The sequence below is a fragment of the Artemia franciscana genome, chromosome 17 (genome assembly GCF_032884065.1).
Source record: "Artemia franciscana chromosome 17, ASM3288406v1, whole genome shotgun sequence".
NCBI lineage: Eukaryota > Metazoa > Arthropoda > Branchiopoda > Anostraca > Artemiidae > Artemia > Artemia franciscana.
The window spans coordinates 34,574,501-34,862,858 of record NC_088879.1 but is presented as its reverse complement, the minus strand read 5'-3'; the positions used below and the strand labels follow the sequence as shown (position 1 = coordinate 34,862,858).

The 288,358-nt window shown below is 34.8% G+C and overlaps 7 protein-coding genes across 15 annotated transcripts in view; 1 reads left to right on the top strand and 6 right to left on the bottom strand.

The window, feature by feature from the left end:
- Positions 1-3,230: 3,230 nt before the first annotated feature.
- On the bottom strand, positions 3,231-27,723 carry LOC136038182 (small glutamine-rich tetratricopeptide repeat-containing protein alpha-like). The gene is made up of 6 exons (XM_065721262.1): positions 27,430-27,723; positions 20,816-20,970; positions 16,964-17,113; positions 13,441-13,713; positions 10,316-10,399; positions 3,231-3,478 (listed from the first exon to the last, which is right to left on the bottom strand). Exons 1-6 carry the CDS (start codon positions 27,658-27,660, stop codon positions 3,361-3,363), a joined length of 1,011 nt encoding a protein of 336 aa, XP_065577334.1. The 5' UTR covers positions 27,661-27,723; the 3' UTR covers positions 3,231-3,360.
- Positions 27,724-35,714: 7,991 nt separating this feature from the next.
- LOC136038181 (DNA/RNA-binding protein KIN17-like) lies at positions 35,715-62,780 on the bottom strand. Its single transcript, XM_065721260.1, has 7 exons — positions 62,511-62,780; positions 58,315-58,536; positions 54,177-54,273; positions 46,548-46,835; positions 42,307-42,475; positions 40,723-40,823; positions 35,715-36,248 (listed from the first exon to the last, which is right to left on the bottom strand). The coding sequence occupies exons 1-7, from the start codon at positions 62,717-62,719 to the stop codon at positions 36,180-36,182; spliced, it is 1,155 nt and encodes a 384-aa protein (XP_065577332.1). The 5' UTR covers positions 62,720-62,780; the 3' UTR covers positions 35,715-36,179.
- A 3,493-nt stretch (positions 62,781-66,273) lies between these two features.
- LOC136038177 (uncharacterized) lies at positions 66,274-86,796 on the bottom strand. Its single transcript, XM_065721254.1, has 2 exons — positions 82,400-86,796; positions 66,274-69,773 (listed from the first exon to the last, which is right to left on the bottom strand). The coding sequence occupies exon 2, from the start codon at positions 69,767-69,769 to the stop codon at positions 66,683-66,685; it is 3,087 nt and encodes a 1,028-aa protein (XP_065577326.1). The 5' UTR covers positions 69,770-69,773; positions 82,400-86,796; the 3' UTR covers positions 66,274-66,682.
- LOC136038178 (uncharacterized) lies at positions 86,797-205,751 on the bottom strand. Its single transcript, XM_065721255.1, has 7 exons — positions 205,743-205,751; positions 130,303-130,549; positions 118,989-119,146; positions 106,378-106,527; positions 104,917-105,035; positions 100,652-100,830; positions 86,797-87,851 (listed from the first exon to the last, which is right to left on the bottom strand). The coding sequence occupies exons 2-7, from the start codon at positions 130,536-130,538 to the stop codon at positions 87,740-87,742; spliced, it is 954 nt and encodes a 317-aa protein (XP_065577327.1). The 5' UTR covers positions 130,539-130,549; positions 205,743-205,751; the 3' UTR covers positions 86,797-87,739.
- On the bottom strand, positions 151,839-205,837 carry LOC136038179 (unconventional myosin-Va-like). Of its 4 annotated transcripts, none has more exons than XM_065721257.1 (7): positions 205,725-205,837; positions 190,568-190,751; positions 183,095-183,233; positions 177,248-177,496; positions 168,021-168,155; positions 163,566-163,814; positions 151,839-152,141 (listed from the first exon to the last, which is right to left on the bottom strand). In XM_065721257.1, exons 3-7 carry the CDS (start codon positions 183,143-183,145, stop codon positions 152,013-152,015), a joined length of 813 nt encoding a protein of 270 aa, XP_065577329.1. In that variant the 5' UTR covers positions 183,146-183,233; positions 190,568-190,751; positions 205,725-205,837; the 3' UTR covers positions 151,839-152,012. The 4 variants fall into 4 exon arrangements, with proteins under 4 accessions (XP_065577329.1, XP_065577328.1, XP_065577330.1 ...); XM_065721256.1 differs by lacking the exon at positions 205,725-205,837 and adding an exon at positions 194,476-195,202; XM_065721258.1 differs by lacking the exon at positions 205,725-205,837 and adding an exon at positions 194,476-195,197 and having other exon boundaries at positions 177,248-177,490.
- Positions 205,838-224,791: 18,954 nt separating this feature from the next.
- LOC136038173 (protein OPI10 homolog) overlaps positions 224,792-288,358 on the bottom strand; it is a 466,996-nt gene continuing 403,429 nt past the window's right edge. The window contains exons 1-4 of one of the 4 annotated variants that reach the window (XM_065721249.1): positions 240,210-240,254; positions 233,617-233,687; positions 228,118-228,247; positions 224,792-225,299 (exon numbers count right to left, since the gene is read on the bottom strand). In XM_065721249.1, coding sequence (XP_065577321.1) covers positions 224,878-225,299; positions 228,118-228,247; positions 233,617-233,655 — 591 coding nt within the window. In that variant the 5' untranslated portion in view covers positions 233,656-233,687; positions 240,210-240,254 and the 3' untranslated portion in view covers positions 224,792-224,877. Of the gene's footprint in view, positions 225,300-228,117; positions 228,248-233,616; positions 233,690-235,983; positions 235,995-240,125; positions 240,255-288,358 lie in introns of those variants that run through there. The other 3 variants (XM_065721246.1, XM_065721250.1, XM_065721247.1) reach the window with 3 other exon arrangements.
- The window catches only part of LOC136038170 (FERM domain-containing protein 4A-like), a gene marked incomplete at its 3' end in the record, with an annotated part of 135,745 nt that continues 89,616 nt past the window's right edge, over positions 242,230-288,358 (top strand). For all 3 annotated transcript variants that reach the window (XM_065721238.1, XM_065721237.1, XM_065721236.1), the window contains 5 exon segments: positions 242,230-242,608; positions 251,037-251,153; positions 257,608-257,692; positions 265,653-265,732; positions 270,145-270,228. In XM_065721238.1, the coding sequence (XP_065577310.1) occupies positions 242,448-242,608; positions 251,037-251,153; positions 257,608-257,692; positions 265,653-265,732; positions 270,145-270,228 (527 nt within the window).

The following is a 288,358-nucleotide window of genomic DNA, read 5'->3' as shown; positions in this document are numbered from 1 at the left end:
GAACGAAACAAACCGAATAAAACAACATGGAACGCAAACAGAAAAAAAAAACAAATCTAAAACCAGAAGAATTAAAAAGATCTAGAAACCAAACAACGTGAAACGCTTATTTCGAAACTTGTCCACTCACTCTACGATTAGAAAAAAACGATGCTATTCGTTCGTGACCGAATCACAACATAAATATTTACATTTTATACTGTGTTATGTTTTATACTTATATTTTAATATTTATACTGTGGAGTGAATGGAAAAAAAAAATACCTTGCATTCGCTAGGTGAAAACTCAATTCGCTAACTCGGTAAGATACTACATCAGATATTGTCTAATTTTAATTAGTGCTTCTTTTGCACTAGCCCTTTTTGATCTGAGGGGCTGGGGACACGTGTCCCTTTGTGATTGTGAAAGTGACACGGGATTTTTCTTAAGATGAGTAATCTATCACCTTCTCGTTACAAAAAAAAAGAAAGCAAGTCACATATTTTAAAATCACTTTTTAAATGCAGCAAGGAATTTTGTAGACACCAGAATAATTAAACTTAGGGACGGGGTATTTATCGTGACTCATTTGTGATTAGTAGTTTTATCAGGTTTATAATAAATGAAAATATTATTTTTCTTTAGATTTCGGGCAGTTTGGTCAGAAAATCCTTGTATATAAGGAAGACCAAGATACCCCAATTTTTCTTTTCGATCTGAGTTGTCTCCGTTCATTTTTGTAAACTACTTAATATGCCTTTCGATCATAGAATTTATAAGAGAACTCGGGTACCCGTTTCAAAATAAGACATATCTGAGTTGGTCAAAATCTGAGCCAAGAAACCGTGGTGAACATATACGTATTGCCCTATTGCGAAAAATTCCACTATAGGGAGTATCTGAAGGTGTGATTGAAAATTTTAGTCCTTTTGATAGAACCTGATTTTCTTCTGTCGTAAGCGGTAAATCATGCTTCTATTCATCCTCCCGCTGATAAAAGAGGGGTATTGAATTCTTTAGTTAATAAATTGTTCCCATCTTCATTCAGAGAATGGGAACTTGTTTCCTTCCAATTTCTTATAGCGCTGAAGAAGAGAGAGATGACTGTCCTTTCGAGTGTTTTGTTTCGTCCAGTACTTTTGTTGGCCTTACAAAACCCCTGTCATATTTTTCTTTTCTTTGCTTTTTTATTCTATATTACTGGATACTTCGACCTTCAAATGTATCCTTTCTGAGAAAAATCGTCTAATGTCCCTAAAAGGTAGGCTATTATGTCGAACCTTGATTTGCTGGTTTTAATCTGTTATTTTCGAAATCCTTCAAGATGTGGAGCCCAAAACTATCCCTAAGGGTAGAAGGTAGTAGTGTCAACCTTCTCGAGGTGTTGCTTAGAATAGCAGGCTGAGATAGTGGCCTACTACTGCTAATTTCAGTCACTCTTCAGCTACTGGCCGTCCTATTCAGTGTCTGACCAGTAATGGCTGCCAAAATCATACCGGGGAGGGGGTTTGATTCCATGGATATATGCAGTGTTATTTATGACACAAGAAAAGGTCCCTTGAGGAGTAATACAAGATGGGAGAATGAAGTTCTCTTCCTAGTACTGGTTCTAAGAATCAAATACCGCTTGCTGCAAATGACTAGTGAGGGACTCTCCCCTCTCTTTTTGATGGACGGCGTGTAGAGTTCTCGGGAGGGGAGAAGGCAATGGTGGAGACGCTGACACCACCGAAGACGGCTCTTATAAAAGAAAAAAACGAGGATAGGGAAGCCTTATGTCAAAATACCACACCCGAGGGAGCACCATAGACTGTTTTTGTTATATTGATTTTATTAGGTTGGGGGGAGGGTTGGAGGCAAAAGGCCTCTATGATCTGAGGATCGACTATGCTCTGTGAGTCAACCTATAATAATAATAATCCTTGAGGGTACAGAGAATATCTTCTAGCTTTTCCTGATCATTTCATCCCACCTATGGGAAAAAAAGGAAAAATATACAAGATACAATTTGACAGAAAGAAGACATTTTATATGTTATTTCTCAAAATATAATAGTGAACAAAATGAATTGAAAACAAATTTGTTGTCCTTTTTCTCAAAGTGGTATCAATAAAGATCAAATAAGCAAAAAACTAATGATTATATTGGGTAGATCACTTTGGACATACCGGGCATCCATCAATGCCAGGTGCATAGTCAAACGTGAAAAAGTGTTGCTTTTTTTAGTGACTACCGCATGCTGTGTAAACTGTAGTCTCTAATCGCATATAAAAGAAACAAAAGAAAAAGGAATTAAATTAAACGAAGACCTGTAGACGAATAGGAAGAAAATTGAGGAACTAAGAGTAGCTATCTAGTGTGAACAATTGGTTTATGAGCAAATAAAATTATGGTTGTGTCCTTTTTAACTATTTGGTGTCCTTTTTCTCAAGGTAGTAACGATACAGATCAAATAAGCAAAAAACTAATGACTATATTGGGTAGATCACTTTGGGCATACCGGGCATCCGTCTATGCCAGATGCATAGTTAAACGTTAAAAGTGTTTTGTTTGTTTTTTCAGATATTACAGCATGCTATGTAAACAGTAGTTTTAATCGTATACGAAAGCAACAAAAGAAATCGCATCTAAAAGCAACAAAAGAAAAAAGAATTAAATTAAACGACGACGTGTAGAAGAATAAGAAGAAAACTGAGGAACTAAGAGTGGTTATCTAGCGTGAACAATTGATGTATGAGCAAATAAAATTATGGTTGTGTCCTTTTTAATTATTTGGTGTCCTTTTCTCAAGGTAGTAGCGATAAAGATCAAATAAGCAAAAACTAATGATTATATTGGGTAGATCACTTTGGGTATACCGGGCATCCGTCTATGCCAGATGCATAGTTAAACGTTAAAAAGTTTTTTTTTTGTTTTTTTCAGCTATTACCGCATGCTATGTAAACAGTAGTTTTAATCGCATACGAAAGCAACAAAAGAAATCACATCTAAAAGCAACAAAAGAAATCGCATCTAAAAGCAACAAAAGAAAAAAGAATTAAATTAAACAAATACTAAGACGTGTAGAAGAATAAGCGTGAACAATTGATGCATGAGCAAATATAATTATGGTATGAGTAAATATTTATGGTCGAAAAATACACACAGGCATAACATTTATTAAACAGGGAGAAGGGGGAGACCCAATTTTTTTTTTTATCAAAAGTTGCTCTGTAGTAACGAGATAACGCAAGTACCATTCAAGCTGGTGTTGGAACAATAATCATTTTATTGTATTATTAAAGCAAAAGTTTTAAAGTAAATCCAAAGACGGTATTAATCAAAGGAGTAGAAAATAAACATGCATCAGCCTCCTTTGTTTTTAGTCGTATTTTCAGGATTTATTCTCTGTTCCCTCCAGAAGGATCATTCTCTCCTCCTCCTCCACCCATCTGTCTTCTGAGTTGTTCAACTAGATCAGGATTCGCATTCTGCATCTGAGCTGCAAGCTGCTGACCCCTGAAATCAACAAAAGAAAACTCATTATTTTTAAACGGAGCTCAGCGTCGATACTAGTGCTTTCTAACAAAGTTTTGCCAGATCAGGCACATTCAGGCCATCTGGGTGCTTTTTTTTATGTGGTTGCGTGTGGAATTTTTCGAGTAAGCCCATTTTACAAAGCAAATTCTGTAAAAAGTTGCACTTTTGGGGTATTTTGTTTGGAAAATATTACTTTTAGCCCACTTTTTGCTTTTGTGGCTCTGTTGTTTTATACCGAGTATCTGATGAGACTGATTTATTTAGCAGCTTATTAAGAATATGAATAATATTATACTGTAGCCAATTAAGTCAATAAAATTATCCCATCAACAATTTTAATAGAATAATACACTCAAATCTCGGTGCACGCATGTGCTATTCTCCCCCCTATAATTCGCCCATGAAAAATTTCAAATTGTCTACATAATTGGCCTATTTTTGCTTTTGTTTTCAAGAAAAAAAGAAATATGTGAAAGAAATAAAAAGAATATATATAAAATATAAGAAATATAAAAAAAGAAATATAAAGAAGTAAAAAAGAAATATATAAAAGATCGTTTGGCACTTTTTTTTTTACAGCGCCTATATTAAGTTCTTCATCTAAATAGAACCTGTTTCTCTGACTAATCCTAACGACATATCGCAAAATATGATGAAAATAAAATACTTTAGAAACAAATCTCGTCTATATATTTGCACACTAGGTGGGGGGGGGGGGGTAAATTATAACGGGTCTGCATGCAAAATGTGTTACGTAGAATTATTCTGCATATTATGAAATAAGAATTGCTTTCTAACTTCACACTGTCCAAATACTTTACCCCCAACCCTAATGTGAAAATATATAGCCGAAATTATAAATTTCTCATTTATTCTGTCACTTGTCTATGTTTTGTCCCATGCTAAGCTGAAAGAAACTAACGAAGAAACCACTTGTACAGTGCGTCAATGGAAGAAGAACTTAATGTAGGCGCTATAACAGAAAATTGCCGATCGTTTTAACGTTAATATACAAATCATGCCGCATTTTTCATAGGTGTTTTATGTTTATATAACTTTTGATCGTATTTCCTTTTGAACTTGGCGCCTTTCGACTTTGATATTATCCTCTTGTTTTGCTTCTGTTTTACTAAGAAAAAAATTCCAATCTATATTCTGATTTAATATGAAGTTCATTTTTTTCCTCGCTGTTTCAACCATCTCCTTGAAGAAGAAGTGGAAATTTCAATTAGGTTAAACAGAAATAGAGAAAATCAGCAAGAAAAATGAAAGATTCAAGATGTAGAAAAAAGAACTAAAATATTTTTGAAAAGAAGAATTGAAGATGCTGTTTGTACAAAGATGGAAGTATGCAAATCCCTTGCTTAAAATGGTTTTAACGAACTAATTTAATCTGAAAAATCATTTCTAATAGATGACAGGGGCGAATCGCTATTTATTTTTCAATTATTATTTACCTTATTTTGAGTCTAAAACCTTTGGAGTGTGTTATTATCCTTGTTCGCTTCTTTTTTACAAATAAAACATTCCGATCTATATATTAACTTGATATTAATTTCTTTCTTCCATGGTTCAGGCATCTCCTTGAAGAGGAAATAGAGGAAACTTCGATGAAGTTAAAAAGAAATAGACAAAATGAGCAAAAAATTTGAATATTGAAGACAAAGGTAAAAAAAAAAAGAAATCGAAAATCCTGTAGATGGTGTCTGTACAAAAATGAAACTATACAAACCCGTCTACTGAAATCGTTTCAACGAATCAACCTAATCTACTAATCATTTCCGATAGATGACAGGCAACAATTCACTATTTATTTTCAATTTTCCCCTATTTTGAATTAATCATTTTAACGAATCAACTTAATCTACAGATCATTTCCAATAGCTGACATATTTCAATTTTCTATTTATTTTTCAAATTTTTCTCTGTAGAAAACTAAAGATCGAAGATGATTTAATCAGATTAATCAAAATTTAAAACACAAAGAAAAATTGAAGATGCTGTTTTTACGGAGCTGTTTTTCAAAATCATTTAACAAACGAATCAATTTAATCTACTAATAATTTTCAAGAAATGGCAGGTGACAATTCGCTATTTATTTTCAGTTACATCCCTATTGTGAATTTGGAACCTTTTGACTTGGCTATTATTCTCTTGTTTTAATTCAATCATAATATGAACTGTTTTGGTGATAGCATTAGAGTCTGGACAACTGGGGAAAACATCTGCAGAACTTGTTACTTCAGTTTATTGCAAATGAACTCCTAATAGTTCCACCAGTACAGAAGCAGACCATAGATAGATATAGATATTTAAAGCTCTAAAGCCATAATGGCTACAAAAAATAACAAAAAAAAAACAACAAAAAACATACACACACACAACATTATTTCCAGTTCTCCCCTGCCCAACCCCTTACAAAAATCTCTCTATATGTCTGTCATTCCCAATTTTATATATTTGTTTATCTTTCTTACTGTCCCATAATCATCTGATCTCATTACTGAAACCAACCACTCACTTGTCCCAACATTACCAAAAGATAATTATTTCCTTAAATCCTGCAATACGCGACAAAGGGCCATAAAGTGAAGCAGATTCACACCATTTTTTCCACACGAGAAAATCAGTAAGATTATCCTTACTGAAAATATTTTTTTCGTTCTTCAAGTGCTAGAAAATTACTCATTCCTGGTATATACCACTTAATTTCTTCACTAATTAAACCCACTTCAACATAAATATCATATTCCCAGACCTACTTCCTTTGCCGCTATACCCCCTACCGGCAATAGAATTCCCTAAATCAATTATCATATATTTTTGCAAAAGACAAAGAATAGAACCACAACAAATTACCTTAGGAAACTACAATTCCCCCTATTAATGCAACGAAATGTCCTGACAATAAAAATACACTAAAAAATACAATACACAAAAAAAAATACAATAAAAATTACAGTCCCAGCAGATATTGGAATGACGGTTCATACTGTACACAAATATATATAAAAAAAAACTTGTTTTTCATTTAAATGAATTAGCTTTAAAAGTTAGAAATAATTTCTTTTAATTAAAAATGAAAAGTATTTTATGCGATATATATATAAACAAATATTTAAAAAATACAGGCATCTGGGTGATATTACTCCGTGTTGGTAGGAATCATTATCATTGTTTATTATATAATTTATGTGTCAAGTTTTTAATTTGTTGATGCTTCGTCCTGTCAATAAGACCCCTCTCCCCACAAAGAAAAGTTCTCCATTGTTCCTTGAACTTCTCATGTCTCCAAAGAAAGATATCAGCCTTAATAGGCCAAAATGACATTACTAGAAGGCCAGGATAATGAGACAGATAGTTTTAAGTTTAGTGTCCTTACGTACTACTTTTTGAAAATCAATGTTAAGAAGATTAATGTGATAAGGCGAATAAGTGAAGGGAGTAAAGTGAAGGAATAAGTGAAGATGGAGACGTGATGTTAAGTGACGGGAAGACGGATCAAGTGGACAGCTCCACATACCTAGGTAGTACTATTAGTAAGGACGGAGTGTGCACTTAAGATGTTAAAAGTAGGTTAGCCAGGAACCAGGATGTCTTACCACAGTTGAAAAAAGTTTGGAAGACTAGGAGGATAAGTCTGTGAGCCAAGACTAGAATAATGGAAGCTACAGTGATGACAGTAGTCAAATATGGCCCTGAAGCGTTGGCGCTTCGAAAAATAGAGGAGGACTTGCTAGATGTTTTTCCGAGAAATTGAGTACAGATTGTTTTAGGTACCCGACTGACTGACCAAATCTCAAACAGTGAGCTGCACAAAAAATGTGGTTCAATCCAGGTTTCGGGGGCTATAATGACAGATTGCCATAGGTCGTCCTTAGAGGCCAAACATCTAGGGCCGAACGAAAGTCATGACTTCCCCGAATGGGGGGCAGGATGTCGTAAGGAAAGATTTGAGGGAAATGGAAACTTTCTAGGAAGGTAAAAAGAGCGATGCTTTGAATAGCTTTGGATTGAGGAGAATGTACAGCTATGTAGGCCTCGGCTGCTTTGTGCTGCAGTAAATTGCTAGTAGAACTAGTCCTTACATACAAGAATAAAATGAAAGAGTTAACGATAATAAATTCACACGTCAAGTAATGCATATGTAAGGAATGGAAACGAATACGTCGGTGTTTCCATCTTCTCGGCCATTTTCTACAAAGGAATCACACTAGCTATAAGTGCTTTAAACGAAACGCGATATTTTACAACCACCCTCATGTCCATTGCTTTATCTTCTCCTACTCCAGATTTGCCAAGTTTCAGCTCAATTGGTCCAAATGTTTAGGAGCACATAGCAAATAGACAGACAAACAAACTAGAACAATTTATAGAATCGACATATACTATTTCTCCCACATTACTTTTCAACAATGGAGTTATTAACGGACAATCTGCTGCTCCCTCACCCTTCTACCTTGTCAGTCTTAATCAGTCGCTAGCCTGTCATACACTCACATTCTAAATCTTAGCAAAGTTCTTATAGTTATAATATATTTACATTTCAGATATCTAATATTTTTCTTATTTATATTAAATTATATTTTTATATTATATTTTTTTTTTTATATTTAAAATATTTATTATTCAACAGATTTTAGATATTTAAAACCTAGTGCATTCATGAAGTTCACGTCGCCGTAACCTGAGTAGACTCGGGCTTGATTTTAATGCTGAAAAGCCCAAACCTGAATTCTCCCAAAGAGAGCATGCTCTAACAGAAGGGTTCCTCTTGGGTTCTGCATGATCAAGCCAGCTGATCAGTCTTTCTTGACTTAGATTGGCGTCCCAATCGACACATCGATAAAGCATATGCAGGATATATAATCCTTTATCAAAAATAGACTATGTTTCACCCAACTTCTTCTTTCGAAGCTTTTGAACTCCGTTGCACCACCATATAATTTAAATTTAGCTTCGTTTAGGAACATCTTTACAAACTGTCACAAGTCAAAGCTCCGATAAGTCTTTCTCGACTTAACAAAATATCTTCTTCGCTTTTCTACCATTTAGTTATAGATGTTTTACAGTTATATATTTAGTTACAAGTTAATAATATCCGGTTAAAGACCTTGAATCATCTAAGGTCTTTCACCCTGAATTTTTACCGATATTGGTATTGACCCTGAATTTTACCAAAGTGTTAGCTGCATTTTTAGTGGTTTGCTTCATGCTTAGTGCCTTTTCTTTTCTTTTTTTATGCTCCGTTTTTTTCGTTTTTACAGGGACGGTTTTCAACTAACAATTAAAAACTAGCTAAAAACATTTATATTTGTTGTATTATTTTGCTAACTAAACATTCTTACTTCTTTTTATTAGTATTTCATAGGCATGATCTATGAATAGTTTTACGAATACAAAGTAAATAGATGGCGTTTGGGCAAAACCAGCGTTATCAACATTATGAAATAAACTGCGCCAGTTTTCTGACTAAAATTGTACCACAAGAGGTTAATTTGTACCATCTGAACAGCATTTTTGGTAACTAGAAGAAAATTTCCAATGAGCTAAAACCACAAATTATTGATGCTTACGCAGATCTCTCACTTCAATATTTTTGCAAACCTCAAAAGCCATCCAATCAGATGATTTACCTTTCTCCAATCAGATCGTTTTGTTAGATAGCCAATGTAATTGAAGGACATTTTGCTAGGAGTGAGATATCTGATGAAACCCAATAGATCATCTATGCTGAAACGCCAACAGGTATCCGAGTCATATAGAGCAAATAAAACCAAAACTTAACCGAAAATTTGTATTCTACAAAAATTTTCTAAATTTACCGCATTGTACCATGGCCTCTAAATTGTACCAAAACAGTACAATTGTACCGCGTTGGCATCGCTAGACATAACTCGTACTTGTATGACCCTAAGGGCATGTGCAACTTACAAAAGTGGAAAATGGCATCAGCGTCGAGAAAATCACCAACGCCAAAAAATCTTGTCTCTGCAAACATGCAGAACTCAATAGTTTATGTTTCATCAATAGCACTAAAATCGTCACGTTCAAAAGAAAAGATGAGCATAAAAGTATACAAATACAAAAATATTGCAAATATCAAATGCTTATATCAATGAAACATACAATTAGGATCATAAAAATTTCTTGTATAGTAAATAGATCTGGATAAGTAGGTTCCATTAAATTGTGACGAATTTTAGACGTAGTTTTAGCAACTGTATCCTGTTATGTCTCTTGGCTGTTGGGGGTGGTAAATATTCTTACCTGGCCCTTATAATAAACAATTTTTTTAGACTAACATGTATATGGTTATGTTTCAGTTTTATTTATATTTGCCACCCGACAAGCTTTGCTGCTAACAGAGAAATAAAATCATTCGGGTTTTGGAACTAGATTGTTGATCAAAGGGTATAAATAGTGTTATATCTTCCAGGTTTCATTACAAGACCAGTCATAATTCTCAAAAAATTCTCAAATGCGGTCGTCAATATGTTCCGTATTGAATTGCAGAACGTCTGTAACTTAAAAAACGTCGGAGCAACGTTATTTTAAATCTGCGTTCTAATATTCTACGCGTAATGGAACACTTTTTATAACTACAGCAGATCCTTGGACGTGCTTGATAAAATATTATCTGTAATTCAAGTTTTATAGACTTATAAGATATTTTTTAGTTATAAACTTTTTTAAAGACGAAAATTGGTGGGGGTTTCTAACCCCCACTATAGACCAAAGGACATTGGGAACTTAAGATAATTGGACTTCAATGAACTACCATGGGATTTGATAAAGGAAATAAAAAACACTTACGCCCTTAAAAGTGAATCCAAACCAGCTCCTCCTTCATTTGGAGCTCCTGCGCTTGAGCTCATGCCTCCGACCAAATTATTCATGCTGTAAAGAAAACCAATGATTTTCAATTCTAGGTCAAAATATACTACTGTCAAACTAAGGGTGAAGGTCATCAGAGCCTTTTTTTTAATATTACGAATCCCATGGACAGGGTTGAGATCTGAATTTGTATTCGGGGGGGGGGGGTAGACTGTATGTATATTGGTGGTCAATATAAAACCCCTCCCTCCAAAGAGTTAAGACATTTCTGATACAGTTTTTGCTCGAAAAGTACCATGGCACTTTAACTAAAGAATTACATTTTAGTGTTTTAGATATATAAATAAGCAAAACTTCATTTTGAGGGTACGATTTGCGTAGCGGTTAATATTAATTTCAACTTTTATTCAAAAGAAGAAGGAAGAAGTATAACTTAAAACTGAAAAAAAAATTGAAAAGAAAAATTCAAAGAAGAGGACGACAGAATAGAAATAAATACAAATAATTATCCTTTATACAACCCTTTAGAGAAAGACTACAATTATTATCCTTATTGGTCAAGTATTTTGCTTGATTTACCAGTTACGTTTAACACCCTGTACCTATTTTCACTTTTTTCTTGAATGAATGCCAACACCAGATCTACCTGACCCTCATCTGGAAGGGTGTCAGTCTTGGTGAGATGCAATACTCTCCCCATATCAAATCTCCAATCCTGCCTTGGAAATAGATAGCAAAACGTCCGACGATAACCAAAAACAACACCATATCACAGTTCAGAAAAGACCAGAAACCAACACAAAAGAAGCTTCAGAGTTCATCACTCTACAAAAAAATCAAAAAGGAAGAAGCCCCAAACAATCCCCAGAGGCTACAAACCCTACAGGCCAATGCCAAACTACCCAAACATTCTTAGCTCCAGTAAGCAAAGTACAGAGAATCTCATCTGTGATGGAACAGTTCCCAAACTGATTCCCGAATCCAAGGAGACATTACTCTTACCTACGAACATACAACAAATAAGACTAGCTCTCTTTAGTCCCAAAGATGCAACATCAGCATCATCATTGCTAGAGATGATTCATTAGAAGTTCTATTCCCGGAAACTAACCATGTCAGAAGTGAAGATACTCAGTGTTATTTCCTCCAGAGACCGTTCTTTCATCACGCATGCTGACACTGTAATTAGGAAACGTAATGCTTCCCTTCAAACACTGTCCAAAATGCGTCGCTATGGTTGCGATGTCAAGAGTCTCCTCCGTGTATATCTTTGTTATGTGCCACCAGTCTTGGAGTATGCCTGCCCTGCGTGGAGCCCTTTAGTACTACACACTGCTCACCTGATGTGCGACCTAGAGTCAGTGCAAAAAAGGGCAGTTAGGATTATCCTGGGTTCTAGAGATATTCCTTACCACGAAGCACTCATTATACTAAAAATTCAGTTCCTATTACAAAGATTGTGTGATTTCATCATGAGTTTTGAAAAAGCATGGCTTTTAGACCCAGCCCATCGGGACATCTTACCCACAGACTGGTTCTGTCTGGTTCTGCCGTCAGGTTCCGCCTGACAGAAGAACCAGATAGAAGTCCAAATTTATTACTTTACGTCCACGACATTTGTGCCTTTTTTTACGTCTATGTTTAACAGTGTATAACTTTTGTTTTTAATGTTTTTGCAACTGCATATTACCCAAGTGCTACGAAAGTTGTTTAATAAACCATTCTCTCTCTCTCTCTCTCTCTCTCTCTCTCTCTCTCTCTCTCTCTCTCTCTCTCTCTCTCTCTCTCTCTCTCTCTCTCTCTCTCTCTCTCTCTCTCTCTCTCTCTCTCTCTCTCTCTCTCTGATTGCCAAAGGAAAAGCCATTCCGGCTATGGCTATCCACCGTCTAGGTAAACCCAGTAATAAACACTTCATAAACAAGTACGATTGTATTTTTTTTTTGTTGGATGGACATCAACAGAGTTCATCAGGGTTGAAGACCTATTATGACTGAAAAACCTACCTGTTCACCACCACTGACCTACAACTAATGCCAAATAAATCATCCAGACATTAAAAAATATGTATTGTCCCTCAATGACTAACAGACCACTATGCCATACTGGTAGAAATCGGTAAAATTATTTAGGAAGAAGAGTACTTTCTAAGAATTAATAATAATAGGGCAAATTGGGCCAGGTTTGAAAGAAATCCTAGAAAACATTGATTACATGCCTATACAAGAAAGCCAAAATCCAGCATTATGTACCTGAAGACTAATCCATCTCTCAGAATCTGCTACAGTAGGAATACCTAGAACTACCAACAAACAATATTTAAACTTATCATTAAGGAAAAGATAACCATGGTAGAATGAGGAGTGCCAAAATGCATTCACAGCAAAAAGAGATGCAGAAAAGGATTTTAGAAAGAATCCAAGACCCAGAACATATATCCCATAAAAAAAAGCCTACTCAAGACTCAAGGGGCATAAAAAAGACCAAAGATCTGACATGGGACAAAATTGGAATTGGAAAATTCCAATTCCAACTGGAAAATTGGAAATGGAATTGGAAAATTAGAGAAAATTGAAGAAAGTCCTACTTGGAGAAAATTGATAGATACACAGATGAATAAAAAATGCAAGAACTTATAAACAGCATCCTGGGAGCAGGAAAAATAAAAATAGCCTAAATCATCCTCTACTTGTATTTAAGAATCAGCTTGAAGATGATGCCAAAAAAGCTGAAGAACCTGCTATCATTTGTCAGCAGAAGCTTGGCTACAAATAAGAGGCAAGTAAGCAAAGGCTCACTGAAATATAGAAAGGACAAATCCAGTTTTATTCCATTTTATTTATCAAAATTTCAAAATTTAGTAGATTACCTATACATTTACATATAAACTATATATATATATATATATAGTAAATTGTCTGAGTTGACACATTGATTGATTTAGAAAACCTAGTTCTAAAGTGTATGTAAAAACAATCGTATTAAATGAATCTGCCTCTTTAAGCTTGAAAAATGTTACACCTGCCCAGGAAGCATTAGCCTATGGAATCTAAGCTTCAGCCTAATAAAATATCTTCTAGTTCCCAACCCAGATAATAGGTACTTACAAAGATTGCATAGCAGGATTAGCCATCATTTCTGACGCCATATTCACTAGATTTGGATTACTCAAAATGGCTCCGAAATCAAATCCACCAGGGGCTGCACCACTCAAGAGGTTCCCAAATGGCCCTTGTGGCATTTCTGGCGTTGACTGCTTCAAATTGTCCTCTGATATCTTGACATTGACACGATAACTTTCATTTTCGGGTTCAAGTTGCACCGCCTTTTGATACGCTTCAAGGGATTCCTTATACTGTTTCAAGCTGGAGTAGGCGAGGCTATAAAAGAAATGGTAGTTAAAGAGAAGGGAGCATCCCAGATGCCAAAATCAACGTTCGCCTAAAACGAAGATATCAAATAAATTAAGAAACTAAACAAGGGTGTGATTTTCAGCCAGTGAAAGAAAAGACAAGGCGAATATTTGGAAAAAAAGACTTCCGCTAAACTATCCTCAGTGCCCCCACAAAAAACGAAGAAAGTGTCTATAAAAAAAATCAAAGCCATAAAACTGACTGGTTCTATTAAAAGGTTCATTCCCTGGCCCCACGTAGTTTACTCCAAAGTTAATTTTTTTCTTGTGTCCTTACTTTTTTTTCTCTTTTTAAAAAAGGCTGAGGATGGCTTTGTGGAAGTCTTTGCTTTACTTTTTAGTAAATCACCCTAGGCTATCACCCTGGCTGAAAATCACCCTAGTTTATTTCCTTAATTTTTTTCTTCATTTTCATCGAATGCCATGTATAACCAATGTTTTCAAACCAAAGCCCACAAAACCACTTGTTACATTTCTTTTTTGAGAGTTTCCATCAAAATACTTGAGTCATTCTGTATTAAATATAAAAAAACAAGTTTTTTTTCTGTGAAAGTAAGGAGCAACATTAAATCATAAAAGGATCAAAAATTATTCTGTGTATGAAGGAGGTTTCCCCGTCTCAATACCTCGCTCTTCATGCTAAAATATTTTGTAACTTTGATAAAAGCTTTTAATCTAACTAAAAATGTCCCTTGTGTTTCAGGAGTCGTCCTAACAGAATTGACACAAAAAGTCAAACTTCAGCTTAAAGAGCAAGATACTGAGAAGGGGTCAAACACCCTCATATAGGGAATAATTTTTGATCCTTTTAAGATTTAATGTTGCTCCTTACTGTTAATTGAAAAAACTTTTTTTAATTTAATTTTGATGGTGGAAAATCACCTTCTCCCAAAGAGAATTTCTGTTGGATGATTTCATTCTTGCTGAAAATAACCAACAGAAATTTCTTTTGCAGACTCAATAGCAAATACTATACGTAAACAATGCTAAAACTTCGTAAATTACAGCCTTTTCCCTTAAAAATTCTCCTTAGCATACTTTCAGTCGAAAAAGAATTTATTTCTGAAAATCATGTTGGATATCTCCCCTCCGTGGAACATACTTCCCAGAAGTCCCCCCACCCCCACTAAAAGTTGCTCTCACGGAATAATTACCCAGGGAGAATTTCGTCTGTAGAAATCCCTCCCCCACGGAAAAGCCGTTTAGAAAATCCCAACCCTGTTGAGAATTTTCCCAGGAACATCTCCATACGTTAAATTTAGACGGCAAAGACAAAATAAGACAAAGAAAAGAATATCATAAGGGAATTCTAGCAAATTTTTCCAGTTTAAAATTACCACGAGAAACACACTCCCGGAAACTCCCCCCCCCCCCCCAAGAAAAATTTTCATCGTAGTAAGCCCCCTCCCCCCCCAAGGAGAAAATTCCCCTTCCCGGTAATACTTCCCAGTAATAAAAACTATATGTAAATAATGGGTTCATTTCTTAATTTACAACCATTTCCCCAGGCTGAGAAATCGCTATCTCAAAATTTTGACCAGAAGACTTTGGGGAACGACGGGGCGGGGAGGGGGTAGCTGCCCTCCCATCTTTTTAGTTACTCAAAAGGGGAACTAGAACTTTAAATTTCCGATCGAATGAACCCTCTTCTGATCTTCTAGGATTACTGGTTTGGAACGATCACCCCTAGAAAAAATAAATAAATAAATAGACACCCACTTGCGAACTTTCTTCTAACAAAAATGCAAAATTCCACAGTTTTATAAATAGGAGCTTGAAACCGCTACAGTAGGATTCTCTAATATGCTGAATTTGATCGTATGAATTTCATTGAGATTTCTTGACGTTTGAGAACTTTTGATGGGTAAGATTTACTAAGATTGAACTTAATGAACTTAACATATTTTGACTCATCACAAAAATTGATTCTTTTGATGTACATGTACATACTGTTATCAAAATTCCGTTTTTTAGAGTTTTGGTTACTATTGAGCCGCGTCGCTCCTTACTTGTAAGTGAGGAGATGTACAACATTTCCTTACTTAAACAAATCTTTAAGCAACTTAAACTTAAGAATGTTTAAGAATGTACAACATTTCCTTATTTTACGAAATGTTTGATTATGCTTATCAAACATTTCGCTACCACGAAATGTTTGATAAGCATATCCCATAAAAAATGAAGATTAGTATCAAGCGCTTTATATAATTCTTTTACATCAGTTTAGAAATTTTATCCAAAGCCGATAACGAACAAAAACTGATCATCATTTTTTAGATTATGTAAGTATTTTTTTAGAATCCCTATTTGGGGAATAGTGAAGACTCGCAAAAACATGATAATTAAGAAGAGTTGAGCACCCTTGATACCAGCAATAGCTAGGTCCACTTTTTACATTTTCATTCTAATGTATTATCAAAATACTTCATTCACTCTTAATAAAAACAAGACCTGATGCACATAAGTGACAAAATAGTTTAGGCTATCAAAAACAAGATAATATCTTTGGAAGCCAATCTGATTAGAAAAACCTGAATTTTTTTCACAGTATTACACGTATATTAACATCAAAACTGCAAATGCTTCTTCTTCTTGAATTTCTCAATGGTTTTTAATATCTGATAAAAAACAATGAGCACCCCAGAAGCCAAAATCCAGTAGGTCCACTGATTTTACTAGTTTTGATTTTAGCGTCAAAATACTTCAGTTACTCTTAACAAAAATAAGGACAAGTACAGAAAAATAACATAAAATTTTGACCACTAAGAAACTTCAATGACATCTAACATTTGGCGACACTGGACATTTTTCAGTGTAATAATAAGAATAATTCACTTAATTTATGTAGTTGGAAAAACTAGTGCAGTGGTGTCTGATCTCAGTTCCTGACAGAAAAACGATTACAAAGCTTAAAAAAATGTCAAGTCTCGCCAGATGCTAGATGGCACTGATTTTCTTTTTTTCTTTTTTTTTGCCGACACTAGCACCAATTTCTTCTCTTTTAAGTTACCCATTCTCTTTTATCCTTAGCGGGCGGCAGCGCAATTACAATAAGGATCATTAATAGAATCCAATTAACCAATTAATATTGTTGTGGGCTGGATTTAGGTCTTAGAATGACCAGCGTTGTTAATCTCTTTTTTTTTCTGGCAAATTTTTTAGGAAAATTTGAATCCAAGGATTTCACATAATTACAGATTACAAAAATTGCGACTTACCCCATCCTACCATAGGCTTTGGCATATTTAGGGTCAATTTCAATTGCCTTTTTGCAGTCATCAACAGCAGCTTTATGATTCTCAGCTTTGCTATGAGCAGCAGCACGATTGCAAAAATATACAGCATTTTGTCCATCAAGCTTAATAGCCCTAGAAGGAAACATTTTGCTAAATAATAAAATATAGACAGTAGAATCTACTCCTACTAACAGGTCACTGCAGCACCAAGCCACCTAGGACCAAAAGCGCCATACACGCTCTTTTTCTAACCCAATTTATTTAAAGCCTAGACTTTAAACCTCCTAAGGAGTTATAATTTCCCTTAATTACAATCTCCTCCTACCCTATTAAGGGAGACTCTGCTTTTTGTCGTCCCCAGGCGGATGACTAAATAGAACAGTCTTTAGTAATCTGTCATACATTGTCCATAAAATTTTAGCCTTGCGACCTCAATCTTTATTTCATTATATCCCTAGAAAGTCGCCAAAGGCCAATACAGCTACACACGCTCCTCATCCACCCCAGCCTATTTAAAGCCTCACTCTTTACCCTCTCCCATGAAGTAAACTTTTCTTTATGCTCCCTTCCCTCCCAATTCAGGGACGACGGCCCCAGATATGGTCCCAAATGAATTGTCACAAAGAAAAATATTTGGCAATCTATTATCCATCACCTATGAAATATATCCTGTCTATCTCAGCCCTCCAGAGACATGTATTCTCGAAAGCTAGAATTCGCCTTTCTTGTGTGTTATTCAGATACCAGGTTTCAGAAGCATATAATAGGACGGGAATGACGTTATTATTGAATAGACGAAGTTTGAGTCGGAGGGAGAAATTCTGTACCCTCTATACCGGTTTCAGTCTATTCAATGTACTGGAGGCCTGCCAGACGCGGTATCGTATATCTTTTTCAGTTGATCCCGTATTTATCACTGTGCTCCCAAGGTATTTAAATTATAGAACCTGTTCAATGTCCTGGTTTATAGTCCTAAAAAGTGCAACAGAACCACACTTTTTGCCTTGAAGTTTATAGGCCAACAGGATTGACAACACTAAGCTAAACTATTACTATTACTAATAAATCATCAAAATTGACAGTCAATTAAGGTTGACACAGCACAGCAAAGCTGTGAAACTTTCTAAGATATATGTACTTCAAGGGTCACTATCTCCTTAATGAAAGCCTTTTGACTCACAAATCAAGCTCAAATTCAACCATTTACTATTGCTTCAGCATATATCTGACAAGACCAATGGAGAAACAAACTAAAACGATTAAGTGTAAAAAAGATGAAACAATACATAGTGATATGAAAACAGCAGCAGTTCAAAAAATGATATACTTAGTAAAGCATAATTCAACAACATGTTGTTATATATTTTTCTTGAGAATAAACCAATAACAGGAAGCTAAAGAGTATGAAAAACTGAAAAAAAAATTCACTCACGTGCTTAATAAATTTATTCAAGGTTTGAAGACAAATTTAAACCACCAGTACCATAGGCAGTGCAGTACTAACCAGCAGAAATAGTAAGATTCAAAAACTAGTAAGAGATACCTCGATGGCTTAAACGGTTTACTAGTACCACTGACAGTATAGTATTACGAAGAGAACAAGCATAATTCAAAATTAGCTTAATTTTAATATATTGAAATTTGGATTTCAGTTACAGTTCCAAGTTTCATTGGATACAACCCAAAACTACCTAAATTTAGACTGATACTTCAGTTTCTATACTAAACTGTACTAAAAATATAAATCAGATAAGGTAAGTTAGTACGCAAAAAAAAAAACAAGGTAGTTTTTATTCTAATCTATAGAAATAAATATATTATGCTTTATTGGATGTAGGGACTCTTTCCTCCTCAGTCCCCCCCCAAAAAAAAGCAAAGAAGACGCTAATATTAATAATATATATACAAGCTGTGCAGAGGCTAGATTATTTATTTCTATAAAACAAACATGGACAAAAATTAAGCATATAATATTCTTTTTGGAGCCTTATTTCTTTTAGGTTATGTGTAGCCTACAACGGCCAACTCTTATTTATTATTTTTTTTCAGAAGCAGGAATAAAATATTTATTTTTATTTTTTTTTAATAAATTGTGAGACAAAGGTGTCTTTAAAATATTGCTTCACATATTCTTATTTTTGTCTTTAGGAAGGATGGAAAAATAAATTCACATCTCACTCTAATATAACAATTCATAGTTTCATACTATCTTACAAGAAAACCTCATACAAAGCACATTAACACCTCAATTTCAAAAATTAATGTCTTTAGAACTATTTATAGATACTGAATGACATAACTCAAGAAAGTAAATGTTTTTTTTTGTTTTTTTTTGAAGATTTGATCCCCCGGAATAGACGAAGCTCAGTACAAATATTAAAAAGAAAAATTCTTGAGACCATTCTTTTCAAAACTTCTTACGAGGGGGGAGGGCTTTTAACTAATTTCAAGAGGGGAAGTGGCATGCCTAAAGCATATGTCATTTTATTATATGATCAAGAGCTCCTTAGACAAGTGTATGTATTTAGAGCTGATGACACATTGTATTTGTTGTTTTATAGCTTTTTTTACTAATTCAAGTATATTAATTCAATTTAATTAATATAATTCAAATGTTAGCTCAATTAAATTAATTAATTAATCTAATTCAATTGATAGCCTGGAAATTTCCTTTTTATTTTAGAGCAATAAACATTAGAACAACAAATGAGGCCTGCAGTCTACAGATTAGTAGAGCAGCTATTTTAACTGGTACCAATCAGCACCAATACGACCAATTAGCATTATCTATTAGCACCACTGACAAAGTCTACACCATCCTCCTCTCTATACTTCAGCAGAGGAGTTAGCACCAATACCAGCAACTAGCATCATTATAAAATTATTAGCACCACTGACAGAGCCTGCACTGTCCTTCTGCCTATACTTGAGCAGATGATTTAGCACCACTCAGCAATTGGCACCACAATAAAGCTATTCGCACCACTGACAGAGTCTACATCGTCTTTTTGCCTATACTTCAGCAGTTGATTTAGCACCACTCAGCAATTGGCACCACAATAAAGCTATTCGCACCACTGACAGAGTCTATATCGTCTTTTTGCCTATACTTCAGCAGTTGATTTAGCACCAGTACCAGCAATTGGCACCATAACAAATCTATTTGCACCATGGACAGAATCTACATTGCCCTGCTGCCTACACTATAGCAGAGGAGTTAGCACCTTTTTAGTGTAGCATTACCCAGCATAACATGAACAGAGGAGTTACTTTCACTGGTACCTATTAACATTAGCAATTAGCAGAGGTTAATAGTTCTACTAAATGTTGCTTTTACTGGTGCCTGAATTTTATTCATGTTGAATAATGAGAAAAAAATTGTTTTTTTTTCCAAATATTCCGAAATTTTGGAGAACTGTTTAGGCAGATGATAGGGGAAGTCCTTTATAATTCTTCAAACGGTTTTATTACATTTACTGGAAAATAATCCCAAAAACGAGGTACTTTATCTCAAAGAAGTATCCAGGATGAAGACACTTAATCTAAAAAAAAGGGCAACGAACTTATTGCTGCTTAAGTAAAATGAGGCATCAAAAAAAGGGTATTGTTTATTTAGTACGGGGGCAACAGACAGAGTTTTTTTTTTTTTGTACATTCATTGAAAGGATCTCAAGTTATATTTTCACTCATTTTGAAGAAACACTTTTGGAAAATGCCCTTTGATTTTAGGCTGTATGGCAATATATTCCTGTCTGCAACTATTCAGCAATATTACAGCATGGCAGTCTTTTAATAAACCCTATAATGCATTTGGAATATAAAAAGGAGGCTCACATTGTGTAGCAATTGATTGCGTCAAGGAATCGCCCAGCCTTCATCAGATCATTTCCTTCTGTCTTTAATCTTTCTGCTTCTGCTTTGTCAGCTTCTGATACTGGCTCCTTTTTCAACTCTGGTTCCTTCCTCACTTCAGGCTCATTTTTCAATGGCTATGGATAAGAAGGCTATTAATATGGATAAGAAGGCTATTAAATATGGATAAGAAGGTGCAAAGAACAAAAACAAACAGATATACCATTACCTCTTCATCCTGCTCATGCTCCCCCCCTTCATATTCAGCCATTGCTGTAGTTATTTCAATTCAGGTTTTCTTTTTGAAAAACATTTGACTGCTCAAAGGTAAAGTTTGAACAAAATATTGATGAGCAGATGCATATCCCCAAATTCAAGTGGTATGGTAGGAAGGTTTTCTATTTTTGCTTCTTCCCTTCTCATTGGCTTGATTTGTTCCTTTTTAAACAACTATTTCCAATACAGGTTTCCTTTCCCAATGCCTAACTAAATAAAAAGAGTAGACCCCTCTGGGTTGCAGCCTGCACAAAGTATAGATGATTAAGTATGTATACCAAAATAGACAGGCATAAAGGTTTTGTTTTTCATTTTTCAGGCACCAATGAAACTGTTCAAAAAATCCCATTCATACATGTACAAATGGCCCAATTCACTATAATAAACAACCCTTTCATAACACTATCACATTCATCTGCCAAAACTGAGGTCAGGAATGGCATTGCATATATCATTACTGAAAAGTTAATGCTAAAACAATGATGAAAGGACTTACTGTTCTCAAACCAAATCAAAATAAAGTATATGCAATGCAGGGTGGATATGGCCAATCTTAACAAAATATTGAGATTATTGGATAATGATCAGACCAAAAACAGCATTGCATATCACTACTGAAAAGCTAGACCAAATGATAAAACTCTGATGAAAAACATTTCAGTTTTGAAACGAAACTGACATAAAGCATAAGAAATGTAAGATGGATGGAGTCACTATCAATGATATATAATATAGTACAGTCAGTCTTTTTCTACAGAACAATAGATAAAACACTTTTTAATATAAATTACAAGCCACAAATGACAAATAAAATAGAAAGGAAGGATGGCCTATTGCAAATCAGTGGTTGAAAAACAGGAGAAAGCAACAATGTATCTAATAACAAGAGTGAAATTTTATTGTCTCTTTATGTAAAAAGCAAAAGTGGTTGAACATACCCCTAGTCAAATTGACAACTAGGATTAGAGGAAGAAAATTGCAAGTAATTATACAGTAGAATATGACTACTGTACAAATATTATGACAATTTATGAAAATTCACCAGTGTATTCCAAACAGTGATAACAGCTAAACTGACAATATTACCCACTGTGAAGAAAATGAAGGAAAAGAATTGAATGATTTGAGAAGGACCTTTTCATGGGGAGTGCATCAGTGAAGATCCCATTGAAAAACAGCAAATGAGACAATTAGCCCATTAACAATTACCCCATTTATAAAGAGGGGTTCAGTAGAATAAAGAATGTCATTTCATTAACTCAAAAGGAAAACAGGTGACAAAGTAAGAAGCCTGGCTACAAGTCCACAATTAACAAATAGATATTCAAGTTCAATGGACAATTTAGTTCATTCAAAATGAACTGGATCCATTTTTTCTCCTTTTGACAAGCTGTTTGGAAAAACTAGTTTAGCACCAGTAATATCATCTGTTTTGTATTTTGCTAGTACCTTCAATAAAAAGCCTAGGACTTGAACTTGAGAAGAAGTACTGGTGGAATGCCCTTGCTAGAATATTTGCAATTACTAAAAAATGTCAAGCTGAGAACACCCTTTTCAAACAGTTCGTGGTAACGAACTGTAGTAAGGAGCGACCCAGCTCAATAGTAACCAAAACTCTAAAAAATGGAATTTTGATACCAATAGCTACATCAAAAGAATCGTATTTTAATGCTGGTTTTAAATATATAAGTTTCATCAAGTTTAGTCTTACCCATCAAAAGTTACGAGCCTTAGAAAATTTGCGTTATTTTAGAAAATAGGGGGAAACGCCCCCTAAAAGTCATAGAATCTTAACGAAAATCACACCATCAGATTCAGCGTATCAGAGAACCCTACTGTAGAAGTTTCGAGCTCCTATCTACAAAAATGTGGAATTTTGCATTTTTTGCCAGAAGGCAGATCACAATTGCGTGTTTATTTGTTTTTTTTTTCCCAGGGGTGATCGTATCGACCCAGTTGTCCTAGAATGTTGCAAGAGGGCTCATTCTAACGGAAAGGAAAAGTTCTAGTGCCCTTTTTAAGTGACCAAAAAAATTGGAGGGCACCTAGGCCCCCTCCCACGCTAATTATTTTCCCAAAGTCAACGGATCAAAATTCTGAGATAGCCATTTTATTCAGCGTAGTCGAAAAACCTTATAACTATGTCTTTGGGGACGACTTACTCCCCCAAAGTCCCCGTGGGAGGGGCAACAAGTTACAAACTTTGACCTGTGCTTACATATAGTAATGGTTATTGGGAAGTATACAGGCGTTTTCAGGAGGATTTTTTGGTTTGGGGGAGGGGTTGAGAAGAGGGGGATATGCTGGGGGAACTTTCCTTCAAGAATTTGTAATGGGAGAAGAAAATTTCCATGAAGGGAGAGCAGGATTTACTAGCATTATTTAAAAAAAAAATTAAAAAATAAAAGTGAAAAAGCTTTTTCAGCTGGAAGTAAGGAACAGCAATAAAACTTAAAACAAACAGAAATTATTACCCATATGAGGGGCTCACCTCCTTCTAATACCTCGCTCTTTACGCTAAAGTATTTTCGGTAATTTCCACTACTTATTCTACGGCTTTTGTGATTCAGGGGGTCATTCTTAATGAATTGGGATAAAATTTAAGCTTTAGTGTAAAGAGCGAGGTACTGACGATGGGGCGAATCCCCTCATATATGTAATAAGAACATGAGAATACAAAAGTTCTTTACGTAAGGTAAATTATAAGTTACGTAAATCTTTTACCAATAAAAAGATTTGTAAAAAATTAAAAGTTCTAGTTGCCTTTTTAATTAACCAAAAAATCGGGGGGCAACTAGGCTTCGTCCCCTGCTCTTTTTTTCTTAAAATCATTCGATCAAAATTATGAGAAAGCCATTGAGCCAAAAAAAAAATATGCAAATTTCGTTTTGATTATTCCTCTGCAGAGAGCCAAAATCAAAACATGCATTGATTCAAAAACGTTCAGAAATTAAATAAAAAAACAAGTTTTTTCAACTGAAAGTAAGGAGTGACATCAAAACTTAAAACGCACAGAAATTACTTCGTATATGAAAGAGGCTGCTTCCTCATCAACGCCCCGCTCTTTACGCTAAAGTTTTTTACTGTTTTAGAAAGAAGAATTGAGAGAAAGAGTCAAACTTTAGCGTAAAGAGCGAGGCGTTGATGAGGAAGCAGCCTCTTTCATATACGAAGTAATTTCTGTGCGTTTTAAGTTTTGATGTCACTCCTTACTTTCAGTTGAAAAAACTTGTTTTTTTTATTTAATTGTGGCCAAGACCAGAGATTTTGTTCTCAGCATAATGACAAGCATCTGATATCTCAACTTGAGCTGATTGCTGAATCTAACTCCTTCCTGGTTGAACACATTGAAAATTTTTGAACAAAAAATACCTTCAGTCTTTCAGTATCTATTTGCAATGAAGTCCTAGATTCACTTGAAGCTAAAGTAAAAGAAATAACCATTGATATCACTAAACAAGAAAAGTACAGATATATATTAAATATATTTAATATATATAAGTAAATATAATATATAATAATATATAATATATATTTATATATTTTATATATATATATATTTATATATATATATATATTTATAATATATATTATTATATAATATATAATAAGTAAATATATTTCTCATATTTAGTTTGTTTGTGGTTTGATGTGGCTTTTCCTGCTATGATGGTGCAGGCTAAATAATTGGAAATTGGACTACCTAAGTTTCCATTAGTTACATGTAACATTTTTCAATATGAGTCTAATGTACAAAAAAGCCTATCTGTACAACCTAAACACATTATATTTAACATTAGTGCCATCTAAATTCTTGAAAAAGCAGTTATTTCAAATTTTAAAGAAGCCACCAAATAACACTCAAAGCTGAAACCCCTGTGATCCACTCCAACACATTTGTAATATACCTACCATGGCCAAAGTGACAGAAACATTGAAGAAGACCAAGAGAGGACAACAAAGTGACAGAAGTAACCACTCAATCCCAAATATTTCTCATAGTAACCAGTTATTTTTTGTACAATCAATTCATGATTCTCAGCCACAATTTGTTTTAATTGTCTTCTCCAAAATTAAATTATTAAACAAACAATAAAATATATATCAAACAAATCATATACCACCCAGGCTCACAGCTATCCATTACTGGTGTTCAAGAATTTTTTTTTCAAAAACAGTGGTTTCCCAAACTTGAAGCAAGCAAAAAGGCATGCTCAAACATTAGGAAAAAACTATAGATTCATTGCTTGAATCCTTAATCTGATCTATGGCATCACATCAATTTGAAATAATAAGAACCTTTGTCAAAACAAAATTTACAAAAACAGAATGTTAACTGTAATTTCCTGTTTTCAACTTCTTTCTCATTTATTACTCTAGTTTTTGAAAATTTAATCCCTTCTAGTTAGTACAACTTTAAGTCATATCAAGGGTTTTTTCCCAAAATAAAAAATTTATAGAACCATATAAATCAAGATTGAGCAGAGGTACAGGATTAAAAAATTCTTCAGCATAGGCAAATTTTAGTGTTTGGCCTCTCCAGAAGGAAATACAATAAATTTTGAAAACTACTTAACTAGAATAGTACTAAATAAGTACTAAACTTACTACTAAACTAGAATTTTACCTGGTAAAATTCTAGTTAATTGACTTCTTGCTATCTCAGAAAGGGTTAAGGTTAGGAAAATGAAACTATCAGGGATGGGTCTACAGGCTAAAGTATGCCCTTTAGTTCTGAAAATGCTATAAATTAAAAAATTATAGAACCATATAAATCAAGATTGAGCAGAGGTACAGGGTTAAAAAATTCTTCAGCATACACAAATTTTAGTGTTTGGCCTCTCCAGAAGGAAATACAAAAAATTTTGAAAACTACTTAACTAGAATAGTACTAAATAAGTACTAAACTTACTACTAAACTAGAATTTTACCTGGTAAAATTCTAGTTAATTGACTTCTTGCTATCTCAGAAAGGGTTAAGGTTAGGAAAATGAAACTATCAGGGATGGGTCTACAGGCTAAAGTATGTCCTAGGAAGGTATTTTAAAGTACCCATCTCTACTCTTTCTCCCTCTAGGAGGCCCTGAAATTTGCCTACATAACAGGTCTATACCTATTGAAATTTTGACAAAACAACATTTTACCTTAATTTTCAGTTAGTAGTTGCTTTTTCTCTGCCTTTAGTTTTGAAAATACAATTTCTGTTATTTGAGTAGAATTTTGAGCCATATCAATCTTTTTTTTTTAGTTTAGGAAATGTATTTGCATATCTTTAAAACCTTATAAAATGGAATTGAGCAAAGTTATGAAGCTGAAAACAATTTTGTTGTACTTCAATTAAGCAGAAGATCTATTTTGCAAGGTTTCACTTTTATAACACACATATTTTTAAAGGTCATCAAAGGTCATGGCCCTTTAGAGGGAGAAGGAGTGGAGGTAGTTTCTTCAAAATACCTGTAAAATTCTAGTTAATTGACTTCTTGCTATCTTGGAAAGGGTTTAGGTTAGGAAATTGAAACTTTCAGGGATGGGTCTATAGGCTACAGTATGTCCTGGGAAGGTATTTTCAAGTACCTACCTCCACTCCTTCTCCCTCTAGAGGGCCCTGACCTTTAAAAATTTGTGTGTTATAAAATTTAAACCTTGCAAGATAGATCTTCTGCTTAATTGAAGTATAACAAAATTGTTTTCAGCTTCAAAACTTTGCTCAATCCCATTTAATGCAGTTTTAAAGATATGCAAATACATTTCCTAAATCTAGAAAAAAACATTGATATGGCTTAAATTCTACTCAAATAACAGGAATTGCAACTAGTAACTAAAAATTAAGAAAAAATGTTGTTTTGTCAAAATTTCAATAGATATAGACCTGTCATGTAGGCAAATTTCAGGGCACTCTAGAGGGAGAAGGGGTAGAGGTGGGTACTTTAAAATACCTTCCCAGTACATACTTTAGCCTGTAGACCCATCCCTGAAAGTTTCACTTTCCTAACCTAAACCCTTTCCAAGATAGCAAGAAGTCAATTAACTAGAGTTTTGCCAAAATACCTTCCTGGGACATACTTTAGTCTGTAGATTCATCCCTGAAAGTTTCATTTTCCTAACATAAACCCTTTCTGAGATAGCAAGAAGTCAATTAACTAGAATTTTACCGTATAATTTTACCAACTGAACTATTGAAAGGTTGATAAGCTGTCAAACTAGGCTACTGGGTATCTTACTCTAACCTGATTTCCAGGGTCAACAGCAGCCCCTAATCTACAATTTACCTGGCATTTTAAATAATCAAGACCCAATGAACTAAATAGTATAGTCCTTACCAGTTCATTTTTAGTTGCATTATGAAAAATATCTAAAAGAGACTGTGAAACAGAAAGAGCAGATGCTTGATCAGCAGTGAGTCCAAAAGCCCTTTCTAAACACTGAGTTGCTACTTCAAGTCCCTCTTTGGCATCTTCTGAAAGATTTCCTATGCTATTTTGTTCTGCTAAAAATTGGACAATGGCAAATGCAAGTCTTTTGACAGAAAGTTCAACAGGGACAGGCTCCATTCTACAATTCTTTTAAAAATTTTTGGTGACAAGCACTTCGATTGAAACAGTGTTTCAGTCTACTATTTCGAACAAGCCAAATTTATATATAAGACAGATCACGAATTACAACATTCCCGGCGTGAATTTTATAAGTATATTTTAAATTATTATTTTTAGCAGAAAATATCCCAACTTTACCATTGAAACATAACTAAACCTCTAAGTCACATCTTTCTTTACACTTCTCAGGTAGGGTTTGCCAAATGAAATTCAAATGGGAAACCTCAGGACAACTGACCCACAAAATACCTACGGGGGAATTTGTTATTCTTTAAACTTTTGAATGAAATAAACAAAAGAAAATACAAAAACACCAGGAAGAAAATTGTTCATCCAAATTTCAGAGAAAGGGCAAGAAATTCTCGGGCGAAGGAGAAGGAAAAATGTCGTCTAGATTTTGAATTTGTTAAATTTTTAAGGGAATTGGGTGAAATCGCAAGCATCTCATGAGGATCATGTAGTGAGTAATGTTATTTTTATTTTTGTTTTTCATGATACATTTGATGATTCTTGGGTTCACATGTCGAAAAGCCTGTTTTTTTAAGAATTTGGCTTTCCAATACATTTCTCACTGTCTTTTATTGAAGAATCATTTCCTCCTTCCCCGATCAAACGAAGGAGTAGAAAGGAGTTGCTACAATGGCACTGATATTTTAAAGCATTTATGTCTCTTTATAGTTGATTTATTTTAGGCTTCAACTCTTAAACGAGTAAAAAAATCTTGCTTTAATAAACAAAAAAGAGTTCCCTCGTTTGTTTTTAGCTTTTTTGAACTTACTTTGTCTAAGGCTTGAAAAATAAAAAGTTTGGTGAAAATTTTTTGAAAGTGTTTACCGGGGTCCTTGCCAATAAAGATATGAAAAATTATTCTTTTTTTGTTTCGTAACTGTGCAATGAAACAAAACTGATCTTTAAACTTTTTCCATTATAATAATGCAAAAACAAAGCATTAACGAAGTATGTCTTGGTACCTGATGACTAAAATATGAGCTAAGTATTTGCAGCTTATTTGACTGATATAACAAAAACTAATTTTGAAAACTTGGTTGTGTCTTTGGATTAAAAAATCATTTTGACAACCTAAATTCAAATAGTGTCTTTTGATTCTGGAAAACATCCCCCACAACATTTGCTAAAAGTTTCAAATTAATACTTTTAGCCGTTTGTGAAATACTGCATATACGCCCCTTTCAAAGCCTTGATGCACGTTGGGTCTTTTTATTTAGTTCAACATCCCCTCAACGTTCTCTTTAGAGCTTTAACTTAATACGTTTGGCCCCTCTCAAGATAATCCCATGCGAACTTTTGAGAAAATGCATGAACGTTTTGACAATATGGGTGTATATAGTGTCTTTTGACTTTAGTCAAACATCCCCCTCAGCATGTCTTGTAAGTTTCAACTTAGTACCCTTTGCAATTTATGTAATATTGCAGTCACGCCTTTTTGACAGCCCGAATGAATATTTTTTTATCTTTTTTTTTTCTTCAAATCTTGGATTTCGATAGAGTTCCAGTTAAACAGAGAATTGATTGAACTTTATCATTCCTTTTTTGCAATTACTAAGCTCTAGACCAAAGACTTTTTTTCTCATGCTGACCAATGGTCTGCTTTGCGCTAGTACTAATTTCCTGACTAAACACTTTTGGCCGGAAGCGCAATGCGTGGTTTAGGGGAAAACATCCAACACTTCCCGTGTTTTCCCCCACAATTCTCCAAATACCCATTTAGGTCTAGGGCGGCTCTGGTTTAGCTTACAAGATCACAATATTGACCCCCATCCCAAACCAAAGAATCAGCAACACCAGGACTCAAACCCCAGACCTCAGGATTTCAAGTCCGGAGCATTGACCACTCGATTAGGACAGCTAGACCATTGAAGACCAAAGTAAAAAATAGTTATAGCCGGGTTCGATAGAGCTAGAGAAAAAATATGTTATAAGAGTACATTTGAAAGAGTAGAAAGATAAATAAGTTTAAACTTTCGCTGCTGCCACGATTAATATTTTTTCTGCTCGCAGGAAATCCTTTAATATGGAGGCAAATTTTGCCAACAGACAAATTCTTTATTAATTCACTCTCGTTCCTGTTTTTCAAGTTAGAATTACAAGTGCGAAAAATCGAAAAAAAGAAGACTGAGATCTTCCATCCGTTTTTACTTTACATAACAAATAAAATGACGACAATAATAGATGAAAGGGAAAAACACAGGGCACTAAATGTTTTTTATTTGAACAAAAAACGATTCTAAATAAAAATGATTGTAACGGTAGTGTTTACAGAATAAAATGTAAAAATACTTACAGTTAAAAATAGCTTACAGTTAAAAATAACTTGACAAAAAATTGAACTTGTTATATTCCCACTGTGGGGCTATTCCTGACCAAAATTATGTGTAAAAAATTTCATATATCTAGCTTTTTAAATTACCTTTTGTAGTGGATCATTTCAAATAATGATTTGCATTACTGACTTTCTAAATAAGTTTTTTGTAGATTTGTATAAATTACAATAATTTCCAATGGGTCCACTTTAACCTTCATTGTTAAGCTCTTTTTTCATCTTCTTTTGTCGGGAACAGTTTATTAGTTTAAAAACAATTTAACCATTGTACAAATTTTGAGGGGTTGACAACTTCAGGATAGAACAAAAATTAATTGGTTCACACTTTAAGACAAGTGAGGGACTTTTAAGCAACAATTTAGAATTGCGATTGCCACCTGTGATTAGGTATTGTCATCTTGTGCTAATTGCTGCAGATATTATTGGCTTCTGATGCGTTTGAAGGTACGAGAAATTAGGTTTCATATCTGCCACAGAAAGGAACGTGCAAACAAGGATAGATTTATAGAGCACGGTCGTCTTCTTGGCCAAGGGGATAGAAACTTCTGAAAATTAGTTTTCCTAAAATTTGATCAAAAGAATAGCGATTAGAAGATTTAAAGACAAGTAAGGGAGTCAACATCAGAGCCGATCTTTGACGTTTTTCTATTTATAATAGCGGTAGAATAATGAGAAAAAAGAGAAGTGAAGCCTTTCATATAGAGGTATGACCATAGTAGTTGATGACTAATACATGATTTAAGTACGTCCAGCTCTTCTGGTGAAATATTCCGTTTTCAACTAATTGAAACAAAATAGAATCCTTTTTTGCTTTGCCAATTTATCTTGGGATATGCAAAAATACCTGAAAGCTGAAGGTAAAATATAAATAAGAACCTAGTTAGAACTTGAAGCTAGGCCATTTTGTGACGTATTTTCAAGGGTCTGTTTGAAGGAACCTATGTCAATTGTTAACTTTTTGCTGATATTTGATTGGAGTTTTATGAAAATAAGGTTCTACCACTCTTTGCTCTTCGAAGTAGAAAACCTTTTCGTATTTGGTGTGGTTGGCTGAACAAGGGCCCGTAAGGATAAGTCAGATGTAAAAAGATGGACCATCACGGAATACTTCTAGAGAAAGAGAGAAGATAAGAGAGAAAACAAAATTTAGAACGCGAAACCTATCTATTCGGCGATATATTTTTAGGTTTCGGCTTGCAAAAACCTGTCATACCTTAATCTTTTGTTGAAAAATACTTGGGACACCCATAGAAATGTATCGTTCATTCAAATTTTTCTGTTCAAGCTTCAAATAAGATTCTTTTTCTGTTCGTAAAATATTTTTGCTCAAATATCTTGAACATTTCACCTATATCAGAGACCTGCCATACAGTCTAAATTTGTTTTAATAAGGCATTTGTAATTTTTATGGTATTAAAATTGGTGACCCCTTCCCTTTAAAAAAAAAAATATATATAAGTATGTAAAAAGGAATTCTTTTCAGCCAACCATTCCAAAAGCTACATCCCCCTTCTCAAGATATTTACTAGCTCTTTGCCATTATATATGTCTGTTCTTCCGAAAGATTTGAGATACACCCATAAATCTAGGTCCGCTTCTCATTTAGACTTTGGTGGTCACTGACCTAAGTCAGGTAGCGACTCGACCAGTGCATGTTTCAGATGACTTTTTTGCTCAATGATATAGTTTTACCTGATATTACTGACTGGGACCCATTTGACTAAAAAAATCTGTATATGTTTGCCTTAGACATTTACAAAGCTTTGGACTCTGTCTCTCCTTCTCATGCTATTCTCGTCCTCCTTCGTAATGGTGTCAGCACACTTTCATTTTTTCTTGCTTATGGGATTGGTATCAAAATTCTTATGTTAAGGTACATTCTGCTACTCATCTTACCGATCGTATCAGAGGCAGCGCAATAGCGCAGCCTAAGTAAAGAACGATGTTGGCACAATGTATTATTTATTTTATTTTTTGGTTTGTTTAGACCAGGGCACTTCGTATCGAAGGAGTTGTCACAGAAAATCCAGAAAGGGGTCATTCGATTGGAAATTGAAAGGGCTAGTGACCTTTCACATAGTCGAAACTGATTGGAGGGAAACTAACCTCCGCCCCGCGCCAACAATTTCCCCAAACACACCCAATAAAAATTTTGAGATAGCCATTTTGTTCAGCAAAGTTTTTTCGGAACGGCTTATCATATCTAGAGAAGACTTTAGGGGCATCATGAGTGGGATGTTCAGTTGACGAAAAGGCAAAATATACCTACTACTACTACTATCAAGTTGAAACTTTTGGAGAATACTTAAAAGGGAAGATCAAATAACAAAAAGGTAATATATGCATGTCGCTAACTTTATGTCGCTCACTACTAACACTAATACCACTGCTACTTTTACTTATGCTACTAAACTACTCCAATTGCAACAACTTGTAAGGCTTAGAGTATTAAGGTGAAAAGGGCGTCGAAAGTGCACATCAACAATATTTTTGGAACGGCTTAACGTGTCAAGGTGACACTTTTGGGACATCATAAAAGCGATGTTCAACTGACAAAGATGCAATATGAATATGCTACTGCCGCTATTAACTCTGCTGCTACTACTACTACTAATACAATAGTAACTTAGCAACTACTTCTACTACCACCAAAATTACTGTGATAATAGTACTATTAGCTATGTTAAGTACTATAATTTAGATTATAGTACTATTAAGTCAATGAAGGTAAAACTTGAGAGAATATTGATAGCAAATTCGAACTAACAAAAGACATTATGTGCATTTAGATTGTCAAAATAGGATATCTTAAGAATTGATTGTGTATTAAGATGGAAATCTCAGAGAATATTTAAAGGGGAAGATCAATAGACCAAAAGGCAATAAGTGCACACTACTACAAATACTACTGCTACTGCAACATTTACTATTTCTACTACTACTGTTACTCCAACTACTACATCTATCGCAACTACTTGTAAGGTTAATAGCATTAAGATGAAAATTTCAAGAAGCATTTGAATATAAAGGTTATCAAAATTCGACAGTATCATAGCAATGACGAATCGTATTAAGTTGAGTAATTACACTAGCCTTCTGCCGTGACTACTATCAGAACTATACCTAAGGGTATGAAGGTGAAATTTTCAGAGAATATTTCTGAAAATCTCTCTTGTAAGGATGATACCCTACCATCCGTATGCAAGTTGTCAAAAGAGCATATCAGCAATATCTTAGGAACAGTTTCGTGTGTGAAATTAGAACTTACAACGCTTGTTGTAGGGGATGTTAAACAAACCAAAATTCAGTATTTGCATCATAATACTACTGTTTCTATTACTGCTACTATACTACTGCTACTGCTTCTATAATACTACTACTGTTAATATTATTGATACTACTACTGCTACTAAAGCTAAGACTACTACTATTAACTATACTCCTACTGCTACTACTATAACTACTGGCGCTACTACTACTGCTAATAAACCTAAAAGTATTGAGGCTGAAAGTTTGGGCAATATTGTAACTGTATTGAAATATTTCGAAACACACAATACCCATACAGGTTGTCAAGAGTACGTATCAACAATGCTTCAGGATCGGTTGTTGGTATTAAGTTAAAAATTTCATCCTATGTTGAAGGGGATTCGAACAGAAATTACAATAAATAACCAAGTCAAACTCAAATTAACTTGAGTAGGGCTCAAAACCCCTATGTCTTCCCAAGGCCAGAACATAATCTGTACTTCACTGATTTTTTTTTAATGTTTTCACTTTTCTAACTTCGATAAACCAAACATTACTAACTTTTTATGGAATACATTTCAGCATATGCGTATTAAACTGACAATGCACATTCAATTGTACTTTTTTTTAAGTAAAGTGCAAATTATACTCTGGCCATGGGAAGGCATATGGGTTTTGAGCCCTACTCATGTTAATTTCTGCTCGTTTTGAGTTTGACTCGGTTATTATTGTAATTTCTGTTCGTTTTGGGTCTCATTTACTTATCGATGCTGATTTGTGGTAGTTTTACGCTTGTTAGATTATTTGATGTTATTATTGCTCATGTTTCGTTTAATGGAGTTCTTTGCTTTTCTTTTGAAAAACTTATTTTGTGGAAAAAGTTCTTTTAATTAATGAAAAGTTCTATCTTAGCTCTATGACTATCTACCTTGGTTCTACTGCCCTAGCAATGACGGATGGACGGATAATAGATAGACATATCTATTAACAAATGAACAAATATCATTTTTACACAATCCTAATATAGGGGGGGGGGATAAATGCCAGGTTTACTTCTCATTCAATTGGACTATCTGTCTTGGCTTTTTTTTACAATTAGCCACGACTTGATGCCCAGAACTATTCCATTTTAATTCAAGAATTTTTTTTTTAATTAGTCCCAGTAAAGAGGGCTTAAACAAGGTTCAGTGATTATTCCAACTTTATTTAATAATAGTATTCAAACAGCTCCTAGAAAAGTCCCCATTTACTGCTTGGTCGGTTCATTGATACAAGCCATCTATCTTATGCTAATGATAAATTTGTAAGCTAAGGATCTTAGGTCACTTCGAACTGCAGCTAATGCTATCCATTACAAAAAATCTCCTTTTCCTGATAGGTCGGTTCATAGATACAAGCCGTCTATCTCATGCTGATGATAATATTGTACACTGAAGATCTTAAATCGCTTAGAACTGCAGTTAATGCTATCCATTGCTGAAAATCCCCTATTTCCTGATTGGTCGGTTCATTTATACAAGTCATCTATCTTATGTTCATGATAATTTTGTATGCTAAAGATCTTAAATCCCTTCCAACTGCAGTTGATGCTATCCAATCTAGTCTTTCAGATATAGGTCTTTCCTCAAGGCATTCTAAGCGAGTCTCTTCTAGTCAAATCATTCTCAATCGCATGTACGGATACGTTGCATTACACGGGACTACCCATTGGTGCACCTATGAAGAATACGTAAACTCTCATTATTTAAGCTATCAAGGCAAAATTTCGAAAGACCTATGGCGTTCTCGCCAAAATGAAAGGGTAGTCTGATAAGAATTTCCTAGGTAAGCTCTACACGTAATGTTTGCGTCCCAAATTTTTTTTATCGCGCTGTTTGGAATTCTTCTAACAAGATTGAACGCCTTATAATTCATATACTTCTTCAGACATTGGAAGTTATTTTTATGGCCTTCCCCTACGGATCAGGAATATTAAAATCACTAGGAAATACAGAATTTCAATATTACAGTGAAAATGGATGAATGTGTCAATTAGATTCCACAAGCGTAGAGAACGTACCATTCTTTTTCTTCTGAATTGCAACTGTGTTTAAAGAGTGTTTATATTCACTTGTTTATTTTGATTTTCTTATTTTTTATGCTGCAGTTTCTTGAATCATACGTAAATTCTTTTTCTTTACTTCTTATGTTGTAATTTTTGTTTATGTGTATTTTCCCCTTTATTTGCTCCTGTTATGTTCACTTCTTATGTAGTAATTTTGTTTCCGTATATTTTTTCCATTTATGTGCACAGCCTTTTTAATTTTTCGTAAAGAGGGTGGAAATAAATTATCACTATCATACATGAGGAGAAGAGTTGCACAAATAAAATTGGAAAATACAGAATTCTGGCATAGATTAAACTTACACAAAAAAAACAGAACAGTTTTAAAATTTTCTATTGAAAAATAGTTAATCTTGTCGAAAAAACTGAAAAAGTGCTGTCAGAAAGGCCAAATAGTATGGGTAATATATAAAAATGGGAAATGGCTTTAGTGTCGACAAAAACGTCAACGCCATCTAGCATTAGGCGACATTTGAGATTTGTGTAATAATTACAATAATTAATTTAATTTGTATAGTTGGTAAAACTAGCGTAGTAATAAGAGTCTGATCTCATTTCCTGACAGAAAAACAATAACAAAGTATGAAAAAATGCCAAGCGTCACCAAACACTAGATGGCTTTTTGCCGACACTAGCGCCATTTTTCACTCGTATAAGTTACCCATATGCTTTGTGAAAGGCTATAAAATCATTGATTAACGCCTTATTGTTTGCAAATGGAATGACGTTGTCTTCTGATCCTGATAGTAATTGCAGCAAAGGAAGCGAATGTCAACAATGATTTTAGCCTGAGTATGTCTTCGAGACGTCTTCGTAGGGCAAGTCTTTAACAATTCGTCCTTTCAATGGTCCCTGAAAAAAAAGATCTACACTAGTTAAATAATAAAAAATTTAAAAAAGAAGTTCGTTCTGGTTTGATCGCTGATTCCTTTTTATCGTATCAGTATTTCTTTATTATTTCATAGCTCCTAATACGAAAAGTTTTCATTAAAAACGTGTTTATTGCATGGATAGTGTAAAAAAAGACCTAAATATTAGATGAGAGTTTAAAATTTGTTGTCTGTCCCAAGAAATTAAATTAATATTAGTCATAACACAGAACTAGTATAATTTGAAATAGAAAATAAGAACAAAACAGAATATAAAAACAAAGTCAAAATAGAATACAAAACAGAATCAGATTAAAAATCAAATTAAAGTTCAAATCAAATAAATTAAATTAGTAATAATTAAAAGTGGTCTTTTCTAAAAAGGACTAAGCTAAAAAAACAAACAAAACAAGAATCTAAAAGTCATAAACATTCTGTAATTCAGTTAAGGCTACTACTAATCAATAACGTGGAACAACACAAAGTTTTTGAAATGGAACGGATGCCCTCAAGGCTATACATAAGGCTGTCTTTTCAGTTAAATTATTATTGGCTTCCGATACATTCGATAATACCAAACGTAAATATGCCTGCTATGGAGTGGAACGTTCAAGAAAGGACAAGTTATTAGAGGACGGTGATGTTCAAGGTCACGGTCATTAGTTTACCTTTTTGGTGTTCTAGCCGGAATGAGCTCTTGGTCCGGGAAGTTTGAAGGGGTAGTACCGTACCCCCTATAACAAAAACTAAAGATTTATACGAGTTGTAACCCTAGATATCATATTTAAAGGAAATGCGATAGTAAAGAAACAAAACCAAGGGGTTATATACGTGTACAAATTTGTATATATTTTATTTGTTTCCGATACATTTAAGGGCAAATTACGTATATATATATATATATATATATATATATATATATATATATATATATATATATATATATATATATATATATATATATATATATAAAAATAAGTTGTCTGTGTGTGGATCTGTGTGTGGATCAGGTGACGTCATGTTTGTCCGCATATGACGTCTGAATTATTTCACACTAATACAAAAGAAGAAAAAAACTAAAAAAGGTAAAAACTACAAAAAAAACTAAAAAGAAAAAAAAAACTAAAAAAGCTAAAAAACTAAAAAAAACTAAAAAAAGGTAAAAATCTAATAACTAAAAAAAAACTGAAAAAAATAAAAAAAGGCAAAAACTACAAAAAAAATAAAAACTAATAAAAAAACTAAAAAAGCTAAAAAACTAAAAAAACTAAAAAAAACTAAAAAAAGGTAAAAAACTAAAAAAAAACTAAAAACTAAAAAAGAAAAAACTAAAAAAAAGGAAAAAACTGAAAAATAAAAGAGAAAAAGAAAACTAAAAAAATATGAATAAATATATATAAAAATAAGTTGTTTGTGGGTTATGTCTGTCTGTCTGTCTGTCGAGTGACGTCGTGTTTGTCCGCATATGACGTCTGAATTATTTCACACTAATACAAAAGAAGAAAAAAAACTAAAAAAGGTAAAAACTACAAAAAAAACTAAAAAGAAAAAAAACTAAAAAAGCTAAAAAACTAAAAAAAACTAAAAAAAGGTAAAAAACTAAAAATCAAAAAAAACTGAAAAAACTAAAAAAAGGCAAAAACTAAAAAAAAACTAAAAACTAATAAAAAAACTAAAAAAGCTAAAAAACTAAAAAAACTAAAAAAAGGTAAAAAACAAAAAAAAAACTAAAAACTAAAAAAGAAAAAACTAAAAAAAAGGAAAAAACTGAAAAATAAGAGAAAAAGAAAACTAAAAAAATATTAATAAATATAAAAAATATAAATATAAATATAATATAAATTAGCAATCAATAAAGCACCGAGACACAAATGACGACCGGGACACAGGGAGTATAAATGACGACCAGGACATAAGTAAAAAAAAAAAAAAACTAAAAAAACTAAAAAAATGGTAAAAACTACAAAAAAACTAAAAACTAATAAAAAAACTAAAAAATCTAAAAATCTAAATAAACTAAAAAAGAAAAAAAAGAAAAAAGGAAAAAAATAAAGGAGAAAAACAAAACTAAAAAACGAATGTATATACAGACCGGGACACCGGGATACAAATGACGACCGGGACACAGGGAATATAAATGACGACCGGGACACAGGGACACAACTACAATGGGGACGCCGGGGGGCACAGGGGGATATAAATGACGACCGGGACCACGGGACACAAGGAATATAAATGACGCCCGGGACACTCAAAGAGAAATCACAGACTGGAACACCGGGACACAAATGACGACCGGGACACAGGGAATATAAATGACGACCGGGACACAGGGACATAACTACAAAGGGGACGCCGGGGTGCACAGGGGGATATATAAATGACGATGGCGACTCAGGGAATGGTCGATTAGCAATCACCATCAACAAAGCTCAAGGGCAATCATTAGAATCATGAGGATAGACAATGGGACAGCAAAGAATGTTGTATATTCGCAAGTTTTACGTAGTTAAAAACATATATATATATATATATATATATATATATATATATATATATATATATATATATATATATATATATATATATATATATATATATATATATATATATATATATATATATATATATATATATATATATATATATATATATATATATATTCACAGGTGGGACATAGGGACACAACTACAATGGCGCGTAACGACTTACGCGCGCGGGGGGGCTTGGAGGGGGCGCGAAGCGCCCCCACCAACTAGGTGTTGGGGTGGCGCGAAGCGCCACCCCAACAGCTAGTATATATATATATATATATATATATATATATATATATATATATATATATATATATATATATATATATACATATAGCGGATAAAAAGTCGGTGCACCACTTACACGTTGCCTAGTTAACGTAGATATAGTTTATAATAAAGCCTGGAGGATATATTTCATAACAGAGGAAAAATTTTCATTAAGGTTTAGGTAAAAATAGTAAGTTTCAAGGATTTTTGTTCATTTACGTTACCTTAACAGTAAATAACAGCCTGGCATATTTGATATCAATAAATAATACATTTTGTGGCATATGTGATATCAATAAGTAAAACATTTTGTGGCATATATGATATCAATAAGTAACAAGTTGTTTGGCATGTGTGATATAAATAAGAACAAGTTGTATGGCATATATGATGTCATTAAATAATCTGGCTCACAATTTTGTTCACGGTTAGGAAAGACAGAAGTTTATAATCTGACATTAACAGTGCAATGGTCAATGAAAACAAAAAGTTTGGGTTTTCTTTTCTAAACAATATGGAAAAAGTAAGAAAACCCAATATTACTTAATTATACTAGTAACTTACTTTCTGTAATAGTTATTTCCCAAATTTTTGTCATATTAGACAATCTTCTGAGATTTCACAACATTTCCAGGAAATATTTCACTTTATGGAAAGTTCGCTATGAATTAAGTAAATCACATCAGTTTTTTTATCATGAGTTTATCTTAAAAACTTTCTAACTTCAGATATGCTCACGATTACAAAATTATTGTTAAAGATAGCTGTTTGCAAACTGCTTACTTAGAATACAAAACGTTAATAAGTTATTTTTGCCATCCCATTCGCTTAATGCGTGGAAATACAGAATTACCAACAATTTGAGAGACCACATAGTTTGCAGCAAAATTAAAAAATGAAATCTTCAATTGAACTATAATACATTCTTTAATGTATTACAATTGCACTGTTAATAATGCAACTGAGGACTTTCACTGAAACACAAAAGCTCTCCCAAATTATTTTTATTCAGAAAAACCAGCTAGTGTTTACTTAACTGTTTCATTTTTATTTTTCATTTTGTACTAACAATCCACCAGCAATTTTTTTCAGCAACAAGAAATTCACGAACATTTTGGAGATAGGTCGAGGAAATACACTTCTTAGTAAAATTATATATAAATACCATTAACAACAAAAGAAGGGAAAAGGAAAAAGAAAGAAAGAAAATCTAATGGTAATTTAAATTAAAAAGATTCGAAAAAAATGGGAAAGAACTGCTTCCATTATTGACACAGGCTAATGCCGAGGAAATGAGCAAAACCCAATTTGATAATAACCGATTCATTTTACCAACAATGAATATAGCCATAGAAGCTATTTACTTTTCTTTTAAGACCGTAGCAAAAATTTTACCTTAAGATCATACAAATTTCTCCCCTGATGCATACTCATGAACTTTTATTTTCTTTAATTTTTAAATTAACATTTTTTATAAGCATAACACACCTAGTAACTATTTTATTATACAATTTCCACAAAAAAGAGCGAGTTTGAAGTCTTATTCTATATTTGCAAGAGAAAAAGGCATATTTATACCACTACTTGTTCTTGGTACAAGCAAGCTAAAAAAAAAAAAAAAAAAAAAAAAAAAAATCCAAAGGTAATACATACCGAACTAATTTCGACTTTAACTGAAAATTTGACGGCATCAAGTTCCTTTAGAATAGCATTGTTATCTCTATAGCCACCATTAAGAATGCGAACCTCACGCCCTAAAGTAAATATGTAGTAATGACACTTAAAAAAGGGAATTTTTTCGTTAGTTACCATACATACATTATAAATAAAGGTAATAAAGATAAGCAGAAGAGATAAATAAATGATAAAATAATAAAATTTTACTACGGACATTTGCCCGTAATTAGTTTTCATAAGAAGCAGAGAATCATAAATAAATGTATTATAAGGAAATTTGCTTTTAACTGAATTTCTGCTCACACATAGATACGAAAGAAAACAGGGGTGCTAATTTAAAAAACATAAGAGGGTTTTAACATTTTAATTATTTTTATAGACACAAAAAAGATATTCTTTGAAAAAATACAGGGGAGAAGGCTAAATTCTTCCTTGTTTTTCATTTGTTATCACTGAAAATATTAGATAAAGATATTTTTCAAATTGGGGGGGGGGGGGCATACATAACCCCTGAGAGGAAAGGAAAGTATTTTTCAAAGCAATAATACTAATAGGACATTTTAAAACCCGTTGAGTACATTAGATTTAAAATGACAAATATTCAAAAAGAAAATGAAGAACATAAGTTGTTTCAAAATAACTGAATTGTCGCAAACGCAGACGAGTTACAAGTCGCAAGTGCTGCCACTGATCTGGAGTTGCAAGATGGCTGTTAAGACCATCTCTTTCTATAGCGCGGTGGTTGTTATGGCGAACGAGTCACAAACGTACTTAAGTTGCCAAGCAGTGTTGCCAGATAGGGCAAATTTTACATACTGGAACATAAAATCAGTAATTAGTTACGTTTTTCAAAAGTTTGACCACCTAAAGCAGTGATGCTGACAGACTTGACAGACAAGCAATGATGACTGTTTCTTAAAATTAACGCCAAAGTTGTGTTCTTTGATGCATTTTTTTGTTGAAACTGTTAGTAAAAACAGAAATAATATTTCATTTCTTTTTCTATCCGTTACGACGAAATAATTCTAACTACATGTCATTAGCAAAAAACGAAACAAACTTTTACCTTTTTTGGTTAACAATTTGTCTTTTATGCTTCATCATAACATGCTAATTTATTATTTAATCAGTATTGACTACTACATAGTAAGCAAGTAGCATTATCAATATTAATAATTCTCTGAACCGATCATATGCGCAATCTTATGGTTTTCATTATTTCTTATGGTTAAAAGTGGACAATGAATTCCCTTGGCAAAAGTTAAATCAAACCACCTTCTGACTAAAATAACATAATGTATTTTCATCTCTTTGGGAGTATCACAGCATAAATATTATACAGTATAAAACATATAATATTTAATATACTGTACAAAAATAAACATATAATATTTATGTTGTGTTAGAAACAGTATGAGATAGCAATAAGTTAACGGCGCCAACACGCATAAGCAAACAAAACCCTAAAGCCTAGTAATCAGCTTCATCTGCGGCCATAACAAAACTAGAAAGAGAGGAGGGAGAGAGAGAGGAGAGAGAGAGAAAAAAACGAAAAATTACCTATAGCTGGTATAACAGTTTCCAAATGAGCTTGATCCAACTTCAGAATATGATCATTATCCAGCATTTTAATAATGGCAACATATTTCTCTTTTACTTCGATAATACGGCCTTTCTTTTTGTAGTACATTTCTCCCAGAGATTTAGTGACAATTTTCACAATTATCCCCTAAAAAGGACACGCAAGCAATGCAATGCTCAACAAATACAAAGAACACAGAGAATAAGTCTACTATAATTAAAGAGTTTATACTTCCAGAAGTATGACGCTACAAAGACACTAGAAAGGTAACATAGCAGTGGGCATAAATAGGGGGAGGGGTATGGGGGTAATATTGCCACAACAGAAAAATACGAAAAAGCCAATACAAAGTTACGTTCAGACAAAAGGCGGTAAACCTGTTCCCCTCATCCTTAGGAGATATCCATACCTACACCCATCATTGCCTTTCAATCATACAATGTATCTATCATAAACGCAGCTTATTGAAAGCAAAAAATGTTAGTTTATAAGGGATGGAGAGGGTTACAAGGATGTACTGTAATGAACAAGGGAGTAAGAGATCTTTTACAGTGAGTCCCTCACGTTTGAAGGACCGGGGCTAAACCGAACAAATAAAAGTTCAAATAGGGATAAGTCCTTCTATTAGACAGTGAAAAACAGATACCTATGTGATATATATTGGGATGACAGATCAAGCAAGAGTACAACAGCAGCATTTCGCTTGCAATTGAAGACGAAAAAGTGTGTGCCACCTTCATTAAAAATGCAACTTACATTTAGACTTTGAATGAACACTCAAGACTTACATTTACAAGAACATTCAACTTAAATTTACGCTCAAGACTTTGAATGAAAACTGTTAATAAACCATCTTAGCAAATGAACAGGTAACTATCTATCACCAGGAAGTAATAATTTTATTCTGTATAAATATAGTTTGTTTTAATCGTAATACTTTTGCTTATTTGCTGATGACGACCACTGATGCGGTCGAAAAATCCAGAACTTTTTGTATCTCTTTTCACTGTCTAATAAAAGGACTTATCCGTATTTGAACTTCTATTTGTTTGTCACATAAAGGCAGTGTAATCTTCGAAAAAAACAAATAAACAAAACAGGGCTATACCCTGCGATACAGTCGCTATCTACAATTAACGTCTCCTTGTTTCAGCCAATATAGAAAGGAAACATGGATTTAGAAACTTTTGAAAATATAGATAGCGATTGTATCGCATATTACGCTAGCTTTCAAATTGCGTAAACAAGAATATCACCAAATTCTAGCGAATCTCATATTACTTAAAAATGACTTATAAAATTTTAAATTAAAATGTAAAGAAAGATGAAAACACAACAAATAGAAAATTACTGCGTGTTATAAAGTAAGAATTTTATTATTAATTTGTTTTTTCTAGTTATGTTAATAGCCTATGACCTAGACCCTTATATCTGGATATAATGGTCTAGAGTTAGTAGAATATTTTAATAATTAATTGATAGTTACCAGAATTAATAGAATATTAATAGAATAATTAAGTAATAGAATATTATACCTGGACCCTAAGGGGGAGGGGCATGCTTTTGTCAAAATAGCAAATGTTATATTTGGGAAGTGTCAATAAGGAAATCGAACGGTGCTGCTATTTTGTTATTATAATGTTATTATAATTATTAACATATAATGCTATTATAATTATTAATATATAATGTTATTATAATGTTATTATTTATTGTTATTTCTCCAGTAGTACCCATGACATTATTCAGCCTCTGTTTCAGCCATCAAGGGCTGGGGAAAATTCATATCCGAACCATTCAGCCGTTTTCAAACGGTCATCTTCAATTTAAAAAAAAAAAAAAAAAGGCGAAGAAAAACACGAGTGCTCCAACACCGTATACTCATCAATACATCCTCACCGTCATGCCTGAAGGTTACATCTGACATTTTATGCTTCTAAGACAATTGCCAAAAATCGTTTGCTAAGCCCCATTCACACGTCTGCTCAGCTAGGCATCAATTTCTAGCCCACGTCATTTTCGACTAATCACAACTCCTGAGGGAGCGAGAAAAGGGAGCAAAAAAATTGTTGGTTGATAATATTACGTCTAAGCATGGATGTCTACCAACGATTTCGTGTAAACTAGATTTAAGACATTGTGAAGAGAGGATCAGTCGCGTCATGTACATCAGAGAGATCCAAGTTCGAGGTGCGAATGAACGTACATTGCCCTGCTGATTCTTCTTGAAGACTGTGGATTGCTTACAAGAGTGAAAAGTGGCGCTAGTATCGAAAAACATAAATCACAAACACAATTTAGCGTTCGGCGTCTGTTGCATTTTTTTTTATCTGCGTAATTGCATTTTTTTTTTCAGAAAGTGAGATCAGACTTCGGAAGAAAATTGCTTTCTCCGAAATCTCACCGAATATTAACATTCGTAAATAAATAAATGTTAAGAATAAATACAAATCGGTAATTTTTGTTTAAGTGACTTTCAAAAATATTTTGAAGAACCCCATTTTGCTATGGGGAAACCCAGAATTCAGTAATCCTGTATAACAGTATTCAACAATCCTTTGCTCAACATTTATGAGCATTCTCCAATGATGTAAGAGGATTAGCACGCATTAAGCTAGGTTCTAAAAAGGGTTAGATTTCGCTTATGCAGCCAGATTTCATCTCATCGAATTTAAGAAGTAGCACGTAGTATTGAAGATTAGTACACATTAAGCTAGGTTCTAACAGGAGTTCGATTTTGCTTATGCATCCAGATTTCACATCGTCGAATTTGAAGAAGTACTGTCAAATGGAAGAACATTCAGAGTTCAGTGCTTATTCAACAACAAATTTACGAAAAAAACACTTCATCGTGTCCACCATGAGACTCCCTGGCCAGGAAAGAACAAGGAAGAAAAATAAATAAAAGAAATATACATGAAAAAAGAAGAAAAACAACAAAAGTCAACGCCTACCTAAAAAATATTCAGAATTAATAGGCAGGGGAGTAGCACACGATTGCGAACCGAACAGTCAATATAACTGAAATAGCTCTAAAACTGAATAATACTGAAATAAATGAATAATCATCGACTCCAACTCCATTAACTCCAGAGGATAAAAAACAGATTCTCTCTATTTCGAATCAGAGCTAAAAAAATGTTTTCAGCCTGAAAAATTGTGTTTTAAGTTAACAAAAACGTCTTTTTTTAGACATAAAAAAACAAAATTCTGGTGATAGACTGCAAATATTTTAAGTCTGATGTTGAAATATTTATATAGTTTTTCTCCCTATAGCTGTCTCTTTTGAACTTCCTTTTAGAACAAGTTTTCAGGGAAAAATCCCTTGGAATGTTATTAGAATGTCTTCTCACTCTAATATTGTACCACAGTAGCGCACATCGAATTGGGTTCTGATACACGTTAAACTTCGACTAGTCTGATGTTACCTCACCGGATGGAAATAAAAAGAAAAAGGAAAAAAAATCGACAGGTGACCGAATAACCGATTTTCTCCTATTTCGAATTGAAGCTGAGAAATTAGTTTTCAGAAATTAGTGACAGATATTACACCTCCATTACGCAGCCAAGTTTCACATCACCCCATGAGATTAAACACTGTCAAGAGGGCAAATACTCAATTCATTGCTATTCCGGAACGGAGTTGAAAAATTGGACTTTTCTGAACCGAAGAAATGTGCTTAAAATAAACAGAAGCTCTGATCTTGCACTCGGATAGTATATATCACGTTAGGTCCTGATGGAAGTTAAATCTCAATTAAGCAGCCCGGTCTCACCTCACCCCATGAAAGAAAACATCTTCAGGTGGGCGAATATTCAATTTGGTACTATTTCAGATCAGAGTTGATTTTCGAGGATAAATGTCATGCTCAGAATTCTTGTATTCAAAATTTATAATCTTTTGTTTAACTTTTTGTTGAACTTTTGCTACTACTACTACAAAAACTCACAGCAGCACCAAGCCACCTGAGGCCAACATATCTACGCACGCTCCTACTCCAACCCAATCTATTCAAGGCTTCCCTCTTTACACCCCCCAGGAAGTTCCAATCTCCTTTAAATCTTTATTCATAATATCCTCCCACTCCAGACGAGGACAACCTGCTTTCCGTTAACTAAAGACTAAGAAATTTTGACTTTCAATCAGATATAACGACCGGAATTCACAACGTTGTCACTTGTTATTTTCGTTTGAAAGGAAAAAACAACATATAATTACTTCGCATATCCAATAGTCCTTTCTTTTGCTTTTGGATCTTTCTTTCTCTTGCTCTTGCATCAATTCTTCTAAAGCTGACACTTTTCTTTTCTCTCCTTTATCTCTCAGTTTATCTCCTTTGCCTGCTGGAATTTTGAAAGGATTAGCAGAAGGAATTGAGCCAGGTTTTGATGTGGATGGTAGTGATCGGCAAAGGTTAATTTTTATTTGTTCATCAGACTCTCCTCTCTGAAGTTCTGTGAATTGTGGCTCAGTTATGGCTCTAGAAGCAGATTTTCCTTTCTCAACCTATAGAAAAAAAACGATTTAAATTTAAATTTTTATTTGTTCATCAGACTCTCTTCTCTGAAGTTCTGTGAGTTGTGGCTTAGTTATGGCTCTAAAAGCAGATTTTCCTTTCTCAACCTAAAGAAAAAAATAACAGATTTAAATTTTGACTTAATTTGCAGTTTGACAATGAACATTCTGCTTCGTTCTTGGAGTGAAAACTCTAGGAGCCAAATCTCCATGGTCAAAAACCCTTAGCCAGATGGTTATAATCCCCTTGTTGAATGGTTCTCCACCCAGACCCCTGAGCAAATGCAAATTGATTTATTAGCTTTGAAAAAACTGCCTAGCGAAAAACATATATAGTTAAATCTGATTCAAGAACAATGACAGTTTTTTTTTATCTTTTCCTTGACAGGAAAAATTAATTACGAAAATCTTTTTCAGGAACTTTGAAAACAAAGCTTAGAAGTACTCAAACATGGCAGTGGATCAAAATGAAAAGTACATAATCAGAATCATCAATCCTAAAACTCCTTAGCCAGAGGTTTAAAAACACTTATCTTGAGGAGTTCACCCTCCCCGCCCATGTATAGAAAATACACCTTTCTTGGACTTAAGACCCTTATTTAAAAATAATATACAAAAATAATATATGTGATCTTCTAGTGCTGAAGTTTAAAGCACAGATCACTAGCATTATAAATGTTAGTTCTGCTCCTGGATGGTAGCAACTATTTTCTCTTAAATCTACGATTTTATTTTTGTAATTTCAGCATTAAATATGTTTCTCACTGGAGCACATTTCATAGTCACACCAGATGCTATACCCAAGTAAGGAGTAATCTACGGATCTTTGTAGATGAAATTTGAAAAAATTATTAATGACCCCCCCCCCCCCCAAAAAAAAAAAAACTCGGAGAAAAAAGCCAAAAAATAGTAATGGGTCAGCAGATATCTGGGTTTATACTATCATTTTTGCCCAATATCTGCCCCCACAACTGTTTAATTTTAGGAACTTTTTGACTACAGGCAGCATCAAATTGAAATTCCAGCCGTACAATCTGCCGATTCGTGCCGCCATTACCGCGTTTTTCCTCTTTACTTCCAGAGGGACACATTAAACTAAAAATAATGACGAAGACCACGCTGCCTTTCCATAATACAACCACAGAAGAGAGAATAATGAGGACTTCTTTCCCAAGACAGTGAACCAACAAAACCTATTTGAATATTTCGGCCCTATATCTAAGGGCCGTCTTCAGCAAAGAAAATAATAAACAATAAAACACTTACAATAAAAACACTCAGCTAAAAACCCATTTTTTTAAAATAGCCTTGGCATCCTTACTTCTTCACGAAAAGTTCAGCCAAGACTGTGTGATAATAGCTATCATTTTACAAGCTAATAAGGTCCATTCATTGAACTAACTGTATTTATTAAAAATTGGAATAATTTCTTATTGCGATATTTGTCTTCTCTGCAGCTAATCTTGTAGTTCTTTTGGGATTAGGCTTGTTTTTATTCGCTCCTATTTTTGTTTTTATTTTGAATTAGATTATTTTCTATAATTAATTTTGTGTACATAGGGTTGAGTGTGTATTCACCCAAGTCTCTATTTAGGGATGTATTATTATTTAAGTTTCGTTTGATTTCGATTGCCTCGCGGACAGTTTGTTTGATTCCTAGGTCATTGCTAATTAGAATTGTTTCGCCAAATAGTTGTGGAAATTATTACATTGGTCGAACCCACTAAAACTTAGGAACAAGATTACAGCAACACAAAGAAAGTATTGAAAAAGCATCAAAATCTAGAAATAACTCCATATCTTTCGATTCAACTTTAAGCAATCATATTTTTGAAAATCCAAACCATTATGTTCTATTTTCGGCTGAGGATTTTTGGCCGAGAGTTTTTATTGTAAGTGTTTTATTGTTTATTATTTTCTTTGCTGAAGACGGCCCTTAGATATAGGGCCGAAATATTCAGATAGGTTTTGTTGGTTTACTGTCTTGGGAAAGAAGTCCTCATTATTCTTTCTTCTGTGGTTATAAACTAAAAATATAAAGAAAAAATACAAGCGACAAAAACTCGCATCTTGAATGTCCAATGCGCTAATGTACACTATGCAAATAGCAACAAATCAAACAAGGGCATGAAAAATCGGTTGCGATATGAAAGGTATTGCGATAATGATATGCGATATTGCGATATAATTAGGTCTTGTATATCGCAACACAGCAGCAGGGATTCGGTTACTTGTTGGTTTGTTATTGAAATCTGGCAAAATGAAATAGTTCATTTATTTAAAAAAATTACGTATGCTCTAGGTTAAAACAATTATAATTAGATAATATTGTTTTTGTTTAACTGTAATCAATGATTTGAACAGTTTACCAGTATTTTAACACATCGAAAAGTAGTTAAATAAGAATATCAGGAATAGACCTCGAGCCTACTTCTATTTATCTTAACATAAGAAATTATCTTTGATGTTGATGTTATTATAAATAATAAATATTGTTCAAATTATCCTTTTAAGTGAAGTATAAGGGTTGCTACAGCCTACAGGGGGTTACCAGTTTTGTTTGTAGGCAAAATTGGTTCCTTCAGATTTTCAGAAATTTTTAGGAATGATATTTGAGCTAAATACAAAAGTTTCGTTAACTTGGTTCGATTACCTTTTTTTAGCATATAGAAGCCAGTATGTCTGAAAAGTCAGCGTCTAAACAAGGGACAAATGCTGGGAGACTGAAAGATTTGTTTTCCTTTTTGCTGTTTTTTATGTTATGTTTTGATGATATGTCATAAATAATCGAATTTTCTATCTGTAGCTTTTCTAACTGAATGAATATATAATGTCCTTTGGGATTCTTGTCTCTATACCGAAGATCCAGGCATTTCGTGGGGAAGTTTCAAGGAGGTAAGGTGCAAAGCAAGAACATAAAACAAGCGCTCTATTTTCAGGAAAAAGGCGTTGAACATTTTTATGTCAATACCCGATTTTGACAAAGGTATTTACATTTATTTTGTATTTTTTTAAAAACTGTAAATCGACCTAAGATTAATAAAAAAAGCTTTCTGATAGAAAAGAGATAAATGGAAGATTAAAACAAATGAAAATCATAGCTTCATAGTTTAACACAACTCTACAAAACTTCCTAAAATTTTTAATTAATGAAATTTCCATATATTTGTATAATTCGGAAAACTAAAACTTTACTGAAAACACAAAAAAATATAACTTTCGTAGAGAAAAAACATACAATACTTTGGATGTCTTTGGCAGTAGGAAAATAAAGTACTTCATGGTATGCCAATTTTTTTTTCTCCACCATTGGCAAAGCGTTGGAAGATCGCAGGGGCTTTGAAATTGGTAACCAAGCGAAATCTTCGTAATTAGGGTTTTATTTCCCTCCCCTTGTCAAGGAATTAGGGAATTACTACTACTACTACTAACAACTTTCTGCAGCACAAGCCCGCCTGAGGCCAGAACAGCTACACTAGCCACTGTCTGGTCTACCACTCGTACTATGAAAGTTCATATTACCAAGGGTTTTTTTTAATCCCACAGATAAACCCGAAGCATTTCACTACCCGTTGATCACACTGATGTGTAGAGAGTTGTTTAATGGCTCATTTTAAAGAAAACCGTTTGTAATAAAAAAAAAAACTTTGAAAATAAACCAATTTTTCACGAAAAGCTGTGTTTTTCTATAACATCGTAGTAGCTTATTTTATCAACAACAGGAATTTGTCACATCTACGTGCTTTTGTAATTAACAAAAATATTTAAAATAAAATCAGTATTTTTGCATTAGAGTGAAGAACAAACTCAAACCTATAGTAACATAAATATAAAAAACATTTATCTTCTGACAATATTATATATTGCATAAAGCATCACTATAGTTCCTGATAAATAGAGATTATGTAATTGTCATTGCTATCATGACTGAGGAGATATCCAACACTTAATAGTAGATATTATATAAAGAATCTGAGTTGTTTAATGTAAATGTGGTCATACATAACTTAGTTATAAAGATGTATGAAACCTAGTAAAGAACAAAACCAAGGCATATAGTAACGAAAAGTTAAGATAATACAAGCATATTTTGGAAAGTTACTGAGGTTCGTTTGTTACTATTCCAATTAAGAAAAGGCCGTAGGCTTTTTCCTGTTCGTCATCAAGGTTGCTGTGGCACCTGCAATCATGGTTGCTGTGGTAGCGGCAGCCTATTACATAAAGGATCGACATATTTCATTATCAAGAAGAATTGGGCGTTATAGCTTTGAAAGTATTCTGCAGTCTTCAGGACACTAATGGTCGCTAACATCAATAGACTTCTAAGCTGAAGTACTGATATGGACTAATGTTTCATAAAGAGATTTTTAGGGACTCGAGAGCAGTTTTCAGGACCTTCTCCAGTTTTAGGGACTTTAGGAAACTTTTGGTAGGCCTGTGCTAAGTATAACCGAGTTATCAAATTATTTTGAAAACTTCTTTGCTTGATCCTTTGTTTCTTTTTTCTTATTTCAACAACCCTTGACAGTGGTATGGAATCATAACCAATTGTGAGCTGTTTGTCTTGAAAAGAAAAAAGTTAGGGCGTTTGTTAATATTTTTACTGACACAATTTCAAAACCCTATAGAGAGTAAAGTGTTATTTTAAATAAGAGTAGTTAGGGTACATAATCTAAGAAAGTTTATAATGGATGCCATAGGGTGATAAAAGTGATAAAAGACGCCATAGGGTGAGTAAACTGTTATTTTAAATAAGAGTAGTTAGGGCACATGATCTAAATAAGTTTATAATGGACACCATAGGGTGATAAAAGTGATAAAAGACGCCATAGGGTGAGTAAACTGTTATTTTAAATAAGAGTAGTTAGGGCACATAATCTAAATAAGTTTATAATGGACACCATAGGGTGATAAAAGTGATAAAAGACGCCACAGGGTGATTCTTTAAGGTGTCAAATCCCTTTAAGCTGAAATATTATAACCTGGTGGAACTTTAATTTATAAAATGTTTATCATATCTCAATAGTATCAAAATAAATTTAAAACTAGGGTCCAGGTAAATTTCGCAAAAAATGAAGGACTTCACATTTTCAATTCAATTTAAAAATTGGTCACATTTAAAATATTTCCAAGTATGAGTTAATTCTCTTGGCCAAGAAAATGTGTTTCTATATCTCTAGAGCACATATCATGCCACTTTTTAAATTTAATGCGGATCATTACAGACTAATCCTAGTGACAACAATGATGTTTATGTTTTTAACTTGAGCACAACTCAAGCTGTTCTCCATCCCGTTTTACAGCCTAAAGTAGATGACGAAAAATTGTCCTTTCAAACACCATGCTCTGATTTTAAGTATGATCCGCCTGAATTCCCTGATCAGAATTCAACAAATGTTAATAGGCACAAACTTGACGACTTAGGCGAACTGCCAGTTGACCCACCACGATGGCTAGCCAAATTTAAATGCCACATTGATCAACTATTGGAATATGACTTCGATGTCCTATTTTGACCCCACTCCGGGAATATAAGTCGAGTCAAAGGTACTGAAATATTCTAAGTTAAGCGATATTTGTATTACGGGATGTTTTCAATGGGGATACTTTATAAAGATGACGTCAAAATTACTTTTTTTGATTATAATAACTAAGAGATCGCTATAAAGAAAATGCTAAACGAGAATTACGATTTCCGCTTTACGACTGTTACTAAAGTATTTAAAAGAAGAAATAAAGTAATGAAGAATGATAGGTGGACGAAGCATATTGTTCACACAGATACAGGCGCACATAAGGTGAAGCTGCTCGAAGTCGTTTACTTTTTTGCAATAAGGTTTGACATTCCTGTTAAATATAGTTAATTTAAAGAATACAATTTTATTAGGAATTCATGGAAACTAAAAGTAAGAAGGGACAAAGGGGTTGAAATTCAACTATGCAGTGATGGCTATAAATGCAAATAGGTAGTCCAACTGACGTTCCGCTCAAGGATCATTGTCAATTCCAGTCACAATGAATTTCTAAGAAAAAGTAAATCAAATAATAAACTTATAGTAAGTTTCAGTCGTTTAAATGAATCAAAAGAGTAAATTTGCCTTAAAAAAACCTCTTAAGAGTCATGCAGAATCTGCCTTCAATATTAATTTGTCCCTCAATAGTCAATTACCACACACCATGGATTCAACAGTCCAGATAAAGGTTGTAGCATCTGTCGTAATTCAGCAAAGAACAGTTTCCCAGTTGTTCTGTTACTGCACACGTTGCCTCGACGTCAGAATTAGGCTAGTACAGCTATTACAGCATTAGGGCTACATTTTAGGGCTACATACCTAATAATGATTACATTATTAGGGCTAGTACAGCAACAATACAATAAAATCTGGCCTTCGCCTTGGAAATAGAGCGGATTAAATAAAACCAGCAGGTTTGGACACTCCTCTCAAACTCCAAAACTTTTTGCCCGCTAATACACTGGTATTCCAAAATAGTTCATGTCGAGTGTTGCCGTATGATACAAATACACAGGCTAAAGTCCTGGCACCACAGAGAAAAATTCTGAAAGTTCACTGATGTTTTCCAGGCAGTTCGTCAAAACCAATTTTAATCTGTGTGCGTGATTATGTACATAAACCAAACGAGGCATCTTTTCCCCAAGCTGTGCATGAACTCCTTTAAATAACCCAATAAAAACAGATGTACCATCATAACATTGGGCAACACACAAAATAAAATAAACGCATAGATTTTTTATAGTTTTACAAATTGAGATGGATACGTCTAAGCTTACGGCGTCTAATTTTTGCATAAAAGCAGCCGATTGGTTGCTCCGCTATTTTTCCATTTGATATGTACCTGAGTGTGATTGCTAATAGTTCTTTTCTAGAAGCATCTTTTTGTCTCGCTGACAAAACTAGCGTAGTAATTAGGTGATTTTACTTCTAAAATAATATCTTGCCGGACGGCACTTCCAATTCGTGTAACTGCGCCGTTTTGGCCCGGGTGATTAAAGACCATTCGGTGCTGTACATTACCATTCAGCTTTTTGCCACTATTTAGATATTTTCTCCATCAATTCTACGAAATTACTACGGTTTGAGGAGTTTCTGATTTGTCGCGACCACTTAAAGCAAGACCTTGGCGGCCAAGAAAGCAATTAGTTCAAAAAATGTACTTCACATGATATCTATTTTCTTGAACCTCTTGAGATGTGGACCAACTTAAGACACACATAAAAAAAGTGTCAGTACTAATTATCTTAAATTCCACCCATTCAGACATACCATTCCTATATTATCAATAGCCAAAGAGCGACCTTCATCATATCTTTACCTGCTGTTGCAAGAATTCCATCATTCTATCATTATCGTCTTTTTCCATTTTTTCCTTTTTGACCAACTTTTCTTGCAATGCAATCGTCTCTGGATCCCTGTAAATTTATTTGTATAAATGTAAATAATAAGGAACGGTAAGGAGCAAAGTAAGGAACGGTAAGTAAATAACAATCTCTGTCAGAAAACAAAAGTTTTACATCAAAAGTTTACAACAGAAGTTTTACATACAGAAAATTCAACTTTGTATATGGACTTGCCAACTCTGGGATCCCAGTGCAAAAAAGAAAATAAAAGGTACCGGATATTGTTTAGTGAGAGAGATCGCGACAAATCGAGCTGCCAAAAAGAGCTGAACTCACAAGCAAGGCTGTGGAGGAGTCTTGGAGTCGGGATTTAGTAAATATTTGCTGGATGGAATCAGAGTTGGTATACTGAAAATGTCTGGAGTCAGATATAACTTATAACCGACTCCACAGTCCTGCTGACAAAATATTTGTCAAACTAATTTTCCTATACAGATACTAATCTTGGTTATTGAGAGCATGTGAACGTATTTGACCATTAGTGCCCCCTAAGAATCAGTGGTCAGATATAGTGGAAATTAATATCTTGATCCGTCACGCTTGTAACGCCAATAAGATCGGGACGGTAATCAAGAAACACCAAGGATGCGGGCACAAACACATCCGGCACCACCTTAATAGATACTGATTGTGAAAGCCCCCTACTGTCAGCCTCTTCCTGTACATGAACAAGAGCTAAGAGCTCGCATGGCACTTGTGACGAGGTCGAAAGAGCCAAGAGCTCATATGGTATGAGCCCTAGCAAAATTATAAGAGTAAGAATCAATAGATTGATTTAAAAGGAAAATCAGAGGCTTAATGCCATTCTAGATTTAAAATACAAGCTCTGAGACAGAAAATCATTCTAAATATCACAATTTTTTAAGATCCGATTACCCAGTCGTAAGTGAAAAATACCTCATTTTTTCTAACTTTTCCTCTCCTTTCAGCCCACCAGATGGTCGAATCGGGGAAAAACTTTATCAAGTCAATTTGTGCAGGTCCCTGACACGCCTAACAATTTTCATTGTCCTAGCACATCCAGAAGCACCAAACTCGCCAAAGCACTGGACCCCCTAACTCCCCCGAAGAGCACGGATCCAGTCCGGTTACGTCTATCCCGTATCTACGACATTTGCTTATTCTATCCACCAAGTTTCATCCTGATCTCTCCACTCTAAGCGTTTTCCAAGATTTCCCGTTTTCCCCTCCAAATACCCCCGATGTCACCAGATCTGGTCGGAATTTAAAAAAAAAGAGCTCTGAGACATGAATTCCTTCTAAATATACAATTTCATTAAGATCTGGTTTTACGCGTTCTTAAGTTAAAAATATCTCAATTTTTCTAATTTTTCCAAATTAACAACCACCCAACTCCCCCAAAGAGAGGATATCCCATCCAATTATGTCAATCACGTATCTAGAACTTATGCTTAATCTTCCCATCAAATTTCATCCCGATCTCTCAACTCTAAGCATTTTCCGGGATTTCTATTTCCCCCCTCCAACCCCCAATGTCCCCGGATCCGATTCGAATTGAAAAAGGGACCATCTGAGACATAATATCTTTCTATATATCAATTTTCATTGAGATCCGATCACCCATTTGTAAGATAAAGATACAATTTTCACGTTTTCCAAGGTTTCCGGTTTTCCCCTCAGATTCCCCCCAATGTCACCAGATCTGGTCGGTATTTAAAATGAGAACTCTGAAACACAAGATCCTTCTAAATAACAAATTTCATTAAGATCTAATTACCCGTTCGTAAGCTACAGATACCTCATTTTTTGTAATTTTTCCAAATTACCTACCCCTCCCAACTCCCCTAAAGAGAGCGGATCTGATCCAGTTATGTCAGTCATGTATCTTGGACTTGTGATTATTCTTCCCAACAAGTTTCGTCCAGATCTTTCCACTCTAAGCCTTCTCCAAGATTTCCGCCCCTCCCCCCAACTCCTGCCCAATGACACTGGACCCGGTCAGGATTTAAAATAAAGAGATCTGAGTTACGAGGTTCTTCTAAATATGAAATTTCATTAAGATCCTATCACTCCTTCGTAAGTTAAAAATACCTTACTTTTTCAGATTTTTCAGAATTAACCCTCCCCCCAACTCCCCCAAAGAGAGCGGATCCGTTTCAGTTATTTCAATCGCGTATCTAGGACTTTTGATTAGTTTTTTCACCAAGTTTCATCCCAATCCTTCCACTCAAAGCGTTTTCCGAGAATTTAGGTTTCCCCCACCAACTCCCCCCAATGTCACCGGATCCAGTCCAAATTTAAATTAAGAGCTCTGAGAAACAATATCCTTCTAAATATCAAATTTCATTAAGATCCGATCACCCGTTCGTATGTTAAAAATATCTCATTTTTTCTGATTTTTCCAAATTAACCGTCCTCCCACTCCCCCCGCCCAGATGGTCGAATCGGGAAAACAACTATTTTTAATTTGATCTGGTCCCTGATACGCCTGCCAAATTTCATCGTTCTAGCTTATCTGGAACTACCTAAACTAGCAAAACCAGAACAGACAGACAGACCAACAGAATTTGCGATTGCTACATGTCAATTGGTTAATAGCAAATGCCATAAAAGCGTTAAAGAGTGAAAAAGACGAAAATTAACTTGCTTGCACCAAAGCTCACACTGAACCACCAATTAGAAGAGTCCGCCACTTTGGACGATGATGGACAAAATTAATTCGAGGTCACAATGGGGCAAACACAAGTAGGGATGCCAACCGGGGGACGGATTGATCATCTAGATCTTCAAAACATCTTTTTAATTTCATTAAAAAATTCATTTTTTTATTCATGAAAAATATTAAGATTATGAAACTTTTTTATAGATTAAAAAATATCGAAAAAACATCCTGGCACCACTCCACCATACGAATTTGTGCAACTAGAACTAAGATACTATAAGTGAAACTGGGTTTATTGATGGACATCAAAAGGTTATTTGATGTTAGGGGAAGATCACAGCTAACTCAAGTACATATGCATGCATGTTTTTAAGTACGTAGGTATACTGTACAAGCTACTTGCTGGTAAAAATATAATTCTAACTTTAAATAAACATAGTCTGGTTACACTATAAAAAATCAAGGAACGTATATAGTTGTAAATTACACAAGAAATTAACCCTTCCTCAAAAAAATAGTTTCAGCATCTGCACCAGATTGGAACCAGCTCATAATTATCTTCTCAGCCCCCCCCCTCCCCTCTAGAGGGAACACATACTTGATAGAAGTTTGTTGCAATAATTCATAACTAATTTTTAAAATTCGGCATTAAACTGTAAATAAATTAAAGATTTCGAATCATATAAATGTACTGTATACTATGAAATTAGTATTGCATAGGTCTAAAAACAAAAGTATATATACTGTTGAATGATAGCAATATTAATATTGCAAATTTTTACTTGCTTTTCCCATTTGTTTTAGTAGCACTGAATTAGCTTCGAAATTTAAAATTAAAGAACCGTTGGAGTTAGCTAGGATTAAGAAGAATAATTTTTATTATGAGTCTGAAAATTCTCTTTTTACACACAACCTTTCCTTTTTTTTCCAGCATTTAAATAATGTTTTATATTATTTTCTCTTACTTATTTTTATGCAGTTATGTTAATAAGCCTGTTTTATCCCAATGCTTTGTTTCGTTGAAGAATTTCTTTGTTCTTACAATTTAATTAGTGTATTTTATATACTTCTCGATTTTGAGGGGAATAACTGAATAAATAATGAGGTAATTACAAGTACAAGAAAATGAAAGCACAGAATAAAAGTAGATTGAATAAGTAATACATATTAAAAAAAAGACAATAAAAAAATAAGACAGTTAAAATTAACCTCAGTCTTCACAGTCAGACAGAGTTGCCAACTGTAGCACAAAAGTGGTATTTTAACACCATTACAATTAATAATTTGACTGAAGCACCGAAAATCGTGTAGCACGCAAATTTGGGCAATTATAGCACTTTAGGTACTGACCGTGGTGACAACCCTGTCAGATTGCTTGTCAAATTTTTTACAGTACAGCTAGACTAAGGCAGGAATAGAAAAAAACATACCGGTCAATATATGTAATAAACCATCCTTTCTCTGTTTCATCTGCAATTACTTGTCCACTTCGACCTAGGTATTTTATGAATTCAGTTAATGTTACCCACTGTGTTGCAGTCATATGGACGTGATTCCTGTCGTGAATGTATTCCTGATATACAACATTGGCATTCACCCTGCGGGTACCATACTGCCTTCGAAGTAAATCTAAGTAGGTTTTTTCAAACTCTCTGGAAAAAGCAATGAAATTAATATACTACTGTTTGTTGTGGCTCTTTGTTTATGTCTTTGCTGCTTGTTGCTCATACAACATTAAACAAAGTCATTCCAAAACAAATGAAGTTTATCACCAGCTATCACAGAGTAGTTGTGGAAAAATGTCAACATGGTCTATCAATAGCAGAAAAGAAGAAAGGTATAATTTTGGGAAACCAAAATTGTTTGATTGGAGTAACAACGCACATATCCATTTCAGGAGAAAATCAGGGAGGCGGGGTAGCTTTGAGGTTACAACTCACATCCTATTTTGAAGGATACATGCTATGAAACTACAAGAACAACATTTGAAATAGTTTTTGATAAATCCGTCCCCTGTTAGCCTGAAGTCTTACTTGCTTTCATTTTAACCCTCAAATACATAAATACACAGTTTTACTGTAGTTCTCCTAAAAATAGTTACAGAGAAACTCACTTCTTTTTCTTTGTAAACTTCAAAGAAATACAATTACATGAAAGATAAATTTTGAACTTTCAAAGCTTCCCCCTCCTCTCTCAAAGATGTATTGTATCTTAGGAGACTAAGGAAAACATGGCATTTTGATGCAGAAGAATTGCTTCTTTTTTTCTTTTTAGTGAGATGTAAGTCAACTGAAAATACACAATCATCAGAAGGAATATAAAATACTCTTGAGAATTAGCTTCAACTTATTTTTTTCCTACAGGTGAACAGGCGTGGAAGGGATGGTCACAGAAACTTCTGAGGAGGCTTATTCCATTTGAAATCAAACGTTCTAGTACTTTATTTGAGATAAAATGATTGGAGGGCAACCAGGCACACTCCCAAGCTCTTTTTGTAACCCTCCCCCTTGAACCTTGTAAGACATCTGATCAAAAGTTTGAGATTGTCAATTTGTACAAAACAGATAAAGGATCCAATGACCTATGCCGCTAGGGATGATATGATCTCCACAGCCTCTGTGACAATAGCCACAAAATATACAAGTTGCCCAGTTTTTAAACATGGGCTTTTTACTTGAAAAGAGGGGGGGGGGTCATGTAACAGGGCCCCCAAAGTTGCACTCAAGTAGCAGCCCAGAGTTGCACTCAAGTAACAGGAATTGCATTTTCAGAACTAAAACCAGAGAAAAAAAAACTGATAACTGAAAATTCACATAAATGCTGTTTTGTCAAAATTTGAATCAGTGTAGACCTCTCAAGTGGGCAAATTTCTAACACTCAGAAATCAGAGGACAGTTAACATGGAAGCTTGGCAATAACTTCACAGGGTATGTTTTTGGCCCTGGATTCATTACTGAAAATCATTTTCCTTACATAACCCCTTTCCAAGATAACAAGTAGCTAAACAAAAAACTTACCCCCCCTCCCAATTTACAAATTTATACCCTGAAATGGTATATATAGGGGTGGGAGTAAAGTTCATTTCACAGACACATGTTAACTTCCAATTCAGAATGCAATTCTAACTATAGAGGTAAGTTTATTTCTTAGCTATGTGAATAGTCTTTTAAAACAAACCTTGCCCATGTTCACTTTATTTGTAGGTAAATTATATAAATTGCTTAATATCTTACCCATTTTATAATTTTGGGTAAAATTCTAGTTCAGCTACTTTTCATTATTCTGGAAGGTTAGGGGTTAGGTTAGAAAAATGAAACTTTCAGTAATGAATCCAGTACCAAAAACACACCCTGGGAAAGTATTGCCAAACTTCTATGTTAACCCTTTTCTATGAAGACAAAGAAAGAAAATAAAAAATGAAAAGAGAAAAAACAAATAGGTGAAAAAAACGAGGATTTTGTCAGCCAGTAGCAAAATATGAAAAACAAGCAAATATTTCAACAAGGACCTCTGCCAAGTTGTCCTCAGTGCTCAAAAAAAGAGGAAAAAAAAGAAACAAAGAAGAAACAACAGCAAAATCTAACCTTTACAAGTGAACTGCATGAGAGGAAGAAAGAGTGTCTAAAATTATAATGAAAGAATTTCTTTCTAAAATAATATCTTAATGCTAAAAGAATTTGAAATTTGTATTTTTGTGCTCAATAGACATATCAAGATTTAAACATTTGAACTGAATATCTGAAAATCTTAAGATTAAAACAAAATTAACTAGAAATTTATTTCAGCTTGAAACCCTGAGAATTTAAATCACCAATCTATACCTATCAAATACAGCTCATATACTTAGTTTGAAGTATAAACCTACATATTAATTAGAGTTCATATTTTTTTGATGATTTTTGTCTTTATTCAAATGTTTTAGAATGAAAAGAAGAAGAAATACTGACAAAGAGTTCTAAACTAACAGGGCTCTAGACTGACAGGACTAGACATTATAAATATATGCCAAAATATTGAGGTAGATAACCAAGTAATAAATAGATATGGCAGGAGTGGAAATGAAGGAATAAATAGTTTCTTATAAAATTGTGAATTCTATAATTTAAGCAAATATATCAAACTTCTAAAAGCAGAAAAATACACTTTGTTGTAATTAAAAGTTAAATTTTGATTAGTAAATTTTTGAAATTTTGTCCAAGTTGACACTGTTAATTAAAACTCTATTAAAAAAAATAGTGAGGGTTTTAAGTTAATGCTTTATTGCCTATACTCAAAACCCTCATTTTAGGTGTATTCTATGTATTTCTAACTCCTTTTTCTATTATTCTTACTACACCCCAAAACAAACTAGTATTTAATGCTTAATACATCTTTTTATCTTAATCCTCATTTCCTACTGTTCATTATCATGATAATTACTAAGTGGTGCAATAAGGTTAGGTGACATGCTAAATGGGCTGACCTATATAAATAGTCACAATGAATAAATGACCTGAAAAGATTGTTCAAAACCAATTTTCTTTTGACAATACAAAGCTTAACTCACTTGTTATAGTGGTCATAAGTGCAAAGGTGAAAAATTATGCAGAAAATATTATATATCATTTTTTTTACAGATGATGAAGAGCTTTTTACTTTTTTATGGTGGCATGGTTTTTATAAATTACTACTTTTGTCAAAATTCTAGTTAATTGACTTCTTGCTATCTCAGAAAGGGTTTAGGTTAGGAAAATGAAACTTTCAGGGATGGGTCTACAGGCTAAAGTATGCCCAGGGAAGGTATTTTAAAGTACCCACCTCCACTCCTTCTCCCTTTAGAGGGTCCTGAAATTTGCCTACATGACAGGTCTATACCTATTGAAGTTGTGACAAAACAACATTTTACCTTAATTTTTAGTTACTAGTTGCTTTTTCTCTGCCTGTAGTTCTGAAAATACAATTCCTGTTATTTGAGTAGAATTCTGAGCCATATCAATGTCTTTTTTCAAAATTCAGGAAATGTATTTGCATATCTTTAAACCTTATAAAATGGAATTGAGCAAAGTTATGAAGCTGAAAACAATTTTGTTGTATTTTAATTAAGCAGAAGATCGATTTTGCAAGGTTTCATTTTTATAACACACATATTTTTAAAGGTCATCAAAGATCAGGGCCCTCTAGAGGGAGAAGGAGTGGAGGTAGTTGCTTCAAAATACCTTCCCAGGACATACTTTAGCCTGTAGATTCATCCCTGAAAGTTTCATTTTCCTAACCTAAACCCTTTCTGAGCTAGCAAGAAGTCAATTAACTAGAATTTTACCCTACTTTTGTATCAATATTTTTATATCATTTTAACTTCAACAGATTTAGCCTATTAGAACTTTAACCCAGACAAGATTTCAGATTAAATTTATGACTATACTACCTACTTACAATGCATAATCGTAAAGGTTCCCCATGTATTTGTTTTTTTTTTGCAAGTTTATTGAAGCACCCTATTATGTGTCCCCCCACTAAGAAAAATCCTGGATCCGCCCCTGGTAGGGTAAGTTTTTCAAAAGTATTTAATGTTTTTTTCTGGATTTTGTATTGTTAACTTCTAAAGAGAGTAACCACAAATCCTAGTGTGATAAAAATCTCGTTTTACCCTGAAAATTCATCAATGAATTTTTCTGTATTTTCTGCAACTAGCAATAGCTGCCTCTGATGGGACTCCGACATGGTGTGACACTTGAAACCATTTTCATCTCTGCATTGCTTTTGACACATTTGACAGTACCATTTCAACTTTTGAAGTCCCTTTGCTTTGATCTTGTTTGCGATATATTTTGGAGTTCCAACCTCAGCTTTTCCCATTTGATAGAATAGGCCTATCTAATGTTGAACAAATGATCAGTGCAACTTTCTATACAAGTAAACAGCACGGCAATGTTGCCAATATTGTGAGCCCAGGAACTGAACCGAAATTTTAGAAAAACAGCCCGAAAAAAACAAGACAATGTTTCGCCCGAATTCCAGCTTAACTTTCACCATCCTTATTCACCCTCATTTTGACTTACTTACTTGACTTAATAATCCTGCCAAATACTTCCAGCGCCGAGAGTGATTCTACAAGGTGCCTCCATTTGGACCGGTCTCTTGCAAGGATGTGGACAACCTTCGGAATATTACCCTCATTTGCCCCGCTATATTTCGCCTTAAAATGGCCGTTTTGGCATGACCTACCAAACTTCATCCATTTAAAATATAAAGTTTCCATGACTGTGAAATTTTTTTCTTGACTTCGTGCATTTATTCCTATGTAAATGCTTTTTAAATCGTCACCTGAAAGCGGCTTTGCCAAAAATAATAATTTTTGTCAGAATAGAGCTACAAACTCTATCTTACGTAAAAAAACTGATTCGAATGGTCTAATTGACATTGCTGTACAAAACGTCTCTAGTTGCCTAAATTTTGCGGTTCTTCTTTGCTGAATTATATATTCTTCAAAGCAGTTTTACTGAATCACACGTGTTACGTGGTCAAAAATTTTGTTACATGGTGAGAATCATATGTGCCTCAAAATTGTAATCAAATAATGAGCTGAAGCAAGACATCCTAAAAAAATATTCACACTTCCTGAGCATAATGAAGCATTCTGAGCCTGATCACTCCACGAATCAGGATGTTAATTTTAGCTTTGTGCCATTCTCAAAGGTGTAGTTCCTACAATTTAAGCAAGGACTAAGCAAAATAGTGTTCTATAGAACTGTTTGCAGATACTAGTCCCGGCTAGCCCAAAGAGAAGATTACCCAATGTGTCAGAAGTAAAAATTGTGGAAAGGTCGCTGTCTTCTCTACCTTATAGCAGAATAATTTCAGTTGCCAACTACAAATAAGAGACAAGGAATCGCTTAACCGTTGCATGCCAGTGGTCGATGTGGCATGCGTGAAAGGTCTTATTAAAAGTTGTAAAAGAGCTGAGGTACCTAGTACCCCAGCTGAAATCCTAGTTTGTCCCGAATCAGCGCCTGCCTTCAAAGGTTAGAACCTGAAATTCTAAGGAGCTTTTTGCTATGTGAGACCCCCCACTAGTATTTCGTTACATTTTATGGTAAAACTACCAGTTAATTATTGAAATTAAACTTTAGTCTGTCACATGAAATATTTTGCCAAAAGTCACTTTTCTAATTCATGCTGAGCCAGCTCCGTAATGCCATTTTTTACCTATGTTTGGGAATTTTCATACGGTTTTGTATAAACTTACATTCATTCCGTTTTATCTCCGGAACGGCTCACCTTAGGCCAATTTTAAATTGAAAGTTTTAGTGGCCTTTTTCAGCATCACAAGTGATTGGAAGGCAAACGGCCGACCTTAGATTAGGCCAATTTCTATTTTGATGATAAAACAGAAAAAAGATCCTGGAGCATAGAAAAGAGATTCTGGAAGCTCCATTCAATTACACCAACAACAACAAGCAAATTTTCTTTTTAATTTTGAATCAAAAATCAACGCTCTAAGTATAGCCTATTCAGAGATACAAAGGTTAAATTTTTTAACTTGTTTTCTTGGGTTTTTGAAAAAAAAAAAAAAACAGATCGGCAAAACGAGTTTCTGGTGACAAAACATCTAATACTAGTTTTCGTGTTTTCATGGCTCCAACGAACTGTTCATATGTGCACTTTTTTTTAATTTCTCTGCATCTGTAGGCCAGTTTGTGCTTTAAAAATCACATCAGTGTGGAATAAGGACTACGTTTTTATGTTTCTCTTATCAGGGAGAAGTGAATTTAAACCTTTACAGCACCAGTTAATACAATTTTTCTACAGGTACAGCAATTGAACCCCATTTATGACTGTATTGCTACTAGAGATGATAGGATCAAACCACTTCTCTCTGAAAATTCTACTCCTCTTTATTCGGTTTTGTAACCATAGAGTTTAAAGATCCATAAGAAAATATAAAACGAGAAAAAGTAACTTGACACAATAATTCTAACTTATACGAGCATAAACCTTTATCAATATTGTTATTAAGAATCCACAGCAGCACCAAGCCGCATAGCACCAGGGCAGCTGGGCAAGTTTTTTCTCCATCCCAATCTATTTAAAGCTTTACTTTTCGCCCCATCGAAAGAAACATCATTTTACTTTAATCCTTCCTTTTGACCTCTTTTCACCCCATTCGGGAACGAACTGCTCATTTTGTCCCAGGTGGAGGGCCAAAATAATATTCGGTAATCTGTTAACTATATTTCAAAAAATGTATCCTAGCCATCTCAATTTTCTTTCATTATAACCTTAAAAAGTGAGATAGAAATAAAACCATATTTTTCATACTTGTCAGGTAGCGTTTTGGAAGGAACCAACATTTTTTTCTTTTTCTCCTTCTGTATATGGGTCCCTTTATCCACAACACTTAAGGAGACAAGTTTCAAGCCCATCAGAAAAAACGACTTCAGCCCTTTTTGGGCCCCTTGTTTGTTTGTTTTTTTGGGGGGAAGGGTTACAGTGCCTTGAATACTTCAATTGTAATGTAAGTACCTCTTGGCCTAAGAAATTATTGGCGTAAGTTTCGAACTCCAGAGACGAAAAAATTCACATTCACCCCCGTCCTGTGGTGGCGCAGTGAGTTTGACGTTAGCTTGGTAACACGGGAACGCAGAAATGCACTGCAGGGCCGACGCAGGGACCTTAGTAGTCAAGAAGCGTCGTTAATCTGATACAATCACATTCACCCCCCCGCCCCATCTCCCCATTCCATAACAAAAAGTTTGATCCAGAGAGTGAAAATTGAGGGTTCCAGGCCAACGGCACAGCCAAGGTTATTCACATCCCTTCTTTTTTGATTTATAAAACTTATTTATAAACATCAGACTATTTGAAAAAATGAGCATCCCAAAATTTCAATCATATGTCATAGAGGGCTAAAAAGGCTTAAAGGACAGTCATAAAGGGCAGGGAGGTCGGCCGTTTGCCTTCCAATCACTTGTGATGCTGAAAAAGGCCACTAAAACTTTCAATTTCAAATTGAATGAGTTTATTCTGCAACCAATTGTCCTGTATGAAGATGACGGGATAAAATGCAATAAAACCATATGCCTCTTTACTTAGGCAGTGCCAAAGTAATGCCTCTAGCTACTTAACTAATTTTCAATCCAAATTTATCTTCACTTATATTCCTCTAAGCATGTGTAACCCTAATCATAAATTTCTTCCACATAGATATGCTTGTGTTAACTTAAATCTAATACTGTAAATAAATGTATACTATTCTATTGGACTCTACTAAAGACGTGGCCCATAGCATATCTATTATAGCTTTTCTATTGTTTTCTTGGGCAGGGATTTAACCATAGACGTATTATTTAAGATTATAAATTATGGGTTTAACGCCCTCCTTATGTACCTGCACAGAAGTCTTGATAGCATTATAGAGTACTCAGAGTTTATATACAGTATTCATATCGAAACAACAAAAAACAAATTCAGATATGGACTTTTTGAGCAAAAGAAAAAGATAACTTCGAAGACCACACTGCCTTTCCATGACGAAAGTAAAACAGTTCAAAATAGGGATGATACCTTTTTATTGACAGTGAATAGATATTAAATTATTTGACTGGATATTTCGGACACATGTACAGTGTTCATCATCAGCAGTAAAACTAAAAAAGTTTTACTCCTGATGATGAACACTGTATATGTGTTCGAAATATCCAGTTAAATAATTTTATATCTATTCACTGTCAATAAAAAGGTATCATCCCTGTTTTGAACTGTTTTACTTTCTTAAAAGAAAAAGAACACTCGCAATAATAATGTTGAAGGAAATGTCACTTAAGCGGTTTCAGTTCCACGGAGAATGCTAAAATAGTTATTTTTGTACATTACAGGAATACTGTCTTCATTGATAAAGTTTCTGCATGGTTTATAGCTCCGGTAAGGATTTCTCTGTGGTTTTACAAGAACTTCTGCCTTTACTGTTCTCATCACTCTCTCCACATCCTTTGGTGCTTCCTCACTTGTATATGCTGTTAAAATTAAAGGGATAAATGGATCTTTTGTTAAGTACTCAATACAAGGAGCCCATGTATCTCTTTCTGAGTGCCCTGTGTCTCGGTATAAGCCACAATTGAAAGCAATAATAACAGTTGGTTTGATGTAATGTTTGGTCTTTACATAGTCTTGATAGAGAATGTCTGGCTGAAAGTCATATTCAATATTCCTTCCACTGCTTGAGCAGCGTGGGCAGCGAAGGTCTTCATTGCATACTCCAGTGGGTATGATACATGGGCTAGAGACTAAATCAGGACCAATGAATACAATTCGAAGATATTTAAGGTTAGGCAAAAGATGAGCAAAAAATATATCCCACTTTATGATGTTATTACATTCAAAAATAAGCTCAGCACCAACAACATGTATCACAATTGAATTAAGAGAATTAATAGCTGTTGGTTTAAATGTACCTTTACCTTTTGATATCACCTTTTCAAGGGCTTGTATTGCATAAATAACTGTCAAAGGGTAGCTAGCAAATTCTGTGAGGCAAGAGAAGGTAGCATTATCATAATTAGATGATCGTTTGGGACCAAGCATTTTTGTAACGAGGAATTCTTTAATATTGTCTGGTAAAATTTCATAATTCTGAAATACTCTATCCGGCAATGGAGGATCAATAGGTCCAATCTTAGCCTGTTTTACGTTAATATCAAACAGTAATTTGAGGTCACTACACCAACGATCATGATCTTTTTTCTTGTGATCAGGAGAACAAAAAAAGCTCGAAAGGCATTTTTTACATTGATGGAGTTTCTCACCATCCGTCTCATAGCAAGATTCACAATGTCTTGCAAATAGAAACATTTCTCTCTCGTAAGGCTGGAGAGCCCGTTTTATGAAGTCTTCACATTCCATCATAGTCGTGTACCGTATCCTCTTCCAAGTTTCGTAATCAGAATTTTTGGCAGATTGATACAAGTGTCGGTGTTGCCGTTTTTTTAGCTCTTTTCTAACAAATCTGCAAACATCCTTATGCTCAGGCCAGTGTTGCTTTTGATGTTCAGAAGAGCAATAGGCTATCATCCTACAAGCAGCACAGGATTTCAATATCGTTTCTCCCCTGTGTGTTTCCTTACAAACGTGACAGACATTAGACATGAAAACAGGTCTGACTTCGAAAATATCTTCATTTTCTTCGACCATTGATGAGTCTTCAGGGCCATTTTCACTTCGCTGTTTTACCAAACATTCATTGATTGTTGGCTTTTTTTCTGATGGAACCTCCATTTTGATCTGCTTCTTCTTGTTTTCACCAAATTTGTAGCCATCCTTGTTTAAATTATTGCGTTCATCTTTACCCAACCGAGATTTAGATTCTTGAGTTTCTTTGTGATCTGTCACATTGACATGAATGTTTTCAAAATGGGTTTTCTCCAAAGGGTTGAATTCTGAATGTTTTTTCTGAGGGTTAATTATGATTGAATCCTTGAGGAACGACTGTCCTGTTACTGAATCAGTACTTACTATCGATTCCCTGGTTTCATCACTTTTCTTTCCCTTTTTCGCAAGTTTGTCTTCAAACTTTGGATCTACTATTTCACTTAATTCCGCTACTTTAATTTCACCACCAAGTTCATTTGAATCAGCCCCGTTAGCACTATGTGACGGTTGTTTAACTATAACTTTCATACAATTTTCATCATCGAACATATCCACAAAACTACTTTTTACGTCAGGATTCTTGAGTGCTTGATTATTCCCTTTGTTCACCTGAAATTCTGTACTATCCTTTTCACTTTCACTTCCATTGGCGTCTACCTCGACAGAACACTCAAGCGATGATCCAGTTTCACCCCCTTTCGAGGCATAACATCCGTCCTTATTTTTAACGTTTCCTATTCTTACGCTGCTTAGAAAAGTTTCTAACGGTTGTTTTGATGGAACCTGACTCAGAAATTTTTCTGGTACTCTGCTAATGTCACATTCCCTCTTTAATTTTTCAACATTATCTATTACGGTTTCAGTAAATTTTTCACCAAGTATGCCACTTTTTTCTCCACTGTCGAATTTTAACTCTTGTTCTACGTTATTTATTAGGTTTCCTTTTTCTTCCTTTTCTAAAATACCACAATCTTCTTTCTTGGTTTTACTTTCTCCCTTAATCACTTGTTTAACCTTACTTTCGGCAATATTCTCCAGTAATAGTGTTTCTGAGACGGCCATAATTATATTCTGATCCAGAGATTCTGCAAGTTTTTGTTTTCTTTCGTCATCTCGTGTATCTTCTATTTTGTTTCTTCTTTTCTTATCCTTCCTTTTCACTTCCATAAATTCCCCAGCGTCATCGATTACGGTTGATTCCTCTTCTTTTAAAATTGCATTAGCAATAGATAACGGCACGGCTGTCAAAGCGATTCTTTGTCCATTCTTTTCTTCTTTAATATTTTTTGCTAAACTGCCAATATCATTCCTTTGTGTTTTAGAAGTAGCGTTGAAGTTGCTTTCAATATTCATTTTACCTTCCAGATTGGCTGTTTCTGTTTGGGTATATTCATTATTTAGCTTTTCTACTCTTTGTACTTCATCATTTTTAAACATATTTCCACTATTGTTTTGTGTTTCGCCAATGTTTTTATCTCTGCCTTTATCGACATTACCTGAATCATTCTTTGCGACATTTACATTTTTATTCTTATCCTCGTCTTCAAGGCTGTTTTGTTTTTCTTCTGTAAAAGTATTTTTGACATTTGTACTTTTATAGTTCTCACATTCGTCAGGATCATGCTTCGGATAGCCATCACAACCATCATCAGCATGACTCTTTTTATTTGGTAACAAAGATTTAGAGTTAGCCACTGACATATTGCATATTGCTGGATTATCTTGATGAGATCCAGACTTCCTCCCTCTTTTTCTCGCCATTCATCTGAAAATAGTATTTGACTGTAAGAACAACTAAACATTCAAATACCAGGGACATCAAAAGTAAAACATTATTTGCCCCCTGGCTCAATCTTTGTTCTATCCTTACCTGAAAACCGAGATCTTTTAAAATTTTTCTTTTGGTTATTACAAACCTATAAAAGTTATTTTTGCTACGTATATCCTTTCTGTTGTTGCCACAATTGAACCTTGACAGAGGCGAGCGAAAAATTCTTTTGTTTACAAAAAAAAAAAACCACCAACATTTGTAATGCCCAATTTTTCGCAGCTAGTCGTCGAGTAATATAACGTCAATAGGAAAAAACACCCATTCTGTTTGGTTGGGCTGTTGAACAGATGTCGGAATATGTAAAAATTTAGTAGTAAAAGTGATATTATTAAAACAGAAGAAAATACGGATTCTACTTATATGTCAATAGACAACTAAAGGGATAAATATAATAGAACAGAATAGTGCGAAACTGCGAATGGTCTTTCTAAACAAAAATGTTTCTGTAGGTAGTTTCAAATAGTATGGGTAATTTACAAGACTGGGAACTGGCGCTAGTGTCGACAAAAAAATATCCTCGTCACCATCTAGCGTTTAGCGACACATGACATTTTTTTTCGGCGTAGTCATAAGAATATTTCTTAGTTGGTAAAATTAGTGTAGTAATAAGTGCCTGATCTCAGATCCTGACAGAAAAACGATTATAAAGTATAAAAAAGGCCAAGTGTCAAGTTCAAGTTTATTTATTTATTAATCATACATACGTGTATATATATAACTACATGGCGTGTCAACAAATGCTACATGGCGTTGATAATTTTTGCAAACTAGCTCTTTGAGTAAGTCAATCTAAAAATTTGATGTTTTTAATCTAGAAAAATGTTAATAGCATTCACATTAACACATTGCTTAGATTTAAGCAAATTTGTTTTTTTTCAAAGACAATCATGATGCTTCTGATGACGATGCATCCTTTTCACTTATTTTCTGCTGATTCTGATTTTTTATTATATACTAGCTGTTGGGGTGGCGCTTCGCGCCACCCCAACACCTAGTTTGTTGGGGCGCTTCGCGTCCCCCCCCCTAGCCCCCCCGCGCGCGCAAGTCGTTACGCGCCATATTAGTTACGCGCCATTGTAGTTGTGTCCCTGTGTCCCACCTGTGAATATAGATAGTTATATATATATTTTTAACTACGTAAAACTTGCGAATGTACAACATTCTTGGCTGTCCCATTGTCTGTACCGACTCTTGAACATGCAACATATAATTGTCCATGGGAAAAACAATCTGTATTCAGATCTATACCTCATTATTCTAATGATTGCCCTTGAGCTTTGTTGATGGTGATTGCTAATCGAACATTCCCTGTGTCCCTGTCGTCATTTATATATCCTCCTGTGCCCCCCGGCGTCCCCGTTGTTGTTGTTTTCCTGTGTCCCGGTCGTCATTTGTGTCCCGGTGTCCCAGTCTGTAATTTCTCTTTGAGTGTCGCGGTCGTCATTTATATTCCCTGTGTCCCGGTCGTCATTTTTGTCCCGGTCGTCATTTGTGCTCCGGTGTCCCGGTCTGTAATTTCCCTTTGAGTGTCCTGGTCGTCATTTATATTCCCTGTGTCCCAGTCGTCATTTGTGTCCCGGTGCTTTGTTGATGGTTATTGCTAATCGAACATTCCTTGTGTCCCGGTCGCTTTCTCTTTGAGTGTCCCGGTCGTCATTTATATTCCCTATGTCCCGGTGTCCCGGTCGTAATTTGTGTCCCGATGTCCCGGTGTGTAATTTCGTCAATCAACAGACATGACGTCAGTCGACACACAAACATGACGTCACTCGACAGACACACACACAGACAACTTATTTTTATATATATATAGATTATCTTATATTATTATCTGATTATCTTATATTATTATATATATTATCTGATTTTTTATTATATATATTATATATATATTTTATTTTATTATCTCATTTTCTGATTTTTTCCATGCGTTCCGTAATTTCAAAATGGACGCCTGCGAGTGTAAAGAAATGAAATAAAAATTTATGTTTTATTCCATTAAAAATGGAATTTCCGGTTTTCCCAATTTCTTTAAAGTCGTATATGGTTGTGTAAGTTACCACTTAACATATTCATTTCACTTTTAGTTTCCTTGGTACTTTAAGCTTACTGACAACATCTTGGGTCTCTTTATAACGGGGAGTGTAAGTAAGGAAAGTTGTTATTCGATATACAGTTTACGGTTTTGCTCAATGATTCCTCAGAAACTCCCAATAAATCATTTTATTTCTGGCCACCAGCGGGTCATCAGCGTACACTATGGGGCGCATATTTTGTGTTATATACCGTATAAGACACAACATTAAAAACGGCGAAACTTGATATTTTGCAGCGGAGACCATGTACTTGACATTATTTTCCCTTTGTAAATGAAAATGAAAATTCAATATTTACACTACGTAAAAAAAAAGAATTAATAAATTTCGTGCTTCTATAAGAAAAATAACAAACCATTGTTTCAAAATGCCGAAGTGAGTTATGCACCACCCTGAATATGTATTTATGTGTACCGAAAAATTCAGGGAGTTATAAGGGAGTAGACGCATACTGTGAACTTCAAGAGCATTTTTGTTGCTTGGATATTATTATATTAGTTTGATGAGTGTGATCAGTTATAAAATGGCCCTGCCAATAAACATGTATAGACAACTTTCTCTTAACATTTTATTTAGAAGTTTTTTTTTATACATAGATTAGGTATATCCTTGCCAATACATATACACACAAAATTACACATCTTTGAGTTCCCATTTTTTAGAGAAAACTGAAAAACTACATAAAATAGCAATAGGGCTTTACAAAGTACTAGTTGCTGACTGGCCAGCGAACATCACATCAAACGCACGTTTCAAAATTGCTGTAACTTAATTTAAGTGACAAGAGAAATAAAAGTAGCATAATATATATGCCTACCTATATAATAGCCAGGCAATGGAATAAATTACCCTAGAATGTCGTAGAAAATGAATGTTACTGAATTTGATGAGACTTAATCGGTCGTTATTTATAAAACCATGCATTATGAAAATTGATTTTAATAATTAAATCGACGCAACATACACATAAATGTGGCATCGAACAACAAAATTGCTGAGATAAGACCTAAGGCCTTTGATGAGCCTTTAATATATAAATAGATATTATTTATATATCCTTGAGGGCCATTGTTGATGCGTGGGATGTCAAATCGACGTTTCAGTTGCTGGGTCTTTTTTACGGGGACAAGTAGGCTTTAAATCGAAAAATTAAATTCGCTTGAAATATTACTTCAACATCTGGGGTTTACGTTCCCCGATATCGGAATGCGATTATGTGGGTGAAGGTTTGGTTTGCTTCAGTTTCGAATCAGAGTTTGAAAACTTTGTTTTTCCTGTTGATAAGAAGAAAAATCCATTTCCGTTTATAAGAACTTGCTGCAGGTTTTTAGATGTAACAATGTAAATTGTAAAGATGTAAGTTGACAAGGAGGATTTTGGGCAAACTGTCATCGTTCATCAGCAGAATGTGTCCTAGTCATCTCAGCTTTTCTCTCATTATAGACCAAAAAAGCATAATTGACCCATTTGATTCAGGTCCCAAAACAATCTATAGGGAATTGTTGTGGAAAATATCTGGCAAATCCTCCTCCTTTTTAGCACTCCATGATGCATAGCCATACTTGATCACTTTCATCACTGTAATTTCCAATATTACAGTCTTTTTTGCAGAGACTTATCTTCCTGTTCTTCCAAGCTCTTTTCAAATGTGAAGAAACACCTTGGGTCTTGGTTATTCTGCTTTTTATACCTTCATTTCACCCACTGTCTTTAGCTTTAAATTTTTTTCTTTAACTTTTTTAACTTTAATAAATCAGAACTTACTAAGACTAAGGAATAAATATCAGGATATGTATATTAAACTGACAACGCACACTCATCTTTTTTCAGTAAATTGCAGTTCATGTTCTGGTCTTGAGAAAGCATGGGAGTTTTCAGCCTTAATCATGGTAATTCATGCTCTATTTGAGCTTGACTCAGTTATTTATGGTAATTTTTGTTCATTTTGGGTTTCATTTTTTTTACGGTGATTTGGTAGTTTAACGATTGGTAGATTATTTATTTTTATTTCTACTAATTTTTGGTTCAATAGAGTTCTTTACTTTTCTTTGAAAAACCAGTTTTGTGGAAAAAGTTTATTTTATTAATTTCTGTTTTTATTGACATAGTTACTTCATAAACTTTTATAAACTTATTAAGCAATGGCTGTTATAGTCTGTTTTATTTATATGTTTTATTTATTTATATTTATATGTTTATATGTTTTATTTATTTCTATTTTTATATGTTTTTCGAAACTTATAGTCCACACTATCCTCTTCTCCCCCGAAAGTTTCTCAACACGTGTCTTAGTTTGGTTCTTTGCTGAAATTCTAGAATGTTTGATTAAAAATATTATGTTTCATTACTACACTGCATCCAGAATTGAACTCAGATTTCAAATCCTTTCCAGGTCTATTGTCTTTAAACATAGGCTTTTGAGGTATTTTTTCTTCGATTAGTAAAATAAAAAAAAAATCGAAAAACTTTTCATTTTTTTGTTGGGGGGACTGGGGTTCTTGGTATTATCTTCCCCCTTTTCTACTACGTTAATTTTTGGAGGGATCCCGAGGACCCCTTTTCGATTTTATGTGGATTAGATTTACCCTCCCAAAAGTAAAGGGGGAGGGATAAATTAGAACCTCGACCCTTAAATTTACCGAGGCACCTCACACCAACCATAGGCATGCTAAGAGATTTAGCATTCTCAAGTAAAAACAAGAGCTAAGAGCTCATATGGCACTTGTGACGAGGCAAGAAGAGCTAAGAGCCAAGAGATCATACGGTATGAGCTCTAACAAAATTCTATGAATCAATAGATTGATTTAAAAGGAAAATAAGAGGCTTAATGCCGGTCAGGATTTAAAATAAGAGCTCTGAGTCACGATGTCCTTCTAAATATCAAAATTCATTAAGATCCGATCACCCACTCGTAATTTATCAATACCTAATTTTTTTCTAATTTTTCCTCTCCCTTTAGCCCCCCAGATGGTCGAATCTGGGAAAACGACTTTATCAAGTCAATTTGTGCAGCTCCCTGACACTTCTACCAATTTTCATCGTCCTAGCACATCCAGAAGCACCAAAATCACCAAATCACTGAACCCCTCCTCCCAACTCCCCCAAAGAGAGCGAATCCAGTACGGTTCCGTCAATCACGTATCAAGGACGTTTGTTTATTCTATCCGCCAAGCTTCATCCCGATTCCTTTCCTCTAAGTGTTTTCCAAGGTTTCCCCCTCCAACTCCCCCCAATATCAAAAGATTTCGTCGGGATTTGAAATAAGAGCTCTGAGACATGAATTCATTAAGATCCGATCACCTATTCGTAAGCTAAAAATACCCAAATTTTCTCTTTTTCCAAGAATTCCGATTTCCCCCTCGGAGAGAGAGAGAAGATCCGGCCCGGTTATGTCAGTCACGTATCTTAGACAGGTTTTTATTCTTCCCATCCAGTTTCATCCTGATCTCACCGCTCTAAGTATTTTCTAAGATTTCTAGTCCCCCCAACTGCCCCCTATTTACGCTGGATCCGGTTGAGATTTAAAAGAAGAGATCTGAGTTACGAGGTCCTTCTAAATATAAAGTTTCATGAAGATCCGATCACTTCTTCGTAAGTTAAAAATAAGTCATTTTTTCTAATTTTTCAGAATTAACATCCCCCCCCCTAATAGGGCGGATCCATTCCAATTATGTAAATCACGTATCTAAGACTTCTACTTATTTTTCCCACCAAGTTTCATCCCGATCCCTCCAATCTAAGCGTTTACCATGATTTTAGGTTCTCCCAACCCAAACTCCCCCAATGTCACCAGATCCGGTCGGGATTTAAAATAAGAGCTTTGAGACACGATATCCTTCTAAATATCAAATTTCATTAAGATCCGATCACCTTTTCGTAAGATAAAAATACCCCAATTTTCACGTTTTCCAAGAATTCCGGTTTCCCCCTCCAACTCCCCCAATGTCACAGGATCTGGTCGGAATTTAAAATTGGAGCTTTAAAGCACAAGATTTTTCTAAATATCAAATTTCATTAAGATCTGGTCACCCTTTCGTAAGTTACAAATACCTCAATTTTCAAAATTGCCACCCCAACTCCACCAAAGAGAGCAGATCCGGTCTGGTTATGCCAGCCACGTATCGTAGACAGGTTTTTATTCTTAACATCCAGTTTCATCCTGATCTCCCCGCTTTAAGTATTTTCTAAGATTTCCAGTCCCCCCAACTGCCCCCCAATTACGCTGGATCCGGTTGAGATTTAAAATAAGAGATCTGAGATGCGAGGTCCATCTAAATATGAAGTTTCATGAAGATCCGATCACTTCTTCGTAAGTTAAAAATACGTAATTTTTTCTAATTTTTCAGAATTAACCCCCCCCCCCCCTAATAGGACGGATCCATTCCAATTATGTAAATCACGTATCTAAGACTTCTGCTTATTTTTCCCCCCAAGTTTCATTCCGATCCCTCCAATCTAAGCGTTTACCATGATTTTAGGTTCCCCCACCCCAAACTCCCCCAATGTCACCAGATCCGGTCAGGATTTAAAATCAGAGCTTTGAGACACGATATCCTTTTAAATATCAAATTTCATTAAGATCCGATCACCTTTTCGTAAGATAAAAATACCCCAATTTTCACGTTTTCCAAGAATTCCGGTTTCCCCCTCCAAATCCCCCCAATGTCACAGGATCTGGCCGGAATTTAAAATTGGAGCTTTAAAGCACAAGATTTTTCTAAATATCAAATTTCATTAAGATCTGGTCACCCTTTCGTAAGTTACAAATACCTCAATTTTCAAAATTGTCCCCCCCCCCAACTCCACCAAAGAGAGCAGATCCGGTCTGGTTATGTCAGCCACGTATCGTAGACAGGTTTTAATTCTTAACAGCCAGTTTCATCGTGATCTCACCACTTTAAGAGTTTTCTAAGATTTCTGGTCTCCCCAACTGCCCCCCCCCCCCAATTACGCTGGATCTGGTTGAGATTTAAAATGAGAGATCCGAGTTTCAAGGTACTTCCAAATATGAAGTTTCATGAAAATCTGATCACTCCTTCGTACGTTAAAAATAAGGCATTTTTTTCTAATTTTTCAGAATTAACAACCCCCCCCCCCCAATAGAGCGGATCCATTCCAATTATGTAAATCACGTATCTAAGACTTTTGCTTATTTGTCCCACCAAGTTTCATCCCAATCCTCTGATCCGATCCAAGTTTCATCCAAGTTTCATTTCTCTGACGTTGAGTATCAAAGAGACTTTCCCATCGTAAAAAGTAATTATAATTATTTTTTGAATACTTTAAAGTTTATTTTAGTTCGTAATTAAATTTGGCAGTTTACCTAAGTTTCTCATTTAAAGTCATATTTTTTAAAACAGCACTACAAATAAACAACAGAAACTGTTTTTAATGCTTTCATGAATTTCCTCTTTATGGCACTTGGTGAAAATCCATTAGATACTCCCGTCACGCTAGCTATGAGCATCTCCAGTCCTATAATCTAATAATAGGGTGGAGGGGGGAACACAATATTGATAGTTTTCTTTATTTCAAGTTTTTACTGGTGACTTCAATTCATGGAAATTAAGCAGGGGAAGGGGGCAAAATGTATTTTGAAAATCGGGGGGGGGGGTATATTTTTGTTTTTTAGTTTTGTTTAACGAAAATACCAAAAAATTAAAAATCTAGGAGGAGGAAGCAAAATAATCTTGGGGAGAAGTGCTTTAATTTGTAGAGATTTTTTTTTCAATTTGGTTCTCACAAAGATCTACTTTTTTCTCGAAAACTACGTGTATTTAAAGTTCCGCATTTCTTAAAGATGCCAGTATTAACAACCATCGAAACACGTTAGATTTTTTTTTTATTGCGTTGCGTGCTTGTACGTACCGCTGCTTTTTAAGCCTTTGCTCCTCAGGGAAGGTACAGAGTTTTAAGGTTGAAATTGAGAAGACTGAGATTTACATTCAAGCCCGTTCCTGCAAAGCCTTCAGGTGCCCCACACATGATCTGAAAAGGCACAAAAACGGTTGCTAAGGTGTATGTGGCATTAAGCGCTTGCAATTTTGTATTAAAATATCGGTTCATGGTTCCCTTGCCCAAAGCTGTATGCGACTTGACCCCCACACCTGATTTTGCGTGACTTGAATCTTTCTTAAATTAAAATCCTTGATATCTATGACTCATGTAGTTGTAATTGAAGTAACTGCTTTAAATGATTCCCCCCCCCCCAAAAAAAAATCTTACGACTAATCTCATTAATAGGAAAAGCGCTGCAAATAATGTAATTTTTACCCATATTGCTGCTACTGCTAGTAACAACTCACCGCAGCACCAATCCGCCTGAGCTAAATACAGCTACACACGTTCCCCTTGTTCCTTCTTACGTATTGTAATGTTTTTTTTTTTTTTTTAAATAAAATCTGACATACATTAAAGGGCAACACACGTAGCAAGATTCAGGAACCAAATTTGAGCAGCTCAGTGGGCAAAGCATTGCGGTACAAAAAAAAGAAAAAAAAGCTATTTGCGCGAGATTTTAAAACTAAATATCATGCACATCATTAGTCAAATGTATGTCATCAATAGATGCATGATTGACCTCAATTTATTATGTAGTTCTTTTATTATAATTATTAAGTATTTTTATTATCAAAATTTTTTTCTTTCAAAAATTTATTTCATTAGAAAAAACTTTAATTAAATTTTGAATTCTTTCATTACTAAATTACGAAGTTTTATCATAAATAGATATTTAATTATTATTATTTAGTTCTTTTAATTTTCCTACTGAAAGGAAGAAAATGATTGAGGATTTCTTTTTTTGATGATCCCGATAAAATTTGGCACCGTTTTTGTAAATCAGCACTGAAAACTAAAAACTTTTCAAGCTCAAATCAGCGTCGTTTCATTTGCAAATTGGGGCCGAAAAATGCTATGTGTGTTCTAGGCTTCAGGTAATGAGTCTATGGTATCGACCATGGAAAGTAGAAGAGCGTGTTCGGACCTTCGACTTTAGAGTTGCAGTCAACTTCAAGTGTTTTACCCTCCGTAGTCACAGCTACTCTGAGCATTTTACTCTCGAACACCAGTTAATTTTCCGTAACTCCTGTCACTAGGTAATAAAGTCAAGAAGAATCCAGGGGTGGCTTTATGGATAAAAAAATTGCCCCCCTCTAAGTTCTCAAGAATTGACGCAACTACTTAGTCAAACAGAAATTCAATCTTTTCCACTGTTTCTAGCTCACTCCGGAATCTAACTAATTCTTGGTAAAATATTGAAGAAAATACGAGCTACTTGGACCTGTCACAGGGCGTTTGTCGGTTTTCCCCTATAGGTAAATCTGTTAAAAATAATTTCTTGAGGAAAAATAAATTCTTGAGAAAATATTAAGGAAAATACGAGCTACTTAGATCCAATAGGGATCCTAGAAAAGATATCCTCCCCTGCGAATGTATATTAATATCCCCAAATTCATCTATTTTTGACCACTAAGAGAAGAAGAAATTCAAATAAGTTCGATCTTCGGCACTGGTTCTAACTTACTCCAGAGCTAAACTAATTCTCGAGGAAATAATTAGGAAAATACGAGCCACTTCGACCTGTCATAGTATGCTTGTCATTCTTATCTCCTTGATACATCTGCTAAAAATAAATTTCCCGTTAGGAGGACCAAGTGCCAAAGGACAGGTTGTTTGTAGCCAATTTTTGCTTCCGCATCGTTCGGAAGACTTAATTGGGGACATCAGATGATAATAACTGTCAAAACGTTTCATTTTGAATTGAGGCATTCGACTGATGGAAAAATATACGACAAAATTAACAATAACAAAAGGCTGTAAAAAAAAGGAATAAGAGACGTCATACCCAGAGGAGTACATACAGAGAAAATCTCATAAGAACGGATACTTCATTTCTTAAAATGGATACTTCCTTGTTAGACAGTACACACTCGAAAATTTAAGTTGGTTAATCATAATGAAATGTAGCAAAACATGATGGAAATATAACAGTCTATTAAAAAAAAAATGGAAACTACAACAAAGAATTACGGAAGGGGGGAGGGCGTCCAGAGCACATTATGTTAAATACCTAACCCAACCTAACTGAACCAAAATACCATCTCTTTATATCAAATACATAATAAAAATACCTAATATTTGTTTCCAGTGTATTTGATGGTAAGACCAATTGGGTTCCAGGGGTAAGACATTTAGAGGACTTGTAAGTAATAATCGGCTGTTAGGCTACAATCATCTTCAGCAAGGAGGAGTTTGCAACTTTGGTAGTTGCAATGAGGGACTTTCAACTTTCGCGAGTTGGTGTACCTAGTATTTATTTTAAGATCCTTACAGATTAACAACTTCATAGCTTAATAAAAGCGAGGAAACAAAACCAAAGTGTTGCTCTAGCAACACTTTACTCGGCGATGCCGAACAAAAGTTGCCACAACACCTCACGTTGCCCACACAACGTACATCTAGTTTTTACTTGTCTTTGGCCTATCTCTTAGATTTTTATTTTATAAACTTCTTTTTTGAACAAAATCTTTTTGTTTATTTATGTGTGCCTTTTATTGACATTTTTTCATTTACTAATAGAACCAATACTTATGTGTTTTTTTTTCGTTTTTTTCTGCTTAAGTATTAGTATCGTGATATGTTATTTATATTTTAGACAAAAAAACGAAACAAGTTTTAATAATTATTTTACTATAGAGTTTCTGTGGATTGGGAGGGAGAATATTATTCAAATGGATTGAGATTTTTTAATTCAATTTTAATAAAAATCCTACAGGTACGAATAAAATAGTAATTTTAAGTTTCAAATGCTTTATTCATATAAATCAGGATATACAACAAACTAACCTACCACCATATAAAGAATAAAATTTGGAAAGAACAAAAACACATAAAGAATAAAATATAAATATAATAAGGAGTGATTGATACAATAATATATATTATGTAAAATACAAGAATAATTAAGCTTAGTTTTTTCTTAAAGAAAAAACTCACTTTCGGGTAATCAAATTACGTAATTTACGAATTAACTTACGTAACGAACTTCTATGTTCCAATCAAATGTTCTAATCAAATATGGTAAACTCTTGCACCTTTGGACATAAAACAACATCTTGAGAAAGTCGGGACTATAATTTTGCTTTATCAAGTTTTTCCAGAAAATCAGAGTTCATTCCACTCTAATTAGTAGTCTTAGGATTTTTATCGGAATATAATTGAATTCCTCCGTTTAATGTTCTTCTGAGCAGAAAAAATTAAAATTGTCATTGCTAAGTTTCAAATTTTTCATATGACAAATGACAAATTTTTGCACCCTTGGTGAAGATAGCTCCAAAATGGGCAGCGTATTCATAACAATTGTGTTTTAAAAAATGACGGTTTGTTTGTGTTCAAGACTGGTATATAGGATCAGAATCAATTAACTGAATAAAAACGAACAGTTGGTTATTCCGTATTTTTGAAGTCTTGCTCCAAAAAAGATGTTCCCCCCTCCATCACCGGTTCAACAACAGATAAGCGTTTATTGGTAGGAAATAATAAAGACATTTGAAAAGTAACTACCAGAATAATACCTTGCATTGGAGGCACGGATGCCCAAAAATATGATAATTTGGATTTTATTCTTCATGTATTTTGGCCGCTTGGGGCGCAAATCGCGTTTAAAAGCGCGACAATAGAATCCACCACCATTAGAAGATTATAATATCCACTTCATAGAAACGTAATGAAGCTTCTATAATTAACAACTCAGTATATTTACTACGTTCAGGGTCATATCCACGATTCTTTTCAGAGGGGGGGGGGGGTTACAAAAATCTTTAAAAAATGCATCCAAAATTGTATTCGGCTACATTTATTTTCGTTACGTTTTTACGATCCAGACAAACATTTCAGGGGGAGGATTCAGACTCCCTACTCCCCCTGGATAGGGCCTTGACTACGTTTCTTATCCTTTTCAAACATTTGTTTTTAATATTTACTATCCTTACTGGTTTCATTGTATTATTACAAGCCAAAAAGGTTGTCAGACGACAGACAAGAAAATAAAAGAGAAAAATGTAGCACATCCAGTTATCTTTTATAGGTACTGGAGAACATATATCTGTCCCCTTCCCCGAACAGGAATTTTCAGCCCCCTCCCCGAAATGCTGGTTTCATCTACTTTTTATATAGCCTATGATTGGCAGGGTGTTACGGACATTCTTTTTTATTGTCCCCAATTCTTTGTCTTGCTGAGTTTTTGCGACCAGTACTTATTTATTCTTTCAAAGGTGTAAAACCAAGACAGTACTTCGAAGAATCACTATCTATTTCATAAAACAGATTTTATGCCCACATAGCCAAAAAATACCTGAGAGGAATTTTAACCCCAATCGTTTCTAAAGGCCATACCGCTGTTTTTGCATTCAATAAATGTCTGTCTTGTATATTTTAGCATTAACTAAATTGAATTAAACTTACAAAGTCTGCTTTTCTCCTTTTTTATTTTCTACAGATGCTTTACTCCTAAAATCAAGAAGAGAACTAAATACGCTTTCTGTAACCTCCTATTCGATGTATTAAACTTAAACACGTGGCAAGGAGTTCCGAAAAGAAAAAGCTACGGTCCTTCTTAACTTGGCAATTATCAATGAAGAGACAACTAAAACAGAGCTTTGAATACTCCATTCTAGGCGGATACACAAAAAAAGGGGGCAGGGGTCATCACTCTCACCCTTACCCCGACACCTCAAAGGTTTCAACATTTTCCATAATATTACCTATATTTTACATATAATCTACCAGGTGTCAATATTTTTTTTCCCGAATTTATACTCATACCTAAAATAGAATCTGCGCGAGCAGAATCTTGAGGAAAATTCAGTTCTCCCTGGAAGAATATTTCATCAATCTAGACTACAGCTGAAGATTGCAAGCCGAATGTTTGGTTGGCACATGTCTCAAATCGCCTTTTTTCAAATTAAGACAGTGACGTCAATAGGGGGGGGACATTGGGCTCCAAGATATTTTTGCCCCCTCCTAGATGTTGGAAAATACGACTTATGGGTATTTTTATTGAAAAACGGCATTTTTTATAGTTCATTGAATCTATTGAAAGAAACAACAAAACAACATCCCCCTAGCAAATCTTTACGTAAACAATTTTAACACCTGTACCCTTCGATTCCATGATATTTGAATACCAAAAAATACAGTGTGTAACGAGAAGCCCAAAAAGAGCGGGAATCCTGGGAAGTAGAGAGGATTTCCTGGTACTTTAATATACATATATAAATATAGTACGAAATTTTATTCGATATATGGTTTGCTTCACGAATAATAGCAAGGGTCGTATCCAGGATTTTTTTATCGGGGGGGGGGGGACAAAAAGACTTTTAAAAACGCATCAAAAAAATTTTGTATTCATTTTCGCTACGTTTTTACAAGCCGAACAGACATTTAAGGAGGGGGGAGGGGTGTTCAACCTCCCCCTGGATACGGCCTTGATAATAACATATATTTTTTTATTGTCGTTGGTCAAGTGCCGAATGTCATTTTTTAGAAAGTTTGTTTTTGTCTGGGGCGTTTTTTTTTGTCGTTACACATTTTTTTCTGAGGAGAGCCATACATTTTTTTACATTTCCCGAGAATCCCAACCTTAGCCCGCCACTCCCTTGCAGACTTGGGTGTTTTGGACAGAATTTTACAAATCGCAAGGTTTCCAAATGCAAATTAGTATCATTTGAAGCGGATTTATTATTTAAGTCAGCATTTTCATGCACAAACTTCTATGTCAGACCATGCACTTACAAAGGCAGAGCTAAGGTCCTGGTGCCCTGGGACCATGTCTTCCTAAAACCACAAATTAGTCGCCAAACCAAAACTCAAATTTACAACGCCACAGTCTCAAGCATCATACTATATTCTTCCGAGACGTGGCCAAAAACTCAGACAAAGCTACGAAAAGTCGATGCCATTCAAACTAGACACCTGCGTCGACCTGAAAGCTCCAAATAGTATGACAAGGTCTGCAACGCTCGGATCCTGACGACCTTCAAGTTGACAAATCTCTCTACTCAAGCAGATGTCCATTCTCTGAGGTGGTACGCCCACCTACTCCACCTCCTGCCATGCACCCCTGCAAGAATCGTCACGGATTTCAGTCCCTCAGAAAATGGCTAGTGACGTCCTAGAGGGAGACCGCGCACCAGGTGGGCTGATGTAATAAACCAACGACTCCGCATGCACAATATCAACCAAAACAAGGCCCCATCACTAGCCAGGGACAGGACCACCTGAAAAAGACTGATGGCACTGTCAACTTGTTCCCTCTACCTTGGCAATCCAGCTGATCAAAAGCATTAGGTCAAGTAAGTCATGTCAAGGAGACCATGTGGTTTATGTGCCCCCTTCACTATCTCCACCATAATATAGGTAAACAAACAAAAACTCCCATTGACAGTCTCTCTGAAGTTGCACCCAAAACAGCCTATCCCCTATTTACGCCACTGTGTACTTACTCAGGCATGCGAGTAAGTCAGATATATACGGTAACGCAACCAATAGATTTAGAGACAAAAGAAGCTTTCTGATTGGCAGAATTTGAAATGGTAGACCCTAGAATGGGATGCTTTATTTTGCACAAAGATTCACCATTTGCTACATGTGACCATTTGCAACTATATTGGCATAGGACCAACCTATGCCAAAATAGAACCCAGATCTCCTAAAAAATGAAAGTTTGATAATATGCATTAAAAGAAGCTGTTTCTATTGATGATTCGAAACAGATGAAGTCCAACAAAAATTGCTTGCAAAAAAGAATCTGAATGATTTTAGGACAAAGGGAAACATTGCCAAAAACTGGGGTGGTCTTGAAGAAAATTTCATTATCAAATTCAACCTGTCTGAGAACTAAATTCCCGCGGCTTTAAGCCCTGTTACGCAAAAATACGAAATGTTGCATTTTGATCGAGATAAATGAATAGCTGTTTCCCTTGGTTCCCAGTGATGATTTATTTTAACGCAAAAAGGCTCAAGGGTAGTGGATACAAAGAAATCGCAAAAATGTTACGGTTCATAAAAACAGGTACGGTTCATTGCAGCCGTTGAAGCACAGAAAATATTACGAGATATTTGAGCAGCGTATCCATAGGAATAGGCTAAATCAAGTTCTAGAAGCCAAAAACAATATTCAAAGGACTAACTTGTATCGGCTCAGGATAGCTATGCCTAATTAAAAATATAATTCTTATCTTCTATGTTCATTTCCCTGGAAATATCCCCCAGGCTTTGAGGATTAAATTCTTGGATTAAAGGAAGATGACCTTCATGTACTTTAAACAAATATTAATGGATAACTTCTGATAAACATGATGAGTTTCTCACTTACATACAATTATGGTTTAAAACGCTTTAAAATTCAGAATATCAGGTGCGATTTTCAACGGTTCAGTAGAAATATTTCATCGAAGCCATTGAACCGTTGTGACGCATAAACTTGCTGCAAAAAAAAAACGGAAGAAATTTGACATATCACGCAAAAACGGCCGTTTTTGCGTGAAATAACGTCAGTGGAAACCCAGGGTTTATGTGCTAGATTATTATTTTTTTTTTCACCAGGGTTGTTCGCATCAAACTAGTGGTCGCAGATTGAAACACAATTTGAAAAATATTCGAAGAGCTAGAGTAAATAAACCAAGAGATAATGCCACAGCAACGTGCTAACTTCGGCCATTTTTGCCACAAAGGACAATTTTTGCGCAGCTAGAGGCAAAAGGGGAGAGCACGACTAGGGCAATGAAAAGTTTCTTTATTTTAGACAGACATGTAAGTTTGACTAGGCCCATACGTGAATGCCACTCGGGGTTGCCATCACAGTCAGTTTCTAAAGTGCTACGATTGCTATATTTGCTTGCTACACAGCGACTCTCGATAGTACTAAAGTTAGTAAAGTACCGGGTAAAATGGGTTCAATCTAAAGTTTGTGCCGGAACCAACTAAAGTTTTCCGGTCTCATTGACGCTGAACTCAGGGCAGTTGCTTATTGAGGCTTATACTCAAGAAATCTAGAGTTGTCTTATAACAGGAAGCCGATTGTTAATTTCAGTACCCAGGAAAATCCGTAAAGTATGCAGATAGCATCACAATGTCTCCGCGCATACAACACGCAAGTGGGATCACTACTGGCTAAAACCGTCACGGTAAGAAAACGAAATTCAATAGTATACATAGAAGAATATAGGGTACGAATCTCTATTGATGTATTACCTCCATATCCTCCCTCCCACTCCAAGAACAAAAAGTGTCATCATAAGAATCAAAAATCCATTTTTTTTGTAGAAAGCATCAACGTCTGATCTAGGTTACATGCAGCATATACGGGGGGGGGGTTACTTTTTCTTTACAACTATTAAATTTTATTATCTATCTATCTGATTAAACGAGCTATAACTGTATATAAGTTTTTTTTTTACGAAAACGGCATATTAATATTTTCTAAAACTTGGCTTACTACCGTTTTCCGGTGTGAAAAAACCGATCTAGATAGGTCACGACTTTGGGAAAATCCGTTTGCCTCTCCTAGTTCTTTTAACATTTTTCATAAATTGTCTGCTGACTAAAATTAGAGACCCCTGAAGATTGAAAGCCCAAAACCTAAGTAGGAGGGGTAGTTTGACAAATCAGTTGATTTCCAGCTTTTAGAGAAAGACTTTACCGTTAGAAAGCTGTGTAGTGAGTTTCAGATTTTCAATTGCTTCGCATTCATTGGTAAGCATTGCAGCAGAAAAATTACAGCAATAATTTGTATACCACGGGACTATACACATATAACATATGTTATAACATACATATAACTTATGTTATATGTATATGTTATATGTATATGTTATATGTGACGTATATGTATATCACTAATGTTATATGTGATATGTTATATGTAACTTATCTTATATAACATATGTTATACACATATAACATACAAATATACACATATAAGTTAATTGTTCGTATTTCAGTACGAAAACAATCTAGATAGGTCACGACTATGGAAAAATTCGTTTAGGGCCTTAATTTTGGAAAAAAAAACATGTTCCATGTGAATGACGTCACAAATAGCTAGACATGTAATACACTAATGGTTTAAATTTAACGGAATTGATTAAATTAATATTTTAAATGAATTTAGTTTAAATGAATAAAATAGAGTTAAGGTTGTTTTACAAGAGGAAAAACAAACGTCTTTCTTTTCATAAAGCGAAGCTTGTGCCCCCGGCACTATAAACTATACAGATGTTTTTTTGTTATCATTTTTTATTTTATCTATTTATCAGCTTTATTTATCATCCATTTTATTTACTGGTATTCACAAGATACTGGAATTAGGAAGCTGATATCACCTTTAGATACCATTGGGTACCAAAATTAGCAATCTACTGCACGGAGTTTCGACCCAAAGAAGTACTGACTCGATTACTGATGGCCTGATTTAAATGAAAACTACCTACAGAATGACCTACATAGAAATACCACAGGAAGGTATCTAAACTGATGTTAAACACATCTAAAGAGTACGTTTGTGAATAAATTAAATAGATAATATTTGATTTTAGTAAATAATTTTGAACCTAAAGTTTGAATCCGCGAGACTTCTTTTTCTGCCTTGCAATATTTTGATGGTTCAATTACTACAATTAAAAGGTCTATTTTCAACAAATCCTGTGAAGATAAATATTTTGGGAAGGATGATATTTATATGATATGCACTTTAAAATATATTGTGTTTCCGGCACTGTGCAAAATCCAAAACCGTTTTGGGAATTACGCTGAATTCAATCCCCAATCGTATTTTTTATATTGAATATTTCGTTTTTCAACAGGAATCTTTTCAAGTTTTCCCATTTCTTCTGGTGATAGAAAGGCGGATATACGTCTGCAAAAAAAAAAAAAAACGGTGGATGTAAGCCTGCAAGAAAAATAGATGTATGTCTGAAAAGAAAAATAGGGACGTAGGCTACGTCTGAAGAGAGAAAAAAAAAAGAGAAATAAGACTAAATTTCACTTTTATTTACACATGGGAAACAGCTTCAATCATCCGAGGTTTGTAAATCCAGAGCCAAAAGTTTAATAGATTTAATAATCGACAAAGACCAAATAATTAATTGTAGAGTTATAAGCACAAAAAATTTGTATAGTTATCGCATAAGTGTGAAAAAACACCTTAAAAGGTGTAATCCGGATATAAAGGTTCAATGTAAAATTCAACAGTTCTAAGAGCCCTCGGGCACAGGTTTTTAGCCCCTAATAGAACCTTACGAATTCCAAAAAGAAGGGCTAGGGAAGTGTATTTCCTTTTCAGGGGGCGATGCTGCAAACCAGCGTTCGCGTGATGTTAGAAAAAGAATTAACAAAAATAATTAACGTTAAAACACTCTTTTTATTTACTGAACTAGATCGGACCCAGGAAAGTCTTATTCCTGTTTTTCTATACTACGAGACTGTAATTGTGGAAGTTTTGGCCGACCATATTTACTAATAATATTACCAAGGTAAATGAAGCTGTCAAGTAGATCGATCTACTCGTTACCCAACATCACCTTTCACTTATAAGTACATCTAAATTAGTCTTCATTCTTAGAACATTAATAAAAATAAATTTATTAAGGTAATTTTACTTAAAATATTTCAAACTCGTAGAAAAAAGAAGCTTTTCTTCAAATGTAAGAGTAACATTAAAGCTGAAAACAAACTCAACTTATCCTGCAAATATGGAGACTGCGGCCCTCGACTTTAGCATGTTGTACTAAGTGTTTGTTATTTGCGCTAAAAAGCGTAAGTTTATTCTTATGCTTTCACAATACATGAGTCTTATTTAATTACATTTGCTTTTAACCACAAAATTTTTAATTCAAAAAGGTTTAAATGCAATAAGAAGTACAGCACTTACAATTACTAACCGGCTAGAATTTTCACATTCAAAAATACTTTCAGAACAGAATTTGTCAAGCTTTGGCATAAAAACCTAGAGTTGAGCAAGGATTTTAAACCTTGATAAACCTAGCAACATGAGCACATGTTGTTTTCGTCTTTAGTTTTAAAGAAGCTGTTCAACTTTACCACACATCGTAGCGAGCGGGGGGGGGGGGGGGTGAAGCCTGGCTATGTTTGCGAGCAAGGGTATAACCTGACAAGAATTTGCTTCTTATGTTTTTAAAGAAAAAACGTATTAACATTTGGATATTAGTTCAATATTAATGTACAATGGGTCGTAAAAGGAAAAATCCGAACCGAGAAGGTATGAATATTTCATTAGACACCTCAGATGATAGCTCTAGCTCGAAACCAGAAATATCAATACTAGCTGCAGATTTTAAGCAAATTCTTGAAATCGTATAAGAAAATGGTAATAAATTAGACAATATCTACAATCAGTTAGGAACTCTTACTATAAGGGTCGATAATCTGGATAATAAACATTCGCTTCTTAAAAATAAGATGGTTAATAGTGAATTGAAAAAATTGAAAATGATACGTCCTGCCTCAATATGCAATTAAAAACTTGTACTGATGAATTAATAAATTGAAAAAGAAAAAATGAAGATTCAATGTGTCGGATTGTGAAATTAGAAGCCACCAAGTTAGAAAATAATATCATCATATGGAATGCAGTTTGCGAGGATATTGATAACGCTAAAGCTTTATTTACAGAAGTTGTTCGCCATGGATTAGAATTGCCTGAAGTAAATTTTACAATCCCGCAATATGACAGAAATCGTAAATTCTTAAATGTGACACTAAATAAAACAGACGACAAGTTTTCTATTATAAAAAATGCCAGCAAGCTGAAGGACAAGATATTTCATGGTAGCAACTTGTTAATTAGTGATGATGTGCCAGCCGAAATTCAGAAAATACGTAAGCTGATTTTAGCGAAAAGGGATAAATTGCGGAAGATTCCTAGATATGAGGCATGGACATCAAAGGGGATTCATACAAACTTGTTTGTGAAAAGACCTGACGGCTCCATTACAAAATATTCATTTAGTGATAGCATACCAGAGGTTGACGACTTTCCGAACGCCCGAGGACATGTACGTTATAGTTTTCCAAGTGATGTTTCAGTGAAATAAAATCATATCGTGTAATAGTAAAGCACCCTGTTAGTATATTTTAAAATATACAAGTAGGAAGCGTTTAATCATGTTTTGTCTCGTATTTATTTGTTTTTTATTTATCTTCTCACTAATTTTTATTGCTCTATATATTTATTACTATTCTTTCTCTTTAGTTATTAAATAAAAAAAACAAGTTTTTTTTAACTGAAAGTAAGGAGCGACATTAAAACTTAAAACGAACAGAATTACTTCGTATATGAAAGGAGCTGCTTCCTCATCAACCGTTCTTTACGCTAAAGTTTGACTCTTTCTCTCAACTCTTCTTTTTAAAACAACAAAAAACTTTAGCGTAAAGAGCGGGGCGTTGGTGAGGAAGCAGCCCCTTTCATATACGAAGTAATTTCTGTTCGTTTTAAGTTTTAATGTCGCTCCTTACTTTCAGTTAAAAAAACTTGTTTTTTTTTATTTAATTTCTGAACGTTTTTGAATCAATGCATGTTTTGATTTTGGCTCTCCGCAGAGGAATAATTAAAACGAAATTTGCATATTTATTTTTTTTTGGCTAAATGGCTTTCTCATAATTTTGATCGAATAATTTTGAGAAAAAAAAGCGGAGGAGGAAGCCTAGTTGCCCTCCGATTTTCGGTTAATTAAAAAGGCAACTAGAACTTTTAATTTTTTACGAATCTTTTTATTAGTAAAAGATATACGTAACTTATAAATTAGCTTACGTAAAGAACTTTTGTATTCTCATGTTTTTATTATATATATGAGGGGGTTCACCCCCTCGTCAGTACCTCGCTCTTTACACTAAAGCTTAAGTTTTGTCCCAATTCATTAAGAATGACCCCTGAACCACAAAAGCCGAAGAATAAATAGTTGAAATTACTAAAAATACTTTAGCATAAAGAGGGAGGTATTAGGAGGAGGTGAGCCCCTAATATGGGTAATAATTTCTGTTCGTTTTAAGTTTTAATGCTGCTCCTTACTTCCAGCTGAAAAAAACTTTTTCATATTTATTTTTTCTTTTTTTTAAGTAATGCTAGTAAATCCTGCGCTCCCTTCATGGAAATTTTCTTCCCACATGACAAATTCCTAGACAGAAATTTCCCCCATCATATCCCCCTCTTCTCAACCCCTCCCCCCAACCAAAAAATCTTCCTGAAAACGCCTGTACACTTCCCAATAACCATTACTATATGTAAGCACTGGTCAAAGTTTGTAACTTGTAGCCCCTCCCGCGGGGACTGTCGGGGAGTAAGTCGTCCCCAAAGACATAGTTATAAGGTTTTTCGACTACGCTGAATAAAATGGCTATCTCAGAATATTGATCCGTTAACTTTGGGAAAATAATTAGCGTGGGAGGGGGCCTAGGTGCCCTCCAATTTTTTTGGTCACTTAAAAGGGCACTAGAACTTTTCATTTCCGTTAGAATGAGCCCTCTTGCAACATTCTAGGAAAACCGGGTCGATACGATCACCCCTGAAAAAAACAAACAAAAAAAAAACAAACAAACAAATAAACACGCATCCGTGATCTGCCGTCTGGCAAAAAATACAAAATTCCGCATTTTTGTAGATAGGAGCTTGAAACTTCTACAGTAGAGTTCTCTGATACACTGACTTTTAGGGGGTGTTTCCCCCCTTTTTTCTAAAATAACGCAAATTTTCTCAGGCTCGTAACTTTTGATGGGTAAAACTAAACTTGATGAAACTTATAAATTTAAAATCAGCATTAAAATGCGATTCTTTTGATGTAGCTATTGGTATCAAAATTCCATTTTTAAGAGTTTTGGTTACTATTGAGCCGGGTCGCTCCTTACTACAGTTCGTTACCATGAACTGTTTGATCTATTTTTTTGTTTTTTTATACTGCTTGTTTTGATGCACATAGAGGTCTTTATGAATAGCGGTAGAATATTGAAAGAATTTGCCTTAGAATGAAGACATTTCTCTTTTCTTTTCTTAGTTGTTTCTGTGTGAGTTACCTTTTATTTTTGTTTGTTGGGCACATGGGTCGTGGTGTGGTTACTCTTGACATGATGGTAACGTTTGACAATGGATAGAGATAATGATGGAATTCCATCATCAAGGTTAAAAGAATTTGAGCGAGATTCTCTTTTGTTTCATTCAGTTTTCCAAAATATTGTAGCTAGCGATAATGAAGATAATAGCAGCATATTAGATATACTAAAAAATCTATATTTATTTTTGAATGGATTGACAAAGAAAAATTATAGAACAAGGAGGATATCGTTTTGGAATTGCCGGGGTTGGAGGACTGCAAGGGATACAATTGACACTTTTCTATCGACATCTGATACGGACATATTCGGTTTATGCAAAACTTTTTTAGATGAGTTTTCAATTGAAAGTATTCATGTTGAAGGTTATCAATTGTTTCATGTTGGAAGGAGTATGCAAAAGAAAGGTGGTCTTGGTGTTTTAATTAAAAGTTGCATACCAGCCCGTGCAAGACTAGACTTTTTGCCAATGAATATTGAAATGTTATTTGAATCTTGTGTTCTTGAATGTTTTTTTCCAAATAATGAGAAGATTTTAATCGCAGTTATTTATCGTAGTCCGTCAGCTAGTCAGATGGAATTTAAGAACTGTTTTGAAAAATTCTTGGATAAATTAGCTAGTCTTAATACTTCTTATCTAGTTATGGGAGATTTTAATATTGACTTAATGAACCTTGTTTCTGCTAATCAGAATAGACTGGATAGTAACAATTCGAAGTTTTTAGAATGTCCGCTATCTCATGGATTATATCCTGTATGTCTTGTACCATCCAGAATAACTGATTCGTCATATTCACTATTTGACAATATTTTTTCACCTGAAAGTGCTGTAAGTACATATGTCATTCCTGATGATTCATCTGATCAATGCATACTTACGGCTGATTTTTTGCTACATTTTCCGTATAATGAAAAGAAGTCAACAAAGCGAAGAGACTTTGGGGAAAAAAATTTGTTAAAATTAAAAGAAGCACTCGGTGACGTAGGATGGAGGTCAGTAATTGATGAAATGGATCCAGATCAACCCTTAGATAGCTTTTATAATATATTGACTGAAAAGCTTCATAAATTTTGCCCGTTTAGAAATCTGAAAGGAAAGAGGCATACACCAAGAAAACCATGGGTAAATGCATCGCTTTTGAGGTCTATTAATGAAAAAAATCTCTTATATAAAATTAAAATGAAGTATCCCACTGAAATAAATATATTACGTTTTAAAAACTATAAGAATCTGTTAGTAAGGATTCTTAGAGAAAATGAAAGAGTGTATTGTGAAAATTCATTTAAAGATTCTGATTCTCCTCGTAAAACTTGGAATTTAATTAAGGAAAAAATTGGAAAAAATAAAAAGTTATCACATCCTGAGGTATTAATTAATATAAATGGTGTAGAAGTTAGAGAACCGCAAGATGTTGCTAACATGTTCAGTGATTATTTTGCTGGTGTTGGTCAAGCAATTGTTTCAGCAGGAATAGATTTGTCCCCTTATAGGTCGCATAAAGAATATTTACCCCCCAATGAATGTACGAGCATATTTCTGGTCCCTGTTAGTTTTGCAGAATTCCATAAGATTATCAAAAAAATATAAAAAACGGTAATTCAGAGGGACATGATGAATTATCAACTAATTTGTTATAGAGTATTGCCGGAGTTACTTTTGAACGACTTATCCACATTTTCAGCTTGAGTATCAATTCAGGTATATTTCCTAGTAGATGGGAAATTGCCCGAGTAATTCCGTTGTATAAACAAGGCGATAAATCTGATGTGAGCAATTATCGTCCAATCGCAATTTTATCGCCATTATCTAAAGTGTTTGAAAAAATTTTAAAAGAAAGGATTTCTAGCTATTTAGACAAAATAAATTTCTTTAGCAAATATCAATTTGGATTTAAGGCAAACCGTTCGACAGAACACGCATTTGCAGCTCTTTTATTAGAAATAAATGATTGTTTATATGATGATTTCCATGTGGCTACTGTTTTCTATGACATAGAAAAAGCATTTGACACTTTAAATCATGAAATTCTTCTTGACAAAATGATAAATTCCAGCATAAGAGGGAAAGGATTACAAATTATTAAATCATACCTGTGCAGACGTAAAATCACAGTAGATGTCGGTGGAAAAATGACTAGTTTAAAAAGTCTTATTGATATTGGTGTCCCCCAAGGCTCAGTATTAGGTCCACTTTTATTTTTGATTTATATTAATAATCTTCCACGAGTTTTGCATGACAATATTAGCCATGCAATTCTATTTGCAGATGATACAGCTATACCAGTTAAAGCTAGGGACATTGATCCCCATTGTTCATCGACATTGATCGAAAATCTGACTATAAGTGTTACCTCAGTTAATCGATGGTTTGTTTCCAATAATCTAGCAACGAATTTTACGAAAACTAATTTTATTGTTTTTGGTCGTTCAAAACGTGCCACTTGAGAGATTTCTTGTCAGGAGCTTTAGGTTGGTGATCAAAAAATTTGTATCAAAAGATTTCATTGAGAGGTTGGTGATCAAAAAATTTGTAGGGTACAATAATATCGTTATTTAGGAGTTTTTCTTGATCCCTTTTTGTCATTTCATAATCATATTGAGTATTTAAGATTAAACCTTGCTCAAAATATTGGGTCGATGTATCGTGTGAAGAATATTTTTCCTTTTACAATTTTAAAAATAATTTACCGCTCTCTAATTACTTCTTATTTGAATTACTGCTCAGTTGTATATCTTAATACATTTTGGAAGCATATAAAACCCTTACAGGTACTACAAAATAGGGCAATAAGAATACTTGGAAATTTCTTACATCGACCTTCAAAACTTGAAAATGTTTCGGAAACTAAAACATTATTCCTCTTCTTAAATTTGTTAGATTTAAATGATATACGAATATTAAATACTTCCATATGGCGTTTTCAAATCCAAAATTCTAAAAATTATTTCTATGACAAATCTCTGTTAATTTTACTTCCTCGTTCGGATTGTCGGAGGTCTGGGATGTACCGAATTCCTTTTGTAAGTTCTGAAAGGTCAAGGTTTTCGAGTAGGTACCTAATACCCTCCATTGCTAACAATTATAAGCTGAATTGTTGAATTGTGTTGTTATTGCAACACAACAGCAACAAAGGATAATTGAAAAGTCTGATATATATTGTGGTTAATTACCTGTGACAGACTCAAAGACTGTTGCTCAAATTTGGAAAATTTGAGGCTATAAGTATATATTTTCCATTGAAGTTGGAAGTTTGAGGAGAATTTTAGCTGCAGAAGTGTTCCAGGGTACTGCAGTCATCATACAGTCCTGCCATCTATCAACAAGAGCTCCTCAGTCACTTTAAGCTGGATAGGGAGCACTGCGGACAGTCCTTTTCTTTAGCTTATTATTAACATTGCCACCATAATCATCATTGGGTATATAAACATGAAATGCAGTCTGCAAGGACAGTAGCCTATATTTAAGAACAATAGTCTATCAAATTGAGTATACCTAATAATCTAATCCAATTGGTTGAAAATTGGCTAAGGTTTGTTGTTCTTGTATTTTGATTAGTTTTATTATCGGGAGTACCGATTTAGCATTCATTCGCGAAGGATCTAATCCGTCAACTCGTTTGACCAGTTTTTAGTGAAGTAAGCGTGAGCAATAGCATAGCCAAGCAAGTGAGGCTTATGTCCGTTTAATATGATTTAACCTTGGCAGTTATTATTGTGTTATTACAGTAAAGGATAATGTCAGTCACACAGATTACTCTGGAGAAAGCCCTTAAGGATTTGTCTTCGAAACTTGAAGCTCGGCTTGTGGCCATTTCTGCATCGCAATCAGAAATTAAAGGTCAGTTATCTGCACAATTCTCTGAAATAAAGTCTGAAATTCAGTTGCTGAATTCGAAGCTCTCAGAAAAGGACAAACTAATCTCTGAACTGAACTCGAGGATTGAACAACAGGAGCAACGATTACTGGAACTAGAAGTTAAAGACCGTAAGCTTAATCTTGTTGTGCACGGTTTAAAAAAAGAAAAAAATGGCGAAACCCTTGAGCAAAATCTTCAGGATCTACTCAGAAGTTCTCTAGAGATTAAAGACAATATTCAGATTGCTAGATCATTCAGAGTCAAGCAAAAACAAAGCAATATTTCTGTTCGTGGGAATACCAAGAAACCTAGTTTACCGCCTGTTGTCTTCTCTTGCAGCAAGGATTCGGACATTCTTACTATCATGAAATCAGTGGGTAAACTAAAAGGTTCAGCACTGCGTATTTGCCACCCACCCTAAATGCAATTAGGCCCAGCCGCTTGCCAAAGCTAAGGCTTTGAAGGACTAAAAAAAATACACGTATGTACGACTAAGGCAAATTGGCGCTGTTCTTAAGTTGGAGTATCGCAACGCATCAAATGAGCAGTGGTCATGACATTGATGACAGTGACTAATCTAATTATCATTGTGCGGGCTGCCGAAGGTTTTTTTTTTGTTTTGCTCTTAAGATTGCCCAACGTATATCTATGTTTCTCGCAGGGTTTATTTTCTTTTTTGTTTCACTTTCGTATTTTGGTTTATTTTTAAAAACATCAGTTCAAAAATCATATGTGCTTCTTAGTTATTATCGGTACTCAGTAGACTGGGGATCCAATATTCCGGGTTTTGCGGTTCAGCTGCCCAGGGCGGGATGCAATAATGGTATGTTTATATGATTGACAATCATTTGGACGTGCCGAGGAGTGACAAATTGATGTCTTTTGAGACGAGGCCATTTAATTTTGCTTTTTTTTGCGAATCTTTCAGTATTTTTGATAATGAAAATGATAATTCAGTTGTAAACAATTCTCCATCAGCTTGTTAATCATGTTTGCATGATGTTGCCAATACATCGATCCCGAATGATGTGAGAATTGGATTTGTGAACACCCAAAGTCTTCTGAGTAGTATGAATGAAATAATTACTTAACTCCCTTCAAAATCTGTTAGTATTCTTGGTGTTGGCGAATCTTTTTTGAATGAAATAACTGTACCGAATGTTGAAGTTCCTGGTTACGTTTTTACAGCAAAAATCGGTCGACTAATAGTAAGGGGGGTTTGGGATTTTTTATTAAAGAGGAAATTTCATTTCGCCGGCTTTCTGATATAGAGCAACTTAGCACAGAAATACTTTGTGAAATTATTGCAATTGAATTTAAATTAGGGGTACAAACTGTACAAGCATGTCTTGTATATAGGCCACCTTCGTCATCTGTTAATGATTTCCTAGTAATTTTTGAAAAGTTAGTAGAGTCATTGGCTGGTCGTGAGGTGATGCTAATGGGTGACTTTAATATTGACCTAATGGAATATGAAAATGATACACCTACATCGAATTTCCTTTCCCTTTTATTTTCAAGGTTTCTTTCCCCTGTGTTTCTTTCCCAGTCGTGTGACTGCCTCTTCAGCAAAATTAATTGATAACATTTTTCTTACGAGATCAGTTACGTCATCGAAAGTGGTATTGACCAATTTTTCTGACCACTTTTTAATTTTAGCTGATGTAAATTATGAGGTACGGTCGGCTAAGTTTATTGAAACTACACGACGCATAGTTAATAAATCGAATTTAGCTAAACTTAATGTTATTCTATCTTCTAATGATTGGTCTAATCTTCTAAATTGCAATAATGTGGATGTTGTTACAGAATCTTTTTTAGAAAATTTCCGCCTGGCTCTTGATGATAGTTGCCCTGAGATTAAAATTCGTAGAAATAAATATAATGTCCCAAAGCAATCGTGGATAACACCAGGTCTACTCAAATATATACGGGTAAAAAATTAGCTGTTTAAGTTATTTTTGACGGACCCATCTGAATCAAATAAAATCCAATTTAAGAAACATAAGAATTGTCTAACTAAAATAATTCGCGGAGCTAAGAAAAGATATTATTTTGAGGCATTTCGGATGCTTCAAATTCACCTAAGAAGACTTGGCAACTACTTAATTCTTGTCTTGGTCAAAACCTGCCTTCAAAGAGTCCTATAGAGATACATAATTTAGCTGGACAAATTACAAAAGGCCATGTTCATTTGCTTCCATTGGAGAGGTTGTGACTTAAAAATTGCAGAAAGGAAATTCTTATAGTAATGATAGATTTATAAAGTATTTACCGAGTTCATCAGATATATCAATATTTTTGACTCCTGTAACGGAAGGTGAACTGTTGAATATACGTCTATTAATGAAGAAGGGTAATTCTCAAGGACTTGACGGATCTTCGACTAATATTGTCAAGTCTATTATGCCTAGTATTAGTAGAATTATGGTTCATTTAATTAACCTTACATTTTCAACAGGAACGTTCCCAAGTTTTTTTTTAAAAGTGCTAAGATAATTCCATTGCATAAAGGGTGGGATTCTGCAAGCCCATTTAATTACAGGCCAATATCCATATTATCTGGGTTTTCTATAGTAATTGAAAGGTGTTTTCATAATAGAGTGTATAAGTTCTTTGAATCGCAGCAATTTTTCAGTAAGTTTCAGTTTGGTTTTCGGAAGGAACATTCTACCCAACATGCAGTTCTTGCCATGCTGCAGTATATTCATGAATGTTTAGATGAAGGGCTTCTTCTTGCGACGCTGTTCTTGGATTTAGAAAAAGCTTTTGACACAATTTGTCATAAAATATTGCTGTATAAGTTGGATAATTGTGGTATTAGAGGCCAAGCCCTGAATTTTATGAAATCATATTTACATGGTCGGTATCAGGTAACCCAAATTAATGATTCCTTGTCTATGCCTCGTCATCAGTCAGAAAAGGTTGGCGTTACACAGGGGTCCATACTTGGTCCCTTGCTATTCCTGAATTATATTAATGATTTTGCAACTCTTATAACGGGGGGAGTCTCAACATTTTGTTCGCTGATGATACAGGTTCAACTGTTGCTGGCGAGTCCACTGATGATTTGAAGCAAAAGATTAAGGGAGTTTTAACAGCATTGGTTCAGTGATTACAGGCTTATCGCTTGTCACTAAACGTAGCTAAAACAAAATTCATGGTTTACAGCCGCATTTATAAAGAGCCTATTGAATTTGATAAGGTGAGTGTTGAAGGCCTAAATATAAGCATCCAAAGATCAGTACCTTGGGGTGGAGATTGATTATAATCTTTCGTTTAAAGGTCACCTTGGTCGTCTGCGAATTAAAGCAGCACAAGGAGTTGGAATCATGTACAGGCTGCAACAATTTTTCCCTTATGAAATATTAAGATTGTTATATTTTCCTTTAGTCCATTCCCATCTATCATATTGTCCTATTGTTTATCTGGCAACATCTAAAACCCATTTTACACCGTTACCAATTGTGCAAAACTCGGCTCTAAAGATTTTACATAAGTATCTACCATCACCTTCGTCATACCCTGGTAAGACGACGACAGAAAGTCTTTATTTGTTAGTGCATATTCTTTCTATTTCTTGTCTATGTAATTTTTCTTCACTGCTTTTTAAAATTAAGTATGACCGTCAAATGCTCCCAGTTTATTTTCAGTCCATTGATATGCTTGGGTGAAAGGTCGAATTTCATCATTATGAGACTCGGCATAAAGACCAGCGTATTTCTTCTCGATTTATAACGGAGCAATCGAGATTTTCACCAAGGAACATGGTATCATGCGCATGGAGAAAATTTCATACTGTTTATGTAATACTAAATCATTCAATATAATAAGACATGAACTTTTAATTTTTTCCTAGAAACTTTTCACCATTAATCTTTTTTTTCTCTATGGATTTTTTTTTTAATTCATCGTCTCTGATTGCTCATGATGTCATTCTCTGTGCGCGTTTGTTTGATTGTTTTGTTATTGTGTCTTTCTGCTTTGTATGGTGGGCAGTGGACTTGGGTATTGGATCTTCAACTGATATTGTTTATGTTGTAAATATTGATGGGGTCACCACAATCACGAGCTCTGTCTCTCCGTGTTGACCCAGTTATTTTATTTGTTATGCGTGTTATATTAATAAATTGAATTGAATTGAATGATAAAATTCTGTTTGATCCATTCCGAAAATCTCCGCCAAATTTAAAAAAGGAAATATTAAAGACTGTTTGCTAAAGTTTTGATTATCCACCGTTGATGATGGAAAATTAAATTAATTGATCTTCTTATTTGTGTGTTTTGCTTTTGTTTCCCTGTGTCTGGGATGGCCTCCCACGCCCCTCCTGCCCGATATTTATTTATTTACTTATCCTTGTTACTTCTCTTTTATGAGCTTTTTTCTATTTTGTTTGTTTTTTGCGGTATTAAATTTTGGAATCATAATTACGATGAGATGTTGATGTTTTTTCTATGTTTTTGCACTCTCCCAGCCTTAAGAGTTCTGCTCTCTGTTGGGGCATAATATTGTTTTTGTATTTTTTAGTTGAATAAAGAAAAAGTTGAAGCTGAAAAGTTCTGTACTTTGCAAGCCTACCCCAATAAAAGCTGGAAGGCTCCACCGCATTGAATAAAAAAATCCATACGGGCAGCTTTAAAATTAATGGTGGTATTTCTATAGGTCAAAGAGAAATCTAAATTTCAATTCACTGACAATCAAGTACTAGCATCATCCAGAACATAAAACATTGCTTACTTCACAACTTCATTTTTATTGGATCCAAAATCCACGCCGTACCATTCAAGAATTTGAGACAATGTTATTGTGTTGGTATCAACATCAATTGAAACTTCAGTCGAACAGAAGAGTTTGGCGGCTGATTCCAAAGCTGTCTCAATGTTTTCAGCAGTATAGATTCGAATAGCAGGACATGACTAAAAATTCAATTAAATTAGTCAACAACAATTAAAAATGAAGCTCTGTTCCACGGGCAAAGGGGGTACGAATTTGATTCCTTATTAGTTACCTTAATCCAAGATAAATCCTTACATTAAACACATATTAATTTAAAACCATAATCCTAGCGAAAGTTCACTAAAAAAATGACTCAAACTGACTCGACTAAGATTTGGACCTAGGGACCTCTTGATACATTTGTTTACAGAACTACCTGAAATTCAAGTGATATCGATCAATAATAATTCAAATGAAACTCCTTTCCAAGGGGAAAGGGGCAATCTATATTTTAAGTAAATATTATTTTTAAAGCCATATTTATAACGGAAGCTTGCTAAAAGAATAAATTGTTCAGATTGGGACTCAAGCTAAAGACCTCGAGAAGACTTGGTTTAAGTTTTCCAAGAATTAAAGTGAAAATAAATCAATAATAATCCGAACAAAATTCTTTTCCACGATGAAGGTGTTGTCTAATAGCTATCTTACGAGTTACCTAAACCAAAAGCTAATCTTTGTATACGTGTAGGTATTGGATTAGCGACGCTACTTGATTGTCAAGGTGTTTGCGTCGTTCCCCGTGTTACTACAGTTCAGTTCAAACAAAACATTTAAAACCCACTGCTTAGTTCAAACCCACTGTACCCCAACTGGGCAAAAGCTAATTTTTACAATTAATACATATTATTTTTAAAGCCATAATCAAAATGAAAACGTATCTTATACTTGACTTAATAATCTGACTCAGCAGAGTTGCCAGTGTACAGAGAACTGGTTAAAAGTGACAATAGTTTTCATCAAGTATCCCTGCCTAGGACCAGGGATAGGGCCTCATTTAGGATACTGCAACTACGTATGCAATATTCCGAAAGTTCGTCAAAAAATAAATTCGTATAAACCCAGGACTTCTTGATACATTTGTATACAGTTTTATCAAAACTTAATTAAAAATCAATAAATAATAATTAAAACGCGATCATTTTCTAATCTAAGGAGAGAGGGGCTACCTATTAGCTTCATTACAAATTTATTATATTAAGATAAACATTTATTTTGAAAACATTTCTTTAAAACCCATTTTCATAGTGGAAGCTTAATGAAAGAAAAAGCTGTCAAATGAGCCTCAAACAACAAGCTCGTCATAAATTTGCATATAGTTTTTTTTCTCTAATTCGGTGCTAAACGCCGAATGTTTAATTTATGTCAAGTTATGATGGGAGCCAATGTTATATTTGAAGATATTTGCTATAAGGAGTCTATTTGTGAAGCTTTGAAGCATTAAATGGAGTTTTAACTCACTGGCAGACATTCTACCTAGTTTACAGGAAGCCTCGGTTCACGTCCTAAGAAGGAATTTTTTCCCCCAGCATAATTCATAAATATGAATGTCTAAGGCTTCCAGTTGTGCACTGCTGGGTTTTGATATACGAGAACATATTTTTTCTTTAAATAATTTTTCCAAGCTTTGCTTTTGGCCATTTGGTTGTTTTGTTTTGTTTATTTATATTAATATGCCCATCTTTATCTAAAAAAAAAGATACTAAAAAATCATATAGGATTTAAACCAAATTTTTCCTAAGCTGGGTTGAGTTACGATACTGACGCAAAATGACGAACAACCAATATTGTTATTTATCAAACTAAGTATTGCGCCAATAATATTTACCATAAACAGAAAATTATTGCGTAGAAGCAACATTCTTTTTATTCAAAATGGATAAAAATGCACAGAAAAAAACGAAAACACAACCTAATCAATTTTGTGGAAACTAAAAATGTTTCTTTAATGCTTTCATTTTTCAAATTGTAAGGCACAGCACTATGACCTGTACTTTTGCAGATGCAAATTTCAGTTTTAGCACGCTACTTTCGACGTCACGTTAATTACGTTCAATAAAATTCAGTGTTATCTTGAAATCATATTCAATTTTACGTCCTTAAGAACGCCCAAGAGCATTTAAAATGTTTAGGTACCAATCTAGGTACATATCTAACACATCTGTAGGTATCTAGGGGCACATATTGCGTCGATTGATTACGATGAATGAAGATTAGAGGCAGGCATTCGTGACATTTTTCTGTGTTTAATCATAGTTAATTAAAGTCTGGTCGGGAATTGTCCAATTTAGGCTTTTAACTTGATAACTTATAAAATTGGTAACAATTGGTCCAATATAAGGACTTCTACAGTCAAAAAGCTACTCAGAACGTATTAATCATATATCTTGAAGTTAATGTTACTCTGGAAGAAATTTGGACAAATCTATGTGGAAATACATTCTTGCACATCAATCTCAAGATTCTCTTCTTCTTGTTGTTTGGATTGTAATGGAGACACTTTTGCATAATGTAATCACTGAAATACAATTCCATACACTGTAGCGGGTTGTTGGAGCGAAGGTCGAACTCTGGGTATTGTAAAATCAAGCAGCGATTAATCACACTGTACCACTGGAAGTACTCAAGATTCATTTTTCTTTTTCTTGTTTGCATTAGTATTGAGACACTTTCGCATAATACTGGAATACAATTCCACACACTGCAGCGGGTTGTTGGAGCAAAGTTCGAACTTCGGGTATTATAATATCAAGCAGGGATTAATCCCACTTTGCCTTTACAGGACCTCAAGATTTATTTTTATTCTTCTTGTTTGAATTAGTATGGAGACACTTTCGCATAATGTAATCACTGGAATACAATTCCATACACTGCAGCAGGTTGTTGGAGCGAAGTTCGAACTCCGAGTATTGTCATATCAAGCAGGGATTAATCACACAGTACTCCAGCAGGACTCAAGATTCATTTTTTCTTCTTCTTGTTTGAATTAGTATGGAGACGCTTTTGTATAATTAAACCACCGGAACCGAATTTTGGGCCCAGTATCAGATTGGTACATGTGCACTAATTCTAATAACAGAATCCTATCACCTTTCTATTCGGTTATGGCTTATTATGTCTCGCAAATTTTTAATTCAGCTTCCAATTAGAATTAGAAATCACTATTTTATAAACGCGAAAGAAAAATGTTCTAATGGGCGGGACCTATTTCTATATACTCGGTGACGTGGAAAGGATATCAATAAAAGAAAACAAATAATGGATAATGACCGCGACGTGGAGAGCACTTCAGGTTTGACCTTACCTATTTCATGCTATGAAGTTGCCAAAACAGTTGGGAATGCTCGATTTATCATGTATGTTATCTGTATTTTTACTTTTTTTTTCATACATAGACATTTGAGCACTGAAAGTGATAAGAGAAAAAAAAATAACTGTATCCTCAAATTAAACAAACATAATAGTTAGGTAACACTAAGAGGTTCTTTTACGGTGCAGCTGAATCTATGGCACTCATAGATTTCCCAATTGTCAGGGAGGGGCAAGCGTTTCATGTATAGAAAAGCCACATGTAATTTAGAAATTACCTTTTAGAGAGTTAATTCGTAAGAATAGAAAAGAACAAAGGATTTCTATAAAATTTTTAGCAAACTTAGGGAAATGGCAATACTTTTTTAAAGCCCCTTTTCATCAGCTGAAATTCCCATAGTGAATGGCCAGTACAAGAATAGTCAAGAGTCAAGAATAATAATCAAGACAGTAAATTCGGAACAATAAAATCGACGTAAATAATAATAATCAATATAACAATAAAACAATGATAACCAAGACAGTGAACTCGGAGCAATAAAATCAATGTAAATAATAATAATCAATATAACAATAACAATATAAACAATAATAATCAAGACAGTATACTCGGAGCAATAAAATCAATGCAAATAATAATAATAATCAATATAACAATAACAATGTAAACAATAATAATCAAGACAGTAGATACGGAGCAATAACATCGATGTAAACAATAATAATTAATATAACAATAACAATATAAACAATAGAACAATAATAATCAAGATAGTAGATTCAAAACAATAAAATAGTTTCAGACTAAAAGGTATTTTTCCCCTAGAAAGTATCGTACTTTGTTTAACACCCTCAACGCCATGTTCTAGTCAAAGCTTGAATATGAAGAAAGGAAGAACCCAATATACAGACAAACAAACCTTAGCACCGCAATTCAGAGCAAAATGTATCCTAGGATCCAGTTCTTTAACAGTGTATTTTAGCAGTTCACTATCATCTGGTAAAAGGCTTTTCTTGCTAGTTGGGTGTGGACGGTTCCCTGCATTATAAAACAAAATATTGTTAAATTATTGAAAGTGTAAAAGAAAGAGAGAAAAGACTGAAGAAGTGATAAAAAGAAAAAGGATTAAGAGCTCAAAAGAAAAGAACGGCAAAGTGCAAACTCAACTACACAAAACTCAAATTAAAAAAGGGGATTTAAATTTATCGAACAAAACGTACATGGGGAAGGGAAGAGTAGGGGGTGGGCGAATCATACTCTCCCTGTCTGAGTTTTACACGATACCTTTCATTTTGTTTTTATGTATATTTAGCCCCCCCCCCCAAAAAAAAAACAATCGTTTTTAAAAAGCAAACCATAAATAATGGATGGAAGCGTTATATCCTGGTAATTTTAGGTGACCATAACAGATTAGAGCCTAAAGAACTACCAAGTAAACTACAAAATACATAAAGCAGCAGACATTTAATTTTTTACAATCTTTTTCTGGTGCACACAATATGGATATAAGCGTTATATCCTAGTAATTTTAGGTGGAGCCCAAAGAACTCCCAAGTAAACAACAAAACACGTAAAACTCCAGATACTTAATGTTTCCAATCTTTTTCTGGTGCACACAATAAGCTCTATAATAAAACTTTCATAATTCTCAATGCTAAAATCAACAGACTACGAAATACGTAAAACAGCAGATATTCAATTTTTACAATCTTTTTCTGATGCACACAATATGGATAGAAGCGTGATATTCTGGTAATTTTAGGTGACCGTCAACAGACTAGAGCCCAAAGAACTCCCAAGTAGACTACAAAATACGTAAAACTGCAGATATTTAGTTTTTTACAATCTTCTTCTGGTGCACACGATAAGCTCCATAATAAAACTTCAATAATTCTCAATGCTAAAATCAACTGGTCAGTTTTTTTTTTGATCGGTTGATCAGTTTTTTTATCAGTTGATCAGTTTGTTTGTTGATCAGTATATATTCTGTTTTACTAAAAATCAAACTTGCATTCCCTATTTCTTTTAGAAATAGGGAATTTCTTTTTCCCTATTTCTCTTAGTCGTCCACATTCAATTAGTCGGGTCATTTTCAAAACTTTAACAAGATTGCATAAAAAGAAAAATCCTCAGGGAGATGTTTTCAGAGATGGTCTTTTTCCAATTTTTTTTTCTGGCTTAAGTACCCATATTTTGGCACATTCCAACGTGTATTTTCAAAAAAATAATTTTGAGGTTTTCAGGTCAGTTTTATGTCGAGAAAATTTTCCACCCTTCTTTCCCGTGTTCGCATACAGGGCTTTGAGGGTAATTACGCTTATTTCCAAATTTCTGTTTTTAAAACTTTAATTTGAAATATACAAACCATAACACAAATTACCTCTGATAAGTCCATGTTCCAGTATGTCTAGGCTTACAATATGGCCTCCAATATTGTAGGACATCTTTTTCCAGAATAATGTTAAATCCAAAACTGATTTCACTGGTTTCGACCGGACCAAAGCATGGATTGTCATAATGTTATAAAGATCTTTAAAAATAAGTGGAAATAAATAAATAAATAAAAGATTAACAAAACTAAGAAATAAAACGATGTTGAACGTGGACAGAAGTATAAAAATGAAAAAGACTAGAAACATCATCTACTATTGCAGACAACGATCAGGAAATTCAAGATAAACCCTTTTGTAGCCATTTAAACCATTTTATTCAACCACAATGCACAATTTTTTTTTATTATTGAGTTGGAGACTAATAGAAAGTTTCACCTTAATAATCATAGCCGTTCTTTAGACATTGCAGAGTATGAGCATCAAGGTTTTCAGAATGCCCAACCTGCAATATCTCGGGAGTAGCTAAGGTGATTAGGATAAAAAATTTCAGGAAATACTGAGGAGATATCCGACTAAACTCAAAGATATAACATGTCTCAGAGTCTTCAAAAAGATCTCAAGAACGGCTGAGGGTACCGAGTTAAATCAAAAGCAATTATGTCCACATAGGTCGTCAAAATAACGCATCTATAGCATCTAAGGAACAACTAAAGATGTCAAGTTGAAACTTTCAATCAAAATCAAAAGACAATATGTGTATCGAGGTTATCAGAATTGCATATCTACAATATGTCAGTAACGGCTAAGGGCATTAAGTTGAACTTTAGTGTCTATGTAAAAAATACTCCACAGATATCTTCAATATTCCAGCTATGCTACTAAATAAAGAAAACGCTATGTGCATCCAGATTTTCAAAACTATGCATCTGCAATATCCCAGGAGATGCTAAGAGTATTCAAGGAATTTTGAGAGGGACAATGAACAAAATAAAAAATAAAATGTTATAATAGGTTATCAAAATGGAGGATCTGCAATGTTACAGCAGGAGCTCTGTTTATTAAGCTGAAACTTTCGAAGAAAACTGTAAAGGAGCTTAAATCAAATCAAAGACAATAAGTGTATCCAACTTGTCTTAATGGCGCATCTGCAATATCTCAGGAAGGGTTAAGGGTTTTAAACCGAATTTTCAGGGAATACTAAGAGGAATGTTGAACTAAACCAAATGACAGTAAATGTACGCTGGCTGTCAAAGTAGCGTATATACAATATCTCACGAACAGCTAAGGGTAATGAACTGAAATTTTAATGTCTACACAAAAGACACAATGTGGGAATATTTACAATATCTTCTGAACGAAAATGGGTCACTGAAGTGGGAAAGGACCACCATTTTGAAGAGTCTAAAAGGATTGGAAAATAGCCGACTCCCGTCCTGTGCCTTTTTTTTCTATTCTCCTCCTATAAGGCCATATATATATATATATATATATATATATATATATATATATATATATATATATATATATATATATATATATATATATATATATATATATATATATATATATATATATATATATATATATATATATATATATATATATATATATATATATATATATATATATATATATATATATATATATATATATATATATATATATATATATATATATATATATATATATATATATATATATATATATATATATATATATATATATATATATATATATATATATATATATATATATATATATATATATATATATATATATATATATATATATATATATATATATATATTAGGGTATTGAATTGCAATTTTTAGAGAATTCGGTGGGGCAGGGAAAGTGGAAGCTAAATTGTGGCTTGGGCGAAAGGGTAAAGCTAAAACGATAGACACTGTATGCATCTAGGTTATCAAAGAACAATATCTGCAACCTCTGCAATATGTCGGGAGCAGAAAATTAACAGCTTAAGGGACCCAGTGGAAAATTCAAAGGAAAACTGGACGTAAAGGTTTGATCAAGTAGATTTAGAAAGAATTAAGAAAGAAAAACGAATGCATCAAACACAGAAACACAAACAGAAACAAAAAGGAATATTAGAAAGCAATAAAATACAAAGAAAGTAGCAAAGGAATAAACTCAGGAGAGAACACATGAACATAAACAGGAAAAGATACCGGAACAAACGAGCGAAGAAATGCAGCGGCAACGACAGGAACGAATGCATGAAAGCATATGAAAAACTAAAGAAAGTGACTGAGAGCATAAGTAAGTAGGTGAAAGAGTAAAAGTAAGTGAGAAAGCAAGTAAGTAAAGGTACAATAAAATAAAAAAGAGAGTAATGGAAAATGTTATCGTTCTTTACTAAGTACCAGCTTAAAAAAAGTTCAATTCTCAAAAAATTCACAAACTAACAGTAAATACAAGCTGAAACTAACGGAAACTAAAAGAAAAAACATGGATGAAAGAAGTAATAATAAATATAAATTCCAAAAGTAATGAATATTAACTGACGTTAACTAAACATTAAAACGCCAAAAATAAATTACAGTAAATATAAACTGAAAAAAGTAACTAATGTGCACAAAAAGAGGGAGACAAGACATACTTAAAAAAATAACTGTAAACATAAAGTGGGTAAAGCAATGAAACATAAATTAATGTGAACTAAAAGAAAAAAAAAATCCTGAAAAAAATCAATGCTTGCACTGTCATTGCAGATGCCGATACAACCTTTAGACTAAATTTAAAGACACATTGTCATCTATTTAAATTTACGACACTCAATCAAATTTACTGTGTTCGAGCTTAGAAAAAAATTGTCCCTTTAGAGATTATTTCTCTTTTTTCTTTCTTTTTGCGCAGGATTGACTAGAGTCTGTTCAATTTATTTAATTTTTCTTAATTAATTTATCTTAGTTTAATTCTTGCATTCGACATTTTGCTTCTATGTAAGAACTTTCTTTCTCTGAGTAATTCGTATGTCTTCCCCTAAATTAAAAGCCAAGGAGCCTTTGACGGGAATAGTATACCGTATTATTGTGTATTTCATAATGAATAAAGCCTATCTTCGTGTGATATAGTAACAATTACTAAAGATAAAATAAAAAAACCATTATACGATTTATAGAAAACCTTGGTAATCACTGCAGCAGTGATTATCAAAGTTGATAATCACTGCTGATTAACAGCAAAATTTCCTTCAATCTGAAGGAACTTCATCGAAATTTCTTTGGTATATTTGAATGATTAATTAGCCATGATTATGCAGAACCTGAATAAAGCTTTTAATGTTTATAATTGCCACATGCAGCCTTCACTGAAACCTTGCAAAGAAGGAAGTTCAGACCATAGTAACCGAAAATTTCAAAACATTTTTAGGAACATACAGGATAAAGCCCATGGCTTTTTCCTGTGTGTGATATATAAATTGATAAGGAATTGATTGTTGATGTCACTTTGTTAAGAAAGGAAAGATTTGAATTCCACACTCAAAACGTGATTGTTGTCCCTTATAAAATTAAAAGTTGTTTAGGGTGTTAACGTACGGTGGATCTCAACTTTTATTGCAAAAAGTTGGAACCGGAGAAAAAAAGATAGGAATACCGGGTTAACTTTTGACTTGGTAAGTATGGACGATATCTGAGAAGCAACTATTTTTCTTGGTAAAGCTTTGATGTCACTTTGTTCAGAAAAAAGAGATTTAAATTTCACTCTCATAACGTGATTGTTGTCCCTTTTCAAATTAAAAGTTGTTTAGGGTGTTAACGTACGGTGGATCTCAACTTTTATTGCAAAAAGTTGGAACCGGAGAAAAAAAGATAGGAATAGACATGGTAATTATGGACGATATCTGAGAAGCAACTATTTTGCTTGGTAAAGCTTTGATGTCACTTTGTTCAGAAAAAAGAGATTTAAATTTCACTCTCATAACGTGATTGTTGTCCCTTTTCAAATTAAAAGTTGTTTAGGGTGTTAACGTACGGTGGATCTCAACTTTTATTGCAAAAAGTTGGAACCGGAGAAAAAAAGACAGGAATACCGGGTTAACTTTTGACTTGGTAAGTATGGACGATATCTGAGAAGCAACTATTTTGCTTGGTAAAGCTTTGATGTCACTTTGTTCAGAAAAAAGAGATTTAAATTTCACTCTCATAACGTGATTGTTGTCCCTTTTCAAATTAAAAGTTGTTTAGGGTGTTAACGTACGGTGGATCTCAACTTTTATTGCAAAAAGTTGGAACCGGAGAAAAAAAAATAGGAATACCGGGTTAACTTTTGACTTGGTAAGTATGGACGATATCTGAGAAGCAACTATTTTGCTTGGTAAAGCACTGATGTCACTTTGTTCAGATAAAAAGAGATTTAAATTTCACTCTCATAACGTGATTGTTGTCCCTTATAAAATTAAAAGTTGTTTAGGGCGTTAACGTACGGTGGATCTCAACTTTTATTGCAAAAAGTTGGAACCAAAGAAAAAAAGATAGGAATACCGGGTTAACTTTTGACTTGGTAAGTATGGACGATCTCTGAGAAGCAACTATTTTGCTTGGTAAAGCTTTGATGTCACTTTGTTCAGATAAAAATAGTTTTAAATTTCACACTCAAAATGTGATTGTTGTCCCTTGCAAAATTAAAAGGTGTTTAGGGTCTTAACGTAAGATTGATCTCAATCTTTATTGCGAAAACGTGGAACCTGAGACAAAAAGATAGGAATACCGGGTTAACTTTTGACTTGGTATGAATGGACGATATCTGAGAAGCAATATTAAAGCTTTGATGTCACTTTGTTCAGAAAAAGAAATTTTAATTTCATACTCATAACGTGATTGCTGTCCCTTGTAAAATTAAAAGTTGTTTAGGGTATTCACGTAAGGTGATCTCAACCTCTATTGTGAAAAGTTGGAACCTGAGACAAAAAGATAGGAATACCGGGGTTAACTTTGATTTGGTAAGTATGGACGATATCTGAAAAGCAATTATTTTGCTTGGTAAAGCTTTGATTGTACTTTGTTCAGAAAAAAAGAGATTTAAATTTCACACTCAAAGCGTGATTGTTGTCCCTTTTAAGATTAAAAGATTGCACTTTGTTTGTACAAGAATACCGGGTTAACTTTTGACTTTAAATTTCACACTCAAAACGTGATTGATGTCCCTTGTAAAATTAAAGTTGTTTAGGGTTTTAACAGACGGTTGATCCCAAGCTTTATTGCGAAAAATTGGAATGTTAGAAAAAAGATAGGAATATCTGACTAACTTTTGACTTGGTATGTATGGACGATATCTGAGAAGCAACTATTTTGCTTCGAAAAGCTTTGATGTCGCTTTGTTTAGAAACAAGAACTAAGAGCTCATATGGCACTTGTGACGAGGTCGGAAGAGCCAAGAGCCAAGAGCTCATATAGCATGAGCTCTAGCAAAATTCTAAGAACAAATAGATTGACTTAAAAGGAAAATCAGAGGTTTAATGCCGGTCAGGATTTAACACAAGGGCTCTGAGACACGAGGTCCTTCTAAATATCAAAATTCATTATGAACCGATCACCCACTCGTAAGTTAAAAATACCTCATTTTTTTAATTTTTCATCTCCCTTCAGCCCCCAGATGGTCGAATCAGAGAAAACGACTTTATCAAGTCAATTTGTGCAGGTCCCTTACACGCCTACCAATTTTCATCGTCCTAGTACGTCCAGAAGCACCAAAATCACCAAAGCACTGAACCCACCCCCTAACTCTCCCAAAGAGAGCGGATCCATTCCGGCTACATTAATCACGTATCTACGATATTTGCTTATTCTATCCACCAAGTTCCATCACGATCTCTCCACTATAAGCGTTTTCCAAGATTTCCAGTTTCCTCCTCCAACTCCCCCACTGTCACCAGTTCCAGTCAGGATTTAAATTAATACCTCTTAGACACGACGTCCTCCTAAATATCAAATTTAATTAGAATCCAATCACCCGTTCATAAGTTAAAAATACCTAATTTTTCTAATTTTTCCGAATTACCGAATTAGGTCCCCGAAGCTCCCCCAAAGAGAGCGGGTCCGGTCTGGTTATATTAGTAACGTATCTAGGACTTGTGCTTATTCTTCCCACCAAGTTTCATCCTGATCTCTCCACTCTAAGCGTTTTCCAATATTTCCGGTCCCCCCACTCCTCCAAATGACACTGGACCCGGTCGGGGTTTAAATAAGAGATCTGAGTTACGAGAGTCTTCTAAATATCAAATTTCATTAAGATCTGATCATTCATTCGTAAGTTAAAAATGTCTCATTTTTTCTAATTTTTAAAAATCAACCCTCGCCCCACCTCCCCCAAAGAGAGCGCATTCATTCCAGTTATGTCAATCACGTATCTAGAACTTGTGCTTATTTTTTCTACCAAGTTTCATCCCTATCCTTTCAATCTAAGCGTTTTCCAAGATTTCAGGTTCCCCCTCCAATTCCCCCCAATGTAACCGGATCCGGTCAGGATTTAAATTAGGAGCTCTGAGACACGATATCCTTCAAAATATCAAATTTCATTTAGATCCGATGACCCGTTCGCAAGTTAAAAATACTTCATTTTTTCCAATGTTTCCAAATTAACCGTACCCCCACTCCCCCCCAGTGATAACGACTATTTCTATTTTAAACTAGTCTGGTCCCTGATACGCCTGCAAAATTTCATCGTCCTAGCTTATCTGGAAGTTCCCAAACTAGCAAAACCGGGACAGATCGACAGACAGACCGAAAGAATTTGCGATCGCTATATGTCACTTGGTAAATAGCAAGTGCCATAAAAAGAGATTTAAATTTCACACTCAAAAGGGTAGTTTAGTTCCCATGTAGTTTCCCCCATGGAAAGATTCTCTCACACAGCCCCCTCCCCCTACCCTCACCCACTATCAGAAAAAATCCCTCCTGAAACGTCAGTATACTTCCCAATAACCAATACTAGATGTAAACAATACATATGATAATATAAACATTATATATGTAAACAAAACGTGGTTACCGCCCCTTGTAAAATCAAAAATCGTTAGGTTTAAGCCAAAATCTTTTTCCTATGTGATAAATACATTCACTCAGAAATGACTTTGATGTCACTTTATTGAGAAAAGAGAGATTTACATTTCATACTCAAAACATGATTATTGCCCCTCGTTCAATTAAAACTAATTTATGGTATTTACATACGGTTGGTCTCAAGCTTTATTGCGAAAGGCTGGAACAAAAGACCTAGTGAAAAATCCTGTTCCTATATGTTTAATGAAGAAGGTTTCATTACTAAAGAACAGCTTGAACTTCGCTCCTTCCTTTTGTGGAGAAGACTTCTATAGCCACTCCGCTGCAGTATATAGATGTTCGGTCATGTTTGACACTATTATACCTCTATATCTGAACATGACCCTAACAGTCCTAGTGGCAAGCGTAAAAGTAAAGAAAGTTATAAATTGTTTAGAGACAGGTTTTATTGGAGTTACAAACCATATGCTAATTGCATCCAGGATGTTCAAAGGGCATATATCCAATATCTCAGAAACGACTAAGGGTATTAAATGAAACTTTAACCAAAAGATGAGAGGGATAATGAACTAAATCAGAAGACAATGCATGCACCTAGAAGGTCAAAAGAGCGTGTCTGCTATATTTCAGAAACGTTCAAGCTGGCACATACGCAGGGGGGGGCCTTCGAGCCCCCCCCCGAAATTTTGTGAAATATTTAATTTCTCCATGGTTTCTTTGGATTGCTGGCAAAAGTAGGACATTTATAAAGAATCTAGATACATGTGTGAAGCTTTTTTTTTAGGATTTTACAGTATGCAATTATCCGGTCAAGTCACTGCCCAATTATTAACCCATTTTCTGTCTAAATTTTTACCCTCTTTGAAGTAATTAGCGATTGTACTGTTTTTTTCTTTTTTGTTAAGAGAGTTTGCTTTCCACAGCAAAATAGAATTATCCTTGATATTAGGGCGTTTATCCCCCCTTTTCAGGGTAAAGTACAGCTTTTAATGGATCAATTTCGGAAACTATCATTTTTCATTAAAATCGACGTTTTCGCAATAGTAGAACTACCCCCCACAGCACCCATATTGCACTGTTAATCCTAAAATCTCCCTTTCAGTGGGATATAAAATATTAATCACTAGATCTAAATCGCTATGAACAAAACCAGAGCCTAAAACGTACTTTTGAGGCTTCAATCTTGTTCCCCCCATCCGCTACAATACTATAAATTAAAGTTAATCTGTATTTTCCGATATACGTGCTTTTTGCATTTATTTAGTTACTAAATAAAAAAAGTGCTACTTTACATCTGCTGTCTCGAAGGTTTTGCCCCCCCCCCGAAACATTCCTGTGTACGTGCCTGCGTTCAAGGGTATTAAATAGAAACTTTCAGGTATTGAACTAAATTAAAAGACACTACCAGCATCCTGGTTCACAGGAACGGCTACCCACATTAAGCTGAAACTTTCAGAGAATGTTGAGGAGGATTTTGAACAAAATCAAAAGATGCTATGTGCATCCAGGCTGTCAAAAAGGCGCATCAGCCATATATCAACAACAGCTAAGGTTAGCGAGTTGAAACTATAAAGCGATGTAGAAGAGGATAATGAATTAAATCAAACGACAATATCCTGTTTCTGTATCCTTCTTCTTAAAAGGTAATATGCATAATATTCCGAGAATGGCTAAGGGCATTAACTTCAAACTCTCAAGTTAACTCGAAACTTTTAAACTATTTCACAGTTTTCCGGAACTTCTTCTGTCATTTTTTTCCATGCTTGCCTTTTTTATCGTATTACATAAAAAGAAAGTTTTTTTTTAACTGAAAGTAAGGAGCGACATTAAAACTTAAAAAGAACAGAAATTACTCCGTAAATGAAATAGGTTGTCCCCTCCGCAATCCCTTGCTCTTTACAGACATATTATTATGGTTTTTGACTATACGGAACAAAATGACTATCTCAAAATTTTGATCCGTTGACTTTGGAGAAAAATGAGCGTGGGAGGGGGCCTAGGTGCCCTCCAATTTTTTGGTCACTTAAAAAGGGCACTAGAACTTTTCATTTCCGTTAGAATGAGCCCTCTTGCGATATTCTAGGACCACTTGGTCGATACGATGACCCCTGGGAAAAAAACACACACAAAAAAACAAACAAATAAACAAGCACCCGTGATTTGTCTTCTAGCAAAAAATACGAAATTCCACATTTTTGTAGATAGGAGCTTGAAACTTCTACAATAGGGTTCTCTGATACGCTGAATCTGATGGTGTGATTTTCGTTAAGATTCTATGACTTTTAGGGGTTGTTTTCTCCTATTTTTTACAATAGGGCAAATTTTCTCAGGCTCGTAACTTTTGATGGATGTATTTAAAATCAGCATTAAAATGCGATTCTTTTGATGTAGGTATTGATATCAAAACTCCATTTTTTAGAGTTTTGGTTGCTATTGAGCCGGGTCCCTCCTTACTACAGTTCGTTACCACGAACTATTTGATAACTTATTTTTAATAGCAATAATAATAATAATGTTTATGAGATACAAAATCAAGTGTGCATATGCATGTTTGCTTGCATATTCCCCATTTGCAAGGGAAATAAGCTAAAAAAAAATCAGGATAAAAGCGAAAATACTTAGTTGGCAAAAAGCCTGCGAAAAGCAAATTTTCTTAAGTAGCAAAAAAAAAACTATCTTTTATTTCTCTTTCACTTTAGCTCAAATTTTGATCGCAATTATGATAAAAACCCACTTTCCCTTTTAAAGAAATTCTAATAATAAAATACTAATTATTTAGCGGTTAAATGCGTGACCATACTGAACTGGAATTTCGCCAGTTGTTGCTTAACATTAATTGTTACGGTAGCTTTATAGGTAATTTCATGGCACCAGTTGTAATCTTAACAGTAAAAAAAATATTTAGAACTTACAAACAATTTTTGAATCTGTGGGGGTAAAAAATGATTCCAGTATACACCTGAACATGGACAGATGTTTTATCAGGAAGTTTGTCATATGTCTTTTATTTTTAAGGGCAGGGGCATTGCCAGATCGGAGAAGAAATAGTCTTTAAATTAAGAGAAAGTTTAGCTCTTTTGGATGGCTTCTTTCGTTCCCAATTCATTAACCGTTTTTTTTTTACCGGCATTTTTTTACCACAGCATTTTTACCGGTTTACGCCAAAATCAGCTAAACTATTGGTGCAAGTTTGCAACTTACGAATTGATACTCGGTGTTTGTCCTCAATTTATTTATTTTATTTTTTTTTTATTTTTGATTATTACCTTCGCATAATTCGTCTTGAAAAAAGTTTATCGCTAATTTTTAGTATTAGCATGAGGAAAAAAAAGACAAAAAAGATGGCAAAAAATTAAAAAAAATATGATACTATCTATAATTTTGATATACATATATAATCAAAAAAAAATTGTATAATCTTTAGATCAGTGGTTTCCGACAGATTTTGGGCCATGTCCCACCTAGGCATTTCTAAAATTCTGGTGTCCCCCTCGTGATATTTTAAATTTGTTATTCAAAATTGTACATTTAGGAAGGTTAATAGGCCATTAACTTCGTATCTTTTTTGGGTCATCCTCTAGGCATAATTTATGCTAATGGGATTTATTATCTGAATACAATACCTTTAATATAATGCACAATTGCAATGCCATTATGCATCGTTTTTGCTCTTTCAAAGGATTTTAACTTGACGTCATTTACATGATTTTTTTTTTCAAAATTAAAGGTCTAAAGTAGTCAGCCTAAGGGTGCACGTCCTACCCATGCCCCACCGATGGTTCCTGTGCCTAACATTGGGATTCACTGCTTTCGATAATAAACTAGAGAGTATTGTACTGGTTTCTGATTTTCAAAAATGTGTGCCCTCACGTCAACATCCTCAACAAATTATACACATCTACTTTAAGATGAAAATTTGCTCTCGTTGTTCATTCCTCTGTCTTTTTGACAATTTTCATTTTATCAGCTTTGCATTTTCGTCTATAAAAATTTCACTTGTCATTTTCGGAACGAGCACGAGGTGGTTAGGTATTTAATATAATGCGTTCTTGGCGACCTGCTTTCCATAAGTCTCTGTTTTAGTTTCCATAATTCTGTTGCTAAAGTATTATATTTTAATCATATTTGGGTATATTTCATCAGGATTAACCTAGCTTAAATTATTGGGTGTGTGTGGTTGGTGTAAACACAAGTACAGAAAAGATGAACACAGGAACGAAGGAGTAAGGGAACACAAGTACAGAGGTTCCCTTCGACTTTTTCACGAAAACAAAAAGAGGAATGAACACATCAACGGCTGAGTCAAATTTCTGTTCATATTCAGTAAATCTGAGTACAAAATGAGTCAAACGATTCGGACACTTGCAAGGGATTAATAATAACAATAATAATAATTTCTGTTCATATTCAGTAAATCTAAGGACAAAATGAGTCAAACGATTCGAACACTTGCAAGGGGTTAATAATAATAATAATAATAATTTCTGTTCATATTCAGAAAATCTGAGGACAAAATGAGTCAAACGATTTTGACACTCGCAAGGGATTAATAATAATAATAATAATAACAATAATAATAATTTCTTTTCATATTCAGTAAATCTGAGGACAAAATGAGTCAAACGATTCAGAAACTTGCAAGAGATTAATAATAATAATAATTTCTGTTCATATTCAGTAAATCTGAGTACGAAATGAGTCAAACGATTCAAACACTTGCAAGGGATTAATAATAACAATAATAATAATTTCTGTTCATATTCAGTAAATCTAAGGACAAAATGAGTCAAACGATTCGAACACTTGCAAGGGGTTAATAATAATAATAAAAATAATTTCTGTTCATATTCAGGAAATCTGAAGACAAAATGAGTCAAAAGATTCAGAAACTTGCAAGGGATTAATAATAATAATAATTTCTGTTCATATTCAGTAAATCTGAGTACGAAATGAGTCAAACGATTCGAACACTTGCAAGGGATTAACAATAACAATAATAATAATTTCTGTTCATATTCAGGAAATCTGAGGACAAAATGAGTCAAACGATTTTGAAACTTGCAAGGGATTAATAATAATAATAATAATAATAACAATAATAATAATTTCTTTTCATATCAATAAATCTGATGACAAAATGAGTCAAACGATTCAGAAACTTGCAAGAGATTAATAATAATAATAATTTATGTTCATATTAAGTAAATCTGAGGACAAAACGAGTCAAACGATTCGAACACTTGCAAGGGATTAATAATAATAATAAAAAAATGAACGACAAGTTTGAAAAAAAAAATTGTCACGAACATTCATATTTGAGCCAAGTAGTTCGTGGTATATACGAGGGCTGTTCTTAAACCACTCACGTCTACAGGGTCATTATTTAGAGCTTCAGCCAAGACTACGATCAGCAAATTTTTCACGTGGGAACAAGTATTAACAAGATGGTGGTTGGTTTTTATACGGATTTAAATAGGAGTGCTTGTCGTTTTCTTCTTTTAATTTAAATGCCGTCTTGTTTCCTAGAGAAGTGATATTGTCTCTACCGGGCGGCCCCATGGGTCAAGGTCTCTTGGCCTTTGTTATTCACAGATAATAGTATTTTTACGGATACTTATGTGGAATAAATCACTTACTTAAGTATAAGGCTTTCTTTTCTAACTCTTGGAGAGTTCCAAGGTCAATGAATTTGAACTTCTGCGCCTTTTCCTCAAGCTCTGAAAATTCAGTACTGTTTCTTATTCCGGTGTAATTAACTGATTTCCCATCCTCTGAAAGAAAACGACCTTTCAACCTGTAAGAAAAGACAGCAAGAAGCTGATTTGTAGCCGTGCATCGTTTAACCATCTATAAACATCTATCACGTGCAGGAAAGCAAAGAGCAATGAATTAAAGAATGATGTAGGCACAATGTATTATTATTTTTTTTAGACCAGGGCACTTCGTATCGAAGGAATTGTCGTAGAAACTTCGAAAATGGCTCATTCAATTCAAAATTGAAATGACTAGTCCCCTTTTGATAGTCGAAAGTGATTGGAGGGCAACTTACCCCCACCTCCCACATCATTTCCACAAATACATCCAATCAAAACTTTAAGATATTTACTTGGTTTATCGTAGTTAAAATGTCTAGAAATTATGTCTCTGCGGATGACAACCCCCATAGCCCTCAGGGTCGTAGAAACTTCGGAGGGGCTCATTGGATTGGTAACCAAAAGTTATAGTGCCCTTTCTAAGATCAGAAGTGATCGGGGGGATACCCCCCAAACCTCGTATTTTCCCGAAATGCATCTGATAGAAATTTTGAGTTGTCCATCGGATAATCCCCATGCCTTTCCAATACCACAACATAATTTGCGCTTTACTGAAAACAATATGCGTTTTAAATGTTTGCACTTTTTACTTTCATAAATAAAAAATGTCAAAAATTTAGGGAATAAATATCAGTATATGTCAATTAAACTGACAATCCGCGGTCATTTGTTTTGTTGTTTTTTTCTTAGTAAAGCGCAAATTATGTTTTAGTATTGAGAAGACATGGGCGTTATCAGCCCTAATCATGTTATTTTTGCTCGTTTTGAGTTTGACTCGGCTATTTATTGTAATTTCTGTTCGTTTTGAGTTTCATTTATTTAATGATAGTGATTTGTGGTAGTTTTACGTTCGGAAGATTATTTGACATTTATTTTTGCTCATTTTCAGCTTAATGAAGCTCTTTACTTTTCTTTGAAAACCTTGTTATGTGGAAAAACTTTTTTTTTAAACTAATCGCGTACAAGGCCGTACCAGCGGGAGGGGGGCAGGGGTTGGAACCCCCACCCAAAACGTTTGTCCGACTTGTAAAAACATAGCAAAAATGAATATAAACTCATATAAATGAATGAATATAAACATGTGAGAACAACAAAATAAAAGAAATAAATACAAGATGATTAAAACAGTTTTTTTTTGTAGCCCTCACCCCGACAAAAAAATTCCTTTTTTACTGGCTGTATCAGCACGATTCTTCTTCTATTTCACTTTTATATTCTATTGTCACCAATCTTTATTATTTTATTATTATACCAGCAGTAGAAGCTGGCGGACAACAGAAAAAAAAGTAGCCTAACAAATATTCTTTCGCGATGACTAGACACTGAAAAAAAGCACAGCTATATAGATTAACTTTCCAGTCAGCCCCTAAACAGCTCTACAAGATGTTCCAGTAACCTGCTAGGGATGGTAGATAAAATCAGGGTGTGCTAACCTAGCTAAAATAGGATTCTTCAATTTTTGAGATATACGGCTGAAAACATTCGATGAAGGGTTTTCGACGACGTTGATTCTGATACTATATTTTTTTTTTCCGAAATTTCACTCCAAAACCATTTCCGATGGTTTTCTAACTTTTTTTTTTTTAATTCCAGAAAATTTGTCTTCGTAATTAGTTCTACCTTTAAGTTTAACACGTATAATAGTTACCATTCCTGAATCAGTATTTCAGTGATTCTTTTTCATTTAAAAATCTGTTTTAAATACATTTTAAGATGTTTTTTATAACGGGGCGCTTTTTCATAATTACAGCTACTGCTGCAACCATAAAAAAACTTGCTTGTTGGAATGCCTTCAGGTCCCCTTCTATAACGTCACATGATTGTTTCCAGAACTAAGTCTTATTGACATGAATCAGTCGAAAATGGCATTTTTTTTTATCACTTGTCGGTTTTTTTAAACGCTTTTTTAAATTTTTGGTTACTATGGGCCGTGGTTCGTCCTTTACAAGATTACAGCTGCTGTTGCTATCATTGTTATCCCTTATATAGGTACTTATCAACCATAAATTGTTCAGTGGCATCGATTCAAGGAAATATAGGGGAGGGGGTAGAATTTTTTTTTTAATGAAAATAAAAAAAGTTGTTAATCAAATATACCTAAAACCGGGGGGTAACTATAGCTCTTAATTCTCTTGATTAGCAGCTACCACAACGACCCCGATTTACTAGGTCGCAGCTACCACTGTAAAAAAGATTAAAATTATTTCTCAATTATTTTTTTTTACAATATGCACTATATGCAGCAATTTCCTTTAAGACGAGATTTTTCAGTGCCCGCTAGCAGCGGATAAGGAGAAACGGGAGAAAAATGACATCGATTCAGAGTATCGTAATCTCAGCCGCTTTCCTTGTTTTTCAAGCCAAAAGGCTCCCATAGCCATTGAAGAAAATGAAGCGTAAGTTTCCTTTACAGGATATTCGAACGCGGCGGTTCTAATGGTGTACTTTGTGTTTCCATATGACAACTTTTATAGAATTTTAGTAATACACCACTATTTAATAGCTGTGAAAAAACTAAGACAAACAAAAATAACAAGTTAGCCAATCTTGCTACATTAATACAGCAGATAGTTAAAATAGGATGTGGCTATGAAATAGAAACAAGTTGTTTTCAAAGTCTAGAGAGGGGGAAGGAGGAAATTCACAAGACGCTGCATTTTTTATGTTTACCTACAATAAAAAGGCTCAAATACCGGGGAACGGAAATCAAAAGATAGATAATCAATTCTTCTTGATATAAGACCTTAACAAGGAGGTTTAGACCCCCCCCCCTAGATCTGGAATAAAAGCTCGATAACATGCAGATCAAACTATCCAGTATGAGGCTAATGCCACAGCAAGTTCCAAGTTCATTCCTAAATCGTCAGCTGATACTGGCATGATCGCTGATAAACAACTTATTTGAACTATCAACAGTATTTTCAAGACAAGAGCACAAACACACGAACACGGGCAAAAACACAACAACGGTAACGACATGACATTATGCTAAATTCCTATTAAATCGCCCTTTACTGAGTCTATCTATCTATATATAGAAAAATAAGTTGCTTGTGTGTTGTGTGTTAGTTAACGTCATGCATGTTTGTCGACTGACGTCATTATAAGGATTGAGCGTTATGCCGTCATGAAGTTGTTTGTCGACTCACGTCATGTTTGTCGACTGACGAAATTACAAACCCGGACACCGGGACACAAATGACGACCAGGACAACGGGACACAGGGAATATAAATGACGACCGGGACATTCAAAGAGAAATTACAGACTGGGACACCGGGACACAGGGAATATAAATGACGACTGGGACACAGGGACACAACTACAACGGGGACGCCAGGGGGCACAAGGGGGATATATAAACGATGACGGGGACACAGGGAATGTTCGATTAGCAATCATTATCAACAAAGCTCAAGGGCAATCATTAGAATAATGAGGTATAGATCTGAATACGGCTTGTTTTCCCATGGATTATATGTTGCATGTTCAAGAGTCGGTAAACCTGACAATCTATTTATATGCACAGACAATGGGACAGCGAAGAATGTTGTGTGTTCGCAAGTTTTACGTAGTTGAAAACATATATATATATATATATATATATATATATATATATATATATATATATATATATATATATATATATATATATATATATATATATATATATATATATATATATATATATATATATATATATATATATATATATATATTCACAGGTGGGACACAGGGACACAACTACAATGGCGCGTAACGACTTACGCGCGCGGGGGGCTTGGAGAGCGAAGCCCCCCCCCCCCCAACTAGGTGTTGGGGTGGCGCAAAGCGCCACCCGAAAAGCTAGTAATTTATAAAGAAGCACTATTGACACCGATTAGAAATGAATTGCCATAGGTTTCAAGAACTAACATAACAAATGAAACCAACTGAAGAAACGGATACTAACATACAATTATCAGATAAACTGGCTGGAGCACTGGCTGGAGCTGGAGAAACTGGCTGGAACACTGTCAATACAAAATAGTATCGAGGAAATTGAGGATAAAACATTTCTTTAATAGGTTTTAGCTAAAAATAAAGCCAAAGGATTTATTTCTTTGTGTGATATAATTAAATAGATAAATGGCCGCGCCTATTTTCACAGTGTAATTACAACCATTATGAGTGGCTTGCTTTCATGGTGAACTAAGAAAGTTGAAAAAAAAAAACTCTAAAATTGCCAAATGAATATACCGGCAGTAATTTGATTTAAGTTGAACATTTAGTGCAACATTAAAAGCATATTCTTTTGATGTATATATAAAAGCGCAGGATCTTGTTTTATAGCTTCGGTTTTTCATGGTTGCAGTGGCAGCTGCAACCAAGTAAAGAACGAACCAGGATCCATAGTATCCAAAAACAAAAAAAGCGTGTTTACTAAAAGCTAGTGAGAAAATTGCCAGATGTGGTTGATTCAAGAATGTAACTAATACCCCAATTAGTCTTCGTTTTTTAAAACACATTTATGGGAATTTCGAAAACTAGAATAACACCCCTCAAAATGGTACAAAAAAGTACACAGTGGGATTTGCCATGGCCAAAAACTCAGAAAACTCACTGTCCCTTGGTTTGAATAACAAAGAAAATCACTTTTTTGAATTGGTAGCACAGATGTCTACTTCCCTCCACTGCTACCAGGGTACCTGAACATGATAGAGAGCTGATTAAGGGTCTATTTGAAAGGAAATTGCCATATCTAGAGCCTTATGTAATAAGCTTAACATAATATTGACAAATGCCAGTCTAAACGTGCTGTATATTGCGATAAATTATAATCCATTACAATGTCATTACAGTGGACCAATTCGTTCTGGGGTAAAAACCAAATTGCATCATTGGGATATTATCATCGCTGTCATGCCTAAAGAATGTATTTGAGGTTTTAACGATTCTGAGAATCCTAGCAAAAATAGTGGTTCGCTCTTTGCAGGCTTTAGGGACATGTAAGCAAAAATATTAATGAACAACACAACTGAACCATCAGCTCTACTTTTCATGACCAAACAATTACCAGTTGCTACAGCATCATACAACTGTCAAAATTGTACTAGAAACAACAACGCACTATTTTTAAACATTTTTTTCATTACATTCAAATAAAACACCATCTTACATTTTTCTCTCATCTTTTGCACCTTCCTTCCTGTTTTCCTTCGATCTCATCCTCCTATGTTTTTCGTATGTTCGTTCTGTTCTTACTTACAATGAGCTTAGACGTTGGTACGATGACCCACCAACTGTTAGCTATTTTGTCGTGCAATTAAACGAAAAAAAAACTAGTTTTTTATACTGAAAGTAAGGAGCGACATTAAAACTTAAAACGAACAGAAATTACACCGTATATGAAATGGGTTGTCCCCTCCGCAATCCCTCGCTCTTTACGCTAAAGTTTGACTCTGCCACAATTCTACTTTTTAAAACAATTAAAAACAAGGGCAAGGTAAATTTTCTCAGGCTCGTAACTTTTGATGACAAAGACTAAATTTGATGAAACTTATTTATTTAAAATCAGCATGAAAATCCGATTCTTTTGATGTATCTTTTAGCATGAAAATTCCGTTTTTTAGCGTTTCGTTTACTATTGAGCCGGGTCGCTCCTTACTACAGTTTGTTACCACGAACTGTTTGATGTAGTTAGTTGTTTATTAAGGTTTATCAAACAGTTCGTGGTAACGAACTGTAGTAAGGAGCGACCGGGCTCAATAGTATCCAAAACTCTAAAAAATGGAATTTTGATACCAAAGCTACATCAAAAGAATCGCACTTTAATGCTGATTTTAAATATATAAGTTTCATCAAGTTTAGTCTTACCCATCAAAAGTTACGAGCCAGATAAATTTGCGTTATTTTACAAAATAGGGGGAAACACCCCCTAAAAGTCATAGAATCTTAACGAAAATCACACCATCAGATTCAGCGTATCAGAGAACCCTACTGTAGAAGTTTCAAGCTCCTATCTACAAAAATGTGGAATTTTGTATTTTTTGCCAGACGGCAAATCACGGATGCGTGTTTATTTGTTTGTTTGTTTTTGTTTTTTCCCCAGGGGTGATCGTATCGACTCGGTTGTCCTAGAATGTTGCGATAGGGCTCATTCTAACGGAAATGAAAAGCTCTAGTGCCCTTTTAAGTGACCGAAAAAATTGGAGGGCACCTAGGCCCCCTCCCACGCTAATTATTTTCCCAAAGTCAACGGATCAAAATTCTGAGATAGCCATTTTATTCAGCGTAGTCGAAAAACCTTATAACTATGTCTTTAGGGACGACTTACTCCCCCACAGTTCCCGTGGGAGGGCTACAAGTTACAAACTTTGACCAGTGCTTACAATGGTTATTTACAATGGTAATTATTACAATGGTTATTGGGAAGTGTACAGACGTTTTCAGGAGGTTTTTTTGGTTAGGGGAGGGGCTGAGAAGATGGGGATATGCTGGGGGAACTTTCCATCGAGGAATTTTTCATGGGGGTAGAAAATTTACTAGCACTACTTAAAAAAAATGAAAAAATAAATATGAAAAAGTTTTTCAGCTGGAAGTAAAGAGCAGCATTAAAACTTAAAACGAACAGAAATTATTACCCATATGAGGGGCTAACCTCCTCCTAATACCTCCCTCTTTATGCTAAAGTAGTTTTAGTAAATTCAACTATTTATTCTACGGCTTTTGTGAATCAGGGGTCATTCTTAATGAATTGGGACAAAACTTAAGCTTTAGTGTAAAGAGCGAGGTACTGACGAGGGGACGAACCCCCTCATATATGTAATAAAAACATGAGAACACAAAAGTTCTTTAAGTAAGCTAATTTATAAGTTACATATATCTTTTACTAATAAAAAGATTCGTAAAAAATTAAAAGTTCTAGTTGCCTTTTTAATTAGCCGAAAATCGGAGGGCAACTAGGCTTCGTCTCCCGCTTTTTTTTTCTCAAAATCTTTCGATCAAAATTATGAGAAAGCCAAGCCTCACCAAAATGTGCAAATTGCACTATGGAACACGTAAGTTTTAGCCTGAAATGCAAAGTTCTCCGATCGGCTCTCAACAATGCTAATAAATGAATGCTCAAACTCCGTTTAGCTTTGTTTCCCTTAATATTAATGGTACAAAAGACAAGGATCTACAGATAAGTGAGCTACTTGAAAATGATATTGTGTTTCTACAGGAGCACCTTCTCTCTAAAGTGAATGTTGATAGCCTAAAGCGTTCTCGGACCCATTATACCTTCTTGAGAGCCGCCCAAAAAACCCGTGGAAGACCATCAGGAGGTCTGGCCATCTATTTCAGACACAAGACTCAGCCGATATTATTGCAAAGCGACGCTAACATCTTAGCGATAAAATGTGGTGATACCGCATTTATAAACATTTATTTCCCCTGTAATAAAAAGACTGTGCAGTCATTGTCTAGTTTATCACAAGCATGTAATCGCCTACGAACACTACTTAGCGACCTTTCAAAACAAAATACCAAATGGGTTCTCGCCGGTGACATGAACACTGACTTATTATCTAATTCCGACCGATCTGAAATCTTTCTCGATTCACTACCTGGAGGATTCCATCTTGCTGATAAAGATCTTCTATTTACTTATATTCACAATCGTGGTGGTCTTACTTCCAACCTTGATCATGTAATTGTGTCAGATTCAACTCTACTTTCATCAATAGTTCATGTGGAAGACTCTAAAATCGACGACGATCATTTACCAATCACGTGCCAACTATCTTGCTCCATGGCGACCTCTGTGCAACGTAACTCTCCCAAGTGGTTCTCAAAGTTAAATTGGGAAAATACCAATGTTCCACTTTATGTATTGACATTGTCCCAGTTATTATCATCTATTAAAGTGCCTTTCCACTTATTGCAAACATCTGTATCTACAACTTCAACGCGGATAGATATCAACTCGTATTATCAGCAAATAGTGTTCTGTCTAAAGTCTGCCGCTAAAACAGCTGTACCCTCCGAGTGCGTGCGAACGGGTACTCGCAATCCCTTTTGGAAAGTTGATCCTAAAGTGAAGATAGCTAAACAAAAAGCTAAGTTCTGGCTCCATATGTGGATAGCCTGTAATCGTCCTTCTTCTGGTTCAGTACATCAAATAAAACAGAAAACCAAACGAGAGTATAAATATTCCCTGCGTAGAGCGAGACTGAATGCCTGGGATGGTCCTTGTGACAAGAAATCCTGGGATCGTGTTATAAACAGTGTTAAGTGTTCACCTCCAATTAATTCGTCTCTTCGGCTATGTGACTTCGTTTCTCATTATAAAAATATTTTGCTTTCGTTTAATATTAATCTCCAAAATCATTTTACAAAGCTTGTAAACTCAATCCTCCCAATTCGTATCAACCAATCTCAAGTGTTGTCGGTGGAATCTGGTGTTATACTCCGAGCTCTTATGCAAGTGAATAAGTCTGAGTCTCTCGATAGTGATGGTCTTTGCTTCAAGTTTTTTGCTTATGATTGTCCTGAACTGCTGAAGCATTTGCAATTATTGTTTCAGATGTGTTTGGCACAGTCCGTTGTGCCAGATAGCTTTTTGTCCGGTTGTATATCTCCCATAGTCAAGAGGGATAAGGACCCCAGTGCTTGCTCTAATTATCGTCCTATCACTGTAACTTGTTTTGTTAGTAAGCTATTTGAATATGTATTGCTACCGGCCATTAACTCCAAGTGCAATTTTACACCCTTCCAGCTTGGTTTTAGAAAAGGTATGGGCTGTTTTCAAGCTCACCATATTGTGGGTCGGCTAATGAAACAAGCTGTTGCTCAAAAAAGTCCCCTGTATTGTTTGACTGTTGACATATCTAGTGCTTTTGATAATGTAATTCATTCAAATGCTTTGTTTTCTCTAGCAGCCTCGGGTGTTAACCTTTCTATTGTTTCCGTGCTTAAGTATTGGTATGCTAATTCTTCAGTTAGGGTGAAGTGGAATGGTACGGTAGGGGAGTATATTCCTGTTAAAAAAGGCGTTAGGCAAGGTGCCGTGTTATCCCCGAGCATTTTTAAATGTGTTTTAGCTTCGTGTCTCCAACGTCTTCAACCGTCAATTTTTTACAATGATAATTTAGGCATTAGTCACGTTGCATATGCTGATGATGTTCTGCTTCTTAGCCGGACAAAAAATAGTCTAATTACCAACTTCTACCGGCTTTCAGCCGCACTATCCACAGTAGGCCTTTCAGTTAATGCCTCCAAATGTGAGTTTTTGTGTTTTGGGAGTCCTCCACCAGCATCACCTCTTTGCTTGGGTTCTTCAACTATACCATGTTCAGCAAGTATTAAATGGTTGGGTCTCTCTTTTTCCACGTCACTTTCGTCTACTTGCTCCGCTATTACGTCCAGCGTGCTGAAAAGTATGCGGGTTGGATACGCGAAAATTTCACCAAATCGTGGTCGGTATAACCGAAATGGACTATGCCGTCTTTATTCTAGTTTTTGTGCCCCTGCTGTTTTTTATCTTTCTGGTTTTGCTTTCCTCCTTCGCAAGAAGGATACAAAGAAAATACGTTCAGGATATTTTAAGTACTGCAAGTATTTGCTGCGTCTGCCTCGGTGGTATCGGAATCATACAGTCGTCTCTAAATTTGACATCGTTGATGCGCCCTCGCGACTGAAACATTTATCTAAAGATATATGTTTTAAAACTCGGCAAATGGTCGGTGTTTTTGACCCTCTTTGGCCATTTTTTGATTGGAGGTAATTTATTTATGTTGTATGTCGTTATGCTGCTATGTTATTTATGTTATTATGTTTTTTGTCTTGTTTTGTCTTTTTTTGTGTGTTTACTCCACAGTTTAATGTACTTTGTGGGTTATAAATAAATTATTTAACCAAAAAAAAAAAAAAAAAAATATGCAAATTTCGTTTTAATTATTCCTCTGCGGAGAGCAAAAATCAAAACATGCACTGATTCAAAAACGTTCAGAAATTAAATAAAAAAAAAGTTTTTTTAACTAAAAGTAAGGAGCGGCATTAAAACTTAAAACGAACAGAAATTACTTCGTATATGAAAGGAGCTGCTTCCTCATCAACGCCCCACTCTTCACGCTAAAGTTTTTTGCTGTTTTAAAAAGAAGAGTTGAGAGAAAGAGTCAAACTTTAGCGTAAAGAGCGGGCGCTGATGAGGAAGCAGCTCCTTTCATATACGAAGTAATTTCTGTTCGTTTTAAGTTTTAATGTCGCTCCTTACTTTTAGTTAAAAAAACTTGTTTTTTTTTATTATTTAATACCGACATAAAATCAATTTAAACAACAGTTAAAGAGTGGCTGACCAGGTATTTCTGTATGATGAACAGAACTATACAAAAAAGTGAAAAGTGAAGAGCAATATTGAAACTTATAACGACATGTAATAAATGGTATTTCGTGAAAAATTGGTACAATTAAAAGCTAAAGACGATTACTACAGTACCGTAATTTAAATTTGCTTGGATAGGTTGATTACAGCAATCCAAGTAAGGCTCACTCTTAAATTATCTAACTTATCTGTCAATATCCTCGATGTTTTTCATTTTAGATAATCTAAGAGAAAATTAGGGAAACCAAAAAGGGCGGGAGAGGGGCTGGTTACCCATCAATCACTTTTCAACATTCCCCTCAATATGTCCTGGAAGTTTCAACTTAATACCCTCAACCGTTCCTGAAGTCTTGGTGATACCTCCATTTGACACCCAAGTGCGAACTGATTTCGTTCAAAATTCCCCTGAACACTTCTTAAATGTTTCAACTTAATATCCTAAGCCTTTTTGGAGGTCCAGGATCAACCATACCCCCGTTTCCCAAGACAAGCCCTAAACAATAGGCAACTCTGATAACTCTCATTCCTTCCCCCAGGGGTATGTCATCCCCAAAGGTATAGTTGTTTGATGTTCAGCAAAATGGTTATCTTACAAATTTTACCGGATGTCTTTGGGGGGGGGGGGGCAGCTAAAAAGAACGTAGGAGGGACTGAACCACCTTCGTTTTCTATCAATATTCACAACCGGCATTTTTTTTTACCAATAAAACAAGATTCATTACAGATGTCCCCTTACATTCCTACACTTTTTGGCTATTACAGTAGTTTAAATAGTTACAAAAATTTCACTCACTTCAAGAAAGATTGTTGTAGCTCTTTTGACAAAGACATAGCATCGACCAAGTCACTTGAATTATCAGCATTTTCTCCTTCATTCAAAACTATCAAATCAGTTTTGGCATCAAGGGACATCAGTGTATAATTGTACAGTTTTTGAAACCCACCGAATATTCCAGCCATTGCCACAGAAATTACAATTGCCAATACAACTACTGATATTGCAACAGTTTTGGATCTGGCTGACCACATAGGTATTAGAGCTAGAAGAAGTGCTATTAATCAACCACTTGCAACCATTCTTTTATCCTATTAACAACTTATCACGCTCTAACAGTGAACTTTGAACCAGGATTCTGGCCCCCCTCTTCTTTTTTGTTTCCTATTACCGGTTACTCGACTTCCCTGGTATAGTTGTTAAATACAAATGCCACTCTAAGGCCCTCAAATGAAATCATTCCCCGTCATGTGTCCTGGCTACTATTTTTCAGTGAATTCTTGGATTTCTTTAGCCTAAAATAATGCCACTGCCCTCAAAATAGTAAACACAACTGAAAATGACTTCACATGGATATTCCTCTTGCCTTAGGTCCTTACAGCAGAGCTTTCATTTGCTTTCATGGTTACCATTGGCTATTACCATGGTTATCATGGTTACCATTTTGTTGTTGGAATGGTTCTTGTCTTCAGAATAAGGGCTCTTTCATATTTTCATTCCAAGTAAATTTTTGTAGAATTTTCTTTCCTGAGGTCTTTCCCAAGCAACCTGACAGCTTTACAAACTTTTCGCAATCTCCTTACGCTCTCTTTTCTCGCTAATATCAATAACACTAATTTTAAATGATATTTTTGTTTATTGAAATTTTCATATTCTGGTGCATTAATGGATTACACTGAAATATTGTACCCTCTAAAACTTCAAAATTAGAAAGTCAATAGAAAAGTTGAACGGATTTTCAATAAATTTCTGTGATTATAATACTTTAGTGTTTCTGCTGATGATGAAGACAGACTATGTCTTAGAAATATCCAGAGCTTTTTTATTTGTTTTTTACTCTCTAATAAAAAGATTTATCCCTATTGAAACACACTAATGTTTCGTCATAGAAAGACAGAGTGATCTTGAGAAAAAAAAAGAAAAAGGGCGTGGTCGCCTATAGCGACCACGCCCAAGAAACGAAATTAGAAAACAATTTTAATTTCATATTATGCAGAATAATTGAAGCTAACACATTTTACATGCAGACCCGCATGTAAATACTTTACCTTGGGGGTAATATTTTACCCCCAGCCCCCTCCTCCTAATGTGTAAATGAATCTTTTGCTTCAACGCGTGTACCCGTAAACTGAATCACTGTTACAAAAAAAGAACCGAAAAAACAAGTGACGGGTGACAGAATGCATAGGACTTTTTTTATTTGGGGTTATATATTTGCACATTAGGGGGAAGGGGTAAAGTATAGAGGGTCTGCATGCAAAATGTGCTAGCCACAATTATTCTGCATATTATGAAGAATTGTTTTCTAACTTCACGCTGTCCAAATACTGGTGTAGTCGCTATAATTAATAAGCAACAAGTTCAATTTTAAATTTGAAAATCAAGAAGTCATTCCAAGTTTTAAGTTTTTTTCAAGTTTTTTGGAGGGTTTTTTATAGCTTACTTCATTCACTATTGTTGCAAGAATATTCTAGAAAAACTAACATGTCTCCAGCTTCAATAATTTAGGTTTTCATTCACTGGCAAACACTGTAGTAAGGAGCGACCCGACTCAATAGTAACCAAAACCCTAAAAAATGAAATTTTGATACCAATAGTTACATAAAAAAATCGCATTTTAATGCTGATTTTAAATATATGACTTTTATCAAGATTAGCCTTACCTATCAAAAGTAACGAGCCTGAGAAAATTTGCCTCATTTTAAAAAATAGGGGAAAACACCCCCTAAAAGTCATACAATCTTAACGAAAATCACACCATCAGATTCAGAAAATCAGAGAACCTTACTCTAGAAGTTTCAAGCTCCTATCTGCAAAAATGTGGAATTTCGCATTTTTTGTCAGAAGACAATCACGGATGCGTGTTTATTTTTTTTTTTTTCAGGGGTGATCGTATCGACTCAGTGGTCCTAGAATGTCGCGAGAGGGCTCATTTTAACGGAAATTAAAAGTTCTAGAACCCTTTTTAAGTGACCAAAAAATCGGAAGGCACCTAGGCACCCTACCACGCTCATTTTTTCCCAAAAGTCACCGGATCAAAATTCTGAGATAGCCATTTTATTCACCATAGTCGACAAACCTAATAACTATGTCTTTGGGGACGACTTACTCCCCCGCAGTCCCCGTGGGAGGGGTTGCAAGTTACAACTTTGACCTGTGTTTACGTATAGTAATGGTTACTGGGAAGTGTACGGACGTATTCAGGGGGATTTTTTGGTTTGGGAGGGAGAGTTGAGGTGGGGGGATTACGCGGGAGGATCTTTTCTATGGAAAAACTTATCACGGGGGAAGATACTTTCAATGAAGAGGGCGCAGGTTTTTTTTTAGCATTATTACAAAAAAAACACGAAAAAATAAATATGAAAAGTTTTTTTTCTACTGAAAGTAAGGAGCAGCATTAAAACTTTAAACGAGCAGAAATTATTGCGAGTATGAGGGGTTTACTTCCTCGTAATACCTCGCTCTTTACGCTAAAGCAATTTTAGTAATTTCAACTATTTATTCTACGGCCATTGTGATTCAAGGGTCATTCTTAAGGAATTGGGACATAATTTAAAGCTTTAGTGTAAAGAGCGAGGTATTGACGAGGGGTAAACTCCCTCATATGCGCAATAAAAATATATGAATATAGAAGTTCGTTACGTAAGTTAATTCGTAAATTACGTCTATTTTTTACTAATGAAAATGTTCGCAAAAAAAATTAAAAGTTCTAGTTGCCTTTTTAAGCAATCAAAAAATTGGAGGGCAACTAGGCTTCCTCCCTCTCTCCTTTTTTCTCAAAATCTTCCGATTAAAACTATGAGAAAGCCATTTAGCCAAGAAAAATTATTATGCAAATTTCATTTTAATTATTTATGTACGGAGAGCCAAGATCAAAACATGCATTAATTAAAAACGTCCAGAAATAAAAAAAAAACAAGTTTTTTTTTTAAATGAAAGTAAGGAGCAACATTAAAACTTAAGGAACAGAAATTACTCCGTATATGAAAGGGGCTTTTCCTCCTCAACGCCCCGCTTTTTACACTAAAAGTGTTTTACTGTTTTAAGAAGTAGAGTTAAGAGAAAGAGTCAAACTTTAGCGAAAAGAGCGGGGCGTTGAGGAGGAAAAGCCCCTTTCATATACGGAGTAATTTCTGTTCGTTTTAAGTTTTAATGTCGGTCCTTACTTTCATTTAAAAAAACTTGCTTTTTTAATTTAATACATATAAACACAGATGCATACTGTAAATCAAGGCACCGGTACAGCGTCGCCTATTGTAAAGGTGATACTGCTTAAGGCCTTTATATAAATAGATCACCTGAAGAGCCTATTCACTGAGTTTTTGTTATATCCATCTACTTGCTCTACTCACTACAATTGGCAGGTCAACGTCACAAATATGCTTTAACACATTTGTGTTGCGTATAATTGCACAAAAATTTTGCTTAGGTCTTCAGCTTTTCTGACTTTTCTGACTGGTCTTCAGGTTTTTTTGATTTTTATAGTTTGCAACAACTATTATAGTTTCAAGATTATTTACATAATTACCGTTATTCTAGCTTTAGTTGTTTACCTATTTATTCATTGGAAACAAATGCGGATAGATGATTGGGGATTACATTTTTGCAATGACTTTTACCCAGAGTTGCCACCACGGTCAGTTCTGTAAGTGCTGCAATTGCCCAAATTTGCGTGCTACAAAGCAATTTCTGGTGCAACACTAAAAAATTTACTGTAATAGTACTAAATAGAGCTACAAATAGCACCTTCTGGCTACAGGTGGCAACCCTGAGAACAAGCTATAGTGCTATATACAATGAAATTGTGCTAAAATAGCACTTTTGTGTTATAAGTGGCAACCCTGCTTCAATCCCTAGATTTTATGCTCTGTTTCCATCCTATTTTGTATTATGTTTTATCGATCTTAAAAGAACACAGTTATATGGTTAAAATACAAAGAGCAATCATTTTTCTGTTGACTTGCAAAAGCATTGTAACTCCACAGACAAGGGTTTAAAGTCAGTCATATAGAAATTTGATACTGATCCAATGAAAGAATCTTTTATTTATCAACTGATAGATTCAATCAAATATACCATGCAAATCTAAAAACAACAAAAACAAAAATAAAAAGCCTAACTAATTAAAAAATTGGTTTCTGTTGACTACAGCCATATTTGAGTAAAACTATCATTTATTTTAAGGAAATAGTCGACCTATAAATCTCTTAGAATTTTTATTTTTTATAAAATATAGCCTAATCATTTTATTTTAGGTATAATCCATCTTTTATAGAATATTCAACTCTGCTTCCATGCCCTGTTTTGAAATCCAGCCTCCAAGACATCCAATCAGAATTTCCGTATTGTCATTTTTACTTGAAAAGTCGAAACGTCTAATAAATATACCTCCAGGGATGCCATGACCCCCATAGCCCCAGGGGGCCAACACAAAAAGTTATGTCAATTGGCAGTTCTTTACAAGATGATTTTTTCATGGAGAAGAGGGGCACATGATCTTGAGCATCCAATTGGCTGGACTTTCAATGGTTGTTCACTGGGGCAAGAAGAACATACATTTTGACGGGAGAAGTAGGGTGTTAGGAGCCCTGGAAATGGGACGAAAAATGTTTGTGTCTGACCAGTTTGAAACTGAGAGCTGTAAGTCCTTAGGCTAAGAGGAGCCAAATTGTTTGGGGCAGAGGCTTCCCAAAAATAACTTTTTCTTCCAATTGGCTTAAGATTTGCACCAGAAGTAAGATAGGTGCGGGAACCCTATTACAGGAGGAGAAATAAAGAAAAAAGTTCCTCCAGAAATCGGGCCCAACAAAGGACAAATGAACTTTTCCCTAAATAGATTGAAACTTCAGACAACAGGTCCCTGGGCAAAGGGGATTGTAATGTACAAAAAATAATCTAGTTTGACAAAAAGTTAAACTTTAGCATAAAGAGGGAGGCATTGAGGAAAGGGCAATTCCTCTCGTATATAAATAATTGCTGTTCATTTTAAGTTTTAATGCTGCTCCCTACTTTCAGTTGAACAAACTCGATTTTCTACTTAATATCTGATCTTTTTTAAATAATGCCAGGAAATCTGTCCCAACCTCCAAAGAAAAAATCCCCCTCCACACGGAAATATCCTCGAGACAATTAAACTGCGGCAAAAATTTCTCGCCGTCTCACCCTCAATCACTGACTGTGGAAAATCCCCAGCAAAAAAAGCCTAAAAAATGTATGTATGCTTCCAATAACGAATGCTCCAAATAAACAATGGAAGAATTTTCTAACTTACAGCCCTTTACCCAGGAAGCTTTGAAGTCATGTTATCCTGAAGGGCATAGTTATTGGATCTTTCATCTATGCTGAACAAAATTCTTATCTCAAAATTTTGATCAGACGACTTCATAATCTTTTTTCTGACAAAAATGCAAAATTTGCCATTTTTGTATATAGGAGCTTGAAACCTCTAGTGAGGGTTCTCTGATACGCTGAATCTGACGGTGTGATTTTCATTATGAATGCAAAACTTTTGGGGATGATTCTCCCTTTTTCAAAAATTGGGCAGATCTCCCAGGTTCGTAAATTTTTTAGGGGAATATTATACTTAATGAACTTAATATGCCTGGAATCAGCATAAAAATTCTTTCTTTTGATGTAGCGTATCTATTATTATCAAAAGTGTTCTTTTTATAATTTTTGGTTAGTATTGTGCCATCTTGCTCCTTACAGTTTATTACCACAAACTGTTTGAAACAAAATATATTTTAATAAGTTTCTCTTTTGTCACCATAACAATAAAAAGTCAAAGATTGTTTAACATCCTAAAAATTAATGTTTACTCATTAATACAGTCTTATTTTTAATTTTAGTTTTATTTTCAGTTTACATAATTTTAACATGGTCTATTGTTTTATAGTTTCTACACTTTCTTCCTTTTAAACAAATTACTTTCAAAAGTAAAGAGAACAACTTATTAAATTATTTACTGAGGTAATTGTCAATTCATATCCAATCCTGTCACTTGAAAACATTGCTCCAACAAACTAAACACATTGCTTTAAGGTTCGCGTGTTCATTTTAGAATTGTAAAATTTAGATTAGCAACTCTCCAGGAGAAGACATGGTAGAATAAGAAGAGAGAAATGTTTAGATTGCTAATTTTATGCTTTTTTATAGTTAAAGTTACATATGAGACAATTCATCCCCAGCCTCCCCCCTACCTATACAACCTTAGACTACATAAAAAACTAAAACTAAAATAAAAAATAGCACCATTAGATTCCTTATTTTGTGCTCCTTTCCAACATAATAGTCTTTACACTGAAAATGCACCCCCCCCCCTGATGGACACAAATTTAGCCCTAATAATATATATATATATTTCTTTTTTTCCATTGATTGATACCTTGTAAAACACGTTACTTTGTCTAGACACACAATATTCAGTTTAGCCTGAGTGTTTGTGCTGAATATTGAATAAAAAAAAATACTGTTTTAAACAAGTTCAAAATGTTAATATAGAAAAAAACATAACAATCTGATTAGTTGATATAAATATGTTCTGTATTATAAAGTAAGAATTTCATTATTCTGGTTGTTTTTTATTTTTGGTTTGATTGCCGGTATATCCTAAGGCAATACATGGAACCATCAGGGAGATGAAGGTCAATTTTCACAAGTGTAACTTCAACCATAAAAAAGAGCATACGACTAGCTAAATTAATTAAATTAAAAACTATTAATTAAATGCTTATTAATTAAAAATTAATCTTCTTTTGTTCTAAAATGTCTCCTTCAGAGAGCTGCTCTTATGCAACTTCACCTTTAGAAGTTTTATTTAGTCATCTATTTTCTGTGTTTCTGAACAAAATACATCAAAACAAAACCTGTTTAAAAAAAAATCGTAAAAAATAATGTTGAAAAAATAGTAGAATTAAACTAAAAATCAGCAATAAACCACACTGTTCAAAAATACATATTATTTTCAGCACAGATCAAATTGCACCCAGGTCTTTTAGAGGAGCAGAGAGGGCAAAGGGTAGTCCTATTCTTACCTGCAGCAAGTCTTATTCGTAAATCTTGATCTGATTCCTTGCAATATTTTGTTATTGATGTGATGACAATTAAAAAACATACAACTCGAAATATAAAACATTTTCAGCTAAGGGCAAATGATGCTTTTGTCTTTATACGGTTTGAGTGGATAATATCATCCTCAAAACCTGTGATAATTTCTGTTCATTTTAAGTTTGAATTGATTAGCCTATTTATTTTAATTTATATTTATTTCAAGATTCATTTATTCATGCATATTAGTATCTCTGTATCTGGTGTGATTATTCATTTTGATTTTTGCTTACTTTGGGTTTCATTCATTCATTCACAGTAACTTCTACTTGCTTTTTTAGGGCTTAAACACATCTTTACATCATAACAGAAGCAAAGACTGAAAGAATGCATAAACAAACACTGTAATATGCTTCGTCAAACATGCAAAACATATTTTTGTTATTTTTGAAGAGGGTCACTGTTGATACCTTTCTCAAAGGGATCAATACTTCTAGATGAAACTGCTTCATCAAACAGTTCGTGGTAATCAAACAGTAGTAAGGAGCGACCCGGCTTAATAGTAAACGAAACTCTAAAAATCGGAATTTTGATGCTAAAAGATACATCAAAAGAATCAAATTTTCATGCCGATTTTAAATATATAAGTTTCATCAAATTTAATCTTTGTCATCAAAAGTTACGAGCCTGAGAAAATTTACCTTATTTTGGAAAATAGGGGGAAACACACCCCAAAAGTCATATAATCTTAACAAAAATCACACCATCGCATTCAGCGTATATGAGAAACCTGTAGCAAAAATTTCAATCTCCTATCTACAAAAATGTGGAATTTCGTATTTTTTTGTCAGAAGACAGATCACGGGTGCATGTCTTTTTTTTCCAGGGGTCATCGTATCAACCAAGTGGTCCTAGAATATTACAAGAGGGCTCATTCTAACGGAAATGAATAGTTCTAGTGCCCTTTTTAAGTGACCAAAAAAATTGGAGGGCACCTAGGGCACCTTTTTCCCCAAAGTCAACAGATCAAAATTTTGAGATAGCCATTTTGTTCCGCATAGTCGAAAACCTTAATAATTATGTGTTTGGGGATGACTTACTCCCCCACAGTCCCTGGGGGAGGGGCTGCGAGTTACAAGCTTTGACCAGTGTTTACATACAGTAATCGTTATTGAGAAGTGTACAGACGTTTTCAGGAGGATTCTTTTGGTTTTGGGGGTTGGGTTGAGGGGAGGGGGCTATATGGGAGTATCTTTCCTTGGAGGAATATGTCATGGGGAAAGAGAAACTCAATGAAAAGGACGCAGGATTTTCTAGCATTACTATAAAAAAAAACAATGAAAAAAAAAACATGAAAAATTTCTTTCAATTGAAAGTAAGGAGTAGCATTAAAACTTAAAACGAACAGAGATTATTAAGCATATGAGGGGTTCTAAAAATACTTTAGTATAAAGAGCGAGGTATTTAGGAGGAGATAAATACATCGCTCTTTATGCTAAAGTATTTTTAGTTATTTCAACTACTTATTCTACGGTCTTTCTGATTCAGGGGTCATTCTTAAAGAATTGGGACAAAACTTAAGATTTAGTATAAAGAGCGTGGTATTAACAAGGGGACAAACCCCCTCATATCCATATATATATATAAATAAGTTGTATGTTTGTGTCTTTGTCCACATACGACGTCATTATAAGTATATAAAGGGGCGATTCAAAGAGAAATTTTAGTATAAATCCTACAATGGCAGAAGAAACAGCCGAGGAAGCTTCTCAAAGAATTAATTCAAAGAGCAATTTTAGTATAAATCCTACAATGGCAGAAGAAACAACCGAGGAAGCTGCTCAAAGAGTTAATGCCAAAAGGCTTGCGGCTAAAAGAGAAAGTAAGAAAAGAAAGTGTGCCGAGAAATCACAAGAACAACGTAAAAACAGGCTTGCGTCTCAAAGAGAAATTACCAAAAAAAAATCGTGCCGAGGAATCACAAGAACAACGTGAAAACAGGCTTGCAGCTCAAAGAGATAATGCCAAAAGAAAGCATGCCGAGGAATCACAAGAACAACGTGAAAACAGGCTTGCGGCTCAAAGAGATAATGCCAAAAGAAAGCATGCCGAGGAATCACAAGAGCAACGTCAAAATTATCGCCTGGCATTCAGGTACAGCCCAGTCGATGATTATAGCTTGAGTAGATGTGTTCAAATCGGGACTATGTTTAAAATTTGTCCCTATTGCAAGGCCTTGAAATTTAATAGTAAAACAATGGGAATGTGTTGCGCCTCAGGAAAAGTTAAACTTCCTTAACTGGCTGCACCACCAGAGCCGTTGAAGACTTTATGACGTTACAGACCGGGACACAAGGAATATAAATGACGACTGGGACACTAAAAGAAAATTACAGACCGGGACACAAATAACGACCGAGAGACAGGGAATATAAGTGACGACTGGGAGACTCAAACATAAATTACAGACCGAAACACCGGGACACAAGGAATATAAATGACGACGGGGACACAGGGACACAACTACAATGGGGGCACCGGAAGGGCACAGGGGGATATTTAAATGACGACGGGGACACAGGGAATATTTGATTAGCAATCACCATCAACAAAGCTCAAGGGCAACCATTAGAAAAATGCAGTATAGATCTGAATATGGATTGTTTTCCCATGGACAATTATATGTTGGATGTTCAAGAATCAGTAAAACTGACAATCTATTTATATGCACAGACAATGGGACAGCAAAGAATGTTGAAGATCTTGTCCACATCAAACCAGCCACTTTTAGATTTGATTAAAGCTAAGGTTTGGAAATGGGATGGTATACATAAAGCTGCCCAAAAAACAATCAAGGACTCACTTTGTAAGAACCTGACCTACTTTAGTCAGTATGCTAAACTTACAGCAGTAGTAACTGATGCCTCCCAGCATGGAGTTGGCGCTCAGCTTGTAACAGATGGAGCCACAGTGGCATTTGCCTCAAGGTTACTCAGTAAGACTGAAAGACAGTACTCTCAGATAGAGTTGTTGGCCTTAACGTTTGCCTGGAAGCACTTTCATCAGTTCTTGTTTGGTTGAAAAGTCCATGTTACAACTGACCATAAACCCCCTGGAAGCTATCCTTAGCACGAATGAGAGAGCCAGAACTGCCATGTTTTGGAACATATCATTGGAGATATTGAGAAAATGATCAACGTCTGTGATACTTGCTGCCAGTTCCGAAAAAGGCAACAAAAAAATCATTTAATTAACATAAAAATACCTTTATGCCCTTTCCAGCATGTTGGAATAGAACTGTTCACATTTAGAGGTCAAGAATACTCTATCACCACAGACTAATACAACCAATGGTTTTTTTTTTTAACAGATTGATAAGTTGACTTCAACCACCTCATTCCAGGTAATCAGCAACCTCAAGGTGCATTTTGCATGTCATAGTGTCCTGGAAAAGATGACAACCAATAACAGCCAGCAGTTTTCATCACAAGAGTTTAAAATGTTTACATCAAGCTGGAACACTGAAAATGGAACATCAAGTCCACAATACCCTTAGGCATATGGTCTCAGTAAAGACAGCTAAGCACATCATGGCAAAGGCAGTGGGTAGCAGGGTGGACCCATACATGATGTTACTGGAATTCCAGAACACCCTGGTTGACAGAACATACTCACCAGCTCAAATGTTGATGAGCAGACAGCTGTGCTCAGTATTACCAGTTCTACCACAAGCCCTACACCCCAAACTGGTATATAGTTGAACATTTATGGAGTCCAGAAGGAAAGCTCAGCTGAAGCAGAAAACTGTATATGATCAAGGTCCAAGGACAGCAACAGAGGTCAACCCAAACCAGAAAGTGTGGGTAAAACTCTCTGAGGACTCAAAATGGGAAAAAACAACCATCAAGAGAAAATACAATAAAGCCCCGCAATTCTACAGCTTCTCCCTTGAAAGCAGAGGAACCTTCAGATGAAACAGGAGGGATATAAGATCTTGGTATGAATTTGCCTCATCCACAACAAACAATGGACAACAAATAGGCACTGCTGACGCCATACCACCCATGGGGAAATCACTTTGAGCACCTACACAAGTTAAAAAAAACCTCAATCAAGTTTGTCACAAAAGGCAACAGGAGTAGGACACCTCTGCAAGTTCAAGCTCCTACTTAACCCACCCCAACCACAAGAGTCATACTTCCAAACCCCTTGCCAACTCCGACTGGTGATACCAGTCTTTACAGCCAACCAGGCAGTAGTCCTTTAACTATCACAAATCAGCAAGTGGAACAGGACAAAATCACAACAGGCAGCAGCATACAGCTACTTGCCAGCACATCACAGACCCATACCACCACCTTGGGTTGCACTGTGAAGCCAGCCATCCAGCTGAATCTCAGCATTGATCATTTAAATCAGTCTGGCAAGCATATGAAGTCAAAATGAAAATAGATCACATAAAGAAAGAAGATGAAATGTTCTGTTTATTTTAATTATGTTTACACCCAGCTTTGCTTGCTATAGTGCTTTGCTTGCTTATGCTTATTGTCGCTTCTGTTTGTAGGTGTTTGGGTCTGCAATATACTATTGAAATAGAAAAGAGAGAAAACATTATAATAATGTTTGAAGAATGATAGTCACAATATGTATTTAGAGGTAGTTACACACTATTTAAAATTTTTATAGTGAAATAAAGAAAAGAAACTAAAAGCATCAAGATTATCACAAGGGCATACATGCAATATCTCAGGAAAAACTATAGATATTAAGTAGGAACTTTATGTGTATGTTGACATCCAATGTATTGTGGGCTAAAATTATAATTTAGGGTTTTTTACAATCTTGGAAAGTAGTTCCACTAGGCAAACAAGAGTCTTAACCATATCCTAGAAAGATATTTTGCAGCTTTTATCTCCACTTCTTCTCTCTCCAGAGGATACTGACTTTACACAACTTGTAACAAACTTCATGTTATAGTGAAACATTGCAAAATGAATCTTTTGTTCAAATGATGTACGAAAATTGTTTTAAGCCTTATACCTTTGCATAGTCCTAATTTATAAGGTTGTGGGAATATGTGAAATTATTTGTTAGATTCAGGTGAACATCCTTGATATGGCTTAAAATTCTACAGAAGTGATAGCATTTAAATCTAAAGCCAATGAAAAGAAGTTTGAAAACTCAAAGTAAGGTACAGTAAGACATTTTTTTTCAAAAATATTCTGTTAGAATCATATAAAAAAGAAAAGGATGGACATAGTAGCTTGGCTATAACTATTCCTCCTTAATGTTTTATCCATATAACTCAAGTACTTTCAAAGATAGCAAGAAACTTTTAAACTAGATTTTTACCCATTTGTAGTATGTAAAAATTAGGCCTACCAAAACAATTTCAACTTCAAGTTAGAGGTTAATGAGGTTTTTTTTAATATCTTATACCAAGTTTACTTATTTTCAAGGCAAAATCAAGAGCATAGAAGGATAGCCTAACACAATTGCTAGGGAAACATCTTATGGAACTAGTGCAACATTTTAAAATTATGAAAACTACAGAAGAAACTTATAGAATGTAGGCTGCCCCAAATCCATTAAAGTCATTAAGAATTTCATTTAAAATAAAAGTGCCTTCAAACGTCTCTTCTGCATGCCACATAGGTATGATACTATTCTCTTTCAATATGGATTATAATTTGAATGAATTTCATTAAATACAGATTACAAAAATGAAAAGCAGTTCTACTTAGATTTTATATACATAGGCACTATAAGAGATAGGGGTAAAATGGAACTTTCAGTAATGAATTCAGGGCCACAAACATACTCTGGGAAGGTATTGTGAAGCTTCTAAGCAAACCTTTTTCAGATTTCTAAGTCTTTAAAATTTTGTTACTTGGCATGTCTATACCTATTGGAAGTGTAATGAAACTATATTTTACCTTGATTCTAAGCTATCACTTTCTTTTTCTCTGGTTTTAGTTCTGAAAATGCAATTTCTGTTATTTCACTAGCCTAGAATTTCAAACTGAATCCACAGTTTTTTTTTTCTAAATTTAGTAAATGTATTTTTAGATCTTTGAAACCACATAAACTGGGATAGAGCAAAGTTGTGAAGGTAAAAACAGTTTTGTTTTACTTCAGTTATGCAGAAGATCTGTTGTTTTTCATCAAAGGTCAATGCCCTCTAGAGGGAGGAGTGGAGGTAGATACTTCAAAATACCTTCCAAGGACATACTTTACACTGAATCCATCCCTGAAATTTTCATTTTCCTAACCTAACCACTTTCTAGAAAAATAGAAAAAGAATAATAGAAAATAAAAAATAGAAAAATCGAAAAAAGTAGCTAAACTAGAATTTACCCAGATAAAGTACCCACTTTATTTGTACTACTTCAGTACAACTTTTTATTTGCCTACTAAATAAGCTTGGGACTGTCTGTGCAGGATTTCAACCCTTGTTGATAGGAAGGGCATCACCAAGTGCTGAAAACCATGTTGTGACCAAGATGGGTCCAAGATTGCACAAAGCCTCCAACTTACTGGAGGTCCCAAGGACTTCTTGCTGTCTGGTTCTAGTCCGGCTTAAGCCCTTTGGTGTAGACTTGAGAAAATATGTTGGTCCCAATCCTGCACTGGTATCCGGGATCATTGCTTTTCCTGAGGCCAAAATAATTTCAAAGATTTAAAGAACATGAAAAATGGAACTTGGAATGTTACAATTTAAAAAATGACTATTTGCATTGACATTTTGACTGACAAATTCAGACAATTTGAACTGGATTTATTAGGAGTTTCAGAAACTCATATCCCAGGTGTAGAAGCATGAAATTATGTGACACAGAATTTGTTTACTCAGGCAGGAAGGATGGGGTACATGGACAGGGAGTAGGGCTCATGATGAATAAGGAAGCTGCTGAGTCTTGTTTAGGCTTGGAAGGTATTAACAATAGAATACTAATTGCTCATTTTATGACTAAAAAGTTCAGGGTATTAGTTATAGTAGTATATGCCCCTGTTGAACCAACTTCAACAAGTTGACATGGTATTCACATGATGGTAAGACAGCAAACCTTACTGATTATGTTATTGTAAACTGAAGACTAGCAGGATAAATACAAGATACTAGGGTGTATAGGAGTGCTATTATTGATGTTAAAAGTAAAGATCACCATCTAGTAGCGTCTAAGGTTAATCTAAAGCTGAAATTTTGGAAGGTAACTACCTCCCAGAAAGTTATGATGTTGGTAGACTCCAGGATGAAAATTTGAGAAAAACCTTCCAGGAACAGATGAATACTAAACTTGAGATTTTAAAATTTGACAATATGGACGACAGATGGAATAATTTTAGAAAAACAGTTTGTGAAGTTGCTGATGGTGTCTTAGGGAAGAGTGCTAAGACTACAACTAAGAATATTAGTAAAAAGCATTATGTTTAATAGAGAGTAGAAGGGGTTTGTATAAGAATTATCTGAGTGATATGTGGTATGAAAACAAAAGGAATTTAAAGAAAGTGGAAAAAGAATTAAAATATGAACTAAGCAGATGTGAAGTGAAGGCCATGGATAAAATTGCTGAGGATCTGGTAGATGCAGCTAGATGGCATAATAGTAAAATGTTATACTGGCATGTTAAGAAATTGAAAGGGAGTAGTCAATCTGGGCTAGTCCCAGTTAAAGATAGGAATAGGGCCACAATTATTGATAAGGAAAAAGTTTAAGATGGGTGGAACCTTTTGAGAATATGCTAAACCAAGATACAGTTGCAGGAAAAGATATAGATGAAAATAAAAAGTTTGTAATACCTTGGATGTGAAGGAAGATTTGTTTTGTGAGGAAGAATTAGCAACAGTACTAAAAGGATTAAAAAATAATGATGCTCCAGGTGCTGATAGTGTGATAAAGGAGTTTCTTAACTATGGTGGCTCTGAGGTTAAGAACAAGCTACTGAAAATCATAAAAAGGTGACAAGAGTGAGTGTCATATTTATCAAGACATTAGTCTGGTCTCTGTAGGTAGCAAATTACTTAGTAATATGATACTTTTTAGACTGAGAGATGCTGTTGACAAAGTTTTGAGGGAAGAACAGTGCAGTTTTAGAAAAGGTAGAGGATGTGTCAACCAAGTTTTCACTCTTGGGTTAATAATTGAGAAGTCCCTTTGTTGTCAAACACCTTTGGTCCTCAGTTTTATCTATTATGAGCAAGCTTTCTATTCTGTAGATAGAAGAGTGTTAGCAAAGGTCTTATCCTTATATGGTATACCAAAAAAGTACATTAAAGTGATCTGTGCTATGTATAAGAATAATACTATGGTGGTTAAGGTAGGAAATGAGGTTAGCAACTGGTTTTGTATAAATCAAGAGTTAAGCAGGGTTGTGTTCTATCCCCCCATTATATGGACCATTTTGATGGACTTTGTCTTAAGGACCATAGGAAAGGCAATTGGAGAGCACAAAATCAAACAGGGAGGTAAAATGCTCCTGGATTTAGATTATGCTGATGATTTAAGCATATTAGATGAAAGTGTGAGCAAAATGAATGAATTTTTAGAGGTTTTGTGAGTTCAGGGTGCTAGAATAGGCTTGAAAATTAATGTTAAGAAGACTAAATGACTAAGGCTAGGAATAAGTGAAGATAAAAAGGTGACATTGGGTAATGAAAAGATTGATCAGGTTGGCAGTTTCACTGACCTTGATAGTATTATAAGTAAAGATGGTGGGAGCAGTGAAGGTGTTAAGAGTAGAATAGCTAAGGCTCAGGGTGTTTTTTCTTAGTTAAAAAAAAAGTTTGGAAGAATAGAAAGATAAGTCTGCAAACCAAGATTTGGATCTTGGAGGCTACAGTGATGATAGTGGTAAAATATGGCTCTGAAGCATGGGTGCTCCAAAAAGCAGATGGAAATTTACTAGATGTTTTCCAGAAAAATTGTCTATAGACTGTTCTGGGTACCTGGCTGACTGACTGTATTTTAAATAGTAGGTTGTACAAAAAATGTGGTTCAACCCCACTTTCTAGGGCTATAATGAAAGAAAGGTTGAGATGGCTAGGCCATGTTCTCTGGAAGAAGGATAACAATTTGCCAAAGATTGTCCTTTTTGGTCAACTGTCTGGTGCTACATGGAAAACAGGTCATCCTTATCTGGGTTGGAAGAATGTCCTAAATAAAAATTTAAAGGAAATGGGAACTTCCTGGTGTGTAAAGAGGGAGGCCTTGAATAGATTGGGTTTGAGGAGGAGCAAGTGTAGCTGTGTTGAACTCAAGCAGCTTGGTGCTGCAGTGAGTTATTAGTAATAGTAGTAGTAGCCTAGTAGTACTAAATATGATTAGAAAAAGAAGGCTTACATGAGACCACAGCTAAATACAAGACAAGATGAGTACAGTTTAGAATAATATATAAAGAAACTTGTTTTAAAGTACATCATATAAGATTTTTTTTTTTTAATGTTTCAAATGCAATAACCAAATTCCCTACATATTATGGCCCTAGGCTATAGAAATAAATCCACTCTTCTTTTTATCCATTGACCTCTAGATACAGTTAAGATTTTTATTACAAACATTAATCAACATATTTTTAGAAATAGCAAACATTTTCTCGCGGTTAGAAACTCAGGCCAAAAGATTTTTAACTCACAATAGTTATGTTCAATAAATCTGCTTTCTTTAGATTTGAAAATCGTGCCAAAGTTCGCACACCCCGTGTTCTTTTACTTGTCCGATTACTTATCTGACTAATCCAAGCGTTTTATGAGACTCACATGACACCAGGGGTTACTCGGATTACCCCCTCGAACACTCGGGATTACTTGTCCGTGGGCTTGCACTTTCTAACCCAGAAAAAAAAGATCATTGAAATACTCGGTCCGAAAGCTGTTTTCGTCATTTGTTCTTTGAAGCTCAAATCCCTACTCAACAGCAACTCAGCAGTAAGGGAAGAAACAGAAATCAACCATCAGATTGAAAACAGCTTCCATCTAGTTCCTAATCACTTTGCTATTTACTTTGCAAATTAAAGTACTGGAAATTCTTTTGCTCTGTCTGATGGAGGAGCAATTTTTCTCTCACAGATAATGCATGCATAATTGTCAAGACTTTGATTTTGGATGGCTTAGGTCAGACACTGGGTATATCTAGCATTTAGTATAGTCTTTGGTAGGCCTATGCCCATCAGTAAGTAAGGCCCATGACTTTCTTATGATGGCAATCAAAGGTCATCACTAGATTCAAGAATCGAATTTTCTCTGGCCTTTAAAATCTAGTGGTCATGCAAATTGGGTGATCGTTAGATTTGTAACATAGTGCATATCCACTTATGCACTAAATATATCTCTAGAGATAATAAAATGTAAATGTCTCCAGAACCATATCTAGTAGGCTAATAGAACTGAGATTTTCCATTACCAAGCTGCTGTTAAGAATCAGAAATACAAAGAATTGAGATTAGAAGGCAGTTGTGTTTATAGGCCTTGATTATGTAGACCAATTAGATTTGTCATATATTTTACCACCTTTTAGCTGAATTCTTTTGTTTTGCATTTGCTTTGCTAAAAAGTTGTCTTAAAAAGTTCCAAGTTTAGAGAGTTATGTTAATATTTTTCTTGCTGATCAGAACAATTGTCTTTACAATTCCTTCTGTTTAAAGTATTTTAGAGAGATTATAAGTGCACCATGGGCATATTGCAGTTTCAAATAACCTTGTGGAAAACAAATAGAACATATAATTTTTCTTATTTTGTATTATTTCAAGACTAGAATATCACAAAACTAAGCTTTCATATTGCTTATTGTATCTTAAGTAAATACAATTCCTGATGGAGTTTTGTTGATACCTGTCTTAAATTTAATTTGTCTAAATAAAATGCATATTGTTTATGGGCAACAACTATGACTTGAGTTTTTTTAAATATTTTCTTTTTTCAAACAATTGTTGTTCTGTGGTCACATTTGTTTTCCTTCCTAAGTGGCTGGCTCTCTAGCTTGAGAATCCTTTGTCCAAAGGGCACAGGTTTAAAAAGGTTACCTAAAGAAATGTGGGAACAGTAAGCAGGAAGGGCATGCAAAAGCACAGGATGGCTGGCCCCTAGCTTCCTATTGCACTTCCTGGCTAAAGGACCACCTGGTCCTTTACTGGGCTTCTGACTTAGCCATGTAAGCTTTCTTTTAAACTTATTAAACATAAGTACAAATGAAGAAATGCCAGTAGGGTAATTGTTCCTTTTCAATGAATTGTTGATGTATAGACAAGAGTGTGGGTAATGAGAGATGGCTGGTGAATGTAACAGGGGTGAATGTTTTGCAAGGTTTAAAAATTTTGAATGGTTTTTCTTTGTGACTGTTATACTTATATAATGTCAAGTATTTTATAGTTAATCTTTTTTGTTTTAATTGCAATGGCCCTAAGACTTTAGTGTAATTAAGCCAACTTACATCCATCCATTTTCTTCAAACAGACAGGAGTTCTATGTTCCCTAGCTTTAATAAATTTATATGCAATTTTGAGACCAAGGGTTACAAAGTAGGTCAAAACTTGCAAATGGAACTGTGGTGCAACTAATTAATTTGTAAATAATGTATATCAATTTAAAGATTAAAAAACAATCATTTAGAATTCAAACAAGACAAATAAATAAATAAAAGTATTAATGAAAACCCAAAAAAGTATCAATATTTGGGTTTATTAATGTTTTTACTCTAGTGTTATCTATTAAATGGTTTTGATGTAACCACTCAACTGATCAAATTCTGCTGTTCCTCATAAAATAACATAAACTTCAAATTTGCATCATGAACTTCATCCAGACCTCATCCCAATTTGCCTAAACTGAAACGAACTGAAAATCTAAAGTGGTCAGACACATTATCAGTAATGACCCTATGAAAATAGAATGAAGCATTAGAAAAGATATTATCCAAGAGCTTAGCTGAGATTCTTGTAATCCTTATTAGGATATGTATACAAAGATGCAACCCATTATAATTAACATCAAGTTACAGATTCAAGACATGCAGAGTAATATCTACAAGGTCAATGGTCCTCCATAATAAAACATGCTATAATATTGATCGTAAGTTTCATAAATTACGTTGCACGAAAAACACTTTGGTTTTGTCCTGTTTTTTTTTTTTTTTTTTTTTTTTTTTTTTTTTTATCTCTTGTCTTTTGATTTCAGCCTTTTTGCTAGAAAGTAGCAAGGGTTTATGTAAAATGTGGATCTTAGGTCAGTTTAATGAATATGACATTGCTTTTTTGAAAGATAAGCATAATCTTGCCAGGGGACAAAAAGGATGGTTTTGGGTAGTAATTGAGGCTGGGTCTACAGTGTGTGAGTTAAAGCAAAGTTTTATAGCCTATGTCGAAAAGAACTATCTAAAACTATGTACCTAATTTTCTGTTCCACTGAACCATGTTTCTGTTTTAGACTAGAAAGGGCCATTCTAGCAGGCAAAGAGGCAAGCATCAGTTTCAAATCAAAGATAGACTTCTGTTTTAATCTATTTTAATTTCTGTTTTTTGGGGTTTCATTTATTCTTTGATAGTTATTTTTCGTCGTTTCAACGCTCAAGTCTTAAAGTTATACAAAAATACTTCTAATTCGAATTCAACTAATTAAAATAGAACTTCTAATTGTGTTTTAAAATCAATCTTAGAGAATTGTAATAAAAATTCGAACTTTAGCCTAAAAATCGAGGGTTAAAGAAGGGTTATCCAGCCCTTATATACGAGATAATCTTTGTTTGTTTTCAGTTTTGATGTTGCTCCTCATTTTCAGTTGAAATTTTTTTTTTATCCAGTTTCCAATCGTCTCTCAAACCTTGCCTGGAAATACTCATTCTCTAACTCCCCCCCCCCCCCTCGTGTAATATGTCGCCCGGAAAATTCTAGCCAGGAACTTTTATCCTCACAGAAAATTTTTCCCGTGGAGAATTCCCCCTCCAAAATATTTCGTATATTTGCGAATAACGAATACTTAATGTGAGCAAAGGGCAAAAATAGTAACTTACAGCCATTTTCCCAGGGACTAGAGAGGATGTCATCCCCAGGGATATGGTTATTGGATCTTTCAACTATTCTGAATCAAAATGACTGTCTCAAAATTTTAATCGGATATCTTTGGGGGAAAAGGAGGCATGGAAGGGGGCCAGTAGCCACTGACATTTTGGTCACTTAAATAAAATTCACTAAAGCTTTCGATTTCCTTTCGAGAAAGCCCTCTCTGGATCTTCTAGGACCGTAGGTAAGATACGATTACTCCTGTGGAAAACCATAAAAAGGGGAAAAACGAAAAAAAAACAACAAACAAATATACACGAATCCATGATTTTTCTCCCGGGAAACAATACAAAATTCCGCATCTGTGTAGATGAGAACTTGAAAGCTTTACACTAGGGCTATCTGATATGTTGAACCTGATGGTTTGATTTTCATCAAAATAACTTCACTTCTGTTTTGTTTACATTTTTCAAAAATAAAAATGTTCGACAGGTATCATTAACTTAATGAATTTTACATAATTGGAATCAGCATAAGAAGCCAATTCCTTTGATGCCTCCATTATTAGGAAAATTTCTTTTTTTAATCATCCCTTATTTTTAGGCTGAGTCACTACTTAAAATTCGTTACCACGAAGTGTTTGATTGTTTAAGAGCTTTTTTTGCTCCATTAAGCTTTAAAATGTTTCTGTAGGTTTATTTGAAAAACTACTTTTTAGAAACTTTTCTTTTCAAAATTTTTGTTTTAAAAACAAATGGGTCCTCCATTCCGGGTTTTTCGTAGCTTGTGAGAGATTTGACAACCTTTTTGTTTTTTATGACATTTAGAAAAAGTTCGAAACAAGTAGGTTGTTTTCGTCATTACAGTCTCCCTTCAGACAAGGACCCACAAACATTTGAAATTGGGCAGTATCCATTTTATATTTTTTTGCCGGTGTTCCCTGATCTCCTTATTGGTTTATTCTGCATGTTAAATTTAAGCTCAAATAATTGCTTTTGCATTAAGCATTACATATTTGAATCATTTTGAAACCAAGTCAACTCGAAGCCAAATTATTGTTCAGTAGCCAAAACGATCTAAAGATTAACACCTTCATGATTCATGAAAAAATACTATCAAGAGCAATTTGCATACAAGAAAAAAAAAGTTTTCCCACCAAAGGATAGGTAATTCATAACATGAAGGAACGGTGCATTTTTTCGTCACTTTTGACAGCTATTCGTTCTATAGTATTAATCGATTTGGCTTCCAAATTGGTCATGTACTCTCAATTAAAAAAAAAAAACAAAACAACAGAGAAGCCCTTCAAAAGCACTTTTATTTTTCATAAACGGGAAGAGTCGACATAATCAAGTAAAACATAAATAACACTCTAAACGTAGTTTACTAGCTTTTAAACAGCCTATAAGTTTAAATAACAAAAATTTAAATTTTGTACATATGAGAGTAGTCACTGGAATGTACAAACCGAGATCACTTTAGGATAATGTGGCCAGGAATGGACATACCCTGAGGAATTTGCACTGTTTCCAGGTCCACTGTTGATGGGCAGTAAGAGATGTTCAGTGGAGAATCATAAAATGGTTTTGCCCAACATACTTCCTAAAATTAAGTATTCATCATTACAATCCTTATTTAGCACTAAAACATGGCTGCATGTGACAACGATTTCAGACTCACTAAAAAAGGGTCTTCCATACCGATGGGTAACTTTCAAAAGTGGAACGCACGATCATAGGCAACGGAATAACCAGAACATAATTCACACTTTGCTGATAACAAACGACATTTTAAACGCTTTGTCTTTTTTAACTTCGATAGATCCAAATTATTCAGACTTTCAGGAATGAATATCAGTATATATGTTACCGTGAATGTCAGAAATCTGGTTAATGTCGACATTCACCATTGAATCTCTGAAATTTCTTTTTCTCTGCTGGGATTCAACAAGCTTTTCGATCCAGCTTTTTAAGTCTTATGTAAGCTATGATAGTTAATGTTAAGGTTAGGTTAGATTATGATAGTTTAGGTTAGGTTAAATTTCGTTATAAATATCAAAAATAGGTTAAAAGCCCAAGTCAACCTAACCCAACCTAATCTAACCTAGCTTGTCATCATCAAACCTTGCATTAAACTGAAAAAGTTGACTGGCAACGCTGACTAAATCCAAGAAGAAAAAAATAGGTATTTTGGACATTCACCGGTAAGTGTCGACATTCAACAATTTCAGACATTCACGGTAACATATACATTAAACTGTCAATCCACAACCTTTTTTTGTAATATTGGTTGTAATGGTGATTGTTTTTTCTCTTTTCTTTAATATTACGAAAAATAGTAACACATAACTCAAAATTATGATCATTTCAGTAAAGTGAAAACTATGTTCTGGTCTATAGAAAGCACGGGGGGGTGAGCCTTAATACTCTTTGAAGTAATTTCTGGTTGTTTTGAGTTTGACTTGATTATTTATTAAGACTTCTGTTCTTTTTGGATTTGACTTATTTATCGATGAAAATTTCTGGTAATTTTATACTGGAATTATTATTTGAATTTATTTCTGCTCATCTTTGGGTAAATATAGCACTTTACTTTTCTTTTAAAACTCCTTTTGTGCAAAAAGTTTTGAAAATCAATTTTTCAAAAATAAACAATTACGAAACTTGAAAAAAATGTCAATAAACACCAAATGATGTATGGCACTATTTTATATATATATACATATATATATATATATATATATATATATATATATATATATATATATATATATATATATATATCAGGAAAAGAGAAATCACCAATGCAACAGCACAAAAAAAAGAAAAAAAAGAAGAGAGAGACAGAAGGAGAAAAGGAAGACCGTTTTCCTAAATTAGTGATTAATATAGACCAACACTTGAATGAGGCCTTAACCCTACTCATCCATACAATCACATAGGTCAAACAGCATAGCCATACACAATCAACCATAAAGAATAATCCGTGGACAGGCAGTCATGTCGTCAATAAGTATAAGTCGTCATTTACCAAACAAGAGAAAAAATAATATAGACAAATAGTTCAGAGGCAACACCCAACATAAGGGCTCATCAGGAGAATACACTGGCCTATATAGGGTTTCGCCACTTTAAATTCTCTACCCAGCACAGTGTTGTGGCTACCACAGAATATCCATGGCATCCCCGTGTCAGGTATCACCCCCAAAATACATGCCTATGAAAGAAACAAAAAAAAAAACAGCAAATGTAAAACTACCAAGTAAAACCAAAACAAGCTTGTGCTGAATAAGGTGTTCAAGCCGGACTTTAAGTGGAGATAAATTTAATTTAGCGAGGGCTTGATCATAGGGTATGTCACAGATTCGGAGTATAATCCTTGTTGCTCTTTTCTGGACGGACTCTTATGTCGCGTAATAGGTACGCTGTGCGGATAGCAGATGGACCCCACACCGGGCACGCGTACTCGAGCAACGGGCGAACATAACACATGTAGGCATGGAGAAGACTTTCAGTTTCACGATTCAATCGAATAAATTATACAAGAAGCTGTATAAATTATACAATCGAATAATTAAATAAAAACCACAAAAGTGCTTCACTACAGTTCCTAATATGTTCCAGATTAGCATTTATGCAAATTTACCGCATTTGAAACTTCCATTTCCCACCATACGTCTTTTCACAAACCTCAGTAAGGTCACCAACGGCTAAGATTAATTTAAATTGTCACTTTTACCAGCTCGTGCATTGTTTGAAGTCAACTGCTTCAGCTTCAGTTCCTGTTGAACGCGTCAAATTTGGTACCAGAAAACCGTTGTGGATTGTGTGCCCAGAAGTGAAAAAAAGCTAAACAACACGTGAAGTTTTGGCTTCGCCTTTGGATTGCTTGTGATTGGCCGAAGCCAGGCCAAGTATTTCAAATTAAGCAAAACTCGATACGTCAGCTTAGATCTTCTTTGCGTAAAGCCCATCTGCATACTTCGGATGGCCCCTCGGATCGGAAGTCTTAGTCCAATATAGTTAATGGCAGCAAATGTGTGTGTGCTAACGTTTCGATTATTAAAAACAGTGATTTTGTTGCTCACTTTACTCGTGCTTTTTCTACATCCAATCATTCTATCCGGTCCATATTTTCTTCCTTATTGCATAATATTATCCCTCAAGTTCTTCAGCTAGCCCATATATTGTCAATATCTGGTGGTAATATCTATTCAAAGAGGGTTAAGAAATCAAGTGCTCCCGATATGGATGGTCTGTGTTATAATCACTTCCCCATTAAGTGTCCATTATTGGTAACACATATTCAGTTCTACTCCAGAGTGTTTCACCCAGTCGTCAGTTACAGATAGTTTTCTTTCGCGAATCGTAACGTCAATTTTGAAAAAGGGAAAGGATGCAGATCAGTGTTGCAGTTATCGACCAATTACAGAGTCCTGCTTTATGAGAGAGCTGTTCGAGTATGCCGCATTGCCTGTATTTTTGACTAAATCTGATTTTTCGGATTATCAAGTTGGGTTTAGAACTGGTTTTGGTTCCTTTCAAGCCCATCATATACTCGGTCAGTTGCTTGTCACGGCAAAAATGCAAAAAAGGCCACTTTATTTTTGCTCGGATGATATTTCGGGCGTTTTCGACAAGGTTGTACAGCAAGCGCTTCATCGCTTAGCTAGAGCAGGAGTCAATTCTTCCGTCGAAAGTTCTTCAATATTGGTATTTCAATTCGTTGGTTTGGTTAAAATGGACGTCTGAAATATCTAAGCCCATCTCAGTAAAGAGGAGAGTCAGACAAGGTGGTGTGGTGTCTCCATATATTTTCAAAACTGTGCTTGCGGTCTGTTTGCGAATGCTGTCTCCTACTGTGTTTCTAGAAAATGCTGTTGTTAGTTACATTGCCTATTCTGATGACGTACTGCTAGTTAGTCATACTAGGTCAGGCCTCACAAAGAATCTAAATGTTCTGACAACTGCTTTGAGCATGACTCGACTTTCTGTAAATGCTTCAAAATGCAAGTTTCTGTGTTTTAATATTTCTAACCCTGCTCCTCCTTTACATGTAGGTACAATGCTACTCGAGTGTGTCTCAAAGTTGAAATGGCTTGGGATTTCTTTTTCTGATAGACTTTCGACTACATGGTTGTCTCTGATTGCTAGTGCTCTGCTGTGTATTCACATCTCATATGGTAAAATCTTGCCTAATAAAGGAAGGCACAGCCGGAGAGCCTTATGCAAACTTTACCATAGTTTTTGTTCTCCTACAGTTCTTTTTCATTCCGGTTTTCAGCATCTAATGCGGAAAAAAGACCGTCTTCAGCTAAGGAGAAGCTATTTTAAATATTGTAAACTCTTGCTATATTTACCAAGATGGTGCAGAAATCACTAGACTGTTTCTCATTTTGGACTTATGGACACTCTAGTACTGCTTGACAACATCGCTAAGGATCTGAGGACCAATACTCCAAAGAAAATATGTTCCAGCGATCCTCTCATTTATTTTATTTTTTTTCCAGATCAATGATTCAGTGAATATTGTTATAGTATTTATGTTGTATTTTCCTTGTTGTTTCCTTGTGAATTATGTTATTCTGTTTTTTCCCTTTTAACTGTGCATTTATTTTGTATTATTGCGGGTTATAAATAAGCTTACTTACTTACTTACTAGATATAAAGAAGAAATGGAAAACTAAGTAAAACAAGTATTTGTCCATTGGATATCTCGTTTCCTCTTATTAGTGCCTTCACCGACTTCCTTGCTAAGTCCTTGTCTGTCCTGTTTAACAAGATTACCGAGTCTGAGCGAATTCCAACAATTTGGAAACAGGGTTTAATAGCCCCTTTGAAAAAGAAAAACGTAAAGCCTGGTTTAGAAGATGTTTGAACTATTACTTTTACTCCTATTTCCTTGAAACTTTATGAAGTTCCCAGAATATTGGCTAAAAAAAAAAAAAAAATCCCACCTCTTACTGACCTTAGGCAATTCGGGAACCAAAAATCCACTTCTACTTCCCACTACCTCGTTTCTCTTATCGATTATATCAGGAAAATCCGAATTCCTGGCTAAATTTAATTTCCATTGACCTTCAAAAAGTATTTGACCTTGTTAACCAAAATATTTTAGTTGAGAAACGTTAGCGACTTCAATATTGATCCCATATTGTCGAAATTGGCTGCCTTCTTTTTCAAAAATAGATCACAGATTGTCAAATACCTGAATAATTATTCAAATGCTCTCCCTGTCCACAATGGCATACCCCAAGGTACTCTCCTAGGTCCCCTCCATTATTCAGTCATGATTAACAGCCTCGTGAAGAAATTTCCTGACCGATAGAAGTTTGTTGATGACCTAACGGTTGTTGAACCTTGCTCATTGCGTGATTTGCGAGGAAATTCGAAACTCTTTGGCAGCACATTAATATTGCTTGCGAAGAAATACCAGTCAAATACCAGAATCATTATTCAAATGCTCTCCCTGTCCACAATGGCATACCCCAAGGTACTCTCCTAAGTCCCCTCCGTTATTCAGTCATGATTAACAGCCTCGCGAAGAAATTTCCTGACCGATAGAAGTTTTGTTGATGACCTACCGGTTGTTGAAACTTGCTTCCGAAATTTAAAAGGCGACCCTATGAGTATCCTCGATGAAATTGGAGATGAGGCCTTGGACTTAGACATGATAGTAAACCACTCTAAGTCCGTGATAATGCCGATTTGCTTCCTCAAATCCTCGCCCTGTTTTCTTAATCCTATCCCTTCTGAAATTTCTGTGTCCTTTTTGTGGACACATTCTGTGTCATTTTGTCCCCCATTCGCTGAATTACTTCGAGATATAAAAAAATGTCCCCTTCGTCACAGAAAAAATGAATAAAATATCCACCTAGCTTCCCAATTTTTTATTGGCTTACAGCGCTACCCAGGTTCTTGCATTTATTTGCTTGTTTTGCCCCCCTCCCCACTCTTTTTTTAGCATCCCTTTTAATTTAAGGATAAGCTTGTTTTTGGTTTTACTTGGTTGTTTTATATTTGCTGTTTTTTTTTTTTTTTCATAGGCATGTATTTTGGGGGTGATACCTGACGCGGGGATGCCATGGATATTCTGTGGTAGCCACAACACTGTGCTGGGTAGAGAATTTAAAGTGGCGAAACCCTATATAGGCCAGTGTATTCTCCTGATGAGCCCTTATGTTGGGTGTTGCCTCTGAATTATTTGTCTATATTATTTTTTCTCTTGTTTGGTAAATGACGACTTATACTTATTGACGACATGACTGCCTGTCCATGGATTATTCTTTATGGTTGATTGTGTGTGGCTATGCTGTTTGACCTAGGTGATTGTATGGATGAGTAGGGTTAAGGCCTCATTCAAGTGCTGGTCTATATTAATCACTAATTTAGGAAAACAGTCTTCCTTTTAGCATTGGTGATTTCTCTTTTCATGATATATATATATATATATATATATATATATATATATATATATATATATATATATATATATATATATATATATATATATACATATATATATATACATTAATATATATATATATATATATATATATATATATATATATGTATATATATATATATATATATATATATATATATATATATATATATATATATATATATTTGTATTTCGTTCCCTTTTTTGTTTTTATTTACTTAGTTGTGCCCCCCCGCCCTTTAGACCAGTTAATCTTTTAAACTTTTTTATTGACTTTATACAGTTTAATTATTGACACTCTTTTAGTGTCTCTTTTAATTCATATGTATGCATATTTATATTTCGTTCCCTTTTTTGTGTTATTAGCTTATTCCCCTACCCTTTTAAATATCTCTTTAAAAAAAATTTTCTTATGCAGATTTTTTTTAAGTTTAGTTTGACCAGTTTTTTTTTATATTTTTAACTTTTCAATCGACATTATACACTTAAATTGACTCACAGATCATTATCTATTGTAATTTTTCTTTATCGCTGCTGTCTTTGCATTTTTGCCAGTTTTCATGTAATCATATGATTTGTCGACTCCAAAGTCCGAATTCGACCCTTTACGGGCTTGTGATAGTGATTTTTTGGAATAAATATCTTATCTCTTTTCGGACTATAAAAACAAAAGAATATCTTGGCCCAACTTTGCCCATTATTTTACAAGTAAACAAAAGAGGTACTGAATCCAATCTCACACAGGCTCACAAAAGAACCTATGAACGAACAACACTGTCGAAGGCTTTGGACATACAAAATTCCATATTTGTAGAACTTGTCCTTTGGCACTTGTTTCACTTGAAAGACCTGAGTGGGTTCGATGGGCATGTTAATAGCCAGCGATTTAAACCTCAAATTCCTTTTTAAATACATCAAATGTGAATTTGGCGGCAGAATCATTTCATTTAACGATTAAATAAATAAAAAACAAGTTTTTTTAACTGAAAGTAAGGAGCGACAATAAAACTCAAAACGAACAGAAACTACTCCGTACATGAAAGGGGCTATTCCTCCTCAACACCCCGCTCTTTACGCTAAAGTTTGACTCTTTGTATTAACTCTATTTTTAAAACACTAAAACACTTTAGCGTAAAGAGTGGGGCGTTGAGGAGGAAAAGCCCCTTTCATATACGGAATAACTTCTGCTCGTTTTAAGTTTTAATGTTGCTCCTTACTTTCATTTAAAAAAACTTGTTTTTTTTATTTAATTTCTGAACGTTTTTGAATCAATGCATGTTTTGATTTTGGCTCTCCGCAGAACAATAATTAAAACGAAATTTGCATATGTTTTTTCTTTTTGGCTAAATGGCTTTCTCATAATTTTGATCCAATGATTTTGAGAAAAAAAGAGCAGGGGAGGAAGCCTAGTTGCTCTCCGATTTTTTGGTTAATTAAAAAGGCAACTAGAACTTTTAATTTTTTGCGAATCTTTTTATTAGTAAAAGATTTACGTAACTTATAAATTAGCTTACGTAAAGAACTTTTGTATTCTCATGTTTTATTACATTTATGAGGGGGTTCGTCCCCTCGTCAGTACCCCGCTCTTTACACTAAAGCTTAAATTTTGTCTCAATTCATTAAGAATGACCCCTGAATCACAAAAGCCGTAGAATAAATAGTTGAAATTACTAAAAATACTTTAGCGTAAAGAGCAAGGTATTAGGAGGAGGTGAGCCCCCCACATGGATAATAACCTCTGTTTGTTCCACGTCTTAATGTCGCTCCCCACCTCCAGCTAAAAAAAAACTTTTTATATTTATTTTTCATTGTTTTTTTTTTTTTTAAATGCTAGTAAATCCTGCGCTCCCTTCATGGAAATTTTCTTTCCCCATGACAAATTCTCGATGGAAAGTTCCCCCAGCATATCCCCCTCTTCTCAACCCCTCCCTCAACCAAAAAAATCCTCCTGAAAACGCCTGTACACTTCCCAATAACCATTACTATATGTAAGCACTGGTCGAAGTTTGTAACTTCTTGCCCCGCCCCTCCCAAGGGGACTGTGGGGGAGTAAGTCGTCCCCAAAGACATAGTTATAAGGTTTTTCGACTACGCTGAATAAAATGGCTATCTCAGAATTTTGATCCGTTGACTTTGGGAAAATAACTAGCGTGGGAGGGGGCCTAGGTGCCCTCCAATTTTTTTGGTCACTTAAAAAGGGCACTAAAACTTTTCATTTCCGTTAGAATGAGCCCTCTCGCAACATACTAGGACAACTGGGTCGATACGATCACCCCTGGAAAAAACAACAACAAGCAAACAAATAAATAAACACGCATCCGTGATCTGCCTTCTGGCGAAAAATACATAATTCCACATTTTTGTAGATAGGAGCTTGAAACTTCTACAGTAGGGTTTTCTGATACGCTAAATCTGATGGTGTGATTTTCGTTAAGATTCTATGATTATTAGGCCTCGAGAAACCTTTCTATTTACTATTTTTGTAAAGTAAAAAAAAAGTTCGACTGTTCGCTGTTCTTCAGTCCTATTTTCATGTCTAGATATATCTTTCTTAAAGAAATCTTATCAAATTAGCACATATCAGCATATGTTAAGGGTTGTTTTAAATAATCGAAACGTGTTAGAATTTTTGCATCCCGATACTTGAGAATCGCAAATACTAAATAATTTAATGAATACAATAATGATGCTTATTATTTAAATTCTATAACGAATGCTCTTGCAATGTCACAACGTAACGTTTTTAAGAAATTAAATAATAAAATTGATAAAAATCGTGGAATTATTGCAAACAATTTTAACGATCAAAGTCCATAAATCTGTCTTTATGGATAGTGATAAGTAAGCAATTAAGGATAAAAGAAATAATTTTCATAGAGAAGTAAATATAAACTACTAATTGACCTTCCACAAACTGTAATTAAAACCAACAATGACCCTTGAGAAGAAGGACTACTACTACTAACAACTCACCGCAGCACCAAGCTACCCTTTATCCCAATCTATTCAAAGCTACTCTTTAAATCAACCCAGGAGGATCCCATCTCTCTTGAATCTTCCTTACGACATCCTCCAAGCCCATTCGGCTATATGTTTGGTACTGGTAGTGTAATTATTTCTAAATTTGAGATAAAAACACATAAAGTGAAGCTATGGGAAAAGTATACATTATTGGAAAAGAATCTAACCAGATAAAACTTACGAAAAAAATGTATAGTCTACAAAGGTTTAATTAAATCAATAACGTTGGCAGTAAGATTTTATTATTTCCCTCTAGAGTTGTGTCTGATCTGAAATTTTCGGTTCTAATGTTGTTGCTTTCATCTCGAAAACACCCACCAAAATGAGAATTTGTGAAATAAGCTACTGGTGCAGAGTTTAAGCACAAGTAATGAACTTGAAAAATAGGTATCTGAAATATTAAATTAATAACGGGGACTAAACGACTCCACATATCCAGGTTTCCCCACAACACAGCCCCGGGAAAGCTAATATTGCATATGTTTTCCTGTTTACGCTAAAGTAAAAATGTCTAAATTATAATCACAGCAAATAATCCCGAGTATAAGAAGACTGCTTTCAAGCGAAACACATTGATATCAAACACATTTTCTTGTTTGATACTCACCAAAATTGGTACTTCAGGACAATTGAAGTCAATGCTTAAAGATACAGGGATTAAATAAAATATGATCGTCTTGAAACAATACACAGTAAATAACCTAAATGTTTCATAGATGTTTTCCAGTGATATCAACTTTGTTAAGAAATTTAATAGTATTTGTGGAATGTTGGCTTATCATATTTTTTTTCCATTTCTATATTGCTATGTTATTCTCAGATTTGCAGTCAACAAGCCCAGAAACCTTTCAATGAAAACTGTAGCGAAGATTGAAATTTATTTGTGAAGATACAAACTACATACTGTGTTTTTTCTTACGAGGCTCAAATCACCACTTCTGTCGGACATTTGAAATTAGTGATTTCGAGAACCCTTGGATATCAACATTGATGGACAAAGTCTCCTTAGGGGAACTGTATCTTGTTTGTCAACAGTAATATAGAAAATATACTTAGAACGGGAGACAAAATATAAATACATCAATAAGCAAAATAAAAGTAAGGAGAGTAATTCAAGAAAACCCAGATTCCCCAGAGCCAAAAAATAGCGATAGTCCGGGTGGCTGCAACGGGCACACACTTAATACACCTTTGTCAACTAAACCGTATTCAAAGACAGAACAGGAAACTTGATCTCAGAGTAGACTAGGATTTAGGTCCTCCCACTCTGGTTAGCGCATAAGGGAAAACAGTGCCTCTTCACGATGACCTCTCCAGCAACACAGACCCAAGATCTTCCATTGAAGATTTGAACAGCGTAGCAACCCTATCCAGATACCGACCTGGCGTTGCCCCTTGTCATCCTCACCCTCTAATATCAAGGGGACCCAAAACCACCCATCGTGAGGCAGTCAATCTTCAACTATGCACAAAATGAGATTTGAGTAGCCGCATCGACTGCTTGCAATTTTATTGGCCACAAACGACTGTTTTGTTTGTTCTCGGATGAAAGCTCCAGTAAACTTGTCAGTCACAAAAGAAGCGCCTAAGACACTTATTCCCAAACCCTTGGATTTTCATTTCGGTCGGGATTTAAAATAAGAGCTCTGAGACACGATATCCTTCTAAATATCAAATTTCGTTAAGATTCGTAAGCTAAAAATACCTCGTTTATTCTAATTTTTACGAATTAAACGTCCCACCCTCCCCCACCCCTCCCAAATGGTCAAATCGGAGAAACGACTATATCTAATTTAACCTGGTCTGGTCCCTGATAGCCTGCCAAATTTCATCGTCCTAGCTTATCTGGAAGTGCCTAAACTAGCAAAACCGGGACCGACTTACAGATAGACCGACAGAATTTGCGATCGCTATATGTCACTTGGTAAATACCAAGTGCCATAAAAAACTGGCCTAATATGATTTATTATCAAAATGCCAGTTGCTTTCCGCCACTGTCCTTCCTGTTCATAGAAAAGTGATTTTGAAACAAAACAGGAACTCCGTGGTCACTTATAAACTCTCAGATGTCTCCCGAGAATGGCATCTGAGAGTTCGGTATCGACTCTATTTCATTACTTTCAGCTAATCAGTTGCATTCTATTCAGTGCTTCCTCTATCCCCAAATTTTCGGAGATTTTCTCGGAAATCTTGCAAAACAAAGCAGTGAAAACGCTTGAGCCTAGAAGCGTCAAAGCTTTAAATCTAGCCCTGAGTGTAAAGCTAAAAAAAATAGACATTTGATCATGCCTGAGGACGAGGAATACATGAGAAAAGGCTGAGGGGAAATATGTATCTTCACTTCTAAAAACAAACAAGCAGTTTGAACTGCACAAAATCAGGATTTTCTGGCTTGGAGGCGTCATCTTTTCAAGTTTCAGACGCTCCTGCCGAAATGAAATTTTAGCCATCTAACTATTTGTTTTGTAAAATATAGGCTTATAATATAGATTTCTACCTACCCTGTCTTCCTCAAGAAGAAACACTTTTAATAGAGTAAATACCTCAAATAGCATGACTTACATCTAATTCTGAAGCAGGCCGAATCTCTTTTAGTTTTCTCACTACCGCCGGCAGAAATTCTGAAGGCACTTCTTCATAACCTTGAGGTGTAGACAAAGGAAGAAGCTTCAATATCTGTGGAGCAGTTAATTCATGTAAGGAAGAGACCAAATCGTCGACACCTTCAATTGTTTTCCTTGCTTGAAAGAGTTGCGATGCATTTATGACTGGCTGCAGAGTTTTCAGAATTGAGGCTGCTTCCTCACTTCCCTGAAAAAAAGTGGAAAATAGCAAGTCAATGGCGAGCAGCTATTGACTAATAAGGTAAATTACTTGCGCCAATCGCAAAAAATTAATGCAATACCAACAACTGCAAAAAAAAAATCGATAGGAAAGCAAGGCTAATACTTAATAAAGCCCTTCGTTGGTCGATGAACCAAGAACAACGAGTTGAAAACGGCGGAATTAAAAACAAAAAGAAAAGAAAAACAAATAGTTAAATTTAATAAACAAGTTTTACCTTATTATTGTAGCGTTTTTTCTCGTCTAAAGAAGGTATAGATAATAATGGTGAGAGAAACAATGAGAAAAATTAAGGTTCGTATTTTTTTTTTTTACCCGAAATTCTAAATTTTGTCTTATACAGACGTTGAAACATCCAAGTCATATTCGAACAGAAATGATTACATAAACTAGAGACATTTATCTTATAAGACACAGCACTAGTGTTAACAGCTACTTGTAGAATGTTTGTTCAACCCTACAAATTATCTGAGAATCTATGCCCTTCTAGAAACACCTTTTTAGTATATTACTTAAGCTCACACTGATAAGAGTCCTTGCAGCCCGTGCTATTACAAAGTCAGGTTTACAATCTTTGCATGACTTAAAAAATAAAAATAAAAAATATAGATCCAAGCCCAATTTGGTAGAACTGCTGCTACTGAGGCCAACACAGCTGCACACGCTCCTCCTCCCTCCCAATCTATTTGATGCTTCCCTCTTTAACCCCCCCCCCCCTAACCCCAAGAAGTTCAGATTTCCCTTAAATCATTCTTTACGACATTTTCCCACCCAATTCAGGGACGATCTACTTTTCGTTTGGCCATGGAAGGTTGGCCAAAAAGGACGATCTTTGGCAATCTGTCATCTTTCACTTCCAGAACGTGTCTTAGCCATCTCAACCTTTCTCTCATTATGGCCCTATAAAGCAGGATTGGATCACATTTTTCTTGGTTTTTACTGTTTGAAATACGGCTAGTCAGACAAGTAGCTAAAACAATCTCTCTTGAAAACATCTAAAAAACCCTCCTACGGCTTCCGGAGCGTCTACACTTATCAGGACCATACTTGACCATGCCATCATTATAGCTTCCAATATTCCAATCTTGGTCTACAGACTTGTCTTCCTATTCTTCCGGAAAAATCGGTTGTGAACAAAAGCCTAGGCCTTCGCTATTCTACTTCAACATCTTCACTGCATTCACAATCTTCACTAAAAATACTACCTAAATAAGTCAATATTATCGTTACCCAACACCACGTCTTCACCTTCACTTAGTCCTAGTCTAAGCGACTTAGTCCATTTAACATTAATTTTCAAGCCTATTCTTGTGCCCTGAGCTCTCAAAACCTCCGAAAAATGATTAATTTTGCTAACATTTTCATCTAAGATACTGAACTCATCAGTATAATCTAAATCTAGGAGAGTTTTACTTTCCCAATTGATTCCACGCTCTCCCATGGTCTTTGCCATGCTCCTTGGGATAAAGTAAATACTAATCCTCCGTATAAATGGGGATAGAACCCAATCCTCCTTAAGTAGCTACCAACATCATTTCCTACCTTAACATAAAAAAATGTTATTCTCCTACATAACACTAATAAGTGTAATGTTTGTATCTGGTACCATACAAAGATAGGACCTTTGCTAAAGCTGTTTTATTGGCTGAATCAAGTAAAGGTAAAAGGTAAAGAATACGGCGATGGCTATTACAGTCCCTACCGGCGGTGCTGATCTCCATTCCTTAGCCCTTCAGCCAGGAAATGTAATGGGGGGTTTGGGGTCAACCATCATGTGCTTTCACACATCCTTCCTGTTTACTTTCCCCAGATTTCTCCAGTTACCCAGAGCTGGGTCGACTCTGTCTGAGCTTAAAGTCATGTCACTGACCCTCATCCCAAACCAAATGATTTGGTACAATAGGATTCAAACCTTCGTCCTCTCGTACAGAAGATCCTAAATCCAGAGCACCAATGTCGCCGACAATTCAAGTGCCGACAGTTTTCAACATGTCGGCACTTGAATCAATTGTTTGCTCATTATCTACAAAGCTAAGGACTAAAGGGGTCTGATGAGTCAGGTACTTTCCAATTAGTAATCTAAGAGTGAAAATTCGGTCGACGCATTCTCTCTCCTTCCCAAAACCACTAAAGCATCTCTAAGTCTAAAAAGTGTCGTTTGTAGTTTGCTTTTTACATAGATAAATGTAGTCCCTTCCCTTTCTTTGATTGGGGCAAGTCAAGATTGACTTTTCCCTCTCAGTTTTCAACATGTCAATGCAATGCTTTATTATTATGCAGTCTCGCTGCATCTTCCAGATGTTCAGCAATTGGCCATAAGTTTCATTCATGGCCTCCATTTCGCACGTCCTTAATTCATATTATAAAAATTTCTCTACTTTCCTTACATTCCTTTCATTTTCATATAATGTATCACTCAAATACTTCTTGTGCAAGCCCATCCCTTCTCTGCTAAACTTAAAGAATTTTCAATAATATTCCTATCTACGTTTCCAACTTTCCTCACTAACACCTTCTGCTACTTCACAAACTATTTTCCTGAAATTATTCCAACCATTTCCTACATCATCCAATTTTACACTCTTTAGTCTCATATTCAACTGTTCTTGGAGAGTTTCTGCCAAATTCTCATACTTGAGTCTACTGACACCTTAACTTCCTGAAAGGTAGTTAACATTTTTAAATTTCAGCTTCAAAATAACCCTAGACACCGCTTAATGGGGATCCTTACTCTTAAAATGAATAACAGCCCTTTTGTATACTACAATATCCTGCATCATTCCTGCCAGTCTTCTGTTTACAATACCATAATCAATAAGGTAGTGTTACAATCAAGTGGGTACTAAGCTAACTCATGGGCCATTTTTTGACTAAATACTATTTTGGTTATAACTAGATTCTTATACCTACAAAATGGCTGCAGTCTAAAATTCGTCGCTATTTTGTTTTTCTGCCATAAATTTACCTAGGCTAGGGTATGGGAGTAAAATACCCTCATAAAAATACAATGTTTCTACCTGGATCTTGTCTATTTGTTCCTATAGTTGTATTTGAAATTTATTTGTGTCATAAAATTCCCCACCAGTCGGTGCTACAGCAGCATATACTGATAGCTTACACTTTTCAGTCGTAAAATGGGCTACTAGCATTCTATTGTAAATACCTTCCCAACCCAAGCAAGACTTGGCAGCTTCATTATTCATCATGAGCCCAACTCTCAGCCTATGTACACCATCCTGCCTGCCTGAATAACTAAATTCTATATTACCTAACTGCATATTAGGTAATATAGTTTTTCTGAAACTGCATATAAGTCTAGTATAAGACGTCTGAAAACGTCAGTCAAAATATCAATAGGATAGTTGTTTTTTAACGTTGTGACACTCCAAGATACAACTTTCATATTATGTAGATAATCGAAATGATTATGGCCCTGGGAAACAGAATGAGTCCCAAACCAGTGCAGGTTGGGGTACACCAAATCTTCTGAAGTTTACACGAAGCATGTAAGTCGGCTTAAAACCGGACAGCAAGAAGTTCCTGGGATCGTATGAATATACATTCATCTTATGAATTCTCTCGTATGAATAGAAGGCTTTGTACAAACCTGTGCCCATCTTGGTCACAACATGAATTTTCCTCAACTGGTTATGCTCTTCTATCAACAAGAGTCGACAAGCAATCCAGCACAAGCGACCTCAAGCCTACTACCTCTGACTCTTCATATATTCATGCATACATATTGTATACTACTATCGGAATCCTATAATTAATAACTTGGCTAGAATGAGGTGTTTCATCCCAAAAAAGCCCACAAAAACAAACCCTGAAGAAATATACATCAATCAGAATCCAATGCAAACGCTGTGTATAATACAATTTCCTCGACGGATATAACTTCTACAAAATCACCTGCGCCACCATTACAGTAGTAACAGTTTTGGTTGGGAAAACTCATGAAAGGTCCATCAGAATTCATCTATAAGACCAAGCAAGTAGGATTTCCTTTTCGGGGATAGGGCCGGAGGAAGGAGCTTATGACGGAACGGAGACATCAAACCATCTGAAAACACTGGAAAACCTCAATATTTTAAACCCAGCCTATCTTGGTCGGGGCATTCGTCAGGGTTTTTAGTAAAAGACAATTAAAAATTATGGGAAATATCACCTTACCTGGGGTGCGTTATCTCTAATCCACTGTTCAAGGGTAGAAATATTATGTTTGATGGTAACGCCTGTCGCCCGGTTGCACATCTCTTTACGCACAAAAAGTGCGTTCAAAACCTCTGACGATATGAAGTAGAATAACTAAAAATAATTTTTATATAAGGGTGAAAAACAAAAAAGTACAACATGTTCTGAATATCAAAACGATTATGACATAAAGTGTCCCAAAGAGTTTTCCAAAAAACCCAGAACTTAAAAACGTCAAGAAAAACGCAAAAATAGATCAATTCTCCATTTTCTTTTGCGCTGTTGAGGATATCAAGCCCGAGCAGCATTGCGCATAATGCAACATAGACAAATCGTAATAAGGCCTTTTCTAGCGACCTTGTTGACCAACACTGTTGTCAGATAGTCTGTTCTGGCGAGACACCGTCAATCAACAATCACGTTCTAGCGACAAACAAAGGTTTTATTGGTCAATATTGTTGATGTAAACGACCAACAGTTGAAATCGTTGATTGTCACACTTGATGGTCAAATTAAACGAGAAATTTTAAGGCATAATGCCATGAGAAAAATTTGTCTTTGTTCTTACAATTTTAGAATAGAAAAAAGTTACTTTGCCATAAATGTTGCTATAATTATTATTAGTTTAAATTCCTATTAAAATTAAATTTAAAAAAACTTGTTTTTTTAACTGAAAGTAAGGAGCGACATTAAAACTTAAAACAAACAGAAATTACTCCGTATATGAAATGGGTTTTCCCCTCCGCAATCCCTCGCTCTTTACGCTAAAGTTTATAATTGTTTTAAAAATTAGGATTGTGGCAGAGTCAAACTTTAGCGTAAAGAGCGAGGGATTGCGGAGGGGAAAACCCATTTCATATACGGAGTAATTTCTGTTCATTTTAAGTTTTAATGTCGCTCCTTACTTTCAATTAAAAAAAATAGTTTTTTTTTAATTTAATTTCTGAACGTTTTTGAATTAATGCATGTTTGATTTTGGCTCTCCGCACATAAATTATTAAAATGAAATTTGCATACTAATTTTTTTTTGGCTAAATGGCTTTCTCTTAACTTTGATCAGACGATTTTGAGAAATAAGGGGTGGGGATGGAGGCGTAGTTGCCCTCCAATTTTTCGGTTACTTAAAAAGGTAACTAGAACTTTTAATTTTTAACGAACGTTTTTATTAGTAAAAAATATACATAACTTAAGAATTAACTTACGTAACAAACTTTTATATTCTTATATTTTTATTATGTATATGAGGGGGTGTGTCCCCTCGTTAATACCTCGCTCTTTATACTAAATCTTAAGTTTTGTCCCAATTCTTTAAGAATGACCCTTGAATCAGAAAGGCCGTAGAATAAGTAGTTGAAATTGCTAAAAATACTTTAGCATAAAGAGCGATGTATTTATTTCCTAAAGAGCGAAGTATTATTTCCTCCTAAATACATTGCTCTTTATGCTAAAGTATTTTTAGAACCCCTCATATGCTTAATTATCTCTCTTCGTTTTAAATTTCAATGTTACTCCTTACTTTCAATTGAAAACACTTTTTCATGTTTATTTTTTCATTGTTTTTTTTTATAGTAATGCTAGAAAATCCTGTGCCCTTTTCATTGAGTTTCTCTTCCCCCATGACATATTCCTCCAAGAAAAGATCCTCCCACATAGCCTCCTTTCCTCAACCCAACCCCCAAACCAAAAGAATCCCCCTGAAAACGTCTGTACACTTCCCAATAACCATTACTGTATGTAAACACTGGTCAAAGTTTGTAACTTGCAGCCCCTCCCCCAGGGACTGTGGGGGAGTAAGTCATCCCTAAAGACGTAGTTATTATGGTTTTCGACTATGCGAAACAAAATGGCTATCTCAAAATTTTGATCCGTTGAATTTGGGAAAAAAATGAGCGTGGAAGGGGGTCTAGGTGCCCTCCAATTTTTATGGTCACTTAAAGAGGGCACTAGAACATTTCATTTCCATTAGAATGAGCCCTCTTACGACATTCTAGGACAACTTGGTCGATACGATGACCCCTGAGAAAAAGAAAAAAAAACAAACAGACAAACACGCACCCGTGATCTGTCTTCTAGAAAAAAAAAACGAAATTCCATATTTTTGTAGATAGGAGCTTGAAATTTTTGCTATAGAGTTCTCTGATACGCTGAATGCGATGGTGTGATTTTCGTTAAGATTCTACGACTTTTAGAAGGTGTTTTCCCCTATTTTCTAAAATAAGGCAAATTTTCGCAGGCTCGTAACTTTTGATGGGTAAGTCTAAACTTAATGAAACTTGTATGTTTAAATAAGCATGAAAATGCGATTCTTTTGATGTAACTATTGTTATAAAAATTCCGTTTTTTAGAGTTTTGGCTACTATTGAGCCAGGTCGCTCCTTACTACAGTTCGTTACCACGAACTGTTTGATATGACATGAGAAGGCACTTCCTTTGAGTTATCTACCAATTTCTCCTCTAAAAGGCACTGTAAAAATTTCGCTGAGTAACATAAAAATTTCAAAATCCGACCACGGTAAAAAGCCTTATAAATAGTAAAAAAAATACAAGATTAAACATGAGTCTAATATAAAATACTTAAACAATGTTAAATTAATTTTAAGAACGTTGCCGTGCATTTCCAACCCTAAGAAAATTTGCGTTCTTGCGAAATTATTGTTGTTCACGATTGTTGATTAGCAAGTTTGGTCTCACGATATTTTATGAGCAATGTATTCACCAAAAAAGGCCGGTATTACTATCTTATTTGACTGAAGCTTTAGACTATGCATTACAGAAATCAGACAAAGAATTAATTTATTAGTGCCTAAGTTTTTTTTTAAACAATAAGAATAGTTGAATCCAGATTCCTGCGGCCCAACATCCAGATAATTGCCCTCTATCTATTTTGACACCTTCATTTAATAGATTCCCCAACAAGAATTTTGAAACTGACATAGTACAAACGGGAACGTGATTTAAAGAAGGCTTGGAAGACAGAGCAAAAATCTGTCTGGTTTCTACTGAGCTCACCCCTTTCTTAGGTTTTCTTACCACTTCTCTTATGTTAGAATTGACATTAAAATCAAAGGCAACACGCTAAATCGTGTCTTTGAATCCAGGATTGTAATCACTTATCTAACTTTGCAGTCATTGGGTAAAAATTACTTCTATAGGAACAAGTTTTGCACAGCAGCAGATTCTGTCAAGAGATTTTTAAACCTTTCTGGTTAATTTTAGCAATAAAATGTACAGTCAGCAGAATAATAATTCAAACACGCCTAATAATTTTTTGTAAAGACATTTAAAAAGAAAGGATCAATATCGAAAAACAAAATCATTAATGATTTGCTTGAAAAATTGGTTCTTCAAAACAAAGTTGCGCCTCATAAGCGAAGTAAAGCAAATCTGGCTTAAATCAGAAATGGCATATATTAAACAACAAAAATTCTCATTGTATTACTGAATTGACTAAGTTAAGAAATGTTGACATTATTGTAATATTATTTACAACCATGGAAATAATATTTGGGTTTGAAATTAATGCAGTGTACATTCATGTTTTCTACTTTTGTTACAATTTATAAATTCGAATTCTAAACTTGTGCTGTCCTAATGTTTTTTTCTAGTATTTATCTCTGCGTTTGCTCAGTATTTCGTGATTTTTAACATTTGTATTTCCTTTAAACTTAGCTTGTGTTACCTTTTTCTTATTATATTAAATCGGAATAAAATAACTGTCTGACAAGTACCGACCTTTGGGTTTCCTATCCTGGAGCTTCTAAATTTCCTCTGTATTTTGTGCTCAAGAGCTTGTATGACAACCAGACTCGTTTTTCTCAATCCTTCTGTGCATACATATAATCGAAGGCATATTCTGCTACTTAATGTGAATCGAACCCTAATTTAGCTCCTACTTCCTTTTTGCAATGGACAGTTTGTTTCTCAAAAAAGGAAAAGAGAGAAAAGAATCGGTTCCCTATTTGTATCAAGATCATTATCAAAAATTTTAATGTAACAGTTTCAAGTTTAAAAAAAACACAGTACTTGTGGTATTTCAAACTGTTCGTGGTAACGAACTGTAAGTAAGGAGCAACTCGGCCCAATAGCAACCGAAACTCTAAAGAACGGAATTTTGACCGCTTAAAGCACGGATGCCTTCAAGCCGTGGCTAGTTGCAAATATATTTGCAAATAGCAAATATATTTGCAACTAACAAATATATTTACTAATTTGCAAATATATTGACTCTCCCAGCGTGAATGAGCCGGCTAGAACCTCCAACAGGTTGACCCTAGTTCGACATTGTGGGGTGACATGCATGAGAGGTGTAGCATAAGTGGGAGATGATAACAAAGGCAATGAAGGGGGAAAATTAATGCCATGTTTTTCTTCTCACTTAGTTGAACTATCTGTCTTGGCTTTTTCTACAATTAGCCATGACTTAACTTACCCACAACTATTCCATTTTAATTCAAAAATCAACAGAGTAGATACATCAGAAGAACTTATTTTTTTGTGCTGATTCCAAACATATAAGATTCATTAAGTTTGATGCTAGCCATCAAAAGCTACGAACTCGAGAAAATTTTACTGATTTTCGAAAAAGGAGAAAAACATCCCCCAAAAGTCAGGGAATTTCGTTGAAAATTGCACCGTCAAATTCAGTTTATCAGAGAACCTACTGTAGAGTTTTCAAGCTCCCATCGTTAGAAATGTGGAATTTTATATTTTTTGCCAGAAGTCACAGATGTGTATTTTTTTTTCAGGGATTATTGTATCAAACCAATTGTCCTAGAGAATTTGGCTCATTTGAACGGGAATTAAAACTTCTAGTGCTCTTTTTAAGTGAACAAAAAATTGGAGGACAACTAGCCCCCTCCCATGCCCTTTTCGCCATAAGGTAGTCTGATCAAAATTTCGAGATAGCCATTTGTTTCAGTATAGTTGAAAGGTCCAATAGCTACGTCTTTGGGGATGGCATGACCCCCCAGGGCCCCCGGATGAAGAGTCGCAAGTTACAAAACCTTATTAAGAAGTATACGGGCATTTTTCAAGGAGAATTTTTTGGAGAAAGATTTTCTACGAGAAAAATTTCCCATTGGGATGGAAGTTTCCTGGGTGAACTTGGAAACTTTCAGATTTTAAAAACATAGAATATTTAACTTATTATCAAGTTATCGGACAGGTGTATACAAAAGGATTGAAAAGATATTTTGGGAGGGTGCAAAAAAACTGTTCTAAGCTCGATTTTAAATTAATTCATTAAAAGAAAAAGTTCGAGGGACATTAGCAATATTACGTACCATATTGTTGATCCTATACTTGTATTTGGAATTATATGTTATCCGTTTTAAAGTACTATGCAAAGTTTGGAAGCTTATTATGAGACAATTTAAGATAACAATTCGATTTTCTTGTGTTCATAAGTCTGATTATACCTATTTGGCTAGGTAGGAGCTGGCCTTATTTACAATAGCTCTGTAAAGATTATTGCTGCTTCTGCTTATTTATACAAATTTATTTCTGTTGATTCCGTTGAAATATGCCTCACAATAACTGAATGATAAAGCGCCCTTTTTCCGCTTTACCTGAAACCATACGGTTTTTAGTTGACAACCTTATGAAGTAGTTCGCCGCTTAGCACTATAATTCATTAGCTTTATATGCGTCTCAGACAAGATTTAAGGATGTAAAGGATTTGCATATGTTGGATTCACCATATACGGCTGTTCTCCTGGTTTTCATTTTTCTCATCTTCTACGGTTTTAACAAATCAGCTAAAAACAGTAATTTTTCTATCATTTCTTAGCCAAAATTCCGCTTTATCCACATTCTGAATTACATTTTTGAAATTTGTTGTTCATGGTTTTGGGTTAAAAATACATTGAACATTACTAAAAAATTGCTTTTTTCTTCTTTTTTTTTAGTGCAGGTTTAGGTCCTTATTCGAGAAAAAGTTTACGCAATACAATAGCTTAGGCTTGGAAATGGATGCACCTGAGACTATTAAATTCGACAAAATAAGTACCTCGCCTTTTTTATGCAGTTCATAGCTGCAGTGTTGTCACAAATGTCCTTGTTTCACGGAAATATATTTTTTAAATACTGTAAAAAGAACGACGAAAACTGCCTTACAGCGCTTGTCTTTGAAGTTCAAATCAAGGCATTTTCGGTCTTTATATATTAAGTAACTATAATTATAGAAGATCATTTTCCAACGCATAACTGAAGTCTTTGCTCAGTGATTCCTTAGAAATTCTCATTAGAACCTTTTATATGGAGTCAATCAAGGCACCCAGACGTGTACAATTGCATAATTTATTATGTACTATATCCATAGATTCATGGTCAGGAATCAGGAGAGATAAGATAAGATATTTATTTCAAAAAATCACTATCACAAGCCCTCAGGGGGCCGAATTCGGACTTCGGAGTCGACTAATAAAACAAACAAGCAAAAAACACTAATAATAATGAATAATCAAATTATGTATAAAAATACAAGTCAGAAAAAAAAGTCAAAAAATAAGTCAGAAAAAAGGGAAGGGGACAAAAAAAAGTCAAGAAATAAACATATATATCTACAAATTAAAAGGGACACTAAAAAAAGTCCAAAAACTCACAAAAAAAAGAACGAAGCATAAAACACACGAAAAAACATATATGACTTAAAAGGGAAACTAAACCAAAACAGCGGGGGGCAAGCAAATTAGTGTAGCGACCTAAAGCACCTCACATGAAAAAAAAGGCGGGGGAAACTAGTTGGCTATTTTATTTATTTTTTCTGTGATGAAGGGGACAAAGGTTTTTTCATATCTGGAAGTAAGGCAGCGAATGGGAGACAAAACTGGGATAGACTCAGAAACAGCTCGAGGCTGTCGTATTCTGGATGATGAGTGACGTTTGGGGAAAATACTTGCCGTCCGAGGGTTCGTTAGTGCATTTTTTGAAAAACGGAGGCACAACGACGACCTCCTTCGCTCAAGGGCTTCCGAACTAGCTTTTTTTAGGAGCAGAGAGTAAGGCACCTTGCCTTCTTTGAAAATTATTCACAAGGCTCTTTTTTGGATTGACTCAATTTTGTCAGATTCTTTACGGGAGATGCCAGGGTGCCAAACTGGACAAGCATATTCAAGATGCGGGCGGACAAAAGACGTGTACAACCTTAAGGAGTGAGAAGGAGGGACGCTATATTTACTTAGGAGCTTAAGGAGGGAGATAGACGCATTAGCTTTATGGGTGATATCTTTAACGTGGATATCCCACTTTAAATTTGAAGAAATTGTGACTCCAAGTAATTTAACCGAGGATGCATAAATTTCAGGAGCGATAGGATTAAGAAAACAGGGCGAGGATCTGAGGAAACAAAAGAGTGAATTAGCCTTAGGGTTGACATGACTTTCAGAACTTGAAATTCAAATTCACGTTTGTTTGTTAATTATTGTACTTTATCACATATAACTGTTTACAGATTGATATGACATATATTCTTGCTGGTTTTATACTACCATATTATTTTGATGCTGTTTAAATGGCATTGTTCATGGAGAAAATCATGTTCGCCCAAAAGCTTAAAAGTCGTTTTTTCTTAATAGCTCGAATAGGTTTATAGCATATTGTTTCAGATTTCACAATTTTGATGAGTTTTAATTTTTCAAAAAAAAAAAAAAAAAAAAAAAAAAAAAAAAAAAAAAAAAAAAAAAAAAAAAAACGCTGACGTTCAGTAGGAAATTCTACAAATTGACCTTTATCAACATTTACAGTTTTTAAAGGAATTTAAAAGCGCATTATATATAATTATAATAATTATAATACATAATGAGACAAAAATATCCTGAAAGAAAATAACGACTAAAAAGCAACTCAAATTGTTGTGATTGAAAGGAAATCCTACTTTGATGCAAGCCTAAAATTTCACTTTACAAACCATTTAAATCGGCTCATTTTTTGAAAAACGGAGGCACAACGACGACCTCCTTCGCTCAAGGGTTTCCGAACTAGCTTTTTTTAGGAGCAGAGAGTAAGGCACCTTGCCTTCTTTGAAAATTATTCGCAAGGCTCTTTTTTGGATTGACTCAATTTTGTCAGATTCTTTACGGGAGATGCCAGGGTGCCAAACTGGACAAGCATATTCAAGATGCGGGCGGACAAAAGACGTGTACAACCTTAAGGAGTGAGAAGGGGGGACGCTATATTTACTTAGGAGCTTAAGGAGGGAGATAGACGCATTAGCTTTATGGGTGATATCTTTAACGTGAATATCCCACTTTAAATTTGAAGAAATTGTGACTCCAAGTAATTTAACCGAGGATGCATAAATTTCAGGAGGGATAGGATTAAGAAAACAGGGCGAGGATCTGAGGAAACAAAAGAGTGAATTAGCCTTAGGGTTGACATGACTTTCAGAACTTGAAATTCAAATTCACGTTTGTTTGTTAATTATTGTACTTTATCACATATAACTGTTTACAGATTGATATGACATATATTCTTGCTGGTTTTATACTACCATATTATTTTGATGCTGTTTAAATGGCATTGTTCATGGAGAAAATCATGTTCGCCCAAAAGCTTAAAAGTCGTTTTTTCTTGATAGCTCGAATAGGTTTATAGCATATTGTTTCAGATTTCACAATTTTGATGAGTTTTATTTTTCAAAAAAAAAAAAAAAAAAAAAAAAAAAAACGCTGACGTTCAGTAGGAAATTCTACAAATTGACCTTTATCAGCATTTACAGTTTTTAAAGGAATTTAAAAGCGCATTATATATAATTATAATAATTATAATACATAATGAGACAAAAATATCCTGAAAGAAAATAACGACTAAAAAGCAACTCAAATTGTTGTGATTGAAAGGAAATCCGACTTTGATGCAAGCCTAAAATTTCACTTTACAAACCATTTAAATCGGCTCTGATTTGCAAAGACTTTCAACGGTTAAAATAGGGGGTGTTTCCCCTATTTTCTAAAATAAGGCAAATTTTCTCAGGCTCATAGCTTGACGAGACATATATTTAAAACCAGCATTAAAATGCAATTTTGATGTAACTATTGGTATCAAAATTCCATTTTTGGAGTTTCGGTTACTATTGAGCCGGGTCGCTTCTTACTACAGTTCGTTACCACGAACTGTTTGAAAACTCTCTTAAAGATCAATCTTTCAAGGTTCTACGGTAGGCATATAAAAATGTGAAAAATAAAAGAAAAAAAAATAAGTAAACATACTTGTTTGTATAGTTGTGCTATAATGTCTGGATCAACTCCGAAAACATTGCAGAGGGAATTCAATTGATTCACCTTGTCCATCAAAGTGCCCCAAGCTGCTTTGGGATCTACTTCTTTTTGAACTTTTCTATTAACTCTTCTATTTGGAGTAAAAGGAGTGCTACTCAAAGACACAGAATCATATTTTACAATAGCAGGGTAGATGATTTTAGACAAGCTCTCTTTGACCGTATCCAAAATTGTCTGAAACTAACACGGCAAATATTAGATCATGTTGTCTTGCCCAACGCTAAAAGGTAGGTTATACCTTTATCTAAAAATACCTTTATCCCCCTTATCTAAAAATGAGCTATTTATACAGATTTTTAGGTGTAAATAAAACATTTAAAAAAAATAACATGAGTATCCATTTTGCAGAAATAAAAACTAAACTGAAAAAAAAAATCAGAAAAAAACAAACACAAAAAGTACAATATAAGTATTATATGAACAGAAACAAAAAGTTTCATAAGAAGTGATACAGATTATAGGGCTTGGAAAGGGAAAATCTCTTTGTGTCACAGCAATACTTTCATTTGCTAATTAGCATTCGATTAGATTATTTTTGTCTGATTTTAAGTGGATAATTAGAATTATTTTAAATTATTTCATAAGTGTTGACTATATAATAATAATAATAATAATTTATTTGTTACCCGCTTGTTTTGACAAATTAAGCGGAGTAAAAACATTAAGGAAAGAAAAACGAAATAACACAAACAATACAATTAATACAGTCTAATCAAAGGGTGGTAAGGGCCCAAGCGTTGACAGGCCTCAGCACCTAATCTAGCATAGAGTTTTTTATAAACGAAAATAATATCAGTGGCACAAAACTTTCTGATAATCTTCTGATTTCTATAAGAACGCGGCAGATACAATAAATATTTACAATAACGAAAATACATAACTCTTATGCCCTGCACTTGATTATTAAACAACGGGCGCAAACCGGAAAGAAACAATATAGAATGATCGCAATATGTAGAATAAAGTCTGGATAAAGCCTTTCGTGAAAATCTGCCTCGGTTCGGGACAATTTTCGCGTACCCTTTTTTAAGTTTACTTTTAATATCATTTAGCCCACAGGATCGAAAAGCCGATAAAGATGAACAAATATTAATACCAAGCCACCGAATCGAAGAAACGAGCTTAACTGAAAAATAACCACAACTAAGATCACTAATTTGATGCTTAGCATTAAAAACTAAATATTCACATTTTTCAGTATTAAGTTTGAGGCCGATTTCCTCAAAAGACTTAGAAATAAGCTGGGTCGACTTAATTAGGCTAGATTTAGTGCGGCTGATCAAAAGTAAATCATCTGCATATGCAATGTACGAAAGATTAATTAGGCCTAAAAAACATGATGGATTAATACGTGGCAAAACAGAATAAAGACAAGCATTAAAAAGATAAGGGGATAAGACTCCTCCTTGCCTAAGACCAGAACGGATGGGGATATTACCAACGTAGGTGTCACCTGACTTGAGTCGAACATATGAATTAGCATACCAAAAACGAAGAGTTGATATAATAGACACATTTGCACCAAGTTGGATTAAAGAATACCAAAGTTGGCTATGACAAATTGAATCAAAAGCTTTTGAAACATCGAGTGCACAAAAATGAACCTCAAAACCATTTTTATGCGCTTCAAGTAATAGCGAAACTATAGCACGATGAGCATGTTGGCATCCTATATACGGCTTAAAGCCAAATTGATTAGACATATAATCTACATTAGACAGGAGATCAGGGAGCAAAACATATTCAAATACTTTACTTAAAGTACAAGCAACCGTAATAGGCCTATACGAAGCGCAACTAGTTGGGTCCTTACCGCGTTTCAAAATTGACGTAATGTTACCAACTAAAAAAGAATCAGGGACTAAAGAAGAGCATAAACACATCTGAAAAAGTAACTGCAAGTGATAAACTAATTCCTCCGAATCGGTGTTGAGGTGAAAAGCACTGATCCCGTCTATATCATAAGATTTCGATTTAAGTCTCTCTACACTTCTTTTGACACGGTCAACACTAACGGGAGGTACATGACCTTGAATGATTTTGTTAGGCAACAGATTAGAACAGAGCTTGGCAAAACGAAAATGAACCGCATATATCACTGTATCGAAAATGTTACTATAATGATTGATCCATGATACATTAGGGATTCGGTCAGCCGTAGGCGATCTATCAAACTTCGCGGCATTGATCACTTTTTTCCACTGGCTAGGAGACTTAGGAAATTCAGCACCATTGTACCTAATTTTTCGAAGATAGCGTTTAAAATCAAGTTTTGTTTTTTGTTTAATATCGAAAACACTACCCCTTAAGGGGTGGCCGCAAGCTATCCAAATTTTTAGCCACAACTTAGCCCGATTTTTTATTGTTTTGAGCTCTGGGTCATTCTTCCAAATTGAACTTCTTGTTTTTGCTCTAAAGCGACATAGGGGAACAGCTACTTCTTCAGACCTCTTTAAGCACGATACAATGTGGCTATAATAAATATTAAGCTGAATTCTGGCTTGTGGGGACCCAACGCTTGTACACAACTGATTAAAAGGGACTTTAATCGTTGATAGAAGGCTAACAAGCGTAGAAAAATAAAGAGGCCAGTCAGCTTTGTTCCATTCTCTTTTAGAAATCCATTTTCTAGAATTGGGACGAAGGTTCTTCTCCGCAGTAGCATTAAGGGTAACAGTGAGGGATAGGGGGAGATGGTCGTAATCACGCTCATCCTGATCAACATGGACTTCGCCACAGATATACTGTATATATATTTTTGTTTTGACGACTAAACGAATATTCGGCTTGCCCACTGCCCGTTTTTCAAATAAATTGAATTCAGAGGTCTAGACTGATGTGTTAAAAATCTTTAATGGAGAGCATAGGACTTTTCGCTACTGTTCATATATCCTTATACGGTGAGTAAAAGAAACACTGAAAAAGAAATATTAAACAGGAAAAAAAAATATTTATACACTCATTGACTTTCAGACGCTGACTATGCCGATGACCTTGCTCTCGTCTTCAATTCACCGTCAAAGCTCACATAAGCCCTACAAATCCTTGCTGATGAAGCCTTAAAGATAGGGCTGTCGATTAATTGGCAGAAGACAAAAGTGGTGTTTGTTGAGCCCCGTAACTCACCGCAGCCATTCCTAATGGTCGGTGACAAACCAGTTGAGATTGTTGAGGAATTTACATACATTGGCTCTATCCTCTCAAATGATGGATTAATTTTCAAAGATCTAATGCACCGAATTGCCAAAGCCTCAGCAGTAGTGGGAAGACTAAGTTCCCTTTGGAGGAATCCTTCTATCAGTCGTAGGGCCCAAAATGCGCATATACAATGCTTCGGTGGGATCCGTGCTTCTTTACGGAGCCGAAACCTGGCCAGCCACTCAGTCTGTGCTTAGCACCGTGAATATAGCCCAAACAAAAAATCTTCGCCGCACTGAAGGACTACACTGGCACGATTTTGTTAGCAACGAGATCCTCCTGGCGCTAACAGCTCAAACACCCTTCTCAGTACAACTCGCCCAACGAACACTACGCTGGTCGGACATTTCTATTCATATGCCCCCCGACGCTCCCGTATGAATGATTTTTGACTTTGATGCCATGCTGCACGGCGGGAAATGCCCAAGAGGTCGTCCCCCAACCAGATGGAAGGACACGACATGTGCCTTCTTAGCCATGACAAATATCAGGAGGACGTCCACATCCTAGCAAGAGACCGGTCTAAATGGAGGCACCACGTAGAATCACTCTCGACGCCGGAAGCATTTCGGCAGGAGCATTAAGTCAAGTCAAGTCGTTAACTCTACGGTCACAAATTCTGTAAATAACTACCTCTATCCTGCTTTTCCATTTATTATAACCAAGAGTCCTCTACTTAAATCTTATACCTATGAAAGCCTTGATGTTCTCTGTTTCATTTATCCCTATCCAGAGCACCGTTTTCTTCAGAGAATTACAAAGTGTGTATATACCAGAAAAAAACCAATCTGCTTCTTGCTCCTTTTTCAATTTCTAATGACTATTGGCTATTCCTATTGGGTTTTAGTTGATAGTTGCAAGTACCAGAATATGACGCTATCAATAATGGCTATTATTTTCAAACCAAGAAACAGAGAAGAGTTGGTGAGGGATAGAGTAATATTCGGTTGACGAAAAAAGTCAATTTGTCATTTGGTTCCTTGATTTCCTGGAATCCACTCAAAGAAAATAAGGCGTATGTTTTCCCAGGCTAGATCGCACTTTCTGCAACAGGGGGAATGGTAAATGTGCCACTTGAAAACATTCACATTAATTAAGACACCTCCGCCTTCTAGCTTATCACAAAGCATATTTAAATGGAGGGTTCACAAAACTATGATAAACAAATTTTGCTAGAGCTGATGCAACATCCAAAAATTTTAAGTCAAGACATTCCTTGGAAAATACATTTTTCCCACCTTATTCACCATAGTATCAGGTTTCCCATTACATTTGATTCTCTTGTGGCTATGGATATGTAAGAACTCATTGGAATTCCTAGTTGAGTGTAAGCAACTTATTGGTCGTCAAGAATGGTTAAAAATCGTGGTTTAACAATTCTAATCGTGAATTTAAGTCAATGGAACGTTGATGATATTAGAAAAATAAGTTCAGATTGGTCATATAGAAATTTTCGCAAACCAATGAAACTATAAGAAAGACTATGGACAAACTTTTTTTTCACTTTTTGTCACTTTTCTTTTCTTTGTGCTTCAGCTCTTTTTTCTTTTCTTTATAATAGCAATCTAAACCCAGCCCAGATAGACTGTTTTAAATCTTGCATATTTTTTCTTTGTTTACCAACTTCAATAAAACACCAAGTTCTTGCAAATAATTTGGGCATTTCAGATATAATTTCAAAGTTAGACACAATATATAAGAAACTCTCAGGTAGCGCTTGTGTGCGTTTATCCCTTCGCCATAAGCTGATCCAATTTTTCCTTCTATTATTCATCTTTCTTTTCCGTTATTTAATTACATTTATTATTATGTCATTTATTTAGCCCCCCCCCCGCCCCTTTTACGCCTGCTTAATAGCAATGCTGCAGATAAAAACAGACATGAATACTTTTAAGATAAAGTCTAAGATGTTTATAGAGAGCCTGGGGCCGCAGAGATGCAATACGGAGCCGTAAATCCTTACATCAGAAGCCATTTAAAGGTAAATGGCACGCATATACACAATCCATTATTCCCTGAAAATATGCTCTGAAGTTTACAGCCTGGAAGCTTGTAGGTCAGGATTACGGCGAAACTAGACTCCATACTTCTAGAAATCTATTAGTTCAACATAGAAGGTATATATCATAATGGCATAGTATGCTTCACGTTGGAGGCATAAAGTTGTATCTCTTTCTATACTGGACCAGCAGTGGAAGCATTAAGTCAAGCAAGAGAGTCAACTGCTGAAGAATAAGGGGCTAAAGGTCAAATGCACCAATTCTGGATGAAAGGCTTCTATGTCGTCTATGTCCCCCAACTACAATAAAGTAGTGCATCCGACACAAAAGAGCAAATATAACTTACAAAGCATTTAGTAACTCGAAACTTAAATATTTTGAGTTTTAGGAGCATTTACTTTAATTCATTCAGTAACATCAGGCAGAGAGAGAGAGAGAGAGAGAGAGAGAGAGAGAGAGAGAGAGAGAGAGAGAGAGAGAGAGAGAGAGAGAGAGAGAGAGAGAGAGAGAGAGAGAGAGAGAGAGAGAGAGAGAGAGAGAGAGAGAGAGAGAGAGAGAGAGAGAGAGAAGACCATCTTACTGAGTATATTTTATTCAAACTACGTTCCAATCGTTTATTGTAGTTTGACATATCGCATCTTAAAGACAGTTTTGACTGATCTTTTGTATTGCTTCTTGTGTAAGTGGAAACAGGATATTGCCTTGTGCAGTGAAACAACCTACGAAAATTACATATTATCAGAATCATTTATTTTAAAACAACTTTCGCAATACTTGACGGCAAACGTCGCAAACTAAATAGCACTATTTTTTACAATCCTAGTCCTAGAATATTTTATCAAAGGCACTAAAAAATGGAACAAATGAATTACTAATTAGTTAGTTCGAAAGGTACTGGCACTAATTTGTTCTTCTTCCTGGTGTTAATTACTAGGTCGGTAGCAGGGGATAGAAGGATATCAGTGCTTGGGACTAGCACAGATAAATTGACCAAAACGAATTATCAACAAAAAGCGGTGATCTCTAATGGTTTCAATCTTTAAAAAGCAGACTCGTAATGAACAAATTTTTCTCCAAGGTTGAATTAAACTATTTTTCTGGACTCTTTCAATATCATCACTTAGACATTAAATTCTCTGAACCTGAGGTCCTCATTTAGGACATACATATTCTAATACGGAGCGTATATATATATTACAGGTACTGCTTTCAGCTGATTTGCCGGAAAGTCCAAGCAGTGTATAGAAATTGAAGAATCAAGTGCTTAGTTGGCTTTCTGAACTAGCCCTTGATCATTAAAACTAAAGGAACAATCAGTTCTGAAATTAAATTTTAGGAGAGTCACTGATGGGACAAGTGAAACCACAGAACTGAGGAAACAAAATCTCGCTTTAGGGGATTAAATCTTACTATTTTAGTCTTACTTTCGCTGACCAGCCAACTATTTGAACCACTTTCATCTTTGAATTTTGCTAAATGACCCAAGCTGAATCAGGACATTTGCTTGGGTTTTACTGCTGAGAACTTGAGAAGTGCACATGGATCGTCAATGTATTTGAATTGGGCATCCGTGTTGTCCATGATATAATTAATTGTAGCAAGGAAAAGTAGAATGGACAATGCCGTGCCTCGAGGGAGCTCACGAGTTATTTCCTCCCAGCCCAGAGATCGCAAGTTAAGAGGACATTAACATACTGGTACCAAGAACGAGGGGAATCAAAAGCAAGCAGTAATATAGGATTACAGACACCCATTCTTTGAAGAGCATTTGCAGTTACTAGATACAGTTAACTTAATTATAAAATTTACGTAGTATCGAACATTCTATGAATTTCCACGAGGTTTAACTTTTATAAAATATAATTTCTTCAAAATTGCTATTTCAAAAACAACTCTCTTTTTCGGAACTTTTAATTTATTAACTTTACCGTGTTGGTTGGAATGAACATACAACCAAAATGCTCTTGTTCTGAGCTTCACCTAAGCTGATATTCTGATCCCGGTCATAATTTCAAAAATGCAATTATGCCAACATTAACCTCTTGAACGGTCCTTCTTATACTGCTGTACCGATTTTAGAAGAATTATCGTATCAAACATAACTCTTAAAATCAAGTTGCTGTTGCTTTTAGATAGTAGCTGAGTTACAAAATATAAAAGCAAATAAACTAGTAATTTTGCTAGTAATTGTGTTGTGAAAGCAACACCTTGGTTGTGTCGTGTGTATGTGTGTGTGTTTTTTTTTCTTTCTTTTTTTTTTCCTAGCACCCCGATTTCAGCTTATTCCTGAAAGTGGTAAGGGTCTAAACCTCTGCAGTTTTTACAGAAAGTGTGGACCTTAGGCCGGATTGATGAATATGACTTTGCATTTTGGAAAGCTTCGTAGAACTCTTGCCTGGGACGAAAAGTCTATTGTTTCTACCCAATTCTATTCATGATTTCAGCTGAGTTTATCATTAGGTTTTTTGCACTTGGGATTGAGGTAGAGAAAAGGCATCAAATGTTCCTCTTAAACTTTAAAAGTTCTCTCATTGCTAAAGAAATCAGAATCCATCCTTAACTCCTTTCTAAGTGAAGACATTAGAAACTTGGCCTACGGCAAAAAAGTCAACTTTTGAACTAAGACAGATAGATTTTTCCATTTGACGACAGTCGATAGCTCTTGATGAGCTGATCAAAGTATATGTTATTCATTTTTTGGTAGAAAAATTCCTTTATGATATATACCAGTTTGAAAGTTTAAAGGGGTTGACAACTTCAGTAGCAAGGTACACATTGAAACCAAAAATAGGCCGATACCAATTGTCAGACATATAGGGGAGTTTTAAGCAACAGTGGGCTGTTAGCTCATAATCATCTTCGCTAATGAGGGGTTTGCAGCTTTTGCTAGTTGGTGTACCTATTATTTGTTTCCGGTTTATTTGATGGTAAGATCAATTTGGTTCCAGTGGTAAGACATGTAGGGAACTTGTAAGTAATAATCGGCTGTTAGCCTACAATCATCTTCAGCAAGGAGGAGTTTGCAACTTTGGTAGTTGCAATGAGGGACTTTCAACTTTCGCGAGTTGGTGTACCTAGTATTTATTTTAAGATCCTTACAGATTAACAACTTCAGAATTTAATCGAAGCGAGGAAACTAAACCAAACTGTTGCTCTCGCAAGACTCTACTCGGTGATGCCGAACAAAGGTTGCCACAACACCTCACGTTGCCCATGTAACGTAGGTCTAGTTTTAGATATTTTCCGGGTGAGGCACAGCTTTCATACTATTAATTAAGGTTCGTTGATTCCTCAACTGCAGCCCTAGTACGTCTGTGGAGCATATTCTAATAAAGGGTAATTTTTTTAATTAACACACGAAGAGCATCCACTAAACCATTGAAAAACCTCACAAAGTTGTCGAATAATGCACTTTGCTTTGAATACCAGAATTTTCTATTAATCAATCTAAGAGCTTGAAATTTCAGGACGTTTAATCATATCCTTGAAAAGCTGTACTGTTTTCCTGTCTGTCAAATGATTTCACAGGGATTCTCGTATTTATAAAACTATGTTGTTGTTTTTGCTTTATAATAACTACTATGCATATGTTTTTGTCATTTTTAGCCTAAAAATTCAAACTAGTTTTGTTTTAAAGGGACTTAAGTATTTCATTACCAAAACCAGCATTTAGCTGTGCCACATCACGTCTCTCTTACTCGTAATTTCAAATAATAACGGTATTCCACAAAACAGAATTGAGGGAGATTTTACAATATAAGGCTTTTTTTTTATGATTCGAATTGAGTTTCAATCTAGGTAGTCTTTTTCTTTAAACAAACCGTACACCATAACACTATATCATACATTAAATTCTTAGCGATTCATGATTTATTAGGGTGCTTTTGGACCTTGGGCTTTAGTTGACTATCTTTAAACTACAGTCAACATGAAGTGTTTAATATAATGCCGTAGTCCCAGCTACTCTAATCGTTTTAACCTTGAACTCTGGTCAACTTTTCGTAGCTCCTGTCATTGAGTTACAGCCCGTGTTCACCTATGGATGCTGAGAGTTTCACTCATTGATTTTAGAATTTTCGATAAAGGATGTCATAGATTGTCTGAAGAGGATTTCATTTAAATTCTTCTCAAAGGTTTGACTGACGATCTGAGAATTGACTTAACTGTAGTCAAGTCAACAGCAACCAATGCCATAGCTCAGTGTCGAAGCACTTAACCTCTTCATTATTTATTTTAAAAACTTTCTTGATTTATCTCTTCAAGATTATGAGCAAAACAAGAAAGAAATAGCATACTACAGAAAGCTAATATACACAGGAAAGAAAAAAAAAACAAAACAAGATTTGATGGCAGCCTGGTTTGGTCAACTCACATCGTCTCCCTTTCCTAAATCCCCGCCGTTCTAAAACAACAACTAGAGCTTGACTGAATAGAAACGATTCAGTTCACGAAGAGGACTGCCACCCCCACTAACCCCCCGTTCTTTAAGTTAATGCTATTTTTGGCAATGTGTTTTAAGAACAACTGCGCAGACAAGGGGGATTGGATAAAAGTTATTTTTCATAAAAAATTAAGAATGAAGAGCTTATTGATGAGAAGTTTCAATTAACCATTGAATTTTCTGATCAAACGGTTTAAATACACAAACGATAAATAAAGCACTTGCAATTGTCCATCAACTACATTTGTTGCATTTTGTTACCTCCACATAAACGCTTTCAGTGAAGCACAACAACCGTCAAACATTTACATAAAACTTTAGCATCAAAAGCGGGGGATCAATTGACAATGAGACATCACCTTTCATATACGGAATAATTTCTGTTTAGTTAAGCACTAGTTTAACTGTATCATAAAGAGTGTGGAGTTGAGAGAAACCCCCATATATAGAATATTTCTTTTTTTTAGGTTTCAATGTCACTCTTTACTTTCATTTGGAAAAATCTTGCTTGTCTTTAGTAGCTTATTTAGTGTAATGCAAATATAAAGAGAAGTTTAGAAGTCTTGGAGCAAAGTTTAGCTTTTGCTTCCCAATACTTCAGAAATGAAAAACCATCCCGGAAATAGATGATCCCCTGAGGAATGTTTTCAAGAAAGACTTGAAATGCCCAAATGATTTTTCAGAAAGTGATATTTTCATTTTTTGGGAATGATTCTTTGGAAAATTTTGCTACTAGGAAATGCCCCCCCCCCCCCCCTACTTTTTGCTGTGGTGCAGTTAAGCATATGATAAAGTTTTTTATTTTTTTAAAGCCACTGTAATAACCAAACTAATGAAAAAATTTTACAAATAAACATCTTATGAACATAAAAAAAATTGCATAAAAACAAACAAAAACACCCAACCATTTTTAATGTAATCCCTCCCTTATCATGAGGAGTCTCAACAGCTACTTAATAGTATAGCGCGAGGGGTAGCGAACTTTCATAAACCTCGTACACCAAATGGCGCGTGACAAAAGTGTGCCAAGCGTAGCAGATCTGTGTCAAGCGCTTTGGCGACTGGTCTAAGCATGGCAATACTGTGTGGCACAAATAGCGCTCTAAGATGTACTAGGTGGGTGACTTCTCGGTATCCCGTAAATTTTAATTTTACTTTACATTAAAAATGTCATGCTAAAATAGGGGGTTAATTCTCTCCTTAGCAACTATATTACATACTTAGTCCAAACATTCAAAATTATGAAAAATGGGGTGACACTAGAGGTTAAATCCCCTCTCCACACTAATCAGAAAGACCTCTCAGAGAAAGACAGAAAGTTCAATTTTGAGGAGTTGGATACCCCAAGTCCCAAAAAGACCCATTGACCTTCCACCCTCCCCCAAGTATCTGATGTACGGAAATGCATCACTGAATAAACGTTAGTTATATTCTATATGTTCTACGTAATAGCGTTTTATTGTGTATGGACTATTTGCGTTTGGAGATGAATGCGGCACCATTTGGCACTATGATCTCTGAAACAGTGGCGCCAATTCACAAAAACATGGATGAGATTTATTTTCATAATCTAGGAGGGGTGGACAAAATTTTTCTTTCTAAGTTATTTACTACTAAAACGTTTTCTTAATTCCAAATTATTTACTACTAAAACGTTTTCTTAAATGAAAAAACAAAACATGTATCTTTCAAAATTTAGGGGGCAAAAAAAGGGAGATAGGATTTCCCCCAACTGGCACTTCACTGAGCCCAGAGAAAATACATATATTGAGCATTTCAAAACTTTCTTAATTTATTGAATGTCCCTCAATTTTGGCCCGATAGCATTTAGGCTCTGTTCAGACCAAAATTTCTGTTTGGGCTGCAAAAGAGCAGAAATTGGCACTTTGCTCAGGCAAGATCTAAATTTTTAAAAAAAATGCACTAAGAGGTCTATATTTCCACAATTTTCTAAGAGAAAAGGAAAACCAAGACCAGTTTTTTTCTGTTTAGAAGGAAATTCCGCAAGCGTTTCCTTAATCACGCCACATTATGACGCAACGATCTGCAGTGTCGAATTCTTTTAGCATTGTAACATTATCAATAAACAAACATTTTATAGACTGGATTAAGGGATTGCACACTTTGGGCTGCTTTTTCATGCACAGAAGACAAAGAATCAGGAATTTATTTCCAAGGCCTACGTTTGCAGCTGAGACGAACGCAGGAAAAGGGGAAGGGGACTCCCCGAAATCTATATTTTTGTATTTTTGGGCGCTTCTTATTCAAATTATGAAATGAAATTTGCTTTTATTATTACCCTCCCTATCTTTTATTGACTGTCCCCCTTTAAAAAAAAAAAAAAAACATATCTAGGTAGCCTACGAGTCAGATTTTTAGGACCTCAATTCATCAAAACTGGAAAAACAAACGTTTTATGTGAGAATTATATGAAACAGAGGTATGAACCGTATGCATCATATCTGAAATACCCCCCCTCTACACAAAGATCTAACCCAAGCACGTAGACAGCGATTTTTTTGGAGGGGACCAATTAATAAAACCAATTCGGGAGAGACAGTAATAAAAAATGAATTCTACTTCCAATTTGAATAGGATATGCCCAAAAATTCAAGAAAATTTGGAGTATCGAGGGGAGGGGCCACCCCCTAATTACGTCCTCGACCTGATTGGAAGTATATATTTAGTCAGAGGTATATAAAGTACGCCTGTGATTAAATATACCACACCTTGAATTAAATAGTTAAGCCTGTAGAATTCTCAATTCCTGTCTTCCTATTTTGTCAAGGTCTAGTGGTTTCTCTGGTAAAGAATATATAATTCATATGTCTGTGTAAATCGAATTATCTTCAATTCATACAACCTTCCGATTCAAAGAGTTGTGCAGAAAAAGAGCGTGACATGAAAAAAACTGTAACCTTTCATTTAAAAGCAGGGTTGTGTGCAGGTGTTCCCCCTGAATTTCGGGTCACTTTTATTCAAATTAAAAATAAAAAAAATATTATCCCCACTCCCCATGAAAAGATTATTCTTGCACAAATCTCTATTTAAAAGGCTTGATTAGAATAATATTTCTGGTTTTATGATGAGAGCAATAATGAACACTAATTCATGATTTTTTCTGAAGGGGTGGTGGCACCGAACAAGGCTGTATACTAGGGGGAGGGGGTAACCGGTTTGAACCCTCATCCCCCAAAAAAATCGCCTGACTGGGAAAAACGTATAAACAATTATGCATTATACATACGTATAAACAAATTTTTTATGTGTTTTTCTTTTATTTGGTAAAATTCCCACCGAAAAAAATACCAACCACCCCCTAAAAAAAATACTAAAAACACCCTTGGTTCCGAATAGTATGTACCTGCTTTTATTTACTTATCATGCTAAATATTATTTCAGGAAGGGGACATAGTATATTCCGGAACAGTCCGAGAATTGTATCAGCTACGCAAGCATATCTTAGAGAAGGATCATGAAATGTCGCTCCGAAACTAGAACCTAATTTTGGGTGATACAAGGAGAAAGAGGGCTGAATCCCGACAAACCCTAAAATATCTTATACAAAAGAATTTTTCCTCTCAAATATGGCACCCTAGAGTTCAAACTTACCCTTGTTCCTTGTACAAAGTAGATAGTAGCTAACAACGGTACAGAAACAAATTGAAATCAGATCAACCAGAAAGTTGACAGCGCTATAGCCTCCAATAGTCCAGGTAATTGAAATGGAAGGTAGTGGTGGAGGAACGGGACATGGCAGTTCGCAGTCGACACAAGAAACAACAGAACTACTTTCCTGGAATGGAAAATTAAACTATACTACTAATATTACAGAGACAGGGCCATCTTTATAGCTCTCAGTTAGGCAACACACTGGGTTGATGCAAATTTGCTTCAATTTTGACAAGTGCTCATCGAGCCTCATACCTTAGGATGGGGTCTTGAATAGTGGCATCATCTGGAGCAGGCTTTTGCCCCTCTAGGTTTCCCCTGTATTTTTTAAAGAATTTAAAATTGAAATTTTTATTTAAAATTTACCTTTTTGTATTTTCGCTTAAAAAACTAAAAAAAAAGACATTCCCCCCACCCTGCATTTTTAGAAGATATTTACCCCCCCCCCTGTGTTTTTTTGAATTGGCACAACTGATCTTGAGCAACTAAACGTAAAAATTAAATCCAAACGAGATGGATTAAACTCAAATGAGATTCAGACAGAGGCTTCAACGGATAAAGCATTTTCTGTTTTGCTATTTGTCACGCTAACGGCTTAGACCATGTGTTGAAAACAAATCTTCCACCGTTATAAGTTCCACCGTTATATTTATTCTCTCTCTCTCTCTCTCTCTCTCTCTCTCTCTCTCTCTCTCTCTCTCTCTCTCTCTCTCTCTCTCTCTCTCTCTTTCAATGGAATATTACATGTCAATAGTGGAGTGGATAAGATTTTGTGAGCGTAAAGAGGAAATGAGAGAGAGGTAGAAAAGAGAGGGAGAGGGAAAGAAAGAGAGGGAACAAGACAGCAAGAGAGAGATAAAGAGGAAGAGAGAGGGAAGAGGAGCAGAATCTCTTAATTAGCTTTTTATGGTCTTTCTCGGACGAGCTAATGTCTATCTTTTCACAGAGGAAAAAGAAAAGCAGGCAAAATATTGAAGGAGTCCATGTCTAAAATTAAAAAAAGGGGGTGTGTGAATTTAGCACTCATGTCAAACAGATTTGATCACTTTCTAAGACAAGCAACAACAAATATACTCAAAATTAAGCAAATCAGCTCATGCATACTGAAATTTCTGACCAAAGCGGACAAAATTTAGTTGGTAAAGGGAAGTCCCCAATATATCTTCGACACTATCTGTAGCCTAGCGTAAAAGCCTAGCCTAGAGTCATGTAGGCTGCAGGGATACTCTATAGGTTAGGGGGTTTTGTGAATCAGAAAATAGTAGATACTTCTTATGAGACTAGTATTCAGGTGCTGTGAGTTTTCTTTCAAAACACAAAAAAGAATTTCATAACACCACATACTAAATTAATTGTAGCGCGACCGGTATTTATAGCTAAATTATAATCAATGTTTGTGTGACCACACACAGTCACGTACTGGGGAGAAAGACGGCCCCCCCCCAAAAAAAAATACCCTCAAATTTACCCTCAAATCATTCCAAGTGGATGTGTAATATCTTAAAAAGCTCAAATTTTTGGGCTTCAAAAGCCCTCAAATTTTTGAGGCTTCAAAAGCTCAAATTTTCAAAATTTTCAAATTTCAAAAGCTCAAAGCTCAAATTTTTGGGCTTCAAATTTTTGGCCTCAAAATTTGAGGGCTTAAAAAGCCCTCAAATTTTGCAAATTTCTAGGCACTTGGCTCAAATTATAAAATAATAAAAAAAAACTATTACTCCCACCCCCCCCCCGAAGAAAAATCTTGCAACCATGCCTGGTCATGCTGTTCTTTCTAATTTGGATTCTACTAGTAGCTGTTCTTTCTAATCTCTGTTAGTAGCTGATGGTTTACTGTTTGTCTCCGTGCTTCTTTTCATTATTGTAAGTTTTGCTGTATTTACCTTGACGTTACCCTAACAGGATTATTATGTTCCTTGAAAAATTGTCGGATAAAGTGTCAGAAGTTTTCTTACTTTAGGGTTAATATAAGGCTTATTGCACAGTCATGACTTTTTTTTCAGCTTTTCATAGACCATGGATAGTATAAAATCAGGATCTGATTTATCACTAGTCGACTTTGCTTCTCCCCCCCCCCCCCCCTGGAATCAAGACGGACATGTTTCAGGGATAGCCTTCCACGGGAAATCATTCCAAGTGGATGTGTAATATCTTAAAAAGCTGTTCCTCAAAGTACTCAGTACAAGGTGTCTTCTCTTGTATATAAATCGACCGTCCCGTGCTCATAATTTATTTGTCGTGTTGATTTGGTGAAAGGCGGTATTAGTCAAAGCAACTCATTGCAGGAAGATTAGCAGTGGTGTCAATTGGGAGAGGCTGTGCCTGCTAGATTTTTAACTCATTTGCAACTCATCGCAGGAGGGATAGTAGTGGCGTCAATTGGGGAGGGGCTGTGCCTGCTAGATTTTCAACTCATCGCAGGAGGGATAGTAGTGACGTCATTGGGGAGGGGCTGTGCCTGTTAGATTTTCAAATCCTTTGCAACTCATCGCAGGAGGAATAGCAGTGGCGTCAATTGAGGAGGGGCTGTGCCTACTAGATTTTCAACTCATTTGCAACTCATCGCAGGAGGGATAGTAGTGGTGTCAATTGGGGGGGGGGGCTGTGCCTGCTAGATTTTCAATTCATTTGCAACAATTGGGAAGGGGCTGTGCCTACTAGATTTTTAACTCATTTGCAACTCATCGCAGGAGGGATAGTAGTGGCGTCAATTGGGGAGGGGCTGTGCCTGCTAGATTTTCAACAATTAAATTATTATATAATAATTAAATAATAATTAAATTAAATAATAATTAAATACCATACTAATTAAAAACCATAATAAAAAATAACCAAAAATTACCAAGTTAATAGCCATAATTGGACTTCAAACAAACATCTGGTCTTTTTTCATACACCTGTCACAACTTATTATAGCCTAGCTTTTTTTAGTGAGAGTTTATGATAAATAACAAATTGAGATAATCGAATATTGAAATAATCGAATGTTGTAAATATTAAAATAAATTAATTGAAAGGAAAATATTGAAAAAGAATTTCGTAGTGAAACAGTGAACTTTGTAAAAACAAAAAACTTGTTTTTTTTTTCAAATAATAAAGAATGTTCGGATATTTTGGCAATATTCCTAAGACAGAACGTTACTAGAGCGGGAATATATTCAAGAAAAATCAAAAATGTTTGATATTTATATGCTTAAATCTGCTTATGCTTAAATCTGCTTATGCTTAAATATACTTATGCTAAAAGTGCTTAAATCTGAATTTGCGGTAGAAGCGATTATTATATTTGTAAACAGCATTAAAAAAGGTATCGAGTGGTATATTCACTTTATATGAAAGCCAGTAATACTGTTTGCACCAGTTTTACCGTTTAGGTTAGGAAAAGGAAACTTTCGGGGATGAATCTGAAGACTAGAGTATCTCCCGGGAAGGTATTTTGACGCAACTACCTCCACTCCTTCTCCCTCTAGCGGGCCCTGACCTGATGACCTTCAAAAATATATGTGTTATTCTGAGATAGCAAGAAGTCAATTAACTAGAATTATACCTTATATTTTCATCATATTTTAGTATATTTCATTAGGATTAACCTAATTTCAATTCACTTCTCGAGTGTGTACTGACTAATACGGAAGTACCAACAGTTCAAAAAGGGATGTCCTTTTATTAGACAGTGGATCGAAAAGGGCTATCTAGGACGTTTTGTATCTGTTTCACTATCTAATGAAAGAAATAATCCCTATTTGAACTTTTATTTGTTTGCTATTCTTAACCTTCACTTGAAACAATCCCACCGACAGGAAAAGCTGGGTTTGAGAGTAGCAAATATAAATATAATTAAATACACTTACGGCTTGACTCTCTTCTCCACAAACAGCAAAATATCCAAGGCAGAATAATATCACAAAAAATACAATTTTCCTCATTTTCTATATCCGATATTTCTTCACTAATTCACATAAAACACTAACTGACCCAATTTATGATATTCTTTTAAAAAACGAACCAATAGTCGACGGGGGAATTAATATTTTACACAATCACCAGGGGACAAGATTACCCACTAGACCAAAAAGAGTTGATTCAATGTTAGATTACAAGAGGATTATTTCGCAACAGAATAATTAACTAAGTTGCTGCAGTGAATGGACATGATATTTACGACATTAGTTAGTTTCAGATCTATCCAGTCAGCAACAGGGGCGTAATCTGCTATGGGGAAGGGGGTGGACCTCGGTTTAACCCCAGACACAATCTCCCCCCCCCCAGCTGAAATTTAGTTTCTTCAAAAATCTTTTCAAAACTAAGGTAAGCCTCCATAATTCAATTATCCACATAAATTAGTCAGTTTTTTAGTATACCAACACGATGTCATATGGCACATTTTTAGTTTTCACTGTCATTTTCACTTGATTTGGGAAAATCAGCCCCAGCTTTGCCCTTCCCCGAAGATTTTGACAAAATTACGCCACTGTTTAGCAACTGGAATTATGATATTACCTAGACTTTTTCTTAGGGAATGATATAAACTTGCTGAAGATAATTTACTATTTCGGCATGTTTCCCGTACCTTTTGAAGGTGTTTTTATAAAAAAAAAAAAAAAAAAAAAAAAAAGGCAGAGCGAATTTCAAGCGTCTGTTAATAGATGGATAAAGCTGAATCCCAGCTATTGATTGATAGCGAAATTTTCATTTTCCATAAAACTCTGGCAAATTCAAATGGCGTGAAATTTCTCATTTCCCTACTGTTTTTCAAATCATGCCAGAAATCCACCCTCCTCAAAAGCTTTCCCGCAAGCCCCGTCAGTTTACGTCCCCTTTGAAACGTAAGGTTTTGCAACAGAGCCGTAACAACCTACACACAGGCTTAACAGCCGTAAAAGGCGTAACTACACACAGGCGTAACTACACATTCAGAAGAAAATCCTTTACCATGAAAAATAGAAAGCAAAATCTTACTAGAGCAGAAATAAATAGATAAGCAGAACTTTAAATTGAACCTGATTAGTACAAGTAAGCCTGGTGTAATTATTTTACACCGTAAAAGGCATGCCGTAAAAGGCGTAACTACACACAGGCTTAACAACCGTAAAAGGCCATCAAATATTTAATTGCATTTATTTGTTTCAGACTTGTCCATTCAGCAAGCTAAAAAATATTACTTTCAGGTTTTCTTAAAGAATGATGCGCAATTTCTCAAAAAATATGAAATTTTACCATTTTGACATTTTTATTATAGGTTTAAAACATATTTTTCAATACAAAAAAAAAATTAAAAGAAAATGTGTTTATAGATAGATCAAGCTGAATCTCAGCTATCGATTGATAGCAAAATTATCATCATCCTTTAAAACATTAAAACAGTAGGCCTTATGTTTGGGAATTCTGGCAAATTTCCCCAGGGTAAAATGTCCCCTTTTCTTATTGTTTTTCAGACCAAGCCGAAAATCCACCATCCTCGAGCCCCCTCCCCTATCAATGGAAAGTTTTTCCTACGGAAGATTCCCTCAAGGAGAATTTCCCCTGCCGAATATTATTATTCCGGAAGTACTGTAAGAGAGCTCTTCAAAATTGCCTATAGTGCCGCGACAAGCCGCGTCGGTTTATGCTCCCTTTCAAACGTGCGACTTCACCTTTTTCTAAGAGAATGATATACACTTTCTTAAAAAAATAAAAATTTTACGATTTTGACATATTTTTCATAGCTTTTCAACATGTGTTTCAATCAAAAAAACAAGAGCCAAGAGCTCATATGGCACTTGCGACGAGGTCAGAAGAGCCAAGAGCTCATATGGATAGCATGAGCTCTAGCAAAATTCTAAGAATCAATAGATTGCTTTAAAAAGAAAATCAGAGGCTTAATGCCGGCCGGGATTTAAAATAAGAGCTCTGAGTCACAAGGTCCTTCTAAATATCAAAATTCATTAAGATCCTATCACTCTCTCGCAACTTAAAAATACCTCAATTTTTCTAATTTTTCCTCTCCCTTCAGCCCCCCCAGATGTTCGAATCAGGGAAAACGACTTTATCAAGTCAATTTGTAGAGCTCCCTGACACGCCTACCAATTTTCATCGTCCTAGCACGCCCAGAAGCACCAAGCTCGCCAAAGCACAGAAACCCACCACCTAACCCCTCCAAAGAGAGCGGACCAAGTCTGGTTACGTCAGTCACGTATCTTCGACACTTATAAGCATTTTCCAAGATTTCCCCCTCCAGCTCCCCACAATGTCAACAGATCTGGTAGGGATTGGAATAAGAACTCCGAGACATGAGTCCCTTCTAAATATCAAATTTCATAATGATCCGGTTACCCATTCTTAAGTTAAAAATACCACAATTTTTCTAATTTTTTCAAATTTACAACCCCTAGCTCCCCCAAAGAAAACGGGTCCGTACCAATTATGTCATTCTCGTTTCTATAACTTGTGCTTATTCTTCCCATCAAGTTTCATCCAGATATCTCCACTCTAAGCGTTTTCCAAGATTTCTGTTTCCCCTTCCAACCTTCTATGTCCTCGGATCTGATTCGAATTGAAAATGGAGCATCTGAGACATAAGATTCTTCTATATATCAAGTTTCATTGAGATCCGATCACCCATTCGTAAGATACCTCGATTTCACGTTTTCCAAGAATTCCAGCCCCCCCCCCCCCAACTCCCTTCAATGTCAACGGATCTGGTCGGGATTTAAAATTAGAGGTTTAAAGCACAAGATCCTTCTAGATATCAAATTGCATTAAGATCAGCTCACCCGTTCGCATGTTACAAACATCTCATTTTTTCTAATTTTTCCGAATTACCCCCCCCCCCAACTCCACCAAAAAGAGCGGATCCGACCCGGTTATGTCAGTCACCTATATTGGACTTGTGCATATTCTTTCTACCAAGTTTCATCCTGATCTCTCTGCCACAAGCGTTTTCCAAGATTTTTGGTCGCCCCCCCTAATGACACTGGACCCGGTCGGAATGAAAATAGAGACAACTGAGTTTCGAGATCCTTCTAAATATGAAATTTCATAAAGATACGATCACTCTGTCGCAAGTTAAAAATACCTCATTTTTCTAATTTTTAAGAATTAACCTCCTCCCCCAACCCCCCAAAGAGAACAGATCCGTTCTGGTTATGTCAATCCCGTATCTAGGAATTGTGCTTACTTTTCCCACCCAAGTTCCATCCCGATCCCTCCACTCTAAGCATTTTCCAAGATTTTAGGTTCCGCCCCCCCCCCCCAACTTCCCCTTCACTGGATAAGGTCTAGATTTAATATAAGAGCTCTGAGACATGGTATCTTTCCAAAAATCTAATTTCATTAAGTTCCGATCACTCCTTCGTAAGTTAAAAATACCTCATTTTTCTAATTTTTCAGAATTAACCCTCCCCCCTTCAATCCCCCAAACAGAGCATATTTTCCCCTCGTACTCCCACAATGTCCCCAAATCCGTTCGGGATTTAAAATGAGAGCTCTAAAGCACAAGATCCTTCTAAATACGAAGTTCATTAAGATCTGATCATCCATTCATAAGTTACAAATACCTTATTTCTTCTAATTTTTTCGAGTTACTCCCCCCACCCAACTCCACCAAAGAGAGCAGATCCAGTCCGGTTATGTCAGTCACGTATCTTGGACTTGTGCTTATTCTTCCCACCAAGTTTCATCCTGATCTCTCCGCTTTAAGCGTTTTCCAAGATTTCCCCCCCCAGCCCCCCCCCCCCCAATGACACTGGATCCGGTCAGGATTTGAACTGAGAGATCTACGTCCTTCTAAAAATGAAATTTCGTTAAGATCCGATCACTACTTCGTAAGTTAAAAGTACCTCATTTCTTCTAATTTTTCCAAATTACTCCCCCACCCAACTCCACCAAAGAGAGCAGATCCAGTCCGGTTGTGTCATTCACGTATCTTGGACTTTTGCTTATTCTTCCCACCAAGGTTCATCCTGATCTTTCCGCTTTAAGCGTTTTCCAAGATTTCCGGTTCCCCCCTCCAATTCCCCCCAAGGTCACCGGATCATTTTTGTAACCGGAAAGTATTTTTAGTAATTTCAACTATTTATTCTATGGCCTTTGTGATTCAGAGGACAAAATTTAAGCTTTAGTGTAAAGAGCGAGGTCTTAACGAGTGGGCGAACCCTCTCATACACGTAGAAAAAACAATCGAATATAGAAGTTTGTTACGTAAGCTAATTCGTAAGTTACGTATATTTTTTACTAATGAAAACGTACGTAAAAAACTAAAAGTTCTAGTTGCCTTTTAAGTACCCAAGAAATTGGAGGACAACTGGGCCTCCTCTCCCTCTTTTTTTCTCAAAATCATTCGATCAAAACTATGGGAAAGCCATTTAGCCAAATAAATAAATATGCAAATTTCGCTTTAATTATTCATCTGCAGAGAGCCGAAATCAAAACATGGATTGACTAAAGAACATTCAGAAATTAAATAAAAAAAAAAAGTTTTTTCTTAACTGAAAGTAAGGAGCGACATTAAAACTTAAAACGAGCAGAAATTACCCCGTAATTAATGATAGGGGCTGTTCCCTCTTCAACGCCCTGCTCTTTACGCTAAAGTTTTTACTGTTTCAAAAAGGTGAGTTGAGAGTATCAGTTGACAAGGAATTGTTCATTAATGAGCATACCATTTAAATACTGTTAATACTCATAACTCATTAAATGTAATACTAATTAACTCATTATAGGTATGTGCATTACAGCTAAAACTACTCTGTAGGCATTAATTAACATTTTATTCCTACTATTGGTAGAATTATGCCTTCTTTACCCCCCTCCCCTCCATAGCATCTCAAAATACCTGAAAAGCCAAGTGTACAGTAGTTTTGGTTAAAAAAAAAAATCACCCAAATGATAGATGGCGTTAATGATTTTTCAATGCTAGCACCAGTTTCCAGTATGACAAGTTTCAAATACTGTTAATTAGTACCATATATTTAAATACCATTAATGAACATACAGCTTCTTCTACCACTATTGATTCATTCAAAATATCAGTTGACAAGGAATTGTTCAATGAGCCCTGGTAAACAATTTGGAACTTGACTGACAAGTTGAGTACACTATCTTCTTCAACTGGTAATCAAAGGACACTCCAATAGCTAGCAAGTGTGACTTAGGTAATTATGTCTATTTTTGAAATCATTTCCTAAAGAATATTTTTGTACATACAATATTTACTAAAGTTGAATTTTAATCAACATAAGCATTTAATACTGATTTGGGACGTCTCCTACAACCAAGGAGGAGAGCTATGGCCCTAGCCACCCCCTTACCCTAAATTAAACCACTCCACTCCAACAGTAGGAAGTATTTTCTTAAGGCAAGGTTGGTAAAAAGGTAAAAAGCCAGTAACAGATACATTTCTATAAACAAAATTACAAACCAATCCTTGTTTGTGTTAAATGACTAGTTGCAATTCAGCAACAGAGCTGGGTAAAGGTAAAGTCAGGGCATAACAGAAAACAAGGAATATACACAATTAAATTCTTTATGTTCTTTCCAAATATAATAATTTATATAAGCACCCCCCCCCCCCAACCTGCACAATGGGTTCAGATATAGGCCATTTAAAAAACACTGTTGCTGAAAAATAAGCATAAAAGATAATGACCAAATCTGTACACTTCGAATATAGCCCTGGGTTATGCCTGGCCCAATAGGGAGGGGTGCCAAGGATGCAAAAAAGACAGCAGTGATTACAACCTCTTGAAAGGAGCATTGAATGGAGAGTAGAACACTTCACCCTCTTTCCTATCCAATTTCTGGCCTATACTACACCTTTGTCTACTGCCAAACCGAAAATTATACTGTACCAAAGTGCAAATTCAGATATCTATCTTAGCCTGTGGCTATATCCAGGCAATAGCAGGGAAACTGGAAGCAACTTTGAAATTTTCTGAATTGTGCAATTATGGTGTTTTGTTCAGAATAGAACACAGACTCTACTGAAACCAAAATATGGATGCTCAAATAATTTAGTAAAAGTACGAATGAAACTTGGATTAAAGTAAAAGTACCATAAAGAAAACTTCTAATGAAGCTGTACTGATAAGAAAGAAGCTAGGGTATATAAATCCCCAGTGCTCTTTCAGCATATATAACCCATCACTCAATAAGGGTCTGATTGCACTAAAGGAACACTTTTTTTTTCCAATTTCATTTTATTCATCAACATACTCTCTTTCAAGAGTGATATATACATTCTAGTTCTTCTCTAACCATTGGTCTATGTAAATAATATGCAAACAATTTGGCTTTGGTCCCAGAATGGTCCACACTTTTGGCACTCTCTTTTTTGTTTGACCCAAACTTCTTCCCCTGGAGCATCTTTTGCACGTCAGCAGAAAGCCAATAACTTCTGGGGCTAAATTTTTAGAGAGTAGACTAGGAGGGGAGGCTTTGGTTGTTTCAGGCAAATTTCACAGGCTTCTGTTTGCTTTGCTGAAAATCTTTTAGATTCAACTATGCAGTGGTGAACCCATGTCTTGTCCATTGGTATGTACCAATGCAAGAATCTTTTTTATTTGCTTGAACAGCTTCAAACAGGGCTTTGAATCATTGAAAGAGTTCAGTTATAGCTCAGGTGTAAGAAAACAGCATAGAAAATTGTAGAAATAACACAAGGTGTCAGCTATCTCACACAACTTCATTTTATTGTCTTTAATAATTACTTTGTTGATATTTTCTTATATTTTCTGGAAAAACTGCTGAAAATAGGCCAATCAGAACATTCAGCAACACTGGTTCTTTTATGACCATATTTTAATCAGTATTTCAGTTGATTTGTCTGATACAGAGTCATCATAGTGTAAATCAACCCACTAATTAACTTCAACTTTTCTCTATGGAATAATAGTAACTTATCAACACACATAATTCTTTTTTAGTCTTGAAGATTACATAATTACAAAACTGCAATTGTCAAAACAGCTGCAACCTCTATACTAACAGTAATGACACCATTAAATTTGGACATATAATCAGTTTGAAGGTTAGTAGTGCTCAAAACAGGTGAATGTATCAACAATGTTGCCATAAATGTGCCAGACCAGGGACTATTTGATTACTACTACTAAAACTCTCACTGCAATGCAAAGCCACCTGAGGATAACACAGGCTCTTCTTCTACCCCAACCTATTCAAGGTTTCCCTCTTTATACCCTTCCAGAAGTCTCAATTTCCTTTAAATCCTTCCTTACCATCTCTTCCCACCCCATTCAAGAACAACTTCCTTTTTGTTTGGCCAAAAAGAACAATCTTTGGCAATATGTCATTTTTCATCTGCAGAAAATGTCCTAGTCATCTCAACTTTTCTCTTACTACAGTCTTAGAAAGCAGGATACAACCACAATTTTGTATAGCTTACTGTTTGAAATATAGTCAGTCACAGGGTACCCAAAAAATCCATAGATGATTCCTCTAGAAAGCATTTAACAATCCTTCTCAGTCTTTCCAAGCACCTACATTGCAGAACAATACTTGATGACAGACATCACTGAAGCTTGTGGCAAATAAAATTATTATTCTTCACAAAACTTGTTTAAGACTGAATCTGCACAAGATTGGGATGTTTTGTTCCAACTTTTAAGATCCTGTGCCCCAGACTGGACAGCATTTTACAAGATTTTAAAACAGCATTTTCCATCAAGCTAAAAATGTAAACTTGCAGCCAGGCTCCATAATTAAGGTATATATTCTCTCTAGAACAAGAAATTTTACAGCAAGTATGCAGCTGTGTCTTGTACCCAAAGAACAAGATACTTATCTTTATGATAAGCATCTCTCTTATCAGTTGATGATGGTGATACAAACTCTATTGATGTGCTGTGACCTAGCTTAAATTTATCCAACATTTCCTATAGACAGAGTGTTTCTTTCCCAATGTGTTATATACTAATGGATGCAGAAAAAACACTTAACAAAATAATACCATTTTTGTCTTATTCTGTTTTTTATAGGACAATTACTTTATTTGTGATAAGTGCCATGTCACTGAATTAATATTGATTATCTTTCAACTGTTTTCTTTGAAGTTGTAATAAGTGTTGCCAATATTATGCCAAAATCGACAGTAAAAAGTGTTGGTGTGTCTGATGAACTCGTCATGCAAATGATGTTGGAAAATTAAGGATTCTTAGTGCGAACACTGATGGCCTCTTCAACAAGGTTCCAGATCTCCATCTCTGCCTAGCAAAAGAAACAGTTGATATTGCAGCCATATCTGAGATATGCTCCAAAAATGTGAAACAGCCTCTTACAGCCCAAGCACTTGAAATCAGTGGATACCAACTCATATCTAACATTGAGTCAGATGCCTGCAGGAGAGGTGTTGAAATATATGTAAAAAACAGTTTCAAGGTAAGCACTTTGATTCCTTCTTTCCATTGCTGTGTTTGGGTTGAGAATGTCTGGGTTAGACTGTAGTGTGGTAATTTTACAATGGTGGTTGGAGTGGTTTATTGTAGTCTTAATACTCCCTCTTGCCTTGAATCAGAACAGTATCTTGCTAATATCATTTCTGATATTATCAAAGACTCTTGCAATCAACATGTGGTGATTCTTGGAGACTTCAATTTTCCTGATTATGATTGGGTTGATGGTTCTGGTTTTTCAGCCAAAGAACAGGAATCTCCATTTCTTACTTGTCTGTCTGAACATTCGCTGTTCCAAACTGTTGACCAACCTACATGGTACAGAGATGGTCAAGCATCTAACATACTGGACCTAGTTATTCTTAATAATCCAGATTTGTGGACTAAAAATGAATTTCTTGCCCCTATTGGTAACAGTGATCATGCTGCTATCCTCACAGAATTGCGCTTGTCTACTACTCAACCTCTTCCTAAACAAAACAAAGTTATTGATTACATGCATATCTCTGAGAGACTTGCTGACTTTGATTGGGATACCATATTCACTTCAGATATCAAAGAATCTTTGCAGAAATTCAAAGCTGTATTGCTAGTTTTTGAAAAAGCTCACACTAGAACATTTTGGAGGAGACAGGCAAAAACACTACCCTTCATGACTTGTCTAACTAGCAAACTACTGAATAGGAAGAATCGAACCTGGAAACACTTCAAAAAAAAGAAAACAGATGCAAACTATCAGAAGTATCAAAAGGCATGGAATGAGGCCACCAATTCCATCAAACAACTGAAGAAGAGATATGAAGAAAGGTTAGCTGAAAACATAAAAAATAATCCCAAGCTGTTTTGGCAGTATACTTCTGTTAAATGTCGAAATAGGCACTCTGTCCCTGATTTGACTCATCATGGTCAGACAGTTTCAGACCCAACTATTAAAGTCAAGATCCTAAATACCCAATTTGCATCAGCTTTTACATCAGAAACTGCTAGTAAGCTCTTGGCTCCCCCCTCATATATTGTTGCTCAACCAATGCCACCTCTTGAGCTGACTGAGGAGTCTGTTATGAAACAGCTAGCTTTGTTGGATGTAAATAAATCTGCAGGGCCAGATGGCCTTCACCCCTATCTCTTGCATGAGTGCAGAACAGAAATAGTATGCCCACTCTCAAAACTCATTAGACTATCTCTTGATAGCTCAAAGCTTCCTGCTGAGTGGAAAGTGGCATATATTACCCCCAGTCACAAAAAGGGAAGGAAGGATTCTGTGGAAAATTACCAGCCTATTAGTATTACCTCTGTTGTTGTTAAGATTTTTGAACGTATTGTCAACAAAGCAGTTATTGAGCATCTTGATTGGAATCATCTTCTTAACAGCTTTCAACATGGTTTCTGATGCAACAGATCAGTTGACACTAATCTGCTTGAGTCATATGACTATATTACAAAACTACTGCAGTTGGGAATCCCTGTTGACATGATCCTCCTTGATTTTTCAAAAGCATTGACAAAGTTGACAAAGTTTGTCATAGGAGACTTGAGCTTAAGCTACAATCTATTGGTTTGCAGGAAAAAATTCTTAAATGGATTCTGGATTTCTTGAGGAATTGCATTCAGCATGTAAGACTGTTTGATGCACATGGCAATCCTACTCTATCCTCCTCTCAGAATGTTATCAGTGGGGTTCCACAGGGTAGTGTTCTTGGCCCCACCATGTTCAATATTTTCATAAATGATGCTCCTCTAGCACTTAAAAGCAGGATGACGTTATATGCTGATGATTCCAAGGTAATTGGTCCAGCTAGCACTCTTGAAGATACTTCCCAACTTCAAAATGACCTTGATCTCCTTAGTGTGTGGGCAAAATCTTGGCTCACTTTCAATGTGTCAAAATGTCATGTTTTACACTTTGGGCACAAGAATATCAATACAACTTACTCTCTTTACAGTCAGCTCCTTTCTCCAGTGTTGGAAGAACGTGACCTAGGAGTAATTGTTGACAATGATCTTAAATTTAGCACTCATGCAAAGAAGGCAGCAGCATCAGCTAGCTCATTACTAGGGCTCATAAAACGAACAATTTCCTCCCGTTCTCCTAAAATTCTGAGCCTTTTGTGAAGCCTTTAGGGCTATAATGAAAGAAAGGTTGAGATGGCTAGGCCATGTTCTCTGGATGAAGGATGACAATTTGCCAAATATTGTCCTTTTTGGCCAACTGTCTGGTGCTACATGGAAAACAGGTCATCTTTGTCTGGGTTGGGAGAACGTCATAAACAAAGATTTAAAGGAAATGGGAACTTCCTGGTGTGTAAAGAGGGAGGCCTTGAATAGATTGGGTAGGAGGAGGAGCATGTGCAGCTGTGTTGAACTCAAGCAGCTTGGTGCTGCAGTGAGTTATTAGTAATAGTAGTAGTAGCCTAGTAGTACTAAATATGGTTAGAAAAAGAAGGCTTACATGAGACCAAAGCTAAATACAAGACAGGATGATCGCAGTTTAGTATAAAATATAAAGAAACTTGTTTTAAAATATATCATATAAGTTTTTTTTAATGTTTCAAATGCAATAACCAAATTTCCTACATATTATGGCCCTAGGCTGTAGAAATAAATCCACTCTTCTTTTTATCTATTGTCCTCTAGATACAGTTAAGATTTTTATTAAAAACATTAATCAACATCTTTTTAAAAATAGCAAACATTTTCTCGCGGTTAGAAAGTCAGACCAAAAGATTTTAACTCACAATGGTTATGTTCAACTGAATTCCAATCGCTCATATTGAGATAGATAGGTTATGTTCAATATATCTGCATTCTTGAGATTTGAAAATCATGCCAGAGTTCACAGAAATGAGCCAGCGCAATAGCACAGGCACAGGAATAGCGAAAAACGTGTTTTTCGCTCTCTCCCAACCTGGTTCTTCCGAACCCGGTTCTTGTTTTAGACTTCATAGAAATAGTTGAATTAAGAAAAATATTCAGAACTAATATCATCAACTCCACGAACAATTATAAAAATAGAAAATTATTTATTTAGCTTCTCTATTTGATCTGCAGCAAAATAACACTATTTAAGTAAAAAACGAATTTGGCACAATGTGTTTTTATATGGTTTGTTTTAGACCGAGGCACTACGTAAAGAAAGTGTTGTCGTTGAATCTTTAAAACGGTCGATTTTGATAAGAATTGAAAGTTCTCGTGGCAATTTTAATAGAAAAAGTGATTGGAGGCCAACCAGCCCTTCCCCCCATGGCAATCATTTCCTTAAAAACATCAAAACATTATTTTAAGACATCCGTTTTTTAAGCATATTTGAAAAGTCTAGGGAGAGGTCTTTAATTTATGCTAGTTGCTCATAGCTTTGATTTTAGGTTTTTATGGAAGGGGTAGTCGTACGTTTTTTGAGGGTGGCTTATTCAGTTTGGAATCAATGGCCCTAGCGTCCAAAAGTGATCGGGGACCACTTTTTTCGCGTCCTGTTTTTCCCCAATGCATATGATAGAAATTTATAGATAGGCTATACCATTTAAAATAGTTTAAATATCATACAACAAGGCCTTCGGGGTTCGAATAGACTTTCCGAATCTAGGGGCAAGGGTTGTATGTTATGTGTCGAAAACATGTAGGTATTTTATGGATTAACTTTAGAAAATGTCATTTAATTGGAAATTGAAGGTTCTTGTACCATTTTTAATAATAAAAAGTTATTAAAGGATAACCAGCCCCCCCCCAAACCAAGCATTTCCCAAAAACATATAATCAAAGTTTGAGATAACCAATTTCCACCATATTTGAAAAGTCCAGTAATGATATTAATGAGGATGACAAACACTCTACTGAACTCAAGGCATGTACTATAAATTAAACTAGTTGCTTATTGTTAGCAAATAAGGTTTTATGGAAGGCTTTAGTTCCCTTTTAAAAGTCAAAAGTAATGCAGGGTAACTAAGCCCCGCCCCCACGTCCTCTTTTCCCCAAACATATCTGATCGAGATTGTGATAGAGCCATTTTGCTGAAAATATTCTAAGGATCATATAAGAAATATTCTAGGGTTGACTCAGCCCACCAGAGCCCTGGAGCATGGGTTGTGAGTTGTGCCCTGAGGGTATGTCATGTTTTTATTGAATGGGTGGATTGCTTATATGATCGAATCGGCAATATTTTTGGAACGGTTTACCGCATCAACAAGAAACTTCAGGGTCATGATGAGCAGGGTTGCCACCTTGTACACTTTTTTTGTGAAATGTACTTTTTTTCATCTTACTGGAGACGCAAAAGAGTGAAAACCACTCTTTTTGGGGTTTGATTTTCATTTATTTGAAGCGTCAGTAGTTGGCGATTTCGCAAGAAGGGCGATTAATCCAAGGAACAGGGTTGCTAATTTCCATACTTTTCGTGCCAAGTGCACTCTTTTTGACTTCACTGGGGATGTGCGTGCAAAATTTTTAGCTTGCACTCTTTTTGAGCCAAAATTGCCTTTTGACCTTGATTTACACTCTTTTTGGCATTGGCATTTGGTATCTTGAATCATGAGTGGAATGTTGATCTGGCCGAAAGGCAACATTTAATTGCTATTGCTGCTAATAATACTCTTGCTACTGCTGTTCTTACTACAGCCACTGCTACTGTGATTCCAGTAAAATTAAGGCTGTGCATGTGATGGTGAAAATTTGACAGAATACTGAGGGATGAATCAAAAGTAATATTCACATGCTGGTAGTCAATAAGGGCGTATCTCAAGAATTAATTTGGTTATTAAATTGGAACTTTCATAGAATGCATAAAGGCGAATAAGAACTGCGTAATATGTGTATGTCGCTACTAACACTACCACCGCTCCTGAATTTACTATTGCTATTACTACTGCTACCAAATTACTCCAACTACTGCTTCAATTGCAAAAATTTGTAAGAATTAAAGCATTAAGATGAAACGGGCATCAAAAAGGGGTCAAAAATGTATACAACAATATTTTTGGAACAGCCTACCGTATCAAGGTGAATCTTCCAGGTGATAATTGGAGATGTTCAACTGGTCAAAAAACAATATGTACATGCTGCTTCTGTTATTAACACTGCTGCTACTACTGTTACTAATACAACAGTAAAACTGCAACTACTTCTCCCACTACTACCACAACTATTGAGATAGTAGTACCGTTAAGGCCAAGCCTTTGAAAATGAAAAGTAGGGAGAATATTGAGGGAAAACTTGAACTAACTAAAAGACACTATGTGAATTCAGATTGTCAAAAGAGCGTATTTCAAGAATTGATTTGGGTATTTAGTTGAAACTTTCAAAGAATGCTGTTAGGGAAAAATCAGTTGACCGAAAGGCAATATGTGCAAGCTTTTATTAGTACTACAATCATTGCTGCATTTACTTGTTCTACTACTACTAATGCTGTTACTCTAACTAGTACATCTATTGCAACTACTTGTAAGGCTAAGATCATTAAGATAAAAATTTCAAGCAGTGAGTGAATATACAGGTTATCAAAAGGACATATCGGCAATGTCATAGCATAGGCTAATTGTATTAAATTGAAAATCCCAAGACTTGATGAGAGGGATGTTCGATTACCAAATGGCAATATTTTAATACTTCTGCTGCAATTAATACTAGATCTAGTAATATTTATACTACTAATAGTATTTCTAATGCTAACGCTACTACTGTGACTACTATTACAACTATGGCATGCACAAAGGTGGAATTTTCCGGGAGTTTTTAGGAGGGAAAGTGAACTGAATCGAAACAGACCGTCTGTTTACAGATTGTTGAAAGGGCCTTTCAGCGATTTCTTAAGAGCAGTTTAGTGTGTGAAGTTAAACTAACCAAAGGATCATGTTTGCATCCTAATGCTACTGCTTATGTTCAAAGCACTACTACTACTATTACTACTACTGCTATTGCTACTGAAGGTAAGGCTATTACTATTAATGTAGTGCTGTTGCTTCTTAAGCTACTATTATTGCTACTGGTGCTGATAATACTGCTTTTAAAGCTAAGGGTACTAAATTAAGATTCTGGACAATATTTTAACATTGAAACAGTTCATGGTAATGAACTGTAAGTAAGGAGCGACCCGGTTCAATAGTAACCAAAAGTCAAAAAACGGAATTTGATATCAATAGATATATCAAGATAATCATCTTGTTATGTTGATCTCAAATATACAAGTTTCTTTAAGTCTGGTCTTACCCATTAAAGGCTAAATCCCTGAGAAAATTTGCTCGATTTTCAAAAAATGGGGGAAATACCTCCTAAAAGTCACCGAATATTGATGGAAACCACACCGTGAGATTCAGCGTATCAAAAAACCCTGTTGTAAAAGTTTGAAGCTCCTATCTGCAAAAATGTGGAATTTTGTATATTTTGCCAGAAGAAAGATCACAGATGCATGTTTTTTTTCCCAAGGGTGGTCGTATCCACCCAGTGGTCCTGGAACATCGTGAGAAGGCACATTCAAACGGTAATTAAAAGTTGCAGTGCCCATTATAAGTGACCTAAAATATTGGAAGGCAACTAGCCCCCCTTCCCCGCCCCTTTATTCCCAAAATCGTCGGATCAAATTTTTGAGAAAGCCAGTTTGTTCATCAGAGTTGAAAGGCCCAATCACTGTGCCTTTGGATATAACATGACTCCCCCTCCCCCCAGAGCACCAGGGGAAAAGTCTTTAAGTTATAAAATGGGAAGCATGTATACATTTTGGGGGGAGGGGGACGAATCTATTATGTTTTTTTTCAACGGGGCAATTTTCCATGGAAAGGGAAATTTCCAGGGGATGAGCGTTTCAGGGAAATTATAACTGGGAGAACTTGTCAAAATTCCTATACAAAATTCTTTTCATGTTTCCTGCTTTATTTCTGACAATAAATTCACTGATTTAACGATTGGCTGATGAATATTTCTGGTTTTACCTCGAAGTTCAACTGTTATAGTTTTGAGGTGAAGTCCCTTCTAGTTTTAATGTTTTGACCAACACCCACATCAATTTCTAAGAGTTTGCTTACACTTTTTTGTCCAAAATTGGCTAATTTAATACCCCTCCAGAGGGCTCGAGTGGGTGGATGCATACTTCGTACACTACCCAAGCTAGCCCTGCTTACTACCAATATTAGAACTAATATTGTACTGCAGTGCAAGATCATTGGCACTAATGATGTTCACATGCACTTTGCTTGTCGTAGAATTGTCTGTCATTTCCTTGGTAATTTTATCTGCTAATGCCATTTTAATTTTACTTGCGATTTCATTGTCTATTACCATATCATTCTACATAGGTGGCGGTTTCGGCATGTCCAAAAGATATAGTTTATGACCTCAGAAGTGCAGTTGATCTTTCTTCTTTTTACCTTTTGTTGAATGCTAATGCCAGAAAGATGGCGATAGTCTTTATCAATAGGTAAGGTATTTCCCACGCTGTAAGCTAAAAGTTAACCTTCGATGTCAACTACGATTTTTACGCTTGCATTCTCTTTGAGTGATATCTTCTCTGGATATTTTAGTCTCGTATATACCCCTGTCAGAATTGTTTTATTTTTTCGTAGTCCAAAGAAATTTAATCTCTCATCTGATGAAAAAGCTCACATATATTTGTCCTTGCTGTCACTATTAGTGCTTCTTCTTACTTCAAATATTTGTCTTTGTCAGCATTCAACGCTACGATAAATCTAAAATGCCCACATACTTTCTTGAAGTATTTATTAATGTTGAGCGATGCTTTGCTTTTCATTAAATTATCTCTAATTACCTTGGTGAAGTTATCTGCCAATACCCATTAATTTTGCCATATTATTTTTTAAAGTTTAGCGGTTCTGACACGTGGACAAGATATGCTTAATGATATTAGCAGAAGAGTAGGCCTTTCCTTTTCCCTTTGCTTTCACTTGAATACTAACACTAGAAAGATGGTGGTAGGTTATATCAATGGGTAATGTGTTACCAGAACCATTTGTAAGAAGACATCTCTCGTCATCAGCTATTGCTCTTATACTTGCATACTCTTTGCAGGCTATCATCTCTGAGAATGTTACTCTCACATATCCGTCATTACCAAAGTTGAGCTGTTTCAGTGCTCCAAAGAAATTTAATATCCCCCGTCATGTCAACCCTTGCATACATTCCCAATAGTGTCAAAACCAGTACTTATTTTACAATTCCGACAATTTCTTTTTCAGTATTCAAAGCTGTGATAACTCTATCATGATGCACACTTTCTTAAAACATTTCATCATCACTAAAAAAAAGATGAAAGTGTTTATCCTTCTAGTGCACAATTAATATCGATCAAAACATACAATAAACTAAGTAATGTCGATGATTGAACTCAAAGTAATGAGGAGGCAGTCGAATAGAAAAAAAAATCATGTTTTCCAATAATTACATAATGATATCCGTCAAAATCCCATCAAACCTAATGATTCTTATTCTTGCGTCACATTTGACTGTTGGACAGGGTATATCTCTAAAAATATTGGAAACCACTTCATATGTTTCTAATTCTAAAATAAACATATTCATCTTTCTCTGACTTTGGCAGAAACCTTTATTCGTGTTTGTGCCTGATTTGAATCTCAATAAATTCCTTTAACATGGTTCTGCCCACAAGCTCATCACACATATCATCATTGCTATTATTCTGTTTAATGATGGTAAATGTTGGTAAGCTGCCATTGACACTGTTAACTTTCACTGATGTTTTACTTTTTATTCATTTGTCTTTAATTTTCTTGGTGATATTATCAGCCAATGCCCTTTTTAGCTATATCATTATGCATATTTCCACATTACTATTCAACTGGTAACAGTTCTAATACGTGGACAAGATTTGGTTCACGATATTGGTAGAAGAGTATGCTTTTCCTCTTTTTACCTTCTATTGAATGATATTGCCCGAAATAAGGCTAAATTGGCTTGAGAACGGCTAGCGTGTTACAACAAGCAGTATCAAAAAATTTTTCCTCGTCATAAACTACTATTTTAATGCTGCATTTTCTATGAGTAGTTTTCTCTTCCTTAGGAAAATATTATGTCTGTGACTTTTGAAAAATTTCTACTCACCTGCCTCTGAATCTTGATAAATTCCCACTCAATTGCCTCTGAATCATGATAAATTCCCAATTCATACGTTTCTAACTCTTAAAAAAATTCGATCCATGTCTCTCAGAGTTCAGTAAATGTTTTTTTTTAATATTTCAGACTTTAGTACACCACATGTGAAACTGGTAGTAGTGTCTGAGTCTGACTGAATCTTGATAAATTCTCCAGTTCATATGTCTCTAGCTCTAAAAAGGATCCGATTCACCTCTCTCTGACATTAAAAATTATGTGTCAAAAAATTATGTCCCCCAAAACAATTGTCCCAAAGAATAAAACGTCACTACAGTCAATAACTTTCTGACAGAAAAATCACGACTGAAATATTTATATCATCTTTATTTTGTATTTTAAATATATCACGTTTTGGTTATAAGTATATTTAACGAGATTTTAAGACATGAAAAAAAAAGTTTAAAAATTTGAAAGTTCAAAACAAACAAAGTAACAAAAACAATCATTGCAAACATTATTTTTTTAATAGAAAAAATCACAAGTGACATATTTATATCATATTCATTTTGTATTTTTAAAGCATCGAATGGGATTTATTTTTCTATTATTATATTTAATGTGATTTTAAGAATTGAAAAGAATTTGGAAAAATTTCTGTTAAAAAACTTATGTAAAAAATCAAAATGCTCAGAATCGAAATTAATTAAGACTTGCCTCAAGGCTAAAGCTTGTAAACTACTCGAAGGCAGCTTTTATGTGCTTCTTAGTTTCCATATTGGTGTTTACCGTCCCCTGAAGGTCTATGTTCGAAAATATTCCACGGATTAAATTCAAAAGCTCAAGATTGGCTAGTAGGAATGTGTGTTTTTAAAAACGAATGATTATATCTATATATATATATATATATATATATATATATATATATATATATATATATATATATATATATATATATATATAAGTTGTCTGAGGATTATGTCTGTCGAGTGACGTCATGTCATCATGAAGTTAGTTGTCGTCATGTTTTTATGACGATGACGTCATTAAAGGTATTTAAGAAAATCGTTCACAGGCAAATTTTTAATTGTAAGAAGGTCGTGGACGGAAAAATGTTTAATTGTAAAATGACTGAAGAACCTACAATGGCAACAGCCAAGGAAGCTGCTCAAAGAGTCTATGCCAGAAAACTTGCGGCTGATAGAGAAAGTAAGAAAAGAAAGCGTGCCGAGGAATCACAAGAACAGCAAGAAAATAGGCTTGCGGCTTATAGAGAAAGTAAGAACAGAAAGCGTGCCAAGGAATCACAATATATCTATATATATAAAAATAAATGACGATCGGGACACAAGGAATATAAATGACGCCCGGGACACTCAAAGAGAAATCACAGACTGGGACACCGGGAAACAAATGACGACCCGGACACAGGGAATATAAATGACGACCGGGACACAGGGACACAACTACAACGGGGACGCCGGGGGGCACAGGGGGATATGTAAATGACGATGGCGACACAGGGAATGGTCGATTAGCAATCACCATCAACAAAGCTCAAGAGCAATCATTAGCATCATGAGGTATAGATCTGAATACGGATTGTTTTCCCATGGACCATTATATGTTGCATGTTCAAGAGTCGGTAAACCCGACAATCTATTTATATGCACAGACAATGGGACAGCAAAGAATGTTGTATATTCGCAAGTTTTACGCAGTTAAAAACATATTTATATATATCTATATATATAAAAATAAGTTGTCTGTGGATGGATGGATGGATGTGTCAGGTGACGTCACCTGAAAAAACTGGATCAGGTGACGTCAAAACTGAAAAAACTAAAAAAAGGCAAAAACTACAAAAAAAACTAAAAACTAATAAAAAAAATAAAAAAGCTAAAAAACTAAAAAAACTATAAAGGTAAAAACCAATAAAAAACTAAAAAAAAAAAAACTGAAAAAACTAAAAAAGGCAAAAACTACAAAAAAAACTAAAAACTAATAAAAAAAGTAAAAAAGCTAAAAAACTAAAAAAACTAAAAAAAAACTAAAAAAAGGTAAAAATTAAAAAAAATAAAAAATAAAAAAAAACTAAAAAAAAAGGAAAAAACTGAAAAATAAGCTAAAATAAAGGTAAAAACCAATAAAAAACTAAAAAAAAAGGAAAAAACTAATAAATGACGACACTCAAAGAGAAAGCGACCAGGACAAAAGGAATGTTCGATTAGCAATCAACAAAGCACAGGGACACAGGGAGTATAAATGACGACCAGGACATAAGTAAAAAAAAAAACTATCTATATATATAAAAATAAGTTGTCAAACTAAAAAAAGGCAAAAACTACAAAAAAACTAAAAACTAATAAAAAAGCTAAAAAACTAAAAAAACTAAAAAAAAGGCAAAAACTACAAAAAAAACTAAAAACTAATAAAAAAAATAAAAAAGCTAAAAAACTAAAAAAACTAAAAAAAGGTAAAAAAACTAAGAGAAAGCGACCAGGACAAAAGGAATGTTCGATTAGCAATCAACAAAGCACCGGGACATAGGGAGCATAAATGACGACCAGGACATAAGTAAAAAAAAAATTAACAAAACTAAAAAGAAGGTAAAAACTACAAAAAAACTAAAAAGAAAAAAAACTAAAAACTAATAAAAAAACTAAAAAATCTAAAAACCTAAATAAACTAAAAAAGAAAAAAAAAGGAAAAAAATAAAGGAGAAAAACAAAACTAAAAAACGAATGTATATACAGACCGGTACACCGGGATACAAATGACGACCGGGACACAGGGAATATAAATGACGACCGGGACACAGGGACACAACTACAACGGGGACACCGGGGGAAACAGGGGGATATAAATGACGACCGGGACAAAAAAACTAAAAAGAAAAAAAAACTAAAAACTAATAAAAAAACTAAAAAATCTAAAAATCTAAATAAGCTAAAAAAGAAAAAAAAAGGAAAAAAATAAAGGAGAAAAACAAAACTAAAAAACGAATGTATATACAGACCGGGACACCGGGATACAAATGACGACCGGGACACAGGGAATATAAATGACGACCGGGACACAGGGACACAACTACAACGGGGACACCGGAGGAAACAGGGGGATGTAAATGACGACCGGGACACCGGGACAGGGAATGGTCGATTAGCAATCACCATCAACAAAGCTCAAGGGCAATCATTAGAATCATGAGGTATAGATCTGAATACAGATTGTTTTCCCATGGACCATTATATGTTGCATGTTCAAGAGTCGGTAAACCTGACAATCTATTTATATGCAAAGACAATGGGACAGCAAAGAATGTTGTATATTCGCAAGTTTTACGTAGTTAAAACCATATATATATATATCTATCTATATTCACAGGTGGGACATAGGGACACAACTACAATGGCGCGTAACTATTATGGCGCGTAACGACTTACGCGCGCGGGGGGGCTTGGGGGGGCGCGAAGCGCCCCCACCAACTAGGTGTTGGGGTGGCGCGAAGCGCCACCCCAACAGCTAGTATATATATATATATATATATATATATATATATATATATATATATATATATATATATATATATATATATATACAATATATACATATATATATATATATATATATATATATATATATATATATATATATATATATATATATATATATATATATATATATATATATATATATATATATATATATATATATATATATATATATATATATATATATATATATATATTCACAGGTGGGACATAGGGACACAACTACAATGGCGCGTAACCAATATGGCACGTAACGACTTACGCTCGCAGGGGGGCTTGGGGGTGGGCGCGAAGCGCCCCCACCAATAAGGTGTTGGGGTGGCGCGATTCCTTGTGTCCCGGTCGTCATTTATATCCCCCTGTGCCCCCCGGCGTCCCCATTGTAGTTGTGTCCCTGTGTCCCGGTCGTCATTTATATTCCCTGTGTCCCGGTCGTCATTTGTATCCCGGTGTCCCGGTCTGTATATACATTCGTTTTTTAGTTTTGTTCTTCTCCTTTATTTTTTTCCTTTTTTCTTTTTTTTCTTTTTTAGTTTATTTAGATTTTTAGATTTTTTAGTTTTTTTATTAGTTTTTAGTTTTTTTGTAGTTTTTACCATTTTTTTAGTTTTTTTAGTTTTTTTTTTACTTATGTCCTGGTCGTCATTTATACTCCCTGTGTCCCGGTCGTCATTTGTGTCTCGGTGCTTTGTTGATTGCTAATTTATATTATATTTATATTTATATTTTTTATATTTATTAATATTTTTTTAGTTTTCTTTTTCTCTTATTTTTCAGTTTTTTCTTTTTTTTTTAGTTTTTTCTTTTTTAGTTTTTAGTTTTTTTTTGTTTTTTACCTTATATTTATTAATATTTTTTTAGTTTTCTTTTTCTCTTATTTTTCAGTTTTTTCCTTTTTTTTAGTTTTTTCTTTTTTAGTTTTTAGTTTTTTACCTTTTTTTAGTTTTTTTAGTTTTTTTAGTTTTTTAGCTTTTTTAGTTTTTTTATTAGTTTTTAGTTTTTTTTAGTTTTTGCCTTTTTTTAGTTTTTTCAGTTTTTTTTAGTTTTTAGTTTTTTACCTTTTTTTAGTTTTTTTAGTTTTTTTTCTTTTTAGTTTTTTTTGTAGTTTTTACGTTTTTTAGTTTTTTTTTCTTCTTTTGTATTAGTGTGAAATAATTCAGACGTCATATGCGGACAAACACGACGTCATTCGACAGACAGACAGACAGACATAACCCACAAACAACTTATTTTTATATATATTTATTCATATTTTTTTAGTTTTCTTTTTCTCTTTTATTTTTCAGTTTTTTCCTTTTTTTTAGTTTTTTTCTTTTTTAGTTTTTAGTTTTTTTTTAGTTTTTTACCTTTTTTTAGTTTTTTTTAGTTTTTTTAGTTTTTTAGCTTTTTTAGTTTTTTTATTAGTTTTTATTTTTTTTGTAGTTTTTGCCTTTTTTTATTTTTTTCAGTTTTTTTTTTAGTTATTAGATTTTTACCTTTTTTTAGTTTTTTTTTAGTTTTTTAGCTTTTTTAGTTTTTTTTTCTTTTTAGTTTTTTTTGTAGTTTTTACCTTTTTTAGTTTTTTTCTTCTTTTGTATTAGTGTGAAATAATTCAGACGTCATATGCGAACAAACATGACGTCACCTGATCCATCCACAGATCCACACACAGACAACTTATTTTTATATATATATAGATATATATATATATATATATATATATATATATATATATATATATATATATATATATATATATATATATATATATATATATATAATTTGTGGAATTTTGTATTTTTTGCCAGAAGACAGAGCACGGATGCGTGTTTGCTTGTTCTTTTTTTTTCAGGGGTGATCGTATCAACCCAGTGGTCCTAAAATGTCGCAGAAGGGCTTATTCTAATAGAAATTAAAAGTTTTAGTACTCTTTTTAATGACAAAAAATTGGAGGATACCTAGGGTCCCTCCCACGCTTATTTTTTCCCAAAGTCACCGGATCAAAATTTTGAGATAGGCATTTTGTTCAGCATAGTCGAACAATCTGATCATTATGTCTTTTGGGACTACTTAATTCCCACAGTCCCTGGGGGAGGGACTACAAGTTACAAACTTTGACCATTGTCAAACAGTCCGTGGTAACGAACTGTAGTAAGGAGCGACAAGGCTCAATAGTAACCGAAACTCTAAAAAATGGAATTTTGATACCAATAGTAACATCAAAAGAATCGCATTTTAATGCTGATTTTAAATATATAAGCTTCATTGAGATCAGTTATACCAATCACGACTTACGAGCCTGAGTAAATTTGCCTCATTTCAGAAAACAGGGGGAAACACCCCCTAAGGGTGATACAATCTTAACGAAAATCCCACCATTATATTCAGCGTATCAGAGAACCATATTGTAGAAGTTTCAAGCTCTTATCTACAAAAATGTGGAATTTCGCATTTTTTGCCAGAAGACAGATCACGTTTATTTGTTTTTTTGTTTTGTTTTTTCCCCCAGGGGTGATCGTATCGACTGAATGGTCCTAGAATATCGCGAGAGGGCTCATTTTAACCGAAATTAAAAGTTCTAGTGCCCTTTTTAAGTGACCAAAAAAATTGGAGGGTACCTAGGCCCCCTCCCACGCTCATTTTTTCCAAAAAGTCACCGGATCAAAAATCTGAGATAACCATTTTATTCACGATAGTCGAAAAACCTAATAACTCTGTCTTTAGGGACGACTTATTCCCCTGCAATTCCCGTGGGAGGGGCTGCAAGTTACAAACTTTGACCTGTGTTTACATATGGTAATGGTTACTGGGAAATGTACAGATGTCAGGGGCATTTTTTTTGTTTAGGGGGCAGACTTGAGGGGGAAGGTTACGTGGGAGGATATTTCCATGGAGAAACTTTCCATGGGGAAAGAGAATTTCAACGAAGGGGGCGCAGGATTTTCTAGCATTATTTGAAAAACAAAACAAAAAAATAAATATGAAAAGTTTTTTCTGCTGAAAGTAAGGAGCAGCATTAAAACTTAAAACGAACAAAGATTATTACGCATATGAGGGGTTTACCTCCTCGTTATACCTCACTCTTTACGCTAAAATATTTTTAGTAATTTCAACTATTTATTCTAAGACCTTTGTGATTCAGAGGTCATTCGTAAGGAATTGGGATAAAATTTAAGCTTTAGGGTAAAGAGCGAGGTATCGACGAGGGTTGAACACCCTCATATACGCAATAAAAACATACGAATATAGAGGTTCGTTACGTAAATTAATTCGTAAGTTACGTATATTTTTTACCAATGAAAACGTTTGTAAAAAATTAAAAGTTCTAGTTGCTTTTTTAAGTAATCAAAAAATTGGAGGGCAACAAGGCCTCCTCCCTCGGTCCTTTTTTCTCAAGATCTTCCGATGAATTGCATTTAATTAATATGCAAATTTCGTTTTAATTATTCATGTTGGGAGAGCCAAGATCAAAATATGCATTAATTCAAAAACGTCCAGAAATTAGATAAAAAAGCCAGTTTTTTTTTAAAATGAAAGCAAGGAGCAGCATTAAAACTTAAAACGAACAGAAATTATTCCGTTTATGAAAAAGGCATTTCCTCCTCAACGCCCCGCTCTTTACGCTAAAGTTTCTTACTGTTTTAAAAATAGAGTTAAGAGAAAGAGTCGAACTTTAGCGTAAAGAGCGGGGCGTTGAGGAGGAAAAGCCTTTTTCATATACGGAGTAATTTCTGTTCGTTTTAATTTTTAATGTTGCTCCTTACTTTCATTCAAAAAAACTTGTTTATTTTTATTTATTTACATATAGGAATGGTTATTGGGAAATGTAGAGACGTTTTCTGGGGCTTTTTCGCGTTCAGGGGAGGTGGGGCTGCTCGGGGAGGGGGTTAAGTGGGAGGATCTTACCATGGATGACTTTATCACGAGGGAACAGAATTTCCAAGAAGGGGCCCTAGGATTTTCTAGCATTATTTAAATAAAAAACAATGAGAAAATTAACGAATTTTTTTTCAGCTGGAAGTAAGGAGCAACATTAAAACCTACAAGGAATAGAAATTATTAAGTTTACAAGGGGGTTCGTCTCCTCCACAATACCACACTCTTTACGCTAAAGTATTTTTAGTAATTTCGACTATTTATTCTACGGCCTTTGTGATTTAGGGGCCATTCTTAAAAAATTGGGACAAAATTCATGCTTTAGTCTAAACAGCGAGGTATTGACGAGGGGGAAAACCCCCTAATATACGTAATAGAAATACACAAATATAGAAGTTCGTTACGTAAGTTAATTCGTAAGTTATGTAGATTCATTACTAATAAAACGTTAATAAAAAAATAAAAAGCTCTAGTTGCCTTTTTAAGTAACCAAAATTAGAGGGCAGCTGGGCCTCCTCCTCCACTCCCTTTTTTATCAAAATCGTCCGATTAAATTTATGAGAAATCCATTTAGCCAGAAAAATTAAAATGCAAATTTCGTTTTAATTGTTCATGTGCGGTGAGCCAAAATCAAAACAGGCATTAATTCATAAACGTTCAGAAATTAAGTAAAAAGGCAAGTTTTTTTTAACTGCGAGTAAGGAGCAACATTACAACTTAAAACGAAGCGAAATTATTCTGTATATGAAAGGGTTGCCCGCTCCTCAACACCTCGCTCTTTACGCCAAAGTTTTTTATTGTTTTAAAAAGCAGAGTTGTGTCAAAGAGTCAAACGTTGGCGTAAAGAGCAAGGTGCTGAGGAGGGGGCAACCCCTTCCATATACGGAATAATTTCCGTTCGTTTTATGTTGTAATGATGCTCCTTACTTGCAGTTAAAAATTTTTTTTTACTTAATGCTTATAAAGCGCTATTGCTCTGCCTATGAAATTCGTTTCGGCTTTGGCGCGAAACGAATAAACAAAACAAAACAAAACTCTAAAAACAGAATGTTGATGTTAAAAGATACATCAAAACAATCGAATTTTTATGATGATTGAAATATGTAAGTTTCATCAAATTTAGTCTTTGTCATCAAAATTACAAGCCTGAGAAAATTTGCCTTATTTTGAAAAATAGGGGGAAACACCCCCTAAAAGTCATAGAATCTTAACCAAAATTACACCATCACATTCAGCGTATCAGAGAACCCTATAGAAACATTTCAAGCTCCTATATACAAAAATGTGGAATTTCGTATTTTTTGCCAGAAGACAGATCACGGGTGCGTGTTTATTTGTTGTTGTTTTTTCCCCAGGGGCCATCGTATCGACCAAGTGGTCCTAGAATAACGCAAGAGGGTTCATTCTAACGGAAATGAACAGTTCTAGTGCCCTTTTTAAGTGACCAAAAATTGGAGAGCACCTAAGCCCCCTCCCACGCTCATTTTTTTCCAAAGTCAACGGATCAAAATTTTGAGATAGCAATTCTGTTCCGCATAGTCGAAAACCATAATAACTGTTTTTGGGGATTACTTACTCCCCCACAATCCCTGGGGGAGGGGCTGTATGTTACAAACTTTGACCAGTGTTTATATACAGTAATGGTTATTGGGAAGTGTACAGACGTTTTCAGGGGGATTTTTTGGGTTTGGGGTGGGGTTAAGGGGAGGGGCTATGTGGTAGGATCTTTCCTTGGAGGAATATATCATGAGGGAAGAGAAATTCAATGAAAAGGGTGCGGGATTTTCTAGCATTACTATAAAAAAAATGAAAAAATAAACATGAAAAAGTTTTTTCAATTGAAAGTAAGGAGTAGCATTAAAGCTTAAAACGAACAGAGATTATTACACATATGAGGGGTTCTAAAAATACTTTGGCATAAAGAGCGAGGTATTTAGGAGGAGGTAAGTACCTCGCTCTTTATGCAAAAAGTATTTTTAGTAATTTCAACTATTTATTCTAGGGCCTTTCTGATTCAGGGATCATTCTTAAAGAATTGGGACAAAACTTAAGATTTAGTGTAAAGAGCGAGGTATTAACGAGGGGACAAACCCCCTCATATACATAATAAAAATATAAGAATATAAAAGTTTGCTACGTAAGTTAATTATTAAGTTACGTATATTTTTTACTAATAAAAACGTTCGTTAAAAATTAAAAGTTCTAGTTGCCTTTTTAAGTAACCGAAAAATTGGTGGGCAACTAGGCCTCCTTCCCCACCCCTTATTTCTCAAAATCGTCTGATCAAAACTAAGAGAAAGCCATTTAGCCAAAAAGATAATTAATACGCAAATTTCATTTTAATAATTTATGTGCGGAGAGCCAAAATCAAACATGCATTAATTCAAAAACGGTCAGAAGTTAAATTAAAAAAAACTAGTTTTTTTAACTAAAAGTAAGGAGCGACATTAAAACTTAAAACGAACAGAAATTACTCCGTATATGAAATGGGTTGTCCCCTCCGCAATCCCTCGCTCTTTACGCTAAAGTTTGACTCTTTTTTAACAATTAAGTTTGACTACTTTTTAAAACAATTAAAAACTTTAGCGTAAAGAGCGAGGCGTTGAAGAGGGGACAACGCATTTCATATACGGAGTAATTTCTTTTCGTTTTAAGTTTTAATGTCGCTCCTTACTTTCAGTTAAGAAAGTATTTTTTTATTTAATTTATTAATATAAATCGATGAACCCACAAACAAATCAATTTAACAAAAAAAAAGAATATGTGGCATCTGAATAAATCTCGTATATTAAAAGTTTAGTATCACAAATTGAATCTTACAGAATCAAAATCCATTCAAAATAACGAGCAAATGAAAAACCCGACACCTGGGGTTATTAGAATATAACTTGACTGAGTTATGAGATTGAACATCCTCTGCTTGGCGTGGGGGTTGGGGGAAGTGGATGGGAGATATGCACAGCGGCGTTAGAGGTGAATCTGGCTGAAAAAAGGCGAGTGTATGCGACAGCCCCCTTCAACCACCCGGAAACTTGTTTACACTATACCACTGTCGTCTACAGTTGCTCATTGCTGACAATTTTAGTAAAATCCGAGCACCAGAACTCATATATACAATTACTTAGTGTGTATATATTGTTTATAATGTGTTGCGTAATGTTTTCAAATTCAACAGGTAGCGTGTTTGTTCATTAGTTACTTTTCTTCCCTACCGCTTGAATAGTACCTACTTCAATTGCAACCCCTCCCCTAAGAAAAATACTGTGGCTACAAGGGGCTTAGCGACAGAATTTTTATTGGGGGACATAAATGTCCCACAAGTAGCGCTGGTGTTGTGTCAAATATGACTAATTTCAGTCACAATTCTTAGCATATTTATGTCGATTCTTTTTTTGGAGCTGGTTAAAAGAAATATTAGAAAAGCAAAAATAGAGAAAATTTATGATAGCATTGTACACACAGGTAGTCCTATATTTGTGGGTTAGTATGTGAATCCAAAACGTAAGGAATAGGCTGTTATCAGCGGTTATTAGGCGTTTCAATTACAAACAAAATAATCGGAGTTTCAATTAAATACTGGAAATACAAATTAAAACAATTAAATGATTCCTGGAGGGGATTACCCTCTACAAAAGTCCGCGATCAAACTACAGCCGATTTGACCCAAATATCAGAGGCTGAATCATTTTTTTTTTCATTCAGACAATAACGTTGAACTGACGGATTTTAGGGAGTAACAGCACCTTTAATATCAGGGGGGAAAATTGACCTGAGCAAATGTGATCAAACCAGAAACACAGAACATTTTTCAATTAACAAGGGTTACATTTTTACTTGATGACAAGGTTTCGTCGGCAGTATATGTGGAAAAATATTACTGTGGAACATATTTTGAAATGTAATGGACCCTATTTTTCTCGTTTTCCTTATGTTAAAAACAAGTATGGATTAATTAAAAACAATTATCTGCTCAAATTACAGAGCAAATTTGACACTTGAAACGAACACAAGTTTTAAAGCCACTTAATAAATTATAGTTTTTCCATATTATTGGGGGAGGGCAACTGCTCCCCTTGCCCCCACTCAACGATACCACTGATGGCTATTCCCCTGGCTACGCCCTCCTTAGCCCTTACAAGAGCCTCTTAAGCTTGATGTGGCCCCTATGTTGGTGCTTTACAAGTACAAGCCGTATTCTCCATCAGTGGAGTTGTAGAAGCTCAAATCTGATAAAGCTAGCCCAATGACATGCGCTCACCAAAGTAATGCTCGTCAGGACTACCATAGCTACCTGTCCCTCAGATTTTTCCCAATGTCTAGAAATATCACACCTTATCTTGGAATCTTACAAAAAGTATATACACATTACCGTCAAAAAATATATTAAAATGTACATATTATTATTATTTGATATATTCTGATTTTTAGAAAGTGATTCTTGGGATATTCTTAAATTCTCACAAAAAACTGACTACAGTAGGAAACTTGAAAAGTTGGAGATGGTTAAACTTCCAAAAATTTAGTTTCAAAACTGGCAAAGGCGGGGCCCAGCTTTGAAAAGGCGGGGCTATATTGTTTGCTTCAATTAAGGATGACTGTGATAGGCTTGCAAAAATACCTTATCAGAAAACTATAATATTCGCTTATGGTGTAGTTTCTTTTCAACAGAAAGGCAATTACCAACCTTTGAATACTACCCTAGCAGGTTATAAATATAAATGAAGCTATAAATATAGTTTTCCGTGAGGTCGGGGAGGGATTGGAGGAGGCTGATATTTGGTTGTTTATGTCGTAGGTAATTGAGCCAATCTACTGCTAGTTGATAGGCTGATAAGTGAAAATTGCATTGAAATATATTTTGGATGAAGGGTACATTTGTTTTTCAGTGTACAGGACAGTCCTTAGTCAGTGTCTTGGGCAGGCCCAGAAGAGTATTAAGTTGTTCTTTATCTTTGTACATATTTTGTTTAATAACAGTATGACATAGTGATTTTCATTTCAATAGAGTAGCCACTGCCCAGCTTTTAAAAAAAAAAACAGACTATATCCAACAAAGGGCCATTATCATAGAACGTGGCATTTATATCTGACAGTACTTGTTCTATTGATGATATACATATATAATTTCTTTTAAATAGAGTGGCAACTATCAAGTTTTCAATACTATTCACAGTTAAAGGTATATAGGGCCATCCTAATTTACACTGTTAATACTAAAAATTAAAAAGTTGAGATAGAATATAAGAAGAGATAGAAGCATTTGCATGTTCTTCTGGCATTAAGCTATATTTGCTGACAACATACTCAAAATTTAATCTCTCACTACAGGACAGGTAAAAGAAAATTTATTCAAAAAACATTAGCAGGCGAGATCGACATAATCATTTCACACGATATACATTGTTCATTTAACAGATCATGATTTCCAGAAGTGAGGATTTTGTTGAAGTCTTCGTTCAAAGTTTACATACCAATTTTTCAAAGCCGACATTGGGACATACATTTCCTGCTGACTCCTCCCTGGAACATTGACGCAGAAACTAGCCACATAATTAAATAAGCTATCCACCATTTTTTGGCCAAATTCCAAAAACGATAATACAGATGATGGCTCAGCCTCGGATGTTGGGGTTTGAAACTGTATTGACGTTAATGGCTCAATAGAGATGCCAATTTGTGCCGTATGTGAGAAGGCTTGCTGGCCAAAGGCAAGTACATTAGTCTGTTGCCCTTGCTTTATCTTTGATAGCTTAAATATTGCAGATGGCTTCTGATTAGAAATGTGACCAAGGTATTGCCATATTGGTGCCGCATTTGGTTCTGGCCAGCTGAAGTAAACTAAAAAAAAAAGTAACGAGTATTCAGTTCTACAAAGTAATATAATCTTACAGAAAGATAATCCCAGCTTGTTCAGTTAACATTTACGAAAACATTAATCATGCTTTTTCTTTCTTAGCTGTTTTAGCTTTGATAATTTCTGCTTAAAAACATGACCAAAACTTGCCACTGTGATTTGTGTTGCTGCAATTTCAAGAGGCAAGATGTTAATTCTAAGTCTTTAGATTAGTATTTTCAAATAATATTAGATTTAAAGAATATCATTGTCTACCATAACTTTCAGCCAAATTCTGGATTTTACGTAGCTAAACCTCAAAACATAGAGTTATCAGATTTCATCAATAAAGACTTGTGTATTCTCGCGGCAGGGAATGGATCAAAACTGAATTTGCCTAGCTGGACCCTTACGAGAGCAGGGCTTCATATTCAAGATGTTCAAAATTGCAGTGCGCCAACTTAGATAGACGTAAGGAAAATTAATCTGCGAAAAAACAAACCTTTACAAAAAAGACCTACCAAAATAGATCAGAGACCCTCTCCCCTGAAAAAATATACAGATAGAGCCACTAGACCGTTCTTCTTTTGCATTTTGACCCCCCAAACATAATGATTGGACCTATATCCACCATTCGTCAAGGACTATAGTTAAGAAAAAAGTTACCGGACGTCAAGGTACGTTAACGCTTGCCGCATTCAATATTATTAAAAAAAAAACTATTATAACAGCAGAGGATACATTAATCCATCTTACTTCGGCAATATTTCACATTCAAAAACAACAGGTTATGAATTCCATGGCATAGAAAGTTAAGCAATTGAGCACGATTGACCTGATTTGGGATCATTTCCAGTGAGGAAACACCGTTTCTAACTTGAATTGCACACCCTTAATTTACATGTAGTGAGCAACCCAAATTTACTATTATATTCGTTAAGAGTCGTGCACCTCGTCCTCTGCCCGATGCGTATAAACACTAAAAATAAGCATGGAACATTTCATAACCTCACTAGAAAAGTTTTTTACTATCGACAAATATAAAACAAAATCTTTTTCTTGTACTAAGTTGTCAATATACTTTTAAAAATAGTTATCAGTAGGCCTATTGCCTCTTTTCATTTACCAGAATGGAAAGAGTTCTTTTAAAGAGATTCCTCTCTTTTAAAATAAAGAGATAGGAGGGGGAGTAATTTTAAGATGTTAAAAACAAAGGTCAACCAGCTACCTATTTAAAACAAACCAGATAAAATATAAATTTTTTTTCGATTTTTTCATTTAGTCTTCAAAGTGACTACATCTTTTTTGGATTATTTGAACTTTTCAGATTGCTTTTAACAGGTATCAATTCACTAGCTTTGAACTTGACCTAGATTCTTCATATTCATAAATTCACTGCTTTGAACTGGAATTAATTAAGCGACTGTGTAAATTGTGTGGTGGATTGCGATAGCCATGCCAAGCACGGACGAAACACCTGAACTTGTATATTATTACTCTGTTTAGTTCTACTGACAGTAGCGACACTTCTGTGCCAAAGTTTGTGATAAAGCAGCCAACCAAGGTGCCATGTCTCCCCGACACAGCTTATACTTCTTTACTCTGGAAGTCTAATGAGCTGCAACAAGTGGTTCTTGGAGTGTCAAGGAATCTTGACAACTATTAGTTGAATTCTGCTCAGTTACCTAAACTTACCCCAGCAATTGATACTCATACGACAGTTATTGTTTCTAAAGTTTCTTTAAAGCTGTCTGATCCAATTAAACGCAAAACTGTTCTCGATCAAAGCAGCACATGAATTAGTTTGCAGCGTGAAAATTGTTAATGACAGATTGTATGTCAATATCGATATATCTGCAACTGAAGATTTTTGTGCATCAGCTCAGAACTTAATATTCAGAGCAACAGTAAGCAAAATCCAAGCGCTTTTTGGGATTCTCCGTGATTTTCCAGTTAAAATATGTATAAGCAGTGGGAGTCGCTTTGGCCAAACTTTGTCAATTAAGCTTGAATTTGAAAACTCCTTCGCTAGGTCTGCTTATTTCAAAGAAGGAATTAATTGGATATGATTTTTTTCGAGCTCACGAATCTAAGGAGCTACCTAAATGCTGCTTCACATGCCAATCATGCAATCACCTTCAAAGCGCTTGCACCAGCAATAACCCGAAACGTGCGGGATGTGCTGGGCCACATCTTTCTACTAAGAATAGTCCTTGTAGCGCTTGCCCCACGTGTGCTAATTGTGGTAAAAATCATGCATCATATCGTCTCTCCTAGTTATAATTAAGTTTCCCCCAGTTTTCCTTGGAGTTTATGTGCCTGGAATGGGGTTGGACGTTTGATGGAGTTGGTGGAATCATGCGCTACTCTCCTGCCTAGCTTGTGATTTTTGGCATTGTTATTGTGGGTGACAGGATTCTAGTTTTTTTTGTGTATTTTTTTTTCTCCCTAGTGCCTTACTGATCATGAAGTCTTGCGGGAGATATTTTTTTGATGTTGAATTTTGTCGTAGATTTATTGACAAATAAAAGAACTCTAGAACTCAGAAAATTTCTGTTTAACCTTTATTAGCTAAAAATTTTACACCGGCAAACCAATCAGGTAAACTCTAACTTTCCACTGTTTTTCCTGGCTTAAAATCTTAAACAGTTGATTTCTAAGCTAATTATATTTTTTAAGAAGTGAGGTAGTTGTTATCTCTACAAATAAGAAATTATGTGACTGGTTTGCGAAAATACGTCACATAGGTAAACCAATGAAGTAAAAGCATACTTGTATCAATGGAAACATAGGAAAATATCCCCCATTTTTCTCTTGACTTACCCAGACCACCATATCCATCAGGAAAAGGCACACTACCAGTCATAAAAATAACTAAATGGTTGACAGTCTCTACATCAGCAATGTTTTTCAAAAATCGAGCTTCTGATATTTGAGAGAAATCAGTTTCAACCTATAAAAACATAGTCAAGCAGATACCGGAGGAACAAGTAGTAAAGGAAGATATTAGAGCACGTATGAAATAAAAGAATAAGCGAAGAATTGAAATTTCACAATAAAATATGCTGATCTCCGGGGTTATTTTCCGTAGCCAGGTTGCTCTTAAAAGAATAAGGAAGATAATATTCTTTTAATTATCAAAAAACATGAATCTTTTAAACCAGGTACTCGACAACCAAAGCATCTTGCTTCACGTGGTTGATCGGGCCTGGCAAGTAATTTTGTAAGTCAATATTTGTACTAACATCACAAAAATTTGAAGTTTCTAGATTTTTGGTATTTTAAGGAGAAGAAAAATTATGTACCCCTTCATCCCCCCTCTACTCCCAAGGGGGCAGAAACTTCTTAAGCGATTTTATTTGCACGAACTTTTAACATAAAATAGTCCTAAATTATACAAAGTACAATTTTTTCAACAGGAAAAGCTATAATAGTAACCCAAGCTAATTTCCTAAGTCCCCACCTTTTTTCTGTTATGACTAACAGCTTTGCTAAGGTAAGATCACAATTGTTTCTAATTCAAAATGGAATATTCATGCTAAAAATATCATCTAAAAGGTTAATACTTCTGTCTCTCTCCTTAAGTGCCTTATTATATTTCGCCCTCCCTTTGTATTTACACCTGTAATTTACACCTTGTTTGTTCACCCTCTAGCTGAATATGCTAGCCCAGTTTTGCACCCTGGGATTTCTAGGTATAAGTTAAATAATACTGAAACCTTACAAAATATCACTGCGAACAGTTTTCAAAAAAGATAGTCCCGTCCTCTAGTGCTGGAACTTTAAGTGTTGCCTCAGTTTGTCAAAAATGCAGTACTAAACCCTCTCAAAGAAAAATTTTCCCTTGAAGACACTTCCCTATCCACGTTCTGCCCAACCCAGGCTCTTTCTCAGCCCTTAAGTATCGTTTCCCCATTTCCTACTTTACTTCAAGATACAGAAAACTTTGGTCCCCTTACCAGCTCTGGCAAAAAATACAAAATTCTACATTTTTGGAGATAGGAGCTTGAAACCTCTACAATAGGTTTTCTGATACACTGAATTTTATGGTGTTCACTTTTAAGGGGTGTTCCGCTTTTTCAAAATAAGGAGAATTTTTTCATGCTCGTAACTTTTGGTAGTTCTTAGCTCAGGTATAGTCTTAGCAACAATAAATTAAGGTACTTGTATGAACTACTCAAGAAGTAAAGTTGGGTTAATCCTAATAAAATACACCTAGGTATGATAAAAATATAATAGTTTAGAAACAAGTTTGGGCTATATATCTGCACATTGGGGGGGGGGGTGGAGGTAAAGTACAGCGGGTATGAATACAAAGTGTGCTAGCTACAATTATTCTGCATATTACGAAGTAAGAATTGTTTTCTGACTTCACACTGTCCAAATACTTTATCTCCACCCCCCACCCCTAGTCCGCAAATATACAGCCCTTCTCTTTGTCTTTCCACACGCTAAAGTGAAAGAAACTAGCGAAAGAAACCGGTTTACAGTGCATCAATGCATGAACAACTTGAGCAGTAGTGAGTATCATACAAGTAGCCAAATTAATTTTTACAAATACATTAAAACCAATATAACCCAATTACTGGTGGAACATTCACCACCATCTAGCGCCTTTGCTTAAGAGAAAAAACTCAATATACATTGAAAAACATACAAGCGAAAACACTTACCACAACATAACAATGTAATTTAACCTGAATATGTAAAGTTTGCATTATGCTCATGATATTGTGGGTTTTTTTTTGTTTCTTTTACAATTTACAATAAATACAAGTTTAATTGATATTAGAGATTTTTGAAGAAAACAGTAACTTAAGTAAAACACAGTTTGAGGTTATAAACATGTGACAGCAACAAAGCTAATTGTTACACTGCTATTATTTCTTGTGTATAAGAAGAAACATAACAGCAATAAGGTGAATTAATAATTATAATTAATTAATAACTTAATTATAATAACTTATATATTTTATGTAATTATATATTATTATAATAATTATATATTTATTATATAATATTAATTATATATTTATAATATATAATTATATATTTATTATAATTATATATTAATTATAATTAATTATAATAACTTATAATTAATTAATTAATTAAGAATTAATAATTAATAAGCAATAAGCAAAAAGGGCTTACACCTGTTTCTATTTTAGCATTTTATGAACATAACCTAAAGCTTATGCACCAAAAAAAGCTTAAGAAAACTTCTTTTAAACATTACTTACTATACAAGAGTTAAGAACACAGGAACATTTTTGCAACACAAAAGCAATTCAGCCAACGAAAATCCAAGAAAACAATTTCCTAAAGGTATCACAAGAAATTGGCTGATTAATTTAGCGTTTTGTCCGTAAAACGTCAAATGAACATATTTGTATTTTGTCTCTAAATGTACTTTTAGATTTTTAAGCACACATCTGGATGAAGAAAATTTATCTTTTAAGCATGAGATGCATTTGACAAAAATGATGGTTTTTATGAATTCTGCATTGTAAGACATCTTCAAGTACCAAACGTAGTTCAAATAAAATCGGATTTTATAATTACTTATGTGGAAAAGATTAAAATTTTAACGAAAATTGAGAACAAAATTTTTAATAAAGAAGGCCCCCATATGCAGTTGTGCATTTTTTTGGTAGCAGCAGAAGCCAAATTAAATAAAAAGAAACGTATTTGGTTGTATAGGAAAGCTTTTTCAAACTTAATTAACTAACTTTGCTCATTTATTTTAGCGGTTAAAAGAGGCGAACACTGATGAAACATGCTAGCGCCCAAAAACTTTATAATTTTAAAAGACCAATAGACAAATCTTAGATGACAGTGGTTTTCAGGTATGAATACCAGGGGCATCCAAAAGGAGCAAAGGGAAGCGCCGTTTAAGGGAGGGGAGGGCATGGTTAGTTTCAAGTAACTCTAAGGGATAAAAAACTTGACCTTGAAAGCATTCATCATCAAAAAAAATTAAGAGATTTTAGGACTGAAAGCCGAAATGACGGTAAGTTATTGCTTTGTCAAGCTTATCTTGTCTATCTACAGAGAAACAATGGAAACTGGAAAACTACAGCTTTTTCTACCTCGGCGAATACTACTTTTGACTTCTAGGGGGTCGAAGGGGCAAAAATATTGATGTCATTGGCACTTGAATGTATTTTGCTGGGTTATTCACTGAAAATCTTCTTTCATCTCATAATCAAGTCGTGTGCCTTTCATTGCCCGACTTTTTGGATGTGAGTTTTTCCGCTTTTCAAGTGCTACCTCCCAAGGCTTAATATAAAAGCAAGAAATCTTATTATGAAAAGATACCAACCAGTAACTAAACCAACAATTGATCTCAAATCTTTTTATGCTCTTTGGTGAACAGACATCTTCAGTGTTTTCACTGAGACCTTCCAAGAGCCCTTAATTGCACTTCTCTTTTTTGTTATGATCATTATCCTTATCATCTCAGAAATTTGTATTACTTTTACTTCTTCTGTAATACTTAGTCCCCAATCCCTTAATAATTCTTAATCTAATCCCTAAATAGTGTATCACATTATTTGGATTACTTTTTGGTTTATCTCATGGGTGTCCAAAGACATTTCAGAAGCCAAAAACATGCCTATGGGATTTTCGAAGAATTTCAGGGAGGTTCCGAATGAAATCAGAAGTACAGTTGAAAAACGTCAAGGGCTCCTCTCTAAAAGTTTATCATATTCTTTGATGATTTATAATTTAAACTTATAGTTTCTAATTTTAAAATAATTATTTCAAAACTTGGACGAGTTTCACATATGTTCACAACATGATGTGAACTGATTTATATTCCTAAGCTATGTTAACTAACATCTAATTTTCTTGAAAAGGTTCAATTCCTCAAACAGACAGTTTGAGGAGAAAAATATAATAAAGCTGTTCATAGTAGTTAAAAGTAAGTAAAAAATCAACCCTTTTCGACTGTACAGAAAAAATAAAAGATAAAGATCCATTGCTGGCTCATAGGGTGTCGAATCGACGCTTCAGTTGCTGGGTCTCTTTCAATTGGACAACATGCACAAAAATACAAAGAAATAAAAATTTTAATAGTAAGAAATGGAATAAAATAATATATTTTTAACTTATTAAGACTAATGTTTTCTAATCAAAACAAAGGTTTATATTGAAATTTAAAATAAGCAGGAAATGCTCATGTGCTGAGATATATATTAGGGTGCAAATACACCCAAAGTTCTTGCTATTTAGATAAATTTATTAAGATATTTTAGATATTTATGAAGATATTTCATAAATTTATTTAGATATTTTAGATAAAGTTAGACTAATTCTTTAGAATAAAGGCTGTTTTGATTGCAGAAAATATATATAGCTGATAATTACCATTGTCTTATTTACTAATTTGCTTTCAAGACATACAACTTTAAAAAATATTTTTTAAGCAAATACACTCAAATAATAAAATGACCTAGATTTTAGTGGCAAGCTAAGAGATAACCATTACATAAGATCATTTCTGTCTCTTTCGCTTCTAATATTACTCTTTACTATGATTTGATAAAGAACGTTTTGTTTTGCTTAATTTTATGAAAAAAGCCCAATTGCAAAAAGATGGAGAAAAATCCTGGGACACATCAGGTGAGCTCGTGTTTTAAGACTTCACAAAGATTTTGTAAAAAGCAATGTGTCCCCCATTCAATTTTTCATCATAAAAAATGGGAAGATCGTAGGTGGTTGGGAGTGGTCCCATTAGTTGACAAATTAAGAATCTTTCTAAGGGCTGAATTTAATTTGAAGGGAACCATTCACGCTCTTTGCCTCACGATAACCCAAAAGCTGCTAAGACCTCTGGATAAAAAATGATCAGAACAGTAGATATATCCTTGAAAATTTTACCTTCTGGAGGAAATGATCCATGTGGTATCCAATATTTAATATAAAACAGGGTCATCATAGATAATTTCATTAGAAAGGCGCACATCTATTACCTTGTTGAAATGCATGAACTTTCCACCTATTTCAACAAAGAGCTTAACAAACAAAGAACCAGTAGAAGGCTCAAAGCAAGGTGGTTGTTGCGTGTCCTAGTTTTCTGAACTTATTTATCACTAGCCAAAGGCTGAGACTGTAAAGTAGAAGACCAAATTCAAAATAAATTAATTTCATACATGCTAATAACTTTTAATTTTCACCAAAGTTTAATTTCATTTTCACAAAAGTTGTGTTACAAAACTCTAGGGAGGTCAATTCGCCCTTCCTACCCACCCTTTCCAGACAAAACAACAACAGAACAACTATTAAAACCGGAATGATAGTAATTTTAGACCTTACCAATCTTCCAGCAGCTATGACTCCAAACATTGAAGCCATTTTCCAACAACAACCATGAAAACTTTTTCAGCCTACAATAGGAAAAAATTTACCAGCATAAAACAAATAGACTAAAAACCAAAAAAAAGGCTGCTTTTAAACTGAACTAATGTGCAAAAAGCCATTTTCCACAAAAGAAGCTTTCAAAGACAATTATACTAAATCAAAGAAAGACAGAAATGAAATCCTATAATAATGCTTAAAAACAAACATAATTGTCTACGAGACCAAAATAAACTAAAATTTCAATGAATAATGAAGTCAAACTTAAAATGAACAGAAATTGCCACATGCAGGAATAGGACAAATGCCCTCCAAGCTTCCTAAAAGGCAGATCACAATTTGGGCTTTACTGAAAACGATCCTCATTTCAAGCAATGTGTTATTATTTGTCACAACATCAACAACAGCACAAAAACCAAAAATAGCATCTCAAGGCTAACTAATGTTTATAAATAAAAGTGATGCTCCCTGTTCCCTGCCCTCTCTCTTGAAATTTTAAAACAGCTTGAATGTTATGTCCCTGACAATAGGGACATAACAATAGGGACATAACATATGTATGTCCCTGACAATAGGTATTCTGCAGAGTGCAGTTTTATTTGTCAAAACAATAGCAACAACTAAAGGAAAAATTCTTCATAATAGTCAAGATTACTGAAAATAACTAATCAAAGTAGACAGATTGTTAAATATAATTGTATTTCCTCCTGGAAGTCTCAACAACTTCTAACTTATTAATATTTTAATTGCAAAAATGTTTAAAATATATTGTGTTTTCAATAAAATTTAAATGAAGCTCTGGTCTCTAGAATGCTTAGTTAATTAGCTCTGCTACAGTTTGAGGTAATTTCTGTTCATTTTCAGCTTGACTTGGCTATTCATTGTAATTAGTGTTTGTTTTGGGTTCCATTTATTAATTGTTAGTGATTTCTATTTGTTTTAAATAATTAAATTTAAAAATTTCACTATATGACTTTGGTTCTGCTTGTTTTTGGTTTAATAATAGCTTTTTACTTTTCTTTGAAATTTTGGATTTGGAAAAGCCTTTTAAATCAATATTTGTATTTTAAATTTTACTTTGCTTTTTCATTGGTTAACAAAATGAGCATTAGTTAAACTTTATTTTCAATTTTTCAGCTTAAGAATTATGATTCTGGCCTGCTTCTTAGATTAAAAATAATATAGCATAGACCTGCCCCAATTGAAGATAAGTATCATTTTTTTTTTCTTTTTTTATTCACAGATGTACTTTGGAATGAATTGAAATGTATTTATGTATGTATGGATATATATATATATATATATATATATATATATATATATATATATATATATTTCCCATCAAAAGAAACAGATGGAGTATAAGATAAAAAAAAGAAGCAAAAAATACACTACAAAAGAATACACAAACACAAGAAAAATAAAGAACAAATGGATATCTAACTACAAAAAACAATGCCTATTGCCTCAAAATAACTGCCCAAGGATGAGTAACAATATTAGAGTGAATATATTTCAACCAATGATAATATTCGACCTAATCCGTGATTCCGCTGGATAGTTCTTTGAACTAGCCATCAGCAGATCAAAAGGAACACAGATTTTGAAGCAAGTTCATCACAAGTCGACTGAAATGAACTCATAGACGCACGTTTCCAATCACAAACAAAATAAGGACGCTTCTGGAGCCTTCCAGGGGGAGGCAAAACACAAAATTTAAATCAATATTGAAAAACAATGGAAAATGGTCTGATGTAAAATTTGAATCAGAAACAAGAACCTCACTTGATGTAACTGATCGAGTGTGCATAACATGATCTAGGTTTGACGTACTTCCCAAATTATGAATATTTGAAAAATTCTTATTCTTAGACGCAACTATATATTCAACACCTAGCATACCGAGTAACATATTAGCATGACTAGAACTCTAACTGTTGTTGCCGCTCAGGTTTTCAAAATCACAATTAAAGTCACCTGTTATCAGACACAAAAGTCCATACTTTTTTATTTTATCAATACACTTTGATAGCCTTGCAATACTTATGGCAAACAGTGTACCTGATCGGTTATGACGATGGTCTGTAGGGAGGTACATGTTCATGATAACCATATATTGGATTTTGACAGCGAGAAAGTCTAATGCCGAGTCAAACATAGAAGCGGATAGAGTATCTAATGTAAGTCGCAAGGCTGCCAGATGGCTGGCCATGAGTGCGATAGCGTTTGGCTGCGACTATAAAAACTTGATGGTTTGGTGACAGGTTCAATAAGGTAAGGCTGAGAGAGGTTGCAAAATGTTCCTGCAAACACACAATATCATATCTTGAAAGAAGGTCCTCGATAAAAACTTTTTATAGTGGTTTTTACAGTATTTAATGATATTGTATGTCAGTCAGTTGTTAATTGACAATTTTGTTAATTTATTTGGTGACAAACTGAACAAGATCATTGAGTCTCAGGCTGAGTTTTCCACTAAATTAGACTAGATTTCAGCAGAAATTGTGTCATTAAAAAGTGATGCAGTGAAGTGTGATTCACAACTAGGTAAACTCAAATCTATACTACAAAATCAGAAGATCAGAAGCACTATACTACAAGATCAGAAGCTTAAATCTGAAGCTCTTGAACAATGGCTGTTTGGTTTTGAAATAAAGACCAAAAGGTTAACTTGCTGATTCATGGCTTACTGGATGAAAAATCTGACAAAATGCCAGAAACCAATATGAAAAAACTCTTCAGGAATAAGTTAGGCATTACTGAGCCAGTAATGATATGTAAGTGCTATCGTTTTGCTTCTCCCTTGGGAAATATTACTGACTCCCACCAATGTAAAAGTGAACAAAAACAGGTGAAGCCAGTGTCTGTATCACCAGGATCTGTAAATGAGATTCAAGTGGTAATGTTGAACATTGGTAAACTAAGGCAAGTGGTATATTTATTTGTACAGACTTGCCACCTTAATTGAATTTGCAAAGAAGTGGAATGTCAACTAAATCACATGATATTAGAACAAAAGGTGAAATTAGGTAGGTAGGTAGGTTGGTATGCGTTTGTTTCAACCAAAAAAAATACTAAAATTGTACTAGAATCAACATTATGCTGCTCAATCAGGGACCTAAAATGCCCCTTTTAAGCAGCAAAACAACAGCATATAAATGGTAACTTATTCATTTAATATCAAAGAAATACAGAAAAAAAAAGACAAAAAACTATGCAGTCTCTAAACAGCCATCTCTTGTCTTAAAAAAAAAAAAAAAAAAAAAAAAAAAAAAAAAAAAAAAAAAAAAAAAAAAAAAAAAAAAAAACAGAGTAATAAATTTTAACCACCATAATTTAGGTCTTTGCAGGTCTGTAAAAAGGGTACAGACATATGGCTGGAAATCAAAGATCTTATTCATATTTGTGGTCTTGTGTCTAGTTATGTTTGGTTTGCATTAATGAATAAGTTTGACAGTGACTTGAACTTATATTAATCTTCCATGAGTGAAAAAAAAGAAAAGGAAGATTTAAATGAATCTTGCCTTAGTGTGCTTTTTGTATCTTGCTATTCTGTGCAATTGTTTTCATGTTTTCCTTCTTTTTTATTTGGTTCTAGTTTTGCAAGAGAAGTTCTTGTTCTGGTCCTTTTCTATTTCTGCAGCTAACAAGTTGGATGTTGGGCCTCAAAGTTAGGTGAGCTAAATGACTGCATTGTTGCTGTTTAATTGGAACCTCCTTGCTCTGCTCTTACTTGAAATAATCTGAAGTACTGCTTTCTGATTATTAGCCTTTCTTTCCAGATTGATTTTGTTAAGTTTTATTTTTATGATAAGTGTTAAGTAAGGTAACATCCAACCAGCTCCATGATTTTTAGAAAAATCAACTTGATCAAAATAAATTACTTAAATTGGTGGGATCAGCTGGTGATCAATATTCTGATCTTTTAATTCAGTCTTTTCTTCCCAGCAAATATATAAATAATAACCAAATCCCTCCATTTAATCAGTCACAAGCATCCCAAATTGCATTTTGGAACTGTCATGGAGTGCTTAGTAGTTTAGATTTTCTCTCCACTTTCCTTTGCATTAATTTCACTGGAATTCTAGGACTATGTGAGACATTTCTTAGTGATATTAATAGTTCTTTAGTTGGTATATTTGGGAATAGAGTAGTTACTAGAAATAGGGCTACCCATTCAAAAATAGGACTTACCCTGATTAAATTAATTAATCAGGATCTATATATTCATGAAATCCTTGAATTATGTGATTTATACCAATAGGTGAAGTGTGATTTTTTTTATTGTTGAAATCATGTCTGGAAAAGAGAAGCTACAGGTACTCCTATTTTATCAACCTCTGGGATCAAGAGCCTCAAATTTTATTGGTAGTTTGAATGATCTTGTGGAATTGTTGAATTCTATGAACCAGAAAATAGTATTTATGGGAGATTTTAACATAGATTTAGGACTAGTGAATTTATAGTCCCAACCCTCAAGATCTCAGCCTGTGGATTTACTGACTGCTTGTTTTTCTGTGGGTTTAGACCCAAAAGTAAGAATATCAACACATGTTGGTGAACAGTCTGCTTCACTTATAGACCACATATTTACAAATTTTAGTCTGCACTCAAATTACACCATCTTAACAGATGCTTTGGATCACTTTATCCTATTTGGTGAATTTTTCACTAACTGTGGGAAATCAAATATAAACATAAAAATAAGAAGGACAATTGATGATAAATCTATAAAAAACTTGAAAGCCACATTAGCTTGTGCCAATTAGAACTCAGTTTATGAAGAAATGAACTCAGAGACAATGGCTGCTTTATACCTGCTGTTTTTCAAAAAGACGCTCTGGTACACTGCTACACTGAAAAAGCCATGGATCATGCAAGGATTACTAACCAGTATTGAGCAAAAACATATGCTGTTCAGGCAATTTATGTAGGCCTCTGGGTCATTGACTATATTGGCTTGTGAGGAAAAGGGGAGGTAGGTTAGTCTAAACATGTCCTACTTAAAGAAAGGAACAGAGTTTCAGTTAGAGATACAGAGAGTTTTGAGGAGAGATGGGAAGAATGTTTTAGTTTTTTCAAAATAGCATTACTTGGTATTATGGACCAACACTTGACAAAATATAAGCAAAAAATATATGCAACTGTGATGGCAGTGATAACTATATTTGAACAGAGCACTGAATGTGTTTCATTCAAATTGTTGGCTCTAAAATACACTTTATTCAATTTTTTGAAAGGCTTGTAGAAAATTTATTATTTTCTATCAATTTTGTTATAAAAAATTAAATTTTTATTTACTGTAAGATTCAATCTATGAGAAAAACAAAGCAATTGAAGACATAAAAATTATTAAGGGTATCATCCTTGAACATTACAAGCCTAGGCCTATATAGGGTAAGACAACCAGTACTGGGACACTTCAATCACTCTGCCTATTCTGGGACAGAATCTTTGGTTGGCTTGCAACATGTCCAATACTGGGAGAAAAGAAAACAGGTTTTTTGGAAGCAACCCAGAAAAATCTATAGATTAGGTGTCTAAGATTAAGGTCTTTTGTCCTAGTATTGGACATGTTGTAATCCAATCAAAGATTCTTTCTCAGAATAGGCAGAGTGATCAAAGTGTCCCAGTACTGGTTGTCTTACCCTAGGCTCTGTGGAATAGATGACCATGATATATTAAGCTAATATTGGAATTTCAACTGAATGATATATTTTATCTTAATTCTACTAGCCAAAAAAAAAAGGAAAAAGATGTCACTTTTAGGGGGTAATACTCAATTCTATGGGACATTCTAAAGAAAACAATGTAATACCAATAGAGTAGCACCATTCAGTTCACAGATCAACACTATCTAAAAATATAATGTTTGTTATCATGAAAATTATGCATATGTCCCCTGGAGATGCTAGATATAGCCCTAATCTAAATAGGCTAATGAATTTAACTAATGTGGTCTAATGCTTGAGTCATTGTATACCTCTTTGCTTATGGCAATTAATATTTTTCAAGTACTTTTGTCATGTTAGCAACAACTGTAGTCTATTTGGAAAGTATGCAAATGCTGCCATTCTTTTTCAAAAGAATTTAGGCAGCAATGTGTAAAATGTACATTCTACATGATTCCCTTACTGGCATGAAAAGAAGAGGTGTAACACATTGGGGCTATTTAATGCTCTTTTACAATAAAATAATAGCCAAATTTCACTCACAAATACACCCTGTAAACATGACATTGTGAATAATAAAAAAAGCTGCATAATACAAAGTAAGAATTATTTATTAATTGGTATTTTCTTATTTTTTACAAATGTATATCATAGAGTTAAATATGGGACCACTAGGGGGGGGGGGCTCATTGCAAGTGAAGCAATGACTTTATTTGGAAAGAGCATTAGAAAAGGCATCAAGTAATGTTTTCACTATGTTCCCTAAATAAATAATAGAATCAGGTATGCATTTACGTCTTCTGGAGTCCAAGTGACTTTTAGAACCAGTGTCATGCGTTATTTTATTTATGCTGGTTTCAAAGCACAAATAGCTGTTACCTCTTGAAAGAAGTATCATGCGCCAAATTTTCAAATCTTTTATTTACTCGCGGCATCTATAAAAAAATTTCTATAAAAAAAAATATCAGCCTAGTTTTCATACTATAGCCAGAACAGATTTATTTCCTAGCGACTGTGGATCAACAATGCTTCTCGAGAGAGTATAAATTTTTATTATTGTTAAAAAAGTGGTAATATTCTGAAACTCAGATGAACACTGTTTTTTAATATTTTTGAAAGGCTTATCATATCAAGAGGAAACTTAAGGGACATCATGAGCGGGATGTTCATTTGACCAAAAGTCAAAATGTACCTGCTACTACTGCTTTTAATACTGCTGCTATTACTGTTACTACTAATAATTATACACTGTCACGGCTACCACTTTTCCTACTGCTACAGCTACTACTGTGATATTTGTACAATTGAGGCTACACGTATATAGGTGCAAATTTGACAGAATTTTGAAGGGGAATTTGAGCTAAATCAAAACACACTATGCGCATGAGTATTTTCAAAAGGGTGTGTCTCAAGAATTGATTTGGGTATTAAGTTGAAACTTTCGAAGAATACTTAAGGGAAAAGATCAGTTGACAAAAAGGTAATATATGTGTGTCGCTACTAACACTAATACCACTGCTAGTTTTACTCATGCTACTACTGCTAATAAACTGCTCCAACTCCTACTTCAATTGCAGCAACTTGTAAGGCTTAGCGTATTAAGATGTACTATTAGCTATGTTAAGTACTATAATTTAGATTATAGTACTATTAAGTCTATGAAGGTAAAACTTCAGAGAATATTGATGGCAAATTCGAACTAACAAAATGCACTATGTGTATCTAGATTGTTAAAATAATGTAAAGAATTATTTGTGTATTAAAATAAGAATCTCAGAGAATACTTAAAAGGGAAGATGAACGGACCAAAAGGCAATATATGCAAACTACTACTAATACTACTGCTGCTGCAACATTTATCAGTTCTACTACTACTATTACTATCGATCCAACTACTACTTCTATCGCAACTATTTGTAAGGTTAAAAGTATTAAGATGAAAATTTCAAGAAGTATATGAAAATACAGGTTATCAAAAAAGCAAATCGACAATATCATAGCAATGGCTAATTGTAGTAAATTGAGTAGTTATACTGCTGCTGTGACTATTATTATAATTATATCCAATATAAAATATTAAGTATACTATATATGAGTATACTGAGAACACTCTACATAAAGTATTATACAACTACATTTAATATGAGTATGAATGTGAAAATTTTAGAGAATATTTCTGAAATTTCCTCCTTGACGGATGACAACCTTCCATCCGTATTCAGGGTGTCAAAAGGGAATATTAGCAATATCTTACAAGTTGTGTCTTTATCCTCATCTCGTACTCTTCATTACTATCATATTTAAAAAGCGATGCCGCAAAGTTAGGCGACATGCTAAATGGTTTGACCTATATAAATTCGTACGAAGAGTCCGCGACCCCAAAAGATGGTTCAATATCATCTTTTTTTAATCATGAGAAGCTTAACTTGTTCGCTATAGTGGTCAGAAGTGCAAAGCAAAAAAACTATGCAGAAAATATTAAAATAACATTTTTTTTTATAGATGGTGAAACATTTTTTTTAATGGTGGAGTGGTTTTTATAACTTATTATTTTTTGTATCAATTTTTTATACAGTTTTAATTGCACAAGATTTATTAGAGCTTTAAATCTCATCAGATTTTAGATTGAATTTACAATCATTTCCACTACCTACCTACAACACATAATTGTCAAGGATCTTCTTTAAATTGCGGGTATTTCTTTGTTCACAAGTTTTTCGAAGCAAAAATTATGCACCCCCCCCTAGAGAAAACCTTGGATCCGCCCATGACCTTCTTTTTTTCCTGAAAGCTGATATAATTAAAAAGTTGATCGAGAATTTTAAAGTCTTGGAGCTTTTACGCTAACTTAGTAAAGTTTTGTTTGGAGTTTTTGGCAACAGTGGGTCCTGATGTTGAGACAACCCTGTATAATTTTGGTTGCGTTGTGTTGTTTTTGAGGGAAAATTCTGTATTGGGGTCTTCTCTGTTACCAGTTAAAAGGCTTTATGGATGGTGATTTTATAGAATGCTTTTGTTATAAAGCTTATTAGTGATATTTAGTTTAAAATGGATAAAAGTTTTGCCCTGAAGCCCAAATATTAGGCTCTAAAGTTTGCAAGTTATTGTTGATGAGGGATGAGTGATGGAAGAAGAATTGCTGTCATATTTCCTGATGATAGGAAAGTAGAATTAACTGTTCAGTCTGGATTACTTACATCTGATCTTTTGGATTTAGTTGCTTCTCATGCTGCTGTTAAGGAAAAGGAATATTTTGGCCTTTCATTTCTGGATGATAGGTAAGCTAACCTGCTTTTGTGACTCTTTCTTAGGATGAATAATGCTGAAGTTGTAGGCTAGTGCATGATCTTTTCTACTGGAATTTTTCTTCTACACAATAGAAGTAGGATAGGGAACTTGTTTAGGCCTAGTTCAGGAGTTAGACCCTCTGTTTCCAGAAGGAAAGAGTACACAATTCTGAAGACTAGCCTACTTCATAAAGCTATAAAATTCTTAATGTACTGTTTGTAAAAGCTCCATTTTACTTTGCCTCATTGTAATGGTCAGACATAGCCAAAAATATAGGTTAGGCTTGGTAAATATTGAGTAGTTCATATAATTGATCTAGGCTACAAATAAAGTGAACACACCATTAGGTGCCATATTTTGGCTCTCTGAGCATATATATATATATATATATATATATATATATATATATATATATATATATATATATATATATATATATACATATATATATATATATATATATATATATATATATATTTATATATATATATATATATATACTAGCTGTTGGGGTGGCGCTTCGCGCCACCCCAACACCTAGTTGGTGGGGGCGCTTCGCGCCCCCCCCAAGCCCCCCCGCGCGCGTAAGTCGTTACGCGCCATAATAGTTACGCGCCATTGTAGTTGTGTCCCTATGTCCCACCTGTGAATATAGATAGATATATATATATGCTTTTAACTACGTAAAACTTGCGAATATACAACATTCTTTGCTGTCCCATTGTCTTTGCATATAAATAGATTGTCAGGTTTACCGACTCTTGAACATGCAACATATAATGGTCCATGGGAAAACAATCTGTATTCAGATCTATACCTCATGATTCTAATGATTGCCCTTGAGCTTTGTTGATGGCGATTGCTAATCGACCATTCCCTGTCCCGGTGTCCCGGTCCTCATTTACATCCCCCTGTTTCCTCCGGTGTCCCCGTTGTAGTTGTGTCCCTGTGTCCCGGTCGTCATTTATATTCCCTGTGTCCCGGTCGTCATTTGTATCCCGGTGTCCCGGTCTGTATATACATTCGTTTTTTAGTTTTGTTTTTCTCCTTTATTTTTTTCCTTTTTTTTTCTTTTTTAGCTTATTTAGATTTTTAGATTTTTTAGTTTTTTTTATTAGTTTTTAGTTTTTTTTTCTTTTTAGTTTTTTTGTCCCGGTCGTCATTTATATCCCCCTGTTTCCCCCGGTGTCCCCGTTGTAGTTGTGTCCCTGTGTCCCGGTCGTCATTTATATTCCCTGTGTCCCGGTCGTCATTTGTATCCCGGTGTACCGGTCTGTATATACATTCGTTTTTTAGTTTTGTTTTTCTTCTTTATTTTTTTCCTTTTTTTTTCTTTTTTAGTTTATTTAGATTTTTAGATTTTTTAGTTTTTTTATTAGTTTTTAGTTTTTTTTTCTTTTTAGTTTTTTTGTAGTTTTTACCTTCTTTTTAGTTTTGTTAATTTTTTTTTTACTTATGTCCTGGTCGTCATTTATGCTCCCTATGTCCCGGTGCTTTGTTGATTGCTAATCGAACATTCCTTTTGTCCTGGTCGCTTTCTCTTTGAGTGTCGTCATTTATTTTTTTCTTTTTTAGTTCTTTTAGTTTTTACCTTTTTTAGCTTTTTTTTAGTTTTTTAGATGAAAATTTTTTTTAGTTTTTTCCTTTTTTTCTTTTTAGTTTTTATTGGTTTTTACCTTTATGTTAGCTTATTTTTCAGTTTTTTCCTTTTTTTTTAAGTTTTTTTTTATTTTTTATTTTTTTTAGTTTTTTACCTTTTTTTAGTTTTTTTTAGTTTTTTTAGTTTTTTTAGTTTTTTAGCTTTTTTACTTTTTTTATTAGTTTTTAGTTTTTTTGTAGTTTTTGCCTTTTTTTAGTTTTTTCAGTTTTTTTTTAGTTTTTTATTGGTTTTTACCTTTATTTTAGCTTATTTTTCAGTTTTTTCCTTTTTTTTAGTTTTTTTTTAGTTTTTAGTTTTTTTAGTTTTTTACCTTTTTTTAGTTTTTTTAGTTTTTTTAGTTTTTTAGCTTTTTTATTTTTTTTATTAGTTTTTAGTTTTTTTTGTAGTTTTTGCCTTTTTTTTAGTTTTTTTAGTTTTTTAGCTTTTTTATTAGTTTTTAGTTTTTTTTGTAGTTTTTGCCTTTTTTTAGTTTGACAACTTATTTTTATATATATAGATAGTTTTTTTTTTACTTATGTCCTGGTCGTCATTTATACTCCCTGTGTCCCTGTGCTTTGTTGATTGCTAATCGAACATTCCTTTTGTCCTGGTCGCTTTCTCTTTGAGTGTCGTCATTTATTAGTTTTTTCCTTTTTTTTTTAGTTTTTTATTGGTTTTTACCTTTATTTTAGCTTATTTTTCAGTTTTTTCCTTTTTTTTAGTTTTTTTTTTATTTTTTATTTTTTTTAGTTTTTTACCTTTTTTTAGTTTTTTTTAGTTTTTTTAGTTTTTTAGCTTTTTTACTTTTTTTATTAGTTTTTAGTTTTTTTTGTAGTTTTTGCCTTTTTTTAGTTTTTTCAGTTTTTTTTTTAGTTTTTTATTGGTTTTTACCTTTATAGTTTTTTTAGTTTTTTAGCTTTTTTATTTTTTTTATTAGTTTTTAGTTTTTTTTGTAGTTTTTGCCTTTTTTTAGTTTTTTCAGTTTTGACGTCACCTGATCCAGTTTTTTCAGGTGACGTCACCTGACACATCCATCCATCCATCCACAGACAACTTATTTTTATATATATAGATATATATATATATATATATATATATATATATATATATATATATATATTTTAACAACCACAAGGAGAACACTGTTTCTGCTGAATCAACAGATGTATTCAAACACCATCTGGATGCTGAGTGGAGTGACAAACCATAAAGATTTGACTGGGATGTACCAGAATCTAATCAACCATGTATACAACTGTCATCACAAGGAGTGATTCAACAGGGTCAAAAGTTCTTATTTCACTCCAACTGTGATTTAAGATATATATATATATATATATATATATATATATATATGTATATATATATATATATATATATATATATATATATATATATATATATATATATATATATATATATATATATATATATATATATATATATATATATATATATATATATATATATATATATATATATATATATATATATATATATATATATATATATATATATACATATATATATATATATATATATATATATATATATATATATATATATATATATATATATATATATAGTATATATATACATATATATACTAATATAGTATATATATGTATATATATATAACCACTTTTCAGTAAAATTCTAGTTTAGCTACTTTTCACTACCTTGGAAAGAGGTTAGTTTAGGGAAATGAAACTTTTAGGGATAGACCTCCAGAGTACATTGTGTCCTTGGAAGTTATTTCAAAGTACCTAGAGTACCTCCACTCCTTCTCCCTTTAGAAGACAGTAACCTTTGATGACCTTTAATATTTTTGTGTTATAAAAGTGAAACCTTGCAAAACAGATCTTCTACTTGATTAAAGTAGGCCTACAAGGAAACTCTTCTTCAGCTTCACAACTTTGCTCAATCTCAAATTATGTGGTTTCAAAGATCCATAAATGCATTTCCTAAATTTGGAGAAAAACCTTTGATATGGCTTCAAATTCTGTCCAAATAACAGGAATTACTTTTTCAGAACTAAAACCAGAGAAAAAGAAACTGATAACTGAAAATTAAGGTAAAATATAGTCTTTCAAAATATCAATTGGTACCTTTCAAGTAGGTAAATTTCCAACTTAGAAATCAGAAGAGGGTTAACATAGAATCTTGGAAATACCTTCCCAGAGTGTCTTTATTGGCACTGGATAAGGTCAAGAATGCATCTTATGATGATTGGCTCAAAACCCTGAAAATTCCAACATTGATTTGAACAGCAAAAATTAGTGACATGTTCCAAAATCACAAAACTCTTAGAGTTCCTCTACTCAGTACAGTTTCTATGATCAAATGGTTTGTGGTAATGAACTGTAGTAAGGAGCGACCCTGCTCAATAGTAGCCAAAACTAAAAAAAATGGAATTTTGGTACCAATAGCTACATCAAAAGAATTGTATTTTAATGCTGATTTTAAGTATATAAGTTTCATCAAGTTTAGTCTTACCCATCAAAAGTTACAAGCCTGAGAATATTTGCATTATTTTAGAAAATAGGAGGAAACACCCCCTAAAAGTCATAGAATCCTAATGAAAATCACACCATCAGATTCAGCATATCAGAGAACCCTACTGTAGTAGTTTCAAGCTCCTATCCACAAAAATGTGGAATTTTATATTTTTTGCTAGAAGGTGGATCACAGATGCGTGTTTATTTGTTTTTTTTCCCAGGGGTGATCATATCAACCCAGTTGTCCTAGAATGTTGCAAGAGGGCTCATTCTAACAGAAATGAAAAGTTCTAGTGCCCTTTTTAAGTGACCAAAAAATCGGAGGGCACCTAGGCCCCCTCACATGCTAATTATTTTCCCAAAGTAAATGGATGAAAATTCTGAGATAGCCATTATATATGGTGTAGTCGATAAACCTTATAACTATGTCTAGGGGGATGACTTACTCCCCCACAGTCCCTGTGGGAGGGGTTACAAGTTCAAAACTTTGACCAGTGCTTACATATAGTAATGGTTATTGAGAAGTGTACAGGCGTTTTCAGAAGAATTTTTTGGTTGGAGGCAGGGGTTGAGAAGAGGAGGATATGCTTGGGGAACTTTCCATTGAGGAATTTGTCATGGGGGAAGAAAATTTCTATGAAGGGAGTGCAGGATTTATTAGCATTACTTAAAAAAAAACAATGAAAAAATAATATGAAAAAGTTTTTTTCAGCTGGAAGTAAGCAGCAGCAATAAAATTTAAAATGAACAGAAATTATTACCCATATGAGGGGCTCACCTCCTCCTAATACCTTGCTCTTTATGCTAAAGTATTTTTAGTAATTTCAACTATTTATTCTGTGGCTTTTGTGATTCAGGGGTCATTCTTAATGAATTGGGACAAAATTTAAGCTTTAGTGTAAAGAGCAAGGTACTGACAAGGGGGCAAACCCCCTCATATACGTAATAAAAACATGAGCATACAAAAGTTCTTTACATAAGCTAATTTATAAGTTATTTATATCTTTTACTTTTAAAGATTTGTAAAAAATTAAAAGTTCTAGTTGCCTTTTTAATTTACCGAAAATTGGATGGCAACTAGGCTTCCTCCCCTGCTCTTTTTTTCTCAAAATCATTCAATCAAAATTATGAGAAAGCCATTTAGCCAAAAAAAAAATATATACAAATTTCATTTTAATTATTCCTCTGTGGAGAGCCAAAATCAAACATGCATTGATTCAAAAACGTTCAGAAATTAAATAATAAAAACAAGTTTTTTTAAATGAAAGTAAAGAGCAACATTAAAACTTAAAACAAACAGAAATTACTCTGTATATGAAAGGGGCTTTTCCTTCTCAACGCCCCGCTCTTTACGCTAAAGTTTGACTCTTTCTCTTAACTCTACATTTTAAAACAGCAAAAAACTTTAGTGTAAAGAGCGGGGCGTTGAGAAGGAAAAGCCCCTTTCATATACAGAGTAATTTCTGTTCGTTTTAAGTTTTAATGTTGCTCCTTACTTTCATTTAAAAAAACTTGTTTTTTCATTTAATTAACAAAAAGGCCTGGAACACCCAGCACTCTGCAAGAGCCAACAAGTTTTACAAAATTAACTAAGCAAGGAATTTTTTTTTTGTTACATATCCCTGACTTATAAATGACTTAATGAAAGATAGCCATAATATCAATGTCCTTACTTCAATCCATGCTGTGATTTAAGCTAAAATACCTTCCTGTGTCCTAATTTTGGCTGTAGATCTATTCCTAAAAAATTTTCTCACTCTAAATTTTTTGTATAGTAAAAGTTCCTAAAAGAAGAGCTCTACTTAATTACCTTAAATTGCACTTGCCAGCAATAAGGACAAGTCCTGTGTATGCCAGTCACTGATGATGGTAACTCAACTTGTTAGATGCATCCCATATTGGGAGCCAAGTTTTTTTGCACCAGTCTTAGTCAACTGCAGACCTGAAGGCTTCAACACAGGGTGACATAATAGCATTCTGGCTAAGGGAGTTCCATAGGCTGACTACACAGTTAGAAAAGAATTTGCTTTGCAGCCTGATGTTAGGTCATTTTTGATAAAGCTTCAAGAGGTGGCCTCTATTACTTGATGAACTGACTATCTGGAACAGGCTATGGATCATTCTCTGGTCATGTACTAACTTGTGTATCATTATTACATCTCCTTGGCTACATCTATATGTGAGAGATGGTAGTTTGAGCTTATGTAATCAGTTAAGGTATTTAAGATATTAAAATCCCTTTATGCATTTAGTTGTGCATTGCTGCACCAATCTTAGAATTGATATATTATTCTTATTTACTGCAGTAGCAACACACATCCCAAATTCCGATTTTGGTCTGATCAGGCCCTTTAAGAGCTTGGTGATCACACTTGATGGAGATTGGCTGCAGAATGTTCTTTGTATTAAACCAAGTGTTTGGTTGGCACTGACTACTACAGACTGTGCATGAAAATTAAACTTGAGCTTATCATCAACCAAGACTCCCAGATCTTTTTACCATAATTACATATGAATGGCTGTTAAAGCACACTTGCTAGCAGTACAGACAAGTCCACTACAAGCCATTCAGGACATCTGCTGCATCCCATTGCCAGATCCATGGTTTGGTCTCTGACTCCCTGTTGAGATTGGTTTTGTAGCTATCACTGGTTAGAGAAGAAATGGTTCCTTTTCTTTCTGTTTTCAAGCTTGTGGAATAGCTTTGCTGAATGACCTCTGGTTTTGATGATTGGGCAAGCTGGAACAAGTGTTTGTCATCAGAATTTAGCAGCTGTTTGGTCATTATCGTGTTAACCACATGTCCAAGTTTATAGCTTCAGGCTCTGTAGTTGGCATACATGCTCTTTTTTTAGCCTGTTTATACATTTTATTGTCCATATTTGGACAAATTTGAGGGTTATCTGGTCTATTTTATTAATCAGTATATCAACACACATTACAAAACCTTACCTTAACATCACTTGCTGTTCAAGGCTTTGGAGATTTGCTTCCATGTAAGTAAAACCTCTAAAAATTGATCTACAACCCAAATATGAGTTTTTAAAGATGTTTCTAATCTCGTACCTCCACTCCTTGCCTGCTTGTAAGTTTTTAAATATTCTGCAAGAATTGGTTATTGCTCTGAACAATTTCAAATTTGACAGGTAATCCTGCTCCAATTGTTGGATATGCCTTGCCCTCACTTAATTTTTAATAGAAGCTGTCTAAGCTAAGCTTGAAGTTTTTATTTTCAATATTGTTCTGTCTTTAGGAGTTCGAAATGGTTCTCAGTTCTTAGCTTAGGATGTATACTTGTGCTGACATAACTCAACAACTTTGTCTAGAAAGCTAAAGTTTCTTTTTAAGAATCATGGTGTACTTTCTTCTTGTGTAAAAGCCCAAAGTCCATATCTCTCTGCTTTCAGCTTTATATTGATTTGGCAAAATTGGCATGATGCACATGCACGAAAATGCTTAGTAGAAGTGAACTAAAGAATCATTATAAGATGCTACAACAGATTCATTCTTCCATAAAATACTATGATAATTTAGGAATATGGTAATACTTTTATGCAACAATGTTCAAGAATTTGCTTGCTGGTTTGAAAGAAGTAGTGGTCTTGCATCTCAGGCTTCACGTTCACTCTGCTGAACATTTACCTACTCAGCATATGTTCAGCATATTAGCTCAATACCATATACCATATACGTATTTATATACCATATACCATATACTCATTACCATATATATAAATTATTCAGCATGTTAGCTCAATCCTGGCCTGTATTTTATTTCCTAACCTATTTGTTAAGTCAACTGTCCTTTATGTTGGGCAGTAAATTAGATATAAAGACAGAACTGATGCTAATCAAATTTTCTAAATAAAATTCTGTCCATTTTTGAATTTTTAATATTGTATAATTTTAGTTTTTTTTTTTGGTTTTGTAATTTGAAAATGACAAAAGATCACAAAGTTTGCTATAGAATGATCCCTCTTTCAATGACAAGGCTAGCCCTTTACATGACAAGGCTAGAAAGAAGAAATAGATTATGGAGAGAGGGAGAGCATGCATGTAAATATTGCATCTTTTTTCTGCTACTTAATTGTGGTCATGATTATTAAAAAACTAAAGTTGCGCCTCATAAAGTGCACGTTTGAGGAGTTTTACCCTTGAATTGCTTTGTACCCTTCTAAGATTTTCCTTGCTATTGGTTTTTGTTTGTATATATTTGTTTGCATTATTATTATCATTTTTGTTTATTTTTCAACAATTGTTATTAATTACTTATCTTTTTAGGGGCCATCATCTTTGGTTGCAATATGATAGAAAAGTTCTAGACCATGATTTTATTAAGAAATCCGTGCCCATAGTCCCTACCTTGAACAAGCCATTGGAACTGCATTTTGTTATCAAGTAAGTAAAAAGTTATACTAACCTATTTTTTGAAATTTCAAAATTGGAGTTTTGACATTGCTGCCATAGGCAAAAACGGGGATACATGAGACTGCTACAAATAAATAAAGCTTCCTATTTACAGCCCTTTAAATCTTTCAAAATAAAATTGCCTATTGCCACTATATATCTTGGAGAGTTGTGACAAAGCACAACTCTCACAGTGGAGTTTATAAAGTTGAAATTTTAGTGTCTATGTTAAAAGCACTATTGGGGATATCTACAATATCCCCTGAACAGAAATAGGTTGTTGATTCAGAAAGTTAAAGTTCTAGGACCATTTTTTGAGTTGAAAGGCACTGGGAGCAATTAGCCCCCCTCCTGTTTCCTTTTATCCTACCCAACCCCTTTGATCTAAATTAAATAAAAAAACGTTTTTTTTTAACTGAAAGTAAGGAGGAACACGACAACTTAAAACAAACAGAAACTATTCCATATACGAAAGGAGCTGTCCCCTTCTCAACGCCTTGCTCTTTACGGTAATGTTCTTTATTGTTTTAGCTGTTAGAGCTGTGAGAAAGGGTCAAACTTTAGCGTAAAGAGCAAGGTGTTGAGGCAGGGACAACCCCTTTCAAACTCAAAAACTTGTTTTTTTTTATTTAATTTCTGATCGTTTTTTAAATAATGCTGGGAAATACAGCGCTTCCTTCATAGCAATGTCCCTTCCCCCGTTAAAAATTCCTCCATGGAAAGATCCTCCCACATAACCCCGACCCCACCCTCCACTACCAGAAAAAAATCCCCCTTAAAAAGGTCTGCATGCTTCCCAATAACCAATACTATATGTAAAGATTGAGCAAAGTTCATAACTTGTAGCTCTTCCTCCAGGGGCTGTGGGGGACTAAGTCATCCTCAAAGACATAGTTATTATATTTTTTGACCATGCTGAACAAAATGGCTATCTCATAATTTTGACTGGGTGACTGGAAAAAAATGAGCATAGGAGGGGGCCTAGTTTCCTTCCATTATTTTTGGTCACTTAAAAGGGACATTAGAACTTTTAGTTTCTGTTTGAATGAGCCCTCCCACGATATTCTAGGACCACTGGGCCAATACAATCACTCCTGGGAAAAAAATACACATCTGTGATCCTTCTTCTGGCAAAATATACAGAATTCCACATTTTTGCAGATAGGAGCTTGAAACCTCTACAGCAGGGTTCTCTGATATGCTGAATCTGATGGTTTGGTTTTCATAAAGGTTCTTTGACTTTTAGGGAGTGCTTCCCCCTTTTTTGAAAATAAGACAAATTTTCCCAGGCATTCAACTTTTGATGGGTAAGACTAAACTTGATGAAACTTATATGTTTGAATTCAGCATAAAAATCTGATTCTTTTGATGTATCTATTGGTATCAAAATTCCGTTTTTTTGAGTTTCAGTTACTGTTGTGTTGGGTTGCTCCTTATTTACAGATCTTTATCACAAACTGTTTGATATATCCGATCATTATTTTAAGGTAGCAATTTTTTTTTTAAATGGTCGTAAGGTTCAACAAATGTCCCTCCAAGGAAGACATGATCCCTAAACCTCTTGGGTCGAGGGTTGTAGATTATGGAAGTTGTCTATCGTTTCATAGGTTTTATATTGAAAAAGAGGACATGTTTAATCCTGGTTGTCCGATTTGCCGATTTGCTTGGAACTCTGAGGTGATTCTTCTGGCTAAAGAAATCACACATTCTGTTAAGAGTGGTGGGGGGGGATAAAATGTGCCAAAACCTCTTTGTTACTTTTTAGTTTTACTTTGAGTGAACTCCTATGGATCCCATGCTTGGCCAGGATTGCCAGTGATTTCTAAAAGTGTACTATGGAAACAACATACATGCTTGAGTAAATCAAAAGACACTATATGTGTGTGATTTCTTTGGTCTTCAGGCTAGACTTTGCTGGTCAATATCTTTGGAATGGCTCAAAGGATTGAATTGAAACTTTGGGGGAGTATTGGGGTCAAGTGGATTTTAAATTTTGATTTTTTTTTTTTGGGGGGGGGGGGTGAATCAAAAGATCTAATTTGCATTTAGGTCTGTGGAACAGTATGTCTACAATATGTTGGGAATGGATTGAAGGGTGAAGCAGGGAATTTCATGTTGTGGTGGAGAAAGGAAAGGTTGGATGAGGGAAATTCATACTTTGGACTTATTGTACATAAATAACATTTTGCACCATAAAATCCTATTAGAGATAGTTTATGCAAAGTTTAGCTAGATAGGTCTAATGACCCTTTGTGCCCCCAGGTTGTCAATATTGCGTATATCTAATATCTCCTCTAGGCTGAATCAATATTACATGAAATCAGTATCTCAAAAAGTATCCTTGAAATGTGCCTCTAGGGGTGACATAATCCGTGATTCTACAGAAGCGGAGGCCACAAAGTATGGACATGACCCCTATAAAAAGGGATATTTGTATATACATTTCGATAGAAAAGGATGGACATGCTACACCTTTTAGAAGTCAGAAAAATGCAGGAGTTTTCAAACCATATGACTGAAAGGTCAAAATAAGGCCTTTGCGCCCATGCCTGCTACAAATTTCGTCCACTCATAAGTTTTCATAGGTACGTTGCACGTCTTTCAAATCACTATTATTTGGGGATCACTTAGGAAATGATTCTAAATACTTATTAAAAAAAATAATACAGGAAAATGAACAGATTAGCTTTACATAACAATTTTTATTGAAACTTTATTTTTGAATTATTCTGTATAAAACTAAGATTTATGTTTTTGTTGCTTCTCACCCTCCTTAAATTCTATGCATTCATATTATTGATTGTATTTTAGAACTTTGTTTGGTCTTTTACCTCTGAATATGTACTTACTTGTACTTGGATTAGGATAGAAGCTATGTAGCTAACCCTGGCAACAGGATCAGTCAGACTGTTGAATTCCACACGTTTCGGTCGTGGGATACTGGGGTGACAATTTCGAGCCATGAAAGGTCCCATCTGCAACCGTGTCTCTGGAACCCGCCAATCAGCTCGAAGTCAGATTTGACGGTGTTGAGCCATGTTTTGGCTTGTCCTCCAATCAGGTGCTGGTTTGCAGCGTAGGCTTTGATTCGTAAAAGTCTCGGCTGGTCTTCGGCAGACATGGCCAAACCAGGACAGCCGGCAGTGCCGAATGAGACGTACTTCTGGTAACATTGTTGGCAGATGATCGTATTTGGGAGTCGGTCGCTGAGGTGTAACCCCAGTATGCTCCTCAGGCATCCGTTTTCAAAAGCGTTAAGGGCATGTGCCTTAGTGACTTAATAGTCATGTCTCGCAGCCGTAGAATAAGACAGATCAGACTAGGGCATCATAAATACGAATTTTGTTTTTTCGGTAGATAATCTTCTATTTCCATTGCGGTTTCCACAACTGTGCAAAGACAGCGGAAGCTGAGGCAATGCGAAATTGGATTTCTTCGCTACATCCACCGTTGATGTCGACGTATGATCTGGTATAAATGAATTTAATAACTACTTCAATCTGTCTTTCTTTAAGGGATATAGGGGCAGAGTTTATATCCGGGGCATTAGACATAGCTTTCGTTTAGTCAATATGAATCTTGAGCTCCACTGGCGCAGCAACTTTGGAGTCTTTCAGAAGTATGTTCTGGGCTTCACTAACGGACTCGCCAAGAAGAGCAACATCATCAGCATAATCCAGGTCGGTGGTGCTGAAATTAGGGCTAACCTTTACTCCTTCGAAGTTTAGCATTGCTTTTTTCACTACCTAATCGACGACAAAATTGAATAGTTCAGAAGAGAGTAAACACCCTTTTCTCACACCGAAGTGGTTATCGAATAGCGGGGAAGTTCTCTGTTGACCTGGATGCAGGCTCTTGTGTGTTAATAGTAAGCCTGAATCAGTTGCGTGGTCTTAGGTGGGACACAATCCTCTTTCATCGCCATCCAAATTCCTCCCCGTATGACTGAATTGAGGGCCGTAATGAACTCGGTGAAGATAGCGACGGTGATTTGTTGATGCTTGGCTATATGTTCAAAAATCTGTCTCAGGATGAAGAGTTGGTCAATACATCCCATGCCGGCTCGGAAAACAGATTGGTTGGGACGGGTTCTTTCGTTGCAGACTTACTTGAATTTGATGATCAGGATCATTTCAAAGATCTTCCCCGCAATGGAAAAGATCTTTAGTGGGATCCCTCTATAATTTTTGTATTTAGCGCGGTCGCCTTTCTTGAAGACTGGCGTTGTAACTGAGTCTTGCCATTCTTGGGGAAACAATTTCTGAGACCAGATTGACCAGAAGATCTTCTGGAGTTGCTCAGCAGGAATAGGAACAGCTTTATAGACTTTCGGCCGGAATAGAGTCGGGGCCTGGCGCTTTGTGATATATATATATATATATATACATATATATATATATATATATATATATATATATATATATATATATATATATATATATATATATATATATATATATATATATATATATATAAAGCCATCCTGCCTGAGTGGTTGGCGCGCTGGCGTGGGAATTCTTTGTCCAAGGGGCACGGGTTCAATCCCAATTGTGACCAGTTATTTAGTTTGAGACGGGGGTCAGGGACGTGACTCTGTAAGCTCAGCCATAGTTGACCCAGCTCTAAATGGGTACCTGGAGAAATCTGGGGAAGGTTAGCAGGAAGGGTGTGTGAAAGCACAGGATGGTTGGCCCCCAACCCCCCATTGCACCTTCTGGCTGAAGGGCCATGAAACGGGGATCAGCACCACCATTTTGGACCTTAAGGGTCTAGTGCCGTCTATATATACATGTCCTAAATCGCGCTGTTTGAGAATTTACCTTTCATTTATACACCCAGTGCAGCTTCAGTATGGCTGTCCTGTTTGGCATCCTGGTATTTCCAATGCATTGTCAGAAAGAATAGAAACAGTCAAAAAAAAGGTCCCTAAGAATTATTTTCAATGAGGGTAAAGTTTCGCCAACAATGTCCACCATAACCCCCGACAAATTACCCTTTCCCTAGTCAATTCCCCTCCCCCCTTCAACCTCCCCTTCCTTGCTCTGCTTCAACAGATGTTCCACTTCTTACCCTGATAAAAGTATCAACTGTAATTTATAGAAGAATTGTCATTCAATACATAATGAACATGTTGAATAAGTGAGTACCTGACTTTTTTTTGCTTTACAATTGTTTAATGTTCCTTTTCAAATTCTGAGCTTTCTTTTTATTAAAAAACTGTGTTTGTTTTCATTAAAATTACTTTATTAAAGGAATTGTATTTTTCAAGTTTTAGTCAAAAAACTGAATTATTCCTTTGTTTTTTTTATTGAGTTTATTCCATTTTAATTTTGCGAGTTTTAGTTATTTTTTGCAATTTTACAACCTTTTTGACATTTTGTTAATTTTTTTCTGAATTGTATTGTGTTCTATGACTATCTACCTTAGTTCTTCTGCCCTATTAATGACGGTTGGGCGGATAACATATAGACATATCTATTAAGAAATGAACTAATATCATTTTTATACAATCCTAATAAGGGGGTTAATGCCAGTTTTGCCTCTCACTCAATTGGAATATATGTATTGGCTTTTTCTACAATTAGCCATGGGTTGATGCCCGCAACTATTCGATTTTAATTTGATAATCCACAGACTAGCTTGTTTATTTGTTTTGTTTTTATATGCACTTTTTTACTTCAAAGTGCGGATTTGGTCCACATGGACTTGCGATAATAATTTTTCAGAAATAAAATTCAATCTTATTTACTGAATAGATGCATATCTACACCTATTTACTTCTATTCAATTCGTTTATGCTTTCATTTATTGAAAGCATAAATTTCGTTTATGCTTTCATTTTTATTGAGTTTATTCAATTTTAATTTTGCGAGTTTTAGTTATTGTTTTGCCATTTTACAACCTTTTTGAGATTTTGTTATTTTTTTTCTGAATTGTATTGTGTTCTATGACTATCTACCTTAGTTCTTCTGTCCTATTAATGACGGTTGGGCAGATAATACATAGACATGTCTATTAAGAAATGAACTAGGATCATTTTTATACATTCCTAATAAGGGGGTTTAATGCCAGATTTGCCTCCCACTCAATTGGAATATATATATATATATATATATATATATATATATATATATATATATATATATATATATATATATATATTGGCTTTTTCTAGAATTAGTCATGGGTTGATGCCCGCAACTATTCGATTTTAATTTGAAAATCCACCGACTAGCTTGTTTTTGTTTATTTTTCATACAAAATAATTTTTAATAATAATTTTATTATAATTTTTATAAATTTTTTAATTTTTTTCGATAATAATTTTTCAGAAATAAAATTCTATCTTATTTACTGAATAGATGCATATCTACATCTATTTACTTCTATTCAATTCGTTTATGCTTTCATTTATTCCTATGCTATGATCATATGTTTATTTCAGATTTTACGTCGAGAATTTATCGTTGCTGAAAGAATCAAACACCGTCGAACAGTTCTTCTATCAAGTTCGGTCAAGTTTAGCAAAGGTAGGCTAGTCATTATCAGTAGTCATATCTTCTTCTAAGCATTGCATGTTTCATAGTATTTTCTCTGGTGTAATGTTTTATTCTTAGAAATGGTCCTATAATTTCGTTTTGATCACTACGACAAGCTCATATTTATAATTTGGTTCTTGTGTCATAAGATCTAAACATTTTTCTCTAACTTCGTTGAAAAAGAACCACACGGAATATAATACTTAGGTAAATGTAAAATGATTTATATTAGTTTATAATGTAATAATTTATGGTTTAAAAATTAATAATATAATAATAATTTATGATAATTTATAAATGCTGTTAATGATTATAATAAATTATAAATATGCTTATAAATAACATATAAATTCAAGTACATAGGTAAATGTAAAATAAAACCTTTCTGAGCATTACCTTGTGTCTGTATCAAATAGTTTTTATTTTTGTTTTTTTTAGAATTATAAGTAAATAGGGACCTGTGGCTGAAGTTCCGTTTTGATATTTTCTTTCCTTTCTTCATGTTCCCCTTGCCTCATTTATTATGTATAGAGGGATCACATAAGTTAATACTATTAAGGGGTAACGAAAAAAAAAAAAGAACATAAATTCGTTTTTAATAAAGTTAGAATGTATATATTAGATCCTGATAAACAACAATTGCTATATATGAAAAAATGAATTCTGAGACAGTCTCAATTGTTACGGACAATGTAGCCCGGGTCAAACGAACTTACCACACCATTGACCATAACTAAAAGTGGTGTTGCCGCCGCTCAAACTTCCAGCAATTTTTATGGCACTTAGTATCTACCGAGTGACATATAGCAATCGCCAATTCTGTTGGTCTGTCGGTCCTGGTTTTGCTAGTTTGGGCACTTCCAGGTAAGCTAGGACAATGAAATAGGACAGGAACCAGAATAGATTAAATTAGAAACTGTCGTTTCCTCGGTTCGACCATCTGGGGGGGGGTACGATTAAATCGTATTTTTTTTAGAAAAACAAGGTATTTTTAACTTACAATCGGGTGATCGGATCTTAATGAAATTTGATATTTAGGAGAATATCGTGTCTCAGAGCTCTTATTTAAATTCCGACCGGATCTGTTGAAGTTAGGGGGAGTTGGGGGTAAAAAAAAGGGAAAGGATACGGCATTAGACTTTACAGTCCATACCGGCGGTGCTGATCTTCGTTTCTTGGCCCTTCAGCCAGGAAGTGCAATGGGGGGTTGGGGGCCAGCCATCCTGTGCTTTCGCACACCCTTCCTGTTTACCTTCCCCAGATTTCTCCAGGTACCCATTTAGAGCTGGGTCGACTCTGGCTAAGCTTACAGAGTCACGCCACTGACCCCCGTCCGAAACTGAAGAATTGGGTACACTAGGATTCGAACCCGCGTCCTCTCAGACAAGAGATCCCGAGTGGAATTTGGGGGGGGGGAACCTAAAATCTTGGAAAACGCTTAGAGTGGAGGGATCGGGATGAAACTTGCTGGGAAAAATTAGCAAAATTCCTAGATATGTGATTGAAATAACCGGAATGGATTTGCTCTATTTAGGGAAGTTGGGGGGGGGGGTTAATTCTGAAAAATTAGAAAAAATGAGTTTTTTTTAACTTACGAAGGAGTGATCGGGTTTTAATGAAATTTCATATTTAAAAGGACCTTTTAACTCAGATCTCTTATTTTAAAACCGACCGGATCCAGAGTAATTGGGGGGGGGGAGTTGGGAGGGGGTACCAGAAATCTTGGAAAACACTTAAAGATGAAACTTGGTGGGAAGAATAAAAACAAGTCCAAGATACGTGACTAACATAACCAGACCGGATCTGCTCTGGATCCGGTGACATTGAGGGGAGTTGGGGGGACCTAAAATCTTGTAAAACGCTTAGAGTGGAGGGAGCGGGATGGAACTTGGTGGGAAAAATAAGCAGAAGTCCTAAATACGATTGGCATAACCAAAAGCGGATCCGCACTCTTTGGGGGAGTTGGGACGGGGAGGCTAATTCTGGAAAATTAGAAAAAATGAGGTGTTTTTAACTTATGAAGGAGTGATCGAATCTTAATGAAACTTCATATTTAGAAGGATCTTGTAACCCAAATCTCTTATTTTAAATCCCAGTCGGATCCAGAGTCATTGGGGGGGGAGGGGGACCGAAAATCTTGGAAAACGCTTAAAGCGGAGAGATCAGGATGAAACTTGGTGGAAGAATAAAAACAAGTCCAAGATACGTGACTGACATAACCGGACCAGATTTGCTCTGGATCCAGTGACATTGGGGGGGGGAGTTAGGGGGACCTAAAATCCTGGAAAACGGTTAGAGTAGAGGGATCGGGATGAAACTTCTTGGGAAAATAAGCACAAGTCCTAGATACGGGATTGACATAACAGAAAGTAGATCCGAGCTCTTTGGGGGAGTTGGGAAGGGGGTTAATTCTGAAAAATTAGAAAAATGAGGTATTTTTAACTTACGAAAGAGTGGTCGGGTCTTAATGAACTTTCATATTTAGGAGGACCTCGTAGCTTAGATCTCTTATTTTAAATCCCGACCGGATCCTGCGTCATATGGGGGGGGGGGGGGTCAGAAATCTTGGAAAACACTTAAAGCGGAGAGATTAGGATGAAACTTGGTGGGAAGAACAAAAACATGTCCAAGATACGTGACTGAAATAACCGGACCGGATCCGCTCTCTTTGGTGGAGTTGATGGGAGGGGAGTAATTCGGAAAAATTAGAAAAAAGAGGTATTTGTAACTTACGAACTGGTGATCAGATCTTAATGAAATTTGATATTTAGAAGGATCTTGCGCTTTAGAGCTCTTGCTTTAAATCCTGACCAGATCCGGTGACATTCGGGGGAGTTGGAGGGGGAAACCGGAATTCTTAGAAAAAGTGAAAATTGAGGTATCTTTATCGTACGAATGGGTGATTGGATCTTAATGAAACTTGATACATAGAAGGAACTTATGTCTTAGATGCCCCATTTCCAATTTGAATCGGATCCAGGGACATAGGGGTTTCGAGGGGGGAAATAGAAATCTTGGAAAACGTTTAGAGTAGAGGGATCGGGGCGAACTTGATGGGAAGAATAAACACAAGCTGTAGATACGTGATTGAAATAATTGGAACGGATCTGTTCTCTTTGGAGGAGCTGGCGGGTGTTGATTTGGAAAAATTATAAAAATTGAGGTATTTTTAACTTAAGAACGGGTGATCAAATCTTAATGAATTTTGATATTTAGAAGGATCTCTTGACTCAGAGCTCTTATTTTAAATCCTGACCGGCATTAAGCCTCTTATTTTCCTTTTAAATCAATCTATTGATTCTTAGAATTTTGCTAGAGCTCATACCATATGAGCTCTAGGCTCGTCCGGCCTCGTCACAAGTGCCATATGAGCTCTTAGCTCTTGTTATTTAGCCATTTTTTATATTTAAAATGAGTCAAAATTAGCCTCTTGAAATAGTAAAGTGAAATAAAAGTCACAAATTGATCTGGAGAAAATTTTATCACAAATAGGTGCAACCCGTCAAGCTCAAGCAAACAAATTTAGCCTGTAAGTTTAAAGTGTGTTTGATCAGTCTCGTGCGAATATGCATTTCAAAATCATCATTATGATGTCCTGTTGGTCAAAGCTGCTTGCTGACCAAAGGAGATTGAAAATGTAGCGCGCGCACCATTGACTAAAAGACTAGGGGCTTAACTGTGGTCAGGATGGGGCCTTGTTTTGGGCCACAGTTCGACTAAAAATACTTATTTGGCCACTGATGGGTGACTACTGTTTGTTTTATCTCTGATGTATAAAATGTATAACTACTAAGTCTAGCAAACCTCAATGTTTTGACCTTTACTAGAAATGTCTCTATTTAAGTAACTTATTTTATATGGGCTTTTCTCATAATTGGAGGCCCTCTCCACTTGGATTGCACGTATCGTTTCACTCTCGGAAGCATAATTTTGGACATTTCGACTACAGTTAAAAAAGAAATCACCAATGCAACAGCACAAACACAGAAACAAGCACACACCACAAAACCGAACTAAAAAAATATAAACTATAAAAAATAATAATATTCAATGATAAATAATATATATAAAGAAAGACAGAAGGAGAAAGGAAGACTGTTTTTCTACTTTAGTAATTAATATAGATAAGTACTTGAATGAGACCTTAACCCTACTCATTCATCCAATTACATAGGTCAAACAGCATAGCCATACACGATTAACCACAAAGTCCATGGACAGGCAGTCGTAAGTAAGTAAGTATAAGTCTTCATATACCGAATATTTAAAACTATAAATTTATTTCTATCCAAGTGTCATGTGAGGCTAAGGACTGTCCCGAATGTTCTTGAGCTGTTGGTGTGTTGGGTTTCCCTTTGCTCAGCCTAGACCTTTTATGGACACTAGAGCAATTAGGATACAATCGAGCGAGATTTTTTCCTAAGTTTTATGAACAACCGTTTTATATGATGAGGACGTGGGAGAAGGAAAAATACGTGAGATACATCGTTTTGGTTTCATTTGAAATACTTTTATGAATCATTGCTTAATTCGGAAAATTATCCATGGGGCTGCAATTGTCATGTTGTCCTTGGAGTACTTTTTGCCCTACAAGTTCAATGAATAAAATGACTATCTTGAGGCACATATCTGATTCCATGTCATAATATGAGCACACTTGGGGTTACGCGTAGTGTTGAAGGAGATAACAGGCTACCTTCGACTGCTTTCACTCCATCTGCAGAGTTCTTTCTACGTCCATCCGTTTCAGATCATGGGGAAACAAAATATCATGGAAAACATCAATAGTCTGCTCACTCAACTCTATTGTTTAGATATAATCTATCTATAAAGCATCTGCTTATTTACATATTCAGGGGTCCTTATTTCTGCTAGAACTGTGGCTAGTTATAATTTTAGTGACCTTTTTTGTATAGATGCTTATAAATGTAAGTAAAATTAAAACTGTTCAAAAATAACTGCAGCCACAATCCCCTCGGTGATCAACGTATTAGTAACGATTTTAGGCCCCTTAATACGGAGGGCACCTTAATTGGACTGCAAAAATATAAAATAAAAATAATTTAATGTCAGATGTAAAAAAAAACTGGAGGGTGCAGTTGACACAAAAACCTCAAAAAATGCAAAACATATTTGTTTATATACATTTTGTTACGTTTCTACGAGTTAGACAGACATTTTGGGAGGGGTCCCCTTCCACCCGCCTGAATACGGTCTTGGTGGGGACTGATTTGTTTGCCAGAATCTTATTGAAATGAAGGACAAGTACTAATGCTCATGAAGGTTCTGCTAATTCGATTAGTGTGTGGGAAACTAAACTATTGACTCATTAAAGGCTGCTTGAAGCTATTTTGGTATAGTAATTTGTGGCCTATTACCGTCAATTGATTTTTAACTAAGTTATTAACAATGCTGGCTAGTATTTAAACAGAGCAAACCATTTCGTTTTAATTAACCCGGTTTACATTCAGCACTTAAAAACATAAATTACATTTTTATCATTTTTTGTGAACTAGCCTCATGTTTATGAGCTGTGAATGACTATGGGCGAATGCTCAAATACCCATTCCCCTTTCTAAAAACAGCCTCTAGATGATAAAATTGCCATCTTTTGTTAGTTGAATCAAAGAAATGTTATGGTACGAATGCCGTGTCCAGGGGGGGGGCGGTTGGGGCGTTGTGGGTTTCAACCCTTCCCCAAAATTTTGGTCCCACGCGTACAACCGTAACAAAAATGCATATGGACAAATTTTCAATGTGTTTTTTAAAGTTTTGTCCCCCCCCCCGGACAAAAATACGCCCTTGTATGGTACTTCTTTTTATTTTGTACAAAGAGTAGTGGAATTCGATGGGATAAAACTTAAGTAGGTTAACTCTAAGAAAAAACGACAGCAAAACACCCGTCTAGCGTTATAGTCTAAGTAAATGTTTTACATGTATATATCTTAATCTCTGTTTTAATTTTACTGTAAGGCCAACCCCCCCCCCTCTAGCTACTTCTCAAAGAAGGGGTTTCATAGAAACTTCATTGGGGGCTCTTTAGATTAGAAATGGAAAGTTCTACTGCCCTTTGAAGGGGCGAACGTGATTTAAGGGCAACTAGTCTTAAACCCTAATCCAGGAGGTATTAAATGAATTCCAAATTTTAACTTTGAGGGGGGAGTGGTAGTTCAAAAGACACTATGCGTATCTAGATAGACCTATGACGCAGCATCTTGGTAACGCTTTTGGGGATAAAGTAGAAACTTCCAAGTACTTTTTGGGAATAGGGAAAGAAACGGATGGAGCGGAGCAAGGATATTCCAAATCTTATGATGGGGGAGAGGGAAGGGGATGAGCCATTTTCGTCTCTAGTCTATCTAAACCATTTTGCTCCAGAAGCTCCTGTGAGATTTATAATCTATGCACGGTTAAGTAGTAAGGTATATTTAACAACATCACGTGTTGCAAGACTATCAAAATAGGGTATCTGCAACATCTCAGGAACAATTTCGGGTATAAACCTGAAACTTGCGGGAAATATTAGGGTAGGGAGTGAAGGCAAGTGGACATTGAACTATGGTTCGGGTGAGAAGGTAGTGATAAATCAAAGAATGTATGTTCATCTATGCTATCAAAATACAATATCTGCTATATATTAGGAGTTGCTCATAGGATTAAGTTGGAACCTTCAAGTAGTTTTGGAGAAGGAAGAGTGGGGAGGCAAGGAGCCTTCAAATTGTATACTTTAAGGTATATGGGTAGTATTAGGTATTTAGGTATGGGTATATGGGTAGTATTAGGTATGGGTAGTATTAGGTATATTAGGTATATACAGGTTTATTATGTTTTGTCTCCAAGTCAACCAAAATGTTTCCGTTTTTGCCTGGTGATACATCGACTGTTGAAGGGCTTTTTACGAACGGTTTTAGAGATTTTGGAAATGCCTAGGTGGGGCATAGCCCGAAATCAGTCGGGAACCATTGGTCTATGGTTAGAGAAAAGAAATCTACAGCTTAATCGGAAACTCTTTATGTAACTTGCTCTGATTGTAGCATAAACATGGAGAAAAAGAAATATTACTTTCCTATGATTTTGTTGTAAAAAGTTTGCTTTAATTTCATTGGTGTAAGCCTGTGAAGTCATCTCGTAAGGCAATCAAATTGTTCCTTAGGGTGAAATGGTGCCTTTAAGAATCGCCTCATTTCGTCAGTTATGAACTTTTTAAGTTTGTGTAGTCAAACTTGATTGCGCGGTCTTGTCATTGCTTGTAGATAGGAGATACGAACATATGACTGAAAACTAAGAGCTCACGCATACTTTCCGAGAAATCGTAGATAAACCATTTAACTTGTGATAGAGATATTCCATTTTGATGAAACTTGTATCATCAGAAATTGTGCATTTTGTTTTTTCGATTAAGTAGTGAAGATTTTTCTTTTTTATTTCAGAAAGAAAAATTGCTAAAATTGCTCTAGCATACCTACTAAAAAAATACTGTAAGTTTTCTCAAAGGAATTATTGTTTGAACAATTCGGGCACTTTGGGAGCTCCATGTGGTGTGACCTGCTTTGATTGACAAGTCTGCTGAAAAAAAAGAAGTAAAATTTCACTGTCAAACCGAAAATTCTTGACAGCTCTTTATGATAGTTGTCTTTGTGACTTTGTTGTGTTTGTCTTTGTGACGGTCGGCAGACGCTGAAACTCGCAAAATGATTCAATTTATATTAATGTACCTTATTGACTCAATCGTATGTTAGAAAGAGAAGCCAAATAACTCAGCATTTTTTAAAACCTGATTGGTTCTTCTTAGGGAAAAGTCTCGAGTTACGATTTAAATTAAGATCTTTCTGCAAGATTTCCTACCTACCTGCAAGTAGTCCTCTGTTTTTCTATAATACAAATAATGATAATAAATTTTTTATAGATTATGCTTTCTGTTTCATTGTTGATTAAACATTCGTGATTTCAGGGCCGATTTGAGGTCGATAGAGAAACTGCTTTCACTTTGAGTGCATGGGCTCTGCAAGCTACATACGGTGATTTTACAGAGTAAGTTCATTTTTATACTTAAAAAAAAAATATTTTGTTCCTTTTTATAACGTTTCAACGTTCAACGTTTTCAGGGATAATACTTCTGTAAATTTTGTACGAAATGTACAAAATTTATGTCATGAGGGAAATGTACAAAACGTAAAAAAAAATTACATGGGTGAAACCCTGCCAGGTAGATGAACTTCCGGAGTAAGTCAGTGCTGGCGGTGCTTCTAGGTTAACTGAGGAATTGGCAGCAGGATATATGACCATAATTGTGTTGCGAGAGCAATTGTGTTGCGAGAGCAACACTTTGGTTTTGTCGTTTTTTTTTTTTGTTTTTTTTTGTTCCTAGCACCCCGATTTCAGCTTATTCCTAGAAAGTGGTAAGGGTCTAACCTCTGCGGTTTTTACGGAAAGTGTGGACCTTAGGCAGGATTGATGAATATGACTTTACATTTTGGAAAGCTTCGTAGAACTCTTGCCTGGGGCCAAAAAGGATGGTTTTTGCTTGTCCTTGAGCCAGAGCCTATAGTGTGTGAAGTGAAGAGGAGTTGTATAGCCTATGTCAGAGAGGACTATCTGAAGTTATGCAGCCAAGCTTTCGTTTCATCAAACCATGTTTCTGCTTTCGAGTGGAAAGCTCCGTTCTAGCAGGCAAGCAGGCAGGCACCAGTTTCAAATTGAAGATGGACTAAAATCTATAAGTGTCAAATATATGCGACAGTTACCCTGCCCCACAGCCAATATATCTTCTTTGAGTGATAAATAGAAAAATTTAGAGAAGCAAAAAAGCGGCATTTTCCCACGGGTCCGAAAGTGCTGCGGTGATTTCGGCTGAGTTTATCATTCGGTTTTTCGCACTTGGGATTGCGGTAGAGAAATGGTATCAGATGTGCCTCTTAAACTTTAAAAGTTCTCTCATTGCTAAAGAAATTAGAGTTTATCCTTTGCTCCTTTCTAACTGATGACGTTAGAAAGTTGGCCTACGGCAAAAAAGTCAACTTTTGAACTAAGACAGATAGATTTTTTTTTTTCGACGGCAGTCGATAGCTTTTGATGAGCTGATCAAAGTATATGTCATCCATTTTTTTGTACAAAAATTCTTTCATGAGATATACCAGTTTGAAAGTTTAAAGGGGTTGACAACTTCAGTAGTAAGGTACACACTGAAACCAAAAATAGGCCGATACCAATTGTGAGACATATAGGGGAGTTGTAAGCAACAGTCGGCTGTTAGCTCATAATCATCCTCGGCAATGAGGGGTTCACAACTCTTACTAGTTGGCGTACCTATTTTTTGTTTCCGTTGTATTTGATGGTAAGACCAATTTGGTTCCAGTGGTAAGACATGTAGGGGACTTGTAAGTAATAATCGGCTGTTAGGCTAAAATCATCTTCAGCGATAAGGGGTTTGCAACTTTTGCTAGTTGCAATGAGGGGTTTGCAACTTTTGCGAGTTGGTGTACCTATTATTTGTTTCCGGTGTATTTGATGATAAGAACAATTTGGTTCCAGTGTTGGTAAGTAAGACATGTAGGGGACTTGTAAGTAATAATCGGCTGTTAAGCTACAATCATCTTCAGTGAAGAGGGGTTTGTAACTTTTGCTAGTTGGTGTAGCCTACCCATACTCACTGTAACCCAGAATTAAGTGTTTACACAACAGGTACAAACGATAACGTAAAACAATAAGGTAGTTTCGTAATAATTAGTGTCACCTATGTTATTTTAATCCTGAAAAGTTACGGATAGCTTTATAATACCAACTAGATTATATAAAATATTGTTCCAAGTTTTCGTCCGTCACGATGTCTACGATTGAAAAGCATAAAGTTCAACTGGCTGCAAAGTCAATTTAGTCCCTTCTTTCGACATTCTTTTGATATTGTTGTTTTTTCAACGCTGAGGAATAGCCTTTGATCATGTTATTACTGATCGCGTTCTTCTTTGAACATAACGTTTTAAAAGCTTCGATAGGCTGACAACTTCAGGGTTTAACCGATAGCAAAGACACAAAACCAAAGTGTTGCTCTCGCCGAAGAAAGCCGAAGAAAGGTTGCCGCAACACTTCACGTTGCTCAGGCAACGTAGGTTTAGTTTTGGTTTTGCTCCAGTTTATCTGCATTCCTACTTTTGGAGTAGCTTCTTGTAGGATTCGGAGTGCTTCCAGCAATCCTGGCAAGTACGGAGGAGGGGGGAGGGCCCGGACCCTCCCCCCTGAAATTTTGTGAAATGTTTAATTTCCCCATGGTTTCTTGGGATTTCTGGCAAAATTAGGACATTTATTAAGAGTCTAGATACATGTGTGAAGCCTTTTTTTGGGATTTTACAGCATGCAATTATCTGGTCAAGTCACTGCCCAATTATTAACCCATTTTCTGTCTAACTTTTTATCCTCTTTGAAGTAATTAGTAATTGTACTGTTATTTTTCTTCTTTTTTTTGTAAAGAGAGTTTGCTTTCCACATCAAAATATAATTATCCTTGATATTAGGGTGTTTATCCCCCTTTTCAGGATGAAGTACAGCTTTTAATGGATTAATTTTATAAATTATCATTTTTCATTAAAATCAATGTTTTCGCAATAGAAGAACTACTCCCCACAGTACCCATATTGCACTGTTAACCCTAAAATTTCCCTTTCACTGGGATATAATAGATTAATCACTGGTTCTAAATCGCTATGAATATAACCTGAGCCTAAAACGTACTTTTGAGGCTTCAGTCTTTTTCCTCTTATCAGCTACAATATTTTCCGATATACGTGCTTTTTGCATTTATTTAGTTACTAAATAAAAAAAGTGCTACTTTATATCTGCTGTTTCGAAGGTTTTGGCCCCCCGAAAGAAATTCCTGCGTACGTGCCTGCAGTAATCGCTCATGGAGTCTACGAGTATGGCTAAATCATCAGCAAAATCAGCATCTGAGATGACTCGATCTCCAAGCTTCAGTCTTAGTTATAATGTAGGCTAATCAATGACTACGTCGGGTATCTGTACATCCTTGACGCACTCTAGTCGTGATTTAAAAGAAAGGACTACGCCGGACACTTACTTGAACTCAGCTTCCTGTCCCACGGTGCATAGCCTTGAAAAGTCTGCAGGATTGTTCAGGGAGGCCAGTTGACTCCAGAATCTGCCATAAAGTCTCTCGATGAACCAACTCTAGCACAGCACAGAATTTGACGAGTACGATAAATGTTTTCTGTCAGACACTGTATCTTTTTCTACTGTTTTTCGTATCGTAAAAATCTGCTCGATGATTGAACTGTCTGACATAAAACCAGCTTGCTCCGGTTGCCAGATTTTAAGAGTAATATTGCGGACATTGATTGAGCGGGTCAATTAAGAAAAGTTTTCTGGGGATTGATTGTACAGCTATTCCGTGGTAGTTGGTGCAGTCACTTCTAGAGTCTTTTCTCTTCCACAAAGGGATGATGACACCCTTCTTCCAATCTCCAGAAACTGTCTTAGTTTGCCAGATTACAGAGAACAGGGAGTGGAGAATCAGGAGCATTGTAGGATCTACATATTTTAGCAGCTCTGAGCTTAGGCCACAGAGACTAGCAGCAGATTATTCTTCAGCCTTTTTACTGCATTCTCCATTTACAACTGCGGAAAAGTTCCCCTGGAAGGGAAGCATCTGCTTCAGGCTTGACTGCTAGGTTAGCTGGGACTATCTGGACTATCATTGGGGGGCACAGGCGGGCTGCTATTGTTCAGGAGCGAACAGAAGAAGCATTGTCTTCAGAAAATTCCGTATAATTTTTGTATTTTTTGGTATACAAAACTCGTATTTGGGAAAGCTAGTGTTCTGTGTTCTCTATTATCCTCATCACTGCTACTCTACTTTTGTCATATGCCAGGTGACAGCACTAAGCCTTACTTGTCAGATATAGCTCTCTTGAATATTTTTATTTCTTAACGTTGAAAATGATCTTTAAAGATAAATATGTAGACCTGCTGGTCAATTTTTTTCTTTTTTCCTTCGTTTTCTGTCATTTTATTCTTATTCTCTTTTTCTTTGGAGTTGTTACATTGTATTATATGTAAAATTGTCTGTGCTTCTTCTAAGTCTTTCCACATTTTCTTTTAATTTCACACATTTTTTCTATTCTTTAAAATCACTGTGGATTCAATCTTTTTATTTCTATTTTCTTCTTTCCATGGGATAGACCTTTGTTGATTTGTTTATGTGCATAATAAACTATTCTCTTCTTCAATTTTCCCCGTTCGTTATCATATGCCCTTTGTTTCTTCCTGTTATCCTTTCTTCTTTTTTTTCAGGAGCTCAGCACACTTGTTTGTGCATCAAAAATTTATGAAACTAGTTGTTACCCCTTTTTCCTGAATTTTCAGGATACAAGTGAAATCTTTTTTTTATGCTCATTTTCAACCCCACTAATCTTACCTTTTCAAACTCTTTACAGCCTTGATTTGGCTAAATCCACATTAAGGAAGCACTGTCTCATACCAAGTAGCGTTTTAAAGGAACATATCCATACCCAATATTGGTAAGTAACAATTTATTGTCATTTTGTTCTTGGTGTTCAGAGGTGTTACTCTGGTATTCTATAGATTTTAAATTCAGTCTTCTTCTTTATACACAGACAAAAATAATCTCAAGAAATGAGGAATTTTGTTTTGTTTCCTAGACAGTGTTAACGTTTATATACAGACTTTCCGGCTGTAATAACCTCTGAATCTATCTGGGAGCTAATGGGTATGGGGGAGGGGGGATCATATTTTATGAAAGTTAACAATGGCTAATAAAGGTACACCATCAGAAAAATGTTACCAAGCATGCTATTATATAGTAGCTAAGTTCCCATATAGCCTATATATATATATATATATATATATATATATATATATATATATATATATATATATATATATATATATATATATCTATATATATAAAAATAAGTTGTCTGTCTGTGGATCTGTGGATCAGGTGACGTCATGTTTCTGTGTCGGCTGACGTCATGAAATTAGTTGTCGTCATTTTTGCTTTGACGGTGACGTCATTCAAGATATATAAGACGTTCACGTAGAAATCTATTAATGTTTAAGTTTACAATGACTGATGAACTTACCATGGCAAAAGCCGATGAAGATGCTCAAAGAATCTATGCCAAAAAACTTGCTGCTGATAGAGAAAGTCAGAAAAGAAAGCGTGCCGAGGAATCAAAAGAACAGCAAGGAAATAGGCTTGAGGCTAAAGAACGCAAAACCGCGCAGTTAGATGAAGATCCACCTGGACAGCGAGAATCAAAACATATCAAAACTGAAAATGATAGCGATGATGATTGGGTTTGGGATTTTGACTTGGATAAGGTCATCAATGTCTATCAGATTTTAGTTAAAAAAACAGAGGTTCGGCGATATGTATTTCATAGTGAAGCTGAAAAATAAAGAAGAAAACGAAAACTGAAAAAAGAAAAAATGTAAAAAACTAAAAAATACTATAAAGAAAAAACACTCAAAGAGAAATTACAGACCGGAACACAAATGACGACCAGGACAGAGGGAATATAAATAACGACCGGGACACTCAAAGAGAAATTACAGACTGGGATACCGGGACACACAGGGAATATAAATGACGACCAGGACACAGGTATTTAAGAATATCGTTCAAAGACAAATTTTTAATTGTAAGAAGACCGTTGAAAGAGAAATTTCTAATTGTAAAATGACTGAAGAACCTACAATCTTCAAAGATACCACGATAGGAAGACTCTACACCGTTCACCCCAATCAACATGAATGCTTCTTTCTACGCCTGCTTTTGGTGAATGTACCCGGTCCGACATCCTTTGAGTATTTGAGAACTGTAAACGGTACTATACATGACACTTACCGTAGTGCATGCCAAGCTCTGAATGACCAGGCAGTCCTTTACAAGTCAGTCTACACAGTTTTGGAACCAAATGAAGCGGTTAATTATCCATCTGAATTTTTAAATTCCATAGATCTTTCAGGGTTTCCACCACACGTGCTACAACTAAAAATAGGCGTACCAATAATACTTTTAAGAAATATCAACCCACCAAAGCTTTGCAATGGCACGCGACTTGCCGTAAAAAAAACAATGGAAAACCTAATAGAGGCCACAATCTTGACAGGGCCTTTTGAGGGTTAGGCTGTTCTTATTCCTCGCATTCCCATGATTCCAACGGATCTGCCTTTTCAATTTAAAAGATTGCACTTCCCGATTCGATTAGCATTTGCAATCACCATTAACAAAGCTCAAGGTCAATCATTAGAAAAATGTGGTATAGATCTTAATACTGATTGTTTTTCCCATGGACAATTGTACGTTGCATGTTCGAGGGTCGGTAAACCTGACAATCTATTTATATGCAGCGACAATTGGACAGCGAAGAATGTTGTATATTCGCAAGTTTTACGCAAATTGTATTGTATCTATCTATCTATCTATATAAAAACGAGTTGTGTGTATGCATGTTTGTTTGTTTGTAAAAAGACCGTTTGCATGTGACGTCATTATTAGTACATACGGCTTTGTATATGCAAAGACAATGGGAAAGCCAAGAATGTTGTATATTCGCAATTTTTACGTTGTTTAACTCCTGCAGACGAAATGAATGCTTGCCTGAAAAATTCTAATTTATGGGCACACGTAAAAATATTAAAATTAACTACAAATATGCGTGTCCGATTGCAAAACGATGACTCTGGTCAAACATTTTCAGATCAATTGCTGGCAATTGGAAACGGAAAGCTCCCAGTAGTGGGAAAGCCAAAAATGTTGTATATTCGCAATTTTTACGTAGTTTGAAACACATATATAAATCTATCTATATTGACAGGTGGGACACAGGGACACAACTACAATGGCGCGTAACTAATATGGCGCGTAACGACTTACGCGCGCGGGGGGGCTTGGGGGGGCGCGAAGCGCCCCACCAACTAGGTGTTGGGGTGGCGCAAAGCGCCACCCCAACAGCTAGTATATATATATATATATATGTATATGTAGTAGGAGGAGCCCAAACTTTACTCAGGTATATATATATATATATATATATATATATATATATATATATATATATATATATATATATATATATATATATATATATATATATCTATATATATAAAAATAAGTTGTCTGTCTGTGGATCAGGTGACGTCATGTTTCTGTGTTGACTGACGTCATGAAGTTAGTTGTCGTCATTTTTGCTTTGACGGTGACGTCATTCAAGATATTTAAGACATATGTTCACGTAGAAATCTATTAATGTTTAAGTTTACAATGACTGATGAACTTACCATGGCAAAAGCCGATGAAGATGCTCAAAGAGTCTATGCCAAAAACTTGCTGCTGATAGAGAAAGTCAGAAAAGAAAGCGTGCCGAGGAACTACCAGAGCAACGCGAAAGCAGACTTGCTGCTAAAAGAGAAAGTGAAAAAAGAAGGCGTGCCGAGGAATCAAAAGAACAGCAAGGAAACAGGCTTGAGGCTGATAGAGAAAGAAAGAACAGAAAGCGTGCCGAGGAATCAAAAGAACAGCAAGGAAACAGGCTTGAGGCTGATAGAGAAAGAAAGAACAGAAAGCGTGCCGAGGAACTACCAGAGCAACGGGGAAGCAGACTTGCTGCTAAAAGAGAAAGTGAAAAAAGAAGGCGTGCCGAGGAATTACAAGAACAGCAAGTAATCAGGCTTGCTGCTGATAGAGAAAGTAAGAAAAGAAAGCGTGCCGAGGAATCACAAGAACAGCAAGAAATCAGGCTTGCTGCTGATAGAGAAAGTAAGAAAAGAAAGCGTGCCGAGGAATCAGAGCAACCTGAAAGTTATCGCCTGGCATTCAGGTACAACCCAGTCGATGATTATAGCTTGAGTAGATGTGTTCAAATCGGGACAATGTCTAAAATTTGTCCCTATTGCAAGGCCTTGAAATTCAATGGTGAAACAATGGGAATGTGTTGCGCCTCAGGAAAAGTTAAACTTCCTCTATTGGCTGCACCACCAGAGCCATTGAAGACTTTCCTTACTGGAACTACGTCAGAATCTAAGCGTTTTTTGTCAAAAATCAGAAAATACAACTCATGTTTCCAAATGACGTCGTTTGGAGCCCAAATCGAAAATCCAGATCAATTTATGTCTACTTTCAAAGTAAAAGGGCAAATTTATCATAGAGCAGGGTCCCTTCTACCATTCTCAGGCGAGAATCATAAATTTTTACAATTGTACTTCATCAGTGATAGAAATTCTGAATTGAATGCACGTTGCGAAATTTCTCCCAACGTTGAAAGGACAATCGTTTCCCAATTGCAACATCTTTTCCACGAAAATAATAATTTAGTGCGTCTGTTCAAAACAGCCATCGATTTGATGCCTACTGATACGCATAAAATTGTTATTTCCGCTGACAAAACGCCTCCTGGCCAACATGTGCGTAGATACAATGCTCCAACTATCGACGAAGTGGCAATCGTTATGGTTGGTGATCAGTTTTTACCTCGAGATATTATTCTTCATAAGCGAAACGCTCAGTTGTTAAGAATTGCTGAAACTCATCGATGCTACGATGCCCTACAATATCCTATCATTTTTTGGGATGGAGCCGACGGCTATCACTTTAATATTAAATTGATGAATCCAGCCACTAACAAAGAAATGAATAAGAAATGCAGTGCAATGCATTATTATTCCTATAGACTAATGATTCGGCAGGATGAAGAAAATTATATTTTAAAATGCCGTGAATTGTTTCACCAATTCGTCGTTGATATGTATGCTAAAATTGAATCAGAACGTTTGCTATATATCCGCCTGAATCAGACCAAGCTCCGCTCTGAACAATACATTCATTTGCGAGATGCAGTTATAAATGACGGTAATACCACAAACGTTGGAAGATTAACAATGTTACCTTCGTCATATGCTGGCAGTCCCCGTCATATACATGAATATGCTCAAGATGCTATTGCGTATGTTCGTCTCTATGGTCGTCCAGATTTATTTATTACATTTACATGTAATCAATCTTGGGACGAGATACTGCAGCTTTTACTTCAAGGACAATCGGCGGTTCATAGGCATGACATTACGGCCCGTGTCTTCCGGCAAAAGTTGAAATCACTGATAAACTACATTGTAAAACTTGAAGTGTTTGGGTCAGTGCGATGCTGGATGTACTCAGTGGAATGGCAAAAACGAGGTTTGCCACACGCACATATACTAATCTGGCTACATAAAAAAATTACTTCGAACGAAATTGATGATGTGATTTCCGCTGAAATACCTGATAAAAATGTCGATAAGGGGTTACATGATATTATTGTAAAAAATATGATACATGGACCTTGCGGTGCACTGAACGAAAATTCACCATGCATGGCCAAAGGAAGGTGCACAAAGCAATATCCTCGACTTTTAGTATCAAACACAATTACTGGCAATGATGGTTACCCACAATATAGAAGAAGATCTACTGAAGATGGCGGTAAAACAGCAATAATAAAGAAGCGTAACGGTACCACCATCGAAGTAGATAACCAGTGGGTTGTTCCATATTCCCCATTATTATCAAAAACATTTAATGCACACATAAACGTTGAATACTGTAACTCCGTAAAGGCAATCAAATACATATGTAAATACGTCAACAAAGGCAGTGACATGGCAGTTTTTGGCTTGCAGCCCGAAATCAAAGATTTCGATGAAATCGTACAATATCAGGCTGGAAGATACATAAGCAGTAATGAAGCTGTTTGGCGAATTCTTTCATTTCCGATACATGAACGTAGTCCAGCTGTTGTTCACTTAGCGGTACATTTACAGAATGGTCAACGTGTTTATTTCACGGAAACCAACGTGCAACAAAGAGTCCTGAATCCACCGGATACAACATTAACAGCTTTTTTTTCGCTTTGCAAAAATGATTCTTTTGCAAAAAAACTGCTGTATACTGAAGTGCCTTCGTATTACACGTGGAATACTAAAAATAAAGTATTTGAACGTCGAAAACAGGGTAAGTCAGTCGACGGCCAACCTACCATCGTCAAAGATACCACGATAGGAAGACTCTACACCGTTCACCCCAATCAACATGAATGCTTCTTTCTACGCCTGCTTTTGGTGAATGTACCCGGTCCGACATCCTTTGAGTATTTGAGGACTGTAAATGGTACTATACGTGACACTTACCGTAGTGCATGCCAAGCTCTGAATTTATTGGAGAATGACCAACACTGGGATAACTGCATCAATGACGCGTGCGAAACGTCAACCCCAAGTCAAATTCGTGCATTGTTTGGCATCATTTTAACAACTTGCTCTCCATCAGCTCCTACAGAGTTATGGGAAAAATATAAGTCAAAAATGTCCGAAGATATACTCCATCGAAAACAGTTAGAGACGTCAGATATGACTTTTGATTTTACATCAGAAATTTATAACTACACTTTAGTTGTTATAGAAGATTTGTGCGTACGTATGGCAAACAAACCTCTTCAGGATTTGGGAATGCCTTCACCTAACCGTATCGCTGCTGTTTCGACATGTGTAGAATTGGATCGTGAACAAAGTTACAGTACGAGTGATCTATTGTCGTATGTACAAAATAACATTTCCAAGTTAATGTCGGAACAAAAAGACATTTATGATACGATAATGCATTGTGTCGAAAACAACGTTGGAGAAATTTTCTTTTTGGATGCGCCAGGAGGTACTGGTAAAACGTTTGTGATAAAACTGATTCTGGCATCAATTCGATCAAAAAATGATATAGCGTTGGCAATTGCGTCGTCCGGAATAGCCGCAACATTGCTGCCTGGTGGAAGAACTGCTCATTCCGCTTTGAAATTGCCTCTGATCTTGCATTCTACAGAAACTCCCACGTGCAATATTTCCAAATCATCTGGGATGGGTAAAGTATTGCAGCAATGCAAACTTATTATTTGGGATGAGTGCACAATGGCACACAAAAAATTGCTCGAGGCTCTGGATCAATGCTTGAAAGATTTGCGAGGGAAGTCGAAACCCTTTGGCAGCACATTAATATTGCTTGCGGGAGATTTCAGGCAAACATTACCTATAATACCTAGATCAACTCCTGCAGACGAAATGAATGCTTGCCTGAAAAATTCTAATTTATGGGCACACGTAAAAACATTAAAATTAACTACAAATATGCGTGTCCGATTGCAAAACGATGACTCTGGTCAAACATTTTCAGATCAATTGCTGGCAATTGGAAACGGAAAGCTCCCAGTAGACTCAATTTCAGGACGTATACAACTACCTGCTGATTTCTGTAATTTAGTGACGTCCAAAAATGAATTTATTGAAAAAGTATTTCCGAATATTCTAAAAAATTATAAAAATAATAAATGGCTAAGTGAAAGAGCGATTCTCGCACCCAAAAATATAGACGTCCACGAAATCAACAATATTGTTTTGACCAAGATTCGAGACCAGGCAGTCCTTTACAAGTCAGTCGACACAGTTTTGGAACCAAATGAAGCGGTTAATTATCCATCTGAATTTTTAAATTCCATAGATCTTTCAGGGTTTCCACCACACGTGCTAAAACTAAAAATAGGCGTACCAATAATACTTTTAAGAAATATAAACCCACCAAAGCTTTGCAATAGCACTCGACTTGCCGTAAAAAAAACAATGGAAAACCTAATAGAGGCCACAATCTTGACAGGGCCTTTTGAGGGTGAGGCTGTTCTTATTCCTCGCATTCCCATGATTCCAACGGATCTGCCTTTTCAATTTAAAAGATTGCAATTTCCGATTCGATTAGCATTTGCAATCACCATTAACAAAGCTCAAGGTCAATCATTAGAAAAATGTGGTATAGATCTTAATACTGATTGTTTTTCCCATGGACAATTGTACGTTGCATGTTCGAGGGTCGGTAAACCTGACAATCTATTTATATGCAGCGACAATTGGACAGCGAAGAATGTTGTATATTCGCAAGTTTTACGTAGTTAATTTGTATTGTATCTATCTATCTATCTATCTATATAAAAACGAGTTGTGTGTATGCATGTTTGTTTGTTTGTAAAAAGAGCGTTTGCATATGACGTCATTATTAGTACATACGGCTTTGTATATGGACAGACAATGGGAAAGCCAAGAATGTTGTATATTCGCAATTTTTACGTAGTTTGAAACACATATATAAATCTATCTATATTCACAGGTGGGACACAGGGACACAACTACAATGGCGCGTAACTAATATGACGCGTAACGACTTACGCGCGCGGGGGGGCTTGGGGGGGCGCGAAGAGCCCCACCAACTAGGTGTTGGGGTGGCCAACCCAACAGCTAGTATATATATATATATATATATATATATCTATATATATAAAAATAAGTTGTCTGTGGATGTGTGGGTCTGTCTTTCGGGTGATGTCATGTTTGTGTGTTGACTGACGTCATGTTTTCAACTGACGAAATTACAGACCGGGACATCGGGACACAAATGACGACCGGGACACCGGCACATAGGGAATATAAATGACGACACTCAAAGAGAAAGCGACCGGGACAAAAGGAATGTTCGATTAGCAATCACCATCAACAAAGCACCGGGACACAAATGACGACCGGGACACAGGGAGTATAAATGACGACCAGGACATAAGTAAAAAAAAACTAAAAAAAAAACAAAACTAAAAACTAATAAAAAACTAAAAAAGCTAAAAAACTAAAAAAACTAAAAAAACTAAAAAAGAAAAAAATGAAAAATAAAGGAGAAAAACAAAACTAAAAAAACGAATGTATATACCGACCGGGACACCGGGATACAAATGACGACCGGAACACAGGGAATATAAATGACGACCGGGACACAGGGACACAACTACAACGGGGACGCCGGAGGGCACAGGGGGATATAAATGACGACCGGGACACAAGGAATATAAATGACGCCCGGGACACTCAAAGAGAAATCACAGATTGGGACACTCGGACACAAATGACGACCGGGACACAGGGAATATAAATGACGACCGGGACACAGGGACAAAACTACAAAGGGGACGCCGGGGGGCACAGGGGGATATATAAATGACGACGGCGACACAGGGAATGGTCGATTAGCAATCACCATCAACAAAGCTCAAGGGTAATCATTAGAATCATGAGGTATAGATCTGAATACGGATTGTTTTCCCATGGACCATTATATGTTGCATGTTCAAGAGTCGGTAATCCTGACAATCTATTTATATGCACAGACAATGGGACAGCAAAGAATGTTTTATATTCGCAAGTTTTACGTAGTTAAAAACATATATATATATATATATATATATATATATATATATATATATATATATATATCATGAAAAGAGAAATCACCAATGCTACAGCACAAACACAAAAAAAAAAAAAAAAAAAAAAAAAAAAAAAAGAGAAGGAAGGAGAAAAGTAAGACTGCTCTCCTAAATCAGTGACCAATACAGACCAGCACTCGAATGAGGCCCCAACCCCACTCATCCATACAATCACACAGGTCAAACAGCACAGCCACACACAATCAACCATAAAGAACAATCCATGGACAGGCAGTCACGTCGTCAATAAGTACAAGTCGCCATTCACCGAACAAAAGAAAAAATAATATAGACAAATAATTCAGAGGCAACACCCAACACAAGGGCTCATCAGGAGAATACACTGGCCTATATAGGGCCCCACCACTCTAAATTCTCCACCCAGCACAGTGTCGTGGCTACCACAGAATATCCATGGCATCCCCGCGTCAGGTATCACCCCCAAAATACATGCCTATGAAAAAAAACAGCAAATGTAAAACAACCAAGTAAAACCAAAACAAGCTTATCTTGTTAATATATCCCTCCCTTTAGCAACAATAGGTAAACTAAATATTATAAATTTTACCAAATCACAAATATTAACACATTGCAAAAAACCTGAATGAACTAAACAATTATAGAATTCATCTTTACCATGTACCTCATCAGGAGAATACACTGGCCTATATATATATATATATATATATATATATATATATATATATATATATATATATATATATATATATATATATATATATATATCTATATTCAGAGGTGGGATATAGGGACACAATTACAATGGCGCGTAACTAATATGGCGCGTAACGACTTACGACCTACCACCGACTTACGACTTACGTGTCCGATTGCAAAACGATGACTCTGGTCAAACATTTTCAGATCAATTGCTGGCAATGGGAAACGGAAAGCTCCCAGTAGACTCAATTTCAGGACGTATACAACTACCTGCTGATTTCTGTAATTTAGTGACGTCCAAAAATGAATTTATTGAAAAAGTATTTCCGAATATTCTAAAAAATTATAAAAATAATAAATGGCTAAGTGAAAGAGCGATTCTCCGAATATTCTAAAAATTATAAAAATAATAAATGGCTAAGTGAAAGAGCGAGAGTCAAAACATATCAAAACTGAAAATGATAGCGATGATGATTGGGTTTGGGATTTTGACTTGGATAAGGTCATCAATGCCTACCAGATTTTAGTTAAAAAAACAAAGGTTCGGCGATATGTATTTCATAGTGAAGCCAGTCAGTCGACGGCCAACCTACCATCTTCAAAGATACGACGATAGGAAGACTCTACACCGTTCACCCCAATCAACATGAATGCTTCTTTCTACGCCTGCTTTTGGTGAATGTACCCGGTCCGACATCCTTTGAGTATTTGAGAACTGTAAACGGTACTATACATGACACTTACCGTAGTGCATGCCAAGCTCTGAATTTATTGGAGAATGACCAACACTGGGATAACTGCATCAATGACGCGTGCGAAACGTCAACCCCAAGTCAAATTCGTGCATTGTTTGGCATCATTTTAACAACTTGCTCTCCATCAGCTCCTACAGAGTTATGGGAAAAATATAAGTCAAAAATGTCCGAAGATATACTCCATCGAAAACAGTTAGAGACGTCAGATATGACTTTTGATTTTACATCAGAAATTTATAACTACACTTTAGTTGTTATAGAAGATTTGTGCGTACGTATGGCAAACAAACCTCTTCAGGATTTGGGAATGCCTTCACCTAACCGTATCGCTGCTGTTTCGACATGTGTAGAATTAGATCGTGAACAAAGTTACAGTACGAGTGATCTATTGTCGTATGTACAAAATAACATTTCCAAGTTAATGTCGGAACAAAAAGACATTTATGATACGATAATGCATTGTGTTTATAACAACGTTGGAGAAATTTTCTTCGACTTACCACCCCAACAGCAAGTATATCTATATATATAAAAATAAGTTGTCTGTGGATCTGTGGATCTGTGGATCAGGTGACGTCATGTTTCGGCTGACGTCATGAAATTAGTTGCCATCATTTTTGCTTTGAAGGTGACGTCATTCAAGTTATATAAGACATATGTTCGCGTAGAATTCTATTAATGTTTAAGTTTACAATGACTGATGAAGATGCTCAAAGAGTCTATGCCAAAAAACTTGCTGCTGATAGAGAAAGTCAGAAAAGAAAGCGTGCCGAGGAACTACCAGAGCAACGCGAAAGCAGACTTGCTGCTAAAAGAGAAAGTGAAAAAAGAAGGCGTGCCGAGGAATCAAAAGACCAGCAGGGAAACAGGCTTGAGGCTGATAGAGAAAGAAAGAACAGAAAGCATGCCGAGGAACTACCAGAGCAACGCAGAAGCAGACTTGCTGCTAAAAGAGAAAGTGAAAAAAGAAGGCGTGCCGAGGAATCAAAAGACCAGCAGGGAAACAGGCTTGAGGCTGATAGAGAAAGAAAGAACAGAAAGCATGCCGAGGAACTACCAAAGCAACGCAGAAGCAGACTTGCTGCTAAAAGAGAAAGTGAAAAAAGAAGGCGTGCCGAGGAATCAAAAGACCAGCAGGGAAACAGGCTTGCTGCTGATAGAGAAAGAAAGAACAGAAAGCATGCCGAGGAACTACCAGAGCAACGCAGAAGCAGACTTGCTGCTAGAAGAGAAAGTGAAAAAAGAAGGCGTGCCGAGGAATCAAAAGACCAGCAGGGAAACAGGCTTGCTGCTGATAGAGAAAGTAAGAAAAGAAAGCGTGCCGAGGAATCAGAGCAATCTGAAAGTTATCGCCTGGCATTCAGGTACAACCCAGTCGATGATTATAGCTTGAGTAGATGTGTTCAAATCGGGACAATGTCTAAAATTTGTCCCTATTGCAAGGCCTTGAAATTCAATGGTGAAACAATGGGAATGTGTTGCGCCTCAGGAAAAGTTAAACTTCCTCTATTGGCTGCACCACCAGAGCCATTGAAGACTTTCCTTACTGGAACTACGTCAGAATCTAAGCGTTTTTTGTCAAAAATCAGACAATACAATTCATGTTTCCAAATGACGTCGTTTGGAGCCCAAATCGAAAATCCAGATCAATTTATGTCTACTTTCAAAGTAAAAGGGCAAATTTATCATAAAGCAGGGTCCCTTCTACCATTCTCAGGCGAGAATCATAAATTTTTACAATTGTACTTCATCAGTGATAGAAATTCTGAATTGAATGCACGTTGCGAAATTTCTCCCAACGTTGAAAGGACAATCGTTTCCCAAGTGCAACATCTTTTCCACGAAAATAATAATTTAGTGCGTCTGTTCAAAACAGCCATCGATTTGATGCCTACTGATACTCATAAAATTGTTATTTCCGCTGACAAAACGCCTCCTGGCCAACATGTGCGTAGATACAATGCTCCGACTATCGACGAAGTGGCAATCGTTATGGTCGGTGATCAGTTTTTACCTCGAGATATTATTCTACATAAGCGAAACGCTCAGTTGTTAAGAATTGCTGAAACTCATCGATGCTACGATGCACCCAAAAATATAGACGTCCACGAAATCAACAATATTGTTTTGACCAAGATTCAAGACCAGGCAGTCCTTTACAAGTCAGTCGACACAGTTTTGGAACCAAATGAAGCGGTTAATTATCCATCTGAATTTTTAAATTCCATAGATCTTTCAGGGTTTCCACCACACGTGCTACAACTAAAAATAGGCGTACCAATAATACTCTTAAGAAATATAAACCCACCAAAGCTTTGCAATGGCACTCGACTTGCCGTAAAAAAAACAATGGAAAACCTAATAGAGGCCACAATCCTGACAGGGCCTTTTGAGGGTGAGGCTGTTCTTATTCCTCGCATTCCCATGATTCCAATAGATCTGCCTTTTCAATTTAAAAGATTGCAATTCCCAATTCGATTAGCATTTGCAATCACCATTAACAAAGCTCAAGGTCAATCATTAGAAAAATGTGGTATTGATCTTAATACTGATTGTTTTTCCCATGGACAATTGTACGTTGCATGTTCGAGGGTCGGTAAACCTGACAATCTATTTATATGCAGCGAGAATTGGACAGCGAAGAATGTTGTATATTCGCAAGTTTTACGCAGTTAATTTGTATTTCGGAACCAAATGAAGCGGTTAATTATCCATCTGAATTTTTAAATTCCATAGATCCTTCAGGGTGTCCACCACACCTGCTACAAATAAAAATAGGCGTACCAATAATACTTTTAAGAAATATCAACCCACCAAAGCTTTGCAATGGCACGCGACTTGCCGTAAAAAAAAAAACAATGGAAAACCTAATAGATGCCACAATCTTGACAGGGCCTTATGAGGGTGAGGCTGTTCTTATTCCTCGCATTCCCATGATTCCAACGGATCTGCTTTTTCAATTTAAAAGATTGCAATTCCCAATTCGATTAGCATTTGCAACCACCATCAACAAAGCTCAAAGGCAATCACTAGAAAAATGCGGTATAGATCTTAATACAGATTGCTTTACCAATGTACAATTGTATGTTGCATCTTTGAGGGTCGGTAAACCTGACAATCTATTTATACGCACAGACAATGGGACAGCGAAGACTGTTGTATATTCACAAGTTTTACGTAGTTAATTTGTATTGTATCTATCTATCTATCTATCTATATAAAAACGAGTTGTGTGTATGCATGTTTGTTTGTTTGTAAAAAGAGCGTTTGCATATGACGTCATTATTAGTACATACGGCTTTGTATATGGACAGACAATGGGAAAGCCAAGAATGTTGTATATTCGCAATTTTTACGTAGTTTGAAACACATATATAAATCTATCTATATTCACAGGTGGGACACAGGGACACAACTACAATGGCGCGTAACTAATATGGCGCGTAACGACTTACGCGCGCGGGGGGGCTTGGGGGGGCGCGAAGCGCCCCACCAACTAGGTGTTGGGGTGGCGCGAAGCGCCACCCCAACAGCTAGTATATATATCTATATATATAAAAATAAGTTGTCTGTGTGTGGATCTGTGGATGGATCAGGTGACGTCACCTGAAAAAACTGGATCAGGTGAGGTCAAAACTGAAAAAACTAAAAAAAGGCAAAAACTACAAAAAAAACTAAAAACTAATAAAAAAAATAAAAAAGCTAAAAAACTAAAAAAACTAAAAAAAGGCAAAAACTACAAAAAAAACTAAAAACTAATAAAAAAGCTAAAAAACTAAAAAAACTAAAAAAAGGCAAAAACTACAAAAAAAACTAAAAACTAATAAAAAAAATAAAAAAGCTAAAAAACTAAAAAAACTAAAAAAAGGTAAAAAACTAAAAAAAATAAAAACTAAAAAAAAACTAAAAAAAAGGAAAAAACTGAACAATAAGCTAAAATAAAGGTAAAAACCAATAAAAAACTAAAAAAAAAACTGAAAAAACTAAAAAAAGGCAAAAACTACAAAAAAAACTAAAAACTAATAAAAAAAGTAAAAAAGCTAAAAAACTAAAAAAACTAAAAAAAGGTAAAAAACTAAAAAAAATAAAAAATAAAAAAAAAAATAAAAAAAAGGAAAAAACTGAAAAATAAGCTAAAATAAAGGTAAAAACCAATAAAAAACTAAAAAGAAAAAAAGGAAAAAACTAAAAAAAATTTTCATCTAAAAATAAAAAAAACTAAAAAAGGTAAAAACTAAAAGAACTAAAAAAGAAAAAAATAAATGACGACACTCAAAGAGAAAGCGACCAGGACAAAAGGAATGTTCGAAAAAAAAATAAAAAAGCTAAAAAACTAAAAAAACTAAAAAAAGGCAAAAACTACAAAAAAAACTAAAAACTAATAAAAAAGCTAAAAAACTAAAAAAACTAAAAAAAGGCAAAAAACTACAAAAAAAACTAAAAACTAATAAAAAAAATAAAAAAGCTAAAAAACTAAAAAAACTAAAAAAACTAAAAAAGGTAAAAAACTAAAAAACTAAAAAAAAGGAAAAAACTGAAAAATAAGCTAAAATAAAGGTAAAAACCAATAAAAAACTAAAAAAAAAAACTGAAAAAAACTAAAAAAAGGCAAAAACTACAAAAAAAAACTAAAAACTAATAAAAAAAGTAAAAAAGCTAAAAAAACTAAAAAAACTAAAAAAAGGTAAAAAACTAACAAAAATAAAAAATAAAAAAAAACTAAAAAAAAGGAAAAAACTGAAAAATAAGCTAAAATAAAGTAAAAACCAATAAAAAACTAAAAAGAAAAAAAGGAAAAAACTAAAAAAAATTTCATCTAAAAATAAAAAAAACTAAAAAAGGTAAAAACTAAAAGAACTAAAAAAGAAAAAAATAAATGACGACCCTCAAAGAGAAAGCGACCAGGACAAAAGGAATGTTCGATTAGCAATCAACAAAGCACCGGGACACAGGGAGTATAAATGACGACCAGGACATAAGTAAAAAAAAAAACTAACAAAACTAAAAAGAAGGTAAAAACTACAAAAAAACTAAAAAGAAAAAAAAACTAAAAACTAATAAAAAAACTAAAAAATCTAAAAATCTAAATAAACTAAAAAAGAAAAAAAAAAAGGAAAAAAATAAAGGAGAAAAACAAAACTAAAAAACGAATGTATATACAGACCGGGACACCGGGATACAAATGACGACCGGGACACAGGGAATATAAATGACGACCGGACACAGGGACACAACTACAACGGGGACACCGGGGGAAACAGGGGGATATAAATGACGACCGGGACACCGGGACAGGGAATGGTCGATTAGCAATCACCATCAACAAAGCTCAAGGGCAATCATTAGAATCATGAGGTATAGATCTGAATACAGATTGTTTTCCCATGGACCATTATATGTTGCATGTTCAAGAGTCGGTAAACCTGACAATCTATTTATATGCAAAGACAATGGGACAGCAAAGAATGTTGTATATTCGCAAGTTTTACGTAGTTAAAACCATATATATATATATATATATATATATATATATATATATATATATATATAATATATATATATATATATATATATATCTATATTCACAGGTGGGACATAGGGACACAACTACAATGGCGCGTAACGACTTACGCGCGCGGGGGGGCTTGGGGGGGCGCGAAGCGCCCCCACCAACTAGGTGTCGGGGTGGCGCGAAGCGCCACCCCAACAGCTATTATATATATATCTATCTATATATATAAAAATAAGTTGTCTGTCTGTCTGTGGATGGATGGATCAGGTGACGTCACCTGAAAAAACTGGATCAGGTGACGTCAAAACTGAAAAAACTAAAAAAAGGCAAAAACTACAAAAAAAACTAAAAACTAATAAAAAAAATAAAAAGCTAAAAAAACTAAAAAAACTAAAAAAAGGCAAAAACTACAAAAAAAAAACTAAAAACTAATAAAAAAGCTAAAAAACTAAAAAAACTAAAAAAAGGCAAAAACTACAAAAAAAACTAAAAAACTAATAAAAAAAAATAAAAAAGCTAAAAACTAAAAAAAACTAAAAAAACTAAAAAAACTAAAAAAAGGTAAAAAACTAAAAAAACTAAAAACTAAAAAAAAACTAAAAAAAAGGAAAAAACTGAAAAATAAGCTAAAATAAAGGTAAAAACCAATAAAAAACTAAAAAAAAACTGAAAAAACTAAAAAAAAGGCAAAAAACTACAAAAAAAACTAAAAACTAATAAAAAAAGTAAAAAAGCTAAAAAACTAAAAAAACTAAAAAAACTAAAAAAACTAAAAATAGGTAAAAAACTAAAAAAAATAAAAAATAAAAAAAAAACTAAAAAAAAGGAAAAAAACTGAAAAATAAGCTAAAATAAAGGTAAAAACCAATAAAAAACTAAAAAGAAAAAAGGAAAAAACTAAAAAAAATTTTCATCTAAAAAACTAAAAAAACTAAAAAAGGTAAAAACTAAAAGAACTAAAAAAGAAAAAAATAAATGACGAAACTCAAAGAGAAAGCGACCAGGACAAAAGGAATGTTCGATTAGCAATCAACAAAGCACCGGGACACAGGGAGTATAAATGACGACCAGGACATAAGTAAAAAAAAAAAACTATCTATATATATAAAAATAAGTTGTCTGTGGATCTGTGGATCGTGGATCAGGTGACGTCACCTGAAAAAACTGGATCAGGTGACGTCAAAACTGAAAAAACTAAAAAAAGGCAAAAACTACAAAAAAAAACTAAAAACTAATAAAAAAGCTAAAAAACTAAAAAAACTAAAAAAAAAAGGCAAAACTAAAAGGCAAAAACTACAAAAAAACTAAAAACTAATAAAAAAAATAAAAAAGCTAAAAAAACTTAAAAAAACTAAAAAAACTAAAAAAAGGTAAAAAACTAAAAAAACTAAAAACTAAAAAAAAACTAAAAAAAAGGGAAAAAACTGAAAAATAAGCTAAAATAAAGGTAAAAACCAATAAAAAAACTAAAAAAAAAACTGAAAAAAACTAAAAAAAGGCAAAAACTACAAAAAAACTAAAAACTAATAAAAAAGTAAAAAAAGCTAAAAAACTAAAAAAACTAAAAAAACTAAAAAAACTAAAAAAGGTAAAAAACAAAAAAAAATAAAAAATAAAAAAAAAAGGAAAAAACTGAAAAATAAGCTAACATAAAGGTAAAAACCAATAAAAAACTAAAAAGAAAAAAAGGAAAAAATTAAAAAAAATTTTCATCTAAAAAACTAAAAAAACTAAAAAAGGTAAAAACTAAAAGAACTAAAAAAGAAAAAAAATAAATGACGACACTCAAAGAGAAAGCGACCAGGACAAAAGGAATGTTCGATTAGCAATCAACAAAGCACCGGGACACAGGGAGTATAAATGACGACCAGGACATAAGTAAAAAAAAAAATTAACAAAACTAAAAAGAAGGTAAAAACTACAAAAAAACTAAAAAGAAAAAAAAACTAAAAACTAATAAAAAAAATTAAAAAATCTAAAAATCTAAATAAACTAAAAAAGAAAAAAAAAGGAAAAAAATAAAGGAGAAAAACAAAACTAAAAAACGAATGGTATATACAGACCGGTACACCGGGATACAAATGACGACCGGGACACAGGGAATATAAATGACGACCGGGACACAGGGACACAACTACAACGGGGACACCGGGGGAAACAGGGGGATATAAATGACGACCGGGACAAAAAAAACTAAAAAGAAAAAAAAACTAAAAACTAATAAAAAAACTAAAAAATCTAAAAATCTAAATAAGCTAAAAAAGAAAAAAAAAGGAAAAAAATAAAGGAGAAAAACAAAACTAAAAAACGAATGTATATACAGACCGGGACACCGGGATACAAATGACGACCGGGACAC

What these genes read in the sequence shown, in the direction of transcription:
- LOC136038179 (XM_065721257.1), bottom strand. Translation starts at nt 183,145, where the DNA reads ATGTCAAACTACAATAAACGATTGGAACGTAGTTTGAATAAAATATAC. An exon ending in GTTTGAATAAAATATACTCA is followed by an intron (nt 177,497 to 183,094) that starts GTAAGATGGTCT and finishes TTGCCGTGTTAG; the next exon opens with TTTCAGACAATTTTGGATAC. An exon ending in TAGCACAACTATACAAACAA is followed by an intron (nt 168,156 to 177,247) that starts GTATGTTTACTT and finishes AATTATTTTTAG; the next exon opens with TTATTCTACTTCATATCGTC.
- LOC136038178 (XM_065721255.1), bottom strand. Translation starts at nt 130,538, where the DNA reads ATGTGGTCAGCCAGATCCAAAACTGTTGCAATATCAGTAGTTGTATTG. An exon ending in AAAGAAAGCCTTATACTTAA is followed by an intron (nt 106,528 to 118,988) that starts GTAAGTGATTTA and finishes TTATTTTTAAAG; the next exon opens with ATCTTTATAACATTATGACA. An exon ending in CTCTGAATTGCGGTGCTAAG is followed by an intron (nt 100,831 to 104,916) that starts GTTTGTTTGTCT and finishes TTGAATTTTTAG; the next exon opens with TCATGTCCTGCTATTCGAAT.
- LOC136038182 (XM_065721262.1), bottom strand. Translation starts at nt 27,660, where the DNA reads ATGGAGCCTGTCCCTGTTGAACTTTCTGTCAAAAGACTTGCATTTGCC. An exon ending in GCAATCAATTGCTACACAAT is followed by an intron (nt 17,114 to 20,815) that starts GTGAGCCTCCTT and finishes GTTTCCTTCTAG; the next exon opens with GGCTATTAAGCTTGATGGAC. An exon ending in TTGGATTCACTTTTAAGGGC is followed by an intron (nt 3,479 to 10,315) that starts GTAAGTGTTTTT and finishes TGTTGATTTCAG; the next exon opens with GGGTCAGCAGCTTGCAGCTC.
- LOC136038181 (XM_065721260.1), bottom strand. Translation starts at nt 62,719, where the DNA reads ATGGGAAAAGCTGAGGTTGGAACTCCAAAATATATCGCAAACAAGATC. An exon ending in TTTATTACATATATTGACCG is followed by an intron (nt 54,274 to 58,314) that starts GTATGTTTTTTT and finishes ATAAATTTACAG; the next exon opens with GGATCCAGAGACGATTGCAT. An exon ending in AGGACTATTGGATATGCGAA is followed by an intron (nt 42,476 to 46,547) that starts GTAATTATATGT and finishes TGTCCTTTTTAG; the next exon opens with GGGATAATTGTGAAAATTGT.
- LOC136038177 (XM_065721254.1), bottom strand. Translation starts at nt 69,769, where the DNA reads ATGGCGAGAAAAAGAGGGAGGAAGTCTGGATCTCATCAAGATAATCCA.